This window comes from Erythrolamprus reginae, chromosome Z (genome assembly GCF_031021105.1).
Source record: "Erythrolamprus reginae isolate rEryReg1 chromosome Z, rEryReg1.hap1, whole genome shotgun sequence".
In the NCBI taxonomy this organism is placed as follows: Eukaryota; Metazoa; Chordata; class Lepidosauria; order Squamata; family Dipsadidae; genus Erythrolamprus; species Erythrolamprus reginae.
In genome coordinates, this window is record NC_091963.1 from 54,432,828 (window position 1) to 54,665,787 (window position 232,960).

A 232,960-nucleotide genomic window follows, 5' to 3' on the forward strand; every position below is an offset into this window, starting at 1 on the left:
ATTATTACGGGAGATAAGTGAGGCCACCTGTGGTTGGGTGGGGCTGCTGTAATTAGTGCTACAGATAAAAAGAGGAGCTTGCTGATTTAGCCTTGTGGAAGTTTATTGATTCATAGTTTCATCAAGATCGTGGTTTTGCTGTTTCCCTGTTCAACACTGTGTGTGGACTTTCTGGACTTTGGAATTGGACTCAATTTCCCAGTTACTGGGTGAGAAATTGGATTGCATTTAACCTGTGCCTTGTGTGTATCAGAAAATCCCTTTGACATTTTAAAAGGGAGTTTTTTCTGCTTTTCTGTTGATAAAGACTTTTGGTTTTCCTTCTATTGTGTGGTATGTGTCTTTCTGGACTAATTACCCTGTAATTACGGGTGGTTGGGACACACCGGCAGAACAGAATAAACTTCCACCAACCCCCAGACACACCATTCCAGAGTGAAGTGTGTTGGATTGTTTGCTTCTCTTTTTTCCGGCATTTATCTGATCATGGCTGCTGATATGGCAGAAATGCAAGCAGTCTTAGAGGATTTTAGGATGAAAATCCAAGCGTTAACGCAGACAGTGCTACAGTTACAGAACCAGGTGGATATATTATCTCAGCAGCCTGTCATTCCACAGGTGCAGCCAGCAGCTCCTGCCCCACAGCCACTACCAAGGAGGAAATGCTTTGTGGCTCTGCCTGAAAAATTCTGGGGCGACAGACACATGTTTGCAGCTTTCCTCAGTCAAGTGCAGTTGTTTATTAATGCACAACTGCCCCATTTTCCAAGAGATGCAGAGAAGGTGACGTTCCTCTGCAGTTTGTTGGCCGGCCCTGCTGCTTCCTGGGTGTCTCCCTTTCTGGACAGAGATGATTCGATACTGCAGGATTATACCGCCTTTTGCACCCAGTTGCGACGGCAGTTTTTGGATTCAGTGTGGGAGCAGATGGCCACGAGGGCGTTGAAACAGCTGAAACAAGGTTCACGCCCATTAGTGGAATGTTTAAGTGACTTTCATAGCCTCAGTGGACAGGTGCAGTGGAATGAGGTCGCATTGATGGAGGCATTTCAGGATGGCTTGTCAGAGACTATGCTTGATGAGCTGGTGCATGAGGCCCTGCCGGGCACCCTGGATGAGCTGGAGCAGCATTGTTTGGCCATTGAGGCTCAGCTGCTGGCGCAAGAGCTGTGCCAGGCTGGGCGGTCCTTCCTCCGCGTTTTGGGCATCATGCCAGTGCCTGCTCCATGGTGGGGGGTGTCTGCTATGCCCATGCCGACCCTGGTTCCTGTACCCTGTCGCTTCCTACCTGCCCTGCCTCCTCGTCTGGAGGATTGTGCCCCCCCGGGGAGCCCATGGAGGTGAACTTTTCATCCCGTGTGTCCCCGGAGGAGAGAGCGCAGTGACGTGCGACAGGCCGGAGCTTCTATTGCAGGGGGGCAGGTCATTTCGCAAATGCCTGTCCCTGCAAATGAAGGAGCATGGTTGCTGCCACAGTTTCGAATCCTCCCAGTCCCCCTGTTGCCATGCCGACTCTTGCAGGACAGCTCCCAGAGTCATCAACTCATGTTCCCACCATAGTTCTGGATTCCTTGATGGCTGTCCCTATGCCTCTGGTTTCCCCGCCGGATGTGCAGTCGGGAAAGGAGGGCAGCCCGGCTTGGTGGCAACGCAAGGTCGGGCTGGCACTTCATTGGTTAAGGATTCTTCGAATAATGACCCCAGAACATACCGTCACCTCACAATTAATGTCAAACTCCTGGTGGATCGGCGTACTCAATCGATTTCTGCTCTTGCCCTTGTGATTTGGGGGCCACCACGAATTTCCTGGATGAGGAGTTTGCACATAGACATTCGTTGCCCTTGTGTCCTGTGAACCTTCCGTTGACTGTAGAAACCATTGATGGGCAGGTGTTTTGTCTGGGCCCATCCGTTTTCAGACCTTGCCGGTGCAGATCAGCATCAGGACTCATGAGGAGGCTTTACAATTTTATGTCACTCGGGGTCTCCATTTCCCTCTTGTCTTGGGGTTGTCATGGTTAAGGGCGCATGATCCTCAGGTGGTGTGGTCACAGAACAGCGTCACGTTTCCCAGTTTACAATGTGTAGACCACCATTGTCACATTTGTGCCTCACAAGGACCCGTTATCCCCGCAGCAGTGTTACCGGAGAGGCTCACTGAGTTTGTGGATGTCTTTAATGAAAAAGAGGCGGAATGCATGTATCACCCTTATGATTGTGCCATAGAACTGTTACCTGATGCCAAGTTGCCGGCTGGTCGTTTGTATTCTATGTCGGAACCTGAATTAATGGCCCTCAAGGACATCATAGATAAAAATCTGGCCAAAGGGTTCATCAGGCCATCGACCTCCCTGTTATCAGCACTCGTCTTGTTTGTTAAAAAAAAGACTGGGGACTTACGTCTGTGTTCTGACTACCGGTACCTGAACGCCATTACGGTGCGCAATCGCTACCTCTTGCCACTGATTCTGGAATTAATGGAACGTTTACAAGCTGCCACTGTTTTATCCAAGATAGACCTACGCAGCACTTATAATTTGGTTCGTATAAGGCGAGGGGATGAGTGGAAAACAGCGTTTGGCACCCGATACAGGCATTTTGAGTATATAGCGATGCCTTTCGGCCTCACAAATGCCCCGGCTGTTTTCCAGCATTTGATGAATGATGTATTCAGGAACATGTTAGATCATTTTTGTGGTCATATATCTGGATGACATTTTAGTGTACTCCTCCTCCAAGTTTAGTCATTTGGGACATTTGCTCCGAGTTCTGCTCCGGTTGAGAGAGCATTGTTTATATGCTAAGCTAGAGAAGTGTCAGTTTCTGCAGACCACCATAGAATTTTTAGGTCATGTCATTTCTCCAGGGGGTATTGCCATGGACCCAGGCAAGGTGTCAGCACTAAAAACCTGGCAACCCCAAGGAGAGTCAAGAATGTGCAGCGGTTGTTGGGGTTTGCAAACTACTATCGCACATTCATACCAGGTTTGCCCAGTTGACCGCACCTCTCTCCTGATTGTTGCAAAAACAGGTCTCGTTTCATTGGGGTGAGAAGGAGCAGCGGGCTTTTGTAGCTCTTAAGGATGCTTTCATGAAAGAGCCCTTGTTGCAGCTTCCAGATCCGTGTTGGCCGTTTGTCGTTGAGACCGATGGCTCTGATGTTGCCATCAGCACTCTACTTCTACAGGCCCGTCCCGAAGGTGGCACCTTGTTTCCATGTGCCTACCACTCCAGAAAACTCATGCCCTTGGAAAGAAACTACACAATCTGGGAAAAGGGACTTTTGGCAGTCAAGTCGGTGTTTGAGATGTGGAGACATCATCTCGAGGGCGTCCGGCATCAGGTAGAAGTCAGGACCGACCATAAAAATTTGGAGTATCTGCAAACGGCCTGAAAGTTGAACCAACGACAGATACGTTGGCCATTCTTTTTCGCAAGGTTCAACTTTCGGATCCGGTAAACACCCAGCTTCCAGAATCCCAGAGCGGATGCTTTATCTAGGAAACCAGAGTTTCTGCATCTGAAAGAGCCAGTCCTGTTACAGACAATCTTGCCAGCGGAAGCGCTGGCTGCTACCCAGGACCCCGTCAACTTGCAGAGGCGTATCTGTGAGATGCAGCGGGGGGATGGGTTTGTGGCACAGCGGGTGAGGGAGATGTTTCCCAATTCTTTCTGGACATTTACTGAGGGACTGCTCCAGTACTGGGGGGGCAGTTGTACATCCCAGCAGGGCTGCTTCACAGATTGATTCTGTCCCAATGCCATGATAATCCTGCGGCGGATTATTTTGGCTTGTTTAAAACCTTGGAGTTAGTGACTCGAACATTTTGGTGGCCACGAATCCAAGATGACATTCACTCATATGTTGCCACATGTGAACGGTGTTGTGCAGCCAAGTCAGCCACAGGGGCCCTGCCAGGATTATTACAGCCATTGCCAATGCCCATGAGGCCGTGGGGAGCTGTGTCCATGGGCTTTGTCACACACTTGCCCCCCTCGTCGCGGTTCACCACAGCCATGGTGATGATGGACATGTTGACAAAAATTTTCCATTTCAACCCCTGTTGCCAGGTATCCACATCCCATGACACCACTAAATTGCTTTTGCAACATGTATTCCGGATCCATGGACTTCCCGATCAAGTTGTGTTGGACCGAGGAACTCAGTTCACGGCATGGTTCTGGAAAGAGCTTATGTCTGCTTTACAGGTCCAAGTTTGTCTTGCTTCGATCCAGCACCCTCAGACTGATGGGGGGACAGAAAAAAACATTGGAATTTTGGAACAATACCTGCGGTGCTTTGTGTCAGACCGGCAGGTTGATTGGTCACGTTTCCTACTGATAGCGGAGTTTGCATTTAATAACTCCCGGCATACCTCCATAGGACTCACGCCATTTTATGCAAATTATGGCTTCCATCCCCGGTTAACGCTGTTAGATTCCCTCGTCCCCGCAGCAGAGGACTTCTTATCGGAACTGCAAGCAGTTCATGAGATGGTGAAGCGGTATTTGATTAAGACCAAAGAGGACTACAAACGGGTGGCGGACCGGTCCCGGCGAGATGTCCCCCATTGGCTATTGGTGACCAGGTGTGGTTATCCACCAAACACATAGCTTCAGAATTACCTCGATGTAAACTGGATCCATGTTTCATGGGCCCTTTCCCGATTGAGAAGGTCATCAATCCGGTGGCCTATCGTCTTATGTTGTTGCCTACTTAGAATCTAATAACCTACTCTCTAACAAACAATTTGGATTCAGAAAGAAATTATCCTGCAACCTTCAACGACTTCACTGCAAAAACATATGGACTACCCACCTAGATCAAGGAAAATCCATTGATGCAATTTATATTGACTTTTGCAAAGCCTTCGATTCAGTGGTCCTTGACAAACTACTCCTAAAACTGAAATCCTATGGCATCTCAGGATTCCTCCACAGCTGGATTACTACATTCCTGTCAAACAGGCAACAAGTTGTCAAAATTGGAAGTGCCATTTCCACCCCTGTCCAGGTTAAAAGTGCCGTTCCCCAAGGCAGCGTACTAGGACATACTCTATTCATTCTTTACATCAACAACCTCTGCGATCATATCACAAGAAACTGTGTTCTTTTCGCCAACAATGTAAAACTTTTCAACACCACCGACAACACATCTACTGACCAAAAAGACCTTGACTTTGTCTCAGATTGGTCTAAAACCTGGCAACTTCAAATATCAACCAGCAAATATTCTACCCTCCACATCGGCAAAAAGAATCCAAACCTCATATATAAACTGAATAAACAAATTCTCACAGCCAACCCCCACTCAGTAAAAGACCTTGGAATACTAATATCAAATGATCTAAGTGCCAAAGCCCACTGCAACAATATCGCCAAAAAGGCTTCTAGAGTTGTTAACCTGATCCTACGCAGCTTGTGCTCTGGCAATCTCACACTAATCACCAGAGCCTACAAAACTTTTGCCAGACCCATCCTTGAATACAGTTCATCTTTCTGGAACCCATACCACATTTCGGACATCAACACCCTTGAAAATGTCCAAAGATACTTCACCAGAAGAGCCCTTCTCTCCTCCAGTCGAAACAGAATACCCTACGAAAGCAGACTATCAATCCTAGGTCTAGAAAGCTTAGAACTATGACGCCTAAAACACGATCTAAGTATTGCCCACAAGATCATATGCTGCAATGTTCTACCTGTCAATGACTACTTCAGCTTCAATTGCAACAACACAAGAGCATGCAACAGATTCAAACTTAATATTAACCACTCCAAACTTGACTGTAAAAAATATGACTTCAGCAACTGAGTTGTCGAAGCGTGGAACTCATTACTTGACTCAGTAGTGTCAACCCCTAACCTCCAACACTTTTCCCTTAGGCTATCCACGATTGACCTCTCCAGGTTCCTTAGAGATCAGTAAGGGGCATGCATAAGTGCACCAGTGTGCCTTCCGTCCCCTGTCCAATTGTCTCTCCTTATCTCATTTATCTTTTCTTCCTTTCAAATATGTTCACCTATACTATTATATATTTTCTTCTATACTTTTCTCTATTTATATTACTACATATCTATTCTCTTCAATGTGTATTATGTATTGGACAAAATAAAAAAATAAAATTGTAAAGACCTGGACTTGAATATTACTATTAGACGAACTGAAACTTAATAGACTATTTTTCTTTTTTCCTCTCTCCTTGCTTATTCTCTTTTTTACCGAAGATTTGGATTTGAATATTGAATATTAAATGAATTGAAAATCAAGATACCCCATGCCTAAATAATATCTTTTCAAATATAATACTAATATTATTGTTTAGCTTTTTCATGAAACATTAACTGTGAGTACCTTTGTGTTAAGATATGAAATTAATGAATTGAAAGTTATTAGGTTATTAAGAAATATTATTAATTAATTATTCATTTTAAAAATTATATAAGTATGCTATATAGTTATTGATATTGATTATACATTAAGATATCAAGACAATACAGTGATCCCCCGCTCGTTGCGAGGGTTCCGTTCCAGGACCCCCCGCAACGAGCGGGTTTTCGCGAAGTAGCGCTGCGGAAGTAAAAACACCATCTGCGCATGTGCAGATGGTGTTTTTACTTCCGCAGCGCTAGCGAGGAGCCGAAGATTGGGGGCGGCGCGGGTGTTTTAAAACGTTGCCGCCGACATGGGGGGCTCGCTAGCACCCCCCTAACCCAGGTTGGGGGTTCAGGGGGGTGCTAGCGAGCCCCCCATGTCGGCGGGGACGTTTTAAAACACCCGCGCGGCTTTCCAATGAGTCCCGAAGACAAACGTCAAACTTCCGCGTTTGTCTTCGGGACTCATTGGAAAGCCGTGCGGGTGTTTTAAAACATCCCCGCCGACATGGGGGGCTCGCTAGCACCCCCCCAAAGCCCCAACCCGGGTTTGGGGGTGTGCTAGCGAGCCCCCCATGTTGGCGGGGACGTTTTAAAACACCCGCGCGCCTTCCCAACTGAGCCCTCAAGCCAAGCGCCAAAGGCGAACTTCTGCGCTTGGCTTGAGGGCTCAGTTGGGAAGGCGCGCGGGTGTTTTAAAACGTCCCTGCCAACATGGGGGGCTCGCTAGCACCCCCCCGAACCCCCAACCCGGGTTTGGGGGTGTGCTAGCGAGCCCCCCATGTCGGCGGGGACGTTTTAAAACACCCGCGCGCCTTCCCAACTGAGCCCTCAAGCCAAGCGCCAAAGGCGAACTTCTGCGCTTGGCTTGAGGGCTCAGTTGGGAAGGCGCGCGGGTGTTCTAAAACGTCCCCGCCGACATGGGGGGCTCGCTAGCACCCCCCCAAACCCCCAACCCGGGTTTGGGGGTGTGCTAGCGAGCCCCCCATGTCGGCGGGGACGTTTTAAAACACCCGCGCACCTTCCCAACTGAGCCCTCAAGCCAAGCGCCAAAGGCGAACTTCTGCGCTTGGCTTGAGGGCTCAGTTGGGAAGGCGCGCGGGTGTTTTAAAACGTCCCCGCCGACATGGGGGGCTCGCTAGCACACCCCCGAACCCCCAACCCGGGTTTGGGGGTGTGCTAGCGAGCCCCCCATGTCAGCAGGGACGTTTTAAAACACCCGCGCGCCTTCCCAACTGAGCCCTCAAGCCAAGCGCCAAAGGCGAACTTCTGCGCTTGGCTTGAGGGCTCAGTTGGGAAGCGGCCCGAGCGAACGGCGTGGGCGGGAGAAGGGCGCGCGAGCCGCGGGCGCGCGAGCAGGCAGGCTGCGGACAAGCCGTTCGCTCGGGCCGCTTCCCAGCTGAGTACTCAGCTGGGAAGCGGCCCGAGCAAAGCGGCAGCAGCGAGGAGTTTGCGTGGGCGGTGGTGGGGAAACTCCTCGCTGATGCCGGCCAAGAGGGGGAAGACCTAGGGAAGCCGCCCAGCAGCTGATCTGCCCGGCGCCATCTACGCATGCGTGCCCATAGAAAAAAAGGGCACGCATGCGCAGATGGTGTTCTGACTTCCGGGTTCAAAAATCGCAAATTACCCTGTTCGCAATGGTCTAGGACGCAATAACCGGGGGATCACTGTAAGTGCATATATAATATATCAAGTATAAGTTTAACATAAATTTAATATTAATAAGTTTAATATTAGCATAAGCTTCTATATTGGTTTGAATCTCTCCCCTCTTTCCCTTCCTTGCTCAGTTTTCTTCTTTTCCTTTTTGCTTTCTTTTTCGCCTTAAGGCAAATAGACATATCAATTAGTAGGTGCGTGGAGGAATCTGTATTAATTAAGTGTTTAAGATCTATATAGAATTACACCCTGTGCTTCTCTTTATAACTATATAAATTGATATTAGAATAATAAATAGGAAATACTCCTTACCCCTTAGAACACTGTGAAAGCAGTTAGATATAAAGCTCTAAAGATACTTATATATTGAGTTGGACTGGACATATAATATATAAGGGGTATTTGAATATATTTTATTGGCTATAGATTAAAAATCCCAATGGCAACTCAACAAACTATAACTAAATCAATGAGGAGGGGTAGCTTATCTATTGCATCCCCAGCGGTACAAAAATCTTCCTCAGCTTCTGATATCAACATCACAGAGGGTAAAGAACAGACTCCTACGTTACAAACGCTACAGAACTCTCTGGATAAAATACAGGAGTTCATGATTAAACAACAGGAAGCCACAAATAAAACACAAGAAACAATACTACAAAACCATTTAGAAACACAAAATAAATTTGAGGAAGTATGTGAGAACTTTGTCAAAATTAATATTATAATAGAAGGAGTTCAAAAGACAGTGGAAAATCATGAGACTAAGATTAAAAAGGTTGAAGAGACAGTGGAAGCTAATAAATTGAGATTAAATGAAAATGAGGAGGAGCTTAAAAGAGTAAATAAGAATTTGGAAGCAGCAGTTGCCCAGCTCGAGTTTGAAAAAGCTTCCTTCTATTTAAGGTTACAAAACGTCCCGGAAGAAAGGGGAGGGAATTTATTTAGGCAGTGGTTGAAATATTTACGGAGGAGTTGAAAATAGACGAAGAAGAACGAGGCAGACACATAGATGAGATTTATCAAGTGCAAACCAACTACGCTCGGAGGCATCAACTCCCCAGGGAGATTCATGTTAGATTTACAAAGAAAACATTAAGGGACGAAATCTATAAGAATACCAGAGGCATAGTAGCGTATAAAGGAAAAGATATTAAAGTATTAAAGCAGATCCCAAGAAGAATTAGAGAGAAAAGAAGGGATTTTCATTACTTCACCACTAAGTTAATAAGAGAAGAAATACACTCCAGGTGGCTGATACCTGAAGGGGCGATGATCACCTGGAAAGGAAAAAATCTCTCTATAGAAACAGTAGATCAGGCGGATCAATTCATAGCAGAGCATCCAAAAATAGAAAGGGAAAGAAATACTGAATTAGAGAGAACAAATAGGGAGGAGGGAGCGATTGAAGAAGAAAGAATAACTAATTCTAAAAAGGGAGGGGAGGGGAAAATTGAAACTTACCGAGAATTAAGAAGCAGTAAAAGAGCAAAATAGATAAGAATAAGATGGATAAGCAGATCAAATTATTCTGTGTGAATATTAATGGATTAAACTCATCAAAAGAAAGAGGACAAGTATTTAGTAAATTAAAAAAGCAAAATGCGGATATCATGTCTTCAGGAAGTACACATTAAAAAAAGATAGGAAAATACTGGAAAAACCTAAATTGGGGAAATTATTTACATCTTTAGCAAAAGAGAGGAAAAGAGGGATCACAGTCTATATTAAAAATTGGTTAAATCCCACAATAACAGAAAGAGACGAAGAAGGGAGGATATTTATTATAGAAATTAAAATTAAAAGGAAAAAATAACATTAATTGTGATATATGCACCTAATAACGACCAAAAAGCCTTTTATAAAAAACTATGTCAAAAAATAATAAAACTTGAGACAGAAAACATTTGTGTGGTTGGAGACTTTAATGCAATAGGAAATTTTGAGAAAGATTATAAGGGAATGGAAAGAAATAAAAAGAAAAAAGAATTGCCAAATGAATTTAAAGATATAATAGAAGAATTTAAACTGAAAGATATATGGAGGGAACTCCATAAAGATGAATATAAATATACTTATTATTCAAACCCACATAAGTCATTGTCCAGAATAGATATGGTATGGATAGATATAGAACTCCAAAAAGAGATAATAGCGGCTAAAATTGAGCCAAATCTTTGGGCGGCTCACAATCCGATAAGTATTACATTTAAAGGAGATTATAGTAGGAGATATAGATGGACAATGGACACTAAAATAATAGAAGATAATCAATACAAACAATACATAAATAAAGACCTAATTGTTTTCCTAGAAAAAAATTGGAACAATGATACATCAATCCAAAACATTTGGGATACGACAAAAGCGTTTATAAGAGGTCTAACAAGAGCATATATAAGTAAAAGAAATAAAAATAAGAATAACCAATTGAAAGAAAACCAAAAGGAAGAAAGAAAAATTGGAAACTAAATTGATAAAAGACCCAGAAAATGTGGAAATAAAGGAAGAAAGGGAATTAATTAAACATAAAATTAATCTTTCAGTACAGGAGGAGATAGCTCAAAAGATAAAATCAGCAAGACAAAATCAATTCGAACATGCGAATTAGCCAGGAAGGTGGCTGTCATATATACTAAAAAAGGAAAAAGAAAATAAATATATCCAGCAATTAGAGGACGAAATGGGAGAGAAACAATTCGAAATAGAGGGGGAAAAAGATAATTAAAAACTATTTTCAAGGTCTATATAAAAAAGACGAGATAGGAGAAGAAGACATAGAACTATACTTAAATGAGTCCGAACTACCGCAGATGTCTGAAATTAATATAGACAGAATGAAGAAAGATATATCAATGATAGAGCTTGAGAGAGCAATCAAAAAACAAAATAGTAACAAAACACCTGGAATAGATGGGATCCCAGCGGAACTATATAAACAAATACAAGAACCTACAAAAAAATTGATGTTAGTAATGTTAAATGAGGTGTTAAATAAAGGGGAAATCCCTCAATCATGGAAGGATAGCTTAATTACTCTAATACCTAAAGACATAAATCAAAGACATTTGATAAAACAATATAGACCAATAGCACTATTGAATTCGGATTATAAAATTTTCACAACGATTTTAGCAGAAAGATTCAAAATAATTATAAATGAAATAATACACCCAGACCAAAATGGTTTTTTACCAAATAGAAACATCAAAGATAATTTAAGAAATATAATAAATATATTAGAACACTATGAGGCAAACCCTGGGAAAACCATGGCTTTGAAATTTTTAGATGCAGAAAAAGCATTCGACAATTTAAATTGGAATTTTTTAATAAATCAATTAATAAAGATGAAATTCAAAGAAAAATTTATTAGGGCTATCCAAACAATTTATTTATTTATTTATTATTTGGATTTGTATGCCGCCCCTCTCCGAAGACTCAACAAACAGCTAAAGTGATTATTAACGGCGAATTAACAGATAATATAAACATAGAAAAAAGTGTACGACAAGGATGTCCTCTCTCTCCATTGATGTTCATATTGGCTATAGAGATTTTACTAATACAGATTCGATCTAATAAGGATATTACAGGACTGAAAATAAAAGATCAAGAATATAAAATCCAGGCATTTGCCGATGACCTAGTCTTTATATAGAAGATCCCATTGAATGCAACGGGAAATTATTAGATGAAATTATTAAATTTGGGGAAGTAGTGGGATTAAAAATTAATAAACAAAAGACTAAAATAATAACAAAAAAATTAATAAATAAAGAAAAGAAAATATTAGAAAATAAATTAGAACTACAAATTATAAAAAAAAGTTAAATTCTTGGGTATAAATTTCACCTCAAAGGCAATCACAATCAAAGAAGATAACTACACAGTATTGATTAAAGAAATTAGTATAAAATTAGAAAAATTGAACAAACTACAGATTTCTCTTATGGGAAGAATTTCTGTAATCAAAATGTCTATTCTCACTGAAACACTATATTTATTTAGAACAATTCCAGTTACCTTAAAAAAAAACCTTCTTTCAAAAACTTAACAAAATTATGACAAAATTTATTTGGGCAGGGAAAAAACCAAGGATAAAAATACAGTATCTACAGGACAATAAAAAACAAGGAGGTTTCGGGTTACCGGACTTTGAGCTATACTATACAGCATCAATTATGGATTGGCTAAAAGATTGGATTAAATTAGAGAATAAACAATTACTATTTCTAGAAGGCCATCACTTGATGGTAGGGTGGCACGCCTTTCTATGGGACAGGAAAGACAGAACCCATAAATATTTTAGACAACATATTATTAGAAATTCAATCTTTGAAGTATGGACCAAGATTAAAAGATCATATTATCCAGAAACACCACAATGGTTTTCCAGTATGGAGGCCATAATGCACCCCAATACAAAAGATTTAAATAAAATGGTTAATTATTATAAATTACTAGATGGAAGAGGTAAATTGAAAACAAGGGAGCAACTAGAAAAAAATGGAATAAGAATAGACTGGTGGCCATACAATATAATAAAATCGAGATATCAAGATGACAAAAGAACAAATGGGATACAAAAAGGAGAAATAAAATGGAAGATTATATAGTCAAAAACAATATTCATAGTTGGGGTAGGAATTTTGGATACAGTGTAAGCCTAGATAAATGGGACATGATATGGTCCAGAAACTACAAATTAACGAAAGCAACAGCATATAGGGAAAATTTGTACAAAATGTATTACAGATGGCACCTCCCTCCAGCAAGAGTTGCACAAATGTACAAAGAGATAAATCCACAATGTTGGAGGTGTAAAGAACATATGGAGACCTACTACCATATTTGGTGGACCTGCCCAAAAATAAAGAAATTTTGGATAAAAATACAGGATTGGCTAACAGACATATTGCAAATCAAAATAAACAGAAAACCTGAAGCGTTCCTATTAGGAATAATAAATCAAAAATTTGAAAAAAATTAGTTTTACCTATTGATACATATACTAACTGCAACTAGAATGGTGATAGCCCAGTGCTGGAAACAGCCCAACCCTCCGGAAGATTCGTTAATAATTTAAAAAAAATTGGATTGTGCAGAACTGGATGCTTTTACTTTAAAATTAAAAAACAAAGAAGACTCCGATTATTATAAAACATGGAACTTATTTTATGATTGGTATAAGAGGAGAAATAGAAATTAAACTTGAAACACAATATTAACAATGTGATAAGACTTGTATCTATTGATAGAAAGATGAGATACGATATATATACAGCTGTTTTTGTGAAGACAAATTTTTATGTAACTAAATTAGTTAAGAAAGAGTGCACAGAAGGCGATTTAAAAATAAGAACAACAGAGAAGACATTGATAACCAAAAAGAACAATAGTGAATGCCGATGATTTTTATTCACCAGAAAATACTTTGATATCTGATAAGATTGTAACTTTCCTCCTCTCAAGAGGATATTGATAAGATACTTATTTTTTTTCTTTCTTATATGTTATTTGTATATTTGTAAATTTGTAATTGTTTATGATGTTTTTTTCTTGTTTTTGGAATGTATGTGTTTTGTTTCCCCCCCCCCCTGTACATTGCAATATTGCAAATATGCTAATGTATATACTTTTTTGGATTATACCTTTTAATATAATTGAATAAAAATTACTTTTAAAAAAAGAGAGAGAGAAAACAAGAGAGAGAAAGAGTGAGTGTGAGAGAGAAAGCAAGAGAGAGAGGGACAGAGAGAGAGAGAAAGAGGGAGAGATAAAAGATAGTGAGTGAGAAAGAAAGAAACCAAGAGAGAGAGGGGGGGACAGAGAGAAAGAAAGAAAGAGAAAGAAAGAAAGAAAGAAAGAAAGAGGGAGAGATAGGGAGAGAGAAAGGAAGAGGGTGAGATAGAAAGAGAGTGAGTGAGAGAGAAAGAAAGCAAAAGAGAGAAAGAGAGAGGGACAGAGAGAAAGAGGGAGAGATAGAGAGGGAGAGAAAAGAAGAGAGAGATAGAAAGAGAGTGAGAGAGAGAGAGTGAGAGAGAGAGAGAGAGAGAAAAGGAGAGGAAGGAAGACAGAGAGAAAGAGAAAACTCAGCAAGGAGTTGGGGACTTGCTCCACGTCGCTTCCTCCTCCTCCTCCCCCAGGGCGGTGTTAAGAAAACTGCAGGATTTTTTAATAGTCCAACCCTCCAACAGTCTGAGGGACAGTGAACCGGCCCCCTTTGTAAAAAGTTTGAGGACCCCTGGCCTTAGGCTCTGACACAATTTTTGCAAAACTGGATATGGCCCAGGGCTATCAGCAGTACCCTGTGGGTGAAGCTGTTGCTGCTGCTCAACAATAGTAACACACAGGGAGGGGTTTTTTAAATTCCATCGCCACCAGTTTGACATAAGTGCGACTCTTTTTTAAAAATATATTTTTATTGATTTTTTTAACAAATTTAATATACACACAACGTAAAATAGTGCATAGTAGTGAAGAAAAATGCCCACCACCCGGACACACAAAGATACCCCACCACCATTACAGGGGTGTTTCTTATATAACCCAGTGTAAGCCAAGAGCAAATTATCTATTTACATCTTATAGAGTGATTCCAATTTATTTTTTGTAGCTTGGTCTCGGATTCTACTCGTCATATATCTTCTTACTTTGTCCCACCATCCCATCAGTTGTTTCAATTCAGTTTCATTATCCAAATTTATCCTTTTATCCATCATTTCAAATTGAATATGGTCCACCATGTACCTATACCAATTTTGCATTGTCCATTTTGTCGCATCCTTCCAACCCAAAACTATTACCGCCTGAGCACTTTCTATTGCTGCTTGTTTTATTTCTCTAAATTCTCCCATCGCATTGCTTTTAACTAATACTGCCATTTTCTTTGCGATTGTCCATTGTATATTTAACATTCTATTTATGTCCTCTTGCACTTTTTGCCAAAATTCCTGCACTATGGGGCATTCCCAAATCATATGCATAAACACTCCTTTATCTTGACAGCCATGCCAACAATTACCCCTAACCTTCTGTAATATTTTCCTTCTCATTTCCCTAATTCTTGTATTCTTAGTTTTCCTTATATTTTCTACTATATTTTCCATCTCTTGTACCTCTACTTGTATCTCATTTTGCCACCATTTAGTCAATCCTTGAATCGTATCCCCGTCTGATTGCACTAACAGCTTATATATATTGGTTGCTTGCGCCTTTATATCCTCACTTTTTTCTGTTATTATTTTCTCTAACCCTGTCTCCTCCCTCAATACTACTTCTTTATTCTCCCTTTCATTAACATATTTACATATTGCATTTATTTGTAGCCATCTTTCGTTACCTAACCACCACTCTATACAATTTCTACTTGGCCTGCCATCCTTCCCATATAACTATTCTATCTTGGTTATCCCTCTTCCCTTCAACTCTGTTATAACCCTATTCAAATTTGTTTCATTATCTCTATTTATTACATAAAGCAATGACAGTTTAGATTTATATAATCCTATTTTCCCCAGCCATTTTTTCCAAATTTCCATAGTCCCTTTCATGGGATCTATTAATTTACCCAAATTGCTCCTATTCCACTTTATAAAAATTAATTCTCTGTTCTTCAGCCCATTTATCTGTTTTTCCAATTTCACCCATTTGTTTTCACACAGTTGCTACTCCATTAACCTTTCCCTTTGAAAAGCTTCCCTATACAGCTCCAAACAAGGAACTCCCCGTCCGCCCTCTTTTTCATTTGCAATTAACCACTTTTTCCTTATTCTTGGTCTCTTATCTTCTTCAATCCAGTAATTAAGCTTTTTGTCCCACCCTTTAAAGTTAAATGTTGATAGCCCCCCTGACAGCACCTGAAATAGGTACATCATTTTGGGAGTTATCATCATTTTTAAAGCTCTTATTTTAGAGATTCTGCTTAACTTTTTCTCTTTCCAACTCCTCATCTGTTTCAACATATTTTCCTCCATATTAATCTATAATTCACCTCCTCAATTTTCACTGGGTTTCTCAATAACCAAATTCCCAAATATTTGATTTTTTTTAGTCCTAATTTCAACCCTGATTCTTTCTTAATTTCTATTTGCTCTCTCGGACCTGTATTTAAACACATAATCTCTGATATTTCCAAATTAACCAACAATCCCGATTCCTGTTTAAACTCTTGCAAAATATTTCTTATATCTTTAATCATCTCCATCGGGGTCTGGGTCAATATAATTACATCATCTGCAATAAATTTATTTTCATTTCTAATTCCCCTATTCTATATCCTGCCCAGGTGTTATCTTATCTTAATAGCTAAGATCTCTATTGCTATTACAAATAATGTTGGAGATAAAGGACATCCCTGCTTGGTGCTGTTTAATATTTTAATTCTCTGCGTTCTTTGTCCATTCACTCTTATATACGCTTCATTCCCTTTATAAATCTCTTATAGTTTCACAAAATTTATCCACCATATTTAGTTCCTTACATAATTTATATAAATAGCTATGGTTAACTTTATCAAAAGCTTTATACACATCTAATTTCAAAACTCCCAATTTCCTTTTAGTAACGGTAGCATGGTGCATCACATTTATTACATTTATAATTGGTTCACTTATTTTCTTTCCCTTCACAAATCCATATTGATCCTCTTCAATTATTTTTGATAAAATATTTTCTAATCTATTTGCCAATATTTTCATAAATATTTTATAATCTTCATTTGCCAAGACCCAGGCTCTCTTAAGTCTCGACCAATCTTTGGGATAGTAACAATTTCTGAAAGCTTCCATGTCCTCGGGATATCACGATTTAACAATATATTATTAAACAGTTTCCCCAAATGGTGCAGCAATACATTCATATAAGTTGTTCTGCCAGCGTGTCTCAACCACCCATAATTACAGGGTAATTAGTCCAGAAAGACACACACCACACGATAGAAGGAAAACCCAAAAGTCTGTATCAACAGAAAAACAGAAACAGCTCCCTTTTTAAATGTCAAAGGGATTTTCTGGTACACAAAAGGCACAGGTTAAATGCAATCCAAATGCTCACCCAATAACTGGGAAATTGAGTCCAATTCTAAAGTCCAGAAAGTCCACACACAATCTTGAACAGCAAAGACCAGGATCTTGACGAAACTATGAATCAGATAAACTGCCATGAGGCTAAAACAGCCGGCTGCTCTTTTATCTGTAGCATTAATTACAACAGCCCCACCCAACCACAGGTGGCCTCATTTATCTCCTGTAATAATCCTTCCGTTGTTGTCTCCTATGCATCACTCTTCGCATGCATGGACGTGTCATACATTCTTGTTCAGAATCCAGGGATGATAAGGATGATTGATCTCCTCCTGGGCTGTCTGCCAAACTTCCCTCTTCCAAGTCACCCCCACCTTTTTCTTCTGAGGAAACTTCACTACCTGCCTCTGTCGGCAATAAAACAGGCCTATGACATGTTGATGTTTCCCCTGCATCCTCCTCCACATTCCTTGGGAACACTTGTAAGAGTTTATATTAAGACTTACAAAGTGGCGCTCAAGGCGGCAAGGTGCGCGTATCATGCTGCCTTGATTGCATCAGCGCAATCCCGCCCGGCCACTCTGTTTAGGGTGACCCACTCCCTTCTTAACCAGAGGGGAGTTGGGGAGCCCTTACAGAGTAGTGCCAAGGATTTTAATACGTTTTTCACTGATAAAATTGCTCGGGTCCAGGCAGACCTCGACTCCGATTGGATAACAGAGTCGACTGACAATGAGTCAGTTGAGGTGACTGGGGCCCGTACTTGTCCACCTGTCTGGGAAGAGTTTGATCTGGTGACACCTGATGAAGTGGACAAGGCCATTGGATCTGTGAGTTCTGCCACCTGCTTACTGGATCCATGTCCCTCCTGGCTGGTCTTGGCCAGCAGGGAGATGACACGCAGCTGGGTCCAGGAGCTTGTCAATGGATCCCTACAAGGAGGAACTTGTGCACCCCCTCCTCAAGACCCAGCTATTCTTAACGACTATTGGCCAGTCTCCAACCTTCCCTTCAGATCGTGCAGAATGCAGCTGCGAGAGCAATCATGGGCTTCCCTAGGTATGCCCATGTTACACCAACACTCCGCAGTCTGCATTGGTTGCCAATCAGTTTCTGGTCACAATTCAAAGCTATAAAGCCCTTCATGGCATCGGACCAGAATATCTCCGGGACCGCCTTCTGCCGCACGAATCCCAGATTAGGTCCCACAGAGTTGACCTTCTCCGGGTCCCGTCCTATCGACTAAACAATGCCGTTTGGCGGGACCCAGGGGAAGAGCCTTCTCTGTGGTGGCCCCGACCCTCTGGTACCAGCTACCCCTGGAGATTAGAACTGCCCCCACCCTCCTTGCCTTTCGTATACTCCTTAAAACCCACCTCTGCTGCCAGGCATGGGGGAATTGAAATATCTCCCCCGGGCCTATACAGTTTATGCATGGTATGTTTGTGTGTATGTTTGTTTTTAATAATGGGGTTTTTAGTGTTTTTTCTTAAATTATTAGATTTGTTGTACATTGTTTTATTATTGCTGTGAGCCGCCCCGAGTCTACGGAGAGGGGTGGCATACAAATCTAATAAATACAAATACAATACAAATGCAGGAGCTGGGCCAGAGCCAACCACAACTTAAGTTTTATAAAATTCCCCTGTAAACCCATCCCGGCCTTGTACTTTGGCTTGTTTTAACCCTTTAATTACTTTAGCAATTTCATCTTGTGTAATTTCTGCATTCAATATTTGTTTATCTTCTTCACTTACTATTTTCCCAACATTGAGGACTCCTATTTTCACCTGCTCCTCTTTATACAAATCTTCATAATATTTCCTCATTATCTTCTCTAGCTGCTCTTTACCATATCTAACCACTCCACTAGAGTCTCTCAATGCTAAAATACATGATTTTTCTTTCCTCTTCTTCAAATATCTTACCATTTTCTGCATTGATATTGTCCCCCAGCTCAGTATTTTTTGTCGCATTGTCATTCTCATCTTGTTCCATTTGATCTCATCATACACCATCAATTGTTTCTTTTTCAATTTCAATAAGCTATTCCAACCTCTACTTTTAGTTAATCTTAACTGCTCTTGTATCAAATCTATTTCCCTTATCATCATTTCCCTTTCTCTACCCCACCTCTTCCTAATAATCTGCTTCCATACATATACATTGTCCCATAAAGGCTCACATGCATCCCACACAATTGATTGTTTAATACCACCCACATCATTAATTCTGAAATATTCACATAACTCTGTTTGCAATTTATCTTTATCTTGTTCGCTAGCAGTTACAACTGCATTATATCTCCAAATTCTTTGATTACGTTCCTGACCTATTTCCAATTCTGCCAATAGTGGGGCATGATCTGATAACCAAATACTTTTAATATCTACTTTTTTAACTTGTATATTGCCCCCCCCATTCATTAATCTATGCAGCTAAATGTATGATATCTTGCTGAATAATATGTACTTCTGTTTGAAATATCTGCATGAAGATCCACCATATTAAATCTGTTTAAATGTAATGTCCTACTGTTTCCAGTCCCATTTGTTAATTGCATATTAAAATCTTCTGCCAAAAAAAGTTGAGCCCTCCATAAAGTTGTCTAACTTCCTCTTAGTATTTATTGTAAATTGTTTTGTTTTCGCATTTGGGGCATAAATTGCTGCTAATGTCAACTTCTTTTGATTAATTTTCCCTTTAACAAATATCCACCTTCCTTCTCTGTCTTTCTGAACTCCAACCTCTTCGAAAGGAACCCTCTGATGAATAAGAATCGCCGTACTTCTACTATTTTGCGTTCCTCTAGATTCATATACCCAATTCCAATTTCTATCATTAATTAATTTATCCCTTCCTCCCTGTCTTTTATGTGTTTCTGTCAAAATCATAATATCCACCTTATGTTGCTTAGCCATCCTTAATATTCTAAAATGTTTCAAATCTGATCCCAAACTATTCACATTTATAACCATTATCTTACACTCAATCATAATATACCAAAATAACCCTTTCCCCCTCTTGTTTTGCCCTTGGTTTAATTTTCCCCCCTTTCCTTACCCCTATTACCCCCCCAACATGCCTCCCCCCATGCTCTCCCCACCAAGGGGGGGGGGGGGGAGAACAAGAAAAACCCTTGTCCAATTATGAGGCACATTCTCTTGATTGCGTTCCCACACTACTGAGCTCCTCTTTCAATCACTTTTAATTGTAATAAAAGAGAAATATTCCCCTCCCACCCTCCTTTCTCCTTTAGATAATTCCTTCTTTAACTTATTTTTTTCCTGTTAAACTTCCCCCACTGAATAACAGATACACAAGAATCCAAAAACATCTCCAAGAAAAAAATACAAAAAGACAAAGAGAGCCAACAAGGTCACTTTTTAGCTTTTTTCTCACGCTGAGCTTGTGTTTTTCTCTGCTCTCTTCTAATGGCCTCCACCTGTCCGATTAAGTCCTTCAGCTGCTCTTCCCTTTGTCTTTCCTCCTCGTCTGGGGTACTAGGACCATCAAAAAAAAATTCTTCTTCTGCTTCTTTTGTGTCACCCATAGTTCCTTGTGCTCCAGCTTCTTCAAACCTGATCCCCAGTTGATCCAATAATGCCTTTCCCTCCTCCAATGTACGTGCCCTGTACATTTTATTTTCTTGGAACAGCAAAATAGCAGCTGGGAACCCCCAAATAAACCTTTTTCCACTTTGATATAAACGGCTTGGAATTGGGCGTAAGGCACCTCTCCCTCTCAAGGTTCCCCAAGAGAGATCCCTCAGAACTCTTATCTCATTTCCATCTTGTATAAGGCAGGCAGAACTTTTCAAAGACTTGTAAACAATCTCTGCTTTTTTTTCACTGACCAAAGCCATAAAAATGTCTCTTTGCCTCTCCCTATTTCTGAGTGGGGCAGCCCTATGTACCCATAATATATCATCAAAGCTGACTTGAACACCCACTTGCTTATTTATCAAAGCCATTACTGCTTCATTTAAGTTTGAGCCTGAAGCAAAATCTGATCTGAACCCACACAGACATAAATTTCTTCTCCTTTGATGGTCTTCCAAATTAGCGACTCTATAATTCATTTGTTTCATTAATTCATCGTGGTCCTTTGCTTGTTTTCAATTTTCTGAATCTTTCTGGCAGAAAACTCCACCTCCTTTTAAATCAATTTAACATCCGAAGCCAGATTTCCAATTGTTGACTCCACTGTAATAAATCTCTGCTGAAATCCTGAACAGATGTCCAACAGTCTATCCAGCTTTTTTTCAATGTTCGCTAAGCTTGAGTCTGCTCCTCCCTCCGCCATTTTAAAATTTATTGTACTCACTTATCACTCCCTCGTTATAGCGAAAGAATCTCCATCTTTGCTTAAAACCGTAAATCTTTAGATTCTCTTTGATATCTGTGGATTCTTTTTCCTTCTGTTCCTCTTCAAGAAGGATCTATAATATTTTTAAGGGAGAGATTTCCCTTTACATAATAAATTACTCTGGAGCTTGAGGTGTAGCACCTAGAATTCACTGCGGCACATGCGCAATCACCGACATAAGTGTGACTCCAGGTGTTTTTCCGAGCCTCATGGAGCACCTCCTCCACAGCATCCGGGGTAGTGTCATCTCTTACTTTGATGAAATCCTGATATCAGCTACCTCTTACTCTGCAGCTGGAACTCACTAGACTGCAACTGACAGGCCTCAAACGTAAATGTCTATTGGAGTTCCTAAGGAAGAAGTTTTAGGGGTTTTGGCTGACACCCAGAGTATTCAGCCCACAATCTCCAAGGTGGAGGCTATAAAAAGAGCCTGCATGCAAGGCAGATTTGTAGGCTTTCTTGGGTCTTTTAAACTTCTACAATGCATTTCTTCCTCATAAAGCCTCTGTAGCCAAACCTCCCCAAAGGTTGCTAGATAACAAGACTCCTTGGATGTGGAGCAATGCCCAATCTGCTCTTTTCATGATTGCCAAAAACCTGCTTGCCTCAGATACAGTATCAGTATCTATCTATGCAGTATCATGACAACCTTCTCCTCGTCTTGGCCAGTTATGCTTTTCTCTATGGTATTGCCACTGTTCTCAGCCATAGGTTTCCCAATGGGTGGAGGTGCCTATTGCCTTTTTTTTTTCTAGGACACTTTCCTCCATCGAACATAATTACAGCCAGTTAGATAAGGAGGCCCTAGCTGCTGTCACTGGTGTAGTGATTCAATCATTATGTTTATGGCTGTTTTGTTTCAACTCATTACAGATCACAAACCTTTTCTGGGTATCTTAGTTGCAACAAACACTCCAAATTCTGTCTCCTCATATGTCCTGCTGGTCAGTTTTTCTTTCCATTTATAATTACCAGTTTATCACCGTGAAAGGGACATTCTGTATTTTTTGGAGTATAAGACACACCGGAATATAAGGTGCACCTTAGTTTTGGGGGAGGAAAATAGGGAAAAGAATCTGCTTGCCAGGTATTCATCTGGCTAGCATCCTTGGTGTTGTACATACTCCTGGTCAGTTGGAGGATGATGAAGATATTGAGGACTCAGATTCAGATAGTGTTTATGAATTAGGGGGGGGGGGTTACAGGTAGTAGAACAGATGGGAGGCCAGCCACAGGATGGGGCTATGAGTTCAGGATCTAGTGAGGGAGAATCAGACATTCACTGGGTTAACCCTAAATTCAGAAGGACCCAAAAATATAGAGAACAGGTGTTTGGAAGAAGATATTAAGAAGAGGAATGGGTTAAATACTGTAGTGATGTATTTGGCACGTCAGGGGGTAAGTGGGGAAGAAGGGTAGAGTTTCAACATTGCCGAAGAGAAAAATGGATGTTTTTCTTGCTGCTCTCAAGTAAACAAAAGTATTCTGTGTTGATTAACAGTCTGGGCTGCTGTTTTAGAAATCATGCAGTTAGGAAAATAAATCTTGTTAAGTGGAGAAGGAGAAGGAATGTGAGAAATGCAGTTAAGGGAGATAACGGACCAAGTGCCTGTATGAAATGTGTTTGAATTCCAGAAGAGCAGAGAAATAAATGGAGTTTCTTTATTCATGATACAATGCATTTAATAAGAGTTATTTGTAATTGCTAAATTTCTACCAGAAACCAGAACAGTGTTGAAACTCCCATGTCTTTGAATTAATTAAGAAATTCAGCCAGCCAGCTCAGGATGTCCAATTTAGCTAATGATGTCCAACTTTTAGCACAAACAGTGACTGCTTTACAAGTGCAAATCATCGCATTACAAAATCAAGGTGCCCCCCCCCCCCTCGCAACCACAAATAATCATTCAACCAAGGCCAAATATTTACTTAGCTAAGCCATCCGTTTTTACAGGGGCAAGAGATAAACTTGACGTATTTCTACAAGAATGTGAGAATTTTTTTAACGCATCTCCTGAGGACTTTGCTAGGGATGCTATGAAAGTCTCTTTCATGATAAGCCTGTGTTAAGGTCCTGCATTTGAATGGGCAATGCCCTTTATAGCAGGCCAGGATCAAATCCTGCAAAATTATGATGCATTTCGCCAGAGGTTTGAACAAGAATTTCAAGACCCCATACGTGTGCAAAACTCTATCACTCAGTTACGCAAATTGCACATGGGTAATAAGACCATCTTGGAGTATATCTCCAACTTCCGGAAACTAGTCACACCCCTGAATTGGAATGAGCAAGCCCTTATGGAACTGTTCCAAAATGGCCTGAAACTCAGAATTGTGCATGAGATGACATGCCAACCAACATCTAACATGTTAAATGAACTCTACGAGACCTGTTTGACCATCGAGACTAAATTCTCATCTACAGCATGTCACACTGGAAATTGCCAGCCACAGAGACATTCAGTAATTAAAGAGTTAACATGTGTGCCTTTGCTTAATCACTCCCATATCTACGTCATATCCCACATATCACTTCCGCCTGCTTACAAAAGCACTTCTCTCTCCCTATTGTTCTCCTCTAGCAGCCATGCTTTGAGCTGCTTGATTACGTGTCTCTCATGGCACTGTTTATTTTCTGTTTTAAAATAAAGAAATGCTTGTTTTGATTTACACTGCCTGAGTCTCATAACTTCATCGGCCTCCGCCTTTATCAGCAAAAGGCGATATGGAAGCAGGAGGATGGTTTGTTTACTCTAAATAATCAGTCTGGAATGCCAGCAAAAAAGCGGAGATATTTCCCCCTGGATATCCCTCCTTCTGAAACAAATATGCCGATCCCAGCCGAAGAGCTACCTGATCCCTCAATGGGTAACATTCCTGCTGAAGACATACCAAATAAACAGATAAGCAGTGAGTACAATTTAATTCTTCTAACTCAACAGATTTCCTTATCAGATGAAGCCCGGGCAATGAGCCCGGAGCTCCAGAAAGAAGTAGCAATAAATTCTTGTCAGCAAGGAAGCCTGCCAGAAATTCTCGGCGCAAAGCCAAAACTCAGATTTAATGAGAACCTGATGTCTGAGCCAATTTTAAAAGAAAGTCAGCCTTTGTTAGGAGACATTGATATACAGATTGCAAGTTCCTTAGCTAAAGATCTAAGGGAAGACATCAAAATTGCTCAGAAATGCAGATAGACAGAAAGTCAAAAGATCTCACAGAGAGTGAAACAGATTTAATACATTTTTATTGTACTCAGATAACAAAAAAAGAGCAAAAACTAGATGAGATAAGAAGAATTAATGTACTGTATTGCCAAAGAGAAATGCGCAATTTAGAAAAGAAAAAATGGAGTCTAGCTGTTTGAAAAGTGCTGATGTAATGCATTCCTTGTCATCCCATGAACTTGGTGCAGCAGCACCACCCAGTGGCTAAACTGAGAATTTACCCAAGTCAACTTTTTATTTTCCACAAAGTAGCTCATCTTCAAGCCAGATGAAAAATGTGCCACCTGGTGGCCAAATTAAGCAACTGCACCAACTGCGCCATCCAGTGACCGTTTTAAGCAATACAGGTCACCAGAAAATTTATATGGCCAGAAAAATGTTGATTTGCGCCAGAAAGATTTCTTTTTAGATTTCCAAATGAACAAAGAAGCTTCAGCAGGACAATTCTATTCTGCAGACAAAGGAAGGTTTGTACCTCAACAGACATTTTTGCAACAAGTACCCCAACCAAGTCAAGGGGTGCAATTCTCACAGGTACAACCCCCACAAGTTCCATTTCAGCCGGCTCAGCCATTATTGGCACCACGTCCTCAACCGATGCCAGCTGCATTTCCAAGACAATTCTCTACCTTATCACCATTGCAAGGTGAGTCTCAACTTCAGAACAACGGACGGAATTACAAGACGTGGTTACACCAGATCACGCTGATATTAGCTGCAGAAGGGGTTGACAACATTGTATTCAACCCGCCAAATAGACTCTGGACACAAGAAGAGAGAGCCTTAGATAGAAGAGCGACCATATAGATTCTCATGTCTCTTGATACAGATTTATCTGTTAGATTTTCACTTGCAAATACTTCAAATGCCGTGATCACCGCCTTTGATGAACTTTACCATCCCATCTCAGCCGAAGGGACATGTCTGCTGTTTACTGACTTTTTCAATGCGAAACTAAAACCTGGAGAGAAAATTGCTCCACACTTGTCAAAACTCTTGATGATGCAAAAGGAATTGGGCGAAAGAGGATACAACATTGATCACATACAAATGACCACGACAATCATCATGTCGCTAAATGAGGACTGGAAAAAGGCTATTACGAAGTGCCATAGTATACCTCTACCTCAATGTACTACATCCAGAGTTTGCCAAATTTTAACCGAAGAAGAAATAATTATGGAACGCAGGCTTTATTCCAGATCAACTACTACTAGAGCTCCAGTGAGTCGTGGTTACCAACAAAGAAGTAACCAATCCAGAAGATCAGATTTTCAACGCTCTCAATCCGCTGATCCATAACACTCTCAATATCCTGCCCAGCCCAGAGGAAGAGGTCCCAGAGGCGGCAGACGCAGGAGTTCCAGTAACTACAGATCAGCTCAACGAGGTTCCGAAAGCGAACCTTGATTCTAAAAAATGTTCCTGACTTAAATTGTGAGTATAACACAAGACATTTATGGACTTTAGATAGCGGAGCTGCCTTTCACATTACTCACCAAAAAGAACTTTTTACCGAATTACATGAAACTGATATAAAAGAGGTGTACTCAGTTTCAAATCATGTATGCAAGGTTGAAGGAGAAGGAACTATCTACATAGATGAATTGGATCAGATGATTCCACGTGTTCTCTACATTCCAAATGCTGCAAGCAACATACTCAGCCTTCATCGCCTAAACAAAGACTTAGGCTACAAAGCTATGCTCCTGAACAATGACATCCACATTATTAGAAATGGAACTGTTGTCGCATATGCCATTCCGCTTGGTGGTGTTTTTTACCTAAAGCCAAATTTTCATGCACTGGTAGATGTAAGTATAAGCATTCCAAACCATGAAAGCGCAGGCCCAGAGAGAAAACCTGCTGCTACTATAGAAACAGAGGCTCATAAAGCCAATGAATCCCAAGGAGTTCCGCATAATGTTGCAAATGTTAAACCTGTACTAATTAATAAATCTTTTCATTCCAGGTACATTCACTGTTGGCATCGTCGTTTGGGCCATGCTTCATATGATGTCTTATCCAAGATGCCCAAATGCGTAAACAGTTTCAAAGTCGATAGTAATTGCCCAATTTACTTAGACTGTTTTGTTTGTAACAAATCTAAATCCAAAGCTGCACCCATTGCTAAGCATACCCTACTTTTGTCTTCACGCATTTTCGATTTTGTTCATACCGACATTGTCGGTCCATTTCGGCCTACTAGGGGTAACAATAAGTATTTCTTAACAATTGTTGATAGTTATTCTAGATATGGTTTTGTGTATCTAATGAAACAAAAATCAGAAACGTTTCAGATCTTTACAGACTTTGCTGCACAGGTCTTCACTCAATTCGTTGTCCGTATCAGAAGAATCCAAAGTGATTGTGGCGGAGAATTCATGTCTCAGCGATTCCAAAACTGGATGAGATGGAAAGGAATACGGCACCAAGCTTCAGCCCCTTACACTCCTCAACGTAACAGGATTATAGAACGAAGGCAAGGTGTTTTACAGACCATGTATCGCTGTCTCCTAGAAGACGCTGATCTCAACAATCTCTACTGGGGTGAAGCACTAAGGTACGCAAACTACATTGTTAATCGTACTTGGAGCAGTGTTTTAAAGCAAACTCCGTACTACATGTTTTATGGGAAGAAACCTGACATTCAAAACCTTCACATTTTTGGCTCGTATCCCATGGTTAACATTCCACTGGCCCAGAAAAAGAATGGCGGTCCAGTGGCAGAAAGACTGAGATTTATAGGTTTTGATGAAAGTTCCAAGTACTACAAATTCGCTGATTCTAATTACAGAGCTGTTATTTCCAATTCAGCTAAATTTGAGGAAGATACAAATTGGTCCAGAATACACAGTAATGATACTTCAGTTTATTTTCCTAAAGATGAAGTTCAAGGTACAGCGCAACCTGATTCTCAGATAGCTGTTTCAGTCCTCAGACTGATGGTGGCACCGAGAAGGTCATCGGCATTCTTGAGCAATATCTGCAGTGCTTTGTGTTGGACTGGCAGTCCGACTGGTCATGTTTTCTCTCGGTGGCTGAATTTGCTTTTAATAATTCCTGGCATACCTCCATACGACTCACACCTTTTAATGCAAATTACGGGTTCCATCCTCGTTTTTTCCCATTAACCCTGTTAGATTCCTCGGTCCCAGCAGCAGAGGACTTCCTTTCAGATGGTTCATGAAATGGTGAAGTGATATCTGATCAAGGCCAAGGAGGACTACAAGCGGTTTGCTGACCGGTCCCGGCAAGACGTCCCCCCATTGGTCATTGGGGATAAGGTGTGGTTGTCAATGAAACACATTGCCTTGGAGTTGCCTCGTTGAAAATTCATGGGCCCTTTCCAGATCGAGCAGGTCATCAATCCAGTGGTGTATCGTCTCACCTTGCCTGCCAACATGCACGTCGACCCTGTCTTCCATCGTTTGCCTCTTGGTCCCTGTTCTTCCTGACCGCCCGCTTCGTCCAAGTGTACCCATCCGGCCTGCACCCTGTGTTTGGGATCACCTGCCCGACATCATGATCCACACCATCCAGGACTCCCGTTGGGTGGACGATTGCTTTCAGTACTTAGTGCAATGGGTAGAGTGTGAGCCAGACGATTGCTCGTGGGTGGAGGCTGCATTGGTCGATGCGCCCGCCCTCATTCAAGCTTTTCATGCACAATTTCCACAGAAGCCCTGTCCCTTGCACTGGAGTCAGGGGAGGGTGGGGGGATGCGCTGGAGTCAGGGGGATGGTGTTGTGGTTGGCTCTGGGCCAGCTCCTGCCCCACTGTGGGGGAGGATGTGGGTGAATCCTCCCAGTGTCAGAGGCCAGTTTTACTGCCAACTGCTTCTGACAGCGAACTATCTGAAGCAGAGAGTGAATGTGAAATCGGATCCTCAGATCATGGCAGACAGCCCATTAGGGAGCAATTCATCATCATTATCCTCACTGGATTTGGATGAAGAGACATTCATTGACGTACACAGCCGCGGGGCAATGACAGGGAAAGAGCAACTGCATAAATACTACAGGAGATGAGAGAGTTCATCTGTGGTTGGGTGTGGTTCGACTAATTGGGGCTGCTGTTAAATTGGCAGCGTTCTAGCCACTGAGTGTGGAAGTTTATCCCTTCGGTGAAAGAGGAAGTGGCTTTCGTCTCAGGATTCTCCAAGGACTCTCTTTGCATTGATTCCAGGACTCTGAAATTAAACCATAGTCAAGTGTGTGAGTTGAAAACATTTGAAGGAGAGTGGCTGTGACGTCTTCACAGCTGCTTGTTAATTGCTTTGTTTGTTTCTTGTTTTTCACCACATTCAAGTCTGTTGCTTTGAAGGTGACCCCTTGGACTACCAAAAGGGTGTTTTGCTTCTATTTTACTTTCAATAAAAACAGTGTTCTTGGCTTTTCAAGTGTGTGTGTCTGAATTCCTACCTTTGCACTTAATTGGGGGCTTGTGCCGTGAAGCCCGGCAGAACAATTTTGTTTTTAATATAGAAGAATCACTAAAAGTAGGGGAAAAACTACTGGAGGAAATTAACAAATTTGAGAAAGTAGCAGGTTTAAAAATAAACAAAATAATAACTAAGAACCTAACAAACATACAAAATCAAACTCTGGAAGGTACATTAGGGATTCAGATAGTAAAGAAGGTAAAATGTTTGGGGATAATATTAAAGAAGACAATTATGTAGAACTATTTAAACAAATAGGAAAAAATTAGACCAATCGAACAAATTATCAATTTCATTTATTGAAAGAATTGCAACAATCAAAAGGTCTATTTTATCGTAAATGGTCTATTTTTTTCAAACAATACCAATTAATTTAGATATTTTTTTTAACAAACTAAACAAAATTTTGAATAAATTCAAAAGGGTGGGGAAAAGACAATGAATCAAATTAAAATACTTACAGGACAATAGGAATCAGGATGGTTTTGGACTACCAGATTTTGAATTATATTACTAAGCAGCAACATTAACATGGCTGAAAGATTGGATCAAAATGAAGAACAAAAGACTTTGTCAGTAGAGGGACATGACTTACAGGTAGGTTGGCAGGCATTCCTCTAGGGCAGATCTGGGCAAGGGGTGACCAGCCTGCCCGCAACCCCCTGTGCAGTCTTTCCCAAGGCTGCACAGGGGAGCCGGGCATCAGAAGCGGTGGGGGAGCGGCAAGGAAAGTGTGAGGAAGTCTTCTGCCTGTAAATTCCTCTTCTGAATGTCATGCACGCAGGAACAGCATCGGCACCCTGTGGGGAAATAGCAGCGGTCAGCATCCCCACCCAGAGGCGCATGGTGGGGTGCAGAAGTTTGTCCTGAGGCAGCCCTGAGGGAGGAGGTGGGGACTGTGCCCTGAGGAGGCGGTGAGTCTCCGTGCCCGCTCACTGAGGCACCTTGGAGGCTGAGGTAATGAAAGGCTTGCCGAAAGCCGAGTCGGACACAACATACACACACACAAACACACACACACGCCTCTTTCTCCTCTCTGAGTTGCTGGCTTCCATTTTCAGAATGGGGACTGAATGGGAGTCTGGGGTTGGAGGGTGGAGGTTTGTCAGGCAAGTCCTCTACAGGGAGAGAAGAGAGAGGATGAAAGAGGGAAGCAGGAGAGGAGTCGATTGTGCTCGGCTGGCTGGGCTGGCTGTAAAACCAGGAAGTTCTGCGTGAAACCAGAGGATAAGCTCAGAAGAAGTGGGGTAGGCTGGTGGCTGGTCCCCAAAGAGACAGAGACAAAGGCAGAGAGACAAGAGGGGAAAAGAGAGGGGGGACTGAGAAAATGATGTAAAGAACGAGGGAGAGGAAGAACAAACAAATGAGAGAGAGAAGGGGAGAGAAGGAAAAGGAGAGGGAAGAGAAAAAACAGAAATGACAGAGAGAGTGAGAAAGAAATAAGAGCAAAATGGGGAGAAAAAAGAGAAATGAAAAAATGATTGAGGCAGAGAATGAGAGGAAAGAGAGAAACAAAAGAGAGAGAGAGAAGTGACTCTTGATTTAAAGCATATGGTAAAAAGCATCCAAAGAATAAGAAAGAAAAACCCAGCCCTCACCTGTTTTTGGAAATGGTTCAAGAGCGTGTACACACACACACACAAGGGGGGAGGAGACAGTGATGAAAAAAGAGAGGGGAAGTAAGAGGGGGAAGGAATGAGGGGAAAAGGGAGAAAGGAGAAACAAATGAGAGAGAAAAGGGGGGGAGAGAGTGGTAGAAATTTGAGGAGGGATGATTGATTATTAAATATGGATTGACTATAGAATGATGGTAAAATATATATTTAGGTGTTGTTTAGTATTAGGATGTATTAACTCGTAAAATTGGATTAGAATTTTAGAACTATATAGAATTACATGGGTGAAATTAATTGACGATACACAGGATAAATAAGGGGTTTATGATATGTATTGTATGATTTTATGACTGCATTATGAATTTATGTATGTATGTATGTATGTATGTATGTATGTATCACATATTTTTGCTGCTGAATTTGAAAACTAAGAGAGACTAGGATAGACCTATTTCAGCCTTATTTTGGCCTCATCAGCTGGCCATACCCTCACTGGGACTTGAACCTGCAACCTTTGCCTTGTAAGGCAGAGAATTAACCTCTAGGCTACAGTATCCAATCCCTTCAGCTCTGCACCAGGGAAGGGTTTATTTATTTTATTTATTTATTTATTATTTGGATTTGTATGCCGCCCCTCTCCGAAGACTCGGGGCGGCTCACAACAAGTGAAAAACAATCCAATACAATCCAATTAATTAAAATATTATAAGTTTAAGAAAATCCCCTATACTAACATACACACATACAGGCATACCATATATAACTTCAACGTGCCCAGGGGGGAATGTTTAGTTTCCCCATGCCTGACGGCAAAGGTGGGTTTTGAGGAGTTTACGGAAGGCAGGAAGAGTAGGGGCAGTTCTGATCTCCGGGGGGAGTTGGTTCCAGAGGGCCGGTGCCGCCACAGAGAAGGCTCTCCCCCTGGGGCCCGCCAACCGGCATTGTTTAGTTGACGGGACCCGGAGGAGGCCCACTCTGTGGGACCGAATCGGTCGCTGGGATTCGTGCGGCAGAAGGCGGTCTCGGAGATATTCTGGTCCAGTGCCAAGAAGGGCTTTAAAGGTCATAACCAACACTTTGAATTGTGACCGGAAACTGATCGGCAGCCAATGCAGACTGCGGAGTGATGATGAAACATGGGCATACCTGGGTAGGCCCATGACTGCTCTCGCAGCTGCATTCTGCACGATCTGAAGTTTCCGAACACTTTTCAAAGGTAGCCCCATGTAGAGAGCATTACAGTAGTCGAACCTCGAGGTGATGAGGGCATGAGGGTTACATATTTTTGTGTCGAATCACCCTGGTGTATTGAAGGAACATCACAATTCCTTTTTTGCCTCTCGGCCCAACCCAGGGCCATTTCCAAGGCAGTTAATTTTATTGATAGCCGACAATTCTATCTTTATGTGTCACATTTTTTTTGCTGAATTTGAAAATTAAGGGAGACTAGGGTAGATCTATATATATATACTATATATGAACTGAGTTAATTATATTAGTCCGGCCCTCTAAAACCATCCCAATTTCTCATGCGGCCCCATGGCAAAATTAATTGCCCGTCCCTGCTCTAGAGTGAGAAAAATAAAACCCATTCGTATTTCAGGTAACAAAATTAGAGATACAATCTGCAAAATATGGACAAAAATAAAAAAGCATCATTACCCTCAAATACCAAATTGGAAGCCATGATTCACCCAAACACGATGGATTTAAATAAAATTTCCACCTACTCTGAAATTTTAGAAGAAGGGGAGAAATTGAAATCAATTTTACAATTAGAACAAGAAGGAATTTAAATAGATTGGTGGCCATATTTATAAATTAAAATAAGATTAGAAGAAGATAAGAAGAAATTTGGAATACAGAAAGGGAAATCAAAATTAGATAAGATTTTATTAGGGCAAGATAAGAAAATGATATCTAAATTATACAATTTTCTATTACAATATAAAATGGGAGACCAAATAGTCAAAGGAAATATGATTAGTTGAGCCAAAATTTTGGATACAATATAAATTTAGACTTATGGGATACAATATGAAACAAAAATTGTTGCGTCCCTGCTGACTGCTGATTGGTTCACGCAGGAGCAGGAAGGTTTCCAGAAGCTCATTGGCTATTGCCTCAGTTGTAGATTGGTATATAAGAGCTGTCAGTGAAAGCTCCATTCAGTTAGTGTTGTGTTACCAGTTGTTGAATAAAGCTGTTACTTACCAGCACACGTCCTGGCCATTATTCCAACTTACTGGCGATGAGGCCCACAGACTCCATGCCCCCCGGAAGTTGCTGCCTGCAATGAGAATTGGCCGCTTGGTGCATCAAAATGTCTACCCAGCTCATGCCCATGCCATTTAAACCACCCCCCATGAAACTTGGGAGTCCTACGTGAAGATATTCAAGTGTTTTCTCATCTCCAATAAATATACTGGCCTCTCAGGGGACCTTAGTTTTTGTGGTACTGATGTGTGAAACTGTGCGTGCTATTTGCTCCTACGTCTATCCAAGATATTCCTTGGGATGAATTCATGTCTAGACTGAGAGACTATTACGCCCTTCCGCCTTCTAGATGCACACAGCACTACAAGTTCTTTCATCTCAATCAGAACGATGGTGAAACCATCAACGAATACGTAGCAGCATTGCATAGGGCAGCCCAATATTATGAGTTCCATGATTTGGAGGACTCACTCCTGGATCGCTTAGTTTTTGGAGTTAGAGACGATCGCCTTAAGCGGAGACTGTTAGCTATTCAGGGCCTTACTTTCAAAATCACATTGTCAGAAGCACGAGCAGGTGAATTGTCCTCTGAGTCCCTGGCAGTCATGGATGAATTTGTAAATGCAACAGCTGCTATGCTCACCCACATGATTGTGCTGCTGTGTCCACTTGCATGAAGATTTATTGGAAAGTCTTGTTAAATACTGTATATTCAAATAGTTAAAAGGGGGGCAGAAGAAGCAGCAGAAAAAATTAGAAAAATAGAGAAGCAAGTTAAAAGCCAAGCTGAAGAAAACAGGCAGTTTAATTATAGGTTTACTAATTTTGAGGATCATCAAAGGAGAAGGAATCTGCGTTTATGTTGCTTTAAACAAGGCTTTGGTGCAGGCTTGAAATTAGCTGAAACACTCTTTGATTGGCTAAATGTGAACGGAGTTTAAATTAATTTTGAAGATATGGAACGAGTTCACTGGAGTGTTCCACATAGAAATCCAGAGAGGCAACGAGACATCGTTATGGTGTTGGTGACTGGTATATCTTCAAAGTTTACCAGGACAACAGCGGGTGAGCAGAACGTTTGGGATTCGAAGCAACAATACTTAGAAACTACAATCCGCAATATGCCTCGGGCTTCCTCGCCAGGAATACAGTACTGTATTGCATCTACACTACCACAGTTCTTTCAACTCCAGACTGGCCCAAAACGTCAGCGCTTAATTTCTCACGTGACAGAAAAAAAACAAGTTTACTCCGTCACCGGTTAACGTGACAGCCAATCAAACGATTCCACTTAGCAGAGTTTTTTTAAAATATAATTTGTGAAAAACGATAAAGTCACCGCCTTGTTGGAGCCTCGCCCTACGGTTGTTCGATCTTAATTGGCTATCGCTTTGTGCTTTTGAAGTACCTGTCGCTCTCTGACAGGTTAATAGGAAGATCTTGACGAAAACGGGAAGTGAAGCGTCTAGTGATCGTTTGGGCCTCAAGTCTCAATTAATCGTTCTAGCTTCTTCCCCGCCTCCTTTTCTCACGCGCCACCTAACGCCTGTCTACGGTCCCGCGCTTTATTTCTCCTCCCATTTCATTTTTCTCGACCTACTCGAACGCATTCTTGAGACAATTCATTTTCACGCAGAAGCAACTTTTGTCTGTCTCTTTATATTCTCACATCCACGACTTGTCTCTCCCCCCCCCCCCCCACTCTCGCGCTGCTTTAGTCTCGCGCCCGTTCCTTGGCGCCGCATTGGGATGTTGGCGTTGGCCGCTACAACGGGCAGTAGTTCCCGGGTCGCTTAAGAATAGGCGGCGGTAGGGAAGTGCTTCCCCCGCCAGTGAAAAGAGCGCCGAAGACATGATTTCAGTCGCTTCCGCCATCGTCTTTTGCGAAGCGTGCTGAGGGAGCGAGGCTGTTTCTGTTGCTCCTAAGTTGCGCGTTAGTCTGAGAAAAAACGAGAAGCCCGGGGACCAACATGGCGGAACACTCAGCCCTCGACCAGAAGCACAAGTTTGATGCTGCTTTCTCGTCATCTTCAAATTCCCAAGCGCTAGCTAACAGTCGAAGTACCTCACTGGCGGCTACCGGCCCCGGCGCCGCAGCGGGAGGAGGCGGCCTGTCGGGGGGCCTGTCGCAACCGGCAGGCTGGCAGTCTCTGCTTTCCTTCACGATACTTTTCCTGGCCTGGCTGGCTGGTTTCAGTTCCAGGCTCTTCGCCGTCATCCGTTTCGAGAGCATCATACACGAGTTCGACCCTTGGTAAGAATTAAAACAGATTCCGGTGCTGCTCCATGCGGCGACATTTATTATTATTATTATTATTATTATTATTATTATTATTATTATTATTATTATTATTATTATTTGTATGCCGCCCCTCTCCGTAGACTCGGGGCGGCTCAAACTTAAACTGAGAAATAGGAAGCTACGTGTGGTCCTTGAGAAGATGCGGGAAACCGAGATGAGAGTTATTAAAACGCAAATGAGGAAAAAATATGGGAATGTTTGGTGAGAGGCGGATGTGTGTGCGGTAGTGCAAATGGAAGGAGAGCAGGGAGGAAGAGGGAGTATGTGAAAAGATTACCTGAAGTTGTTTTGGGGGGAGCCAGGTGGGATGGCACTCAAAAACAAAATACCTATACGTATTTTAACCTTAAAATTGTCTTCTGACTCTGCCAAAACACCCGAGACAGTCTTATCTAAGCTTACGACTTGAATGCGATCTGGTGAGGTCCCAAATCATTTTCATTACTTCATTGGGTAAAACTTGTGCTGCGTTGCTGTAATCCACGCTGCGGCATAGACGAGCGTTCGTTTGTTTCTGTCTGGAAGAGAGATTGGAATAGAGCAAGGGAGCAGTAGTTAAAAAGCATTGGACGCTGAAGGAGCGGGACCTTTTGCAATAAGCTATCGGGAGATAAGCAGAGGAAGCAGTGTGGAGCGTATCGTTTACAAATTAGACCCTGTTCATATATGAGAAAGATTATAACCCTCAATAGCCAAATTTCTTCAGCAATTCCGTGATGAAGTAAGATATTTCGTATGAAAGCTGACGAACTGTTAACTTTATGCTTCACTCCCCAGCATATTGTGAATTGGAAATAATATTGCAGTGAATTAAAAAAGAGAATGAGTAGGACTTTCATTTTAAGTAGATGCATACTTTTTATTGACAGTCATTTTTCTATTTAAATTTAAAGCTAGAATTTCCATTTTATTAAATACGATTTTTACATGCCTTCTTGTTAATTATTGATGCACTAAGATGGAAAGATTTGATCTTATCTGTAAGCAAAGAATGATAGGTGAAAATAATGTAACTTGGTGAGATAGCTAAATTAACTTCTATAATAATGAAAAGACAGTATCTACCTTTATATGAACAGGATCCCTATAGACTTATGTGAAACACAAATAAATGAATTTATTATTAATGGTTTTGATGAATGGACAGAAGAGATTATAGAAAGGTATGTTGTAACCATAGAGTAAGAGGTAACTTTACAATTGGCCCTTTAACTGCCATAAAGAAAATAGGAAACTATTTCTCTCTCTAGCTTTCTTTGATTTATTTTCTTTTTCTTTCTTTATATTAATTTGTACTTTCTTTAAAAAAAATATTTAATAAAATTTGATTCATTATACATCACATTTTGATCAGACTAGATTACACCAATTTGATGTACTGTAACTTCCTCCAGTAATTGTTATACAGTATGTAGATACACTATTCTGCATTATTTGCCCTAAACATTTTCTTGACACATGACACAATCTATAGTAATTCTTGTGCTGAGCTGCCATCTTGTAGAATTATTTCTGATCAATAAGTTTCTCTATTTATAATTTTATACTTTAATTATCAAACGGAAGATAATTGCATCATTTTCCCCATCTTGATCTTAAATAGATTGCATCATCTATTTTATATCTCATTTTTCACCTGCCATATGAATTATACATTAGAGCAGGCAGAATTTGAAGTTTTGAAAAGGCTGTTGCATTATTCTACATACATGTAAAAGTGTACCTTTAACTTACATTTTACAAAAACTGAAATATAGAGGAATTAAATCCATTATATTCTGGGGTTTTTTAGTCCAAAATCCTTGAACTTTGTACTGAGATGGGAATCAATGCTTATATCTTTGCTCCTGGGACTATTCCAGTTAGATCAGTGTGGAAAATGACCTGTAGAAAAATATTTTTAAGAATAGGTGTACAGTAGTGTTAGAACAGTTGGCTGAGGTGAGAAATCATTTATTACCATTCTGTTCAAATAAATCATGCTGCAGCAAACTTCCATTTTACCATTAAACTGTTAGCATAATGAAGTAGACAATCCTATTACAGTGAACCCTCGAGTTTCGCGTCCTCAAGGATCGCGAAAGGGCTATTTCGCTAGTTTGCAACCCGGAAGTAAACTCCACCATCTGCGCATGCGTGCCCTTCCATGCATGCGTAGATGGTGGAGTTTCCCCGCCGGGCAGAGGCTTCCCTGGGTCTTCCCCCTCTTGCCCCGTAAGACCCCAGCGGCGGTGGGCTGGAGCGAGAGCTTGGGGCACCCTAGCTCCGCTTCCCAGCTGGGAAGCGGAGCCGGCAACAGCGTGGGCGGGCGGGCGGCACGCGCGAGCTTGGGGCAGCCTAGCTCCGCTCCCCAGCTGGGAAGCGGATCTAGGGAGTCCCCACCGCGCGCGCGTTGCTGGGGAAAGCGCGCGCGCTTGGGAACATCCCAGCTTCGCTCCCAGCTGGGGAGCGGATCTAGGGAGTCCCCACCGCGCGCGCGTTGCTGGGGAAAGCGCGCGCGCTTGGGAACATCCCCAGCAACGCGCGCGCGGTGGGGACTCCCTAGATCCGCTCCCCAGCTGGGAAGCGGAGCCGGCAACAGCGTGGGCGGGCGGGCGGCGCGCGCGAGCTTGGGGCAGCCTAGCTCCGCTCCCCACCTGGGGAGCGGATCTAGGGAGTCCCCACCGCGCGCGCGTTGCTGGGGAAAGTGCGCGCGCTTGGGAACATCCCCAGCAACGCGCGCACGGTGGGGACTCCCTAGATCCGCTTCCCAGCTGGGGAGCAAAGCTGGGATGTTCCCAAGCGAGCGGGCACCCAGGGAAGCCATTGCGCGAGCAACGGGGTGGGCGGGCGAAGGGCGGGCGGCAGTAGAAGCAAAAACACCATCTGCGCAAGCGCAGATGGTGTTTTTACTTCCGCACCGCTACTTCGCTAAAAATCGATCATCGCGTGGGGTCCTGGAACGGAACCCTCGCGATGATCGAGGGTTCACTGTATTTGTTTAATTTGGCATTTGAATTGAAAAGCAGTTATCTTACATCTTATCAAGTTGTTCATCAGAGTTTTCACTACTGGATGAATTAAAAGATACAAATCATTCCGCTAATTTATTTCTAAATAAAGTGATACCTTGTCTTACGAACTTAATTGGTTCAGGTTAGTAAGGTGAAAAGTTCATAAGACGAAACAATATTTCCCATAGGAATCAATGGAAAAGCGCTTAATGCGTGCAAGTCCAAAATTCACCCCTTTTGCAAGCCCAAGCGCCCGTTTTCACGCTGGTGGGATTCCCCTGAGACTCCCCTCCATGGGAAACCCCACCTCTGGATTTTGCGATGCTGCAGGGAAATCCCAGCAGGGGAACCTCACCAGCACGAAAACGGGTGCTTCGGCTGGCAACGGAAGTCCGGAGGCGGGGCATCCCAACGGCGGTGGCGGGTTCGTAAGGTGAAAATAGTTCGGAAGAAGAGGCAAAAAAATCTTAAACCCCGGGTTTGCATATCGAAAAGTTCTTATGAGGAGGGGTTTGTAAGACAAGGTATCATTGTACTTTGATAGCTCCCCCCCAGCCTACTGCTTTGGTTGGAAGCATTAATGTTTGGGGGCTATTTTTCAACATGCTAAAATAATTAGAGATAAGCAAATTATAATTCTGGATTGTATGTCGAAAAACTGAATTTAAAAAAAAGGATCTTTACCAAAACATTAATACATTACATTATTGTATAATCAAATATATCATATTTGACAGTATTTTAATAGGCAAGAACAGTTGGAAACAAGATGATACAAAGCATAAGTACATAGATAAACAAATTTCATTTCATAAGTACATAGATAAACAAATTTCATTTCATAACAGTTACAAAGAAGCTGCTTGCTTTTTGCCTTCACATACAAGACAAATAATTAGGTAAGTTCATCATAAAAAATTAAAAGGTATTTCAGAAATCATATACAGTGGTACCTCTTCTTACGAACGCCTCTTCATACGAACTTTTCCAGATATCAACCCGGTGTTTAAGATTTGTTTGCCTATTCTTAAGAACCATTTTCACCTTACGAACATGAGCCCGGGCGCATGCGTTCTCTTACTGCGTGTGCGCTCTCTTACTGCCGCAGGGATTTCCCTGCCTTGTGACTGCCACCGCCAGAATTTCCCATTTGCTTGCCACCCCCACCGGGATTCCCCGCCTCCGGACTGTTGCTGGTTGAAGCGAAGAGGGAGGGAAAGAGAGAGGGAGACAGAGAGGGCAGGACGGGGAGAGGAGGGAGGGAGAGTCATACATACACAGAGGAGAAGGAGGGCAAGAGAGAGGGGGAGAGGGGGGTAAAGAAGGAGAAAGAGAGGAAGGGAAAGAGAGAGTGGGCAGTGGGTGTGTGTGCGTGTGAGAGAGAAGTTGTCGGCCTCTCCTTTGCAATGACACCCGAAGCTGCCTGGCTCCTGTGCTTCGCCTTGGCCGCCTCCTCTTCTCCAGGTTAGCAGGTAAGTCGGCCCCAGGCTCAGGTGAGATGGGGAGGAGGTCGAGAGCTGAGACAGGACCTCACCTCTCCTGACCCGCCACCAAATTTGTTTTCAGAGGTGCCGCCGCTACTTTTTTCTCCGGGCTGGGGCAGCGCCTCTCCTCAAGAGCCCCGAGATAGGACTGCCCGAGGATAAGAGAGCAGCGCCTCTTCTCAAGAGCCCTGAGATAGGGCTTTGCTCTAGGATAAGAGAGCAGCTGAGGGACAGGCGAACGCGGGTTTCTTTCTTCTTCCCCCCCTTGTCATTTCAACCTTCTCCACAGAAGCTGTCTCCTGTCCCTGCCTCATGCAGCTTTGCAGCCTCGTGTTTCCCTCAAGGGGTGTGTGTTTGTTTAGGGGGGGCCTTCCCCGTTTTTCCTGGAGCTGTTGCCCCCCCCCCGACTGACTGTGTTTTCGGGGTATGTTGGGCTGGCAATGGGCTGGCCCTCAGGAAACCAGGGTGGGGCCTATCTATCCATCCATCCATCAATCCATCCATCCAGAGACTTGCCTGAGAACGAAATGGAAACAGTTTAAATTTTGGCGCTGGACGTGCTTCGTCCCTATTCCAATGAAATTTTATCCCCCTCCAACTTTCGTTACGTTTCCAGGATAGCCAACTTGCAGTTCTTAAAACCGTTTCCGTTCCATTCTCAGGCAAGCCTCTAGATCAGTGTTTCCCAACCTTTTTTGAGCCGTGGCTTATTCATATTTTCAAAATCCTGGGGAACATTGAGCGGGGGGGGGGGGATTTTGGACAAAAAAAATCTCTTCCTCCCTTTCGCTCTATTTCTCTCTCCCTCCCTCTTTCTTTCCCTCTTTCTCTCTCCATCCCTCTTTCTTTCTCCCTTTCTTCCTCTCTCTTTTGCTCTTTCTCTCTTCCTCCTTCCTTCCTCTTGCTGTCTCTTTCTTTCTCTCTTTCTCTCATTCTGTCTCTTGCTATCTCTTTCTTCCTTCCTTCCTCTCTCTTTTGCTCTTTCTCCCTCCTTCCTCCCTCTTGCTGTCTCTTCCTCTCTCTCATTCTTTCTCTCTTCCTCTCTTTGCTCTCTTTCTCCCTTCCTCTCTTTTGCTCTCTTTCTCTCTCCCTCCTTCCCCCCTCTTGCTGTCTCTTTCTTTCTTTCTCTCTTCCTTCCTTTCTCTCTCTTTTGCTCTTTCTCTCCCTCCCCCCTCTTGCTGTCTCTTTCTTTCTCTTTCTCTCTTTCATTCTGTCTCTCTTGCTATCTCTTTCTTTCTCTCTCCCTTCCTTCCTTCCTCTTTTGCTCTCTTTCTCTCTCCCTCCTTCCCCCCTCTTGCTGTCTCTTTCTTTCTCTTTCTCTCTTTCATTCTGTCTCTCTTGCTATCTCTTTCTTTCTCTCTCCCTTCCTTCCTCTCTCTTTTGCTCTCTTTCTCCCTCCTTCCCCCCTCTTGCTGTCTCTTTCTTTTTCTTTCTTTCATTCTGTCTCTCTATCTCTTTCTCTCTTCCTTCCTTCCTCTCTCTTTTGCTCTCTTTCTCTCTCCCTCCTTCCCCCGCTCTTGCTGTCTCTCTCTCTTTCTCTCTCATTTTGTCTCTCTTGCAATCTGTTTCTTTCTCTCTTCCTTCCTTCCTCTCTCTTTTGCTCTTTCTCTCTCCCTCCTTCACCCCTCTTGCTGTCTCTTTCTCTCTCTCTCTCATTCTGTCTCTTGCTATCTCTCTCTTTCTCTTCCTTTCTTTCTCTCTCTTGTCCTCTCTATTTCTTTCTTCTCTGTGGAGGCCGGCAAAGGTTTTTCTTATTTTACATGTTCTGGGTGGGATGGCAGAGGGATGGGGAGCGCACGCGCCCCTGACATTCCAAAGAGCATTCACCGACCTCTGCTGTGAGAAGGTTTTCTCCGAGAGCTCTCGATGCCGTTGCAGTCACCACTGCAGGAGGAGCTGGAGAAAGGGGCGGATTGGGCGGGTGTCAGCGGCGAGAAGCCTGGGGCGTGAGGGGGCCTGAGGCACTGGGGGGTGGGGGCGGCCGTGGCACCGGCCTCCGCACTTTCGTCGCTCCCCACCCCAAACTCCAACCCCTGGCTCGTTGCACAGCCCTGGAAAAGGGTGCTACATAGCCGGCTACTACCTGGTGCCGGCAGGGAATCTCCAGCTGGGTGGGGCATTGTCAGTGCCTCTGACCTGGAGCTCCCGCTCGCAGCCGCCCCCCCCCCCCCCCGGATGTCACTGCTGCCAGCGCTCTCCCGCTGGGCCCCAAAGGCGCAAAAAAGGAGGCGGGAAGAATAAAGCTCAGCTTCCGATCTCGGAAGCTGAGCTTCGCGGCACACCTGACCATCTAGCACACTGGTTGAAAAACACTGCTATGGATGGATGGATGGATGGATGGATAGATCTATATCTATCTATCCATCCATCCATCCCTTTGTCATGGTCAGACCATCTCTTGCTATGTCTTAACTTCAAGGCTCCAATCCGTCCCCACTGGGAGGTGGAACCGACTAGGTGGTTCCACCCCAAACGCTTGATGGACCCAGAGGGCTTTCAGAGGGCGCTTGGGGTTTTACCAGATTCACTCATACACAGTTCGGCAGAGTCTCTTGCTGTGGCCTGGAATAAAGCTGCAGCAGAGGCTCTTGACCGGATTGCACCATTGTGACCTCTCTGTGGCACTAGACACCGGGGAGCTCCTTGGTATACCGAGAAACTCCGGGTGTTGAAACGCCACAAGAGATGTCTGGAGAAGCGATGGAGGAAGAGTAAATCTGAATCTGATCGAACATTTGTAAGAGCTCATATTAAGACTTGCAAAGTGGCACTCAAGGCGGCAAGATGCCCGTATCATACCGTCTTGATTGCATCAGCGGAATCCCACCCGTCCGCTCTGTTTAGGGTGGCGCGCTCCCTTCTTAATCACAGAGGAGTTGGGGAGCCCTTGCAGGGTAGTGCCAAAGATTTTAACACGTTTTTTGCTGATAAAATCGCTCAGATTCGGACGGACCTCGACTCCAATTGGACAGCAGTGTCGACTGACAACGACTCAGTTGAGGTGACGGGCCTGTCCTTGTCCATCTGTCTGGGAGGAATTTGACCTAATGACACCTGATGAAGTGGTTTCGGCCAGCAGTGAGGTGACATGGAGCTGGGTCCAGGAAATTGTCAGCACTTCTTTGGGGAGGGGGTCCTTCCCGGCACCCTACAAGGAGGCACTTGTGCGCCCCCTCCCAAGAAGCCTTCCCTGGACCCAGCCGTACTTAACAACTATTGTCCAGTCTCCAACCTTCCCTTTATGGGGAAGGTTGTTGAGAAGCTGGTGTCACTCCAGCTTCAGCGGTCCTTGGAAGAAGCCGATTATCTAGGCCAGACCTGGGCAAAGTGCGGCCCGCCCATTGTCTGTGACTGGCCCGCGGAGGTTGGAAGGAAGGAAGGAAGGAAGGAGAAATGGAGGGAGCAAAGAAGAAAGGAAAGAAAGAAAGAAGAAGAAAGGAAGGAAAGAAAGAAAGAAGGAGAAATGGAGGGAGGAAAGAAGGAAGAAAGAAAAATGGAGGGAGGAAGGAAGGAGAAATTCTCTTTCCATGCCCTTTTGCAAAAGTCCAATAAATGCTCATTTTTTAAATTGTTCATTGGTTTCATTGGCCTTTCCAAGAAATTTAAAGCAAACCCCACCACTCCACCTCTCAGAGGAAAAAAAGTGGGGAGGAGGAAGAGAAGGAATCCAATGCTACTTTCAGGGAAAACTTCCATTATGTTTTCTCAATTGACAATGTAGGTCACTTGAAGAGAGGCACCTGAAAGGAATATTTTGAAAGAGAAGTAAAGAACTGCCCAAAAGCAGAAATAAAAGGCAGAGAAAATAAGACAGAAGCTTCTCTCCATTTGGGGAAGGAAGGAAGGAAGGAGAAATGGAAGAAGGAAAGTAGGAAGGAAGGAAGGAGAAATGGAAGAAGGAAGGAAGGGGTGGGCAATTAATTTATAATTATAATATAATTATATATAATTTTATATATATAATATATATAATATAATACAGTATATAATTATAAGTTATAATAATATAATTAACTCAGTACAGTATTGGGTAGAACTGAGTTAATTATATTAATCTGGCCCTCTAAAACCATCCCAATTTCTCATGCGGCCCCATGGCAATATTAATTGCCCACCCCTGATCTAGGCCATCAACAGGATTCAGGTCCAGCTACAGCACGGAAACTGCTTTGGTCGCGTTGATGGATGATCTCTGGCGGGCCCGGGACAGGGGTTTATCCTCTGTGTCGGTGCTTCTCGACCTCTCAACAGCTTTTGATACCATCGACCATGGTATCCTTCTGTGCCGGATGGAGGGGTTGGGAGTGGGAGGCACTGTTCTTCAGTGGTTATCCTCCTAGCTCTCTGGTCGGTCCCAGTCGATGTTAGTGGGGGGTCAGATGTCTACCTCTAGGTCTCTCCCTTGTGGGGTGCCTCAGATGTCGGTCCTCTCCCCCCTGCTATTTAATATCTACATGAAACTGCTGGGCGAGATCATCCAGGGGCGTGGGGTGAGATATCATCAGTACGCTGATGATACCCAGCTGTACATCTCCACCCCATGTCCAGTCAACGAAGCAGTGGAAGTGATGTGCTGGTGCCTGGAGGCCGTTAGGGTCTGGATGGGTGTCAACAGACTCAAACCTGCTAAGATGGAGTGGCTGTGGGTATTGCCTCCCAAGGACAATTTCATCTGTCTGTCCATCACCCTGGGGGGGGAATTACTGACCCCCTCAGAGAGGGTCCGCAACTTGGGCGTCCTCCTCGATCCACAGCTAACATTAAGAGAACCATCTTTTAGGTGTGGCGAGTGGGCGTTTGCCCAGGTTCGCCTGGTGCACCAATTGTGGCCCTTCCTGAACCAGGAGTCACTGCTCACAGTCACTCATGTCCTCAACACCTCGAGATTTGACTACTGTAATGCTCTCTACATGGGGCTACCTTTGAAGAGTGTTCGGAAACTTCAGATCGTGCAAAATGCAGCTGCGAGAGCAATCATGGGCGTCCGCAGGTATGCCCATGTTACACCAGCAGTCCACAGTCTGCATTGTTTGTCCATCAGTTTCCGGTCACAATTCAAAGTGTTGGTTATGACCTATAAAGCCCTTCATGGCATCAGACCAGAATATCTCCGAGATCTCCTTCTGCCACATGAATCCCAGCGACCTGTTAGGTCCCACAGAGTTGGCCTTCTCTTCATCCCCTCTGCAAAACAATGTCTGGCGGGACTCAGGGGAAGAGACTTCTCTGTGGCGGCCCCGACCTCCTGGATCCATCTACCCCCAGAGATTAGGACTGCCCCCACCCTCCTTGCCTTTCACAAACTCCTTAAAACCCACCTCTGTCGTTCAGCATGGCAAAATTGATTCTCCTGGGCCCTCTCCGCTTTATGTAACCGTGATAATGGTGACAGTTCCTCACGGTCGAGAGAGCTAACCTAAGGGGAAGTCTTGAGTGGTGGGTGGTCGTGCAAACACCCCCGGCAAGAGACACAGTCCCTGTGACCAGACGGAGAAAAAACCTGAGGTCCTCCATCAGCCCAAAGGCCCAGCACGCCAAGCAGAACATCGGGGAAGTCAAAAAAAGAGCAAGCGGTAGTATCAGCGAACGTGGCAAATACAGCTATAATCTACTTACCCAATCCGGGTAAAAGTGTGAATTTCGTGATTTTCTTTTTGAAGAATTGTGAGACTCCGGAAGCGGCGAGCGTTCTGAGCGGAGCAAAGACACAAGAAAGGAAAAGGAAGTTGAAGTTGGTGAGCAGAAGTGAATGGCGGACGGAGGACGACGGGAGAAGGAGAGTTGAGAGCGGAGATGGGTGAGAAAACAAAACAAAATGACAAATCCCTGAAAACCCCCTGTGTTTCCTGAGGTGTGGACCTGTGTGGTCCTGTGGAACCGGTGGAATGTCGACCAACGCCAGAAGGTGGGAGATGGAGTGACAGGGGGATGGAGTGATGGAGATTGGTGCGACGGTTGGAGGCAGCAAGGGATCCAGAGAAAGATCAACACAGTGGTGTGAAAGAGGAGGAATTTGCCAGTTTGTTTTGTCTTTTGGAAAGAAAGTCGGGTGAGTGTGAAAGTGTGGAAAGTCAGCCAGGAAGGACGACGAACAGCCTGAGGGGACGGAGTGGCTGTGGGTTTTGCCTCCCAAGGACAATTCCATCGTTCTGTCCATTACCCTGGGGGGCGAATTATTGACCCCATCGGAGAGGGTCCGCAACTTGGGCGTCCTCCTCGATCCACAGCTAACATTAGAGAACCATCTTTCAGCAGTGGCAAGGAGGGCGTTTGCCCAGGTTCACCTGGTGCACTAGTTGCGGCCCTATTTGGACAGGGAGTCACTGCTCACAGTTACTCTTGCCCTCATCATCTTGAGGTTCGACTGCTGCAATGTTCTCTACATGGGGCTATCTTTGAAGAGTGTTCGGAAACTTCAGATTGTGCAGAATGTGGCCGTGAGAGCAATCACGGACTTTCCTAGATATGCCCATGTCTTGTCAACACTCCACGGCCTGCACTGGCTGCCGATCAGTTTCCAGTCACAATTCAAAGTGTTGCTTATGACCTATAAAGCCCTACATAGTATCAGACCAGAATACCTCTGGGACGGTCTTCTGCTGCACAAATCCCAGCAGCTGATTAGGTCCCACAGAGTTGGCCTTCTCCAGGTCACGTCGACTAAACAATGCCATCTGGCAGGACTCAGGGGAAGAGCCTTCTCTGTGGTGGCCCCAGTCATCTGGAATCAACTCCCCCTGGAGATCAGAACTGCCCCCACCCTCCTCGCCTTTCGCAAGTTGTTGAAAACTAACCTTTGTTGCCAGGCATGGGGAAATTGACATATCCCCTAACTATCGTGGTTTATATATGGTTTGATTGGGTTGTGTGATTATTTTATTACACGGGTTTTTAAATTGTTTTTTAAATATTGGATTTGTACGCTGTTTATCATTGTTGTGAGCTGTCTTCGGAGAGGGATGGTATACAAATATTATTATTATTATTATTATTATTATTATTATTATTATTATTATTATTACAAGGAATAGATTGGAATCACTTTAGAATATGTAAACAGATATTTTGCTCTTGAGTTAAAATGGTATATATAAGAAACACCCCCAATTTGGTGGTGGGGTATGAATGTTTTTCTGGTGGTGGGCACTAATCACAAAGCATTTGTATGTTGTGTGCATGTTCATATTTTATAAGACCAATAAAACCTTTTAATAAAAAAATAGTAATTCTAAATTTTTCATACATTTAAAAGTGACTTATAGAATTCCGTTTTCCCTAATAATAACATTCATACAGTGATATTTGAAAGTTCAATTTAATAATAATAATAATAATAATTTATTAGATTTGTATGCTGCCCCTCTCCGAAGACTCAGGGCAGCTCACAACAACATAAACAGTGTACAAATCCAATTATTTAAAAAAATACAGTTAAAAACCCTTATAATAAAATAATCACACTAGGGTTTTAAACTGTATTTTTAAAATAACCCCTCCAGCTGCCGCAGAAGGATACCAGGGTTGATGGTATCAAAAGCCGCTGAGAGGTCAAGAAGCACCAGGATAGAGGACAAGCCCTTGTCCCGGGCCCACCAGAGATCATCCATCAATGTGACCGTGCTGTAGCTGGGTCTGAATCCTGACTGTTGAGGGCCTAGATAATCACCGTCTTCCAAGGACCGCTGGAGTTGGAGCGCCACCAACTTCTCAACAACCTTCCCCATAAAGGGAAGGTTGGAGACTGGACGATAGTTGTTAAAAACGGCTGGGTCCAGGGAAGGCTTCTTGAAGAGGAGGCGCACGAGTGCCTCCTTGTAGGGAGCCAGAAAGGACCCCCCCTGCCTGAACAAGTTTCTTAATCTTTCTTGATAAGATTTTGGAAGTGGTTTGCCATTGTGCCATTGTTTGCTTTCTAGGCTTGAGAAAGAGCAACTGGTTGTATTTTATTTTAATATCAGAAATTCTTTTGTGTGTGTGTGTGTGTTTGTGTGTGTGTTAAGGGTTAATTTATTTGTTCATTCCCCCAAATGTATACAAACACTAATACAGTGTTTCCTTGACTTTTGCGGGTGTGACATTCGCAAAAAAGTCTATACCACAGTTTTTCAAAAAATATTATTTAAAAAATACTCCGTGGTTTTTTTACACACCAAGGGTTTTCTCCCCCCCCCCAATGTACAGTACTGTGCATTTGAACTCTCCTACTCCTCCATCCCAGCTGTCCTGCTTCTTTAAAAGCTCTGCTTCCGCCCCAGCCTCCTGATCCCTCCCCTTACTACTGCCCGTCGCTGCCACAGCAAGCACAGCAAAGTCCCCATCTTGCCATCCCTTTGCCCCTGCGGGTTCTAGGGGGTAAGTAAAACCAGGAATGGAGGAGGGAGGGGGAGGAAGGAAGGGAACATCTCTACTTCGCGGAAATTTGACTTTCTCGGGTGGTCTTGGAATGTATCCCCTGTGAAAGTCAAGGGAACACTACATAAATTTTTAAAAAAAATTAGAGAGATTCTTTGCTCTCTCATCCATTTCTTATTGTACTTTAGATATATCTCTACATGATGATTAATTTGTGGTTATCCATATCAGTAATTTTTAATGCTCTATTGATTTAACTCTATATCTCTTAAAAATAAACATATCAGTTCAAAGTGTATAAACAGGTAAAGGTAAAAAAAACCCCTGATTTTTACAAGTACAATTTTTTCCAGATTGTAAAATAGACCTCTTATTGGATCTCAAAGATCCAATTTTATTCATTTAAAATTTATGTACAGTGATACCTTGTCTTACAAACTTAATTGGTTCCGGGACGAGGTTCTTAAGGTGAAAAGTTTGTAAGACGAAACAATGTTTTCCATAGGAATCAATGGAAAAGTGATTAATGCGTGCAAGCCCAAAATTCACCCCTTTTGCCAGGGAAGCACCTGTTTTTGCGCTGCTGGGATTCCCCTGCAGCATCACATAACACAGAAGTCTGGAGGTGGGGTTTCCCATAGAGGGGAGCCTCAGGGAATCCCAGCAGCACAAAAACGGGTGCTTCGCTGGCAACGGAAGTCTGGAGGCAGGGCATCCCAGAGGCGGCGGTGGGTTTGTAAGGTGAAAATAGTTTGTAAGAAGAGGCAAAATAATCTTAAACCCCGAGTTTGTATCTAGAAAAGTTTGTATGACGAGGCGTTTGTAAGACGAGGTATCACTGTATATTATAGCATGTCTAATGCATGAGGAAAATTATTTATCTTCAGTCTTACAATAGCATCTCTTTGAAGTGTAAATAGATTAGTTATTCTTATTTCTTAATCTTTTTTGTAGCCAATTATACAATTTGTCCCAAATTTTATAAAAAAACTGTCTTCTTTCTCTTTAAGGCCCATCGCTAATCTGTTCATTTCAGCCAATTCCATTATTTTATTTATGATGTGTATGTTAGTAGGTATGGAGTCCTTCTAATTTTGAGCAAAACAAATTCTTGCACCAGTGATCAAATGTATAATTAGGTATTTATCCTCCTTTTTAATATTCATGTCAACCATTCCCAATAAAAGTATTTTATCTATTTCCATATTTCCCCCCCAGTATATTCTCGCTTCCAAATATGACCACCACGTATGAAAGTATGTACCTGGCTTGTCGCTATATTTCCAACAGTTTGGGGAAACCCCTTGGTAAATTTTTGCCAGTCTAACTGGGATAAGGTGCCAGCAATAGAAAATTTTATAAAGACTTTCTTTATACGCAGAAGAAATAGTTAATTTCAAATTAAAATTCTAAAGAATTTCCCATTTGTCCAATTAAATTGTGTGACCTAGGTTTTGGGACCATTTAATCATGACTTCTTTAACTGTTTCTTCCTTCATTTTGTTTTTTAGTAAACCTTTATAGAATCTTAAAATTGTTTTTCCTTCCGGGCCTACAAAAACTCAATTTCTTGCTCATTTGGTTGAAAACCAAATTTTTCCAGATCCATCTTATATTTATTTTGTAATTGGAAATAGGGCCACCAATCAATGTTTACTCCCTCTTCCGCTAATTTTGCCCTCAGTTTAAATTAAGTTAAACATTAATTCCTCAAAGAACACTATCGGGATTTGAATATTTACCTAAAGTGACAATTAGGATTTTTTAAACATCTGATCTACTTTTTCTAGGTTTAACTACAGATCAACACATCATCTTGCATCACATGGATTTTATGAATTCTTAAATTGGTTTGATGAAAGAGCATGGTATCCACTAGGAAGAATAGTTGGTGGAACTGTGAGTATCAGAAAAAAGTAGTAAAATTCTTGACATAAATCTCTTCAAACTGCTTTTATATTACTATTTCAATTTCTACTTTGCAGCCAACCTGTATATATGATCAGAGTGTCCAACAAACCTGGAAAACAGGGAAATTGGGGAATTATCATGGAATTTGTGAAAAAAAACAATAAATCAGGGGGAAATCCAAACCGTATTAAAATGTTTAAAAGTCAGGGAAAAATCATATGTATAAAAAAAGGATCATGCTACCTGGCAGAGTCAAGCAAAAATGAGCATAACTGTGGCAATAACTTGCTTCCTCAGCTACTGATATTTCTCCACTGTTTAGCCATTTGATATGATGTCATCTATGACCATGCCTTAACTAGATCGCAGGTTACAGAGAAATGTCAGGAAAATATCTGGGAATTTCAAAATGCGTTCCCCCTGGACACCCTGATGATGCTCAGTTTTGATTTGTTAAAATTAAATCAAATATGAACTCAAATTTCATCCATAACAAGTATTCCTTTAAAATGCATTTTTAATTTATTATAAAAATGTTAAACATTATTCTCTCACCTCCTAGTTCTCTTGTTACTATCCATCAGATCCAGGGGCGGATTGCTCTACCGCCACTATCTGCGCTACATGTGTAGCTTCGGATGTCTTGTGTGCACACACATGCGCAGGAAGCAAAATCTCAAGGATGCATGTGTAAGATTTTGCCGTTATTTTTGTTTTGACCAAAATCTTGCATACGTGTGCATCCCCTTGTGAGATTTTGCTTCATGCACAGAGGCAAAAACGTGGAAGACACCCGAAGCTACATGCGCAGCTCAACTTTTTTACTGGTGCGGCATCCTTTACCATTCCAGTAGGAACCCGCTACTGGTCAGATCTCTTAAGACATCAAATTAGGTCATAGTACAACATTCTTACAATGTGGATAATAACATTACTTCAAACATGTAAAGGATTTAATATTACTGTAGATATTTCTTATTTACCGTCAAAGATCTGATACATACATTGGCATAAAAATCTATAATATATCGCACCTCACTAAATAGCAGAGTTGATTAATTTAGTTGACCAGGCTACTTAGGCAAAAGTTTATTAATGTAAGTATACATTTCTGTTAAAGTTGCGTGCTGTATGGAAAACAGCAATCATCAAATGGAAGAAGCATACTATTTTTCAGAGTGAAATAATCCTTTAGCAAGCACAGTTGGGATCTGCAACCCAGGTTTCTGAGTGAAGTGGTTACCAAGCAAAATTATGACTGCAGATTTTCTGTAGATATGTAGTTGTTGTCAGTGCTCCTCATCTAACTCTGGTAATGACAGATTCTGAGGAGGATGAGCCAGGCCCATCTTGTTACAATGGGCCAGTGGTGTTGCCAGCTGATGTAGAGAGTGAGAGTGAGGGAGAAATAGACATGGATGAACCTGAAGGACCACCATGGGTGGTACATATGCAGTGTTAATAGAGTCTGACTTAGAGGAGGAGGTGGAATATCTAGAGGCTTTGCTGTCTTAATCCACTTTAGAAGATTAAGAAAAAGTCAAGAACGCTTGTTCAGGAAAAAATGTAGTCTGTAGCTTGTCAACTCTTAGGAATTGTTGACCACTCCCTATAAGTACATAAAGGTGGAATATGGGTAATTCGGGGTGGTGTTCCAATGTTTTGCAATGGAGTCGGATGATGTTTGAGATTTTAGCCAGGTTACGCTAGCCACTCGTTATTTTCTTGCTAAAATCCTTGGAGTAAAATTGCCCTGTCTGCAGAGATGCTGGGAAGCTGTAAATGTAAGTCTGTGAAACTGGAGACTTCTTATCTCGTAGGAATGTACAAGAAGCTTTGATCTTTGGTAGCAGCCTGTTATCCCTTAATTACCCTCACTGAGAAACTGCCAAGATTATCTCACATGCATGACGGCTTGTAAAAATGCGACTTTATATATGAAATGTTTGATTTGAAATATCAGTGTGTGGGTTTGTGGATTAAACTGGTCAGAAATGCAAGGATTGGTCAGGAAGCTCCTTTTTGATCACTGTGCTATGAACATTCACAAAAAGGAACTACATATGCTAATGGTAATCTCTATTAACATTTCACAAAATTCAAATACTATGAAAGGAATCCTTTTATGGACTTACTTATAGTCACAAATTTCTTAATTTTTTATATCATGAAATTGTTTTTGGAGAGAATTCAGATCAATATCTTAATTTAATATAATGTGACCGATACAGGTAGTTCTCCGTACTGAGAGAGCAGGTCCAGCAGTCAAGTGGGTTGCTCGCTGTCCAATCCGTCGAGGACCGAGCCTAGTCTTTAAAAAGCCTGCTGTATCCGCCCCTTCCCCAGAATTCCCTCGGTCCTGCGATCCAGCAGGACATGTGGTGGCTCGTTCCTCTCACAAAACACCTTCCCTTCGTCTTGTTTCTATCAGATAAGTAAAATTCATTATTGCCTTTTACTTTAGAGCTTGCCTTGGTTGTGCACCGGCTTTACTGGGCTTGGCGCCAAGGGAGAAGCCAGGGCGCGGCTCCTGCGGTTTTTTTGTAAACGCCCTGCTCCTGCTGCTGCCGGATTGTATTTACTAGTAAATCTACTCAGCCAGGAGGTTTACCCGCAAGCTAAGGATTGATTTAAAAAGGAAAAAAAGGGCTCTTTTTCCTCCTGTGGTGTGGGACTGTTAGCAAGCTTCCCTTGACTGTCCCCCGGACTTTAGATGCCCCTCTGTTTTTAAAATCTCGGAGTGGTTTATTTTGGCGCGAAGGCCCTCAGCGCCCAGTAATTGTCAGCCCTTGCGGATCGCCCCCATCTGGCACCAGTAAGTCCACCGCTTGACCCTGGAGTAAGCTTTGAGTCCCTCAGGCCTTTTCTCCCTGGCTAGGCCTCCAAACCAGTGTGCCTTGGTTTACTTTTTGATTAAGGTTAGTGAGACCTGCCCTTCTGCACTCCCTGGCACAAACTCTGGTACCGACCAGATTGTGAGTTGCAGACGCTCCTGGGCCTAGGAGTAGGGCCCCCTTCCTCTTGGGAACGTTACCCTAGAAGCTTCTCCCATCAGATTTTGGCTCAACTCTTGTCCCTGTAATTTGTTCAGGCCATGATTTCATTTCCAAGAGAGGCACATCTAAAGGTCCTAGAGAGGTTAGGCCTACTGGTGATGAAATTGATAATATGCCCCAGGCTTCTTCCTCCTCTTCCTCGGGAGCCCATACTATGGCTAGAGCCACCAGGGCTGAGAAGAGAAGGGACCTAGCATTACAGAGAATCCATAAAAAATCAGCTAAACGTTTAAAGGTGCAGGCCCAAGTGCACATTAGCCCTGACCCCCCAGAGGCTTCTAACCTGCCTCCCTCTGGAGTCCCTGTGCTTTCTCTGGATGAGCCAAACCTAAACTGACCCCAACCTAACTTATGGGGCTTAGATCCAGAGGAGCCAGATATTATGGATGATCCCTCCGAGCCAGACCCATCCCAGGCCTTTAGGGTATCTCCATCTTTACCTGCAACCATTACTAATCTGCCTCCAGAATTTCAATCTATGTTTTCTGCCTTGTCTAAAGCCATTGATGCCAAGCTCTCGGCTATCAATGTGCCTTCTCACTCTGGTCCCCTTCCACACGCCCCCCCGGCCCATGAGTTCCCTCTCATCCTACAGAGTTCCAATTAATGAGGATTCGGATTCTTCCCAGGATGAGAACGAGGACGTGGACGTAGAGGATAATGATGACCCTTTTCAGTGCCTGTCAGAAGATGAGGATTCTCAAATTAAGATTCCAGCCCTGGCTGCGATCTTTCCATTCCAACTCTTCAAATATCTTCTATTTAAAGCAAGAGTTTCTACAGGCTTAGCGGGGCAAGATAAACAGTCAGCTTCTTCCACAGATGCTCCTGAGGAAAATCTACCATACTTCATGGAGGAACAGGAAGACAGAGAGCCATTCCAATGCCCAAATTGTTTAAAGATGCTCTGCTCAAGCAGTGGGACCACCCAGCTTTTGGCTTCAATCCCACAACCAAAGACAAGAAATTATATAAGATTTCCCCATCTTATGAGGATCTTCTTGTCTGCCCTAAATCTGATGAACCGGTCAAGACTCTACACTCTGCGGCTGCTATGCCTGGTGAAGCAGATGAGGTTTTAAAACCCGAAGACAAACACCTAGAGCAAATGCTCAAAAGATGTTTCTTCATGGATACCTGGGCTATCAAGTGCAGCAGCAGCATCTTTCTTTTCTAGAGCTATGCTCTTATAGCTTCAACAGCTCAAGCAGCACATCCCCCCTGATGATCTACGAGGCCAAAACGATTTAGATTTGCAGCCAGGTCACTAGCGGTCTCAATGACGGCCAGAAGGCTTCTATGGCTGCGCCCTTGGCAGGCAGGAGTGAGGCAAAAATGGCAGCTGGCCATGGGTCCTTTGAAGCGCGACCTCCTGTTTGGTGACATCCTGGACCCTCTTCTCACTGAAACCGCTGACAAAAAGAAAGTTTTAGGGCCCACCAAAACTGAAGGCCATCAAAACTCAACCCTTTCGACGTCCCAATAGTCAACAGGATCAAGGGTTCGCCTTCCAGAGAAACTCAGGTCAGTATTCCCCTCGTTTTCGCTCCCAAGCTGGAAGAAACCCCAGGGGTAGAGGATCCCGTTACCAAAGAGGTTCCTCCTCGACCAGAGCTTCCAGAAAGCCCAGATGGTGAGCTTCATTCCACTCCCATAGGGGAGCGCCTGGCTTGGTTCTCCTCCAGATGGCGCCATTCCTGTAAGGACCCCTGGGTTATTGCTACTGTGGAATGGGGTCTTCAATTGGAGTTTATTACCATACCTCCTAAATGTTTCATTTCTTGCCCATTCCCCAGGTCTTCCCCATCTCATCTCCGAATGGAGAAAGCTATTCAACATCTGTTATCTATCAGGGCTATCCAACCTGTTCCTTTCTCCCAAAGAGGTCTGGGCTTCTGTTCCATCCTCTTCATGGTCCCTAAGACATCTGGAGGATGGAGAGCCATCTTGGACCTTAAAAATTTGAACCAGTTTATTAAATATAGAAAATTTAAGATGCATTCTTTGTCATCCATTCTAGCTGCTATCCATCCTGGGGACTTTATGGTCTCCTTGGATGTCATGGAAGCCTATCTCCATATTCCCATTGCCAAAGGTCACAGGACATTTCTACGCTTCGCCTTCCAGGGCAAGCACTATCAATATAGGGCCATGCCCTTCGGGCTCTCCTCGGCCCCTCGAGTCTTTACTAAGCTCCCAGGAGCCCTGATGGCTCACATCCGAGCCACGGCCATTCATATTTTATGCTATTGGATGACATATTAGGGCCTTTAAAGAGGACATCTGCTCAGACCTCAACATTACCATGTCTATCCTACAGGATCATGGTTTCTCCATTAATCTCAAAAAAAGTCAGCTCCATCCGTCTACTTCTATTCAGCATCTGGGGGCCATCATAAATTTGGATCTCTCTCAGGTCTTTCTCTCTACTGAGAAAAAAGTCAGTATTAAGGAGCTCATTTCCCAAATACAATCTCAGAGAAGGACTTCCATCGTTACCCTGTCTTCTCTACTGGGAAAGATGGTATCCTGCATTGGCATTATCCCCTGGGCCCGTCTTCACGCCAGGGTTCTCCAATCACTTCTGTTACCGTTCCAGAGATCGGGGAACAGCAATTCGACACACTTCATAGCTGTCCCATCCACAGTTTTAAGATCCCTTACGTGGTGGACCTGCCCCGCTCTGGACAAAGGATACCCCTTTAGGTGTCCAGATCAATTCACCATCACCATGGATGCCAGCTTATTGGTCAGCAGAGGAGGCTTCCAGAGCTATCAACTGGCTGGAATTGAGAGCAGTGTCTTTGTCCCTCAAACAATTCAAACTGCACACCATCAATCAACATGTTCTGATTCTCACGGACAATATAGCTACAAAGAGTCATATTTGCAGACAAGGGGGCACCAGGTCCAAGGCCCTGATGAGAGAAGCCCTGAAGTTGGGTCTTTAGGCAGAGAGGCATCTTCAGTTGTTAAAGGCCGACAACATATCGGGAGTCCTCAGTGTACAAGCGGATTGACTCTCCCGGTTGACTCTCGACGCAGGAGAGTGGAGTCTTCATCCGGCTCTGTTTCAGCAGATCTGCCTCAGGTTCGGTCACCCATTGCTAGACCTATTTGCGACCGAGGCCAATGCTCAACTCCCTTGATTCTACTCCAGGTTCCCATCCCTGGGAGCAGAGGCGACAAATGCACTCAGAATCCTTTCGCCTCGAGGGCTGCTTTACGCCATCCCTCCAATTCCAATTCTTCCAGATGTGATCCACAAGATCATCCTCGAGAAGGTCCAGGTGATTCTGATAGCCCCTCACTGGCCATGCCGGCCCTGGTTTGTGGACCTGCAACATCTATCCGTCCAGGACCCCTGGCGACTCCCTGTTTCAGAGGATATGTTGCAGCAGGGGGCCTCTCCCCATCCAGATCCGGAGTGGTTCCACCTCACTGCTTGGCTATTATCCGGCACGACTTAGATCTGCAAGGATATGACCCGGACACTTTAGAAATAATCCTGAAAGCCAGAAGAGTGTCCACCAACAGGATTTACGACCATACCTGGTCCAAATTCCACCAATGGTACTCACAGGAAGATCTATCCCCCCTGTGTATTCCCATCCACAGGATAGTAGCTTTCCTCATGAAAGGGTTCCAGCAAGGCCTTTCATCCAGCACCATCCATCGCCATCTGGCAGCCCTATCTTCGGTCATAGCAGGGCCTCTCAGACAACCACTCCGCTCCTTTCCGGAAATTCAAGAATTTCTTAGAGATATTTCGAACCTCAGACCTTCCAGAGTTCACAGATATCCGTCCTGGGATTTACCTTGGGTTCTCCATTCCCTTACTCAGGCACTATACGAACCCCTAAGGTCAGCATCCTTCAGGTACCTATCTTACAAGGTAGCATCCCTGGTGGCGATAACATCTGCCCGACGCATCTCAGAATTGGCAGCCCTTTCAATTAGGCAGGATCTATGCCAGTTCCATTCGGACAAAGTAGTCCTGCGTTTGGACCCCACCTTTCTACCCAAGGTCAGTTCCATGTTCCACAGATCCCAGACATTGTGTTGCCCTCATTTTGTTCCAACCAGAACCATCATCTTATAGTCAGATGGCACACCCTAGATCTCACCAGAGTGCTGAGAATCTACATCCAACAGACAAGACCCATTCGGAGGTCTGAAACGCTATTCGTGGCCTACCATCCCAGATCCATGGGATCCAAGGTATCTTCAACCGTAATAGGCCATTGGATCTGAGGGACTATCTCAAAGTCTTATGAGTCAGCTTCCCTCACCATACCTAGAAGTATCACAGCACATTCCACAAGAAGTGCAGTCACATCTGCCGCATGGGCAACTCAAGCTCCATTGGAAGAAGTCTGCAAAGCAGCCACTTGGGCCTCTCCAAACTCTTTCATAAGGCACTACAAAATTGACTCTTACACTTTATTGAATGCTGCCTTCGGCAGAAGAGTCCTCCAATCCGTTATCTCTCACGATAGAGAACTAATCCCTCCCTAGCGACTCATCTATTGGGTACGTCCCACGTGACTGCTGGACCCACTCTCTCAGTAAGGAGAATAGGCATTGATTGCTTACCTGAATGCCCCTTCTTTTACGATGAGCAGCAGTCACTTCCCTCCCTGTATTACCTTTCTAACTATGGTTATTCCTTTAACCTGTTTTCTTCCTATCATGAGAGTTGAACGCTATTGAGCCACCACAATTGAGCCTAAGTCTACGGATTCGCAAATTCTGGGGAAGGGGCGGATCCAGCAGGCTTTTTAAAGACTAGGCTTGGTCCTTGACGGATTGGATAGCGAGCAACCCATGTGACTGCTGTACCCACTCATTGTACGAGAAGAGGCGTTCAGGTAAGCAATCAACGCCTATCCTCTATTTACAACAGTTCATTTAGTGAGAATTTAGTGTTACAATAGGATGGAAAATACTTATGACTGTTGCAGCATCCCCATGGTCACCTGATCAAAATTCAAATGCTTGGAAATTGATTCATATTTATGATGTTGCAGTATCCTGGAATCATATCATCTATCATCTTTTGCAACCTTCTGCCAAGCAAAATCAATGGGGAAGCCAAATTTACTTAACAATTGTGTTACCAATATAACAATGTTAGTGATTAACTTAATAACTGTGGCAAGAAAAGTTGTAAAATTGGGCAAAATTCACTTAACAAATGTTCCACTTTCAGCTGAAATTTTGAGCTCAATTCTGGTTGTAAGTCTATGACAGGGGTCTGCAACCCATGGCTCTGGAGTCACATGTGGCCTTTTCCTCCCTCTGTTGCGGTTGGTTTCCTGTCACTCAAAATACACATTACAACCAGCATGTCATTTATTGAGCTTTTCGACCCATCTTTTTTTGGGGAGTGGGGGGAGTTCAAAATGTTTTTGTTGCATGCAGAAATAAAATTTTGTTTTTTCTGTAACAGTTAATGATTTTATAAACGCAACACACTATAGTCTTTTTATACATAGCATAAATATAAAAAAATGATATATGCAGTGTTGTCTTTATTTTAGATGTCAAAAGTGTTTTGTTGCTCCCGGTGTTTGTAAGACCTCCGCGTGGCCATTTTCAGCCTCCACGGTCTTCTGCAGCACTAGGCTTGTGGGGGCTTGTGATCCCTGCAGCCCATTTTTGGCTGATACAGTGCTACAGAAGGACATAGAGGTCAAAAACAGCCTGTGGGCGGAGGGGGGCACCCCATTTTGTCTGTCAGAGTGCTGCAGGAAACAGAATTTTCACTTTCTCTTTAGCAGCATCTGTTAACCAGAACTACCGTGTTTCATTGAAAATAAGACAGGGCCTTATAGTTCTTGGCTTTGTTCTTATTATTGGGGGGGGGGGTATTTTCAGGGTGCAGGAAGCGGACCGTGAGGCGCGCATCTTAATGGAATCTGGCAGCTCCATGTTATCTCTCGGCTGGTCTATTTAATTCCAGTTCCAGCTCCATCCGTCACCATAGAGTAGGAAATGCACTCGCAGAGCGATTGCTGCCCTAGCAGGGGATTTGGAAGCCGCAGAGCTGGAGTTTGGGGGGAGAGAAAAAAAGAAAGACTTCTGCTGCTTTTGCTTTTGGCTGCACGCAAAGAAAGCAGCAGAAGTCTTTCTTTTTCTCCCCCAAATTCCAGCACTGTGACTTCTAAACCCAAGCCAGAGCAGTGGCTGCTCTGCAGGGGAGCTTCCTGTTCTATGGTGATGACCAGTGGAGGCCTCCCTTTCACCCCTGCTCCTTTCCACTTCAATCTCCCCATGGTTACCCACACCTGAGCACTGACTGACTGGAGCACCCTTCAGCACGCCCAGGAGGCTCACCTTGGGAGTCACCAAATGGGATGGCAATTGAGCCGGACTCCTTCTGGGGCAGGGAGCCTTGCAGGCCCTTTATCTGCACATTCTTCTACCTACAGGCCCTGCTTACTCTTCCCAGGTACCCGGCAGCAAGACACTGGGCAGCCACGCTGAGGGCAGCCCCGACAGATGCAGCTTGGCCAGCCTGGCCATAGCCAGTGCTCCTTGCATGCAGCTGACTTTGGCCTCCATGGAGCCAGCCAAGGTGTCCTTAGGTGGCAGCAGTTGGCAATCCAACCTGAGCAGACAGCGATAAGTCCAGCCAGGTGCAGCAACAGAAGCATCTGATGACCAAACCTCTCGAGCAGGTTTGGAAGAGTGCATGTAAAACACAGTACCAGGACAGGAAACCTTTTGGTTGCATTCTGCATGCAATAAATCTTTCTACCCTTTCGCTCCAAGAGGCTACCGAGGCACGATAAGTCTGATGAAGACTCACTTCTGGCGTAGGTTGAAAGAAAGATTTCTTGTGTGCAGCCAAATGGTCCTTGTCCTGGCACTGTGTCTTACTTGAAATCTCCCCTCCACTGCCTAGAGAGGAGGGAGGGAAGGAAGGAAGTTTCTTCCCCCTCTCACTTTGCTCAAGAGACGGAGACAGGGGAGGGTCAGTGAAGACAATGCTAAGGAACATGATGGAACAAGTGTCAGGATTCATATCTCATGGTGGGATTCAATTTGGGCATGGCAGGTAAGGCGGGGTGAGGTGGACCATAAGACGTGGGTCCTACCTGGCGGGTAGCTCCGTCGTGTTCCTTGGCGTTGTGTCCAGAGAAGGAAGCCCACATAGTAAAAGAAAACTCATTCATTCAATCAAACTTCAAATTGCGAAAAGTTTTCTTTTATAATGAGCTTTCTTCCTTGGACACAATGCCTAGGAACACGATGGAGCTACAACTGTCATGTTGGAGATGCAACTCACAGTGGGGTGCAATTCGGGGGTGGCAGGTGAGGCAAGGTGGGGTGGACTGTGAGACATATATCCTACCTAGGATTTATAGCTCCGTTACATTCCTCAGAGAGAGAGAGAGAGAGAGACAGAGAGAGAGCATGTGATAGGAGGGTGCATGCACACTCTGCAGGACATGGTCAGGATCATATTTCATTTTCCTTACAGTGGTCATCTGTTGCCTCTCACTTGCTCTCCTGGTCAAAAGAATGCCTGGCGCAAAAAGAGCTGCTCCCAGTATGTGTCTCCCTTTCCCAGGAAAGTAGTTGGGGGGGGAGGCTAATTTCAGTGCATATTCTGAAAAGTCTAATTGACCTTATTATGGGGACATGTATTATTTTTGGGAAAACAGTGGGTATCCTCCAAGATTCGGTTATTCTCCAGAGAGGACGGAGATAGCAGTCAGCGTGGGTTGACTCCATCCGTCAACTAATCAGGATTGAGCCCATAGTACTAAAGATTCAATTCTGTCAATCCCTCCGCTTTTTTGTTCAGTCCTAGACTTGGCAGGATGTTTGGTCAACCTCTGTGCTAAATTGCTTTCTCCTTCTCCCTTTCAGACTATAAGTTCTTTCCTTTTAACAAACCTTAAAAAAAAAGGGTTTTCTCCTTTTCCTCCCTTTGCCGCTTGCTGGGGAAATGCGTTAGTGATGTGAGGGAAGGTTTGTCCTTCTGAAGGTCGCTTAAGCCTCGGGTAGGCCAGCCGCCTGGTTTCCCATGCAATCCACATATCTGGCAAACAAAGCGGAGAGTTGGGGTACAGCTGGGAGGAATTGAATTTTCCGGTGCCTCTCACCTTTCCCCTTGGCCTCCAGGCAAACGGATTTGCCGAAGTGGTGACTTCCTCCTGCATTTCTCTTTGTCGGCTCCTCTGGCACTGACTATACTATATGGTATGTATGTATGTATGTATGTATGTTTGTATGTTTGTATGTTTGGTTTTTATATTACAGTGGTCTTTCGGTTTTCGAACGCTTCCTTTCTCATACATTTCGGATACCGAACAAAATTTTCTGCAAAAATTTGCTTCAGTATCCGAACAAAAATTCGGATACTGAACAGAAAATTTTGGTTTCTATCCGAAATGTAAGATCTGAGGGACGAGGTGAGAGGGAATGGGAGTCGGAACGCCCCTCCTGGCCGCCCTCTTAATAGCCTTCCAGTCTCTACCTTGTAACTTCTCCACGCAGCAGGAAGGGTAGGTCTGGCTACAATACCGGCAGCTTCGTGGGGGCTACTTTCCTCAGCGTTCAGTCGGTTACCTACAAGCAGCTGCACCAATTTTTTTTCCCCGGCGGTGGCGGCTCCGTCGGCTTCCCTTCAAGGAGCAGCAGCAGCGTGGGGAATGTCGCGCGGTTCAGTTGGTTACCTCCAGGCAGTTGCACCAACTTTTTCCCCGCGGCGGCTCCGGCGGCTTCCCGGAAGCTGCCCAAGCCGCCGCCGCGGGGAAAGAAAAAGTTGGTGCAACTGCCTGGAGGTAACCAACTGAACCGCGCGACATTCCCCACGCTGCTGCTGCTCCTTGAAGGGAAGCCGACGGAGCTGCCACCGCCAGGAAAAAAAAATTGGTGCAGCTGCTTGTAGGTAACCGACTGAACGCTGAGGAAAGTAGCCCCCACGAAGCTGCCAGTATTGTAGCCAGACCTACCCTTCCTGCTGCGTGGAGAAGTTACAAGGTAGAGACTGGAAGGCTATTAAGAGGGCGGCCAGGAGGGGCGTTCCGACTCCCATTCCCTCTCATCCTGTCCCCTGAGATCTTTATCCCATAGGAAATAGAGGAAATACTGTAGATTTAATTGGTTCCCAGCAAGTCAATGGGCTGGGAACCAATTAAATCCATTTCCATTATTTCCTATGGGATAAATTAATTCGGTTCTCGACCAAATCGGTTCTCAACCACAGTTCTAGAACGGATTATGGTCGAGAACCGAGGTACCACTGTAATTGATTTTTAATCATCAATACCAAATTACTATTGTACACTTTTATTGTCGCTGTTAGCCGCCCCGAGTCTCTGGAGAGGGGCGGCATACAAATCCAATAAATAAATAAATAAATAAATATTAAGTTCCTTGGTCTCATTTTAAGTGGCCTTCCTTTGGTTGCAGCGCAGCGCGTTGACAATTAGATTATCAGCTTTGCTGATCGATTATCGCCCCAATCAGTGCTCGCTCGTCCAGGAGGGCTCTCAGTTGATTAGGAGACTGTCTTTTTATTGGTTCTAATTTCATGTGTAAGTAGAGATAGCCGATCTAATTGATTGAACAAATTTTGGGAGGTTTTTTCTGCTTTGTTATCTGACTGTAAAAAAAAGGGGAATTTTCGGCTTCCTGCCATTTCCTCTGCCTTTCTAATTGCCAGCGGCCATTTTGAAGGCCTATTTTGTTCTGCCATTTTCTGTCACTATGGCCACTTCTTCCAATAGCCAGGACCCAGGGACTTCCCCCTTACCACCTGTTGTCCTTGGGGGAAATCAGAGTCCTCAGGCCCGAGCTCCTTGGGCTTTTCCTATGCCCATTCTAGAAAAAGGGCCTTGAAGTCCAAGGACAATAGGCCCAAGATAATTAAGACCTCTAAGAAAACGGAAATGAGGCTTCATAATGCTCTAATCAAAATCTGTGATAAGGCCTCTAAAGTTCACACTTCTTGCGGGAAGATTCCTTCTTTTCAAGCCCCTGAGCAGATGGACAAAGTCCTTATGCAATCCCATAATCTGGTGCTGGTTGACACTGATAATTGGGGCTCTTCTACCAATATTGTGACTTTTCCTCCTCCTTCTCTTTTCCTCTGTCTTGCCTCTGGCTTCTACTTTACCTCAGGTTGCTACCCCTCTTATTCTTCCTCCTCAGCCTTTTCCCATCAATCCTTAGCTACAGGATCCTAATAATGTGCAAGCCATAATTTTGGATGCTGTTAATCAGAGAGCGTTACTCAATGTATGCAGTTTATGAGGGGCCCTCAAGTGCCAGTGGCCATTCCTCTCAGTCTGTCAACCCTGCCATTCTGGGGATTCAGAATCCTGTCCAGGCCTGGCAGATGCAACCTCAGCCTGTGTACAGGGCAGAATTTAGGGCTCCCACAGAGAAGGAGGAAGGAGGCCCTGACTTAGACCCATCGGATGATAAGGGTATCGCTCTTGAACCTCCGGCTACTGTATTTTTAAAAAATAATTTTTAAATTGATTTTATAATATAAAACACACATACAACATATAGTGCACAGTGATTGTGCCCATTACCAGACAATCATTCGTACCCCACCACCAATCAGGGATGTTTCTTGTATAAACCATTTTAACTCAAGAGCAAAATATCTTTTTTACATATTATAAAATGATTCCAATTTGTAGCTTGGTTTTGGATTCTACATGCCATGTATTGTCTTACCTTGTCCCATAGTCCCATCAGTTGTCGCAAATTAGTTTCATTGACCAAATTCATCCTTTTTTCCATAATCTCAAAATGAATGTGGTCCACCATGTACCGGTACCAATTTTGCATTGTCCATTTTGTCACATCCTTCCAACCCAGAACTATTATAGCCTGAGCGCTTTCTAGCGCTGCTTGTTTTATTTCTCTAAATTCTCCCATCTCATTACTTTTGACTAATATTGCCATTTTCTTAGCGATTATCCATCTTATATTTAACATCCTATTAATATCCTCTTGCACTTTTTACCAAAAATTCTGCACTACTGGGCATTCCCAAAACATATGCATAAACACTCCTTTATCTTGGAACCCATGCCAGCAAATACCTTTAACATTCTGCTGGAAATATGCAAGTTGAATGGGTGTCTAATACCACTTGTGTAATATAGTAGTACCTCGTGATACGAACCCCTCGTCATACGAACTTTCCGAGATATGAACCCGGGATTCGGAAATTTTTGCCTCTTCTTACCAACTTTTTCTGTCTTATGAACTTGCCGCCTCCAACGCCGAACCCGGAAGTTCGGCAAAAGTTCGGGTTCGGGTGGCCGCTGAGAAGCCCCGCTGCTCGGCTTTCGCCTTTTGAAACAGCCGGTGGGCTTCTCGGCATCCTCCTGACCCTGAACGCCAAACCTGAACTTTTGCTGAACTTCCGGGTTCAGGGTTCAGAAGGCCGTCGAGAAGCCCCGCCGCCCGGCTGTCGCCTTTTGAAACAGCCGGGGGGCTTCTCGGCGTTCTCCTGAATGCCGAACCCGGAGGTTTGGCAAAAGTTTGAGTTCGGCGGTCGAGTTTGGGAGGACGCCGAGAAGCCCCGCCACACGGCAGTCAGCTTTGCAAAAGAGCCACGGAGCTGTCGGCCGGTCAGGAGGCTCAAATGGAGGTGGGGAATCCCAATAGGGAATTCCATGGGCAGAGCTTTGACGTCACGAAGATGTCCTTCCTGGCTGGCCGAAATGTGGACTCCAGGAAGGATGTTTTCGTTGCGGTGCCCGGCAAAGCGCCGGTTTTTGGGGTAGTTTTTTTGCTTGCACGCATTAATTGAGTTTACATTGTTTCCTATGGGAAACATTGTTTCGTCTTACGAACTTTTCGTCTTACGAACCTCCTCCCGGAACCAATTAAGTTCGTAAGATGAGGTATTACTGAATTTTCCTTCTCATTTCCCTAACCCTTGTATTCTTAATTTTCGTTATATTCTCTACTATATTTTTCATCTCTTGAGCCTCTATTTGTATTTCATTTTGCCACCATTTAGTCAATCCTTGGATCATACCCCCATCTGACTTCACTAAAATCTTATATATATTACTTGCTTGCGCCTTGGTACCCTCACTTTTTTCTCTTATTATTTTCTCTAACTCTTATCTCTCATCATACACCATCAATTGTTTCTTTTTCAATTTCAATAAATTATTCCAATCTCTACTCAGCTGTTAATCTCAGCTATTCTTGTATCAATTCTATTTCCCTTATCTTCCTTTCTCTTTCTCTACCCACCTCTTTCTAATATCTACTTCCATACATATACATTGTCCCCTCATATAAGCCTTACATACATCCCACACAATTGATTGTTTAATATTGCTCACATCATTAATTCTAAAATATTCACATAACTCTGTCTGCAATTTATCTTTATCTTGTTCACTAGAAGTTACAACTGCATTATATCTCCAAATTATTTGATTGCATTCCTGACCTATTTCCAATTCTGCCAGTAGTGGGGCATGATCTGACAACCAAATACTTTTAATATCTACTTTTTAAACTTGTATATTGCCCACCCTGGTCATTAACTAAATGTGTGATATCTTGCTGAATAATAAGTACCTCTATTTGGTATATCTGCATGGAGATCCACCATATTAAGTATTTAAATGTAACATTTGGCTGCTCTGATGGATGATCTCTGGCGGGCGCGGGTCAGGGGTTTATCCTCTGTCCTGGTGCTCCTTGACCTCTCAAAGGCTTTCGATACCATCAGCCATGGTATCCTTCTGCGCCGGCTGGAGGGGTTGGGAGTGGGAGACACTGTTCTTCAGTGGTTCTCCTCCTACCTCTCTGGTCGGTCGCAGTCGGTGTTAGTGGAGGGTCAGAGGTTGACCTCTAGATTGCTCCCTTGTGGGGTACCTCAGGGGTCGGTCCTCTCCCCCCTGCTATTTAATATCTACATGAAACCGCTGGGTGAGATCATCCAAGGGCATGGGGTGAGGTATCATCAATATGCAGATGATACCCAGCTTTACATCTCCACCCGTTGTCCAGTCAGTGAAGCAGTGGAAATGATGTGCCGGTGCCTGGAAGCTGTTGGGGTCTGGATGGGTGTCAACAGACTTCAACCCTGATAAGACGGTGTGGCTGTGGGTTTTGCCTCCCAAGGACAATTCCATCTGTCCGTCCATTACCCTGGGGTGGGAGAATTACTGACCCTCTCAGAGAGGGTCCACAACTTGGGCGTCCTCCTCGATCCTCAGCTCACATTAGAGAAACATATTTCAGCTGTGGCAAGGGGCACGTTTGCACCAGTTGCGGCCCTATCTGGATCGGGAGTCACTGCTCACAGTCACTCATGCCCTCATCACCTCGGGGCTCGACTACTGTAATGCTCTCTACATGGGGCTACCTTTGAAAAGTGTTCAGAAACTTCAGATTGTGCAGAATGCAGCTGCGAGAGCAATCATGGGCTTCCCTAAATATGCCCATGTCACACCAACACTCCGCAGTCTGCATTGGTTGCCAATCAGTTTCCCGTCACAATTCAAAGTGTTGGTTACTCGTGGCACTGGACCAGAGTATCTCCGGGACTGCTTTCTGCCGCACGAATCCCAGTGACCGGTTAGGTCCCACAGAGTGGGCCTTCTCCGAGTCCCATCAACTAAACAATGTCGTTTGGCGGGACCCAGGGGAAGAGCCTTCTCTGTGGCGGCCCTGGCACTCTGGAACCAACTCCCCCCAGAGATTAGAATAGCCCCCACCCTTTTTGCCTTTCATAAGCTCCTTAAAACCCACCTCTGCCATCAGGCATGGGGGAACTGAGATATTCTTTCCCCCCAGGCTTCTACAATACAGTGGTACCTCGGTACTCGAACGCTTTGGTTCTCGTACATTTCGGATAACGAACAAAATTTTCGGCAAAAATTTGCTTCGGTATCTGAACAAAAATTCGGATACCGAACAGCCAGAGAAAATTTTGTTCATTATCTGAAATGTTACCACCGGGGGCTGCTACAATCCCAGCAGCTTCAGTGGGCTGAGGAGCTCTCTAAGAGCTCCAAGCTGCAGGAAGGGTGGGGGCTGCTACAATCTCAGCAGCTTCAGGGGGCTGAGGAGCTCTCTAAGAGCTCCAAGCTGCAGGAAGGGTGGGGGCTGCTACAATCCCGGCAGCTTCGGGGGGCTCCTTTCTTCATTGCTTCCTCTTATTACCTGTAAGCAGCTGCAAAAACTTTCTCCTTCCCGGTGGCTCCTTCCCTTCGAGTAGCAACAGTGCCGGGATCGTCACGTGATGAAGGGAAGCCGCCGGAGCCATCTCAGCAGTTGTTGCCGCTCCAGCAGCTTCCCTTCATTACGTGACGTTCCCGTTGCTGTTGCTCCTTGAAGGGAAGGAGCCACTGGGAAGGAGAAAGTTTTTGCAGCTGCTTACAGGTAATAAGAGGAAGCAATGAAGAAAGGAGCCCCCCGAAGCTGCCGGGATTGCAGCAGCCCCCACCCTTCCTGCAGCTTGGAGGAATTATAGAACTCCTCAGCCCCCCGAAGCTGCTGGGATTGTAGCAGCCCCCACCCTTCCTGCAGCTTGGAGTACCGAATTTATTTATCCCATTGGAAATAAAGAAAATAGATTTAATTGGTTCCCAGCAAGTTAACAGGGGCTGGGAACCAATTAAATCCATTTCCATTATTTCCTATGGGATAAATAAATTCGGTACTCGACCAAATCGGTTCTCGACCACACTTCTGGAACGAATTGTGGTCGAGTACCGAGGTACCACTGTATATGCATGGTATGTTTGTGTGTATGTTTGGTTTTATAATAAAGGTTTTTAGTTGTTTTAGTATTGGATTGTTACATGCTGTTTTTATCACTGTTGTTAGACGCCCCGAGTCCACGGAGAGGGGTGGCATACAAATCAAATCAATCAATAAATAAATAATAAAGATCCTACTATTTCCAGTTCCATTTGTTAATTTCATATTGAAATCTCCTGCCATAAACGTTGTGCCCTCCATAATGTTATGCATCTTCCTGTTTGTATTTATTATAAATTGTTTTGTTTTCGCATTCAGGGCATAAATTGCTGCCAGTGTCAACTTCTTTTGATTAATTTTCCCTTTAACAAACAACCACTTCCCTGCTCTATCTTTTTGAACTCCAACCTCTTCAAATAAAACCCTCTGATGAATAATAATCGCCGTACCTGTACTATTTTGTGTTCCTCGTGATTCATATACCCATTTCCAATTTCTATCAGTAATCAATTTATCCCTTCCTCCCCATCTTTTATGTGTTTCTGTCAAAATCATAATATCCACCTTGTTTTGCTTAGCCATCCTCAATATCCTGTAACGTTTCAAATCTGATTCCAAACCATTCACATTTAATACCATTATAGTACACTCACTCATAATATACAAGAATAACTCTTTTCCCTTCTTGTTTTGCTCTTGGTTTGTTTATTTTCCCTTTCCTCACCCCAGTCACCCCCCCAAGTGCCCCCCCGTGCTCCCCCCACCAAAAAGGGGGAGGACAAGAAAAACCCTTGTCCAGTCATGAGGCACTTCTCCTGATTGCGTTCCCACACTACTTCGGCTGGCAAAAGGGGTGAGTTTTGGGCTTGCTACGCATTAATCGCTTTTCCATTGATTTCTATGGGAAACATTGTTTTGTCTTACAAACTTTTCACCTTACAAACCTCGGCCCGGAACCAATTAAGTTCGTAAGACAAGGTATCACTGTATATTTACAGAAGAAACTGGGGAAAAGGTTTTCTTAATATACAATTTTCTAAAGTTCGCATGCTTTATGTTCTTGATATTGAGAATAATACAACTTTTTAAAAATTGAGTCTTTCTCATTACATTGATTTGCTATAGTGGATGGGTTGATTAAATTACTTGGTGTTTCATGTTTTTATAATATAAATTTCTGTGTGTGTCTTTTCATACTATTTGGAGAGGTTTCCTGTTTATTGTTAGTTGTGAGTATATGTATATTACAATATACCCATGTTTCTCTGAAAATAAAGCCTGCTCTTATTTTCTTTTGGGTCCCAAAATAAATTCCAGTGCTTACTTTGTGGTGTATCTTTATTTCCCCTCCCTATGGAGGCCCACTTCTGCTTGTTCATGGCCTCAGCATGCCAGTGCCATCATTATGAGGCAGAGGGGGTGGAGCTATCCCACTCATCTCACATCGGGTTACCTCAGGCCCTGACAGCCAGGCCATCCACGCCCTGATACCTGTCTTGCCTAATAGCTGCAGCACCCCACTCAGCCTCCTCCACTGTGGATGCTAGTGCTGCAGTTGCAAGGCAGATGTTGGGGCATGGGTGGCCTGACTATGAAGATCCTGAGTTAAGTCAGTGCACAGTGCGTAAGGCAGCTCCACCACCTCCTTGCCTTACCTCACTTCATGTTGGCGCCAACCAGACAGACAGGGCAGGTGATTGGCTGCATAGGTACTTACATTGAGCTTATTTGGGGGTAAGACTTATATTAGGAACTTAAAAATTATGTTACGGCTTATTTTTGGCATAAGGGTTATTTTTGGGGAAATTGTAGTTAATTGCTTTCTCCCCCATCCTTTTCTAGGTATACCCAGGACTAATGATGACAGCTGGCCTTATACATTGGATTTTAAATATGCTAAATATAACTGTCCACATAAGAGATGTGTGTGTGTTTCTTGCACCAGTTTTTAGTGGCCTTACATCAATTTCGACTTTCCTGCTTACCAGAGAACTCTGGAACCAAGGTGCAGGGCTTCTAGCTGCCTGTTTTATTGCTATTGTACCAGGTTACATATCACGATCGGTTGCAGGATCTTTTGACAATGAAGGGATAGCTATATTTGCACTGCAGTTCACATATTACTTGTGGGTAAGTACTATTATATAAATTCTCTTTATTCTTAAAATTTGAATATGCACAAAATTTTCATTCTCCATACTGAGGAGCAGGTCTAGCAGTCGCATGGGGTCTGCTCGCTGTCCTAACAAATCAGGACTGAGCCTTCAGTCTTACAAAAGCTTGCTGGATCTGCCCCTTCACCAGAATTTGCTTGGTATTCCTACTGGCATTCCTACTGGCAGGACGCGTGGTGGTTCTCTCCTCTCGTAGAAAAACTTCCCATCTCATCTTCTGAATACCTTCACTTGCAAAATTGAAAACCTCAGATAGGTTTTTCCTATTCATTTACCCCCCCACCCCCAATCCTTCCTGAGGGGTTTGTTTCTCTGGCTTGGAGAAGCTACGGCACATTTTTCCCTCGCAGCCAGTTGCTGGCTGCCCATATGCGCTGCCGGCAGTTGCGTTCTTTTTATTGAATCTGTCTGGCTATCGCAGTGTGGGATAAGTGGACAAGCCACTTGCTCCAGTCCCCTGGGCTTTAGTATTTTCACTGGCTTAATTGTGCAACAGTCCTAGCGCCTGTAAACTTCGGGTTAGCGGCCCGCCCACGCTAGCTGCTTGGCGCTGAAAAGCCCACCACAGGCCCAGAGCACGCTGTGAAAATTTCAGGCTCTTGCTCTTGTGACTAGGCCTCTCCTAACACATGGCAATTAATTGAGGCCTAGCCATTCCACTGTATCCTTTTACTTGAATTTGGAGTCGCTCCAAATTTTTCCAGGGTTTCAGTTGCCTTAGGACCAGGAGCTTGGGCCTTCCGGGTTTTTTCCCCCTAGCCTTTCTTCTTTTTTTGGCTCTGCCTTCAAGCCTAGCATGAATTAGGCCATGGCTGCTAGAATCCCCAAGAGGAATCTTGCTGGCAAAAGAGCCCAACAGGAACCTAGGCCTTCAGGGGATGAAATAGAACATCCCCCAGATCCCCCAGATCTGCCCTATACAGGTAATCAGGAGTTACCTCTAGATGAGCCAAAACAGAACAGGCCCCAGCCAGATCTCTGGGGTTCAGGCCCTGAAGGAATAGAGACTAATGTGTCCAGTGCCAGGCCCAGCCCAGGCCCCCAGGGTGGACCCAGATCTCTCTCAGTCTCTATCTAACCTTCCTTCTGAATTTCAATCTGTTTTCTGTCTTGTCTCAAGCCATTGATGCCAGATTTTTGGCACTCAATGCGCCATCCACCTCCCGATCTCAAATACGCAGAATCAGGCCTTTGAGCTCAGGAGGCCTACTGCCCAAGTTTCAGATTCTTCCTCCTCCCAGGAAGATAACAATGATGAAGAAGAGCAGGATGACAGGGATGATCCCTTTCAGGGCCTCTCAGGATGAAGCTAAATCACCAGTCTCCTCTACCATCTATTTAGGTCCTAACTACATAAAGCGAGAGTGGCTACTGACTTGACTTGCCAAGATCAGCCTACTCCTTCCACATCACCTCCTGAAGAGGAAAATTTTCTCTTCTTTATGGAGGAACAGGAGGATACAGAGGTTATTCCAATGCCTAAATTGTTTAAAGAGGCCCTACTCAAACAATGGTCCTCTCCTACTTCAGGACCCAATCCCTCTTCCAGGGACAATTTTTTTTTACAAAGTCTCACCCTCTTATGAGGATCTTCTCTTTTCCCTGGAAGCAGATGAGCCCATCAAAATTCTGCACTCAGCAGCAGCCATGCCTGGTGAGGCGGAGGAAATCCTGAAACCAGAGGATAAACAGCTTGAACAGTTGCTAAAGAAAAGCTTCCTAGCTGACTCCTGGGCCATCAGGTTTACCACTGCAGCATCCTTCTTCACAAGAGCAATGCTTCTCTAGCTGCAACAAATTCAACATCATATTCCCCGGATGATTTACGTGGTCAACAAGAACTAAACAAGATCTTCGCAGCAGTACAGTACATGGTGGATGCCACTCTCCAGGCTTCCAGGTTCACGGCCAAATCGGTAGCAGCCTCCACCATGGTCAGGAGATTCCTCTGGCTCCACCCATGGCAGGCAGGAATCAGACAAGTGGCAGCTAGCGATGGGGCCCCTCAAGTGCAAGGATCTCTTTGGAGACTTTCTTGAACCTCTTCTTACGGAGTCAGCGGACAAAAAGGTCCTGGGCCCCACCACCAAAAAATCAACAAAACCTCAGCAGTTCTTTCAGCGGCCCTTTCGCCAACCGGACCAAGGCTTTGCCTTTCAAAGGTCTCCAGATCAGTACTCTTCCCATTTCTGATCCCAGTTGGACAGGAACTCCAGGGGCAGAGGGACACGAAGTCAGAGAGGATCCTTGACCTCTAAGTCCCAGATCCCCGGAAGCTAGCCTCCTGATGGAAGAACCCATCCTTCATCTTCTAAACATCAGAACCATTCAGCCAGTCCCCTCTTCCCAGAGAGATCTTGGCTTCTACTCCATCCTCTTTGTAGTCCCTAAGACATCAGGAGAATTGAGAGCTATGCTAGACTTGAAACACTTAAATAATTATATCAGGTATATGAAATTAAAAATGCACTCTCTTTCTTCTATTCTGGCTTCCATTCACCCAGGGGATTTCATGACTTCCCTAGACCTTACAGAAGTGTATCTCTAAATTCCCATCCTTAATAGACAATTCCTCAGATTTGCCTTGTGGGGCAGACACTGCCAATACAGGGCCATGCCCTTTGGTTTGTCCTCAGCTCCCAGGGTTTTCACCAAACTCTTAGGATCCCTTGCAGCTCACATCTGAGCTATTCCAGTCCATATCCAATACTACTTGGATGACATATTAATTCATGGTCCATCCAAAGAAAGCACCCTTTCATACCTCCAAACCACTATGGCAGTCTTACAGGAGCATGGCTTTTCAATTAATCTAGCTAAAAGCTATCTAACCCCAGCTACAACCTTACAACATTTAGGGCCTGTGATAGATACTGTCCAATCTAGGGTATTCCTGTCCCCAGAGAGACATGCCAGCATCGGGGAACTCTCAAATTAAATTGCAAAGGAGAGTATCTATTACCACCCTATCCTCCTTCCTAGGGAAAATGGTCTTGTGCATAGGCATCACCCCCCGGGTACATCTTCACGCAAGAGACCTTCAATGGCTTCTGTTACCCTTCCAGAGGTTTGGGACCAGCAACTCTCCATGCATTGTCACCATTCATCCCCCGTCTTGTGATCTCTCTCATGATGACTCTCCTACGCTCTGGACAAGAGGTCCCTCTTCAGGATTCCATATCAATTCACTATCACCACAGATGCCAGCCTGTCAGGCTGGGGAGCCCACGCAACAGGTATGATCGCGCAGGGCACGTGGTCAGTGGAGGAGACCTGCCGGCCGATCAATCGGCTGGAGTTGAGAGCTGTCATCCTAGCCTTCAAACACGTGAGACATCACATCAGGTATCAGCACGTCCTGATTCTGACAGACAACATGGCTATGAAGAGCCACATCTGTCGCTGAGGGAGGGGACACGCTCCAGAGCTCTAGTGCAGGAAGCTCTCAAATTAGGCCTCTGGGCAGAAAGACACCTTCAGTCCCTGACATAAGAGCATAAGAACAGCCATGCTGAATCAGGCCAAAGCCCATCGAGTCCAGCATTCTGTGTCACACAGTGACCCACTTTGCCTCCCTCCAACCCTCAATGCCTGGTGCCTGATCTTAGAGAAAGATTATATATTTTAGCTAGAAGTTCAGCAATTTCACACTTGAGTTCCTTGAGAACTCTAGGAAGGATGCCATATGGACCTGGTGATTTGCTGACATTTAGTTTAGAAAGGCATGCAAGAACATGTTCCTTGTTTATCTCTATTTGGTTTAATTCTTCTCATTCCCTCCCTGTATTTTTAAACAGTTTCCAAGAATTTTGGAGGGATTTGACTTTTTTTAACTGTTCCTTTTAGTTTCTTCTTTACTATTTTCCTCATTTTGGTGAAATTCCCTCTATGAAAGTTTCAGGTATCTGTGTTTGTTTTCACTGACAATTTGCTATCCATGGTTAAGTTGAAGGTTATTGTGTTGTGATCGCTGGATCCTATGGGCTCGGTTACAAAGACATCATGAACCAAATCCTGTGCATTAGTTAGAACCAAGTCCAGGATCCCCTTTTCCCTGGTTGGTTCGATGACCATCTGTTCAAGGAAATAATCAGGTAACATGTCGAGGAACCTTATCTCTCTTTCATGTGTAGAACAAGAATTTACCCAATCTATTCAGGGATAGTTGAAGTCCCTCATTATGACTACCCTATTTCTTTTTGAGGCCTCCTTAAATTCATTTTCCAAATAGCAATCTGCCTCTGGAGTTTGGTTGGGAGAGAGATAGTAGATCTCTAACGTCAGATTAGTTTCTTGTCCTGGGATTTTTATCCACAATGTTTCTGTGGTTGAGTTTGAATTTTCTTGAATTTCGAGTTCATGAGATTCCATTTATGTACAAGGCCACACCGCCACCATTTCTCCCTCTCCTGTCCATCCTATACAGTTTGTAGCCTGGAATCCTTGTGTCCCATTGGTTTTCATCTGTCCACCAGGTTTCTGTTACACCAATAACATCATTATTATTTTCTTTCACCAAGCATTCCAATTCCCTTATTTTTCCTTGAAGGCTTCTAGCATTTGTGTATAGACATTTATATGTAATTTTCTGGTACACTTTCAGCTTTGATTGTAGATTTTGACTGTAGCATTTGTAGATGGCCTACCATATTCTTCTGCTTGACTATTAAAATTTAGCTTTCCTGTTCACTCACGAATGTGTGCATAAATTCCACCCTCTATATTTGGCAGTGCGCCTTCTTGAACTGGAAGCTGCCCAGCTCCTGTTGACTTGCCCCTAGGGATCTGTTTAAATGCTGCTCTGAAACCTTTTTAATATTAATCGCTAGCAGTCTAGTTCCATTATGGTTCAAGTGTAACCCGTCCCTTTTGTACAGGTATGGCTTGTCCCAAAAAGTTTTCCAGTTCCTAATGAATCTAAACCCTTCATCTCGACACCACTGCCTCATCCACGCATTGAAGCTCCTGCATTCTGCCTGTCTAGCTGGCTCTGCACATGGAAAAGGTAGCATTTCTGAGAATGCAACCTTGGTGGTTCTGAATTTTAATCTACCTAGCAACCTAAATTTGGTTTCCAGGACCTCCCCTTAGCTTTCCCAATGTCATTGGTATTGACATGTACCACAACAGTTGGCTCCACCCCAGCACTATCTATCCGCCTGCCTAGATGCCTCGTGTTGTCTGCAACCTTTGCATCCGGCATGCAGTTTATCATGTAGTCAACACTTCCATCACAAACCCGTCTCTATTTTTCTAACAATCGAATCACCCACTACAAGAAGCCCCCCTCCCACCATCTGTGGAGAAGTATCCTCGGTGCAAGAGGATAGGGGCACATCCTCCAAGGAAGGGATCCCAACTAAGGGAGCCTGTCCCACTTCCACAGACTGATGTCCTCCCTGCCCAAGATCTCCATTCTTCAAAGTAGCTGGAGAGCTGCTCAGCATAGAGTGGAATGCTCCTACCGCATACCTGAAGATCTTCTTCTGCCTCACTATCTCTCTTGGCTTCTCCAGGTCTGCTACCTTGGCTTCAAGGGAAATATTTTTTTCCCTGATTGCCAGGAGCTCATTGCACCGATCACATACCCAAAACTCCTGTCCAGCAGACAGATAGTCATACATGTAGCACTCAATGCAAAACACTGGGAAGGTCCCCTCTGTCTGCCGACTATGTACCTCCATTTCTTATTAGTATGTGTTTACTGTTATTAGTATACAAATTTACTTTAAAAAAAAATATATATTTAACTTCTTCTAGATATCGATGATTTTTGATGTTTTTGATAAGGTTAATAATTTTATTCCCTTACTCCTATTGATTTTTTTTTTAAATAAACCACAGCTTTTTAGGTTGTACAAATTTTTTTTTGGTCTTAGTTTACTTTTTGGGGTTTTTTTCTACTTGTTTTAAGATTATAAAAAAGCTGAATTGGTAGTTAAACAAGAAACTCACCCCACAAACTTACCAGGCCTCAGCAGGTATTCTTCCCAAAGTTCCTGCCAAGTTCCTTTCTCCCTTTTTATTTTCTGTTTTATTTCCTTTTTTTAAAAAAAAATTCTGCTTAAACAGAAAGCAGTTACTTCTCTGCTTCCCAAAGAACAATGAGCTATCTCCTCCCGGATAGCAGAGATGAGTCAGCAGGGGAGCTGCAGCAGAAAGCTCCGTCCCTTCAAAACATATGCTGAGGGCAAACTTGGTAAAAAAAAAGAAAAAATGGGGGGACCCTTTTTATGGCTGCTAAAAAAAAAGCCGAATTAGTAATTAAACAAGAAACTTACCCCATAAACTTACCAGGGCTCAGCAAGTATTCTTCCCAAGGTTCCTGTCAAGTTCCTTTCTCCCTTTTCATTTGCTTTTTTGAAAATGTTCTGATTAAACAAAAAGCAGTTGCCTCTGCTTCCCAAAGAAGAACCTATCTCAGGAGTCTTCAATCTCCAGATGGATTGGCTTTCCTGCAGAGCCCTGACTCCAGGAGAGTGGATGCTTCACCCAGATCTCTTTCCGCAGATCTGCATCAGATCTGCATCAGATCATCGCTACACCTATTTGCGATCACTGACAACTCACAGCTTCTCCAATTTTACTCCAGGTTCCCCTCTCTGGGAGTGGAAGCTGTCAATGCCCTGAGCACCCTCTGGCCATGCCCTTCCCCTGATCATCCTAGACCTGATCTACAAGATCATCCTCGAAGAATGTAATTGTAGTGGCCCCACGTTGGCCACGCCACGTCTGGTTCATGGATCTACAAACACTAACCATTGTGGCCCCATGGGAACTCCCCATTCTCCGTACTGAAGGAGCGGGTCCAGCAGTCACATGGGTTGCTCATGTCCAATCCGGTGGAACTGAGCCTAGTATTAAAAAAGCTTGCCGGATCCGCCCCTTCCCCAGAATTCGCTCAGTTCGCATATCCTGCGGTTGTATTGTGATAGCTCGTTCAACATTCTAACACCTTCCCTTCGATCTTTCCTTCAAAAAGTAGTAAGATTTATTGTCTTTAATTATTTACTTGCACTAATTGCGCCAGCCGTTTAAAAGAAAAAAAGACAAAAAGCGGCTCGGCTTTTTTCCTTGGGAGAAGTTGCGGTTTCGTTTTCCCCCGGCGGTTTTGCCGGTTACGATTCCTGCGGCCGCTTGTGGATTCTTCTAATCCTTTGGCCTGGAGGTCCTGGTGCAAGTATTTATCTATTGAATTATTGATTATTTATTGTATACAAATATTTAAGGGCTTAAGAAATACCTCCTGCGGAGTGAGACGCCTTCCAGTCTCCTGGACTTAGTCGATCGCTTTTCCTTTAAAAAATTCTACGGAGCGATTTTTTCGGCGCGAAGGCCTTCGCGCCCCTTTTTTAAATCTAGGCCTCTCGTGTTGGCCTCCTGCCAGCCGCGTAGGCCTCAGTCCACCGCGTGGATCCCGGAGCGGGCCTTGGGGGTCCCAGGCTAAATTCTCCACCGGCTAAGCCTCCAACCAGAGTGCCTTGGTTTACTTAATTATAAAGTTTAGGGAGGCTGGCCCCGCTGGATTTGGGGGCACGAACTCTGGGTTTGCCCAGATTGTCCTCAAGTTTCAGCAGCTTCGAGGCCTCGAAGCAGGATCCATTCCTCTTGGGAAGTCCTTGAAATTCTTCTCCTTATTATTCAGTTTTGGCTCAGCCTTGTCTTCTGTTAATTGTCAGACTATGGCTACTTTTCCCAAGAGAGGCACAACTAAAGGTCCCAGAGAGGCCAGGCCTACAGGCGATGAGATTACTAGTATCCCCCAGGCCTCTTCCTCCTCTTCTCCAGGGGCCCGCCCCTCGACCAAGGTCACCAGGGCCGAGAAGAGAAGGGACCTAGCCCTACAAAAAATCCATGACAAATCAGCAAAACGTTTGAAAGTGCAGGCCCAAGTAATCAGTAGTCAAGACCCACCAGAGGCCTCTAGTCTGCCTCCTTCTGGGGTCCCTGTGTTATCTCTGGATGAGCCAAACCTAGACAGACCCCAACCTAACCTATGGGGCATAGGTCCAGAGGAACCAGATATTATTGAAGATTCCCCCCAGCCAGGATCCTCCCAGGCCTTTAGGGATTCTTCTGCCATTTCTGCTGATATTTCCAGTTTACCTCCTGAGTTCCAATCTATTTTTGCTGTGTTGTCCAAAGCCATTGATGCCAAACTCTCCACCATCAATGAGCTTCCCTTACCTCTTCCTCCTTCTCGTCCCTCCCGCCCTTTGGGTTCCTCCCCAGCGGTCAGAGCTCCTATTCAGGATGATTCAGAATCCTCCCAGGATGAATATGAGGATGTAGAGGAGGATGAGGACCCTTTTCAGGGCTTATCAGATGATGAGGAATCCCAAATAAAGGTCCCTCCTCCAATTACTATTTTTCCTTCTCAATTATTCAAATCTCTCCTCCTCAAAGCTAGAATTTCTACGGGATTAGCAGCCCAGGAGAAACAAGCCTCCACTTCCACTGATCCCCCGGAGGAGAATTTACCTTACTTCACAGAGGAACAGGAGGATAACGAGGTAATTCCTATGCCTAAATTGTTTAAAGATGCCTTACTCAAACAGTGGGATTTTCCAGCCTCTGGCCTTAATCCCTCCACCAAGGACAGAAAGTTGTATAAACTCTCCTCTTCCTATGAAGAGCTTCTATCCTTTCCCAAACCAGATGAACCTGTCAAGATTCTTCACTCGGCAGCGGCTGTGCCAGGCGAGGCGGAGGAAGTCCTCCGCCCAGAGGACAAGCGCATCGAGCAAATGCTCAAAAGAGGATTCACCGCTGATTCCTGGGCCATTAAAAGTTCTGCAGCGGCCTCCTTTTTCTCCAGAGCCATGCTGCTGTGGCTTCGCCAACTTCAACAGCACATTCCTCCCGATGACTTGAGAGGTCAACAAGACTTCAACAAGGTCTTTGCAGCTGCCCAGTACGTGGCTGATGCCACCTTGCAATCTACTAGATTTTCTGCTAAGTCTATTGCAGCTTCTACAACGGCAAGAAGACTCCTATGGATTCGCCCTTGGCAAGCGGGAGTTCGCCAAAAGTGGCAGTTATCCCAGGGCCCCTTAAAGCGCGACCTTCTCTTCGGTGATCTTCTGGATCCACTCCTCACGGAGACCACGGACAAGAAGAAGGTTTTGGGTCCAACCACGAAAAAGGCTACCAAAACGCAGTCCTTTCGTCGCCCAGGGCGCCAGCAAGATCAAGCGGCTTCCTATCAGAGATCTCCAGGTCAGTATTCCCTCCGCTTTCGTTCCCAAGGTAGGAACTCCAGGGGTAGAGGGTTTCGCTTCCAAAGGGGAGCTTCCTCTAACAGGGCTTCAAAAAAACCTAGATGGTAATCTTACCTCCATTCCCATAGGGGGTCGCCTAGCTCATTTCGCCTCTAATTGGCGTCTCACCTCCAAGGACCCTTGGGTCATTGACACAGTTCAAACAGGCCTTCTTTTAGAATTTATTTCTCCTCCCCCTAAACGTTTTATTTCCTGCCCTTCTCCCAGGTCATCCTCAGATTGTAACCGTATGGAGGAGGCCATTTCTCATCTATTGTCCATCAGAGCCATTCAACCGGTCCCTTCCGGTCAGAAGGGCCTAGGTTTTTACTCCATCCTATTTATGGTTCCAAAGTCCTCCGGAGGTTGGAGAGCCATTTTGGATTTAAAGAAACTAAACCTATTCATCAAATATAGGAAGTTTAAGATGCACTCCTTGTCTTCTATTTTGGCCGCCATTCACTCGGGAGATTTCATGGTCTCCTTAGACCTCACTGAGGCCTACCTTCACATTCCTATAGCCAAATGCCACAGAAAATTTTTACGTTTTTCCTTTCAAGGCAGGCATTTCCAGTATAGGGCGATGCCATTTGGCCTTTCCTCGGCCCCTCGGGTCTTTACAAAGCTCTTGGGGTCCCTGGCGGCCTATATCAGGGCGTTTCCCATCCACATTTTATGTTATCTTGATGATATTTTGATTCATGGGAACTCCCTAGAGAAAGTGAAAACAGACCTTTCTGTCACCATGTCAGTCCTTCAGGACCATGGATTTTCCATCAACTTTGATAAAAGCCACCTCCAACCTTCCACATCCATTTCTCACCTGGGATCCATTATTGATTCAGAATCCTCCCAGGTTTTTCTCTCTCCCGAGAGAAAACTCAGTATAGTGGAGTTAATTTCTAGCATTTTATCTAATTCTTCAGTTCCCATAGTCACTCTATCTTCCCTTTTGGGGAAGATGGTGTCATGCATAGGCATCATTCCCTGGGCTCGCCTTCATGCTAGGGAACTCCAGTGGCTCCTGTTACCTTTTCAGAGATCAGGGCACAGCAACTCAAATCGACGCATTGTCATCCCACTGAGTGTTCGCAGATCCTTCAAGTGGTGGAAGTCTCCGGCCATGGACAGAGGATCCCCGTTCAGGTGCCCGGATCAATTTGTCATCACCACAGATGCCAGTCTATCGGGATGGGGCGCCCACGCCCAGGGGATGATAGCCCAGGGCACGTGGTCCCCGGAGGAAGCTTCCAGGCCAATCAATTGGCTAGAGTTAAGAGCCGTTTCCCTGGCTCTGAAGCATTTCTCTCCTCGCATTCCCAACCGGCACGTTCTCATTCTCACCGACAACATTGCCACGAAAAGCCACATTTGCAGACAGGGGGGCACGAGATCCAAGGCTCTCATGAGGGAGGCCCTCAAGCTGGGCCTTTGGGCGGAAAAACATCTCCAGTCGCTCCTAGCCGATCACATCTCGGGGAGTCTCAACGTCCAGGCGGATTGGCTATCCCGGGCAACGATAGACCCAGGAGAGTGGAACCTCCATCAAGACCTGTTCCATCAAATCACCCTCAGATTCGGCCTACCAATTCTGGATCTCTTCGCGACCAATGCGAACGCCCAACTCCCTCGCTTCTATTCCAGATTTCCATCCCCGGGAGCGGAAGCAATCAATGCACTCCAGAGTCCATGGCCTCCAGGCCTACTCTACGCATTTCCTCCAATTCCAATCCTCCCGGACGTGATTCACAAGGTCCTCACCGAGAGGGCCCGAGTAATCCTAATCGCCCCTCACTGGCCCCGCCGGCCCTGGTTCGCGGATCTCCAACAGCTGTCCGTCCAGGACCCTTGGCGACTCCCCGTTTCGGGGGATATGCTGCGGCAGGGGGCCTCCTTCCATCCAGACCCGGAGTGGTTCCACCTCACCGCCTGGCTGTTATCAGGAGAGATTTAGAACTGCGTGGTCATGACCCCGATTCAGTGGAGGTCATTTTAAAGGCCAGAAGGGGTTCGACCAATCGAATCTACGACCACACGTGGTCCAAGTTTCACCAGTGGTGTCTACAGGAAGGTCTCTCCCCTCTGTGCATCCCCATACACAGAATAATTTCCTTCCTTATGCAAGGCTTCCACAAAGGACTTTCCACCAGCACCCTCCGGCGTCATCTGGCAGCCATTTCATCTGTCCTAGGAGGTCCCCGCAGACAGCCTCTCCGATCCTTCCCTGAAGTTCAGGAATTCCTCAAGGGCATAGCCAACCTCAGACCTTCCAAGGTCCACAGGTACCCATCCTGGGATTTGCCACGGGTTCTCCATTCCCTCACGCAGGCACCATACGAACCCCTAAAATCGGCGTCCCTCAGGTACCTATCCTTTAAGGTAGCATTCCTGGTGGCTATTACCTCTGCCCGACGCATTTCGGAGCTGGCTGCCCTCTCAATCAGGCAGGACCTTTGCCAATTCCATCAGGACAAGGTAGTCTTGCGACTGGACCCCACCTTCTTACCCAAGGTCAGTTCCATGTTCCACAGATCTCAGGATATTGTCCTACCTTCCTTCTGCCTCCAACGAGACCATCCCTTGGCAATTAGATGGCACACCCTGGATCTCACCAGAGCGCTGAGAATCTATATCCAACGCACAGGACCCTTTCGGAGGTCAGAAGCACTTTTTGTAGCCTATCATCCCAGAGTCATGGGGGCCAAAGTGTCTTCAACAGTAATAGGCCGTTGGATCAGAGGGACTATATCTAAGGCCTATGAGTCGGCCTCCCTCTCAGTTCCAAGGAACATCACAGCGCATTCCACCAGGAGCGCAGCCACCTCGGCCGCTTGGGCGACTCAAGCCCCGTTGGAGGAGGTCTGCAAAGCAGCCACTTGGGCCTCGCCAAATTCCTTCATCAGGCACTACAAGATTGATTCTTACGCTTCAGCGGACGCTGCCTTCGGCAGAAGGGTACTCCAATCCGTTATCTCACACGATAGCAAGCTAATCCCACCCTAGGGACCATCTATTGGGTATGTCCCATGTGACTGCTGGACCCGCTCCTTCAGTACGGAGAATAGGCGTTGATTGCTTACCTGAACGCCTCTTCTCGTACGGTGAGCGGGTACAGCAGTCACTTCCCGCCCTTGTATGTGTCTTCTTTACCTTTCTATATCTTTCTTCCTCTAACAATGAGAGTTGAACACTACAGAGCTTCACAACTGAGCCTAGTCTATGGATTCGCGAATTCTGGGGAAGGGGCGGATCCGGCAAGCTTTTTTAATACTAGGCTCAGTTCCACCGGATTGGACATGAGCAACCCATGTGACTGCTGTACCCGCTCACCGTACGAGAAGAGGCGTTCAGGTAAGCAATCAACGCCTATTTTGGGGGATATTCTTCAGCCGGGCATCTCTCATCATCCGGATCTGGAATGGTTCGGTCCGGTATGGCAGTTATCTGGTGTGTGACTTAGATCTAGGCAGCTATGACTCAGATGCCATAGAGGCCACCCTCACATGGAAGAGATCTTCGACCAACCGAATATACGACCATACCTGGTCCAAATTCCATGAGTGATGCCTCCAGGAGAACATTTCACCAATCTGCATTCCCATACCCAGATTGTTGCCATCCTTATGAGAGTTTTGCCACCAAGGCCTCTCAGTTCACACCTTTCACAGGAACCTTGCGGCCTTATCTTCGGTCCTTGCTGGACCCCACAGGGAATTTCCCTGAAATCCACGAACTGTTAAAGGGAATCTCCAATCTTAGACCTCCTCCTGTCCACAGATATCCCACCTGGGATATCTGGACCGTGGGAGGTCTGGGATTTACCTCAGGTCTTGGCATCTCTCCCTCACACTCAATACAAACCGCTCAGATCTGCAGCTCTTGCCACTTGTGATGCAAGATGGCATTCCTTGTAGCCATTACCTCGGCCAGATGAATATCTGAGTTGGCAGCCCTATGCCAATTCCAAGATCTATGCCAATTCCTCCCGGACAAGTTAGTACTCAGATTGGACCCTACCTTCCTTCCAAAAGTCTGTTCAATGTTCCACTGATCACAAGATATCCCATTACCTTTCTTCTGTACTAATCTAGATCACCATTTCACCATCAGATGGTACACACTGACGTGATCAGAGCACACCATAGCCTTTCTCAGATTGGAAGCCTTATTCGTGGCCTATCACCCTAGGTACTTAGACTCAAAGATCTTGTCGACCATCCTGGGTCGATGAATAAGGAGCACCATTGCGAAGGTGTATGAATTTGCCTCCATGCCCACATCAGCAGCTTGGGATACTCAAGCCCTTCTGGAAGAGGTCTGCAAAGCAGTTACCTGGTCAACTCCAAACTCATTCATTCGCCATTACAAGATAGACACCTACATCTCAGCAGATGCAGCCTTTGGCCGGAGAGTCCTCCAGAGCGTTATCTCTCATGATGTCTGACCTTTCCACACCCTACGGGACACATCTATTGGGTATGTCCCATGTGACTGCTGTACCTGCTCCTCAGTATGAAGAATAGGCAGTATGGAGAATAGGCATTGGACACTTACCTGGACACCTCTTCTCATACACTGAGCAGGTACAGCAATCACTTCCCTCCCTATTTTTCTTCTATTACTTACTTTTTTCTCACTGAAATCCAAGAGTAGAGTACCTTATGAGCCACCAACATCGAGCCAATCTATGGATTCGCAAACTCTGGGGAAGGGGCAGATCCAGCAAGCTTTTTTAAGAGTAAAAGCTTGGTCCTGATTGGTTAGGACAGCGACCAGACCCCATGTGACTGCTGTACCAGCTCAGCGTATGAGAAGAGGTGTTCAGGTAAGAGTCCAACGCCTAATTTGTTCTAATAGTCACTAGAAATAAATACAGCTAATACAGCTTTTCTGTTGCCATTTGCTTTTCCTTTCAAAATAAAATGAATGAATACATGTTTTCAAGATACAGTTCAGATATTTTTGTTGCATGATCAGCTGATTTTATAAGGTCTTTTTCTGATCTAAAATGGTAAATTCTAAACATTTGAATAGAATATTTTATATTTGCATCATTTGTCTTTTCTGTTATGATTAAAACTCAACTTTCTTAGGTGAAGTCAGTGAAAACTGGATCTGTTTTCTGGACTATTTGCTGCTGCTTATCCTATTTCTATATGGTAAGTATATGAATGTATAATGGTCACATTGTAATTAGTACACTATTTTATGAATAAATTAAGTATTATTCAGATTTCATTTAATTTGAACCTGAATGATTTAAATCAAGGTTGCCAAATTCGATTTAATTGAGGGCTGTATCAGGGTCATATTCAACCTCAGAGGGCCGGGGGTGGGGCATGCTCGGATTGTGTGTGCATGGCATGGGATTGCACTGGGGGCACCTGTGGTAGTCAACTGCTAATGTAGGACTTCTCTGAGACTCTCCTTCATTCTCATACATGTAATCCTCAAGTTATGAAAGTAATAGAGCCTACCGATTATATTTGTAACCCAAGGGTTTGTTTGTTTGCTTGTTTGTTTGTTTGGTTATTTATTTGATTTGATTTGATTTGATTTGATTTGTATGCTGCCCCTCTCCGAGGACTCGGGGCGGCTCACAGCATATTGAAAAACAATATACATAACTAAAAAATCCAATTAACATAACTAAAACTTTAAAATACACTAATAGAGTTAAAATCATCTATTACTATTCACACATTGAAACATACTATATTCGTCGGCCAGGGGCTAGGGTCTAATGGCCCCAAGTCTGGTGGCATAAATAGATCTTATAAGGTTTTACGAAAGGTGAGGTGGATAGAAGCAGTGTGAATCTCCAGATGGCTGGGCTCCCTACAGAGAAGGCTCTTCCCTTACGGCCCGCCAAACGACATTGTCTAGTTGACGGGACCTGAAGAAGGCCGACTTTGTGGGACCTAACCGGTCGCTGAGACTCATATGGCAGAAGGTGGTCCCAGAGGTAATCTGGCCCGATGCCATGTAGAGCTTTACAGGTCATAACCAACACTTTGAATTGCACCCGGAAATTAATCTGAAGCCAATACAGTCTGCGGAGTGATGGAAATATATGGGTATGCCTTGGTAGGCCCATAAATACTTGTGCAGTTGCATTTTGGATAATTTGAAGTTTCCGAACACTTTTGAAAGGTAGCGCCATGTAGAGAGCATTGCAGTAGTCGAACCTCGAAATGATAAGAGCATGAGTGACCATGAGCAAAGACTGCCTGTCCAAATAGGGCCACAACTGATGCACCAGAAGAACCTGGGCAAACTCCCTCCTTGCCTCAGCTGAAAAATTATGTTCTAGGGTCAGCTGTAGATCAAGGAGGACACTCAAGTTGCGAACCCTCTCTGAGGGTCAACAATTACCCCCCTAGGGTAAAGGATAGACGATGGATGTGTCCCTGGGAGGCAATACCCACAGCCACTCCGTCTTGTCGGGATTGATCTTGAGCCTTTTAGCACCCATCCAGACTCTGAAAGCCTCCAGACACTGGCACATTACTTCCACTGCTTCACTGAGTGGACACGGAGTGGAGATGTATAGCTGAGTATCATCAGCATACTGGTTGGTAACTCACCCTGTGCCCTTGGATGATCTCACCCAGCAGTTTCATGTAGATATTAAACAGCAGGGGGAGAGGACCGACCCCTGAGGCATCCCACAAAGCAGGGACCTAGGAGTCGACCTCTGCCCCCCCCCCACTAGCAGCATCTGCAACCGACCAGAGAGGTAGGAGGAGAACCACCGTAGAACGGTGCCTCCCACTCCCAGCCCTTCCAGTCGGCGCAGAAGGATATCATGGTCGATGGTATCGAAAGCTGCTGAGAGGTCAAGGAGCACCTGGATAGAGGATAAACCTCTATTCCGGGCCTGCCAGAGGTCATCTCTCAGTATGACAAAAGCATTTTCTGTGCTGTAGCCAAGTCTGAATCCTGACTGTTGAGGGCCTAGATAATCGGCTTCTTCCAAGGACCGTTGGAGCTGGAACGACAACACTTTCTCAACAACCTTCCCCATAAAGGGAAGTTTGGAGACTGGACGATAGTTGTTAAATACAGCTGGGTCCGGGGAAGGCTTCTTAAGGAGGGGGCGCACAAGTGCCTCCTTGTAGGGACCCGGAAGGACCCCTCCCTCAGAAACGTTTACAATCTCCTGGACCCAGCTCTGTGTCACCTCCCTGCTCGCCGAAACTTGCCAGGAGCGACATGGGTCCAACAAACAGCTGGCAGAATTCACAGCTCCAATGGCCTTGCCCACTTCATCAGGTGTTACTAGGTCAAACTCCTCCCACACAGATGGACTAGGACGGGCCCCTGTTATCTTGACAGTGTCAGTATCAGCTGACACTCTATCCCAATTGGAGTCAAGGTCTGTCCGGATACAAGTGATATTATCTGTGAAAAACTTGTTAAAATCCTCAACACTACCCTGTAAGTGTTCATCAACTCCCCTCTGATTAAGGAGGGAGCGAGTCACTGTAAACCGGGTGAGATTCCGCAGACACAATCAGGGCAACATTATAAGCACATCTTGTCATCCTGATCGCCACTTTGTAAATCTCCATATGAGCTTTTACAAGTGTTTGGTCGGATTCGGATCTACTTTTTCTCCAATGCTTCTCCAGATATCTCTTGTGGCATTTCATCCCCCGGAGTTCCTCAGTAAACCAAGGAGATCTCTAGGGTCTACTAGAGAGGTCACAAATGCACAATTTGATCTAGAGCCCCAATTGCTGCCCTATTCCAAGCAGAGGCAAGGGACTCTGATGAACTGCGTACAAGCGAATTCGATAAAACACCAAGCGCCTTCTGGAAGCCCTCTGGATGGGGGAAGATTGGAACCTTAAAGTCAAGCCACAGTAGAAAATGATCTGACCATGACAAAGGCAAATTCTCTAGGCCCCTGAATCTCAGATCATTACTCAACTGCCCTGAGAGAAATGTCATGTCGAGAGTGGGCCTCCCCTCGTGAGTTGGACCCTGAATTACTTGAGTCAGGTCCATGGTTACCATGGTGGCCATGAACCCCCCAAGCCAACTCAGGATTTGCTGAGCAATGGCAGGTTAAAATTCCCCAAGACAATAAGTCTGGGGGCCTCCACCACCAGCTCGGCTATCTCCTCGAGTAGTGCAGGCAGGGCTGTTGACACGCAGCTGGGTGGCAGGTATGTGAGCAACAAGTCCACCTGTACCCCTAGGTCCAACTTCACAAGGAGGGACTCATGACCTGCTATCTCGGGCAGTGAGCCTACGCAGAATGATAGTCTTCCTGGCTGATAGCCACTCCTCCCCCCACTTCCCTGGGGTCGTGGCTGGTGCCACACCTGAAACCCGATTGGACACATTTACAAGAGAGGAACTCATCCCTCTGGGGCCAGCCAGATCTCAGTCACACATGCCAAGTCGGCTTCCTCCTCCAGGAGTAAATCCTGGATGAGGGAAGCTTTATTTACAGCTGACCTGGCATTAAGTAGCAACAGCCTGAGCCCAAGGCCCAGATTTCGCTTGTCACCAGTACCCCGGGATGAGTTCATGGGGCTGGAACAAGGGATCACTTTCAAGCAGCGGGGAGGCAAGTGGCCCACCCCGTGTCTCCTACCATATCTGCCTCTCCCCAGCAAGACCTGAATATTCTGGCTCTCTGCCACCCCAGAGATCGCCTCCCCCACTCCTCGTGCCTCCATTACGCCAGGCAAACTGGCTCTTCCACTTATTTCATTCATCTCAAACCATTCAGTCATATCCATTCACCCAGTACTAAAATTAATCTCCCTTAAATTAGTTAAAAACAGCAATAAAATACATATTCAATCTACCGAAATACATCTACCCGTTCATTCTATTCACACCATTCATATCCTACCTTGTCATACACCATACATGATAAAATCCTATCCTAATTAAAACTAGATAAAAACACTATCCCAAAATTAGCACATATCATAAAACTAATCCCCAAACCACCACCTCAATTAAATATGTTAAAAAGGATTGTCATCACCCCCCTCCAGTAGATAGCCTCTCTCCTTTGTTTGACTGAATCATGTTAAATGAACTTGATCACTCCCTGCTTTTCCCAATGCATTTGATAATCAAATGCATAGGTCATTAAATGCACATGAGGTATTTCAGAGTGAAGAAGAGTATTATGGGGCCTAGTGCTGCAGCAGGCCATCCAGGACTTCCCATAATCCCATTGAGATACCTCATGTTCTGCTGAGGTCCACACAATTACTTCCACTACTACCACCCATCCTGCCCTGCTGGGTACCCACAGATTGGGCCAGCTTTGCTAGTGTCCCAGATTCCACATTCTTTTCCACCCCATTTCCCATGGATTGCATTTGAAGATCTTCAGAACTCAAGAAGAGGCTGACCTACTGGCATAGAAGCTAAAGTGTTTTATTCAGATGGTAGTGAAGCTGTAACAGCATGAACTCTTAAGAAATACATTTTTGTCATCTTCTGAGTAAAAGACTTCAGCATGGGGCCAGCAGGCCTCTGGTAGTAGAAAAGGTCTCCCGCTTCAGGGATTGAGGCAATCTTAGCAGCCAATCAGCTAGCTTTGTCTCATCGGACTGAATTGCAAGGCCCTTGTTGATTGGCTTATGCACCTCAATCCCTGGAGTGGCTCATTTGAACTAGTCAGTCAGCAGGAAGCAGGAGGATGCTTGTCGCCAGCCACACTGAGCCCAAACTAAGTTTCCACATCCTCATGGCAGAGAAGCTGGTCTTTTATTCAGATGGGGAAAGCTGTTTTCCTTACATCTTATATTCTTACAACGAGTCTACGGAGAGGGGCGGCATACAAATCAAATAAATAAATTAACTAACTAACTCCCTCCCTCCCCAGGCTTTTGAATAAAAGACTTTGGCTTCTCTACCACGTGGATCAGCCTCTTCTGGAGATCTTTGAAAAGTAAATACAGTAAAGCCATAGGAAATGGGGTATGGAGGGCCAGATTTTGCCCAGAGAGTCTCCATTTTAGCTTGTAACAGGCCTGGGTAGGCCTCCTTAGGCATGGATGGAGTTTCAAGAGGGTTGGATATGGCCCACAGGCTCCATTTCAGCCTGTAACAGGCTGGGGGAGGCCTCCAGAGGACCGAATTGAGTCTCAGAGGGCTCCACCCCACAGAGGCTCCATTTTGGCCAGCAATTTGCCAGTGAGGCCTCAGGAAACCCCATAGCCCATTTTGGGCTGCAAATTCCTGCAGGAGCCCATCCAGGCCAAAAATGGGTTGCAGGAGGCCACTGGCAGAGGCACTGTGGGCTGGTTCTTTGCTATTTTCAGGCTGGCCCTGTGGGCCAGATCTAAGTACCCTGCAGGCCAGATCTGGGCCACAGGCTTGAGTTTGTCACCCGTGCTTTAAATACTTATTATGATAAGTTAAAAAAGCCTACCTAATGCAGAGATTAGGGTGTTTTTCTTTTCTCTTATTCTTTCCAACTTAACATGTTAGAAGCTGTATGATGGTTCTGTGCAATATAAAAATTAAAAAGCAAGCAATACTATTTTTCTATCTTCCTCTTCAGCACCCAGCTTTATAGAGGTATAAAGTAGACTAATGGTACCATAATTAATAATAATATTTAATAAACAATAAATAATTATTTATTTTATTATTTTTTATTATAAATAATAAATATTTAATAATTCCCTCAACACTGTCAAACTACTTAAGTCAGCACTTCTATTACTACTAGTGTTTTCTCATCATTCCTATCGCCCATTTCCTCCCATTTATGATTGTATGACTGTAACTTGTTTCTTGTATCCTTAAGATTTTTATTAATATTGATTGTTTCCTCATTGCTTATTTGACCCCTATGACAATAATTAAGTGTTGTATCTCATGATTCTTGACAAATGTATCTTTTTATTTTATGTACACTGAGAGCATATATACCAAAGACAAATTCCTTGTGTGTGCAATAAAGAATTGGCCAATAAAGAATTCTACTCTATTCTATTCTGTCCTATTCTATCTATTCATGAATGGACACGTTGGTTCTCCAATGCATTGTTGCGGAGAGTCCAACATGGGTGATACTTCAGCCTTATTGGTAGGGACTGAGTTAAAATTAGCATATTAATTAGTCCCGCCCTGTAGCTGCCCCCAATAGGTCAGTCTTAAAAACTCAGTCGTAGTTAAGGGACTTGAGTTTCTTATCTCCAAGATTTGTACTAAACAATACATAGCTTTTCACTGTTAATAAACTTAATAACTTATTTTTCTCTCCATTACAGACAGATTGGAGAAGACAGGAAGATCTCAGGTTTCTGCCCTCCGTGGGTATAGCCTGCATCTCTTCTACCTCCTGAAGGCCTCTGCTCTCAGCGAGCATCACCCAGGGGACAAAGATTTGCCTAGGCTGGGTCCCTAGCCTCCGTGGCTATACCCTCGATGGCCTAGAAGTGCCAGGCCCTGAAGGAGGCAAAGCCAGGTCTAGGCTGAGGTGGCCATACCCTCAAAGCTCCAGGGACACCAGGCTCTGATGGAGGCGCTAGGCCTAGAGGTATCAAAGGGGTGAGACCCCCCCCCCTTACCTCTCCACAGAAACGGTGAGGCAGCAAAGACGCGAAGGGGGGAAGCTCAGAAGCTTGAAATTGGTGGAGACAGCGGTGTGCACATTTGCACGCCCACCTTACAGCTGACGGGCGCTTCCTTGAAGAACCGCCAGGAGAGGAAAGCGCCCGTCATTATAAGCAGGAGATGAGGTCACAAAAGAGCATCGGGGCACTCACGCGCCCGCTCTACAGCTGACTGATGCTCCCATGGGTTTGCTGCTGGCATTGGAGCGCCATTACAAGCCAGAAAGTCACACCCACCATTTTGGGGGCCAGAAAATCATGCCTGCCATTTTGGGGGCGGTTTCTGACAGGAAGAGAAGGTTGTCACCATTTTGAGCCAACTAAGGCCTTTGGCGCCCACTCATTCTTGCAGCCGGCAACTTTGCTGATCTGTGGCAACCTTCGATAGCTCTCTCCTGCCGCTCATGATAGGAATCAGCTTCCAACGAATTGAGGACTTCTACCCCTTTAACTTGTGAGTGTCGTGCCTCCCTATTACGACTATGGCTGAACCATCAAGTGCCTCATCTGAGGCCTTGCCCACCATAGCGGTGACCCCAAAATCAAAGGACAAGGGGCACACATCAAAATCTAAATCCACTACATTGCAGTCCTCCTCTGCCCTTGAGGCAGAACGTAGGATTAAAGCTTTAGATGCCCAATTAGAGTCAGCTCAAAAGCAGGCCTCATTACAACCACCAGCCTTCCCTCAACCTCCAGTCTTGTCATTGCCTTTCCCGGCCTTGGGCCCATTGTTCCCGACTGCCTCTCCAGGGAGAGTTCCTGAGTCTGTAGCTTCTGTCCATAGTAGAGACTTGTCACCAGACTGCCACTGGACGTGTTTGCTAGGCCCGAAATCACCATACCTTTCACTCAAGCATGGCCTCAACCGGCCCAAGGCTTTCCAGTGATCCAAAACCCCTCAGTGATTTTTACCCCAACCGCAGCCGGATTACGCACGACCCAGGACCTCTGGCATTTGATGTTCCCAGCAATCGAGGAAATGATTGCCAGTGCCTAATCTCAGGGGATTGTGGCTGGTGCGCAGCAGCAGGCCAATGTCATGACTAGCCGAACATCTCGCAAGGGCCTTTGGGCAGCTCTCGTCCCGCCTTCTTCATTCCAGGACTCCTTGGCGGATGAGAGGGACCCTGACAGTGATCTGGACAACGAACTGTCGGAAGATGAGTCCGCTCCAGCAAAACAACTGGTATCCACGGTTTTATTCAAGCCCACTTTGTTTGAAATTCTTCTGTGCAAGGCTAAGCAAATAATAGACATTGGGAGCGGCAACAAGTCTTCAGATGTGTCAGTGGGTCTACAGTCGGTTGCCCAACTGTTTTCAGAACCGCAGAAGGAATCCAGTCATATTCCTTCATCGCAGATATTCATGGACAATGTGAAGCGCCCATGGCAACATCTGGCTGCAGCACAGGCTCCTTCTTCCATTGAACTCAAGTTGTATACTTTTGACCCTGAAATAAGAGGACTTACTCCAATTCCCTGCTGTCGACCCTCCGGTTGCCAGCTTGGTCTCCAATGCTGTTGTTCCAACTGAAATGGCAGATGGCCTGAAGCCAGACAACAAAAGAGCCGTGAATCTCATAAGGAAGAGAGATGGCTTCCTGATTGTTGAGAGCGGCCTCAGCGGCCTCCTTCAATAGAGTCTACATTTTGTGGCTGCAGGACATGCAGGCGAAGCTAAGCCCAGAGGAGGGACGACTTCATGAGGACATCAGTAAGCTGATCATGGCCTCGGAATTTTCCACGGACGTGATGCTGAATGCTGCGAAATTCGCCTCGTGCCGCCTGCTCTGATTGTGTACCTGGCAGGCAAATATGAAATCTAAGTGGCGCCTGGCCTCTGAACCATTCCAGGAGGCCAAACTGTTTGGGGAGTCCTTGGACTCTGTCCTCATCGAGGGCAAGGATAAAAGCAAAGTACTCCCCAAAACAGCCAGATGACCGGATAGGCGCCAGATGCCTTATTTCAGACAGCAGCCCTTTCAGCAGGACCCTTCCTTAGGGGTGTTGTACATACTTTTAGTTGGAGGATGATGAAGATATTGAGGACTCAGATTCAGATAGTGTTTATGAAGTAGTTGGGGGGCCGGGCTTACAGGTAGTAGAACAGGTGGGAGGCCAGCCACAGGATGGGGCTATGAGTTCAGGATCTAGTGAGGGAGAATTAGAGGCATGCTGGGTTAATCCTAAATTCAGAAGAATTCAGTAACGTAGAGAGCAAAGGTCTGGAAGAAGATATTAAGGTTATGAATGGGTTAAATAATTGAGTGAGGTAATTGGCACGTCATGGGACTAGTAAAGAAGAAGGGTGGAGTTTCAACATTGCTGAACAAAAAGATGTTGATTTTTTATGCCACTCTCCAAGTAAGCCAAGTATTCTGTGTGATTAACTGTCTGTCTGCTGTTTTTTAGTGAGCATGCTTTTACGAAATAAATCTTGTCTAGCAGAGCAGGAGAAGGAATGTAAGAAATGCAATTAAGAGAGATAAAAGAGCCAGGAGAGATACGCCAGTATGAAATGTATGTATAACCGGAAGAGAAGAGAATAAAATGGAGTTTCTTTGTTTATGAAATAATGTGTTTGATAAAAGTTATTTGCACTTGCTGAATTTCTACCAGAAACCAGAACAGGGGACACCTCCAGCCTCAAGGTTGTATTCACAAGGAGGATATGGTCATGGGTAATTCAGATTCAATAGAGGCGGATATAATGACAGATCTAGACAGTTCCAGTAGTCTAGAAAGCCCTTCAGAGGGTTTCCGGAGGCAAAATGACTCAGATGATCATATCCCTATAGGGGGTGGCTTCAATTTTTCATCGCCTCCTGAGAGTCCATCTTATGAGACATCTGTGGATTTATCACCGTAGCCCATGGTCTGCGTATCAATTTTGTCGGCACGCCCCTGCATCGGTTTCTTCAGTGCCCTTTGGCCCTCTGTCCACAGAAACAAGCCCTCTTGTCACAGGAGGTCTCTCATCTACTGGACATTGGGGCTATCGAGAGTGTTCCCCTGGACCAGGAAGGTCAGGGGTATTACTCATTAGTCTTCATAGTACCCAAGGCTTCCGGGGGATGCCGCTTGATACCCAACCTGAAGCAGCTCAACATCTACGTGAAATATCAGAGGTTCAAGATGCATTCTCTACGTCCCATCCTGTCTTCCATCAGATCAGGGGATTGGCTGACTATCAATCTGAAAGAAGCATACCTCCATGTCCTCCCAAACACTTAGTCGATGGGTTAGATCCTGCATAGTCACAGCATATGAGACTCAATCCTTACCCTTCCACCTGGCATTACTGCCCACTCTATGAGAAGTGCCACGACCACCACGGCGTGGATTATGCAGGCCTCTCTTGAGGATATTTGCCGTGTGGCTACTTGGGCCGCGCCTACCACATTCATCAGACATTACAGACTAGACTCATTCAGGTCCACTGAGGCGGCTTTCTGTTGAAGAGTGCTACAGAGGGTGTGTGAAGTTAACGCGCTCCTGGTCCAGCCTTCTCCTACCCTGACAACTGAGCTTGGGTAAATCCCATGTTTGATTCTCCGCAGAAGTGCATAGGAGAAGGACTGTTGAACTTACCTGAACGGTCTTCTCAATGCACTGCAAGGAGAGTCCAAACCTCCCGACCTTTGGCCAGGGGCACATTTTGCGTGTCTCAGTTAATAAAGTTGTGGTTTGGTTACACTATTCCTTCGTTTTTATTGACTGACCTATTGGGGGCAGCTACAGAGCGGGATTAATTAATATGCTAATTTTAACTCAGTCCCTACCAATAAGGCTGAAGTATCACCCATGTTGGACTCTCCTTACAGTGCATCAAGAAGACTGTTCAGGTAAGTTCAACGGTCCTTCTGAAATACAACTTCAGTTTTAAAAATTGATATGCTTTTGTTATTGTGATTGTTCTTGTATACCTGAGTTAGCATTCTCAGCACAAATGTGAATTGATAAGTTTTAACAAGTGGTCTCTTCAACTTAATTAGTGACAGGTCTCTAGTGGAGTTGACCAATAGTGAAACAGTGAGATGATTTACTGACAGCAGCTGATTTTCCTCAGTTGTTTTAGAAAATTATTAAACAAAAGTCAACAGGGAATTGATTAAAATCTGCTGTCCTGAGTCACCTCGAGAAGGGCGGCATAGAAATCAAATCAATCAATCAATCAACAAACAAACAAATAAATATTAATATAATACCCTTTGACTTGTTAATTATATTTGTTGAATTATTGAAAGGAGAAAGATTTCATTTTCCATGTTATTACATGGTTATTTCATTAAAGTTATACTGTTCTATATTATAAGCAATATTAAACGTGCACTATTAAGATATAATTTTAAAAGTTTTAGTAGATCTTAGAAACGTAGTTATTTTAAAAAATGGTTATTGCTCTGTGCACCGCCCTCAGAGTGAAGCCCCTGACTCAAAATGCCCTTATTGCATGGTAAAATCACAGTCTTTATTGATAAAAGCATACACAGTGAAAAGCAGATTTAAATTTCAAGGAAAAGGGAGTTATTTCTCTCTCTGGAATGAAGCATTAACAAGGTCTTGGAAAGGCGCCAAACTTGGCCTAAATGGAATTCCTTAGATAACAAACTCCATTTATCATTCAAGAATATGAATCAGCTCACTGAAATCGCGGGCAAAAATATCCCAGCAGAGAATGTCTTTTATTGAGGCATAAATAATTGTTTTGAAGCCTTTTTCAAGCAACCCCCCCCCTACTCGGAAACTTCTTCCATTGAATGGCATTGAAACCCCAACAATTACCCCAAATTCTTTGCTTTTATACTGCCTGAAAGTGACATCACACCCCAAAGAGGCTAAGGCTGTAAGCTAATACCTTTTATTTATTTTATTTATTTATTTATTTATTTTTATATTAAATAAATAAATAATACCTTTTACTAGGCAATTTCTCTTGCCTTCTCAGCAATCTCCTCTATCGAGGGTCTATCCCCTGACTATCCACTCTAATGTCTCCCTAATCCTCCGACTGAGACCATTCCCCCATTGTTGTATCATGCTGGCTCTGTTAAAAAGTGCTATTGCTAACATGCTGTTATGCCCTTTGTTAAAGGGGCAGTATGAATAAACCATTATTATTATTATTATTACTACTACTACTACTACTACTACTACTACTACTACCATCCTCCTCTAGTGGTTCCTCAGATTCACTCGTCACTTCCTCCCTCGCTCTTACTCTCTGCATCAGCTGGCAACCCCCTTGGCCCAGGGTATCCAGAGGGGCCTGGCTCATCATCCTCAGAATCTGACATGACCTGAGGTGGACAAGGAGCACTCACAACAGTTATCAACTTTTTCTTCACTACACATCCCTTTTAAATAACTTTTATGGTCACAGACCATAACCCTGGACCCCCAAGCTTTAACTTAAGATTTAAATTATAACTTTGTGGACTACCTTTTGACCACTGGTTAAGAACCACTGATTTAAAGCAAGCTTACTGCAGCAATTGCTGTATGTGCTGCTGTTAAACTGTTTTACTGATTATATATCAGAAGTATTTCAAATAAAAATTGTTATGGTAATAAATAATTCTAATAAAAATGATAATTGTATTGAATAAATGCTGGCATTTATTTTTAGAAAAATTGTTTGCTGGCAAGATTTTAGTTGTAAGAGATCACTGTTTTTCTGTTATGAGAAATGCTTGTAAATATATTAGAGATAAAATAAAAGTAAGTAGATATAGACACCCATTACTTTGTTAGAAACTTGTTTTTATAGTAACTGGGATAAATAATTGGAATTGCTTCTAAGTCTGAAAAGGTCCCATGTTTCCCTGAAAATCAGACTCTGTCTTATATTGTTTTTCAATCCTGAAATAAGTGCTTGACCTTATTGCAATGCACTCAAAAGCCCAATTAGGTTTATTATCAGGGGATGTCTTATTTTGGGGGAAACGGTATGTCTTCAGTCAAGCTAGTTATGCTTATTCCATCTCTGTGTGCCCTTTTGTAATAATATTTTCTCTGTCTTAGACAAAATTGGCAATGTACTAAAAAGGAGAGTTTAATTCCAGAATATTTTGGAATCAAAATAAAAGATTATAACATTGGGATTTTTATGAACTAGTATTAGTCGCATTTATTTTCTGCGGGAAGTTCTTTGATTTATAAACTCTTCCTGTGGTTCAAAATCTTTTCATTATATATAGCTTGAATTCTCAGTTTTCAGTGATGCATGTTTGTAAAGATAACATTGTAAACATGAACTAAATCTTAATGCTTAATCTTAATCTTAATTTTTCACAGGTTTCTGCATGGGGTGGTTATGTTTTCATCATCAACCTTATTCCACTGCATGTATTTGTGTTATTGTTAATGCAAAGATACAGCAGGAGGGTCTATATAGGTGAGTATTTCAATATGATGATGTTGGATGAAAAGTGATTTTTTAAATCTCACCTTTACTAGCCTTTTGAATGTCTATGATTTAAACATTTTTGAATACATTAATCATAGAAGAATCATTTTGAAATTTCTTTCGGTTTTTGTTATAGATAATATATTTTTAAATAAAATGTTTATTAAATAAAAGAATAACAAAAGTATACGAAGAGAATTTAGAAAAAGAAGATATTTTACCATTGCTGCAAGTTTTGCAATCTTTATTCTTCCATTGTGGATATTTCAATATTTTCCCATTTTTTTAAACATATAAAACCTCACTACAATTTTATATATCAAACTAATCTTTCATAAATCTTTTTTAGTTGGCTGTTCATAAGTCCCAATAAAAGAAATCTCTGCTTTCATCTAAATATTATTTTTTTCAAATTCATTAAGTCATTGTATTTTTAATTTTCCAAAGTTAACTATGATCTCTCTGGTGATATACAGTATATATATATATATATCAGTGGTAGTTTATTTTATACCATACAAATTATTAAATTACAACACAATATAACTTTACTCCCATTAACCATATTTTCCCCAATTGGTCTTTAGTATAACTAAAAATTTTAGCCCATTTTATCGTACAATTTTGAATTTGCTCTCCAATTTCAAATATCAGCAAGAGTTTATGCATTTTAGCAGCCACATGTTCTTCATTTGTACATAATTCAATTTTGATTTATCTATTCCAGGGGTCAGCAAACCGCAGCTTGCGAGCCACACATGGCTGTTTAGCCTCTTTAGTGTTGCTCTTCTGCAGAAGCGAGTTTCTGGCACTGCGCATGTGTCGCCATTTAAATTTGCCGACCCCTGGTTTACGCAAACATAAGCAAAAGAAGAAGGAATTTATAGATATGCTCTGTAGTGCTATAGGTTAGGTAACAACAGCCAGTTAATAGAGGTTGTGAGTTATCCTCTGTCCTGGTGCTTCTTGACCTCTCAGCGGCTTTCAATACCATCGACCATGGTATCCTTCTGTGCCGGCTGGAGGGGTTGGGAGTGGGAGGCACTGTTCTTCAGTGGTTCTCCTCCTACCTCTCTGGTCAGTCGCAGTCGGTGTTAGTGGGGGGTCAGAGGTCGACCCTGAGGTCTCTCCCTTGTGGGGTGCCTCAGGGGTCGGTCCTCTCCCCCCTGCTGTTTAATATCTACATGAAACCGCTGGGTGAGATCATCCAAGGGCATGGGGTGAGGTATCATCAGTAAGCCGATGATACCCAACTGTACATCTCCACCCCATGTCTGTTGTACATACTCCTGGTCAGTTGGAGGATGATGAAGAACTTGAGGACTCGGATACAGATAGTGTTTATGAATTGGTGGTGGGCCCGGGGTTACAGGTAGTAGAACAGGTGAGAGGCCAGCCACAGGATGTTGCTATGAGTCCAGAATCTAGTGAGGAAGAATCACAGTCGCTGGGTCAATCCTAAATTCAGAAGGGTCCAAAAACGTAAGGAACAGGTGTTTGGAAGAAGATATTAAGGGGAGGAATGGGTTAAATACTGGAGTGATGTATTTGGTACGTCAATGGGGAAGAAGGGTGGAGTTTCAATGTTGTAGGGCTCAAAATGAAAAGTGTTTCCGTTCAGCTCCCAGGCAAGCAAATGCATTGTGTTATTTTACAGTCATTTCTGCTGTTTTTGAATCATGCTGTGAGTACATAAATCTTGTTAAACGGAGGAGGCTGGGAGACATGCATGAGGAATGCAATTAAGAAAGATAACGGGAGGAAAAGGAATGTGCTAGTGTGAACTGTATTTTGAACACGGAAGGGAAGAGAATAAAGATGGAGTTTCTTTGTTTATGAAATACTGCATTTAGTAAGAGTTATTTGTAATAGCTAAAGTTCTACCAGAAACCAGAATAATGTCCAGTCAACGAAGCAGTGGAAGTGATGTGCCGGTGTCTGGAGGCTATTGGGGTCTGGATGGGTGTCAACAGACTCAAACTCAACCCTGAGAAGACGGAGTGGCTGTGGGTTTTGCCTACCAAGGACAATTCTATCTGTCCGTCCATCACCCTGGGGGGGGGGAATTATTGACCCCCTCAGAGAGGGTCCGCAACTTGGGCGTCCTCCTCGATCCACAGCTCACATTAGAGAAACATTTTTTAGCTGTGGCGAGTGGGATGTTTGCCCAGATTGCGGCCCTACTTGGACTGGGAGTCACTGCTCACAGTCACTCATGCCCTCATCACCTCGAGGTTCGACTACTGTAACGCTCTCTACATGGGGCTACCTTTGAAAAGTGTTTGGAAATTTCAGATCATGCAGAATGCCGTTGCGAGAGCAATCATGGGCTTCCCTAGGTATGCCCATGTTACACCAACACTCCGCAGTCTGCATTGGTTGCCGATCAGTTTCCAGTCACAATTCAAAGTGTTGGTTATGACCTATAAAGCCCTTCATGGCACCGGACTAGAATATCTGCGAGACCGCCTTCTGCCGCACGAATCCCAGCGGCCGGTTAGGTCCCACAGAGTTGGCCTTCTCAGGGTCCCACCAACTAATGTCGTGCACAATGTCGGTGGGACCCAGGGGAAGAGCCTTCTCTGTGGTGGCCCCGACCCTCTGGAACCAGCTCCCCCCAGATATTAGGATTGCCCCCACCCTCCTTGCCTTTCGTAAACTTCTTAAAACACACCTCTGTCGTCAGGCATGGGGAACTGAGACATCTCTCCTGCCTATGTAGTTTTATATAGGGTATGTTTGTGTGTATGCTTTTTAAATAATGGGTTTTTTAGGCTTTTAATGTTAAATTGTTGTTTTAGACTTTTAATATTAGATTTGTTATTGTATATTGTTTTATCACTGTTGTGAGCTGTAAACAACAACAACAACAACAACAATAATAATAATAATAATAAATTGTCTGCCCGGTGATTAAGGGCATTTAAGGTTCTTGCAGCTGGCGATCATGTGGCCAAAGAAAAACAAACAAGTGCCTGCCGAATGACTGAGGGAAATTTGCACGCTGCTATTTATCGTGGGTGGGGGGGAATAGTGAAGCTGATCCTTCGATAGCTGAAAAGGCTCTCCTCTTACCCCCAATTTCCCAGAAGGCAAAGGCAAACCCCAAGCTTAAAGCTCTAGCAGTTACTGAGAGCTCCAATGAAAATGAAGGAAACCACGAGCTTTTGCTCCAGCAGCACTTCCCTATCAGGCTCTAGGCCACAGGCAAGCATGCTCAATTAGGTATTTGATGGGTGAGGCTGGCTGGAGAGTGATTAGGTCTCAAACGCAAAGCGCCAAAGCATTTGGCTTTCTCTAAAAGAATTGCTAAATTCACAGCCAAAGAAAATACAGTCAGCGTGTCAGGCCCAAAGCCATTATATGAAGTTAGAGGCTTTGGGCCTTCCACAGTTAGCAATGATAGGGGAACAGGAGGGGTAAGTTAGAGAGAGAGATTGATACCACCACACATTCCTTACGCAGAGTCCAAGGTCAACTGAACAAATGAAGAAGCCAGTGAGGAACTGAAGATAATTTAGTGTTGGAATGACGGAGCATCGAATCCAACATAGTGAAATTAATAAATTGAACCTTGTGTGAGAGCACAGGAGTGGAGTGTGATTTATTTCTCAGATGACACAGTGTGCAATAGAGGATCCTGAGATCTACTCGTGGCAGAAGAGCTGAAGTATGAAAGTACTCCCAGCTGCAGGTCCTGCCCCCACTTCTCATGAAGTTGAGAATGAGGAAGATTTTTATTCAATTTTGTGCCTGACAAAATCAAGCTGTCTTAATGTTTCAAGGGTGTATAAAATTTCATAATTGCATTTCATAGATTTTCATAATTACATTTCATAGTTTTTGTACTTTTAGAAATGTAAAAACCTGTATTATTAGTTTTTTCTTCATAAATAGTTATAACGTGAGATTACGCATGTGTCACAGACAGCAGTAGATGCCTCCACAAAGAGGTTGAAAAGTTGAAAATAACTCCCAAAACCCCCCTTAAATTCCTTAAAAGTCAGATAGAACTGAAGAGGAACTAAAGCAGATCAAAGAGAGCTGTAGATAAATGTTGAAAGGGGAGGACGCTTATAGATTTTGCTATCGGCAAAAGTGAGTAGAAAATAATAGGACAAAGGAAAGATGGTGGAGGGAGGAGCTTTAAGTCCTGGAGGAAGCGGTGAAGCCAAATTAGAGGGCTTGCCAGGTGGGCGGTGCTCTGTGTGTGCTAAGAGGCGCTCTTGTGGCTCCCACATGCTTTTCTCAGCTCGGGGGATAAAGCAGCCGCCCTGGCTGTCTCATTGGCTGGGAAGAGCTTATGGGACACCATCCATGCCCAAAGAAAAAGCCCGCGGTAGGGGAGCGGTGCCAGCTGTAGAGTGAGTGGACGGTGTGGAGCGGAGCTCTGCGAAACACGGACACTTTTGGGCATTTGATCAGCTTCTCAAAAGCTGTCAATCCCAAGGGAGGGGATCGGAAGATAGGGGAATCGGTTTTGGGGCAGCGGCCCAATTGGCGGACCAGAGGAAATCTCCGGAAAGATTGATCATGCAGAAGAAGGGAGCGTAATGGCAACCCGAATGTGCTCCCAGTTGGAGGACTTTTAAGCATTGAATCGACGGGATGATCGTGAAGTCAAATCTGACAAGAAGACTCGCCAGGATCTCTATTGACACAGGTATTGGAGAGCGGAGGTGAATTCTTTGAAACAGAGCCCTTGTAGTGTGCTTATTTGATAATAAGCGAGGGAGGAGGGAGGGAATTGCCATCATTTCCTCTCCGGAAGCAGCGAACAAGAATGTAACTAACGAGATTTTTTTTAAAAATAACTTGCTAGTGACTTTCAATAATATCGAAAGAGATTGGGAGTTAGGAAGGTCCTACTGCCTCCTCCCCCAGCCAAAAACACAAAGCCAGGCAGCTTCCAGCCGCCAAAGGAGCCACCTGATTCTCCCCGCTTCTCTGTCCCGCTCATTGCCCGTGTCCGGCAGAAGCTGCTGCCCGATTGCTCTTAGCCGTCGGGATGCAAAGTACTGGGGTGGGGGGGTGTCCTGACAGCCCCCCCACCCCAATGCGAGCGGCGGGGAGTCGCCCATGGCCAGCAGAAGATCGCTCTTGCTGACCTGATGCCTCGCGGTGAAGCCGGGCAAGAGCGATTTTCTGCTGGCCATGGGCGACTCCCCACCGCTCGCATTGGGGTGGGGGGGCTGTCAGGACACCCCCCCATCCCAGCACTTTGCATCCCGCCGGCTAAGAGCAATCGGGCAGCAGCTTCTGCCGGACACGGGCAATGAGCGGGACAGAGAAGCGGGGAGAATCAGGAGGCTCCTTTGGCGGCTGGAGGCTGCCTGGCTTTGTGTTTTTGGCTGGGGGAGGAGGCAATAGGACCTTCCTAACTCCCTCCCCCGCAGCCAAAACACCAAAGCCTGTTTGCTGCCACACGATTTAGCCACGACAGGAGCGAAGTGACGTGGAGGAATGGGGAGCTGAAACCGGGCGGTTTCAGCTTTCCATCCACGTCACTTCGCCGCTAAATCGTGTGGCAGCAAACATGCTTTGGGGTTTTGGCTGGGGGGGAGAAGTAGGACCTCCCTCCCCTCCCTCCCCGCGATGTATCAGGTCAGCAAGAGCGATCTTCCAGCCATGGGCGACTCCCCGCCGCTCGCCCATGGCCGGCAGAAGATCGCTCTTGCCCGGCTTCCCTGCGAGGCATCAGGTCACTATTCTGGACGGGCAGGCGGCGGGCGAGGAGGGGGGAAGCCTCGCGGGGAAGCCGGGCAAGAGCGATCTTCTGCCGGCCATGGGCAACTCCCCGCCGCTCGCCCATGGCCGGCAGAAGATCGGTCTTGCCCGGCTTCCCCGTGAGGCAGCAGGTCAGCATCCTGGGCGGGCGGGCGGCGGGGAAGCCGGCGGCTGTGGCAGCTGCTGCAAGAGGCTTCCCTGCCTCCTCAAAGTAGCCTCCCAAACCCGAACTTTCGCTGAGAAGCCCCGCCGCCCGGCTGTCACCTTTTAAAACAGCCGGGGGGCTTCTCAGCAGCCTCCCAACGCCGAACCCGGAAGTTCGGGTTTGGTGTTCGGGTTCAGGAGGCTGCTGGGAAGCCCCCCCCCCCCCGGCTGTTTTAAAAGGTGACAGCCGGGCGGCAGCGTTTTTTTGCGGGTTTTTTTGTTGTTGCACGGATTAATTGACTTTACATTGTTTCCTATGGGAAACAATGTTTCGTCTTACGAACCTTTCGTCTTACGAACCTCTCCTTGCACCAATTAAGTTCATATCATGAGGTATGACTGTATATTATACTATTGATTATTATTATTATTGATATACTTATTACTGATTATTATTTTTATTGATACATACATCAAGACAACAGACATTAAGTTAACAGAATGAAATAGAATACTATATAATAGATTTAAATTTAGACAATTAACAATTAAATTATTAACAATATGAATTTGTTAGATTTATTTACTTTCTGATTTTCTGGGGGTAGTAAGCGGTAAAAATTGTGGAGGGGTTGAAAAAGGCTGGTTGAAGTGGGAATCTTGGTGGCGAAAATATATGAAAATGACAAGTCTATCAAATTTAACTAGACTGGGCTCAGGGAGGAGACCTATAAATCAATCAACCTCTGCAATTCTCTCTCTGCCTGGAGAGAGATCCAATTCATTTAAAGATCTACAGGTGATGCTCCTGCAAATGCAGGAAACAATGATTAAAAATCATGAGGACATCAAAAAGTAGATTGGGGAAGTTAGAAATGATACAGGCTAGTTAAAGGAGACAATGCAAAACATGGATGCTAAAGATGAGGTCTTTCAACAGCAGATATTTAAAAATAAACAAAAGATGCAGGAAATTAAAGAAAAAATGGAGTATGAACATAAACGGATAGATGAAATGAATGATAGATTAACGCAAGCTAATATAGTTATCCAATTGGAAACAGGAAAAGCTAACCATTATTTACGTTTTCAAAATTTGAGAGAAGAAAAAAGTGAGGATCTTCCTGATGTGATGGCAGAAATTCTGTCCAAAGCATTGGGAACAGAGAAAGAGGAGATGCTGAACGAACTAGACAAGGTTTATCGCATTAACACAGACTATGCCAGGCGTCACAATCTTCCTAAAGAGGTACAGATAAAACTAATTAAGAAATCTATTAGAGATGAAATGCTACATAGGGCTAGAGAAGATCCAGTTGAATATAGAGGAAGACAACTTGTTATTCTAAAACAGGTTCCGAAAAAGGTGAGAGATTTACAAAAACCATCTGTTCCTGACATCTAAATTAACTAGGCATAATGTGAATTTTAGATGGTTAATATCGGAAGGAATTATGGTAACGTGATGAGAAAAAGATTAGAATTGATACCGTTGTTAAGGCAGAAGAGTTCTATGACAAAAACTTTGGTAATTAACTGGTAATAGGAATACAAGAGAAACGAGAGATATAGAAAGAGTGGAAATAGAAGGACTAAAACAGAGGAAAGATCAAGAAAAGAAACGACAAGAAGAAATAATAGAAGAGTTAGGAAAGCCAGATTACAGAGATGGCAGGACAGAAGAGTCCAAAGAAGTTAGAAGCAAAAGAGCAGATCTAAATACAAGTAAGGCAAAATTGCAAAAAGAGACTAATTTAAGGATAGAATTATGTTCTGTGAATGTTAATGTATTGAGTGCACCAAAAAAAAAAAAGAATAAATTTCTCAACAAGATAAGTAAAAGTAATCTGGATATAATAGCCGTACAGGAGGTACGCATAAAGGAAAAGTATGGATATTTACTAAAAGGATCAAATTAGGAAGCCTATTTACATCTTTAGCACAAGAAAGGAAAAGAGGGGTGATTTTCTATATTAATGAAAATATTCAAGCTAATTTAAGATATAGAGATAAAGAAGGGAGAATCTTAATGGTGGAGATCCAAAAGAATCATGTGCCTATAACCCTGATTAACATATATGCCCCAAATGAGGGGCAAGAAAAAATTTATAAGAATTACAAAAAAAGATCAGGGAATTTGCAAGGGATAATATTTGTATGATAGGAGGCTTCAATGGAATAATGAATAAAGAACTTGATTATAAAAATAGTGAAAGTAAAAAACAGAAAAAAGAAGAACTCTTCCGAATTCCTTTTTAGACCTGATTAATGAATTTAAACTCAAGAGATAGCTGGAGAGAAAGAAATTTACAATTAAGAAAATTACTTATTATTGTCAAGTCCAATGTCATTATGTGAAATTAGAGGTTTGCCTGACACAGTTAGCAGCAATAGAGAAACAGGAGGTATGTGTGTGAGAGAGATTTATACCACCACACATTCCTTTACACGGAGTCTAAGGTTAACTGAACAAAGGAAGAAACCATAAATCCCTGCACTGGATTGGTCCACATGATTGCACTTGTGGGTGTGGGGATGTGAAATGAACTTTAACCTGGATGGAAATCTTAAGGGAATTTTAGAGTTGGAATGACCGTGCTGAATCCAGAACGACTTTGTTAATAAATCGAACTGTGCATGAAAGCACAGGAGTGGAAATTGATTTATTTCTCAGATGCTATTTGGTTCGCTGACAATTATTCAAACAGGCATAATTCATGGTCAAGACTGGATATGATTTGGACAACAATTTGAAGAGGAACCAGAAAGACAACCTCAAAAAAAGAGATACAAAACAACATATTATCTTAATAAAACATAATTTAAATTTACTGGATAAGGATAATCTTGCTCAACAAATTAAATGTAGTAAACAATATTTCTTTGAAAATTCAAATAAACCAAGTAAATGGCTGGCTACAAAGCTTAAAAAACACAGAGAAAAGAAAATGATTATTTGTCTTAAAACTGAGGATGGGAAAATCTGCCATGAATTAGATGAAAAACCCCCAGATTGTTTGGAAATTCTATAACAAGCTATATCGGAATAATAATAATTTTGATAAGGAAGAACAGAAGCAAACTATTCAAACTATTTTTGAAAAGGCCAGTCTCCCAAAAGTACTTGAAGAAACTAAAGAATTGTTAAATAAACAGATCTCATTAACAGAATTAAGAGAAGCCATTAAGAAGGAAAAAAACAAAGCATGGCACTGGTAAGCGAAAGGAAATCTGAAATGATTTACAAACATCTGAAAGGTAGCGCTGGCCTCAATCAACATGGAAATGAGATAAGAGTTCTCAGAGATCTCTCACGGCAAACCTTGCAAGAGAGGGTTGCTTTACGCCCAATTACAATCTGCTTGTTTCAAAGTGGAGTAAAGTTCACCTGGGCTTCTCCTGCAGCTGTTTTGGTGTTTCAAGGAAATGAGATGCTTAAAGCATGTACATTAGAGGAGGGAAAATCGTTATTGCAACAGTTGAGTATTGAGTTTGGAGAAGCCGGAGCAGTTGGAGAGCTACGAGGAGCAGAAACAGCCTCTGATTCTAGGGGTCGTGGTATCTCAGATGAAGAGACAAAGCAAAGAGAGGAGCAGCTGAGAGCAGTGGTCGCACAGATTGAGGCCTTGAGAAAGGAGCAGAGTAGAAAACCAAGACTGCAGCCCGCGAGGAAAGTGAAGAAGTGAAGAGTTGAAACTGATTCTGTCTCTTCTCTTTGGAAATGCTTTTGAAAATTTTTGTCTATTGGTTTTTATTCTACTCTTCTTTATGGGGGAAGAGATGAGCATAAAGCAAGAGGAGGTATTTCTCAATGGTAAAATAAAGGGGGACAGAGGGGGATTTTCTTTTTAAAAAAATGTGGTTGTAAGGAGAGCACAGAGATGTGGGAACGTAATCAGGATGGGTGCCTTCAAGGAAGGACAAGGCGAAATCTTGTCCTTCCCCTCTCCCAGGGTGGGAACATGGGGGGAGGCACTTTGGGGGGGGGGGTAAGTAGGGTGAGGAAGGGGAAAATAAGTAAAATAAGAGCAAAACAAAAGGGGAAAGGGATTAAATTTATATATTATGAGTGATTGTATTATAATGGTTTTAAATGTGAACGGTTTTGGATCAAAATTGAAATGCCATACAGCAGCGGTCACCAAACTACAGCCCGCAGGCCGCATGCGGCCCGCTTAAGCTATTTACCCAGCCTGCGGGTGAAGCCGCTAATACTCCGTTGCTGGGGGGCGGAGACCATGGCGGTCGGGAGATTGCTGTCGGGGCAGCAGCGGCCCGCTGACATCAAGCTCTGCGCCGGCCAGCAAAGCCCCCCGCCCTGGGAAGCAGCGAGCTTTTCAAACGCACGCCTTTCAAATGTGCTGCTTCCCTGAGCAGCCAGTTTTGCTCGCCGCCACCAGGCTTGACATCAGCAGGCCTCTGCTGCCCCGACAGCAACCCCCTGACTGCTGTGCTCACCTTGTGTCGCAGGGGTGGGGAGGCGCTTGCAAGTCACTCGCTTCCATCGCTTCCTCTTCCACCACCCCGCTGCCTGAGCCTGTGCTATTGGAAGATCCGGTGTCGCTTTTGCTAAAGGTAGGCAAAAAAAAGACGGGGGAAGAAAAGAAAAAGGAGAAAGAAAGGGGGGGAGAAAGGGAGAGAGAAAGGGAGCGAGGCTGGCTGTGGGTAGGTTGGCTTTGTGGGAAATGGTGGCAGCGGCGGTGGCAGCAACGGCCGGAGGAGTTGGTATTGGGGGCCCTGAGGAAGGTGCAGCAGGTTAATAAGAAGGCTGTGGCAGTGGTTGTTTCAACATGGCACTGGCTGCGGCGAAGTGGGGGAAGGGCTTAGTGCCCCTGCTCTGTCCTCGCTGCAAGGCCTTCAACGAAAAATATGGTGAAAAAAAATAGAGAAAAAAAGGGGGAAGGCCGAGTGGAGGAGACAGGGAAGGGAAAGCCAAGACTGGTGCCAACGTGGGCCGGCAACGTGCGGCATTGGGGCCGCTTCTAAGCTGGTCCCTCTGGTTAAATAAAAACAAGCCGGCGGCGACTCACGGGAGAAGAGAAAAAAAGGAATTTTCTTCTGTTGAGCAGCCGCAGGCAATGTGAGGTGAATGGCAACCTTCGCAGAGGGACAAGGGTGGAAGGAGGGAAGAATAAGATGGAAGAGACCGAGGCCACAACAAACGCACACAGAGAAAGAGGAAAAAAAGAGGGAAGGGGGTCGGTCGTGGTGTTGGTGCGCTCAGGGACGGCTCTGCCGTGTCGAGAAAGGGAGAGACGGAGGAAGAGAGAGAAAGAGGGGGGAAGAAAGGGAGGGGAGGGAAGGGAGAGAGAAAGGGAGGGGAGGGAAGGAAGGGAGAGAAAGGGGAAGGGAGAGAGAAAAGAGAGAGAGGGAAGTGACTCTTGATTTAAGCATATGGTAAAAAGCACCCAAATAATAATAGAAAAAACCCCCAGCCCTCACCTGTTTTTGGAAATGGTTCAAGAGTTCACACACACACACACACACACACACAAGGGGGGAGAAGACAGATGGAAAAAGAGAACTGAGGGGGAAGGAATGAGAGAAAAAGAGAGAAATAGGGAGAAATAGGGAGAAATGAGAAACAAATGAGAGAAAAAGAGGAGAGACAGGAGAGGTACCGAAAAATGAGAACATTGGTAGAAATTTGAGGAGGGATGATTGATTATTAAATATGGATTGACTATGGAATATTGGTAAAAGATATATTTAGGTGCTGTTTAATATTAGGATGTATTAATTCATAAAATTGGATTAGAATTTTAGAACTATATAGAATTACATAGGTAAAATTAATGGAAGATACATATGATAAGGGGTTTATGATATGTACTGTATGATTTTATGACTTTGCATTATGAATTTAAAATATACTTAGAAATATAGTAGATTGATGAAAGTTAATAATGATAAATGCTAAGTGCCTGAAAATAAATTGACCTTGGAAATATTGAATGAAATTATATAAAAGTATAATATATGGAAATATGTGCAGTGTGCATAGGGATTTTTTCATAGATTTTTTTAAATAATCCGGCCCTCCAACAGTCTGAAGGACAGTGAACTGGCCCCCTGTGGAAAAAGTTTGGGGTCTCCTGCCATAGAGTATTAAGGATAGCTAAGCAAAATAAAGTGGATATCATGTTTTTGACAGAAACGCATAAAGGGTTTCTGTCAGAGACAAACTGTTGAATGATAAAAATTGGAAATGGATATATGAATCTTGTGGTACCCAAAATAGTAGAGATACAGTACTGTGATTCTTATTCACTAGAGGGTCTCATTTGAGGAGGTGAGAGTTCAGAGAGATGGAGAAGGGAGGTGGTTATTTGTTAAAGCGAAAATGAATCAAAAGAAATTGACATTGGGGGCAATCTTTGCCCCAAATATGAAAACAAAACGATTTATAATAAACAGAAAGAGAAAGTTGGATAATTTTATGGAGGGCACAACGTTTTTGGCAGGAGATTTTAACATGAATTAACGAATGGAATTGGAAATATTAGGATGTTACATTTAAACAGACTTAACATGGTGGATCTTCATGCAGACCTACCAAACAGAAGTATTTATTACTCTGTAAGATATGTATTTAGCTGCATTGATTACCGTATATACTCGAGTATAAGCCGAGTTTTTCAGCCCCAAAAATGGGCTGAAAAACCCGACCTCGGCTTATACTCGGGTCACCACAAGAGGGCGCCGGATCACCACAAGAGGGCGCACAGCGGGAGCCTGTCAGACATTGCTGGCTTGGGCGGGTGTGGGAAAGGGCAAAGTGCGGCGGCAAAGGGCGCTCCAACCGAAGCGGCTGTGGCAAGAGTGGGGCAGTTGCCTCCTCCCCAGCTCTAGCAAAGATGCCAGCCCTTTGCCTTTGCTCTTAGAGCTGGAGCTTCTGTCTTCTTGCAGGTGCCTTCCCTTCCCTGGCTCCAGCAAAGGCGCCAGCCAACTCCGATGGCGTGCGAGAGGGGGAAAAGGCGATGGTGAGGTCGGGGGGTGGATTCCTGCTTCACGAGTCCCCCCCCACCTTGCCGGCTTCCCCTCGCCTTTTCCCCCTTGCACGCCATCGGGGCAGTCGCGGGGAAGAAGAGAGAGAGGCTGCCTGCATGCGCCCTTTCTCTCTCTCCCCCCCCTCCTTGCCGGCTTCCCCTCGCCTTTTCCCCCTTGCACGCCATCGGGGCAGTCGCGGGGAAGAAGAGAGAGAGGCTGCCTGCATGCGCCCTTTCTCTCTCCCCCCCCCTCCTTGCCGGCTTCCCCTCGCCTTTTCCCCCTTGCACGCCATCGGGGCAGTCGCGGGGAAGAAGAGAGAGAGGGTGCCTGCATGCGCCCTTTCTCTCTCCCCCCCTCCACCTCGCCGGCTTCCCCTCGCCTTTTTCTCCTCGCACGCAGCTGCCCTACCCTTCCCACAGCCGCGTCACTTGGAGCCCCCTTTTACATCCCTCTTGGAGCTCCTGTCGGCATCTTGCAGCTGCCTTCCCTTCTCCGGGTCCAGCAAAGTTGCCAGCCAACTGCTCCGACGGCGTGCGAGAGGGGAAAAGACGATGCGAAGCTGGTGAGGTCAGGGGGGGACTCATGAAGCAGGAATCCCCCCACGACTTCCCATCGTCTTTCCCCCTCTCGCACGCCGTCGGAGCAGTTGGCTGGCAACTTTGCTGGACCCGGAGAAGGGAAGGCAGCTGCAAGATGCCGACAGGAGCTCCAAGAGGGATGTAAAAGGGGGCTCCGAGTGACGCGGCTGTGGGAAGGGTAAGGCAGCTGCCTTCCCCGGATCCAGCAAAGTTGCCAGCCAACTGCTCCGACGGCGTGCGAGAGGGGAAAAGACAATGGGAAGTCGGGGGGGGGGGATTCCTGCTTCATAAGTCGTCCCCCCTGACCTCACCAACTTCGCATCGTCTGTTCCTCTCTCGCACGCCGTCGGAGCAGTTGGCTGGCAACTTTGCCCTACCCTTCCCACAGCCACGTCACTCGGAGCCCCCTTTTACATCCCTCTTGGAGCTCCTGTCGGCATCTTGCAGCTGCCTTCCCTTCCCCGGGTCCAGCAAAGTTGCCAGCTTGTACAATTACTGCACTAATTCCCTGATTAGATTTTGAGGTAAGTTCTCTCTCTGCTTTTTTTCAAAGTCTCCTTTCTATAGAACTTTGATAAAGTTCCCCCCTCCCTCCCCCCTCTCTCTCAAGAGACACAGAGAGCGAGAAAGAGAGAGAGAGAGAAGGAAGAAGGGTAAAAGAAAAAGGAATTGAGTACTTTTTAAGGGCTTTGTTGGATTCATTCTGTAGATTTGTTATGGTACAAGCAATATACAATCGTACTAATTTTAGCCTGCCAGTAGATTGTAAAAATAAGATACATTATGCTGCTTTCTTCTACCCCATAGAGATTCATGAATACTTAAGATGTTTAGCATTTCTGTACTCACTTAGCATTAAGTTTTAGTGTTAAAATAATATTAATATTTACCTCTTGGATTTAAATCTATTGTTATTTTTGTGTGGATTTACCTCAGAATAAGTCAGTTTTTTGGGAACTTGCTGATAGATATGCTTAAAACTGCAGTCCATCTGTGCAGTTGCCTGTAAGTAAGTCCTATTGAAATCTGTAAGGCTTAACTCAGAATAAAGAGTTGATTTAATATGCAATCCTGTACATAAATTTACTCAGTAATTAACTTGGCTGCATGGCTTGGGGTAGTTTGGTAGAATGTTATGCAATTTTTATGTCTCTGAAAATCTTTTATTCTTAGATGGGAAAAAGAATTTTGTGAAATTATTGTGCAATTTGAATTTGAAAAAATATTGTTTTGTTCTTCTCTCTACTTTATTATTGGATTATAGAGAGAAAAATTAAGTCTCTAAAATCCTGTTTTGAGGGATTTTGACTCATAGGTTTTAGCTTGGTTGCTGATTGAACTACTTTTTTTACTTTTTAATTTATTTAATTTTATTTAATTTATTGTAAATATCAGATTGCTTTTATTTACCCACTTTGAAATAAATATTGTTTACCCTCTTTAAAATAAATATTCTAAAACATTTAATCTACTGATGTCTCATTTAATGTAATTTTATTGGTTTCCATTTTTATAAGTTACCAGTAACCACTGCATTTTCTAACCTCGGCTTATACTCGGGTCAATAAGTTTTCCCAGTTTTTGTGCCAAAAAATGGTGCCTCGGCTTATACTCGGGTCGGCTTATACTCGAGTATATACGGTATATTAATGAATAGGATGGGCAATGTACAAGTTAAAAAAGTAGAAATTAAAAGTACAGTGATACCTTGTCATACAAACTTTTCGAGATACAAACTCGGGGTCATAGTTCCCCGTAAGCTGAGTAATGCGCCACAGCACAATTAGCTGCAGCTGTAAGCGCATGTTCTTTGAACCCTGCCCAGGAGCCAATCGCCTACCTTTTGCAAAAGCCTACCTTTGGCAATTGGCTCCTGGGCAGGGTTCAAAAACTGAAAGCCCCAGCTAAGTGCGCCATGGCTAAGTGCACGTGGGGAGGGAGGCTCGAGTCGTCCCCTTAACGCCGCTTCGCCTCGCCGCGCCAAGTGTCCTTATTTTTTTAACCTTTAAGGGGTTAAAACCATCAAGTACTGCATTCCTAGAAAGGGGAGGAAATGGGAGGATCGCCGAGTATCTTCTGGGCTCTTCCGAGAGTCGCAGCAGCAGCTGGTGGGTGAGTTGAGGACGGGTCGGAGGAGAGGCTGGGAGCAAGAAAGGCTGCTTGATTTCCTCCGCAGTGAGGAAGCAGAGAAGCAACCAGAATATAGAAAAATACATTGGCGGTCCTGTAGTCCAACCCCCTCCTCGAGCATGAGAACTTAGAGCCGGCGAAGATTTTTCTTATTTTAAATGCTCCGGGTGGGCTGGCAGGGGGATGGGAGCGCGTGCGCCCGACATTGAAAATCACCTTATCCGGCCTCTGCTGTGAGAAGAACGGAGAGAGAACGAGAGACACTGATAGCAACAGACAGAGCAAGATAGAGAGAAAGTGAGAATAAAAGAGAGAAAGAAAGAGGGGGGAGAGAAAGAGAGATAGCAAGAGAGAGAGAACAAGAGAGGGAAAGAGTGAGAGAGTGAGAGAGCAAGAAAGAGAGAGAGATGAGAGGAAGGAAGGAAGTGAGTGAGAGAGAGAGAGGAAGAAAGCAAGAGAGAGAGAAATAGAAAAAAGGAGAGAAAAAAAGAGAAATGAGAAAATGATTGAGGCAGAGAATGACAGGAAAGAGAGAAACAGAGAGAGAAGTGACTCTTGATTTAAAGCATATGGTAAATGCTTATGGTAAAAGCATACTTAGATAATAACAGGGAAAAAACCCCCAGCCTTCACCTGTTTTTATTGATAGTTATGTTTTTGGTTTTGCTGGTTTTTTTAGTTTTAATAGTAATGGACTTTGTTTTTTTTTAATTATTAATTTCTTTTAATAAAAAAGAAGGGATTTTTTTCTTACTTATTTATTATTTATTTATTTATTTATTTTTATTTCTATGCTGCCCAGTCCCGAAGGGACCGCTGCTCAGACACTATACTTTTCCGCCCACACCAAAAAAAAATTAGAGGGAACACTGCTCGGAGTTTAAGATTTTTTTGCCTCTTCTTCCAAACTATTTTCACCTTACAAACCCAGGCCACCGCCACTGGGATGCCCCATCTCTGGACATCTGTTGCCAGCGAAGCGCCTGTTTTTGCGCTGCTGGGATTCCCCTGAGGCTCTCCTCCATGGGAAACACTACCTCCGGACTTCCGTGTTTTTGCGATGCTCTAGGGGAATTCCAGCAGTGCAAAAATGGGCACTTCGCTGGCAACGGAAGTCCGGAGGTGGGGTTCCCCAGCAAGGGGAGCCTCAGCAAAATCACAGGATCACAAAGACACAGAAGTCCAGAGATGGGATTTCGAGGACTTCCGTGTTTTTGCGATGCTGCAATTTCGCTGAGGCTCCCCTCGCTGGAAACCCCACCTCCAGGCTTCCGTTGCCAGCGAAGCACCTGTTTTTGCGCTGCTGGGATTCCCCTGCTGGGATTTCCCTGCAGCATCACAAAAACACGGAAGTCCGGAGGTGAGAGGGGAGCCGCAGGGGAATCCCAGCAGCGCAAAAACGGGCGCTTCAGCTGGCAAAAGGGGTGAGTTTTGGGCTTGCACACATCGCTTTTCCATTGATAACTATGGGAAACATTGATGGATGATCTCTGGTGGGCCCGGGACAGGGGTTTGTCCTCTGTCCTGGTGCTTCTCGACCTCTCAGCGGCTTTCGATACCAATGACCATGGTATCCTTCTGCGCCAGCTGGAGGGGTTGGGAGTGGGAGGCACTGTCCTTCAGTGGTTCTCCTCCTACCTCTCCAGTCAGTCGCAGTCGGTGTTAGTGGGGGGTCAGAGGTTGACCTCTAGGCTTCTCCCTTGCGGGGTGCCTCAGGGGTCGGTCCTCTCCCCCTGCTATTTAATATCTACATGAAACCGCTGGGTGAGATCATCCAAGGGCATGGGGTCATCAGTACTCTGATGAAACCCAGTTGTACATCTCCACCCTATGTCCAGTCAACGAAGCAGTGGAAGTGATGTGCCGGTGCCTGGAGGCTGTTGGGGTCTGGATGGGTGTCAACAGACTCAAACTCAACCCTGATCAGACGGAGTGGCTGTGGGCTTTGCCTCCCAAGGACAATTCCAACTGTCTGTCCATTACCCTGGGGGGGGGGAATTACCCCCTCAGAGAGGGTCCGCAACTACTGTAACGCTCTCTACATGGGACTACCTTTGAAAAGTGTTTGGAATAATAATATTTTATTAGATTTGTATGCCGCCCCTCTCCGAAGACTTGGGGCGGCTCACAACAATAATAAAAACAAAATTTCAGTGGAACAAATCTGATATTAAAAGAGAAAAAGACATATAAAACACTATCATTTAAAACCAAACAACACATACATACCAAACATAAAGTGTAAAAGCCTGGGGAAGGTGTCTCAGTTCCCCCATGCCTGGCGATATAGGTGGGTCTTGAGTAGCTTAGAAAAGACAAGGAGGGTGGGGGCAGTTCTAATCTCTGGGGGGAGTTGATTCCAGAGGGCCGGGGCCGCTACAGAGAAGGCTCTTCCCCTGGGGCCCACCAAACGACATTGTTTAGTCGACGGGACCCGGAGAAGGCCAACTCTGTGGGACCTTATCGGTCACTGGGATTCGTGCGGTAGCAGGCGGTTCCGGAGGTACTCTGGTCCAGTGCCATGTAGGGCTTTAAATGTCATAACCAACACTTTGAATTGTGACTAGAAACTGTTCGGCAACCAGTGCAGGCCACGGAGTGTTGTACAAACGTGGGTGAATCTGGGAAGCCCCACGATAGCTCTCGCGGCCGCATTCTGCACGATCTGAAGTTTCCAAACACTTTTCAAAGGTAGCCCCATGTAGAGAGCGTTGCAGTAATCGAACCTTGAGGTAATGAGGACATGAGCAGCTGTGAGCAATGACTTCCTGTCCAAATAGGGCTGCAACTGGGGCACCAGGCGAACCTGGGCAAACGTCCTCCTCGCCACAGCCGAAAGATGGTTTTCCAATGTTAGCTGTGGATCAAGGAGGACGGCCAAGTTGCGAAACTTCAGATCGTGCAGAATGCAGCTGCAAGAGCAATCATGGGCTTACCTAGGTATGCCCATGTTACACCAACACTCCGCAGTCTGCATTGGTTGCCGATCAGTTTCCGGTCACAATTCAAAGTGTTGGTTATTACCTATAAAGCCCTTCATGGCATTGGACCAGAATATCTCCGGGACTACCTTCTGCTGCACGAATCCCAGCGACCACTTAGGTCCCGCAGAGTGGGCTTCTCCGTGTCCCATCGACTAAACAATATCATCTGGCGGGACCCAGGGGGAAAGCCTTCTCTGTGGTGGCCCTGACCCTCTGGAGATTAGGATTGCTCCCACCCTCCTTGCCTTTCGTAAACTTCTTAAAACCCACCTCTGCCGTCAGGCATGGGGAAAATGAGTCAGCTCCCCTGGCCTATATAGTTTATGCATGGTATCTTTGTGTGGATGTATTGTTTTAAATAAGGGTTGTTATATATTTTAATTATTAGATTTGCTATTGTATATTGTTTTTTACTATTGCTGTGAGCCGCCCCGAGTCTACAGGGAGGGGCGGCATACAAATCTAATAAATAATAATAATAATAATAATAATAATAATAATAATAATATAGTTTCGTCTTACAAACTATTCACCATACAAACCTCGTCCTGGAACCAATTAAGTTCGTAAGACGAGGTATCACTGTATTTGGTTGTCAGATCATGCCCCACTATTGGCAGAATTGAACATGGATCAGGAATGTAATCAAAGAATCTGGAGATATAATGCGGTGGTAACCTCTAATGAACAAGACAAAGATAAATTACAGATAGAGTTAAGGGAATATTTTAGAATTAATGATCCAAGTAATATACAGCAATCAATTGTTTGGGATGCATGCAAGGCCTATATGAAGGGAAAATGTATATGTAGAGAAGTAGACATAAGAAAGAGGTGTGGTGGAGAAAGGGAGAGCAAAATAAGGGGATACAGTTGATACAAGAGCAATTGAGAATAACCAAGAGTAGGGAATGGAATACCCTATTGAAATTGAAAAGGAAACAATTGAAATTGTTTGATGAGATCCAATGGAATGAAAATAATGAGTTGGGGGACAAAATCAATAATGAGTTGGGGGGAGAAAATCAATGAAACAAATGGCAAGATATTTGAAGAAGAGGAAAGAAAAATCATGCATATTAGCATTAAGAGATCCTAGTGGAGTGGTTAGATACAGTAAAGAGCAGCTGAAGATAATAATGAGAAAATAGGAGGATTTGTATAAAGAAGAGCAGGTAAATGTAGGAGCTTTTAAGGTTGGCAAAATAGTAAGCGAAGAAGATAAACAAATATTGAATGTAGAAATCACACAGGATGAAATTGCTAGAATAATTAAAGGATTAAAATAAGCCAAAGCACTGGGCCCTGATGGGTTTACAAGAGAATTTTATAAAACTTATATGAATGAATTGTTGCTGTATTTGGAGAAATTGTTTAATGATATATTGCAAACTCATGACATTCCAGAGACATGGAAGATTTTAGAGATAGTTACCATCCTGAAGATTGACCGCGATCTAAGAGATTTGGGGTCCTATCGTCCTATCAGTTTGGCAAATCAAGATTATAAAATATTTATGAAGATATTGGTAAATAGACTTGAAAATATCTTACTGAAAATAATTGAAGAGGATCATTATGGTTTCTAAAGGGTAGGAAGATAAGTGAACCAATTTGAAATGTAATAAATGTGATGCACCATGCTACTGTTACTAAAAGGAAACTGGGAATTTTGAAATTAGATGTTTGTAAAGCTTTTGATAAAGGTAATCATAGTTATTTATATAAATTATGGAAATAATTAAATATGGGGGATAAATTTTGTGAACTATAAAAGAGATATATAAAAGAAATGAAGCATTTATAAGAGTGAATGGACAAAGAATGCAGAGAATTAAAATTCAAAATGGCACTAAGCAGGCTTGCCCATTTTCCCCAATGTTATTTGTAATGGCAATAGAGACATTAGCCAATAGGATAAGATAAGATAATACAGTGGTACCTCGGTTCTCGAACGCCTTGATTTTCGTACATTTCGGATACTGAACAAAATTTTCGGCAAAAATTTGCTTCGGTATCTGAATAAAAATTTGGATACCGAACAGCCACAGAAAATTTTGTTATCTGAAATGTTACCGCCCGCTTAACAGCCTCCCAGTCTCTATAGTCTAACCTCTCCAAGCTGCAGAAAGAGTGGGGGCGGCTGCAATACCTGCAGCTTCGGGGGGCTCCTTTCCTCAGTGCTTCGTCTTCTGCACCAACTTTCTCCTTCCCGGCGGCAGCGGTGGTGACAGCAGTGGCTTCCCTTCGAGGAGCAGCAGCACCGGGAACGTCACGTGATGAAGGGAAGCCGGTGGAGCCATCTCAGCAGTTGCCGCCGCTCTAGATAAATTAATAGGTCCCTTGAAAGGGACTGTGGAAATTTGGAAAAAATGGCATAGAAAAGCAGGATTACACAAATCAAAATTGCGGCTCTTTGGATATTTAAGTTTGCCAACCCCTGATCTATTCCAATTAACCTGTTATCTATTGTAACTTTGTGTCTTAATTGTGAATATGAAAACCATACAAAATTAAATACCTCTGGAGTCAACTTCATCTTAAATTCTCACATGTTCCGTTACTAACAGGCCTTGATACTTTAAACATTTCTTTTTGCTCCTTATTTCCTTTTTATGAAGTACCTTAAATGCTAGGGCCAACAAGAGTATTTGGGGTCACAGTCTGGATTTATAACTGTCCCCTATTCTTAATATGGCATACCTACATTAATAATTTTTAAAATCTACATTAACTTTACTTTTCTAAATAAAAATAAATATGGAATTTTCTCACTCATACATTCCACAGAGATGTGTTTATATAATATTGTGTGTTTCTGTGTCTGCCTAAGTTACATACTAAAAATAAAAAGAGAGGTTACAAATTAACTACTAAAATTAATTGCCCATAAAATTCAATTTATAAATTCCTTAAGTACATAAATGAAGATGTGCTTTCTCAACAAACCTACAGGCACATAGAAACAAAGACTTGTAAATATGATATTCTCCAGGTCACTGCTAAAGAGAGTCCAACAGGGTTAATACAGTGGTACCTCTAACTAACAACACCTGTACTTACGAACTTTTCTAGATAAGAACCAGGTGTTCAAGATTTTTTTTACCTCTTCTCAAGAACCATTTTCCACTTACAAACCTGAGCCTCCGAAACTGTAACTGGAAAAGGCAAGGAGAAGCCTCCACTGTCTCCTGGGAGGAAAGATGGCTGGAAAAGGCAGGGAGAAGCCTCTGAGGCCTCTCTAGAAATCTCCTGGGAGGAAACAGGGCTAGAAAGGGTGGGGAGAAGCCTCCGTGGGGCCTCTCTAGGAATTTCCTGGGAGGAAACAGGGCCTTCACCCTCCCTGTGGTTTCCCCAATCACACACATTTGCTTTTACATTAATTCCTATGGGAAAATTGCTTCTTACAAACTTTTCTACTTAAGAACCTGGTCACGAAACGAATTAAGTTCGTAAGTAGAGGTACCACTGTACTTGAGCCTGATTGGTAGGGACTTTGTTTTAATTTATTCAATTTGAAGAGCACCATCTAGCTGCCTAGAATGTCTGCTTTTAGAACTCAGTCGTAGTGTAGGAAATTAAGTAGTTTTGTTGGTCTCTCCTCATTCAGCAACAACATCTTTAATTATCCTGCATTTAAGGTATTTGGTTTCTGATCATTTGGTGCTGAGTAAGCTGGTCTGCCAGCAAGAACCATTTTTTATGCCTCCCTTTTAACTAGCAGTGGAGTCCTAGTTTTTTGTGAGCTTCTGTGCATGCATGCATGCATGCATGCTACCTCACTAGTAGTTTGGAGTCTCTGTCTCCAGGGGACAATGCTACCCCATCTGCCTTTCTGTCTACTTATTTGCAGAGAGTGATCAGTTTTGAGTTTCTTCCCTCAGCGGGCATTACTCAGCCTTTAAAATGAATTATCTGTGGTGGAAGGGTCAGTCCCTCAGCTGCTCTAATTGGCAAATTAGCCAGCACTACCTTTTTTGGAGTGTTTACCTTCCTGTGGCAATTCAAAATATTTCCTTTTTTTCTTATTGGTGGAGAGAGAGGCCACCACTTTGGATATCATGTCATGAGTTGCCAGGCAGATTTGCAGCCCTTGGTGCAGCACAGCCACAGTGGAGACTTCTGGAGTGATTTAGCACTTGTGTGGAGCATTTCTCTTGCAAGCAGTCTGGTTTCAAGAGCTTTCTGACTCCTACAACTGATTTCAGCTGTTTCAATTTTTGATTTCTAGTCTAAGGAAGACTCATTAGAGGTAATTTAATCCCAGCCTTGAGAGTGTGTCATCCTCCCTTTCATCAGTGCAGCCTCTTAGCCCCACCTTGTGGCCATTTGGGGTTAGTTCACCTTCTATATTGGCATCTATGGCTGATCACATAGATAACCAAGCTGGGGGTGAACTGCCCCCAAATCCTCCAAATCTAAGGATAAAAGTCAGACCACTAAAAGCAAGGCCAAGTCCTCCACATCTTTGCCTGGTACAGCCCTTAAGGAGGCAGAGAAGAGGACCAGAGCCCTGGAAAAACAAATGGAGCACATCCAAAAGCAATCCTTTATTCTGGCCTTTCCTCCACTCCAATTGTACTTAGCATTGACTAATCCTACAATGTCTGATCCAACAGCCACAGCTTCTGCTGAGGACCTGTCTCCTGACTTATAGAGAGGGCCCAGACTCCAGGACCACCTGAATCTTTAGGGTCTCAGAGAGCAGAAGAGCCCTCTCAGCCACAGTCTCATGAGTCTCCAAGGGTACACCCCTTGGCTACCTTCACTTCCACTACGGCAGGCGTTTATTCTGGTGCAGACGCTTGGCAGCAACTTTCACCAACTATTTAGGACATGATAGACAATGCATATTCTCATGGAATAGCTACTGGTATTCAACAGTGCCCTGCCTTTCCTATTGTAAGGACCCCAGCTCAGGATTTGTAATCAACTGCAGCAGTGGCCTATTCAACCAGAGGTTCTGAGTTAGGTGAAGCTGCAGTGCAGGAGGACAAATGCCTCTTAGAGGATGAGTTCTCTGAGAATGAGGAGTCAACTCCAGAACAGCCAACCTATACTGGGATGATTAAACCAGCCTTATTTAAAACTTTACTACACAAGGCCATGGTAACTACCAACTTAGGAACTGGAGACAAATCTACTGCCACTTCGGTTGGCATTGACCCAGCCACTAGTCTCTTTAATGAACCAGAAAGGGAGTTGGAGGCTATTCCTCCATCACAAATATTTTTAGACAATATACCTGGAGCCAACTGGCAGCAGCTCAACTAGGTACTACAGAATGTAAGTTTTACAGATTCAGGCCTGAAATGTAGGACTTCTGACAATTCCAACTTGTTGATCCACCAGTGGCCAGCCTTGAACAGCCGTGTTCCCAGGTGAGATGGCAGAAGGCCTTAAGCCTGAGGTTTGGAAAATTGAATTACTGCTGCGCAAGATACACCCAGGGGTGGGCAGCAGGCGGGATACAAATATAATAATAATTATTATTATTATTATTAATAATAATAATAATAATAATAATAATAATGGTCTGGAACGCTGCTCCGCCAGCAGAAATGGAGCTGCGTGCACAGCTCCAGCTGACTGTTGGGATCACGTCTTAATTTTTTTTTAATTTCTAATTTATTTTTTTAAAAAATAATCTGCACATGTGTTGTTGTGCTAGCCGATAGGCTAGTCGGGATGAGGAAAGTGGAGGACAAGGAAAAGGCTGTGTGGCTCAGAGAGAATCAAACAGATAGGCTGCAGGGGCCAAGCAGCATGACTTTCATGGGCTGCAAAAAGCGAGCTAAGGAGCTTTTTTTCTTTGGAGGTAACCCAGAGCTTAGGATCCACTGTGCTCTCTCCCTGGGACTGGGAGCAGCTGTGCATAGGGGAATATAAGTTGCCTTCTCTTTCCTCATCAGCCCACCCCCACATCTCCATCTCTCTCTTTCTCTTTTTTACACCCCCCCCCCCTGTCACCAGTTAGGGCATGCCAGCTAAGATAAGGCTTTGAAATGAAACAACCCTTTCCCCCTACTCTCAACCCCCGAATCTATGCATTCTTTCCACGGTGGAGCAATTGGGAGGCTGCTTTTTACAGAGTCCTTGCAGTGCCAATCCTCCTCCTGGGGGTAGGGTGGAGGGTTAATAAAACTTAAATACTAAAAAATCCCCAATTTCCGAGGTTGCTTTGGGAAGAGAGAAATCGGGCATTGTCCCCCCCCCTCCCTGTACGACTGCAGCCATGGAGCAACTCTACAAAAACTTCATACTAGTGCAAGAACTTAATTGCCTTGCACTCATGAGTTTTTCTTTACTTTGTAACGGCCAGAAGTTTCTCCAAGGCTCCAGTAGGCCAAGGACGCGTGAGGGATGCTGCCTAATTTCCTCCCAAAGCAACCTCGGAAATTGGGGTGGTGGTGGTTAGTATTTAATTAGTTAAGTTTAACTAATTAGTTTAATTAATTATTATTAATTAGTACAGTGATAAACTACAAATATATCTTAGCATTTTTAGTCCAATTATCCATTGCCATTTGCCATGTTTGAATTCTAAAGTCAAATCCATATTCAGTGCTCTCTCTCCCTGGACTGGGAGAAGCTGTATGTAGGGGAATATAGGCTGCCTTCTCTCGCCTTACCAGCCCCCATCCCACTCCTGTTTCTCTCTCTCTCTTTTTATTCCTCCCTTTTATAGCTCTTAAAGTTCCCTGTCATATCAGCTAAGATAAGACTTTGAAATTAAACAACCTTTCCCCCCTACTCCCAACAGTCTCAACCCCTGAATCTATGCATTCTTCCCACGGTGGGGCAAATGGAGGCTGCCGTTTACATAGTTCTTGCAGTGCCAGAGAGATGCTTTGAGTAGACTCCTAAGGTGCGCAGTGCGCCATGGCGCACTTAGCAACAACCTTCAGCACAGGGCTTTTCAACCCCGTGCAGGAGTCGATCACCTATCTTTGGCAAAAGTAGATTGCCTACCTTTTGCAAAAGGTTTTTCCATTGGATCTTCCACCAGCACCTTATAAACGGGCTCAGGCAGTGGGATGGTGGAAGAAGAGATGGTGGAGGTGAGGGGCTTGTGGCCGCCACCTCGTGGCACAAGGCAAACGCAACAGTCGGGAGGTTGCTGTCAGGGCAGCAGGGGACTGCTGACGTCAAGCTCTGCACCGGCCAGCAAAACCAGCCACCCAGGTAAGCGGCGGCTTTTCAAATGCGTGCTTTTCAAATGCACTGCTTTCCCGGGCAGCCAGCTTTGCTTGCCACTGCCGGGCTTGACATCAGCGGGACCCTGCTGCCCAATCAGCAACCCTCCAACTGCCGTGCTCGCCTTGTGCCACAGATGGGGGGACCGGGCCGCTTGCAAGCCCCTCGCCTCCACCGCCTCTTCCATTGCCCCGCTGCCTGAGCCCGTGCTGTTGGAAGATCTGGTGTCACTTTTGCTAAAGGTAGGCAAAAAAAGAGGGAGGGGGAAGAAAGGAAGAGGGAGAAAGAAAGGGGGAGAAAGGGAGGGGCTGGCCACGGGTGGATTGGCTTTGTGGGCATTGGCGGCAGCAACGGAGGCATCGGCGGCGGGGTCCTCGAGGAAGGTGCAGCAGTTTGAGGGGAGGGCCGCGGCAACAGTTGTTTCAACATGGCGCTGGCGGCGGCGAAGGGGAGGGGAAAGGGCCGGGCGCCCCTGCTTTGTCCTCGCTGCAAGGCCTTCAACAAAAAATATGGTGAAAAAAATAGAGAAAAAATGGGGAAGGCTGAATGGAGGAGAGAGGGAAGGGACAGCTGACTACTGCATATCATTTATTTTGAAGAAAATGCAACTTTTCTAAGAAAATTGAATTTTTTTCCCGGCAAAGATTTTTTTAATTTTTCTCTCCAATCACAATACAATATAAAATACCAACAACATCAAATTATTTTACAATAATTCAATTTTAAGATTATGGTATACAAATCTAGTGCTACCTCCTTCACTTATAACATCTGGATAAAAAATAGCTGTTACAGGTTATATGCAACATAAGTATCTTTGTTCACATTGATTAATTCCCCCTTCATCAAGCCATTCTGTCTCCAAACTGAAATACATTCCCTTTGACATTATAATTTCCTTATGATCTAAACTTAATTATAATTAAAGTAATCGCAATCTTTACATTATTACAAAGCGTAAGGTTATATCATTTCAAAAAGCTTTTTTCCTTAAAGGTGCCATTATTATAGAAAAATAGAAACATAGAAGACTGAGGGCAGAAAAAGACCTCATGGTCCATCTAGTCTGCCCTTATACTATTTCCTGTATTTTATCTTAGGATGGATATATGTGTTGGATTTCTAGAAGGGACCGTTACCTTAAGCAAGGTGCTCAGCCCGCTGGAACTGAGCCAGGACCTTCCGGAGGTGATGGTTATTAAAGTACAGACAGAGCATGTTCGAATGAACAATTTCTTTTATTAGAAAAGTAGAAAATAAAGTTTGTCTGAAGAGACATAAAATGGCACATCTACATTGTAAATGAAGATGAAGCGTAATGGAGGTTCTCTAAAGCTAGAGACCGCCTTCTTCTCCAAGAAGGAGGATGTGAGCAAACAGGTTACATCACAAAGGAGGAGCTACATTAATAAACAGAGTTAACTATCTAACTACTGGGTGTTTCTCAATGTCTTTGGAGGCTGTCAAAATCACAGCGTGACAATATGTTTATCCCAGGCATGTTTAAATCCAGTTACTGTGGATTTACCAACCACATCTGCTGGAAGTTTGTTCCAAGGATCTACTACTCTTTCAGTGAAATAATATTTCCTCACGTTGCTTTTGATCTTTCCCCCAACTAACTTCAGTTATTATTATCAAACATATTTCAAGTCCGTAATATTTTTCCAAATATAAGTCCAATTATAGCTCCAATCTGACTTTAATAGAAACAATTTTTAAATAAAATTTAAAGTTTCTTGTAAAAGTTGTAAAAGCTAAGTCTGTTGTCTAATTGTATAGCCATGTCTCTGCAGAGTTCCTTTATTCCAAGATTGTTGTTATTGTTCTCGTTCATATTTCCAATCTGTAGTTCTTTCTCCCACTGTAACTCCAGATGTAACTCCAGAACTGCCTCTGCTAAGAAGAATCCAGTATATGTAAACTTATTTTGTTAGCAAGTTATTATACAATGTCTTTGCCAGGCTCTTCTGTTCTGTAGCGATGTTGATGTCATCCGCTCTTCATGGGGATAGGTAGATTAGCAAGAGAGTCCATCCTTCCAAAAGGCACAACCAATAAGAAATGGATCTGTTAAGTGTCTGTTAACTTCTTTTACCAATACTAATGCAAATCCTAAATCACGATACAGTAACTCCTCAAAACCAAAAGATGGCGGAGCATAGTCAAAGCCATTATGTCACTTCCTTAAATACTAAGGGAAATAATTTCGATGAAAAGAAAAACAAAGATAATCCAAATAGAGTCCAAATCAAATTGAATAGGAATTCCATATTTTTATATAGCCCTTAAGCTCTTCAGAAAAGAAGAGAAGATATTAGGCAACTTGCTGAGACAAAGCTGCCGCGGTACGCCTCCATTATTGAGCAGCTGCTGTGATCCATTTCCGGCTTTCTGTTTCTGTTCACAAGAAATTTTCCAAAACCCCTTTTAAAAATCTTTTAGCACTCCGAACTCACCAGCACACCGCTTAATAGTTCTTCACCACGCCTATGCTTGGTCTTTTTTCTCTTTCAAGATGTTACCATTCTTCTTCAATCTCTTGCGTTGCGTTGTCTCCACGGCTGGTGTCGACGCAGGCATTGCCACTGGCGCGATACCAGGCCAGTTCGTCTAGAGGGGGTTTGCCAACCCCCAACCAGACCTCCGGTAGCGTCACCTACGCCATCTCCCCTTCAGGGAGGATCAGGCTCAGTTCAAAAGAACGGAGACCCCCAGATGGTGGAGATTTGGGGCTACCCTCAGAGGAACGAGGGCACCCCTGTGTTGCCGTGGCCATTGACCCCGCCCCTTCTGAAAATTTGCATTTTTTAATATACAGTTCCAAGCAGTGCATATTTGAAAATGTCACATTAATATATGAATCAAATAAATTTTGCCCCAGACTTATTAAAATATCATTTGATAGAAAAATCCAGAGACCCCAGGAAGGTTGATTATATTGTATCCACCCCCCCCCCAGCATAATTCTGAAACAATATTTTGGTCAAGTAGAAAAGGAAGTTTTAAAAAGAGTTCAGTATGTACAAACTAGGGAACAGAAGTAAGAGTAGGATCAGTAATTAAACAATCTGGGTTTGCTTTACTTCCCAGATTTTAAAGTTAGATTTTGATATATCCTTTGGTCAGTTTTTAAGGAACCATGTGAAAAAAAATTATTGAAGGGAATTTTGAAGTATTTATGAATAAAATGGACTAGGCTGCAACTTCCTTTATAACAACAAGAAATCTATTAGTATTTTAATATGAATAAACACTAATTTGAGTAAAAGTCAAAGTTTAATTTTTCAAATAAAAGTACATTTCTTTGTTCTTTTAAATTACTAAAATACATAATAGGACATAAGTAATCATAGAAATCTATTACTGTTAAACACCACAAGATGGTAGTGTTGCAGTTGCTAAATTCTCTTGCACTTTGATTTGCAAACTACTAAGGTTGCCCAGAAAGTAATGGACCACATTTTTTTTCTCAGCCTACAGTAATGGTACGAATGCAAAAGTTTACATATACATTATTTGAATGGTCAGGAGTGTTGTGTAAATTTTGCATTTCTTCAGACAGCGTAACTGCAGCAATGTTTTGAAATGTATGTTACAAGCAGCGTGTAGTCATTGAATTTCTCACTGAGGAGGAAGAAACTGTTGGGAACATTCACAAATTTTTGTGTACAGTTTATGGAGAATCTGCAGTTGACAGAAGTATGGTTAGTCGCCGGGCACAGAGGGTAAGGCAGAAATGGTGCAGAAATGGCTTCATGACCAGAACAATGAGTGGTACTGACAGGGCATACACACCTTTGTGTCTTACTGGAGGAAGGCCATAGAACAGGATGGAGATTATGTGGAAAAATAGGGAGTGTAGAAGATGCATCATTCTTTCTTGTGTGTAAGTTTCATTATGTTCAATAAATGTTGAAGGGGAAAAAAGTGGTACATTACTTTCTGGGAAACCCTCGTACATTAATTGTCAAACTTTACATTAAGATGAAATAATTTTCAGTAATAAAATTGGAAATTAAATAAAATTAGGTACTATATATGTTGAATCCAGATTCTATTAGATATAATCTCACCTGTGCCAGTTATCTTAGCCAGTTAGAGATACTGAATCTTCAGAAAGCCTTTTTCATTTCCACAGTGTCATGTGCAACTCTTAGCTGTCCTGGATGGCAAATATAAAGGGATAGCATTGGTTGAAAGACTGTCCCTGTGATTCTGGAAAGATTGAAATCTCTGGATATGTCCTCCTTCACTGCTCTCTGTATAGAGACATTCAAACAAAATTTATTTTCCTGATAATAATAGGTGTCCTGGCCATTCCAAGACCATTTATCTTTAATGGTTGCTTAAAGATGAACTGATCATAATCACAGTGCAGGTAGCTAGATTCTGCACAGCAGAACTCGATGAATAATTCATTATAACCATTTTATACAATTAATGCACCAATCTTTTGATGTTCTCACTGTTGTATTTTAATACATACAGTGTTTCCCCAAAAATAAGATCCTATCTTACATTTTTTGTAGCCTGAAATAAGTGCTTGGCCTTATTGCCATGCACGCAAAAGCTCAATTGGGTCTTATTATCAGGGGTTGTCTTATTTTGGGGAAAACATGGTAATATAGACTTTTACAATTTAAGGATTAATATTACATTATAGCTTAAGCCATGCTTTTGTTTATGTTCAACTGACAGGCTGCTAAATTATGTTTTTAATACAGTTTTATATGCTATTTGTCATTTGATCCTAGAACTTTTAAATACCCCTAGAATATTTTTAATTGTACTGGCTTTGACTGCAATCAATATTTTGAATTTGAATTTGCTGTAAATAGTAGTGGCTAATTTTTTTTTAATATGATAATGATCAACTTCAAAACTACCTGTAGTCCATTCAGGAAAGAGTAAAGCATGAATGACTATGAGCGAAATTTCCCAGTCTAGGAATGGTGATGATTGATACATACATTAAGTTGTCCTAAGTACCATTGCCACTTGCTCCTACTGTAGTGTCTTGGCTGATAAATATCTGAATCTTAATAGACAAATATCCAAAAGAGACATCAATGCCACCCGAATAACAACCCAAGACTCAGATATACATGCCTAGATATCCCTCTCATCTGTGATCAAATCATGGTTGAGGATTACCATATTACAGATAGACCTGGTATTCACTACCAGGAGGCAAAGGCCTGGCCGCTTGAATATTTGCTAATTGGGACCTCCTTGCCTTCTGAAAGAGCTTAAAAACTCATCTTTGCCGCCAGGCTTGGGACTTTTAGATCTCCCCCCTGACCATTGAATGCTTAAGTATGAATGTTGAATGATTGGCCAATAAGATTTTCTTTTAATTGTTTTTAAATGTAGCATTAATTGGATTTATATTATCGTTCTGTTTTTTATATATGCTGTGAGCCGCCCAGAGTCCTTGGAGAAGGGCGGCATACAAATCCAATTAAATAAATAAATTAAGGGATTGGAACACATCACAGAAACTATTTACTGAGAACGCATTCTCTGAGAGTTGCCAACTTTCTGTCTCCCATCATTTCTCTCTCTATGTGTCGCTACAGTGATATTCAGTCTGCCCCAAACTTTTAGAAATCCTCTTTCTATACTGGAATTAATTAAAGAACCAAAATGTCAGTGTACCAGTCAATATTTAATAACATAAATTTACATTACAGAAATGGCCTTCAAATATTTTGACAAATCCTAAAAATTTGAGTATACAATTTTAAAGATTAACTTTTTTTCTTTTATAGTAATCTGACACTTTTTTTTTATTCACAGCATATAGTACTTTCTACATTATTGGGTTAATATTATCCATGCAGATACCTTTTGTTGGATTTCAGCCAATTAGGACAAGTGAGCACATGGCAGCTGCAGGTAAGAAAGAATTTCATGTATTAAAAATATACACAATGAAGTTTAAATTTCTTTAATAAAGATTTTAATTAAAAAATCTAATAAAATGAATAATTGGAATATAGAAAAGAAGAAAGAAAAAAGCCAAAAGTGTAGAAAAGGAAGAAAGGAAATATAATTTCTGATTTTAGTTGTAGTACTTACAGTGGGGAGAATGTATTTAGTCAAACAGCAGTTGTGCAAGTTCTCCCACTTAAAAAGATGAGAGAGGCCTGTAATTGATATCATAAGTAGACCTCAACCATGAGAGACAACATGAGAAAACACATCCAGAAAATCACAGTCTGAGTTTTAACAAATTTATTTGCAAATTACGAAATGAGAGAAAGAGCAAGCGAGTAGGTGGGTTGATGAGCTGCGGACAAAAGTAGTTCGGGCATCAGAATGCCACCTCTTGTTCTCTGGATCCTGCCTGCTCAGCCCCGCTGGAGTATAGGATCCCCTGCGCCAGTCCTTTCCAGGCTGTGGGGGGAAAAGGCAGCATCCCTTCCCTGGCATTGTCAAAATGTGAAGGAGGTTCGAAGAAGTTGGATGCCAGGGGAGAAGCACCCTTGCATCAGGTAAGCAGAGAAAGGAAGGGTGGGGGAACCATAGAAGCCTCAGATTCCCTTATTTAAAAAAAATATTTTTAATTTTATTTATTTATTTAAACACACATAACAAAACAAACAACAAACATTTAAACACAAATGAACATATAACAAATAAATGGGCCATTTGTAGCCTCCTATTTACCAAAAGCTATTATCAGATATAATCAAAATGTCTATCATTTCCCTAGACATCTATATTATTTTCTAACAAACATCATGTTTCAAGTATTTCTGCATATAAAGTCTTTACATAGTTCCTTCAGAGGACACTGTTGTAACTTTCTTTTATTTATTACTTCTTTGCTTTTAACCAATCATAAAATTTATTCCACACTTTGTAATAATCCGTCACCTCTTTTTCTTTCAATTCTCTAATTAGCATATCATTTCAGCACAGTCCATTATCTTTAATTATGTTTTCCTCCTTAGGTATCTCCATGTTTTTCCAAAATTGCATATATGATTCTTGTTGCTGTAAGGATGTGTGTATTGAGATATTGTATTTTGTTTTTGTATTCCATGTTGAATATTCCGGGTTTTTTTCTATAATCTCCTTTATTATTTCATTTAACTTGTTACCTATTATATTTCAATAGTTCTTTGCTCTTGTACAAGTCCACCAGAGGTGTAATATGTACTTGTTTAGTTTTTGCATTTCAAGCAAAAAGTTTGAAGTTTTATTTTAGTCATTTCGAAGATCCAGTTTTATTTATTTCCATATTTTTTTTATTTTGGGGCATGTCCACCACATGTGGAAAAATGTTCCGTTTTTATTTCTACACCTCCAACAGTTTTAGTTTAGTTTGGTTTTAGATTTGGGTATATTTTTGCTGTTCTAGCTGGTGCAAGATGCCATCTGTAAAACATTTTCTGAATATTCTCTTTGTACGATACTGATTTTGTCATTTTATAGTTTTTCCACGCTGACTCCCATTGTTCTAAATATATGGTGTGTCCCAAATTTTTTGCCCAACTGATCATGTTTCCCTTGACTATTTCTGTTTCCATTTTATATTCAATCAGAAAGTTGTATGTTCTAGTTATAAATTTTTTCTCTTGGCCTAATATTAATTTGTCTAGTATTGAGCCTTTTTCTTGAATTCCATTAGTTTTGTTATCTTACTGCCATTTCGTCTGAATTTGATTGTATGGCCACCACTCAATAACAATATTTTGTTCTTCCAATTGTTGTCTTGTTTTAATATTGCCTCTCTCATCTAATATCTGGCTGTAGTTCACCATTTTTTTAACTGAAGAGTGTTTGGGTGTGTGAGTACCTCCATACTAGTATTTCTATGTAGTGTTCTTTCTTAATTTTTGTCCAGATCGCCAATAATGAATCTCTAATTATAAGTTTTTTGAAATATGTTGGTGTTTTATTTTTTTCATTCCACAAGAATCCATGCCATCCCTGTAGAATGTCGTGTCCCTCCAATGCTAACAGTCTTTGATTTTTGATCTCTATCCAGTCTTTAATCCAGAGTAATACTGTTGTTTGGTAACAGATTTCAAAGTCTGGCAGTCCAAATCCACCTTGTTTAGTCTTATCTTGTAGCCATTTCAGCTTTATTCTCAGCTTTTTGCCTCAACATATAAATTTGGATATTATACTATGTAGTTTTGTGAAAAAGGTTTTGTTTAATTTTATTGGTACTGTTTGGAATAGGTATAGAAACTTTGGTAGTATAGACATTTTAATTGTGGAGATTCTCCCTGCTAAAGAGATGTGTAATTTGTTCCATCTAATCAGCTGTTCTTCAATTTTTTTAATTAGTGTGTCATAATTGTCTTCTTTAATTGTACTATATCTCTTTGTTAATGTTATCCCTAGATATTTCACTTTTTTTTTACAGTTTTTATCCTTAAAAGCTTTTCTAATTCTTGGTCTTGTTTGGATTTCATATTTTTAGTTATAATTCTAGTTTTCTGCTTATTGATTTTTAGGCCTGCCACCTCTCCATATTCTTTTATCTCCTCCATTAAGTGGTTTCCAGCTTCCAACAGATAATCTATTATAAAAAATAAATCATCAGCGTATGCCTGGACTTTGAATTCTTGCCTTCTATTCTTCAGACCTGTAATCTTTGGATTCACCCTTATTCGGTTTAGCATTGTTTCGACAGAAAGAATATATAATAAAGGGGATAGTGGACACCATTGGTGTACTCATTTCCAAATTTGGAATGGTTCCGTTAATTCTCTGTTAATCATAATTTTTGCAGACTGTGTGTAATATATTGTTTGTATCATCTGAATAAATTTAGTGCCAAATTTCATTTGCTTTAATAATTCAAATATAAATTCCCAGCTCAAATTATCGAATGCTTTCTACGCGTCTAAGAACATAAGGGCCAGATTTTTCTCGGAATGTGCTTCATAAAATTCGAATACATCCAATATTATCCTCGTGTTATTTCTTATGTACCTTCCTGGCATAAATCCATATAAATCCAAATACAGAAATCTGTATTTATCCAATTATTTAGAATTGGTTTCATTCTATTCGCCATGATTGACATGAAAATCTTATAATCTACATTAAGTAACGATATTGGTCTGTAGTTTTTAATATTCTGTTTTCCTGACACATCTTTCGGTATTAGGCTTATTAATGCTTTTGACCAAGATTTCGGCACTACTCCCCGTTCTAAGACTTCATTGAATATGGCTAGCAATATTTTCCTTAATAGTTCTCTTAATTCCTTGTATTCTTCATTTGGTATGCCATCAGGGCCTGGGGATTTATTGCTTTTTTGTTTCAATATTGCATTTTCTAGTTCTATTGGGGTCATTTTCTTATTTAATGATGTTTTATCTGATTCTGATATCTCTCCTAATTCTATTTTATTGAGATAAGTTTTCAGTTGCTCTTCTTTTATCTCCTTTTGGTATACAGTGAACCCTCGATCATCGCGAGGGTTCCGTTCCAGGACCCCACGCGATGATCGATTTTTAGCGAAGTAGCGGTGCGGAAGTAAAAACACCATCTGCGCGTGCGCAGATGGTGTTTTTGCTTCCACTGCCGCCCGCCCTTCGCCCGCCCACCCCGTTGCTCGCGCCTGGGGTGCGCGCGCGGTGGGGACTCCCTAGATCCGCTTCCCAGCTGGGGAGCGAAGCTGGGATGTCCCCAAGCGCGCGCGCTTTCCCCAGCAACGCGCGCGCGGTGGGGACTCCCTAGATCCGCTTCCCAGCTGGGGAGCGAAGCTGGGAGGTCCCCAAGCGCGCGCGCTTTCCCCAGCAACGCGCGCGCGGTGGGGACTCCCTAGATCCGCTTCCCAGCTGGGGAGCGAAGCTGGGATGTCCCCAAGCGCGCGCGCTTTCCCCAGCAACGCGCGCGCGGTGGGGACTCCCTAGATCCGCTTCCCAGCTGGGGAGCGAAGCTGGGATGTCCCCAAGCGCGCGCGCGCTTTCCCCAGCAACGCGCGCGCGGTGGGGACTCCCTAGATCCGCTTCCCAGCTGGGGAGCGAAGCTGGGATGTCCCCAAGCGCGCGCGCTTTCCCCAGCAACGCGCGCGCGGTGGGGACTCCCTAGATCCGCTTTCCAGCTGGGGAGCGAAGCTGGGATGTCCCCAAGCGCGCGCGCTTTCCCCAGCAACGCGCGCGCGGTGGGGACTCCCTAGATCCGCTTCCCAGCTGGGAAGCGGAGCTAGGCTGCCCCAAGCTCGCGCTTGCCGCCCGCCCGCCCACGCTGTTGCCGGCTCCGCTTCCCAGCTGGGAAGCGGAGCTAGGCTGCCCCAAGCTCGCCCGCGCCGCCCGCCCGCCCACGCTGTTGCCGGCTCCGCTTCCCAGCTGGGAAGCGGAGCTAGGCTGCCCCAAGCTCGCGCTCCAGCCCACCGCCGCTGGGGTCTTACCGGGGCAAGAGGGGGAAGACCCAGGGAAGCCTCTGCCCGGCGGGGAAACTCCACCATCTACGCATGCGTGGAAGGGCACGCATGCGCAGATGGTGGAGTTTACTTCCGGGTTGAAAACTAGCGAAATAGCCCTTTCGCGATCCTTGAGGACGCGAAACTCGAGGGTTCACTGTAGTTCTGTAAAGTATTTAACCGCATTTTTCTTTTTTGCCTCTATTGACTATCTCCCTTTTCATCTTCTAATCTTTGCATGTATTGTTCTTCTTCTTTTAATTTGTATGCCAACCACCTATCAGTTTTGTTCGCATTTTCAAAATAATTTTGTTTGGCGGTCCTGATTTTACCAGCAATCTCATCCTGTATCAGTAGGTTGATATTATGTTTTAATTTGTCCCTCTCTTCTCTTAGTAACTCATTTTGTAAATCTTTTTGCATTTTTGTTTCTAAGTGTTGTATTTTGTTTTGATATTCTTTCAGATTTTTATCTTTGGTTTTCTTTGCTTTGGCTGAATATGCTATTGTTATTACCCTTATGTATGCCTTCGTCATGTCCCAAATGTTCTGTATTGTTGTATCATTATTCCAATTGTCCTGAAAAAAAATTGAGTTGTTGTTTCATATAATTAATATAATTTTGTTCTTTAATCAATGTTTGGTTTAAGGTCCATCTATAATATTCTCTCCTTGGCTCCTTTATCTTTATTATTATTGGGTGGTGGTCAGCCCATATATTCTGTCCTATTTCAACTTTTTCAGTAATATTCCCAATTTATTTATTTGCCCATATCATATCAATCCTTGACCATGATTTCTGGGGTGGTGAGTAGAAGGTGTACAGTGATCCCTCGAGTTTCGCGATCTCGATGTTCGCTAAACGCTATATCGCGAGTTTTCAACCCGGAAGTAAACTCCACCATCTGCGCATGCGTGCCCTTCCACGCATGCGTAGATGGTGGAGTTTCCCCGCCGGGCAGAGGCTTCCCTGGGTCTTCCCCCTCTTGCCCCGGTAAGGCGCGAGCAACGGCGTGGGCGGGTGGGCGGCACACGCGCGGGAAACCCCAGGGCCGCTTCTCAGCTGAGAAGCGGCCCCAGCAACAGCGCGGGGGGTGGGCAGCACGCGCGCGCGCGGAGGAAACCCCAGGGCCGCTTCTCAGCTGAGAAGCGGCCCCAGCAACAGCGCGGGGGGCGGGCAGCACGCGCGCGCGGGGGGGGAAACCCCAGGGCCGCTTCTCAGCTGAGAAGCGGTCCCAGCAACAGCGCGGGGGGCGGGCAGCACGCGCGCGCGCGCGGAGGAAACCCCAGGGCCGCTTCTCAGCTGAGAAGCAGCCCCAGCAACAGCGCGGGGGGCGGGCAGCACGCGTGCGCGCGGAGGAAACCCCAGGGCCGCTTCTCAGCTGAGAAGCAGCCCCAGCAACAGCGCGGGGGGCGGGCAGCACGCGCGCGCGCGGGGGGAAACCCCAGGGCCGCTTCTCAGCTGAGAAGCGGCCCCAGCAACAGCGCGGGGGGTGGGCAGCACGCGCGCGGAGGAAACCCCAGGGCCGCTTCTCAGCTGAGAAGCGGCCCCAGCAACAGCGCGGGGGGTGGGCAGCACGCGCGCGCGCGGAGGAAACCCCAGGGCCGCTTCTCAGCTGAGAAGCGGCCCCAGCAACAGCGCGGGGGGCGGAAACCCCAGGGCCGCTTCTCAGCTGAGAAGCGGCCCCAGCAACAGCGCGGGGGGCGGGCAGCACGCGCGCGCGCGGAGGAAACCCCAGGGCCGCTTCTCAGCTGAGAAGCAGCCCCAGCAACAGCGCGGGGGGCGGGCAGCACGCGCGCGCGCGGAGGAAACCCCAGGGCCGCTTCTCAGCTGAGAAGCAGCCCCAGCAACAGCGCGGGGGGCGGGCAGCACGCGCGCGCGCGGAGGAAACCCCAGGGCCGCTTCTCAGCTGAGAAGCAGCCCCAGCAACAGCGCGGGGGGCGGGCAGCACGCGCGCGCGCGGGGGGAAACCCCAGGGCCGCTTCTCAGCTGAGAAGCGGCCCCAGCAACAGCGCAGGGGGCGGGCGGCACGCGCGCGGACAAGCAGCAGCAGCGAGGCGGCGGGGAAACCCAATCTTCGGCTCCTCGCTGCTGCTGTGGAAATAAAAACACCATCTGCGCATGCGCAGATGGTGTTTTTACTTCCGCACCGCTACTTCGCGACAAATCGATCATCGCGAGGGGTCCTGGAACGGAACCCTCGCGATGATCGAGGGATCACTGTATTCTAAATTTTTTATGTGTCTTTCCCTCCATAAGTCTGTAAGTCTATATTCTCTCACCATCTCCAGGAATTCAATTGGCAAGGTTTTCCTCTCTATTTTTCTTTTTGGTCATTTTGTAATCTTTTTGGATGTTATGTAAAGTGTTAAAATTGCCAATGATACATATATTTCTCCCTCCTGTCTGTCTTACCTGTTCTAGTTTTTTATAAAATTCTCTCTGGTTTGAATTTGTGGCATATATCATCATTAGAACTATTTCACCTTTAGAACTATCATCATGGTGCTTGTAAGCTGAAATAATTTACAAGCATTTGAAAAGTTGCACTGACCTCAATCAAAATGGAAATGAGATAAGAGTCCTCAGAGATCTCTCCCGGGAAACCTTGAAAGAGAGAGCTACCTTATGCCCAATCTCAAGCTGTTTGTATCAAAGTGGAGTAAAGTTTACCTGGGCTTTCTCTGCAGCTATTCTGGTGTTCCAAGAAAACAAGATGTTTAACCCTGCTGTTCTGTTCGGGTCGTATGTGACCCGAAACCAAGTTTGAGTCCCCTGTAAAACATTTTCCCTGCATATCTGAAACTTGAAATTTCATGAATTTTCATCATTTCAGGGGTTCTCTCTATGAGAATTTTTTTTGGGGGGTGGGGGGCTTAGTTTTTGCTGGGCAAAAAAACTCCCTAATGTTATGTTCCCAGGTCTATTTGACCCGGACTGCAAATTGATCATTTTAGATACTTACATTTGGTCTTTTTGAAAGCTTTTTTGATCTGGAAACATGTTTGAACATTTCTGCACACAATGGAATGAAAATTGAACTGAAAAAATTAATCCTTATTGGTTTATTTTGCACATAAATGTGCCTCCCCCCCGTTTTTGTGAAAGTTTTTTCAATTTATGGATAGTTTTGCTTGCAAAATGCATTCTATTTTACTGGAGTTGGTGTGGGATTGGTAGCTTGAACATTTCTGAATATAAGAAAAATATAAAGGAACTGAAAAAAATGATTCTTACTGTTTTTTTAACATCAGAAATAAGCCCCCCCCCCCCCCCGGGCTGCTTGCAACCATTTTCACTTTTTATTTTTTTATGCTCCAAATCCGAAATATTCTTTAAAATCTTAGGCATTCATTTATTCAATTTAACAATGCTGATCATCAAAAAAATATTTGTGGGGGTGGGAAAAAAAAATTTTTCTTGGCAAAAAAAAAAGTCACGTTTACTATATTCGGGTCATATAGACCTGGATCAAAATGATTTTTTTAGGTACTTGAATTTGGTCTTTTTGAAAACTTTCCACTGGAAAACTAGTTTGAACATAATGATATGAAAATTGAACTGGAAAAATTGAGACTTATATTTTTATTTTGATCAAAAAGCCCCTCCCCCCATCCTTTTTGAATTTCGTGTCAATTTATATTTTTTAAGGCTACAAATCCCTAAGGAATTTTCCCCCAAAAGGTTTGATATACTAAATTGAACAATCCTGAACATAAGAAAAATATAAATGAACTGAAAAAAATGACTCTTATTGGTTTATTGTTTTATACTCGAGTATAAGCCTACTCGAGTATAAGCCTATTTGTGTATAAGCATGGGGGCTCATTTATGAGCAAAATAAACCAATAAGGATCATTTTTTCAGTTCAATTTTCATATCATTATGTTCAGAAAGGTTCAAGCTACCAATCCCACACCAAAATAGAATAGTAAAATAGAATGCATTTTGCAGCCAAAATTATCAATAAACTCAAAAGTTTTGATATACTAAATTGAACAATCCTAAACATAAGAAAAATAGAAATGAACTGAAAAAAAATGATTCTTATTGGTTTATTTTTGAATATAAGACCATATCATTTTATACTCGAGTATAAGCCTACTCGAGTATAAGCCTATTTGAGTATAAGCATGGGGGCCCATTTATGAGCAAAATAAACCAATAAGGATCATTTTTTTCAGTTCAATTTTCATATCATTATGTTCAGAAAGGTACAAGCTACCAATCCCACACCAACTTTAGTAAAATAGAATGGATTTTGCAAGCAAAACTATCCATAAATTGAAAAAACTTTCACAAAAACGGGGGGGAGGCACATTTATGTGCAAAATAAACCAATAAGGATTAATTTTTTCAGTTCAATTTTCATTCCATTGTGTGCAGAAATGTTCAAACTTGTTTCCAGGTGAAAAAAGCTTTCAAAAAGACCAAATATAAGTACCTAAAATGATCAATTTGCAGTCCGGGTCAAATAGACCCGGGAACATAACATTAGGGAGTTTTTTCGAACAGAACAGCAGGGTTAAGGCATGATCACTGGAGGAGGGGAAAGTGCTATTGCAACAACTGGGTATTGAGTCCGGAGAAAGTGGAGCAGTTGGAGGGCCACAAGGTGCAGAAGGAGGAGAAGATTATTTCTGTGATCGTGGTACCCCCGATGAGGAGGAAAGGCAAAGAGAGAAGCAGTTGACGGTGTTGTTGGTGCAGGTGGAGGCTATCAGAAAGGAGCAGAGGAGAAGACCGAGAGTGCAGCCCAAGAGGAGAGCGAAGAAGTGAAAAATTGAAATTGACTCTCTCCTCTTTTTGGAGATGCTTTTGAAAATCATTATAAATTTTATTCTCTTTTATGGGGGGGAGAGATGGGTAAAAACTAAAATAAAGTATTATTCAAAGGTAAAATAAAGGAGGGTGGGGGGGATTTTTCCAAAATATATTTAAAAAGTGGTTATAAGGGGAGCTCAGCGATGTAGGAATGTAATCAGGAGATGTGCCTCATGATAGGACAAGGGGAATTCTTGTCCTCCCCCTCTTTTGGGGGGGGAGCACAGGAGGAGGCACTTTGGGGGGGTGATTGGGGTGAGGAAGGGAATAATAAGTAAACCAAGAGCAAAACAAGAGGGGAAAAGGATTATTTTTGTACATTATGAGTGATTGTATTATAATTGTTTTAAATGTGAATGGTTTGGGATCTGATTTAAAACATAGAATATTAAGGATAGCTAAGCAAAACAAGGTGGATATTATGATTTTGACAGATGTGCATAAAAGACAAGGAGGAAGGGATAAATTGGTTAACGATAAACATTTAAAATGGGTATATGAATCTTGAGGAACCCAAAATAGTAGAGGTACTGCGATTCTTATTCATCAAAAGGTTTTATTTGAGGAGGTTGGAATTCGGAAAGATAGAGAAGGGAGGTGGTTGTTCGTTAAAGGGAAAATAAATCAAAAGAAATTGACGCTGGTGGCAATTTATGCCCCGAATGTGAAAACAAAACAATTTATAATAAATACAAAGAGGAAGTTGGATACCTTTATGGAGGGCACAATGTTTTTGGCAGAAGATTTCAATATGCAATTAACAAATGGGACTGGAAATAGCAGGATATTCCATTTAAATAGAGTTAATATGGTGGATCTCCATGCAAATATACCAAATACAGGTACTTATTATTCATCAAAATATCATACATTTAGTTCCATTTATTATATATTAATGAACAGGGTGGACAATTTACAAGTTAAAAAAGTAGATATAGAAAGTATTTGGTTGTCACATCATGCCCCACTATTGGCAGAATTGGAATTAGGTCAGGAATATAATCGAAGAATTTGGAGATATAATGCTGTGGTAACTTCTAATGAACAAGATAAAGATAAACTGCAGAGAGACTTATGTGAATATTTTAGAATTAATGATGTAAGCAGTATTCAACAATCAATTGTTCGGGATGCATGTAAGGCTTCTATGAGGGGACAATGCATATGCATGGAAGTAGATATAAGAAAGAGGTGGGGTAGAGAAAGGGAGAGTAATATAAGGGCAATAGACTTGGTATAAGAGCATTTGAGATTAACTAAGAGCAGGGAATGACATATCCTATTGAAATTGAAAAGGAAACAATTGAAATTGTTTGATGATATCCAATGGAACAAAATGAGAATGACAATGCGACAAAAAATAATGAGTTGTGGGACAAAATCAATGCAACAATGGCAAGATATTTGAAGAAGAGGTAAGAAAAATCATGTATATTAGCATTGAGAGACACTAGTAGAGTGCTTAAATATAGTAAACAGCAGCTAGAGAAGATAAAGAGAATTTTATAAAACCTATATGAATGAATTGATGCTGCATTTGGGGAAATTGTTTAATAATATATTAGAAAATCATGATATTCTGCAGACATGGAAGATCTCAGAAATTGTCACCATCCCGAAGACCGATCGAGATTTAAGAGAGCCAGGGTCCTAGCATCCTATCAGTTTGGCAAATCAAGATTATAAAGTATTTATGAAGTTATTGGCAAACAGACTTGGAAATATCAAAAATAATTGAAGAGGATCAATATGGGTTCGTGAAGGGTAGGAAGATAAGTGAACCAATCAGAAATGTAATAAATGTGATGCGCCATGCTACTGTTACTAAAAGGAAATTGGAAATTTTGAAATTAGATGTTTATAAAGCTTTTGATAAAATTAATCTCAGTTATTTATATAAATTATGTAAGGAATTAAATACAGGGGGGGGGGGGGAAATTTTGTGGAACTATGAAAGAGATTTATACAGGAAATGAAGCATACATGAGTGAATGGAAAAAGAATGCAGAGAATTAAATTTCAAAATGGCACCAAGCAGGGATGCCCATTATCTCCAATGTTATTTGTAATAGCAATAGAGACATTAGCTAATAAGACAAGACAAGATAATACTTGGGAAGAATATAAAATAGGGGAATTAGAAATGAAATTAAACCTATTTGCAGATGTTGCAATTATACTGACCCAGACCCCAACGGAGATGATTAAAGGTTTAAGAAATATTTTGCAAGAGTTTAAACAGGAATCGGGGTTATCGTTCAATATGGAAAAATCAGAGGTTATATGTTTAAATACAAGTCCAAGAGAGCAGATAGAAATTAGGAAAGAATCAGGGTTGAAGTTAGGACTAAAGAAAATTAAATACTTGGGAATTTGGTTATTGAGTAATTCAGCGAAAATTGAGGAGGTTAATTATAGACAAATATGGAGGGAAATGTTAAAACAGATGAAAAGTTGGAAAGAGAAAAAGTTAAGGAGAATGGCCAAAATAAGAACATAAAAAATTATGATAGTTCCCTAAATGATGTACCTGTTTCAGGTATTGCCAGGGGGTTTATCAGCATCAAAGTTCAGGGAGTGGGACAAAAAACTTAACTATTGGGTTGAAGAAGATAAAAGACCGATAGTAAGGAAAAATTGGTTAATAGCTAATGAAAAAGAGGGTGGATGAGGAATTCCCTGTTTGGAGTTGTATAGAGATGCATTTCAAATTGAAATATTAATGGAGTTAGTTATTTGAAAATAAATGGGTGAAATTTGAAAAAGAGATGAATGGGATAAAGAATAGAGAATTAATTTTTATAAGTGGAATAAGAGCGATCTAGATCAATTAATAGGTCCCTTGAAAGGGACCATGGAAATTTGGAAAAAATGGCAGGGGAAAATAGGATGATTATATAAATCAAAACTGTCATCATTATATGTAACAAATAGAGATAACGAAACAAATCTAAATAGGGTTGTAGGAGAGTTGAAGGGAAGAAGGATAACTAAGATAGAACAGTTATATGAGGATGGGAGGCCAAGTAGAAATCGTATAGAATGGTGGTTGGATAAAGGAAGATGGAAAATAAATGCAATATGCAAATATCTGAATGAAAGGGAGAATAAAGAAGCACTATTTAGAGAGAAGATAGAGTTAGAGAAAATAATAAGAGAAAAAAGTGAGGGTACCAAGGCGCAAGCAAGTAATATATATAAGATGTTAGTGCAGTCCTATGGGTATGTGACCCAAGGACTGACTAAATGGTGGCAGAGTGAATTACAAGTAGATGTGCAACCGATGAAAAATGTAGTGGAGAATATAAGGAAAATTAAGAATACAAGTGTTAGGGAAATGAGAAGGAAAATATAAGGAAGGCAATTAAAAGGAACAAATCCTCTGATTGGGTTTCCCCTGTGTCCAAAAGGCCAGTGTTAAAGTGCTTTTGAGTCCGTTTGGCGAAAGGGCCAGGGAAAAAAGACAGCACTGAATAGCTCGGTGGTGGAAGGTTGAGGATGAAACAGGCATGGTGAAGTGAGGAGACAAACAGTCCCATTCTGGAAGGCTCCTAGGAGTCTTTCACCCAAGCATGTACTTCAAGCGGTTAAAATTTGAACTGAAGCACATCCCCACAGGGAAAAACGTATTGGCTGATGCATTGTCCAGGAAGCCTCAGTATGACAGTCAAAGAGAAGAGTTCCACTCCATGATTCCCGCTTCAACAAAAGAGGAAGCAGGCACTTTCCCCTCAAAGAGGAAACTGATAGCCCTGGCCATCACCAGAGGCCAGACCTGACGGTCAAGAAACATTACCCAGAAACACCAGCCAGGAAAATTACCTAAACCAGGTGGTGAACCCCAGTAAACCCTGGGTTGAGATCGCGATGGATTTAACAGTGGAACTCATGGACGGCAAGGGCAACACTCTGATCTGGACGGTTGTCAAATTGCTCTGCATGCAGGCCCATTTTTGCTCTGCATGCAAGCCCAAGAGGATCATATCCGATAGAGGCATGCAGTTCACCACCAGGTTTTGGAGTTTATATACTCAGTTGGGTCCACTCAAGGACTTAGCTCGGCTTTCCATCAGAATAAAACAATATCTTCATTGTTATGTAGATTACCAACAAGATGACTACGGAGCTGCTAACATTTTTAAAAGTAGTGTATAACAATACCATTCACAGGAGCACTGGGTTGACACCTTTCCAAGTCACCGGTATCCAAGAGTTCATTCCCATGCTGTAACTACCTACAGAAGCATCCACTTCCGTGTCCCTGGCTGAGTGGATGGAAACCTTAAAGAAAGGATGAGAGAACATCAAGAGAGCACTGACTGATGCTACCAAAGCCTACAAGAAGCAAGCTGACAAACACCAATCGCTGCAGTCCGCTTTCCGAGTGGGAAATGAAGTTTTCCTAACCACAAAATCTTATCAGATTGAGGTTGCCCAGCAAAAAGGTAGGGCCAAAATTATTAGGGCCCTTCCCAATAGTCAAAATAATAAACCCGTTCGTTCACCTTGTACAGAATGTTGGGAAAAATCCACCCAGTGTTTCACTGCAGCTTACTAAAACCAGTGACAAGATCTGAATTAAGGCCATAAATCTTGCCCCCGCCTCCCCCCACCTTGTAATACAGGGGGAGAAGCATTATGAAGTGGAAAAAATTTTTGACTGAGTATTTAGAGGCCAATTACAATATATTCATTGGAAGGGGTACCCTTTGTCTGAATTGATACAGATAAAAAGTTAGAAAGTGAAAGTGGACAAATTAGTTAAACAATTCCATGACAAATATCCAGATAAGCCCAAGGTTACCCCTGGGGGAGGGGTGGTTAAACTGATTAACCCCTTGTGATCTCTCTCTACTGCAGGATACTTTTTTTTCTTGAGGGAAGACCGCCTGTCAAGCAACTGCAGAAGTTGGTGATAAATTAATGGCTTGCCACACTGTCTATATAGAATATCTGATGTTTGTGGAAGTTGGGAGAGGTGAATGACAGGAGGAAACAGATACAGCTACAAAGCATTCTTTTGAGTTCCAGAACATTATTTATTATTTGGATTTGTATGCCGCCCCTCTCCGAAGACTCGGGGCGGCTCACAACAAGTGGAACAAATCATAAATAATCCGACTAAATTTAAAATATTTGAAGATTTAAAAAACCCCATATACTAACAGACACGCACACAATCATACCATGTATAAATTAAACATGCCCAGGGGGAGATGTTTCAGTTCCCCCATGCCTGACGGCAAAGGTGGGTTTTAAGGAGTTTACGGAAGGCAGGAAGAGTAGGGGCAGTTCTAATCTCCGGGGGGAGCTGGTTCCAGAGGGCCGGTGACGCCACAGAGAAGGCTCTTCCCCTGGGGCTCGCCAACCGACATTGTTTAGTTGACGGGACCCGGAGAAGGCCCACTCTGTGGGACCTAATCGGTCGCTGGGATTCGTGCGGCAGGAGGCGGTCTCCGAGATATTCTGGTCCAATGCCATGAAGGGCTTTAAAGATCATAACCAGCACTTTGAATTGTGACCGGAAACTGATCGGCAGCCAATGCAGACTGCGGAGTGATGGTGAAATATGGGCATACCTAGGTAAGCACATGACTGCTCTCGCAGCTGCATTCTGCACGATCTGAAGTTTCCGAACACTTTTCAAAGGTAGCCCCATGTAGAGAGCATTACAGTAGTCGAACCTCGAGGTGATGAGGGCATGAGTGACTGTGAGCAATGAGTCCCGGTCCAGATAGGGCCGCAACTGGTGCACCAGCCGAACCTGGGCAAACGCCCCCCTCGCCACAGCTGAGAGATGGTTTTCTAATGTGAGCTGTGGATCGAGGAGGACGCCCAAGTTGCGGACCCTCTCCGAGGGGGTCAATAATTCCCCCCCCCCCAGGGTAATGGACGGACAGGTGGGATTGTCCTTGGGAGGCAAAAACCCACAGCCACTCCATCTTATCCGGGTTGAGTCTGAGTCTGTTGACACCCATCCAGGCCCCAACAGCCTCCAGGCACCGGCACATCACTTCCACCGCTTCGTTGACTGGGCATGGGGTGGAGATGTAGAGCTGGGTATCATCAGCATATTGATGATACCTCACCCCATGTCCTTGGATGATCTCGCCCAGCGGTTTCATGTAGATTTTAAATAGCAGGGGGGAGAGGACCGACCCCTTAGGCACCCCACAAGGGAGAGACCTAGGAGCCGACCTCTGACCCCCCACTAACACCGACTGCGACCGGCCAGAGAGGTAGGAGGAGAACCACTGGAGGACAGTGCCTCCCACCCCCAACCCCTCCAGCCGGTGCAGAAGGATACCATGGTCGATGGTATCGAAAGCCGCTGAGAGGTCAAGGAGCACCAGGACAGAGGATAAATCCCTGTCCCGGGCCCGCCAGAGATCATCCATCAACGCGACCAAAGCGGTTTCCGTGCTGTAACCGGGCCTGAAACCCGACTGCTGGGGACCTAGATAATCAGCCTCTTCCAAGGACCGCTGGAGCTGGAGTGCCACCACCTTCTCAACAACCTTCCCCATAAAGGGAAAGTTGGAGACTGGACGATAGTTATTAAGTACGGCTGGGTCCAGGGAGGGCTTCTTGAGGAGGGGGCGCACGAGCGCTTCTTTATAAAGTGTTGGAAAAACTCCCCTCCCCAAGGAAGCGTTGGTAATGTCCTGGGCCCAGCTCCGTGTCACCTCCCTGCTGGCCGAAACCAACCAGGAGGGACACGGATCCAGTAAACAGGTGGCGGAACTCACAGCTCCAATGGCCTTGTCCACTTCATCAGGTGTCACCAGATCAAACTCTTCCCAGACAGGTGGACAAGTACGTGCCCCAGTCACCTCGACTGACTCGTTGTCAGTTGACTCTGTTTTACAATTGGAGTCGAGGTCGGCCCGGATCCGAGCGACTTTATCAGCGAAAAACGTGTTAAAATCCTCGGCACTACTCTGTAAGGGCTCCCCAACTCCCCCCTGGTTGAGAAGGGAGCGGGTCACCCTAAACAGAGCGGCCGGGCGGGATTCCGCTGATGCAATCAAGGCGGCATGGTACGCGCATCTTGCCGCCTTGAGCGCCACTTTGTAAGTCTTAATAAAAGCTCTTACAAGTGTTCGATCAGATTCAGACCTACTCTTCCTCCATCGCTTCTCTAGACGTCTCTTTTGGTGTTTCAACTCCCGGAGCTCCTCGTTGAACCATGGGGCTCTACGGGGTCTAACGCCACGGAGAGGTCGCAAAGGCGCAATCCGATCAAGAGCCTCCGCCGCAGCCCTGTTCCAGGCCTCCGCGAGAGACTCCGCCGAACTGTGGACGAGTGCCTCTGGAATAACCCCAAGTGCCGTCTGAAAGCCCTCTGGGTCCATCAGGCGTCTGGAGCGGAACATCTTCATTGGTTCCGCCTCCCTGCGGGGAAGGATTGGAGCCAGGAAGTCGAGCCGTAGTAGAAAATGGTCTGACCATGACAAAGGCAATGCTTCTAAGCCCCTTAGTCTCAGACCATTACTCAGTTGCTCGGAAAGGAATACCATGTCAGGTGCGTGCCCTCCCTCGTGAGTCAGACCCTGTACTACTTGAGTCAGGTCCATGGCTGTCATGGTGGCCATGAACTCCTGTGCCAACCCAGAGGTTTCGCCTACCCATAGGGGTGGAAGTGACAAAAGGACTGGCCACGCTGACACAATCTGAATGGGCAATGTGACAAGTTTGTGGATGGGGGACAAGGGATGTGAACTTTCTACTGAGTAAGAAACTCAGATCCAGGTTACCCTGTGTAGGTGCCAGCATGACTGCAAAAATAAATTGGAACTTTGAGGACTGCTTTGACTTGGATTCTGATTTAGTTCAGATGTTAGCTGGAATCTTGACACCTATTCTTTCACTATTTCCTTTTCTATTCTCCATATTGAAGAGCAGGTCCAGTGGGTTTGCTCACTATCCTATCCAATCAGGACCAAACCCTGTCTTTAAAAAAGATTGCTGGATCCGACCTTGCCCTGAATTCACTCGGTCCTCCTACCAGCAGGACGCGTGGTGGCTCAGTTCCTCTCGTGATTAACACCTTCCCTCTCAATGACTTCACCTACAGATCAAAAAAACCATTCAGATAAGTTACTTTTCATCCCTCTTATTTCTCTAGTTAATTTACAAAGGAATTAGTTTAAATTATGACTCAGGCCTCCTGGGCATGGCTCTGGCTTCAGAGAAGCTGCGGCGTAGCCCTTTTTTCTTTTAAGTTCCGCAGTTGGTCGCTCAGTTCACACTGCCGCCAGTCACATTTAAATTTTAATCTACCCAGCCTACATGTGGAGTGGGACAAGGAACAAGTCACTTGTTCAGTCTTCCGGACTTTTGTTTCAAAATTCTCAGTGCGACGGCCCTCATCGCCCTCTAAATTTCGGCATCAATGGCTCGCCTATGCTAACCGCTTGGCATAAAAAAATCCACCGCAGGCCCAGAGCTCATTGTGAGTCGCTCAGGCTTCTGCTCATCTGCTAGGCCTCTCACATCCTTGTGTTGATTAATCACAGAGGCCTAGCCAGCCGGTACTCTTTGGCTTGTATTTGGAGTCACTTCAAATTGTTTCTGGATGGCAGACGCTCCTGGGCCAAGGAGCTTGGGCCTTTTTTCCTCTTGGGGATTTTATTTTTTTTGCGCTTCTCCGTCGGCTCAGCCTTCGGCCTTATTAATCCAGGCCGTGGCTTCCAGAATTCCCAAGAAAAACACCTCTGGCAAAAGACCACAGGAATCTAGGCCTCAAGTTCGGTCTCCTGTTGCTAGACCTATTCGTGACTGCTGACAACATTGAACTCCCGCGATTCTGCTCCCAAATTCCCATCTCCAGGAGCGGAGGCCATCAATGCCCTCAGAACTCCCTGGCCTCAGGATCTGCTCTGTGCCTTTCCTCCAATTCCAATAATTCCGGACTTGAAGAAGCCCAGGTGATTGTAGTGGCTCCACTCTGGCCACGCCACGCCTAGTTCGTGGATCTTCAACATCTCTCCGTCGAGGCCCCTTGGTGACTCCCCGTTCTGGGTTATATTCTGCAGCAGGGTGCATCTCATCATCCAGACCCAGGGTGGTTCCACCTAACAGTTTGGTGGTTATACAGCACAACCTAGATTATGAGGCTACGATCCAGATGCCATTGAGGTCATATTAACATCCAGAGGAATTTCTACTAATCGAATATATGGCCACATCTGGTCTATGTTCCACGAGTGGTGTCTTCAGGAGGATCTCTCTCCCATCTGCATTCCCATCCACAGAATTGTCAATCAAATCAAATGATTTCAGTCAACACCATTCACAGATATCTTACAGCCTTATCCTCGGTCCTCGACAGACTTCGCAGAGAGCCACTTGAAATATCCCTGAAATTCAAGAGTTATTGAAAGGTATTTCAAAACTCAGACCTCCCATCGTCCACAGATACCCTACCTGGGACTTACCTCGGGTCCTGGCTTCACTTACTTACGCTCCATATGAGCCACTTAGATCAGTTTCTCTCTGTCATCTGTCATACAAATTATTTATCAGAAAGTAATATGCCCAAAATAAGTGAGGAAGACAAAACAATGTTAAACAGTGAGATTACTGCAATAAAATTACAAAATGCAATTTAAAAAAAAAAAAATCTCCGGGCCCAGATGGATACCCTGGAGTACTTTACAAGTGTTTTAGAAACTCTTTAGAACAACTACAATTTAATAATGAAGTACTATTGGAAACAAAAATACCTGAAACATGGAAAGAGACATACATCACCATGATATTGAAAGAAGGTGCTAGTGCAAAGAGACCAATTGCCCTATTAAATACATACTATAAAATCTTTACCTCAATTTTAGCGGAAAGACAAAAAAAATTAAATAAAATTATACATGTAGATCAGAATGGCTTTTTAACAATGAGACAAATAAGGAACAATAGTATAATTGTATTGGACATAATCGAATATTATGAAGCACATCCAAACAAGTAGCCTTAATCTTCCTGCATGTGAAAAAAGCCTTCGACAATGTGAATTGGCAATACATGAAAAAATTAACACAACAAATGAGATTTGCTCAAAAAATTGAACTATTAATAGAAAAAAATTACACTTCCCAGAAAGCCAAAGCAATTGTCAATAATGAAATGACCAAAACATTCCAAATAAACAAAGGAGTTAGACAAGGATGCCCTCTATCTCCTCTGGGCTTTATCCCTAACACTTGAAATTTTGTTAAATGAAACTGATAAAGATAGTAATATTAAAGGAACAAAAGTTTAAAAAGAAGAATACAAATTACAGGCCTTTTTTAGAAGAGCCATTAGAAACCGGACAACTTTTGATAAAAATAGAAAAGTATGGGGAGGCGGCAGGTCTGAAAATCAATAAAGAAAAAAAAATCTGACTAATTATATGATTAATAAACAAAGAGAGGAATTGGAAATTAAATAAGAATTTAAAAATACAAAGAAAATTAAATATCTAGTAATAAATTTAAGTAATATATGCTGATCAAAAAAAGAAGACAACTATACAAAATTACTAAATCAAACTAAAATAGAATTAGAAAGATGGGGAAAACTACAATTATCATTGATAGGAAGAATATCAACTGTTAAAATGAGCATACTCCCAAAATTTATTTATTTATTTCAAACTGTTCCCATAAAACTTTACTCTAAATTTTTCACTGAATTAAATAAAATAACATCCAAATTTATATGGCAAGGGAAAAAACCGAGGATAAAAATACAGTGATCCCCCGGTTATTGCGTCCCCGACCATTGCGAACAGGCTAATTTGCGATTTTTCAACCCGGAAGTCAAAACACCATCTGCGCATGCGTGCCCTTTTTTCTATGGGCACGCATGCCTAGATGGCGCCGGGCAGATCAGCTGCTGGGCGGCTTCCCTGGGTCTTCCCCCTCTTGCTGGCGGGAGGGCGAAGCCCCCCCCAGCACCCGCTCGCCCACCGTTCGCCCGTCCACCCGCCGTTTGCCCGCCCTTCGCCCGTCCACCCGCCCTTCGCCCGCCCTTCGCCCGCCCTTCGCCGCTCGCCCGCCCTTCGCCCGGGAAGTTCGCCAGGAGTCAGCGGAGAAGCGGCACGCCTGTTTTAAAAGATCGGAGCCGGCCTGGGGGGGCTTTCCAGCAACCCACGAGCCCGGGTTGGGGGCTCGGGGGTTGCTGGAAAGCCCTCCCAGGCCGGCTCTGATCGTTTTAAAACAGGCGCGCCGCTTCTCCGCTGACTCCTGGCGAACTTCCCCGCTTTAGGAGTCAGCGGAGAAGCCGCGCGCCTGTTTTAAAACGATCGGAGCCGGCCTGGGAGGGCTTTCCAGCAACCCCCAAGCCCCCAACCCGGGCTCGTGGGTTGCTGGAAAGCCCCCCCAGGCCGGCTCCGATCTTTTAAAACAGGCGCGCCGCTTCTCCGCTGACTCCTAAAGCGGGGAAGTTCGCCAGGAGTCAGGGGAGAAGCGACGCGCCTGTTTTAAAACGATCGGAGCCGGCCTGGGGGATCGGAGCCGGCCTGGGGGGGCTTTCCCTTTCAGGGCGGGCGAGCGGCGGGCGCGGCAGCAGCGAGGAGTTTGCGTGGGCGGCGGGGAAACCCCAATCTTCGGCTCCTCGCTGCTGGGAAGTAAAAACACCATCTGCGCATGCGCAGATGGTGTTTTTACTTCCGCAGCGCTACTTCGCGAAAACCCGCTCATTGCGGGGGGTCCTGGAACGGAACTCCCGCAATGATCGGGGGATCATTGTATTAGATTTACTAGGTATGAAGAGCAGAGGTGGCCTTCGACTACCAGATTGGAAAATGTATTACATGGTGTCCTCCTTAATGTTGGTAAAAGAATGTATTAATTTAGATAACAAACGCATTTTACAATTGGAAGGACATGACGGAGTAGGGTTGGCATGCCTATCTTTGGGATATTGGAGATAAAATACAAAAATATTTTAATAGAAACTTAATTAGGCAATCTTTATTAAAAACATGGAAGGAAATCAGACAGAAGCACTACTTAAAAATTCCAAATTGGGTATCAACTATGGAGGCACTAGTTTATCCAAATGGAATAGAGGGTCAACAATTCCTCCCTAGGGTAAAGGATGGACAGATGGATGTGTCCCTGGGAGGCAATACCCACAGCCACTCTGTCTTGTCGGGATTGATCTTGAGCCTGTTAGCACCCATCCAGACTCTGACAGCCTCCAGATACCAGCACATTACCTCCACTGCTTCACTGAATAGACACGTGGTGGAGATGTACAGCTGAGTATCATCAGCATACTGATGGTAAATTCACCCGTGCTTTCGGATGATCTCACCCAGCGGTTTCATGTAGATATTAAACAGCAGGGGCGAGAGAACCGACCCCTGAACTACCCCACAAGGGAGGGATCTAGGAGTTGACCTCTGGCCACCTGCCAACACTGATTGCGACCGACCAGAGAGGTAGGAAGTGAACCACTGCAGAATGGTGCCTTGAACCTCCAACCCCTCCAGCCAGCACAGAAAGGTACTATGATCAATGGTATTGGAAAGCCGCTGAGAGGTCAAGAAGCACCAGGATAGACCCTGTATTCCAGGCCCATCAGATCATCCGTTAGTGCGACCAAAGCAGTTTCATGCTGCAGCCGAGCCTGAATCCAGACTGCTGAAGACCCAGATAATCAGCTTCATTCAAGGACCATTGGAGCTGGAGCAACACCACCTTCTCAACAATTTTCCCTATTAAATTCCTGGAGAGATTTCTGGAGAGCAAGTGATTGTCACACCTCTTGAAGGGAGGGAGACTTTCAAATTTCAAATCCTTCCCTTTCTTTCTTATCCTCTTCTTAACCAGACCCTGGGGCTCTCACTGGTTCAGAAACACTGCTTAATCAGCTCGATTCTCCCTTCTTTCCATCGGGGAAACAAATTATTATTATTATTGTTGTTATTATTGTTATTGTTGTTGTTAGTGACTGTGAGCAGGGACTCCATGTCCAGATAGGGCCGCAACTGATGTACCAGGCGAACCTGGGCAAATGCCCTCCTTGCCACAGCCGAAAGATGGTGTTCTAAAGTCAGCTGTGGATCGAGGAGGACACCAAAGTTGCAGACCCTCTCTGAGGGGGTCAGTGATTTCCCCCCCCCCCCCCAGGGTAAAGGATAGACAGATGGAATTGTCCTTGGGAGGCAAAATCCACAGCCACTCCGTCTTGTCAGAGTTGAGCTTGAGCCTATTGGCACCCGTCCAGACCTTAACAACCTCCAGGCATCAGCACATCGCTTCCACTGCTTCGCCAAGTGGATACAGGGTGGAGATGTACAACTGGGTGTCATCAGCATACTGATGACAGCTCACCCCCTGTTCTTGGATGATCTCACCCAATGGCTTCATGTAGATATTAAATAGCAGGAGAGAGAGGACCGACCCCGAGGAACTCCACAAGGGAGGAACCTAGGGGCCAACCTCTGACCCCCCACTAACACCAACTGTGACCGACTGGAGAGGTAGGAGGAGAACCACCATAGAACGGTGTCTCCCACTCCCAACCCCTTCAGTCGGCACAGAAGGATACCATGGTTGATGGTATCAAAAGCCGCTGAGAGGTCAAGGAGCACCAGGATAGAGGATAAACCCCTATCCTGGGTCCGCCAGAGATCATCCATCAGCGCGACCAAACCAGTTTCCATGCTGTAGCTGGGCCTGAATCCTGACTGTTGAGGGCCTAGATAATCAGCTTCTTCGAAGGACTGCTGGAGCTGGAGTGACACCACCTTCTCAACAATCTTCCCCATAAAGGGAAGGTTGGAGACTGGACGGTAGCTATTGAGTACGGCTGGGTCCAGGGAAAGCTTCTTGAGAAGGGGGCACAAAAGTGCCTCGTTGTAGTTATTAAAGGCGAACTCAGCTAAGGGAAGATATTTTTCCCAATCTTTTTGTTGATTGTGAACGAAATAGTGCAGGTATTGCTGCAGGATGCCAATGACTTTTTCAGTACTCCCTTTAATTGAAGAAGGGGTTGATAGGGTTGATAATCATATTCTTGATGATTTAAGCACTACTTTAAGCATTAAGAAAATGAAGAATAGATATGACCTGATATCCCAGAAATTGCAGAGTAAGAAAGAAGTCAGAATGGAAATGAAAAAGATTCTATATTTTGGTAAAAAGAGAGGCAAGGAGAAAATATATGGATTTAAAATGATAAAAAATAAAAGCCCTCAGGATTGGCAAAGATGGTGTTTTGAGGAGGGATGACAGATTATTAAATATGTATTAATTATGAAATGATGTAGTTAGATTTATTCAGTGTTGTTTTTAAGATACATTTCAAGTTATTAAATTTTATTGAAGCATAGAATTATATAGAAATAGATTGAAATACTTAGATCATTGGATTATTTAAATTATTGGAAAAGATAATGACAATTAAGTGATAAATATTTGAATAATAATTGATTATGATTTGGAATAGAATATGATTATAATATTAACATGATTATTAATTGAAGATTTAAAATAATGGTTTGGTTCATTTTTATACTGTTATAATATTGTTATAATAATTGAGTTTGGTTTTCTTTTTGTTATTTGGCTTTTTCTTTTTTCTTTCCCTTCCTTTTTTGAATTACTATTTCTTTTTTTAATTGTTTATAGTTAATAAAGTCTTTTTTCTTGTAAGGGTTTTGGAGAATACATAAGAAGGAGGAGTAGCGAGAGGGGCATGGTCACCGGCCCGGCAAGACAGAATGCTCAGCGCTCTGGCAGGGGGGGTGTATCCGAATCCTCGCCATTTGGGGGTGCCAATTCTGTTGAATCGACCCAAAGCCTCCCTGAAGGGGAGGTAAAAAAGGGGACTTGGCAAATGGTCCATTTTGGAGTTGGCATACCCCATGAACAGACTGCCTGGAGCCTCCACCGGCAGCGGTGCGAAGCAGCTTCGGTCACCATAGCCGTGGCTCGACTATGTATCAGGAAGATAATTGTTATTATGTTGAAAGTCATCTGGAAAGAAGAAAGGAATTTCTAAAGAGTTGTGCTGGAGGTTGAATGGAAGAAAATTGTGAGTTGTATTGAATGAGTTGCCAATTTTTTTTCTTTTTAAAATAGAACTGGTTTTTGAATAAGAGGAAAGAAATACAAGGAAGCTGAGCAAGACGGCTAATTAGCACCGGAACTATTTAATGTATATTGACTGGATTAGAAAACGACAGCTAAGACCCAGGGGGCAGCTTTTGGGTGCTTAGTCTGATTAAGGCTTGATTTTTAAAAACTTTAAATTGCTTAAATTTCTGAATCCTTCCTTCCCTGTTTGGGCTAAACATTTTAAAATTGGAATTAAGGCTTTTTTTCTTTTTTCTTTTTTCTTTTCTTTTAATGGTGCTGCCATCTATTGGAAGAAGGTTTCTTGGTGGGAGAATTACTTGCTTACTTAATTTAACATCTATTGTTTGGCCTTGGAAAAAGAAAAAAGAGAACCTAAATGGGGATAGACATTCTTTAAAAAACTGATAAAAGAAGAAGCTTTGATTGTGGTAATTCTGAGTTGGATTTAAACTTTGAACGAACTCTCGGGGGGAAAAAATCCTTGAAGTTGCATTACATTATGAAACTGCTGGAAATAACACATTAGGTTGTTCCTTTTCTAAACAGATGGAAATATAAAAGTTCTTTCTGTAGATATGGAGAAATCGGAGATCCAGGAGATTAGAGAAATCTTTAATGATATTTGAGGAATTATGAATGAATTTAGAGAATCAATTAAAGACTGTACAGGAATTACTAGAGAAATAAAAGAAGCGAATGACCCAAAGGAGAAAAGAGGAGCAGAGGATCCTGCAGAACAACTAGGAGCATGTGAAAAACAAATACTGGCAAGATGGAGAATGGACTGATTAAAGGAGATGTTATTAAATCAGATCACTGTTACTTTAACAAATGACAGTACTAAAAGCATTAAGAATTGTTTGGTCAATGATCGGGCTGTTGATTGCATGTTTTACTATGAGCATATTGAAATTAGCACAAAAGAAAAATTGAAATGATGTGATTAGGAGCCAGGGGTTGATCAGACTCAGAATGTAACATTGAAAGGGTCTGGGTGAAAAAATATAAAAAGCTGATATTTGTAAAAATTGAAGGTGTTAAGAGAAGAAATAGAAAGAATAAAATGGAAAAGGAAACTAAAAGGGGATACAATTTTTTTTTTAAAAAAGGGGGTTCAGTTCAGAGTTCTGCTCACATTAAAGAAATTGGAGTTTGAGAAGGGTTGATTAAGTTTTGAATATTTCTTAATTGTTTTGTTTAAGTTGAATTATTATTTTTAATTAGATATATGAATTTAGAAATTGACTTCTGGTATTAATTGAGTTATTAGTATTGATTATAATAAAATACTGATTTAGATTATTAAAGACTGAAATTAGAGAATATTTAGAAACTTTCTTTTTCTTTTCTCAAAATGATTGAAATTGATTCATATTTGTGATTAACAATTAAGCAAGAAATGTAGATAAGCATTAATTGGCTAATGGGTTGAAATAATCTTAAATATTTGGGAAATGTACTATTTAGAGGGGGGAAGAAGTTTGAAATTTTTGTGTTATTATGCTCTGTTTTTTTATTTTTGCTATCATTTGATTGGTTATACAAGGTTTTCTTAGTTTATAGAAAAATGTATAAAGAAAGGAAGGAAGTACTATGGCATAATGGTTAATAAGTTAGAATTATGATTTGTTATATTTTTTGAAGGAACATTAAGGAGGGAATTTAATCAAAAGAAAATGTTTATACTGGATGACAAAATTAGAAAAAAAATTCTGTAACTTTTTTGATGATTGATGTTAGTTACTAACAAAATACTGCATTTTATTCATAGAAAATTAGATGGTATACTGTATTGTTTGATTGTATGTTGAGAGGGAAAAATAAAACAAACACCCCCCAAAAAAGGAGTAAGCACTATGACATATCTGAAGTACTAAAGAAGAAGGATATTAATTTAATAAGGTTTAAAGGAAATTAAGCTTGAATTCAATTAGACAAAAATTAGATATCTAGAGGGTCAAGTTTGGGGGGGATGGATTGACACCGCAAATAATTCATTGGGAACTAATAATTTTTTTGGAGATTAATTATAAATAATGTACTAACTCAATACTGTTTTATTATAATATGAAAATATTCTAAAATGTATTGAAGGACTTTTGTATGGAGAATTTTTTTAAAAAATTACCCCCAAAACCATTCCATATCAAGTGATCCAGATATGAATATTTTTTTCACTTGATGTCTTTAGATTTTTTATTTTTTTAATGAAGTGCTACTTTAATTAATTACAAATTTAAAAGTTTTTAATTTTTTTCTTCAACAGTTAATTTTTTACAGACTTCTAAAGATTTGAAAAAGCACAAATTTTGGCCTGGTATAGCTTGACATTTTTTATCATATCTCTGGCTAGAATTAAGATAAAGAGGTGGGAGAGGCATCATTTTTTCTCAGAACTGTACCGGCTAAGTGGTAGCTGTAAAAAATTAACTAATGAAGAAAAAATTAAAAACTTTTAATGTATAATTAACTAAAGTAGTACTTATAAAACAAAAAAAAAGTCTAAAGAAGTCAGGTTAAAAATATATTCATATTTGGATCACTTGATATGGAATGACCCATCTTAAATATTTCAGTGAGTAATAAAAAAAGAAAAATGAATATCTAAGGCGGAGGGAATAAAAGAATATTTCAGATAATGAACATACTCTCCAAAATAAGACATCCCCTAATAATAAGCCCAATCGAGCTTTTGAGAGCATGGCAATAAAGCCGAGCGCATATTTCAGGGTTCAAAAAAATATAAGACAGGGTCTTATTTTCAGGGAAACCCAGTATGTACATTAGGAAAATAAGAACATCTTAAAATACAGTGGTCATACATATAACAACATACCGGTATATAGAAATCCTTGTAAATACATAAAATCAGTAAAAGAAATATGCATGATGTGAATAAAATTACTTAAAATTAGCATTTGTTTAGAGCAAGGACTGTTTGTTAAACAAAACACAATTGATTTTTTGCATTTTAATAGGTGTATTTGCTCTTCTGCAAGCCTATGCTTTCCTGCAGTATATGAGAGACAGACTAACAAAGCAAGAATTTCAGACATTATTCTTCTTAGGTATATCTTTGGCTGCTGGAATTGTATTCCTGAGTGTTATCTATTTAACATATACAGGTAAGTGGTATCCAATAAATATTTCTTGTTACCAGATAAATTTTTCTGACAGCTAAAAATAATTATCGGGTAGATGTGCAATTGTTCCTTGTATGATTTTTTCCATGCACAGAGCAGCTAGTTTTGAGTTTGTGCCCAGATACAATACACTCATTCTGAATATTGTTTGTTTCTGTGCATGGGATAACATGAGTAAATGTTTGAGTAAACTTTTTTTTATTTAAGTAAAATTGTTTATGAGGAGCAAGAGGCAAGGACATTAACAGCTTATGACAAATTGCTTTTTGGACAGGCCAGTAGCCTATGCCATGCTTAAGCCATGGGGAGGAAACGAAGGTGCTGAGAAGTAGAGGGCAGTGATACATGTTATGCTGAGATGTTAGTGAAGGGTGAAAAAATGCTGCAAATGTGGACAGCAGTTGGACAAGTGGATATGTTATACTGGGAACCTTATGTGAGGAGAGATAGGGATGATGTGAATGAACCTTCTGATTCCCTCTGCCTGGATTTTGTTCTGTCCAAAATTAACATAAATGGGTTTTTTTCCCCATTTCTGCCAAACTATGTCTGGCCTTGACATAGTTTGACAAAATATCAGGAATATGATGGAATATGCTCCTGGAGTCAAAATTGTATTTTATTCTGCCTCTCTTCATAAAATAATTATTTCAGATGATGCTGTATCTTTGGAATTAATTAGTGGATGTTTCATAAGAAACGTACATTTTTATTGCATAGAAGTAGAATGTTAAAATATTTTAAAGAACTGGAAGCAAAGGTTCAAGTAAAACAGAATTGCACACTTTAAAGTATGCATTTTAATATGATCATTTCACCCCATCAAAACCCTGCATATAAAGCCAGTCCTATCTGTCTTTGATTTTGCTACCTTTTTGAATTTGTTCTTATTTCCTGTCACTATTTTTTGCTATATATATAAAAACCATCAAGGTCTCTAACAATGAAAGATAGAACTTCCATTTAGTAGCAGATACACACACACACACACACACACACACACACACATATATATATGAATGATAGCTGCTAAGTTACCATAATATGTATTTTCAGGTTACATAGCACCATGGAGTGGCAGATTCTACTCATTATGGGATACTGGGTAGGTATGAATATAAGATAAAATTACATAATCTTATGCATTTGCATAAATATTTGATATTTATGACGTTCCATTTTTTCAATAAATGGCTATTTTTGATCATATCATTCAGTTTTTAGCAAGGAGCCAAAGGTTGTTTAAGAATCACCGTTTCTCAATTTCTGAAATGTAACTGAAATTATATTTAGGATATATACCCACTCCAAAAAACCCTTATATTACAAACCTTTTTCCCCATAAAGATTTTATTTTTCTCCACCTTCACATATAAATTTAACAGATTTAACATGCGTATACATTTCAATATTACATACACATAGTTCCAAATTATTATTACTTATTTCATAAGCCAATTTCTTGATTGATTGATTATCCTCCTCCCTGTTGACCAACACCAGTCTGCCCCTCTAGCTATTTTTTTGCACACTCCCTCCTTCTTCAAACTTTCCTCCTCCTACCTACTTTCCCTTCACTCCTCCTTTCTCTCTCTTCCTTTCTCTCTCTTACTGCTTCCTTCCTCAACCTCACTCACCTTCTCTTCCTCCCTTTCTACTTCCTCTTCCACCTTCTAATACCTTTCTTGGAGTGTCTTCCAACTTCAAAAATTAAAATAATATGTACCTTAGCAGACTGGTACTGTATTTTCAACTTAAAAATCTAAGACCGCAACTGATTTTTAATCTTTGCTCCTGATTCCAATAAATTGTAGGTATATATCATCTAAATTCCACCCCTGTAAAGACTGATTTTGTCATCTGGCTTCTCCCTCCAATTGATAGCAAATTTCTACCAAGACTCTTTAATAACTATCATCTTCACTTTCCCTAAGATTTGTTGTTTCCTAGTCTTCCTAATTTCTAGACCTATTGCTCCCTCCCCTTTCTTGTCTCTTTTCCCCATATTTTTTCTTTTCTTCTCTCTTTAATTCTTTAACTCAGACTTTGTATATAAATTACAAATTTTCCATTCAAGCAACTCTCTGCTAAACGTGTCTTCAATAAACAAAAGAAATGTGAAATTCTTAACATTGTATCAGTAAATCTTATCATTCATTACATCTTTAAATTCTTTGTCTTATTTTAAATAGATTAATCATTTATATTTTCAATATATTTCCAACCAACCAGGAGGGACACGGATCCAGTAAACAGGTGGCGGAACTCACAGCTCCAATGGCCTTGTCCACTTCATCAGGTGTCACCAGATCAAACTCTTCCCAGACAGGTGGACAAGTACAGGCCCCAGTCACCTCGACTGACTCGTTGTCAGCTGACTCTGTTTTCCAATTGGAGTCGAGGTCCGCCCGGATCTGAGCGATTTTATCAGCGAAAAACGTGTTAAAGTCCTCGGCACTACTCTGTAAGGGCTCCCCAACTCCCCTCTGATTAAGAAGGGAGCGGGTCACCCTAAACAGAGCGGCCGGGCGGGATTCCGCTGATGCAATCAGGGCGGCATGATACGCGCATCTTGCCGCCTTGAGCACCACTTTGTAAGTCTTAATAAAAGCTCTTACAAGTGTTCGATCAGATTCAGACTTACTCTTCTTCCATCGCTTCTCTAGACGTCTCTTCTGGCGTTTCAACTCCCGGAGCTCCTCGTTGAACCATGGAGCTCTACGGGGTCTAGCGCCGCGGAGAGGTCGCAAAGGCGCAATCCGGTCAAGAGCCTCCGCTGTAGCCTTGTTCCAGGCCACCGCAAGAGACTCCGCCGAACTGTGAACGAGTGCATCTGGAATAACCCCAAGCGCCATCTGAAAGCCCTCTGGATCCATCAGGCGTCTGGGGCGGAACATCTTAATTGGTTCCGCCTCCCTGTGGGGGAGGATTGGAGCCAGGAAGTCAAGCCGTAGTAGAAAATGGTCTGACCATGACAAAGGCAATGCTTCTAAGCCCCTTAGTCTCAGACCATTACTCAGTTGCTCGGAGAGGAATACCATGTCAGGTGCGTGTCCTCCCTCGTGAGTCGGACCCTGAACTACTTGAGTCAGGTCCATGGCTGTCATGGTGGCCATGAACTCCTGTGCCAACCCAGAGGTTTCGCCGAGTGACGGCAGGTTGAAGTCCCCCAAGACAATAAGTCTGGGGAACTCCACCGCCAACCCGGCTACCTCCTCGAGTAGCACAGGCAGGGCTTTTGACACGCAGCTGGGAGGCAGGTACGTGAGAAATAAGCCCACCTGAACCCCTAAGTCCAACTTCATCAGGAGAGACTCGCAACCCGCAATCTCTGGAGCAATGAGTCTACGTAGGCAAAGGCTCTCCCTGGCTATAATAGCGACTCCTCCCCCCCTTCCCTGGGGTCGAGGTTGATGCCATATCTGAAACCCGGCTGGGCAGATTTCAGAGAGAGGAACTCCTCCCTCCGGGCCCAGCCAGGTTTCAGTAATACATGCCAGGTCGGCCTCCTCATCCAGGATCAAATCTCGGATGAGGAGAGCTTTATTTACCACCGACCTGGCATTGAGCAGCAGCAACCTGAGCCCAGGGCCAGAATTACACTCATCACCAGTGTCCAAGGTTGGGCTCACGGAGCCAGAACAAGGGATCGTTATTAGGCAACGGTCCCTTGTTGCCCTGGAACGGCTAACTCCGTGGCCCCCGCCATATCTGCCTCTCCCCAGCAGTACCGGGATATTCCGACCCTCTGCCACCCCAGAGATCGATGCCCCTTCCCCTCCCGCCTCTCGAGCGTCAGGTGGGCCAAATCTATCATTCATACTGTTACCATTCATCTCATCCATACCGTGACCCCCCCCAACCATCCCAGTCATACCAATCATTCGTCTCATACACAGTATTACACACATCCCAATCATCCATTAGTTAAGAAACCCCCAATAGTTAAAAATAGATTAAATTAATAGAATAGTTAATAGTCATAAAAACACAATAAAAGTCTCACAATATACAATAGAAAATAGAAAATAGAAAAAAAAGATTGTAAAGTGCAAGTTCTAAAATGCTTAAAAATGCTTAAAAATAGGAAGTAATTAAAGATCAATTGTCCATCAGGTCAGCAATGCAGCCTCAGTTCTAAAAGGTGAGGTTTTTTTGGGGGGGGGGGATTTTTTGGGGTAGGGATGTTCAGGGGAAAGATGTTCAGGAAAAAGTCCTAGTGTATTTCTTCTTCAGGTTTGTGGTGACAGCCCCTGCCACAGGCTGGCACCCTCAGGTCTTTCTCTGGGTTCTCCTAGGTATATGTGTTCTGTCCTCCAAAGTCTCTGAGGCAGGCTTTTTAGCTCTCTATGTATCAGCCACCAATCTCGGCCCCTTTGACTCAGCAGTACCGCTCGGCTCTCGATGTTCCGCCTAGCCTCTTCCCCGTGTCTCTGTAATTGTCAGGTGACACCTCCAGTCCTCCAATCCTTCCGCAACCCCACACAGCCGTATCGCCACCATTCAGTCGCTGCAAACCTCAGCCCAGGCCAGCAGCCTCCACAATGTTTTCCGCGGCTTCCGCCTCCGAAGGGATGACCTCCTTCTCGTTCCGAAGCCATGCCACAACTCACTGGCCTCCACCACGCTCCTCCGGCTTCTCCCCTCCCCCCATTCTTCCGGGTGGGAATTGATGCTGGGGGGGTCTCTGCATTTAGCATTAACAGCACTTGCAATGTTCAACTAACTGATGGATTTTCCACACTAGAAATCAGCTGGAAGGCAGCTTTTTCGTTCCCGGTGGCATTTCCATACCACATTCTAGCGGCTAACTTTGCACCACCTTTATTTTGCCTTAATCACTGGCAGCGTATGCCTGTAATACCAGCCTGTTCCTGCCCACATTTATTAGTTTTAAGCAATTTGGTCCCATTACGCCTAAGTTTAACACATCTCAATGCTAATGGCTGCAACCATATGGACTGCCCAGTGTTAGCCCTGCATAGCCTGAGCAAGCCACATTTTAATTTGGCACCACACTGATCAGCCTAGGCTGCTCCCAGTAGGTTTTTACAAATTTCCTGCAATTTATTTGTTCCAAACTCAACAGCTATTTAGCTCTTAGGGGCCTAGGACGCCTGCACTTCCTAAACATCTTCTCCTTGGAGAGTGTCTGCGGGAATAGGAGGTACAGAGGCCTCTTGGACTTGAGTCTTAGGCTATTAGTCTGTTCCTGCATTTGTTCTTGCTCTACCACATTGGAATTTATTAAATCAACTCCATGGCATCCAAGAACTCCAAACAAAATCCCACGGGAAGAAAGTGTATTCAAAAAACTAATAGACCTGAGGAGGAATCTGATCCTCCCTCTATAGGTCAAGCCTCCTCTAGGCCCAACAACGATAAATCCTCTCATCCTACTAGGGCTGAGAAAAGGAGGGATGAGACTCTTCAAAAATTATTATTATTATTATTATTATTATTATTATTATTATTATTATTATTATTTATTAGATTTGTATGCCGGCCCTCTCCCGTAGACTTGGGATGGCTCACAGCAATAATAAAAACAATGTGCAATAACAAATCTAATATTTAAAAATATCTAAAAACCCCTTATTTAAAAACAAGCCATACATACAAATATACCATACATAAATTATATAGGCCTGGGGAAGATGTCTCAATTCCCCCATGCCTGACGGCAGAGGTGACTTTTAAGGAGTTTATGAAAGGCAAGGAGGGTGAGGCAATCCAAATCTCCGGGAGAGCTGGTTCCAGAGGTTCGGGGCTGCCACAGAGAAAGCTCTTCCCCTGAGTCCTGCCAGACAGCAATGTTTAGTCGACGGGACCCAGATAAGGCCAACTCTGTGGGACCTAACTGGTCGCTGGGATTCATGCGGAAGAAGGCGGTCCCGGAGATATTCTGGTCCGATGCCATGAAGAGCTTTATAGGTCATAATCAACATTTTGAATTGTGACTGGAAACTGATCTGCAACCAATGCAGATTGCGGAGTGTTGGTGTAACATAGGCATACGTAGGGAAGCCCATGATTAATCTCGCAGCTGCATTCTGCACGATCTGAAGTTTCCGAACACTCTTCAAAGGTAGCCCTATGTAGAGAACGTTACAGTAGTCGAACCTCGAGGTGATGAGGGCATGAGTGACGGTGAACAGTGACTCCCGGTCCAGGTAGGGCCACAACTGGTGCACCAGGCTAACCTGGGCAAACGCCCCCCTCGCCACAGCTGAAAGATGTTTCTTTAATGTAAGCTGTGGATTGAGGAGGACGCCCAAGTTGCGGACCCTCTCTGAGGGGGTCAGTAATTCCCCCCCAGGTTAATGGACGGACAGATGGAATTGTCCTTAGGAGGCAAAACCCACAGCCACTCTGACTTATCAGGGTTGAGTTTGAGTCTGTTGACACCCATCCAGACCCTAACAGCCTCCAGGCACTGGCACATCACTTCCACTGCTTTGTTGACTGGACATGGGGTGGAGATGTACAGCTGGATATCATCAGCATACTGATGATACCTCACCCCATGTCCTTGGATGATCTCGCCCAGTGGTTTCATGTAGATATTAAATAGCAGGGGGGAGAGGACTGACCCCTGAGGCACCCCACAAGGGAGAAGCCTAGAGGTTGACTCTGACCCCCCACTAATACCGACTGCGATCGACCGGAGAGGTAGGAGGAGAACCACTGAAGGACAGTGCCTCCCACTCCCAACCCCTCCAGCCAGCGCAGAAGGATACCATGGTCGACGGTATCGAAAGCCGCTGAGAGGTCGAGAAGCACCAGGACAGAAGATAAACCCCTGTCCCGGGCCCGCCAGAGATCATTCATTATGTGACAAATCTGCCAAGAGATTAAGGATACAGACATGGGAACAATATTCTGACAATACAGTTAGTTCTGACCAGCCTGCAACAAGGGAGCCCAATCGGGCCTTAGATGAACCCAACCTAGTCAGAGTCCAACCTGATCTTTGGGATTCAGGGACTGAAGGACAAGAAGAAAGTCAGGTCCCCTTAACAGCTTCGGACTCAGCTCAGAAACCTAGACCTGATTTCCCCCCCCTCTCAGTCTTTTCGGCAGGCTGCCCTGTCCTAAGCAATGGAGGCCAGACTTCAATCTGTCAACCTACCATCTACTTCCTCTACTACCACCTCTAGAGGTCACATACTCCTCCAGTGTCTTCATTCAGAAGGGGTGTCCCTGAGCCTCAGTCTCCTGAGGGCTCCTCTTCAGACGATATGGAGGAGGAGAAGGACAAAGATGAAACTCTCTTCAAAGATGATCCATTCCATGATCCTCCAAAGTCACTAGTTCCCTTTTCTATATTTCTACCACACCTATTTAAGTCTCATCCACAAAGCCCAAATCGCCAATGGGCTAGACTCGGAAGAGCCCAAAGACACCACTTCCCCCAATTAAAGAGCAAGACACCTGTCCATTCTTCTTGGAAGAACAGCAGTATACAGATGTCATCCCCATGCCTTGTCTTTTCCGAGACACTTTACTGAAACAGTGGTCTTTCCCAGCTGCAGGCCCAATCCCTTCATCCAAAGACAAAAAATTTTTCAAGGTAGTTCCATCCTATGAAGATCTCATCTCCTTCCCAAGGTACTGTAGATAAGCCCATGAGATTACTTCATTTGGCCGCCACCATGCCAGATGTTGAAGAAAAGCCATCAAGCTGATGTCTGGGCAATCAAGGCGACCTCCTCAGCCTCCTTTTTCACCAGAGCCATGCTAATCTGGCTCCAACAGATCCAGCATCAAATACCACCAGATGACCCCAGGGGCCAACAAGATCTTAATAAGATATTTGCTTTGGCCCAGTACGTGGTGGATGCTATGCTTCAAGTATCTTGCGTCTCTGCAAAATCCATTGCAGCTTCCACGGTGGCAAGCAGGTGTACGTCAAAAGTGACAATTAGCCATAGCTTCAGTTCAAACCTTAGTTTCCCTGTCTCAGGATAGACAAACTAGTATCAGGGAGCTTAACTAGGTTAAAACATCTAGAAGGGCATCTATCACTCTTCTTTCCCCCCTTTTAGGCAAGATGATATCTTGCATAGGCATCACCCCCTGGGCTAGATTACATGCTAGGGAACTATAGTGGTTACTGTTGCCATTTCAGAAATCCGGGCAAAGCACATCACATCGCTCCATTCAGATTCCTCAGCCAGTGATGAGATCCCTCTCCTAGTGACTCTCTTTGGCCATCTTCAAGGGCTCCAATTTCAAGGTTACGAACCGAATAACCATCACAACAGACACCAATCTATCAGGTTGGGGAGCTCATACCTCAGGTAGAGGGGACCTGGTCCCCAACAGAGGTTCAGTGTCCATCAATTGGCTAGAACTCAGGGTGGTCCATCTGGCCCTGAAACACTTCCACCAAGTAATTTAAGAGAAAATATGTATTAATTTTGACAGACAACCAAGAGTCATATATGCCACCAAGGCAGAACTCGATTCAAAGTCCTGATGCTCGAGTTCATGAGGTTAGGTCTGTAGGAAGAGTGATATCTACAATCCCTCTCAGCAGATCACATCTCAGGGAAATTCAATCTATAAGCAGATTGGCTTGCATGTCAGACCCTGTATCCTGGCGATTAGCAACTTCTCGTGGCCCTGTTCAGCCAAATTTGCCTCTGATTCGGACTCCCTGCAGTTGACCTCTTTAAGACTGCACTCAATTCTCAACTTCATTGATTCTTCTCAGGGTACCCAGAGACTGGAGCCGAATCAATCAACGTGCTGAGGAGCCCTTGGCCCCAAGTATTTCTCTACACCTTCCCTCTGATCCCAATATTATCAGAACTAATTCAGAAAATTCTTTCTGAGAGAGCACAAATCATCGTAATTGCTCCTCACTGGCCCAGATGCACTTGATTTGCAGATCTGCAAGTGCTTTCCATTGCACCCCTGTGGCGACTCCTATTTCGGCAGACATGCTGCAACAAGGAGCATCCTTTAATCCAGACCCAGATTGGTTTCATCTAACCGCTTGGAGATTATCAGGTGCGACCTTGAGTCGCAGTTCTATGACCCAGATGCTATAGTGGTGATGCAGGCCTCTATGAGACCATCAACCAATCGCACCTAGAGATACACCTGGACCAATTTCTGCGAATGGTGTCAGAAGGAAGGTCTCTCATCTGTGCACGTACCTCTTCCAAGAATAATCAGCTTCCTAATGTGAGGATTCTACATGGGCCTGTCCCCTTCGGAGTTTTCCTGCAATTCAAGAACTAATTAAAGGAATAATTAACATCCGACCTCCAGTCATCCACCATTACCCAACCTGGGACTTACCTCAAGTTTTGTCCTCCCTCACTTCTCATCCATACGAACTGCTCAGAGAGGCGTCCCTGAGACATCTTTCATGTAAGGTACATTCCTTGTTCCTATCATGTCAGCCCGATGTATCTCAGAGATGGCAGCATTTTCAATCAGACAGGATCTCTGCCAATTCCATCCAGATAAAGTACTCCTTAGAGTGGACCCTCCATTCCTACCTAAGGTTAACATCATGTTCCAGAGAACTCAGGACATTATCCTCCCTTCATTCTGTTCAAAACCGAATCATCAGTTAAGTACTAGATAGCATACATTGGATGTTACTAGAGCATTAAAAATTTACATGGAACAGACTAAGTCCTTTCGCAAGTCCGAAGCCTTCTTCGTTGCCTACCATCCCTGTTCACTGGGTACCAAGGTCTCCTCTACGACTTTGGGTAGTTGAATTAGGTGTACCATCACCAAGGCATACGAAGCAGTGGCCATTCCAGTTCCTAGGGGAGTTATAGCACACCCCAACCGAAGCACAGCAACTTCAGTGGCCTGGGCAACCCAAGCACCATTAGAAGTTTTCAAGGCAGCCACCTGGTCTCCAAATTCATTTATCAAGCATGATAAAATTGACTCCTATGTCTCTGCTGACATGGTCTTTGGCATGAGGGTCCTTCAAAGTGTTATATCTCACAGAATTTTTTTTTATTTTCTCACCAATCATAGTACAATGTAAAGTACCAACAACATCAAATTGTTTAAATACATCAATAATTCAATTTTTAAAATTATGGTATACAAATCCAATGCTACCTCCTTTACTTTTAACATCTGGATAATAAATAGCTGCTCAGATTTCTTATATTGTATGCTATTCGCTAATACATCCAAATTTTGAATGCCTCAAGTTAAGTAGGCTGTAGTATTTCAGATTTCTCCACATCTCTTCCATTTCAATTTTCATATATATTTATTAACCTTTTTTATTAGTAAATGCCCATTAAAAAGGAATTTAAAAAAAAAAATAAAAGGAATTTTTAAAAAATAAATAAAGATAAAAACACCAACACCTTCCAATATACAAAACAAGGGGGGGAAAGACCAATTAAAATCTCAATAACTCACCAAATTAGCCATACTGTAAAACCTAATTAGTAATAATTCCTTTATAGGAATCATAAAAAATGCGTAAGAATTTTAAAAATAAAGTAAAATTTAAAGAGGAAAGAAAAATGTGTTGAAAAAAAGAGGAAAGTATATATAAAAAGAAAAAAAGGAGAATGAGAAAAGTACCACTAAAAAAAATAGAAAAAAGAAAGAGATAAATCAAACCAAAAAGAGAAGAAGAGGGAAGAGGAGTAAAAAGAATCTTTCCTCCTCTTCGTACCAACTTCCCAAAATAGCTCAGTATAACACCATCAAAAATTACCGAACCTTAAAGTTGATCTATAAACCACTGAACTCCTCCATTCCAGTCTAAATCATGAAACAATAATTCTAATTAAGAAAGAAAAAACATTGATTCAAACTTTCCTAATGTCTATATCCTATGAAATAATCACATTCCTTTCCTGAGAACTTCCTGCCCCATTCCTTAACAACAACAAAAAAGAAAATAAAAAAGGAGAGAGGAAAAGAAAAAGAAACCACTGGTGACCCATTAGAATCAATCTAAGTATATCGCTGCATACCCAGCGGAATCTTCATGCCCTACTCTAATTTTATCACTGCAAACCTAGCGGAATCATCATGCCCTAATTTAAGAGTGTTGGTCCCAATAGATAAAAGAAGAAGTTCCCCTTCCTTAGTCCAATTTAAAGTTATAGCCTTCCATAAATTAAAACACCTTTTGAAATTTATGATCTGTATTTTCTATAATTCCATAGATTCTATTTTCAGTAATTACCATTAAAATAATTTCTCTTTCTTTATATATAAACAGAAAAGAGGAGAAGAAAGAAAGAAAAACCTCCAATAACCCACTGGAATCAATGTTCACTGCTTACCCAGCATAATCCTCGTGCCTACTCTAATTGTATTGATCCAAATAGATTAAAAGAAAGTTCTCCTTCCTCAATCCAACCTTCTTTCTAAATTGTGATCTCTAAAATCTATAATTCTGTAATTTCTATATTCAATGATTACCACTGGCAAGATTTCTTTTCCTTTAAAAAAGAAAAAGAAATCAAGCATAATCTTGACTAAGTTGAAAGCCTACACAAGCCAAGTCATCAGATTCATGAATAACTGGGAAAGGGGTGGATCCAACTGTGCCTTCAAAGACTTGTAACTCAGTCCTAATTGGTTAGGACAGCAAGCTAAACCTGCATGACTACTGTCTCCATTCTACTAATGAGAATAGGCGTTCAGGATATTCTAAATCCATTTTCTAATTTCATGTTTTAAAATTTAAAACAACTAAAATATTAATCAATGTACAATGAAGATAGAAAATACACTCAATATATTGATCCCCTTCATCCCTCTTCTTTCCATTTTTCAACCTTATTCTTTTTATATTTAAATTTTCTGCATTCCTATAGTTATAGTTTCATGTCTTTTTTTCTTTATCTTTTCACTTTCTTTCTTGTCTATTTTTCTGTTCCTTTTTATCTCTCTGACTACTTTTTCCTCTTCTTCCTTTTCCCTTACTTGTTAGACTATTTCATACCTTGTTACCACAATTATCAATCCCATCTCTTGCAATTTCTTCTATTTCGGCCTTTATTACCATTTTCAGTATAATCTGTATATTCATCAACATAACAGTCATCATATTCATAATAATCTTTAAAAAATTAATTGCAATAGTCCTTGATCTTAATTTCATTTCTCACAGTCTTTTCTTCTTTTTCTTCATATATTGATAGTTCCTTCCTTCCACTCCTTTTCTATATTATCCTCTTTTGTTTTAAGTTCATTCCGAATTTCATTTAGTTCTGCTTTAATTTCATTTCTAGTCATTTCTTTTGTTTCTATCCCCCGTCTTCTTTTCCAGTGATTTAAAATATCAACAAAAAATTCTATTATTTCCACTTGTTTACTTTCTTCCATTTTTGTCAGATCTCTTATCAGCCAGTCTTACAGTTTAAATAGATCCACTTAAAAAGTCTGCTTTCGATGTGTCACCAAATCTTTACACCACACAAATCATGAATCCACCATTCTAGATCATCCAACTACCACACAGAAAGTTCCATAGCCTTGGTCATCCCTCAAATGGCATTTTAATTCTGATTTAGTTCTTTTCCCTTTATTTTTTTTTTGGCCAAGTCAAAGTTATGTCCAACTTGCCAATAAAGTTTTATTTCACTTAGTTTCTCAATTATTTATATCCCTGGTCTGTTTTTCATATAATATCCACAGGTCTGAGGCTCTAGTTACAGTTCTTTTACAGAATTTTAGATTCCTAGTCTCTGTTCACTAACATAGCCACCATTTCATTTCCGGTCCATTTGTTCTTTCCCCTTTCAAGTTTTGAATTGTCTTTAAAGTTGATTCTTTCGGCCCAAAAAGTCACCAACCTTGTAATTATTCTTCCACCTCCATCTCTCCTGCATGATTCTTAACTCTTCTCTCCAGATGACGACCCTCAAGATAAACAATCCATTCTTCGATGCGCGACCGCTGTGGCAAAAAGCAGCTTGGACAGCTTTGTCCCAAGCTGCTTTTCACCACTGCCGTGCGAAGGCTCTGTATCGAGTTCCTGCAGGGTATGCCAACCCCAAACAGTTCCTCAACGGTGTCCCTTCTCTTCCCTGCCCCTTCAGGGCAGTTCTGGGGTCAGTTACATAAGAACCAAACCCCCCAACCCTTGGACGGTGGGAATTCAGGATTCCCGTGGAGTGTGGAAAACTCCGTATCGCCACGGTGCCTAGCCATACCCCCCTCCTTATACAGTATTACAAATCTTTAAAAGATAAAAATATGACTAGTATTTAAAGACTAGTCATTTGAATTTTTTCAGTAATCCGTTATTTTTTATTATCATTTTTAAAGTTTCATCACTAAAATAATTTGAATTTTATTCTTTTTTAAAAGGTATGCAAAAATTCATATCCCAATCATTGCCTCAGTGTCGGAGCATCAGCCTACAACTTGGGTTTCCTTCTTTTTTGATCTACATATTCTCGTCTGTACTTTCCCAGCAGGCCTGTGGTTCTGCATTAAAAATATCAATGATGAAAGAGTCTTTGGTAAGAAGAAATAACTTTTCAAAATGAAACTAAATTGAATTGCTAGCATTCTTGTATGTTTATTGGAACATTTCTCTCAGGAATTAAAAGTGATAACTTAATGCATTTTTTATTTAGGTTCATTAACTTTCTTTATGATCAATGTCATTTTATACTTTTATTTTTATAATAGACAGTCCATGACCTGCTGAGACATATAGGCTTGTGCTCAGCGATGAAATCTACTTACCTTCCTTACAGGTTCGGAAGCATGTGATTTTTAACTCTGTGCAGGCGCAGAAGGTTTTGTGCATGCGTAGTGGGTGGGTGGAGTTTCGTGCTGCCGCCGCTACAAGTTCTCCAAACAACTGGGGGGGGGGTGGCTTGGTGGGGGTGGCTTGGTGGTCATGACCAACTTGTAAAATGTGGTGAAACTCACTTAGCAAACCGATACGCCCAAACAGGGCTGAACTGGTAGCATTCCACTCCTGCTTATTCTGTTTATCCTCCCCTCACTATCTTCAGAAAAGCCCCAATGAAGCTGCCTCCTTCCCCTTCCACCTCCTTGGCTGACTTACAGAACTGCCTGCCACTTTGTTGGGTTGGTGCAGGAAAAGCCAATGGAGTTATGGACCATGTGAGAAACTTCATCCTAATCTCCTTAATCTTCCTCTAGGGAGGAAGCGGACTCACTCTTTCATTGTTGGTGCCCACAGCCAGCCCTATCATCATTAGCCTAGATGCTAGGCAGTCTTAGGCAGCTGGTCCTCTCACATCCTCTAATTTTATTTCTTTCTGATTTGCACTATTTTTATTTTTTTTACATTTTATTGCATTTGCCTAGAAGTTTATGATGCTCAGAATACTATTCTATAAATAATAAAATAATTCTAGCAGATAATCTTATATTAGTAGGTGCACTCCCTGTTTCATTTTTGCTGGGCAAGAAACAAGTCCTGTAATTTCCTAAATTTATTTGGCATATTAGACTGATATCAAGGCCAAGATAACCCATTATAAGGATAAATTTGATATATTTTTCAGTCCCCCCCCTTAAAGTTTTATCTTCCTATTGTATTTTTTTTTCAAAATGGCTTGAGAATATTGAGAACATGTCAGACAGGAAGGATAGACCTCTTTTTATCTCCAGTGTTTCATAGATGTAGGCCAATAGTGAAATCTAAAAAAATTTCTCTGCAAAAATTTTCCTTGGGAGTTGCTTGGTGGGTGTGGCTTAGTGGTCATGATCAACTTGTAAAATATGGTGAAACTCACTTAGCAATGCTCTTGGTTAGCAATCAACATTTTCGGCTCAATTGTACTCAATTTTTTTTCTTTCTTTCTTTCTTGACTCTCTCCCATCCTTTTTTTTTCTTTTCTCTTCCTCTTCCTTTTTCTTCCTTTCTTTTTCCTTTCTTGTCTCTATCTTTTTCTTGCTCTTGCTCTCTATCTCTCTTTTCGTCCTTCCTATTTATTTATTTCTCTTTCTTTCTTTCGCTCAGTGGGTAAAGAAAGAAAGTACTCTGAGAAGGAGAACATCCCCTGCCATTGACTGGATGGGGGAGCAGGACCCAAAGTGGAGGGGAAGGCAGGGACCAAAGGCCCCACGGAAGCCAAGCACACCAGGCCCAAAAAGCGAGCGAGCCTCGCCATGTCCCTCCGAATTGGCTCAGCGGACGAATTAAGCAGATCCTGCCCTGCCAGTGTCAGCCTTACCATCTAGATCCTCTGCCCGGTGTATTTGGTAAGCCTGACTCCCCTACTCCCTTCCGTATGGGCCACAGTCCTGCCACACTTAGTAGAGCTGCTGCTGCTGCTGCTCTGGGGCTGAGAAGGACTGTGCAGCCACAGAACATCTACTTACCATCCCAGAGTGCCATTGCCACCACACCTCTCAGCCCCAGAGCAGCAGCTGTGTCTCCACCAAGAGCCATCTGCCCATCCACTGGACAGGCCAGACACTGACCTTATAAGGCAAGCGGGTGAGGGGGACTGCCAGGAAGGCTGCTAGCTCCCTTCCCCATGGCCAGCTGGCTCAAATATATCTTCCACATAGCCTTCCGCTTGCCTGCCTTTTGCAAGTTAGATACGGGACAATGGGAAGACCGTGTAGAAGGCAGGGCATGGGGAATGGAGTAGGGGAGACAGGCTGGGATGGTGGTGGGGGGAGGGGAGGAACAGAAAGATAGTCCATGACTTTGCAGGCTTATCTGGGAGGCAGATCGGGGGGCTTCAGGCAGGCAGGCTGCAAAGCAGAGACTGGGTAGGCCAGGGCGAGCGAGCGGCGACTGGGGGACCGGTTTGGGCGCATGGCCAGCCATTGCTACTGGTTTGGCGCACCAACCACATGTCCGCTAACGGTTGTACCAAACCAGTACCATTTTACCCCTGTGTAGGACCCAATTATAAGTTTATTTAATGTATTCATATTTTATTTATTTAGGCTATTTACAATGCATTCAGGAAGTTTTCATTTTTGTCAATATTGTTATGCTGCAGCCTGATTCCACAGTTGTTGAAATTCCTTCCCCCCCCTCATTAATCTACATTTAATACTCCATAATAACAAAGTGAAAACAGAATTTTTGGAATGTCTGTAAATTTATTAAAAAGAAAAACTGGCATAAGTATTCAGACCCTTCACTCAGTATTTTGTTGAAGCACTTTTAGGATGAATTACAGCCTCAAGTCTTTTGGGGTATGATGTGACAAGCTTTGCACACCTGGATTGAGGGATTTTCTGCCATTCTTCCTTGTAAATCCTCTCAAGCTCAGTCAGGTTAAATGACAATCATCAGTGGACAGCCATTTTCAGGTCCCTCCAGAGATGTTCAGTAAAGTTCAAGTCAGGATTATGGCTAGGACATTCAGAGAGTTGTCCCTAAGCCATACATTTGTTGTCTTGATTGTGTGCTTAGGATCGTTGTCATTTTGGAAAGTGAATCTTTGGCCCAGTCCTGAGGTCCTGAGCACTGTGGAAGAGATTTTAATTGAGGATATCCCTGAACTATGCTCCATTCAGCTTTTCCTCAACCCTGACCAGTTTCCCAATCCCTGCTGCTGAAAAATACATTCACAGCATAATGCTGTCATTACCATGCTATGCTGTGGGGATGATATTGGGAAGATGATGAATGGTGCCTGGTTTCCTCAAAACATAATGTTTAGAATGTCATGGTTTGCAAGTGATTAATGTCCGTTTGAACATTAACCCACCGCGGAGGTGATGGATGAGAGCCCAGTCATTTGTTCAAAAAAAAAGTTTTCTTTTATTATAAAAATAGAAAAAATAAACATGTCTCGGTGGACAAAACAACAAATACGTCTTACATGATGGAGGTTAGAATAGGAATGGAGATCTTTGCATGAAGAAGAAGGATGTGAGGTTAGATGTGGAAGGATATTACATCATAATAGGAGGATCTTAATAAAACACACAATTAACTATTTAATTACTGAATGTCTCTGGGGCTGTCCAATATTCAGCGTGACATAGAATTGAGACCAAACAATTCAATCTTGGTTTAATCAGACCAGAGAAACTTGTTCCTTACAATATGAGAGTCTTTCAGGTGCTTTTTAAAACTCCAAGTGGGCTTTCATGTATTTTGCATTTGCATTAAAGAGACGTTTCCATCTAGCCACTCTGCCATGAAGCCCAGATCAGTGGAGGACAGCAGTGATGGTTCTCCTTCTGGACCTCTGTCCTATCTCCACATAGGATCTCTGGAGCTCAGTCAGAGTGGCCATCAAGTTATTGGTCAACCTCTCTTACTGAGGCCCTTCTTCCCCTATTGCTCAGTTTGATTGGGCAAAAAGAGCCCCAATTGTGCCAAACATCTTCCATTTGAGAATTATGGAGGCCAATGTGCTTTTAGAAATCTTCAGTGCAGCAGAAATCTTATTATAGCCTTCTCCAGATCTGGACCTTGCAATAATTCTATCTTTGAACTCTGCAGGCAGTTCCTTTGATCTCATGGCTTTTGCTCTGCTGCATTATGCATTGTCAACTGTGAGGCCATCTATAGAGATGTGTTTCTTTTGAAATCATCCAATCAATATAATTTACCACAGATAGATCTCAATCAAGCCGTAGAAACATGTCATCAACAGTCAAGAGAAATGGAAGGCACCCAAGCTAAATTTCAAATGTTGTTGCAAAGGATTTGAATATTTATGCCAATGTGATATTTTAGTTTTTTGGGCAACTCTAGAATGTGGATCAGCATAACAAAACCCTAATTATAAAACCCCAGCACAAACAATCTAGTCAACACACATGCATGCCACTCAACACAATTCAGCCGTGACAGGTGTAAGCCTGCCGGAAAATCCAGGTCTTCACAAACTTTCGGAAGGCCAATAGGGTGGGAGCAGTACGGTCATGGGGGGGGGGGGGGATTGGTTACATAGATCCGGGGCAACCAACATTTACATTTGCAGTAATGTACACAGTTAGTCACTGAAAGTCTCATCTTACAGTTTCTCACATCCAGGAATGATCTGATTCTGACTGCACAAATACTATTATAGTCAATCAGTACAATAATTTCACAGTTAAAGTATATGGAAAAATTTAATAATATTAGTTTCACAGTTCATGTAAGCATCGCTGTGCACAACTGTTTCAGGATCTGGCAAACAATGGAGGTACAAGAGCTAGCACAGAGAGGGAATGTGGTTTTAGCTGTTGTATATTAATGAATTATCAGTTTTATAGAGAATTAATAGACTTGTACATTCTACATGGGAACATTCCTAAGATCACAGACCAAAATAAGGAATGTTATACTTTCCTCTCTCTATGACCCATTAAATAGGCTGTATAAAATGTTGTAAAATTAAGTTCACCACAATTTCAGAATTACTGCTATGGAAGGAGATGCAAAAGATTATTTCTGCATATATTTAATATTAACCACACCTTAAGGACTGTCAAGGAGCTAGGGATTAGTACAGTATTTCACTTATTTTTATTTAATCATAAGATTGCAAAAATAGTAAAAAGATGTGCATTGCTTATCCCAAATTGCTTGACAATTTTAAGACTTGTGGACTTTAACTCCCAGAGTTATGCCAGTGCTTTGCTGGCTGGAGAAATCTGGGAGTTGAAATCCACAAGTCTTAAAGTTGCCAAGTTTGAAGACCTCAGAATTGAGTTATGATGGGGGACACTCAGGAAAGGTTAAAAAAGGGTGGATGTAGAGGGGGAGGAAAAGAAGGAGAGAGAGGTAGTAGAGGAGGAGTAAAGGAGTTAGTAGGTAGTAGTAGGAGATGGAGAAAGAGGGAGGGAGTGCAAGAAAGAACAAGAAGAGGTGCAGACTGGTGATGGATAGGAAAAAAAATTAAATAAGAGATGGAGTCTATAATAGACTAAATTGTATAATTATATATGATGCTTGTAATATTGAAACGTATTTACATGTGAATTTATTTGTGGGAAGATGGAGAAAAATAAAAAACTTTTTGGAAAAAAAAGAGAAACTTTTGCAATAGAGCAGGGATCCGCAAACTTGGCAATTTTAAGACTTGTGGACTTCCAACTCCCAGAATTCCTCAGCCAGCACTGCAAAGGGAGTTGAAGTCTACAAGTCTTAAAATTGCCCAGGTTGGAGATCCCTGCAATTGCCTTCTGTAATCCCAGCTGGCTTCTCTTCCCCCCCCCCCCAAGGAAGAAAACTCCAAAGGACATTTTACCTGTTGCCACATCTTTCGACTCCGACGCAACACGCTGTGCAGTGGACCCTTTTGGCTCCGACAGCCAGTCATTTGTATAGAGGTTGCTCTGTACAAAGATAGTGGCCACCATAGTGGCAAAGGAAACCAACGTGGCGTTTCTCTAAATATCATCAATTGGCGGTCTAAAGACCCAAAGTGCAATTTAGGGGAGAGGCTAGGTTTCTCCACAGGTAGTAAAGTTGGAGGAGCAGAATGTTCCTGGGTAAAGGGAACAGCTGAGGGGAAATTAGTGAGGAAACAAAGGAAGTCATGTTCCTCATCACGACTGTGCAGCAAGTGAAAGTACTGCGCGAAGATTTCTTGTTGCCTGCACAGCCACGCAGCTTAGAGGGAACAGTGCACCAAAGTAGTACCTATCACTTTATTTTTCGGACTATAAGGCGCACCTAAATTTACAGGAGGAAAACAAGAAAAAATAGTTTTTGGCCTCAGTGCATTGGGTTTTGCCCTTCCCCAGTCCCCAGAAATACTGTACTCTGCAATGCTCCGTATGGCTCATTTTCGTCAAAAACGGCCCTGTTCTGCATATCATATTTTCACCTTCCCAGCCCCCCCCCCCCAAAGAAGCACACTGCAGTTTTTTGTCTGTTTTAGGGGTCCCTAGGTTTCTGCGTTTTCACCAAAAACGTACCCATTTTTTTTGGCTGCAGAATGCTTCTGGGAGGGCAAAATGTGACCCATAGAGTGTTTGGGAGCCCCAAAACTGCCACATTCTTTCTATCAGACACAGCTAAATTTTCACACACTTTTGGGGGGAGGTGCTTCTTATACTCCAAAAAATTAGTTGCATTCACATACTTTCAAGCTTCTAGGTAGGCATGAGGCGTGGCAAGAAATTAGTAAATTAAATAGCTCCTTCTTTTAAAGGATGATATAATTAAAAAAATGATAATGTTTTATTCATATGGACTTCTGGGAAATAGACATTCAAACTTTAATTCAAGCTTAGAATGCACTTAAAAATTGCATTTATGAATAACCCAATATTCAAACTGAATGTCTGTCTCTTTGCAGTGGCTTTGTATGCAATCAGTGCTGTTTATTTTGCTGGAGTGATGGTTCGCCTGATGCTAACTTTGACTCCAGTGGTTTGTATGTTGTCAGCCATTGCTTTCTCAAATGTTTTTGAACATTATTTGGGTGATGATATGAAGAGAGAAAATCCTCCAATTGAAGATAGTAGTGATGAAGATGACAAAAGAAATCCAGGAAACCTTTATGATAAGGTAAGTCTTGAAAAGTTTGTTATCTATCAAAATTAATTTAAACAGAAATGTTTAATGTAGATGAAAATCATACAAGTGGAAATAATATTTATCAGCGGTCTCCAACTTTTCCATCTTGGCAGCCCACTACCCAGGGGGGGGGGGGGGGCGCGGAATGGCAGATTCATTGATATGAGCAGTAAGCATGTGTATGCCTTCCTCTCATAAAAATGGAGATTCATGTGTGAGCAGCAGATGCGAGTGGAGGGCACTGGAGCAGAATAGCCTTGCACTTGCACATGAAGCTCCAAGGTTTCGACAGGCCACAGCCAAATAGATTGGGGGCCCCTGTTGTTACATTCCATTTTGAAAAAACTTTTCATTTGAAATATTTTTAAAGTGCTTTTTAAAATCAGAAATAGTGAAATTTTCAATACCGAAAATGGGATATTTAAACTCTAAAATCTGATATATTAAAAGGATAAGTTTAATTTGTTTTCTTTGCTCAGGCAGGTAAAGTGAGGAAACATATATCTGAGCAAGAAAAAACTGAAGAAGGTCTTGGGCCCAATATAAAGAGTATTGTCACAATGTTAATGCTTATGCTATTGATGATGTTCGCTGTTCATTGTACATGGGTAACCAGCAATGCCTATTCCAGCCCAAGTGTTGTTTTAGCCTCTTACAATCACGATGGGTAAGATTCATTTTTTTAAATGTATCCATTATGATACATTATAATTAAAGCATTGCTAATATCTAGTGGTAATTATTTTGACACAAACTTAACTTTTATTTTTCTAATAGCACAAGGAACATTTTGGATGACTTTAGGGAAGCATATTATTGGCTAAGACAAAATACAGATGAACATTCAAGAGTAATGTCTTGGTGGGATTATGGCTATCAAATAGCTGGAATGGCAAATCGAACTACTCTAGTTGATAATAACACTTGGAATAACAGCCACATAGCTCTGGTATGTAGTGATTATTAATCACAGCTGTTACTGTACATATTGGTTACATTGTAATATATTGAACATTACATTCAATTATACTCATCAAACTTAATTTTAAAAAAAAGATTGTGAGACAGGGATGCGCCAAGATTACAGTGGGATTTTTATAGGATTTAGTTTACACAATATTATTTTCAAATTTTATGAAAAAAATATATTGATATATGTATCTGGATCTTATTTTTCCAAGATTGGAATTTTAAAAAATGTTATTGCTATTTTAAATCACATGTTTTCTTGTATGTAAACTTTACAAGGCACGCCAAATGAAGCTAGCGTATATATTAAGAACTGGTTATTTATCCAAATAGTAATATTTTTGCCTCACAAATCTCAGCTGAGTTTATTTTTCTTCCAATAAAATAACACTGATATTGAAGTTGAATTTTGGATAGGAGATGGGGAAAATTCATGATTATGAAGGCTGGTAATATAATTTGTTCATTTACTAGGAGTGGACATCCTGTAAGCCATTTACACTTGCAGGCCTGAATATGTGTTACTTGCAACTCCTAAGAATCTTTTTATTTTTAAACCTGCCTCAAAGGTTAAACATGCTGGTAACGTTAATACTTATATTTTGTAAATAATAATTATTATTATCATCATCACCATCCTTACTAAAAGTGAGTCCCTGAACTGATTCTGCTATACAGTAGAACCCCGACTTACGAGACTAATTGGTTCCGGAAGGAGGCTCGTAAGTCGGAACGCTCGTATGACGAAACATTGTTTCCCATAGGAAACAATGTAAAGTCAATTAATCCGTGCAACAACAAAAAAAACCCGCTGCTGCCGAACGCGGAAGTTAGCGTTCGGCTTCAGGAGACAGCTACGAAGCGGCGCGTGTGTTTTAAAAGGTTGCAGCCGGGCTCGGGGGCTTGCCAGCAGCCCCCCAGGCCGGCTGCAACCTTTTAAAACACGCGGGATACGAGCGCCAAGGAGCTGTCTCCTGAAGCCGAACGCGGAAGTTAGCTTTCGGCTTCAGGAGACAGCTCCTTGGCGCTCGTATCCCGAATGTGAGCTCGGGAGGCGAACAAAAATGTCGCTCCCCTCCCAGCTCTTATCTCGAGTAGCTCGTAAGTAGAGCTGCTCGTATGTCGAGGTTCCACTGTAACTTGATTTTCGCTATATGGACCTCCAATGCCTAGATGAGTTTCCAGAGAGTGATGAAAACCTAGTTCTGGAACATTTGTGGATTTTAAAAGATTGTTTATTCTTCATGGATTGTGCCATTATGACATCTCTTCCCGCTGTTTTCAACTTTTTATGCTATATATTACTCTAAAACTTGGTAGAATACAGCACAATAGCAATCTTACTAATAATAATGATTGTAGAATATAGGTAATAAGATTTCATTAGTTTTTTAAAAACTTTTAAAACACGCGGGATACGAGCGCCAAGGAGCTGTCTCCTGAAGCCGAACGCGGAAGTTAGCTTTCGGCTTCAGGAGACAGCTCCTTGGCGCTCGTATCCCGAATGTGAGCTCGGGAGGCGAACAAAAATGTCGCTCCCCTCCCAGCTCTTATCTCGAGTAGCTCGTAAGTAGAGCTGCTCATATGTCGAGGTTCCACTGTATTGTAATACTTGAACAAGCTCAACATATATTATCAGCTTTATTATGTTATTTCAGTCTTATAATATTTTCTGCACTGGGGATTCTGCGCATGCGTCGCCCTAGATAGACGCACCGAGAGAAGGCTCCCTCATGTGAAGAAGGAAAAGTAAAAGTTAACCCCTGACAACCCTCTCTAGCTTGGTGAAAGTGGATCGAGAGGAAGCGAATTGAACAAGGCTGTTGAAAACCTTATGGGAAGGAGTTAAAAGTTGAAGCAAGCAATAGTTTTTAAAGTGTGTAAGTGAAGAAGCGAGAACAAAGGAAAGATGGCGTCTACTACGGAGTTGGAAGGAAAGATGGATTCGTTGCTTAAAGCATTTGCTGACATGGGACAGCTGCTCCAAGATATGAAGAAGGAATTATCAGTCGTAGGGGCTGGAATGGCAGACTTGAAAGAACAAACCAAAACACAAGATCAAAGAATTGGGAAACTGGAGATGGGGAAGTCTCGCCAGGAACTCCGCATCATAAATTTGGAGGACAGACAGCGCAGATCTAATCTTCGTCTGAGGGGTTTTCCCAAAGACTTTGCGGAGAGCAAACATCTTATTCAAGAAATTCTTCAGTGGCTCAATGAAAACAAGGTTAAATGCGACCTACAAGAATTTGAAAGAGCTCATTGGGCTTTTGGATCCTGGAATCGAGGGGATTCAAAAGACATTATCGTAAGGTTTGCCTCAGAAAGGAGAGCAGCAGAAATATTCAAAGAGTTGAAGCAGATTTTAAACTTACGTTACAAAGCCATTCCAATACGCGTTTTAAAAGATTTGTCTGCTGAGACCCTCAGGATGAGAAACCAGATGAGAGAAGTGACCTCCCAACTTTATGAAAATGGAATTAAATTTTCATGGCGTTATCCAGCTACAATATTTGTTTTTAAAGATTCCAAGGCTTTCCAGGCGAGATCGTTGGATGAGGGGAGAAATTTACTTCATCAGTTGGGATTAAATCCGGATGGAGAGTCCCAGGCACAGACATCGAAAAGCCGGCCAGAAGCAGCTGAGGGTGAGCTGTTTATGCTCCAACCGACCCGTGTAGCAGAACAAAGCAGGGCGGAGAAGATCGCAGCACTCCAAAAGGAACTGGATTCTCTCCAGGAAAAAGAGAAAGAGAAGAGGGATGAGCCAAGGGTCACCCGCCAGAAGAAAAAATTATAAACTGAACTGAGCTGACTTGCTAATATGGTACCATGATTTTCAACTGATTAATCTTTTTTTTGTGTACTTTTTTTCTTGGTTTTCTTCGCTAACTAATAAAGGGAGAGGAGGGAAGGAGGGGGAAATCTTTTGATACGTTGTAAAATGGGGAGAAAGGGGGAGCTTTCTGGTGGAACGCAGATCCAAGAGTGCCTCTCAATAATGAAAGTTTTTTTCGTTGCCTCCCCCTGGGGGGGGTTAGGGGAGTGGCACTAGGGTGGGGATTCATGGTAACTAAAAAACATTTTTCCAGTAGGCTCTGTTTTGCAGGAGGGGGAAATGTATTTAAAATTATGTAAATGGGTGATATAGGGTTATTATCATTGAATGTAAATGGTCTTGCATCACAGAAAAAGCGTTTTAGGATCATGAAGCTGGCTAGGGACAGTAAAATTGATATTTTACTTTTATCAGAAACTCATAAAGGAAGGGAAAAAACAGATAGATTAGTTTCAAATAGCGAGTGGCAACAAGTTTATGAGTCGAGAGGAACGACTAAATCAAAAGGAGTCGTCATCTTGTTTAACCGAAGAGTGTACTTTCAATTAATTAATATTAAAAGGGACAAACATGGCAGAATGTTATTTATTAAGGGGAAAATAAAAAATAAGTTAGTAACCTTAGCGGTAATTTATGCTCCTAATGTAAATGCAAAACAATTTATAATAAATGTAAAACGGAAACTAGACAATTTTGCGGAAGGTATAGTGATTTTAGCAGGCGATTTCAACTTGGAATTAACAGCAGGGAGGGGGGAAAAGAAAAAGTTACACTTAAATAAAATCAATATGATAGATTTACATGAAGACATTGTAAACAGAGACACCTTTTATTCTGCAAGACACAATAAATTTAGCTGTATTGATTATATGCTAATTAATAAGACAAATGAGGCAAAGCTTAAGAAAGCGGAAGTGAAAAGTATCTGGTTATCAGACCACGCACCTCTCCTGGTAGTGATTGAGATAGAGAGCTGTAGGAAACAATGGATATGGAGATATAACCCTCTAGTTTCAGCTAATGATGAGAATAGAATTAAATTACAAAGGGAACTGAATGGATTCTTTCGTACTAATGCAACAGGCGAGATTAAACAAACAATAGTCTGGGATACACATAAGGCTGTTATGAGGGGTAATTGTATTAGTACAGAAGCTTTTATTAGGAAATCCTGGGAAGCTGAGAGGAAAAATTTATTGAGAGAAATAGATTTAATCCAAGAAACTTTAAAAATTACAAGAAATAGAGAATGGAATTCATTATTATTACTTAAGAAAAAGAAATTGCAATTACTTGATGAAGAAAGATGGAATAAAATGAAGATGATTATAAAACATAGAATTAGGGGATGGGGCAATAAATCAATGAAGCAAATGGTACATTATTTGAAAAAAAGAAAAGAGAAATCCCACATCTCTGCTTTAAAAGATAAGGAAGGCCTAATTAAACGTAGTAATCTAGAAATGGAAAAAATAATGAGAGATTTTTATGAGAATTTATACAAAAAAGAGTATGTCACTTCGCAAACTATAGAGGTTAAAAAGAAATTAAAGGAAGAGGATAGACAAATGCTAAATGCAAAAATTACAAATGATGAGATATCTAGAGTTATTAAAGGGTTGAAACCTGCTAAAGCCCCAGGTCCAGATGGTTTTACTGCTGAATATTATAAAATGTATATGAATGTATTATTACCGCATATGGAAAAATTGTTTAACAATGTAATGGAGACTTTTGAAACTCCACAGACGTGGAAAATGTCAGAAATTATAACGGTCCCAAAACCAGATCATGATTTAACTGACCCAGGTTCTTATCGCCCTATCAGCTTATTAAATCAGGATTATAAAATATTTATGAAAATATTGGCAAACAGGGTGGAAAATATTCTACCGAAAGTAATTGGAGAAGATCAATATGGATTTGTTAAAGGAAGGAAGATTTACAAACCAATAAGGAATGTGGTCAATGTTTTACACCATGCTACCAATACCAAAAGAAAATTAAGTATCCTAAAATTAGATGTCTATAAAGCTTTTGATAAAGTTAACCACAATTACTTATTTCAATTATGTAAAGATTTAAATATGGGAGATTCATTCTGTAGAATTATAGAAGCAATATATAAGGATAATATAGCTCAAATCAGAGTAAATGGTAACAGAAGAGAAACGATTAAAATTCAGAATGGAACTAAGCAGGGTTGCCCACTATCTCCAATGTTATTTGCATTAGCAATTGAGACTTTAGCAAACAAAATTAGAAATGATAAGGAATGGAGAGGTTATCAAATAGGGAAATTTGAATTGAAATTAAATTTGTTTGCAGATGATGCTATAGTGATGTCCGAAACCCCAACAGAAATGATGAAAAGAATAATGATATTGCTCCAGGAATTTAAAGATCAATCTGGACTTAAGGTTAATATAGAGAAATCAGAGATAATATGTTTAAATACTGGCCCTAAAGAGCAAATCGAGATACAAAAAATATCAGGATTGAAATTAGGTTGCAAAAAAATGAAATATTTGGGAATTTGGTTGTTTAAGAATCCAATAAAAATAGTGACGGCTAATTATAATTTAATATGGAAAAAAATCCAGAAGCAGATAAAAAATTGGAAGGGTAAAAGGTTAGGAAGAATTGCCAAGATTAGGGCCCTTAAGATGATGATTATACCAAAAATGATGTATTTGTTTCAGGTTCTACCGGGTAGTTTTCCTGAGGCAAAATTAAGAGAATGGGATAACAAATTAAGTTATTGGATTGAAGGAGATAAAAAACCCAGAATAAGGAAGCATTGGCAGTTTGCACAAGAGAAAGAGGGAGGTTGGGGCAGTCCATGCTTAGTATTATATAGAAATGCGTTTCAAATGGAAAGGTTAATGGAACTACAGTTATGGGGGGAAAAGAAATGGGTAGAGTTAGAAAAAGAAATCAATAATATAAACAACAAAGAATTATTATTTAAAAATTGGACTAGAATAGAAACCAGTAAATTAAGTGATCCTTTTAAAGCATGTTTAGAAATATGGTATAAATGGCAGAGGAAAAGTGGAATAAGGGTATCCAGGCTATCAACGTTATATGTATTGAATATAGGGGATGATGTTAATTTAAGTAGAATCATTAAGGTATTAAATAGTAAAGGGATAACGAGAATTGAACAATTATATGAGAAAGATGGAAGAGTCAGCAGAACTCGATTGGAATGGTGGATTGGTAAACAGAAATGGTTGCAGATTAATGCAATAAGTACATATTTAAATAAAAGTGAGAATAAAGAAGCTTTCTTACGAGAAGAAAATTGCTTAGAAAAAATAATAAGAGAAAAGATAAATGAGAGCAAAGCACAAGCCGGCAATATATACAGAATGCTATTGCAGATGGAAGAGGAAGTAACAAAAAGTTTGACAAGATGCTGGCAAGACGATTTACTAATAAACGAAGGGGAAATGAAAGAAATAATAGAAAATATATATAAGATTAAAAATACGAGAGTTAGAGAGATGAGAAGGAAAATTTTACATAAATGGTACTTTACACCAGTACAAATTGCACACTTCCAGGGGAAAGAGAAGGGTAAATGTTGGCATGGGACCAGGAAAAGGGAATTTTTATACATATGCTCTGGGAGTGTGCAGAAATTCAGAAATTTTGGAATGTAGTGCAGAACGAAATTAACAAAATGTTAAACATTAACTGGATAATTACAAAAGAAATAGCAACTTTAATTAAATATAGGGAATTAGGAGAATTCAAGGAAATCAAAGCCGCAGCATTGGAAAGTGCCCAAGCGGTAATGGTATTAGGTTGGAAAGATTCTACAAAATGGACATTAAAAAATTGGTACTGGTACATGGTGGACCACATACATTTTGAAATTATGGAAATAAGATTAAATAATTTTGATGAGAATAAATTGGAGAAGTTGATGGTGCGATGGAATAAGGTAAAAGATTATATGTTAAGTAGAATCTGTGATGTAAATACGAAAAATAAATTGCAATCACTCTTTTAGTAATATTTGACGCAAGATAGAGCCAAGGAATAACAGATAAATAATTAAATCTTTTTTGAATCCTCTTATATGGGTGGCGGGGGTGATGGTGTGTGTGTTATTGTTAGGTGATGGGCACATGCACTGTGCACTGTTATATGTTTGTTTTATGTACATTTTTTTTAAAAAATCAATAAAACTTTATTAAAAAAAATATTTTCTGCACTTTTGCTAGATTTTTTAAAAAAAATATTAGTAATAAGTGAACTCTAATTTTTAAAAAAATAGTTTAGAAACATGCTGAAGTTACATTATATTGATAACTGCTATGACATTAATACTTCCACCTGGCAAGAAGATGCAAATTCCAAGCCAGCAGAGAGATAAGTTCCTGCTGCTGGATAGGGGTGGTGGTAGTGGAAGTGGGCACAGGGGAAGTATAGTAGGGGAAAGTACAAGAAGTACAATAAGGATTGGGAATGTAATGTGGGGGAGCACAAGATGCACAGGTCAGGGAGGGTGCATAAGAGATGAAGATTGGGGGAGATGTATGAGAGTCCAGCATAAGTGAGGGAGAAATACAAGAGTGTGACACAAATTCAAGAAAATGCAGCTGCGGGGGAGAGATGCCAATGATTGATATGGTGTGTGCACAAAGGAGGTGGGGGAGACTTATTCCAGTGACTTGCCACCTTTCCTGGCATCTTCCCCATGAATAGTCATTAGTCAAGGATTACCCATATATGTATTAAATATTTTGTTTGTTCTTTTATTAGATTTCTATGCCACCCTATTCCTAGGACTCAGGGTGGCTCCCAACAACATAATATATAAAATGTAGAAATCTAAATTTAAATTTCTTGAAAAACTAGTCACTCATATTCAGGCAATCAAACATGAATTCATTCGTCAGCTGGGGCTAGATGTTGATCTTGCCGGCCCCAAGTCTGGTGGCAAAGATGGGTCTTTAGACCCTTGCGGAAGGTGGGGAGGCAGTGCGAATAGAGATAGAGGGAGTTTGTTCCAAAGGGCCGGGGCCACCACACAGAAGGCTATTCCCCTAGGTCCTACCAGGCTACATTGTTTAGCTGAGGGGACCTGGAGAAGGCCAAATCTGTGGGACCTGACTGACCTCTGGGACACATGAGGCAGAAGACAGTCCTGTAAGTAATCTGGTCCGATACCATATAGGGCTTTATATGTTATAACCAACACTTTGAATTGCTCAGAAGCTAATTGGTAACCAATGCAGCTCGCGGGGTGCTGGAGAAACATAGGCGTACCTCGGGAGGCCCATGACTGCTCGCGCGGCTGCATTTTGCCCCATCTGAAGTTTCTGAACATTCTTCAAGGTACATAGAGAGTGTTGTAGTAGTCGAACCTCAAGTTGATAAGGGTGTGAGTGACTGATTAGAAATTTCCAGTCCAAATAGGGCCGCAACTGATGTACCTTGCGAACCTGGGCGAACGTCCTCCTCGCCATACCTGAGATGATATTCTAAGCTCAGCTGTGGATCGAGGAGGACATCCAAGTTGCGGACCCTTTCTGAGGGGAACAAAATCTACCCCCCCCCCCCCAGTAATGGATGGACAGGTGGAATTGTCCTTGGGAGGCAAAACCCACAGCCTCTCCATCTTGTCGGGATTGAGTCTGAGCCTATTAGCACCCATCTAAATGCTAATAGCCTCCAGACACTTCCACTGCTTCACTGAATTGACACAGGTTTTAATGTGTTTCATGGGGTGTGCAGGGCATTGGGCTTTGTACTAATTACATGGCACTGGACCAGAATACCTCCGGAACCGCCTTCTACCGCACGAATCCCAGCGGCCGATAAGGTCCCACAGAGTTGGCCTTCTCTGGGTCCCATCGACCAAGCCTTTTCTGTGGTGGCCCCGGCCCTCTGGAATCAACTTCCCCCGGAGATTAGAACGGCCCCCACCCTCCTTGTCTTTTGCAAGTTACTTAAGACCCACCTATATCGCCAGGCATGGGGGAACTAAGACATCTCCCCCAGGCTTATTATATTTCATGTTTGATGTGTATGTGCTGTATGGTTTTTAATTGTTGAGGTTTTTATATATTTTATTATTAGATTTGTTCCATTGTTATACTGTTTTTATTATTGTTGTGAGCCACCCCGAGTCTTCAGAGAGGGGCAGCATACAAATCTAATAAATTGAATTGAATTGAATTTCTCTGGAATTAATGTAGCCATGAATATGATGAAAGGGCAGTTTTTAAACAATGAATTGAAAAATAAGTCACCACAGTTTTAGAACTGATTAAAGAGTAATGATAATTTCTTCTTTCCAAAGTATTGTCATCTTGGCAAGTAACAGGATTGGATAGAAAATAGTATTTTTTGAAAAGGATGGGATTGATCCGTAGAAAGTTTGAAATTGGAAATAATTTTTTTGTGTGATGTAGAAGACTACTAAATTAATTTATCTTATATTTAAACAAGATTCTAAATTGCATTGGGTTTACTTTATAAAAGATTAATAACCTGTTCGGGTATGCTAGGCTAATCTTGTGATTCAATGATAAAGTTTTTCAGCACAAGTAAATAAAACACTTTCTTGTTCACATTGCTTTCAAATATATATTCAATTTATATATATAGTTCTAGTTCACATTTTTTCAGAAACAGTTCACAATTATGGTAGCTCTCAACAAATGGTACTAACACCTGGTACCTAAAATCATAGCTAGTACAGCTCCCTTGTGGTCATGTGATAAAAATTGGGTTCTTCAGTAATTTGTCTGCATTTACGACCACCAGGCAAATCAATTCCTATGGTCCACAAATCTCTCCCCCCCCCCCTTCATCTTTCCATTTCTTCATCCTACACAATGCACTAAGTGGCAGCATCCTCTACTTCCACCACAGGGCAATCTCAGCCAAGAAGTAATGCTTTGAGTTCCACAATACAGTTAGATAAATGTTGCAGTTCAAAGTTCCAGCTGTAAGTACCTCCCTGTGTATCATAAACCCTGCTGCTTCCAGCTGACCTTTGCTACCTTCCTACCACTGCTGACAAGGCATGCGTGGCCTGAATCTATGCCAGGCAGCTGCTAGCCATACCTTCTTCTCGATGCTATTTGCACCACATCTTCCCTGGCCACCTGCTCTCACGCCACACAGCACTACTTTCACCAACTTCTGCATCATCTGAGTTCTTCACCATCTCCATGTGACACTCCTGCACTCCTTACCTAGAACTTTTACCAGTCTTGTTTAAACTGCACACCTTAAATTACAATGACAACTATGTCTGGATTGCCATTGCTAAGTGATGTGTCATTGCACAATATCACTGCATCACTTAGCAATGACAATCCTGGACTCAAATTGCTGTGGTAACTCCAGAACTATCTATACATGTTCGTTTTCTGATGTACATATTTGTATGCAACTTTGGAAAGTTGTTAAACTTCAAATTCACAGCTGGAAACTGTGTCTATTAAATTTGAAGATGTTAGAGTGGTTTATTTAAAAATTAACCAAGTTCAAAATACCTAAAGTTAAGGTAAATTTAAGGAGAATATATTTATTTATTTCTTTTAAAAATTCTAGGTAGGAAAAGCTATGTCATCAAATGAGACAGCAGCCTATGAGATTATGAAAAGCCTAGATGTGGATTATGTCTTAATAATATTTGGAGGTGTAATTGGATATTCTGGTGATGACATCAACAAATTTTTGTGGATGGTGAGGATAGCAGAAGGAGAACATCCTAAAGATATTAGGGTAAGTCAAAACATTTTTAAAATGTGCACATGAGGTATTCCTGCAAAAGCTTTTTGCTTAACTGACAAGATTGTGTATAAATTTTCGTCTTTCTGTAAAAGAAATTATCCCAAATATTTTTGATATTTCTATGGACACTTATATACATTGACTATAATTACATAGTATCCTAATGAACTAACATATTAAATAATAGTTACCAAAAGTGAAGATGAAATGAAAACATATTATCACTTAGTCTTATATCAACAAGACCAAAAGTAAAACAAGGAATGATTAAATGAATATTTAAAAATTAATTAATAATCAAACCATTTTTACACTTCAGTTGCCCACTATCTTTTTGTAAGAATTCTTGAAGCACTATACAGATTGATTGACAATCGGTCACTTAGCAAATTTTCAAAGTTGCAACAGACTTCTTTGGGGGTATTTATGATCTAGTTTGTGTACACATAGGTATTTGGCAAGCAGCCACATTTATGGTTCTTTGCAGTGTCCAAGGATGATATGACCATATATTATGATATCTTTCCCAAAAATTGGTATTTACTTCTGGTTTTTGGCTCACAATGACTTGTTGTTTCTTTTAACAAGCAGTGCATTCAATTAATGACCAATGGGGGGGGGGAATCAAAATCAGGTGGGTCACATGAGTGATTTATTATTGCCATGACTTAGGACTCTGGTGGACAGCTCCATTATGGTTTTTAAGTGAAAAACTACTTGTACACTCCTCACCATTGTATGTTTCTTAGAATAAAAATACAATCTCTATGAGAAAATTAAAGCCAGTCTTGAATCACTCTGGGTTTTTTAGCTATTACTTGTTTACAATAACTGATTGTTGTAATTTTTAATTCTATTTTATCCTGTTTTTCTAATCTGACTTCTTCATTTCCTTCTTTTTCTTAAAGGAAAGTGACTATTTCACTCCACAAGGAGAGTTTAGAGTTGATAAAGCAGGATCTCCAACCTTGCTGAACTGTCTTATGTATAAAATGTCTTATTACAGATTTGGAGAAATGCAAGTTAGTGCTAAGGTGGTTTGCACCTTAATAGTAATTCTTTACATTTCTATGTTTGTTTGTTTGTTTGTTAATTTGTTTGACTTGTATGCCACCCTTCTCCAAAGACTCGGGGCGGCTCACAGGATATGTATTGTCAGATACCTCGTCTTACGAACGCCTCTTCATACAAACTTTTCGAGATACGAACCCAGTGTTTAAGATTTGTTTGCCTCATCTTAAGAACCATTTTCACCGTACGAACCCGAGCCCGGGTGCGTGAGCTCTCTCACTGCGCGTGTGCTCTTACTACCGTGGGGATTCCCCAGCTTTGTGACTGCCCCGCCGGGTTTTCCCCCTTGCTTGTCATACCCGCCGGGATTCCTCGCCTGCTGCCGCTACAGGGATTCCCCTACTTTGTGACTGCCCCTGCCAGGTTTTCCCCCTTGCTTGCCACCCTCGCCAGGATTCCTCACCTCTGGACTACTAATGCCAAACCGCCTGGGATTTTCCCTTTGCTTGCCAAGGCAGTCCGGAGGCGGGGATCTCCCCTTCCTAACTGCATGGCCAAGAGCGGAAAAGAGAGCCAAGTTCCGCAACCTCCTGTGCATCTCTTTCCCCCTCCTCCCTTGGCTTCAAATAGAGAAGAAGAAGGGGGGCACTGGCTGCAGAACCCCAGGGACCCCTCCAGCTCCGGCCACGCATGCACGTGTTTGCCTGCCTCTTGCACCCCTATTTCCCCACCTGGCTGTCATCTTGTAAAGAAGCGACGAGGAGGAGGAGCCGGGCACCGGTGGTGGCAGAGGAAAGCGAATGCCGGGGAGCTGTCGGCCGGTCAGGAGGCTGGGAGACGGGAGGAAGAGGATGGAGGGAGGTTGGGAAGAGGTGCGGTCGCCCAGCCGCAGGGGAGAAGAAAGGCTGGCAAGACCCGAAGCTGGAGCCGCGCCTCCTCCTCCTCCCCACCACTGCCTCCCAGTTGAAGAACCTTCCCAAGTTTAGAAAGGGCGCAAGGCGCAGAACCTGCACAAGGCCTGAGTGCGCCATCCCCAGGGCAGGAGGGCTGCTGGTGTCCACAGAGGGCATCGCAGGACAGAACCCAGCTTTCCCAGCAGCAGGAGTATCGAATGGCCTGGGGAGACTCCAAATCCCCTACGGAGGGTTGGCAGCAAAACTGCAGAATACGATCCGCAGGTCATTTCAGCAACCTTTGATGTAAATCCCCCCCCCCCCTAGCATTTGCAGGACACGCCGAGGTTTCCCGGCCTCACTTCTAGGCGCCGGTCTCCCGCTCTGCCCTGCTACAGGGGGGAAACCAGACCAAATCTGAAGCCACTGACGATCCTAGAACCCCAGTAGGGCCTCCCAGACATGAAAAATCTGAGAAGATGCATGTACAAACGGCCCGTGCGTTCACTTCCCTTCCCTTCCAGTCATTGCAGCCGGACAGTAACTGTGGACTTTTCGGTCTTTGTGGAAGGCCAGGCAGCTTCCCCCACATGTCAATCTACCCACAAGGCTCTCTCCAGGCAGCCTGCGCTGTCTCCCCCCTCCCCGTCTCCCACACCTCCTCCACCCGCCCCCAAACAAGGATCCGAATGCCGGCGGTAATGAGGCAAAAGGGGTAAGTTTTGGGATTGCACGCATTATTCGCTTTTACATTGATTCCTATGGGAAACATTGTTTCATCTTACGAACTTTTCTTTTTACGAACCTCGTCACGGAACGAATTAAGTTCGTAAGACGAGGTACCACTGTATATCCCTGACAATACATTTCACAGATTGTGACTATATAAAATCATCATTAATAAGCCTTTCTATAACATGATAAAAGTGAGGTAGTTCTTTTTATCTAATCCTAATAAAGAAAAGAAAGGAAATTTTTCCTTGTAATGATGGATAAGCATGCAGGGGCACAAATTATTTTTTAAATCAATCCTTTAACAGTTGTACTAGTTACTATTTTGTTACTGAGCTCAATTCAAAGTTTGGTTTTTACCTCTCAAAATTTAAGGTTAGATTGCTTTCAAAATTCCATTATGCCTTTATATTTCCTTGTCAACTAAGATATAGCAAATAGAGGCTAGTGAAAAGGTAGTCATAATGGCATTTAATTCTCACTGGAATCTGTTTTGGTTTAATTTTAATTTTATTTCAGAAACATTCTTGAAATATGCTTTATTTCAAAAGCATTCTTAGTGCCAATGCATGATCTACATTTATAACTTTTGTATATTATGATTATTAGTTTATTAGGGTTTTTGGCTACAGTTTGAAATAATAAATCAAGATATTTCCAAGAGGGGAAGAACTCTGTTGAAATTCTTGATATTTTCTCCTTTTTTGTACTGAAACTGCTTACTTATTTCATATTTAATTTATATAGTTTAATTCTGGACTTCTATACTGTGCGGAGTAAAAGGGCTCATGATTTGTTTCATATTATAAATAACATTATCAAATCTGTTACCCATGTTTTCAAGATGATGTATATACCTTCATAGTTTGTCTAGAATTTAATATACCTGCACGCTAATGGGTTGCATTAATTTTGTAGCTGGATTTTCGGACTCCCCCAGGATTTGATCGAACCCGCAATGCTGAAATTGGTAACAAGGACATTAAGTTTAAACATTTGGAAGAAGCCTTTACTTCAGAACACTGGCTTGTTAGAATATATAAAGTGAATAAGTTAGATAACAGAGAAACACTGGACCATAAGCTTAAGCTAACCAACATTTTACCAAAACAGAAGTATTTGTCAAAAAAGGTGGGTTCTTACTGAAATTTTCAAAGGAATTTTTTTTAAAAAAATAATTTTAAAAAAAAGACAAACACAACATACAAGCATACATTTATACACATATAAATTAAATATTTTCAAGTTGGTCAACATCCGTACTTTGACATTCTTATCTATATATTATACATTTACATATCTGTACATATAGTCTTGTATAGGGAGCCAATTTTCATTGTGAGTTTTCTTTCCTCTTTTGCAGCCATTTATATTACATTGTCCAGGTAGAATAATAGTCCGGATCTTTTTTGTTGTTCAATTTTATAGTTACCCAGTCCATTTCTGCATTGTCTATTTTTTTTTATTGTCTCTTTATTTCCAGGTATTTTTGAGTCCTTCCATTTTTGTGCATAGGTGATTCTAGTCACCATCACAATATATAGCAATAAATATTTGATATTTTGGGGGTATATTTTCCTAATAATACTTAGTAAGAATAGTTGCGGGGTAAATTCAGCCATGGTTCCTGTTATTTCTTGTAACCATCTATGAAGGTTTTTCCAATATTTTTTAGCTTCAGGACACGTCCACCATGCATGAAAGAAGGTGCCTCTTTCCTTTTTATACTAATAGCAAATCTGTTTACAATTTGGATATATTTTAGCCAATCTATTTGGGGCCAGGTGCCACCAATAAAACATTTTATATTGATTTTCTTTGTACGCAGTTGATTGGTTAATTTAATGTTTCTATTCCAAATTTGCTCCCAGTCTGCCAGGGGTATATTATGGCTGATATTTTTTGCCCAGGCGGTCATTGATCCTTTTACAATCTCCTCCTGTTTATCATATTCAATCATATATTTATATATTTTTGATATCAATTTTCCTCTGGGCCTGTAAGCAATTTATCTAACTGTTGCGTTTGGGTGTCTATATCAGCTCCTTCAGAGTCTTTTTTGTATCTTGTTTGGATTTGTAAGTAGATCCACCAATCTATGTTAATGTTTTATTTTGCCAATTCTTCTCTACTTTTTAGTTTACCACATGGATCTAGAATGGATAAATCTCAAAAACAAACATATATTACAATTGGAAGAGCACGACCTCGAAAGAGGTTGGCATGCATTTCTTTGGGACACTGGTAACAAAACACAAAAATATTCAATAGACACCTAATTAGGAACTATTAAGCAATTGCAAAGAAATTAAATGGAAATACTATCTAAAAGTCCCAAATTGTTTATCTACAATGGAGTCATTAATATATCTAAACACAATTGACATAGCAAAGACAATCAAATATAAAGAAATTCAAAGGAAAATTTTAATACTGTGCTTGTTTTATCAGATATGCTATTAGGACTTTATTAGCCACATAAATGGACACTTTTGTTTCCAATAAAAGAACAACCCAAATAATAATGGTTAAAATTTGATTAATAAAGCATGTGGGGTTATATTTACCATTGTGCTCATAGGCAGACTGTGCCCCCAAAATTCCAGGAAAGGGACTATCTAAAATACATTAATAGTATTCTAGTTATTATATTGGGTCACTTATTAAATGTGAAATTGTCTTTCTGAAAAATTATGCTTAAGGAATTTTAGAATGACTTATTTTGTAAATTAATTAAACCTGAACTTGACAGCTCAAGGGTCTGACTTTTTCCTGTTTTAAAATCATTTCATTTAAATACATTTTTATCACCATTATTGTGTGGTCATCTAGTCTATTGGACAATCAAGTCTTCAGAAATGAAAATAAAATTCTCTTCAAACAGAAAGGTTTTACCTGATTTTTTTAAATAAAAAAGTAATCTACTGTAAACATTCAAGCAGCAATTCTGAGTGTGTTTGTGTACACACACACACATACACATGTACAAGCCCCACAATAATTCTTTTAAATAATTTTTTAATCAAGAGATTTATTACTGCAGTTTTGGGAATAATACTTCTTGTATTGAATGCTAAAAAGTTACAGTGGCATTAGCAAAAAGCAACAAGAATCAATAAATATTTTTCTTTGCTACTGGACAATATCAGCGTGTCCAGCAAACATGGAAAACCGGGAAATCAGGGAATTATCAGGGAAATTTGAGAAATATCAGAATTATCAGGGAATTTGTGAATAAAATAGAATAAATCAGGGGGGAAACAAACTGTATTAAAATGTTTAAAAGTTTAAAACCTCTATACCTCCCAGGCAGCCAGATAAACGGAAACATGACGCAACCATTAGCAATAACTAAAGGAGTACGTCAAGGATGCCCTATGTCGCCTCCGCTTTTCATATTAACATCGGAGACATTACTAAATAAAATACAGAGCAATAAAGAAATTAAGGGTACGAAAATAAGAGATGAGGAATATAAACTGCAAGCATACATAGATGATGTGGTCTTTTTTCTTGAACAGCCAATACAATCAGGACAAGAATTAATCAAAGAAATTGAGAAATATGGGGTGCCGGCAGGATTAAAAATTAACAAATAAAAGACTAAATTGATAATGAAAAACATGACATCAATGCAAAAAAGAGAACTGGAAAGATTGTTGAATTTACAAATAACCCAAAAGATCAAATATTTGGGACTAACAATAACAAATAAATGCTCCTCAATTAGGAAAGATAATAATGACAAATTACCACAACAAACAAAACAGGTTTTTGAGAGATGTAAACTTTTACAACTCTCCCTATTAGGTCGGATCGCAGTAATAAAAAGAGCATATTACCCAAATTTTGATACCTATTTCAAACAGCCCCATCAAATTATACACCAATTTTTTTTATGAATTGGATAGAACAATTACAAATTCATATGGCAAAATAAGAAACCAAGAATAAAATTATCAAGCTTACAGGATAGCAAAAGCAGAGGTGCCCTAAGGCTCCCAGATTGGAAACTGTATTTTAAAGCTGCCTCCCTCAACTGGATAAAAAGAATGGATAAAGTTAACTAATAAACAAGTACTAATTCTAGAGGGTCACGAACTATAAATGGGATGGCATGCATACCTCTGGAGGGATGGCTCCAAATTATATACAGATTTTAATCAACATTTAATTAGGAGGTCATTGATAGTAACTTGGCAGGGAATTAAAAACAAATATTATATTAAAATTCTGAGATTGTTATCTACAGCGGAAGCAATTATATATCCAAATTTGATAAACCCCACTAAAACTATAAAATATAGTGATACGTTGCATCCCTCCGAAGTGCTAAAAAGTAAAAAAGAATTAGAACAACAAAATATAAAAATTGAATGGTGGCGATACATGCAAATTAAATCAAGATATAAGAAAGACAGAGAAGGGACAGGTATTGATAGAAATATACATCCACTGGACAAAATCTTGTTAGGACCAGATGAAAAAATAATATCCAAAATATCCAAATATCTATTAGAAACAGATAAAATAGAAGAAACGGTTAAAGAACCAATGATAGCTTGGGCCAAAAACATAGGACATAGTATCCATATGGCTGACTGGGAGACTTGGAACAAAGTATTCAATGAAAATATTTCATTCATTCAGATCTAGGATGTGCTATTTGAGTGTTCCCCTTAGTTTTTTGAGCAGTATACAATATTTAATTACCCATATAATTATGGCAGCACGGATATCCTATGCACAATTCTGGAAAAACAAAGAGATCCCACCATAAAATAATATCATAGAAAAAATGTATAGATGTGCACAAATCAATAGGATTACCAAAGAGATTAAGGGAACTAGCAATTCAGGGTACAGTGATCCCTCTATTATCGCGAGGGTTCCGTTCCAAGACCCCTCGCGATAATCGATTTTTCGCGATGTAGGGTTGCGGAAGTAAAAACACCATCTGCGCATGCGCGCCCTTTTTTCTATGGCCGCGCATGCGTAGATGGTGGAGTTTGCGTTCCCCGCCGCCCACGCAAAGGGGAAACACGATTTGGCTCCTCGCTGCTGCTGCGCTACCGAGCAGATCAGCTGCTGGGCGGCCGAAGGAACCTTCCCTGGGTCTTCCCGGCCGCCCACGCAAAGGGGAAACCCCGGCTCCTCGCTGATGCCCGCCGCTCACCCGCCCGCCAGCAAGAGGGGGAAGACCCAGGGAAGGTTCCTTCGGCCGGCCAGCAGCTGATCTACTCGGCGCAGCAGCAGCGAGCAGACGAAGATCGGGGTTTCCCAGCCGCCCACGCAAAGGGGAAACCCCGGCTCCTCGCTGATGCCCCCGCTCGCCCGCCTGCCGCCCGCCAGCAAGAGGGGGAGAGATAGAGAAAGAGAGAGAAGGAAAGAAAGAGATGAGAGGGAGGAAAAGAGTGTGAGAGAGGAAGAAGCAATATAGAGAAAGAGAGAGAAAGAAAGATGAGAAAGGAAGGAAGAGAGTGACATCATCGGGTGGAAAAATCGCGATATAGCGTTTCGCAAAGATCGAGATCGCGAAACTCGAGGGATCACTGTACTATGAAATTTGGAAAAATTGGTACGATTGTATGGGTAACAAAAGTAAAGACAGGAATAAAATGTAGAAGGATGTATCAAAAAGAATATAGAAATGTGTAACATGTATCTATAAGAAATATAATACAAGATATCAGGTTTAAATCTGTATTAAATTATTAAAATGTTGTTTTCTTTTAAAAATTTGGAAAAATTAATAAACGTTATTTTTTTAAAAATGTTTAAAAGTCAGTGAAAAATCATGTAAAAAAACCTGGATTGCTCTGCCTGGCAGAATCAAACAAAAATGAGCATAACTGTGGTAACAACTTGCTTCGTCAGCTGCCGATATTTCTCCATGGCTTAGCCATTTGGTATGATGTCATCCATGACCCCACCTTAACTAAATCGCAAGTTACAAGGAAATGTCTAGGAAATATCAGGGAATTTCAAAATGCTTTCCCCCTGGACACCCTCAATATGCTAAATAATTGTCATTCAAATTAATTGGCAGTATTTGGTGCAAATAAGTAGGTTTAATTGAAAACAGCAACAATGACTAAAGAAAAACTTGAATAGAATAACACAAATTTGTGGCGAGGGATTTGGGGAAAGTGCTACATGTCAGAACTGGAAATATCACATTTCAAATGTGCTACTTCCTACGTTTCTAACCTTGACTTAAAATGAGGATTCTGGAGCAATACAAAAACATTGTTGCTAGAGCATTATAAATAACTAATACACTATTCTCTTTTTCTTTTTAGACTGCCAAAAGGAAGCGTGGCTACATTAAGAAAAAACTAATTTTAAAGAAAGGCAAGAAACCCAGCAGGAAGACAGTTTAAAAACACTGTACTGATTGCTGATATTGAAGCCGTTGTCCTTGAGATAACCAGTCTTTGCCTTTCAGGTCATGTTTCACAGCAACATGAGGGTACAGATTATTGTACAAAACTTTCAGGCAATGTCTGACTTAAATTTTGGCTTATCGAGAACAGCTGTTTTAGATTTATATTGTGGAACAAGACAGGACTGCTGTCCAGGTCTCAGCAGCAGATTTTTTTAAAAATCGATACATATTATCCTTCATATTAAATTTAATTTGAACCGATTGCACCAAAGAGCCCTTTAATTCAATCCTTGGTACATGCATACTTGTCAATTTTTTTAATATGTTGACTAACAATATCTCAACTGGAATGCTAAAATGTGAATTGGCTATCCAAATTGAGACGCAACAGTGTGAGTTTGTTGACGTTTCAGCTAGTAGAACCGCTTTGAAATATTTATTTTATAAGACAACACTTGTTACAGTATGTTGTGTTAAGGACTATATATCTAGCTGCCATTTCACTAATCAGTTCACAATCACCAGTTATGTGCTTGGATGAGGCCATTTATTGCTTCCCTTCAAAGGGAGATATTTGGTAGATATTTCATAGAAAAGATAAATACAAGGGCTACATTTGAACCTTATATCTGACACGACAGAAATGAATGCTATTGAGCACCATAGCATCTGGTGGTCTCAAAACATCTTTGTTTAATCAGAAGTTAATATTATACAATAGTTTGGCCTATTAGGAGAAAAACTGACAAGTATCCAAACTAGTTTCCTGTGTCTATTTGCAGGCAGAAGGTTTAGAAATCTGCCTGCTTACCTATCTTTTTCATGAGTTTGGCTTTCTGGAAATAACTAAGTTTTTCTCTATATTTTTATTTAGTGCTTCATTTCATGGAATTTCTATTTTGCATATATGTTATGTTTTATAGTTTATGAAAAAGATTTTATCAGGTGTACTAAATGGAGACTGAACATGTTCAATTTCCAACTATACAAGCTTGAACATTATTTGCTATTTTATTAAAAATGTATATGGGATAGGATTAATTGATGGCCAAAGGATATAATTTTGATAACAAAAAAACAGCTTAGGCCATCTTTGTTGGTGTAAAGCAGAGTAGTATGTACCTTCCCAAAAAATATAATTTGGTCAGTGAGAAAGTTACTACTGACATTAGAGATGTATAATTTTTATTTGTATTTTTTTCCTTTTGGATTTAATCAATAATGCAGTTGCGACATTTTTACAAAATCTGGATTTTTGACCCTTTGTCATTGAAATTATATTATTTTGTTGCTTTACAACTCAATGCAAACCCATTGTTGATTATAGGGATAAATAAAGTTAAATCGAGTTTTTGTGTTAAATGGCTGGCTGCTATTTTTTATTTACTAGCTTGTGGCTTCAAAAAGGACCTGACTCACAATTCATTCAAAACTATTTCTGGCAAATATTTTTCTTTCTACTTTGAGAATTGTCAATTTGACTATGACTTGCTTATACATTTTCTCTTGCTATAAATTCTTCCATAAACATAAGCTAAGCTAAATTTACAAATATAATAATTTGGGACAAACTGAAAAATGTTTTACACTATCTCAAAAGCTGCCTGAGCCCCTTGGGAATAATTCGGGCAAAGCAATGAGGACTGAAACTGACAGTTAATAATGGCTTTGCTGGCTCCTTGTGTTGCTAAAACAGAAGGGAAGTAAAATTGCTAGTGGTTTCTGGTGCTGTCCCAAACTCTGTGAATCCACAAAGCTTTGTTACTCTCAATTTCACCTCAGTTTGCTCATTGGACAAGTTGGGAGCAGATTCTCATCACCACCCCACCCACCCACTTGAAAAGATTTTGGAGACTTTCTATACTGGGCTGCAGATCAGAGCGACTCAGCTCTTTTTCAGCCTGGTCATTGGGGGGACGGTGGGCTGTGAAAGGTTGGCTTGAGCCTGTGTCAGAGAAGAACTATCTATGGAAAGACCACCAGTTGACCCACTTCCAACATGGGCTTTGTTTGCTGCAATATGTCTACTGATGCATGCCTCTGTGCTACATGCCCTCCCCAGCCGCCTCTTGGCTTTCCCTCCAGCAGCTATTAAAAGTGGCCCGATTCCGCTCTCTCTGGGCCCGGCTCCTTCTGCCTTGTCTCAGCCTTGGGACCCAATCTGGCACCCCCTCAGTTCGCCTTCTGTCCCCACCCCGCAGAAGCTCAGGGAGTAAGGACAGGGGAAGGGGCTGTGGTTTCAGGGACGGAAGTGCAGTTTCTTAGATTTACCCATGAACCGTGTGGCACTGTTCCTGATTTCAGTCTGGGCATGATGGAGGAATCCTAAGGACTGGGATATGAAAACATGGATGTTGTCATGGTTGTTCCTCATCTGCAGATGCAAAAAGAAAAAAGGCATAGAAATTCTGGGCAGAGAGGATGATGTCATCCATCCAGTCCTGTCCTATTCTGGGCCAGTTCTCTCCACACCTTCTCCTGCTGCACAGATTCTCTGAGTTTCTCTGTGCTCCCGCTGGCGTCAGCTTTGATGATATCCAACTGCCGTGTTCTTTGATGGCCTTGTTTCCTTTTACCACTAACTCTTGCAAGCATAATTGCTTTATCCAGTGAATTCCTCTGCATGATGTGGCCAAAATAGTAAAGATATAAGTAGTTCTCATCTTACAACAATACGTTTAGTGAGCGTTCAAAATTACAACAGCACTGACTTAAGACCATTTTTCACGTAACTGTAGCAGCATCTTCATGGTTACATGATCAAAATTTGGATGCTTGGCAATTGATTCATATTTAGGACGGTTGCAATGTCCCGGGCTCATGGGATTCCTTTGTGACCTGATAAGCAAAGTCAACAGAAAAGCCAGATTCACTTAACAATCATGCTAACTTAACAACTGTAGTGATTCATTTAACAAGGTCATAAAATGGAGCAAAAATCATTTGACAGATGTTTCACTTAGCAACAGAAATGTTTGGCTCAATTATGGTCTTAAGCAATTATTTGGCCATACCTTGTATCTCTATTTCTCTTTTTCTGATACACCTCAAGCTGTTTGAGAGCATTTTCCTAAAGCAGGGAGGCCCAGCAGCCTGGCTTTGGACCTCTGCGGGAAGCCTTGCAGAGGAATGGAAACGGCCAGCTCCACTTGTATATCTGTCCTCAGGCTAGAATGAGAGCTGGGCACATCAGTGTGTGACTACGGAAGTCTTCTTGCAAGGGGTTCTTCTCTTCACGGATGAAAGACTTGGCTTTTGTCTCTTTCTATGTTTTACTCAGTTCTTTTGTTACACTTCTTCCAAGGGACCCCCGAAGCCTCGGTCAGTGTGGCTGGGTGTCAGACCAAAGACAGAAGGCTTGGAGGTTTTGGCCTGCCACATTATGCTGTGTTCTTTTGGAATGTTGTGGGAAAAGGGGAGGGGCAGTTGCATGAGGTTTCAAGGTCATCTTTTGTCAGCACTGGGCCGGAAGAAGATAGGCATATACAGACCTGGTGGCAGAAAATTATTGGCCCGTGTGACAAACTTGTGGGTGTGGGACAGGAGAATGAACTGTAATCTGGAAGTTAAATTCTGGGGAAATCAGATCCAGGCTTCTCCAGTGACGTGCCAAGGTGGCTTTAAGGATGAATTGGAACTTTGAGAAAGTATTTGCCTTGGACTCTGATTTAAACTTAGATGTTAGTGGGAGTGCTGACACTGGGAAGGAGACTTTTCCTGTAATTCAGATACAGAAGGCATGGCAAATGGGAGCTGTGAAGTCATGAGGCTGATACAGAATTTATCTCTTCTCATTTAAATTCAATCCAGTTTCACCCCGCATTTTCTTGTATGTAGAGGAAGTCCTTGCTTAATATTGTTCTAATAGCCATAAGGCTTAGACTTCTATATTGCTTCCCAGTGCTTTAAAACCCTCTTTGAGTAGTTTACAGAACCAGCCTCTTTCCCCCAACCATGTAGGCCGCTGCGCTACCACGACCGACAGAAGACACGTGAGCCGCCAGACAGCTGAGAGGCCTGGCGGCAGCAAAATCAACAGCACCAAAATCAGCAGTGGCATCCCGAAAGTGGAGGAGCAGCAGCTCCCGATGCTGACCAGCCCAAACTGTCAGCCCCCTTTACTGCTGCAGGCGGGTAGCCGCCCATCCGTCAGGCTGTCTTCTGCCTCCGTATCCGGAGGCACACCCAGGGCCACCGAGGGTTCCTCCCCAAGTGGTGCCGGCACCGAAAAAAGACAGGTCCGGCGAGGGGGCTCAGCCTTGGCCGCCACCACCGCCCAGAAATATAAGGCACCCCCCCGAAAATAAGACGTAGCACAACTTTTGGAGCAAGAATTAATATAAGACAGTGTCTTGTTTTCGGGAAAACAGGGTAGCTAGAGGTATAACAAGCAGGAAGAGGGAGATTGTGATTCCGCTATATAGAGCGCTGGTGAGATGACATTTGGAATACTGTGTTCAGTTCTGGAGACCTCACTTACAAAAAGATATTGACAAAATTGAACGGGTCCAAAGACGGGCTACAAGAATGGTGGAAGGTCTTAAGCATAAAACGTATCAGGAAAGACTTAATGAACTCAATCTGTATAGTCTGGAGGACAGAAGGAAAAGGGGGGGGACATGATCGAAATATTTAAATATGTTAAAGGGTTAAATAAGGTTCAGGAGGGAAGTGTTTTTATAGGAAAGTGAATACAAGAACAAGGGGACCCAATCTGAAGTTAGTTGGGGGAAAGATCAAAAGCAACATGATAAAATATTATTTTACTGAAAGAGTAATAGATGCTTGGAACAAACTTCCAGCAGACATGATTGGTAAATCCACAGTAACTGAATTTAAACATGCCTGGGATGAACATATCCATCCTAAGATAAAATACAGGAAATAGTATAAGGGCAGACTAGATCGACCATGAGGTCTTTTTCTGCCGTCAATCTATGTTTCTATGATAATTTGTTAGTTATATTAAGTACTTGGTATTTAATTTTTTTAGTTGTTTGGAGCTTCTTAATTTTTTCCAGTTCTACTTTTTTTGTGTTATATTTTTTGTCATGAGTTTAGTTTTTTGTTTATTAATTTTTAGCCTTGAGAATTCCTCAAATTTTTATATTTCTTTTAGCAATTCTGGGCCGGATTCAAACAGATCTTCCAGGAAAAATACTATATCGTCCGCGTATGCTTGCATTTTGCATTCGTGGTCTTTAATTTTAATGCCCCTTATCTCTTTATTGTTCCGAATCTTATTTAACAGAATTTCCTGTGCTAATATGAAAAGAAGAGGGAACATGGGACATCCTTGGCAAACTCCTTTGTTAATAAAAAATTGATCAGACGTGTCTCCATTTATCATCACCTTGGCCGATTGGGGTAGATATATATTTTGAATCAGGTTCTCAAATTTACTCCCTAAATTTAGTTTTCTGATTAACTCTAATAGGTATTGCCAATTGAGATTATTGAAAGCCTTTTGTGCGTCCAGGAACTCTAAGACTACTTGTCTTCCTGGGTGTGCTTCACCAAATTCCAATATGTCTAATACTGTTCTAGTACAATTTTTAATCTGTCGAAATGGGAGGAAACAATAATTATGTATCTTCCTTTTGGATCTATGTGTAATTCTTGGGGTTTTAGTTCTTTTTTCTACATAGGTAGCAACTCCTCTTTTTTCCCCTTCATCTAGTGACACATATAATTCTCCTAATTTAGTATATTCTAAATATTTTCTATGTGCTTGTTTTATGTGTACTTCTTGCATACAAGCTATTTGTGCTCTTTGTTGGAGTAATTTGAGAAGATTTTTCTTCGTTTGAAAGTGTTGTTATGTCCATTGATGTTAATCGAAATTAATTTAATTTCATGTTGCATTTTGGTCTAGAGGGATTCTTCTCGGTTCCTTTTTAATTGTTTGCTGCTGCTGCTGTCTGTGACCTACTCCTAGCTCCTTCTTCCTTTTCTTTGTCCCTTCCCCCACTAAACTCCCTGTCGCCCCCCCCCCCCAGTTTCCTGTCTTGATTCAGTTTCTTCCTCTTAGTTTGATTCTTTTCGATCTCCACTTTCTAGTTCCAGGTCTAGGTTTACCATTTGTTCGTATACTTCCTGTGCACATTCTAGTGTGTCAACTTTAATTCTTCTACCCACTAGATTCATCACTATACCCTCTGATATTGTCCATTTGAAGGTAATTTCTTTTTTGTTTAGTAAAGAGGCCAGCATTTTGTAATCCCTTCTTTCACGAACTCTTCTTGGGATTTGTTTTAAGATATTTAGTTCCCTGCCCTTATAGGTTAATTTGCCATCTCGAGAAACAGCATAGACTTTGTCTCTAGTATTTTTTCTGGTGAATTTTATGTGAACCTCTCTTGAGAGTTGGTGTTTTTGGGCATAATTAGTCTGAATTCAGTACACTTCATTGATCTTGTTAATTACGTCTTCCCTGTTTTGTTGTAAAATTCCTGCAATTACAGTATTGTTAACATAACTTCCCCTAGGTTCTCTCTCTCAGATTCAACTATGTTCTGGACTCTTAAGAAATATGCTGATTGTTCCATATCAAGATGGATCAGGGAATTTTCAAGTTCTTTGTTGGATTCTTTCAGTTTCTGGTCTACAAACTCAATTTTGTTTCCATTCCGTTGCACAGCAGGAGAGGGAATGTTGATTGAAGCTAACAGTTGGCTTTTTGGACCCCCTTGGTGGATTGCTCGCCATTTCTTTTAAAATTTGGTCTTGTTTTTCCAGAATTTTAAATATTCTGTTCCAGATGACCATATGGAAGTCCATTACACAGGTATAAATATTATCTGGTTTGTTAGTTGTGAATTATTCAGTTATTGTATATTGTTAAATGAATTCTTTGCAAATGGGTCAAGAGTAATTAGTATAATGGATATTAGCTTATTTGTCATAGAAATATATAACTTCAGAAATATATAACTTCAGCCATGAACTTTGTTTTTCACTAAATCATAAAAACAGTGAACAATAGAGAGGGAAGAAAAAGTAAACAACTTAATATATTAAGTGCTAAATATAATTAAGTAGAAAAATTAAATAATATATGTATATCTATATAAAATTTATCTTAAAGTATTAAGTTCTAGGTATAAGTTATATAAAGTTTAAGAAGAGTATATGAATAAAGAAGGGGGCAAGACAAGAAAAATAGCTGTCAAACCCTTAAATATATTATATTTGGTATGAGGTACTTAGTATAGAGAAAAAACTGAGGAATGTAAGAGAGAAAGGAAAATGTTTGGGGAGGATAGGCAGCGTGTGGGCGAGCCTGAGCGGAGCGCAGGCTCGCCCAGCTGGGAGACGGTGTTCTCGCCCCCCCCCCCAGCTGAAACTGACGTCCGGCCGGGGCGATTCTTCCCCGGCCGGACAGGCACGCTTGTGCTGCCAAAGGCAGCGTGTGGGCGAGCCTAAGCGGAGCGCAGGCTCGCCCAGCTGGGAGGCGGTGTTCTCGCCCCTCCCAGTCATCGCAAATATCGGCGCCACTGTCCTATATCCGGCGTACAAGACGACCCCCCACTTTGGAAAAGATTTTCAGGGGTTAAAAAGTCGTCTTATACGCCGGAAAATACGGTAAATAACTATTGAATTACTATTATTCCGCTTGGATTTGTAGTTCGGATTAGAAGAGGAAAAAGAAGAATTCAAAGCTTCAGGGCTTTTTCCTTATGACTCTAAATTCAGTTCTATTCGTAGTTCTATGTTCGTCAGTCACGGAAAGCCAAAATGTCACTTCCTGTTTGTATCTTCTATTGTTGGTATCAATAGTATTTGGCCTCCCAAAGTGCTGCTGAAGTTTCTCCCCAGGTCCAATTTTCCACTGCGGTCTCAAATGTGTAGTCAAGAGCTCAGTCCCAACCGTCAGCACCAGACCTCTGCCACTATCCCCTTGGTCTATCCAAAAGCCAGAATAGGAAAGCCAAAAAAATAAAAAATAGCCAAAAAGGGGGCTTGCGACCATGCACGGTCTCTGTGGGTCGGAGCGATCAAGTCCTGACTGCTGTCACGATCGAACAAAGTCACAGTAGCCAAAGATACTTCCAATGCCCAAATGTTCTCTACTTCTGCTATTATCAGGCCCCCACTTCACCCCAACTCAGATGAGCCCAGTCACTTGCCGGAGCATTTGGTCATTCTTCATTTGGCACGAAACTTTCGGCACCTCGCTTCCACACACCCTGTCAACTGATTGTCAAAACCCAGATGGAGAGAGATCTCGTATTGCAGACAATCCAATCTCAGCCAATCTGCCTTAGTGAGTCTAATCAGATCCAATAAATTGAGTTAGGCATGATTTAATAGTTGTCCCAGTTTTTAAAGAGGTGCTAGTTTTCCCGGATTAGGCACCTACACGGCTATGTTTATAAAATGTCCATCTTGGATGTGGGCAATCCTTCATACACCGCCTCACTATTGCCGCCTCATTAGATTCATGAGTCCACTCCTTATCACCTAATCGGGATGGTCTTTTTCACGGTCTTTTTAATTGTTGTAGTTATAATAAAGTTATAATAAAGTTCTGATCCTATAAGAGTCTGTCAATATAAGTCGCTATCTTACTTGAAACAGGTTGATCTGTCCTTTTCTTTGACTTCCTCTATTTTCGTGGCCTTTATGATTTCAGGCCCGCCATACTGGAATCAGCAACAGCGAGCCCCTTCGATCCCTGATTGGGAGGGTGCCCTTCACTTTTGCAGGTGAATACCTTCAACCAGCCGATGCCCAATTAACCCCTCTATATCCACGTCATCTTCCAGATAAACAGTGTCCCGAAAGATTTCAGAAATCCAAAGAAAAAGCAGGCTTAGGAAGGAGACATCCCTCCTTAACAGCTGCTATACCTCAAGCAGCCACCGGAAGTCTCCAAATTACTCCATTTCTTACAGGACTTTATTCTTTTTTACTATCAGGATGCCAATTATCAAGCTCTTTAAATATGGCACATATATTATTGCCAAAACCTGGGAAAACCTGTGATGTACCAGCCTCTTTTAGACCAATATCACATTAATGTAGACTTAAAAATTATATCCAAGTTAATGGCAAACAGATTAGCAAATATTCTCCCTACATTAATAACACCTACACAGGTAGGCTTTACCCAGGGCAGGGCTGCAATTACCAAAGTGAGGAAAGCTCTATTAGCTCTAGATCAGGCAGCCATCAGGGTACTGCTTGAACCAGTGCTAGCCCTAATCATTATAGATGCTGAGAAAGCTTTTGATAGTGTGAAATGGCAGTGGCTGGGACAGGTGCTTGACCGTATTGGACTACAGGGTCCTTTCCGTACCTATTTACAAAGCCTCTATCAAGCACCTAGGGAAAGAATATGTACTACAGGGTTTATATCCACACCTTTCTCTTTGTTGAAGGGGACTCGCCAAGGGTGTCTTTTTTCACCCCTACTTTTCAATCTGACCATTGAACCCCTGGTAAGATATCTAGTGGAACAAAATACATTTAAAAGAATACAAATAGGATCTTCCACACTTCAGACCACATTTTTTGCAGATGATATCATTCTGTTCATGTCTGACCCATGCAGGGATCTCCCCAAAATTCTAACTTTATTTAAGGACTTTGGCTCATTTTTGGGGTTCAAAATAAATAAATTTAAATGTGTAATCCTATTCCTGGAGGGAAACAGACCGATGGGAAGTACAGGAAAAGAGATAGGAGGGATACCTGTGTGAAATTTTGTGAAATACTTAGGCATAAAAATTGGACATACAGTGCAATTGGTATATAGGCTAAATTACCCTCCATTAATCATGAAAATGATTCAAGATGGCATAACCTCCCCATTTCTTTATTGGGACATAATTGTTTAATAAAAATGATGTCTTTTTCCAAACTATTATATCCCCCTTTTTATAAAGCATGCTGATATCATGAAACTCAATAAAGCTACATCCCATTTTTTATGGCTGGGCAAGCACCCATGCATCCACTATCATAAGCTGACAGCTGCAAAGAAAAAAGGAGGGATTAATGCCACTAATATTAGGGGATACAATTTAGTATGCATGATGAGGCACATTTGTGACTGGTTAAAAGGCACAAGTATTTTTTCAGCATATGATTTACAATCTCAATATTGTATACCCTGGGACTTGGCTACCTTACTACATGTTAAGATAGCTCAATTACCATCATATATTAAAAACCAATAGTTTTCTGTGATACAATAGCAACATGGAAGGCCATACGAATAAAATACCACCTATTGTTCCAGATATCAAAGCTACCACTTTGGAACCATCTGAGTAAAACACCTCCTGCATGAATCAGAACCTAGATGGTTAGATAGAGAAGAACTACTAGATAAATATCAACTAGGACTAGCACATGGATTGCCATATGTTCAAATACGGGGTTTTCTAGTACCTATATTATATGATGTAAAAAATGAAATCGGATAAAATGAAATAGATAAAATCCTCTCACTAAATCTAGGGACCAGGGCAGTGACAATGCTGTATCACCATATGAGAAATCTAGATATGAAAAGACATTATGCAAGGCCATGATCAATGAATATTGGCATGAGACTCAATTCAAAATTATACATAGAGCTATATATGCACTGAATCTCCCAATAACAACAAGTAGACCGGACCGATTAACAGCATGCCCAAAGTGTTGAACATCCAATACTGATTTATACCATGGATTGTGGGAATGTCCATATGTCATAAAATTCTGGCAACAAACATAAGAAATTATTAAAAAGATTTGGCCGAAAGAAAATAATCTTTCTTCTAAGTTATGTTTATTCCATTGTGGACATGACGATTCCTTGAGTAAACCTAAACTAATGCATATTCTATTGCTAATTAGCAAAAAATGTTTACTAAAATGCTGGCTGGAACCCGTAGTCCCTATGGTGGGCATGGTGATAGATCAAATGAAATGACTCTTTCATGTAGAATGCTTAGAAGCAGAAATATCCAATAGCAAGTTCACAGCCCCATTTTTTAGAAAATGGAGGTGCTTTCTGAGTACTGTATATACTTACACTGACAGAATGGTATTTACATTATTTTCCAAAGGTTAAAAGTTTCTTGGGGATACTCCAAATAACTTAAAGAGCAGGGGATGAAGGAAGGAAAAATAATATGTTTGCTTCCAAAGGTAGGACTACAGTTCAGGTATATGTTATATTTTATATGTTTGCAGAAATATATGAATATTTCTGATGAAAGGAATTTTTCATAAGGACTTATGAAAATGTATAATCTCTTATGAGTCCAATGACTTGGGAATAAAAAACAATTTATTATATAACTGTAATTATTGTTTTGACACTTTGTCATGTTTTATTGTTGTTTTTAACATAAAAAATTGAAAATAAAAAAATAATTTAAAAATGATGTTCACCTTTTCGACTTTATTATCTACATAATAGATGTACTTTCATGAACTACTGAAAGGAGGAAATGGCTCACATGCTTTGTCCAGGAGGCAACAGGATTTTAAGGGGCTGCCAGAAAGAAGGGTGGACAATGTATTTTCCAAAGAAGCAGAAGGCAGAACAAGCAATGGATGGAAACTGAACAAAGAGGGAAGCAACTTAAAATTAAGGAGAAACTTCCTGACAGTGAGAACAATTAGCTAGTGAAATTGCTTGTGTCCAGAAGTTCTGGGTGCTTTGTCACAGGCTTTTAAGAAAAGACTGGACAGCCATTTCTCTGAAATGGTATAGTATCCCCTCAAAGTCCCTTCTAAGTGTTATTCTGTTATTCCGACACTTTTCCCAAGCCCTCCATCCAGATCCAAAATGTGGCTGTGATAGTTGACCAGAGCTCCTCTGCTTTTTATGTCCAACGGTTTAGGATCAGAGCTATGTTAGTTGCTTTTCTAATAAGGGCTCTCCTGTAGGGGCCCTGTATTGTCTAATTCAGAAGTCCCCAACTTTTCTGGCAGCAGAGACTGGTTTCACAGAAGACAATTTTACCATGGAGAGAGGGGCAGAAGGAGGGACAAGTATACATTTGAGAAAGAGGCATAGACAGAAGTCGTGAATTAAATAGTGGGTGTTACATAAGACCTGCCACTAGATGATTTTTGCTCTAGTCCAGATGAAAATCAGACTAAGCACAGGGAAGACTTCACTAGAAAGGGCTTTCTTTTGCTCCAGAAGAAAATCAGAATAAAGTACTGGAAAATCCTTCACACGAAGAGGCTTTTTTGTTCTGCTGTAGAAGAAAAATAGAAGAGAGAGATAACTCTTCAGTGGAAGAGAAAAAAATCCAGAAAAAGCAAAAGGCAGTTTCTTTTTGAAGGGGTTTTTCAATGGGATATGTCCCTTCAGACAAGATGATTTGCAGTTTGCAGCATCTCATGAAAAGCTAGTATTCCTTTCCCTGTTTGGGAGGGGGGGGAAGCAGCAAAAAGTGTCAGTTTATTATTCTAATTTGTTTCTTAGCTTAACAGAGGTGGCAATCTGCTCTGCCAGGAGAATCAGCTGAGTTAATAACAGAATATAGGAGATGTGAGAGGAGAGGGGCAGGTGGGTGGGGCCAATCAAAAATTTCTCTGAGCCTGGATGCCAGAATCAGTCCGAACTGATAGCATTTCACCCCTGGTATAACTACTGAAAAGCCATATGGGTACATAAGTAGAAAATCCAGTTCTGACATTTTTGTGTACAAACAGCATAGGACAGTGATGGCGAAACTGTGGCACAAGTGCCATATCTGCTGACACGTGAACCATTGCCCTAGCTCAGCTTCAACGTGCATGTGTATGCCGGCCAGCTGATTTTTGGTTCACACAGAGGCTCTAGGAGGGCATTTTTGGCTTCTAGAGAACCTCCAGGGGAATGAGGAGGGCATTTTTACCCTTCCCCAGCTTGCAATCCAGAGTTCCCTTCCATACCTTACATTATAATGCCTCCCCCGTCCCATTATTGTTGTGAGCAAAGCTGTATAGCAAGTCAACCATGACATGCTGATCCTACAGAAATATGATTAATCCTACAAAGAAATACATTATTTCTACACTATGTTCTTTTTACACAAATACTCTATTGGGATCAGTCTGGGTACCTGGTGTGGAACCTCTAAATAAGTCTAGGGATTTCTCCATATATGATTATCAATCAATTGGACCATTCTAAAATAATGGGCAGTTAGCATTTTCCTTTGGAGGAAACTAGATTTTCTCATGCACTGTTCTAGTTGGCTGGGATGAATATGCAAACTAGCTGGTACAACAGAATGGGCATTCTAAATAGCACAAACCATTTTATGGGAAGTTAAATTTCTTTCTTAATCTTTTCTCTTAATAGTTGATAAATATTATTTAGGTATGTAGTTAGACTTTTATTGCAAGGAAACACTTGTACCCCTAAACTAAATATGCTTAGCAGTCTTTCTGATGAGCTTAAAACCTTAAAAGAAGCCACCAAAAACCAACAAGCATTCATAGAAAGTATTGAACCAAGACTTCTCAAAAACCAACAAGCATTCGTAGAAAGCATTGAACCTAGACTTTCATCCATAGAGAAAAATATCCAAACACTGATTAATCCAAATCCACCCAATAAAATAACACTCACCACCTCACCACCACATATTTACACTCCAGCAGGACCACCCCAACCTTAACCACTTCCAATACTCCTAAAACCCACTACATCTACTACTGATATCTCTACCCTAGTCAAGGATGCCATGGAACATGAACAAAAACACCAGAATGCTATCCTCTTTGGTCTTGAAGAAAACCATGAATCAGATTTAACAAAAATAAGAAACATCATCAACCTCCATCACTCACATGCACAAACAATTGCCCCAGAAGATATTTTGGAAGTCACTAGAAATGGACCTGAGCACAGGTATAACGATGGCTCAATAGCCCCCCCACTTTTGCAAAGTGGTATGCAAAAATGAGCAAATAAAACAGCAATTCATCAAGACCATTAACCACATTGCCAGAAATAACAAGTCTTGCAACAAACTCAGATCTAGATCAGTTCATCCTCTTCTCCAATATATTCGCTCTCGTGAACTATGGGCAGAACTCAAGAGACGCTATGAACTTGGTGAAACAAACCTTTACATAGATTACCGCACGGAATGCATCAAACCCAAAACCCATAATCCTCCCTACATCTTCCGGTCTAACATCCAACATCATCCATCCCTCTCCTCCAAACCCTCCACCTCACAACAACAAACTGACACCTACCAGACCACCACCCCACAACAACAAATGGACATCCCTACCTCCTCAAACATAGAATAGGAAAGTGTGCCCCTTACTTCCTCTAACTACCCCAAAACCAACCTTCAACACAAGACCAATCTCAAATGTAAATTATTAAATGCTAGAAGTTTAGTCAACAAGATGTCTGAATTCCTCCTACTTGACACTTCCAACTTCGATATAATTTTTAAATGTGAAACATGGCTAAGCGCTTCCTTTTTTAATTAGTTTTTTATACATATAAACAATAAAACAAAACAACAAATAGACAAAAAAAGGAAACAAAAACAATAGAACATAACAGTAAATAAAACAGAACATACAACATTTGGGGGGGAAATGTTTCCCCACTTTTTTAGCGCGTTCGATCAGAGAATTTTCCCTCATCACTAAGTATTCTTTTATTGACGTATTGCTTTGCTTTGTTTGTATTGTAATCTATTATCTAAAAAAATTATAATTTGTTTATTTCACCATTGTTCTTTTCTCTAGCCAACTGTAGAAATTTCCCCATATCTTGTAATAATCTGAGTCTTCTTTCCCATCTAATTTTTTAGACATCCTATCCATCTCTGCGCAGTTCAGCACTTTTTTGATTATTGTACTTTCTTTAGGTGTGCTATCGGATTTCCATTCCTGCGCATAGGCTAGCCTAGCAGCTGTCAGTATGTGGATGGCTAAGTATCTTACCTCTTTTTTAATTTTTTTGTTGAAGATGCACAATAAATACAATTCTGGGTTTTTTTCAAATTCTTCTTTTGTTATTTCTTTTAGCCAATCTGTTATCTTATTCCAATAGTTTTTAGCCTCCGAGCAAGTCCACCATTGATAATAGAATGTGCCTTTTTCTTTTTTACACTTCCAACAGAGTGGTGAGACTTTCGGGAACATTTTCGAAAGTCTTGCCGGTGACAAATGCCACCTGTAAAACATCTTTAACTGGTTTTCCCTGAATACAGTTGATCTTGTCATTTGCCAATTATAAATCCATAATTTTTCCCACTTTTCTAATTCAATTGTGTATCGGAAATTTATTCCCCAGCTTATCATGTTTTCTTTTACAATTTCCACTTCTGTTTCGTTTCGAATCAAATATTTATATATTTTGCCAATTAATTTTTCATCATCTCTTAGGAGTGTCCTGTCCAAGGCTGCCCCCCCCCCCACTTGGAAACCATGTTCCCTTTTATCTTTTTGGTATGCATCTTTTATTTGTAAATATGTCTACCCATCTATTAACTTGCCATTTTGTTCCAATTCTTCCTTTGATTTTAAATTTGTTTGTTGGTCTAATAGTTCTTTGTATCTAATTGTATTTTGGGGCCTGATTAAACTTGGATGATATTTTAATTTGATTGGCGAAGCCCACTCTGGTATCTTGATATAGTGTTGTTTTTTAATTATCTTCCATGTATGCATGAGTGAATTTCTTAATATATGCTTTTTGAAATATTTATGTGTTTTATCTCTTTCATACCAGAGATAGGCATGCCAACCTAATAGTAAGTCGTGACCTTCTATGGTCAGTATATAGTTGTTTTCTAACATAATCCATTCTTTAATCCAAGTTAATGATGATGCATAATAATATAGTTTAAAATTTGGTAATCCCAAGCCTTCTCTTTCTTTCACATCTTGTAACGCCTTTAATTTAATTCTCGATTTTTTGCCTAACCAGATATTTATTTATTTATTTTTATTTATTTATTTATTCATTTGTCCAACACACAAATACATAGGAAGAAAAATAGACATGTAGTAATATACATAAGGGTAAAGTGAACTTAGAGGAGAGGATATATGAAAGAAAGAAAATATATATGATAAGTGAGAGAAAGGAAAGACAATTGGACAGGGGACGAAAGGCACACCAGTGCACTTATGTACGCCCCTTACTGGCCTCTTAGGAACCTGGAGAGGTCAATCGTGGAGAGTCTAAGGGAGAAATGTTGGGGGTTAGGGATTGACACAACTGAGTCCGGTAATGAGTTCCACGCTTCGATAACTCGATTGTTGAACTCATATTTTTAAAGTCAAGTTTGGAGCGCTTCGTATTAAGTTTGAATCTGTTGCGTGCTCTTGTGTTGTTGCGGTTGAAGCTGAAGCAGTCATTGACCGGTAGGACGTTGCAGCATATGATCTTGTGGGCAATACTCAAATCGTGTTTTAGGCGCTGTAGTTCTAGGCTTTCTAGGCCCAGGATTGTTAATCTATTTTCGTAGGATATTCTGTTTCGAGTGGAGGAGTGAAGGGCTCTTCTGGTGAAATATCTTTGGAAATTTTCAAGGGTGTTGATGTCTGTGATGTGGTATGGGTTCCAGACCGTAATACTATAGTACTATAATTTAGTACTATTTTGTTAAGTTCTTTGAAAAGGTTTTTACCTGGGTTTATAGGGATCGTTTGAAATAGAAAGAGGAGCTTGGGCAGGACACTCATTTTGATTGAATTGATTCTTCCTAATAGTGAGAATTGTAAATTTTTCCAATTTTTTAAATCAGCTTTAATTTGGTTCATTAAATTCATATAATTATCCTCTTTTAATGTTGCCGTTTTGGCTTTGACCCAAATTCCCAAATATTTAACTTTTTAAACTATTTGCATATTGGTAATCTGTTCCAAATGTTTTATTTGGGGTTTTTGGCACAATTTTTAGTTATAATTTTTGTTTTTTGTTTATTTTTAGTCCTGCTACTTCGCCAAAATCTCCAATTTCTTTAATCAATTTAGGAGCGGTTGTCAATGGTTCCTCAATTATAAATACCAAATTATCTGCGAAAGCTTGGACTTTGTAGGTTTCTTCCCTTATTCTTAGACCTTTTATTTCTTCAACTTTTCTTATTTTTACCAATAGTGTTTCCATAGTTAGTATAAAACAGATGTGGGGAGATAGGACATCCCTGCCTAACTCCTTTCTCGATTTCAAATTTTTCTGTCTGTTCTCCATTGATTATAATTCTAGCATTTTGTTTAGAGTATATTACATTTATTAATTTTATAAAATGTTGGCCAAATTTCATCATTTCTAATTGTGTAATCATGAATTTCCAATTGACATTATCAAAAGCCTTTTGGGCATCTAAGAAAACCAGCGCCATCTGTTTCTCAGGGTGCTCTTCATAATATTCTAGGGTGTTGATTATTATCCTCATATTGTCTCCAATTTGTCTCTTGGGGAGAAAACCATTTTGGTCTCGATGTATTAATTGGTTCAAAAATGTTTTATCCTTGTTGCATAGATTGTAATAAATATTTTATAGTCTATGTTCAATAGAGATATGGGTCTGTAATTATGATTTTTTTCTTTTTCTGTCTCCATTTTTGGTATGAGTGATATCAATGCTTCTGACCATGTTTGGGGTAGCTTTGCTTCTTGGGCTATTTGATTATAAATTTCCAACATATTGTTTTCTAGTGTTTTTATTTCTTGTTTGTATAATTCAACTGGTACACCATCTATACCAGATGTTTTATTATATTTCTGTTGTTTTATCGCTGCCTGTAATTCAACTAAGGTTATTGGTCTGTTTAATTCTTGTTGTTGCTCTTCTGTTAGTATTTTCATATTTGATGATTCAATATACTTTTCTATTTCTTCCTTTTTTACTTCTTCATGCACATATAATTTCTTATAAAACTGTACTGCTATTCTTTTCTTTTCTTCTTTATCGTATTTAATAATACCTTGTTCATCTGCCAATCTATCTATAATTTTTCTTTTTGTTTTCTCAATTTGTGGGCTAGCCATCTACCTGGTTTATTAGCTTGTTCGAAATATAATTGTTTCGCTGCCCTAATTTTATCTTCAATTTCTTCCTGGTGTATTAGATTAATTGCATGTCTAATTTGATCCTTTTTTTCCTTAATTTTTTTATTTTTTGGATTTATTTGTAATTCTGCTTCTATTTGTTTTAGTTCTTGTTCCAATTTTTCCTGTTTAATTTTTTTTGTTTGTGTTTCCTTGCCATGTATGATATTGTTAAACCCTGAATATAAACCTTGGTCGTGTCCCAGAGTGTTTGAGGTGTAATATTTTCAGTTTTGTTTATTTCAAAAAATATTTGTAATTCTTTCTCTAGCATCTGAGTATACTGCTTTTCTTTTAGTATTTTTCTGTCCATGATCCATTTTATTTGTTTTCTGCTGTTTTCCTTTCTCCAAATTGGTGATATCGGGCTATGATCTGCCCAAGTATTTAATTCTATTTCTATTGTTTCAATTTCATTATTTATCTGTGGTGTTGCCCATACCATATCTATACGAGACCAACTCTGATGTGGATTCGAATAATATGTGTATTGTTTAGCTTTATCATGTTTTTCTCTCCAAGAGTATTTCAGGCCAAATTCTTTAACTATTTCCAAAAAGGTTTTAGGAAGGTTTTTCTTTTTTTTAATATTTCTTTTCCCTTTGTAATCTAATTTTTTGTCTGACACTGCATTAAAATCTCCTAGTAAAATTATGTTCTCCAAATTTAGCTCAATAATTTTTTCATCTAATTTTTTATAAAATTCAATTTGATTTTCGTTGGGTGCATAAATCACTATTAACGTTAAGGGTTTTTGATCCTTCTCTAATTCTATTATTAAAATTCTTCCCTCCTGATCCTTATATATTTATTTTGAACTAATTGTTTTTTTCATATATATTGCTATTCCTTTTTGTTTGATCGGCTAGAGAAACATATAATGTCCATAATTTCTTATTTTCTAATAGGTCCACATTTTGTTTGTGAATATGTAAGTCTTGCAAAGCAATGACGTCCATTTTCAACTTTTTTAATTTTGTAAATATTAGTCTTCTCTTATTAGGATTGTTAAGTCCATTTACATTGATTGATATTATTCCTATATCTTCTGACATTTAATGTTGGTAGTATTTCCGATTCCTCGTTTCTCTTAAATTTCTCTCCTGTTGTTCTTCTTGTTGTTCTTGTCTCCCCCCCCCAAACTTTCTTTTTCTTCAAGTGGTTCTTATTTATTTATTTATTTATTATTTATTTATTAGATTTGTATGCCGCCCCTCTCCGTAAACTCGGGGTGGCTCACAACACAATAAAACAGTTCATGACAAATCTAATAATCTGCAATTTGAAATATTTTTAAAAACCCATTATTAAGCAGACATACATACAAACATACCATACATAAATTATATAGGCCCGGGGGAGATGACTATGAGCAGTGAGTCCCGGTCCAAATAGGGCCGCAACTGGTGCACCAGGCGAACCTGGGCAAACGCCCCCTTCGCCACAGCTGAAAGATGGTTCTCTAATGTGAGCTGTGGATCGAGGAGGACGCCCAAGTTGCGGACCCTCTCCGAGGGGGTCAATAATTCCCCCCCCCCAGGATGATGGACGGACAGATGGAATTGTCCTTGGGAGGCAAAACCCACAGCCACTCCGTCTTATCAGGGTTGAGTTTGAGTCTGTTGACACCCATCCAGGCCCCAACAGCCTCCAGACACCGGCACATCACTTCCACTGCTTCGTTGATTGAACATGGGGTGTAGATGTAAAGCTGGGTATCATCAGCGTACTGATGATACCTCACCCCATGCCCTTGGATGACCTCACCCAGCGGTTTCATGTAGATATTGAATAGCAGGGGGGAGAGGACCGACCCCTGAGGCACCCCACAAGGGAGAGACCTCGGGGTCGACCTCTGGCCCCCCACTAACATCGACTGCGACCGACCGGAGAGGTAGGAGGAGAACCACTGAAGAACAGTGCCTCCCACTCCCAACCCCTCCAGCCGGCGCAGAAGGATACCATGGTCGATGGTATCGAAAGCCGCTGAGAGGTCAAGAAGCACCAGGACAGAGGATAAACCCCTGTCCCGGGCCCGCCAGAGATCATCCATCAACGCGACCAAAGCAGTTTCTGTGCTGTAACCGGGCCTGAAACCTGACTGCTGGGGACATAGATAATCGGCTTCTTCCAAGGACCGCTGGACCTGGAGCACCACCACCTTCTCAACAACCTTCCCCATAAAAGGAAGGTTGGAGACTGGACAATAGTTATTAAGTACGGCTGGGTCCAGGGAAGGCTTCTTGAGGAGGGGGCACAGAAGCGTCTCTTTATAGGGTGTTAGAAAGGACCCCCTCCCCAAGGAAGTGTTGACAATCTCCTGAACCCAGCTCTGTGTCACCTCCCTGCTGGCCGAAACCAGCCAGGAGGGACACGGATCCAGTAAGCAGGTGGTGGAACTCACAGCTCCAATGGCCTTGTCCACTTCATCAGGTGTCACCAGATCAAACTCTTCCCAGACAGGTGGACAAGTATGGGCCCCAGTCACCTCGACTGACTCGTTGTCAGTTGACTCTGTTTTATAATTAGAGTCGAGGTCCGCTCGGATTCGAGTGATTTTATCAGCGAAAAACGTGTTAAAATCCTCAGCACTACTCTGTAAGGGCTCCCCAACTCCCCCCTGGTTAAGAAGGGAGCGGGTCACCCTAAACACAGCGGCCGGGCGGGATTTTGCTGATGCAATCAAGATGGCATGATACGCACATCTTGCCGCCTTGAGCGCCACTTTGTAAGTCTTAATAAAAGCTCTTACAAGTGTTCGATCGGATTCAGAATTACTCTTCCTCCATCGCTTCTCTAGGCGTCTCTTCTGACGTTTCAACTCCCGGAGCTCCTCGTTGAACCATGGAGCTCTACGGGGTCTAGCGCCACGGAGAGGTCGCAAAGGCGCAATCTGGTCGAGAGCCTCCGCAGCAGCCGTATTCCAGGCCTCCGCAAGAGACTCCGCCGAACTGTGGATGAGTGCCTCTGGAATAACCCCAAGCGCCGTCTGAAAGCCCTCTGGGTCCATCAGGCGTCTGGGGCGGAACATCTTCATTGGTTCCGCCTCCCTGCGGGGAAGGATTGGAGCCAGGAAGTCAAGCCGTAGTAGAAAATGGTTCGACCATGACAAAGGCAATGCTTCTAAGCTCCTTAGTCTCAGATCATTACTCAATTGCTCAGAGAGGAATACCATGTCGGGTGCGTGTCCTCCCTCGTGAGTTGGACCCTGTACTACTTGAGTCAGGTCCATGGCTGTCATGGTGGCCATGAAGTCCTGTGACAGTCCAGAGGCTTTGCCGAGTGACGGCAGGTTGAAGTCCCCCAAGACAATAAGTCCGGGGAACTCCACCACCAATCCGGCTACCTCCTCGAGTAGCACAGGCAGGGCTTTTGACACGCAGCTGGGAGGTAGGTACGTGAGAAACAAGCCCACCTGAACCCTTAAGTCCAACTTCATCAAGAGAGACTCGCAACCCGCAATCTCTGGAGCAATGAGTCCATGTAGGCAAAGGCTCTCCCTGGCTATAATAGTCACTCCTCCCCCCCTTCCCTGGGGTCGAGGTTGGTGCCATATCTGAAACCCGGCTGGACAAATTTCAGAGAGAGAAACTCCTCCCTCTGGGCCCAGCCAGGTTTCAGTAATACATGCCAGGTTGGCCTCCTCATCCAGGATCAAATTCCGGATGAGGAGAGCTTTATTTACCACCGACCTGGCGTTGAGCAGCAGCAACCTGAGCCCAGAGCCAGAATTACACTCATCACCAGTGCCCAAGATTGAGCTCACAGAGCCAGAACAAGGAATCGTTATTAAGCAATGATCCCTCGTTCCCCTGGAACGGCTAACTCTGTGGCCCCCGCCATATCTGCCTCTCCCCAGCAACACGGAATATTCCGACCCTCTGTCACCCCAGAGATTGGTGCCCTCTCCCCTCCTGCCTCTCCAGCGTCAGGTGGGCCAAATCTATCATTCATACTATTTCCATTCATCTCATCCATACCATAGCCCCACCCACCCTAGCCATCTCACTCATACCAATCATTCATCCCATACACATTATTACATCCACCCCAGTCATCCATTAATTAAAAACCTCCAATCATATTAAAAATAGATTAAATAAGTAGTAATTAAAAAACACTAATAAAATATATCGCAAGATTTAAATAGAAAATAGAAAAAATTCATAATAAAGTGCTAAAATATAGGAAATAAATAGGTCAATTGACATCAAGTCAGCAATAGAACACCAGTTCTAATAGGTGTGTTCTGGAAAAGAGGTTCGATGTTCAGAAAGAAGTCCTGGCATATTGTTTTTTGGTGCTGGCCACTGCCACTGGCCGGCACTCTCAGATTTTTCTCTGAGTCCACAGTCGCTTTTGTTCTTCTAATGTTGCAATATTTCCAAGTTTCCAGTCCTTCAGTTAACATTTCCAGTCCTCTGTGGTTCCAGCGGTATCCAGAGCCTCCACGCAACCACAGTATAGTCCGTTGGTGCTCACGATATATTCCTCCTCCTCCACTTCCTCGCCTTCTCCCTGACCTCCTCCTCACCGACAGCCCATTCAGTTCCTCCATGCAGCCCCCCCACACCTGTCAGGTCCTCTGTTGATTGCAAGACCACTTATATATTTCGTCTCTGATTATACGTCTGGAAAATTTAATATGTACCTCTCGCGGTAGGTAGTGTCTTCTTACATAATTCATGTGTACGTGATATAATTCATCTATTTCCAGCGTCATCTCCTGTTGGTCTTTATGTAGAATCTTCGCTAGGATTTCAATCATTTTTTCACCTAGATTCTCATCTTTTTCTTTGATTATGTTTTGAAATTGTATACTATATGAAGAACAGTCTAATTCCAATTGTGCGATAGCTTGCTCCATATTTTAGTGGACGTCTCACTTTTTTCTTCTATCCTTTCTACCTTCTTTTCTACTTTTTCCACTTTGTCTTCTATTACCTTTATCTTTTGTTCATTTTCCTTTAGTATTTGTTGCATATCTACTATTCTTTCATCAATTCCCTTAACCTTATCTTTGACTTCTCCCATCTCTATTTTTAATTATTTGTGTTGTTTTTTAGCTTCTTCTCTATTGTTTTCTAATCCTTTTGTCATGGTTTCCTGTAATTGTATCAACATTTCCTGTATTGCTTGCAGACTAGTTACAGAACCTGATTTCTCTTTCATTAACATAGTATCTATTGTCTTTTGATGTATTGGTGAATCTATGTTTGTTGAGGTTGTTTGCTTTTTGGTTGCCTTCAGTGTTGTGGACATACTAGTCATACTTAAAGATCTTCTTAAATTTTTCCACAATAGCATAAACTTTTCTCAATGTAATTAATCAAAATTATATTTTACTTATAAGAATTAATCAATATTAAACAATTACACGATTTTATCAATTTTCTTAAACTTGTTTATTCCATCCTTATATATGACAGATAAAAAAAAGAGAAGAGAGAGAAATAAGGGAGATAAAAGCTATACAGTATATAAGATTTATAACAATTTTATATAAATTTTGCTTTTAAATAGATAACTAGATACTTAATGCAGTTAAATACAATTAATTAATATTAATAAGCAATCAATATACAATAGAAGTCTTATTTCACTATTTACTTATTTAGATATTAACTATTTTAACTATTGTAACTTTATGATATATATATATAATATATGCATATATTTGTAATATTTTCTTAAAAGTAGTCGAGTTTGCAATAAAAAGCAAGTTATGAAGAATTTGGGGACAGGGTTCATCAAAAAAAGAAAGGGATTAAAATTCCAGCCAGGAGGGAGGAAGAAAGTGAAATAGTTTAATTGCTACTCATATCAAAAAGAATATAAAAGAAAAAAGGGTAAGAAAAAGAAAAAGGGCAAAAATTAAATACTGATGTATCAAAAATTAGTAAGTATAACTAACAGCTACATAAATTGAGCAAAATCCAACTCAAAAAAAGGAAAAATAAAAATAAAACTGAAGAGTAATAATATAAGAATTATATTGCTGTAAAAATATTTTTAAAAGAAAAAGAAAAGAGAAAAAAAGCTCTTTAATTATTCAGTCTTTATTTCAGTCTTTATTTAGTTCCTTGTCCAATAAAAATGAGTGGAACAAAAAGAAACAAGGAAGAAAATAAAGAAAAAACAGTCCAAACAGTGCAAACAAGAGGAAAATAGGAAAATTATAAATATAAATCTTCTTCTGTCAAAACATTTTTTTTCACACTTTACTGAAACCTAATCTCTCTTTCTTCTGCGTATTCAAATAACTTTCATTTTCTGCCCAGTCACTCTCTTGCTGTAACTATGTTGCAATGGCGCCCACAATCAATAACTTCCTGTATTTTCTTTCTGATCTCCATTCCTTGCTACAGGTGTTAATCACTCTCTCTTCAACTGTAAGTCCGCAAGGTACTAGATTCTATTTATTTATTTATTTTTCTTTTTACTTTAATTCAAAAAAAAAGAGAGAGAAAGCGGGGTGTATAGCGTGCAGAGTTTTCTAGCAGGCAATTTAAAGTCTTCTGGGAATTTATTAATTGTGGTCCCTCCGATATCTCTACTTTCATTTGCCTTTAATAATAAATTTTTAAGAATACCTGGGGTTACTTGATCTTTGTAGAGCTTTCAGTTATTGTTGTTTTTTTGCGAAGTATCTTATTTTCTCCGATCTACTTTTTAACACTCTTTGTCTTCCTGCTGTGTGGTCGCTGCTGCTTTGGCCGGCGGGCGAAACGCCGGTTCTTTTCAGATGAGGTTTTGGGAATTATTCCTGGACCCTCAAGGCAATGGTGAGTTGCCTTGTGTGCTGCGGATACTCCCTTTCAACAATCGGGACCCTCCGAGCCCGATCACACTGAAAAAACGGTACTTCAAATGAAAAAAAGCAGGTGTAGAAACGGAGCCCCGCTCTTTCTGTCACGCTGTATATTGACAGCCCTTCAGAGACATTCAGTAATGAAACAGTTAACTAGTGTGTCTTATTGGATCCTCCTCTGGTGTCACTTCCTTTTCCTCCTCCTTCTTCCTTCTTAACCTCCATGAATCTCCATGATGTAAGAAGCATATGTTCTCCTGTCCCTTGAGACAGTCTTTTATTTGTTTTATCTCTGTTTTTAAATAAATATCTTGTTTTAAAAAATGATTAAGGCTTCTATCCATCGACCTCTGGAGTTAAGGTCCTAACAGACTTTAATTTCCATGACATGGTAGCAGAGGATGGTTTGACTTATTTAAGCCTAAAAATAATCTCTAAAGGATTGATATGCCTGGAAAAAAGAAAAAAATCTGTCTCTCAGATTTATCAATTTCTACCGTGTCTGATAAAGAACTAAGTTCTACACTTTCAAGGCTAGCAAAAGCACAAGAGATACGCAACACTGAAATGCAAAAAGAATCTCCTGTTTGGAGAGAAATCTCAATGGAAACAGTATTGCCTTCTACAGAGGGAGAAACTCAAGCCAGATGGCAAGTAACTGTGAGTAAAACTACCCCTCCTTCAAGCCTTAATTTAGAAGAGGTGATTAATGTGCTAGAGGCTATTAAAGTGTCAGAAATAATCCCTTCTGAACCAATTTATGCTTCGAGCCAGATAGAAGACACTTCCCTGTTCTCTTCGGAGCCCCATAGTGAAGCAATTTTTAAGTGCGACATAGAAAAACGTGGCGAGGCCATTTTTGGCGCGAAACCAAAAGTCAGACATTCCAGTAAGGAATCTTTAAAAGGCTCTAAAATGCTTTTAAGAAGTAATCAATCCTCTCCACCACCAAGCAATGTGAATTCTGATGACGATATACAAACTTTAAATGATTTTGTTGCTAATCTAGAAGGAAGTTTAAAGGACAATAAAAATTTCCTCATTGATTTTTATAAAACAAAGGTATCAAAAGCCCTTACTGCCTGTGAACAAGATTTAATAGGATTATGCAGTGCTGAAATTACTGAAAACATGAAAAGGCTTAGCAGAGCTAGAAATTTACAAATGTGTTATTAAGAAAAAGAATTTAAAACAGAAAAGGAAGAAATGCCCAAAAGTAATGTTGCAGCGCCATGTAGTGGCCAAATTAAGCAAATGCAGCCTGAGGATCCTGATTTTGCACAAATGCCCAAAAGTAATGTTGCACCACCAGCTAGTGGCCAAATTAAGCAATTGCCACGGCCAGATTCTAAGCACATGGAAGAGCTAGGAGAACATGCTAGAAGGCTTTCTTTGTCTGATAGAAGAATACCTAATGTTAAAGCGCCATTTAGTGGTGTAGAAGATATTTATGATGAGGAGTATATTACTGAATGTCAAGATGATTTTATTTCACATGCTTCAATGGGGCAAAGGGCCTCTGCAGAACACTCCTACACTACAGACAAATCGCCCATACCAACTAGCCAGCCAAGGTTTCTAATTCAACAAACACCTTTGAGCAAATACCACAAAGAAGCCAAAATACGCAGATACAGCAGGAGGACCAAACGTGGGTTCCAGCTCCTGAAATGCAACAGCCAGTAGCAATACAAGCTACAGTCCAAAGGTAAATTCCTGTTTCATCACCATTGAAAGGTGAGGCAAAATTAAAGAATACTGGACAAAATTATAAGGCTTGGTTACATGAAATTAAAATAAGACTATGCAGTGAAGGCGTTCATCACATGCCTTTCAATCCACCAAATAAACCGTGGGCTGAAGAGCAAAAAGCCTTAGACACAAGAGCAAGCATATTAATGTTAATGTCAATGGAAACAGATTTATCAGTTAGATTTTCAGATGATATTAGTGCTAATGACTTGATCACATCTTTAGATGAACTTTATAGACCAATTTCAGCAGAAGGAACATGCTTATTATTTTCTGAATTTTTCACTACTAAATTAAAGCCTGGAAACAAAATTGCTGCACATTTGTCTAAACTTTTAGCAATGCAAAAGGAATTGATTGAAAGAGGTTACAATATTGATGATATCCAAATGGACAGTGCTATTATTAGCTCTTTAAATGATGATTGGAAAGATGCCATTTCAAAGTATAACAACATACCTTTAGCTCAACGCACCACATCGAGGGTGTGCAAACTTTTAACAGAAGAAGTTATTATGCAAGGAAGACTTAAATCCAGAGTAACTGCTTCCAGAATCCCAATGAGGCGCAGTTACCAACCAAGGGCCTATGTTCCTAGATTGTCTAGATGTTATAATTGTGATCGTATTGGACACGTGACTCCAGAATGTCCTCGACGTTATCCAGTGTATGACCAGCCCAGAAGAACAGATCCCAGAGGCGGCAGACATAGAGGCTTCAGCAGCTACAGGCCAGCTCGACGAGGTTCCAGAGGAGATCCACGTCCTTACATTGGTTCTTTGATCCTGAGCAACGTTCCACATTCAGATCCAGAGTACAACGCTCAACGTTTATGGACTTTAGACAGTGGAGCGGCTTTTCACATTACTTATCAAAGAGAACTTTTCAAAGAATTACATAAGACTGATGTAAAAGAATTATATTCAGTGCCAAATCACGTATGCAAAGTTGAAGGAGAAGGAACTGTTTACATAAAAGAATTGGACCAGATGATTCCACATGTTCTATACATTCCAAAGGCTACAAGTAACTTACTCAGTCTATATCATCTAAACAAAGAACTAGGCTATAAAGTTATGCATTTACAAAATGAAAGTCACATTATCAAGAATGGGACAATTGTTGCTCAAGCTATTCCAATTGGGGGTGTTTACTATTTAATGCGAAAACCTCAGGTGCAAGTGGAAGTAAGTATAGAAGTTCCAAAGAATGAAAGCACAGGCCCAGAGAGAAAACCTGTTGCTACTCCAAAAACAAAGGCTCCTAAAGCCAATGAAGTTCAAAAAGTTAATCAAAACAAATCTGAGGTTCTGCATAATGTAGCAAATGTTAAACCTGTACTAACAAACAAACTTTTTCATTCTAGGTGTGTCCACCGTTGGCACCATCATTTGGGCCACACCTCCTATGGAGTTTTATCCAAGATGCCAGATTTTGTTAATGGGTTTGATATTAATAGTAATTGCAAAATTTATTTAGATTGTACTGTCTGTAACAAATCAAAATCCAAAGCAGCACCTATTGCTAAACATGCCACACGCTTGTCTACATGCATTTTTGATTTGGTTCATACCGACATTGTTGGTTCATTTTGGCCTATTAAAGGTAATTGTAAGTACTTTTTAACTATTGCTGATAATTATTCTAGGTATGGTTTTGTGTACCTAATGAAATAAAAATCAGAGACCTTTCAGATCTTTAAAGACTTTGTAGCATGTGTCTACAATCAACATAGTGTCTGCATCAGAATATACAAAGTGATTGTGGTGGAGAATTCATGTCCCAACAATTCCAAAGTTGGATGAGACGAAATGGAGTCCATCACCAAACTTCTGCTCCCTACATGCCAGGTCACAATGGAGTTGTAGAAAGACAACAAGGCGTTTTACAGACTATGTTTCGTTGTCTTTTAGAAGATGCTAATCTCAACAATTTCTATTGGGGTGAAGCATTAATGTATGCCAATTACATTGTTAATCATATTTGGAGCAGTGTTATAAATCAAACTCCTTTCTACATGATGCACGAATACAAGCCTGATATCCAAAACCTCCACATTTTTGCTCGTATGCCATGGTCAAGATTCCAGTGGTCCAGAGAAAGAAAGGAGGTCCAGTAAGCAGAAAGACTGAGATTTATAGGTTTTGATCAAAGTTCTAAGTATTATAAGTTTGCTGATTCTAATCATACAGTTGTTGTTTCTAATTCAGCTAAATTTGAAGAAGATACAGATTGGTCCAGAATCCATAGTAATGACACTTCAGTTTACTTTCCCAGAGATGATATCGAAGGTACAGTGCAACCTGATGACCCAGATTCTCAGGCAGTTGTTCCAGATGTTGTTTCTCCAAAAGATAATGTACAGTCTTCACGAGTCGCGGATTATGTTTCTAGCTATGGAGCTGAAGACGGAGATGACCAAGATGAAGGTTGGACTACAGTTCTAAGACGTTTCAAGAGAAGCACACAAGGAGTTCCTCCAAAGAGATACCAACAGCAAGTATCACAAAAATCTTTTTCTTTTCTTTGCAACAATGTTACAATTCCTCCTGAATTTTTTTCTCAAATAAGACATTTACCTGAGTCTGAGCAAGAAAAATGGTATGAGGCAATGGAAATTGAACTGGACTGTTTAAAGAAGCTTAAGGTGTTTACACATGTTGAGCCTCCAACGAACAAGAAGATTATTGGTACACGATGGGTCTACAGAATTAAACAAAAACCAAATGGTGAGAAAATATACAAAGCGAGATTAGTAGCACAAGGTTACTCCCAAGTTTATCCTGAAGATTACACAGATACGTTTTCACCTACAGTTAAAAATGAAAGTGTTAAAATTGCTTTAACCACAGCTATTGCTTTGAATTTAGAAGTATTCCAATTTGATGTTGAGACTACTTATCTGAACGCTGATTTAAATGAAGAGATCTACGTTAAAGGTGCACCGGGTTTCCAGGATTGAGAAGGAGATGTCTGATTCCTGCAGAAAAGCCTTTATGGTTTGAAACAATCTGCTCTAATGTGGCCTAGATGTCTCATTGACAAGCTAAATTCAATGGGCTTTATTAAGTCCAATTCTGATGAATGCGTGTTTACAAAAGGACAAGGTAATATTTATGAAATCATACTAGTATACATTGATGACATAGTGTACATTGGTCCAAACAAACACATGAGTGAAGTTTTTGTAAAAGGTTTAGAGAGACACTTTACATTGAAAGCTTAGGACACATTCATGATTACCTAGGTGTTCAGATTGAAAAAACTCAGAAGGGGTTTAGCCTCTCACAAGAAAACAAAATTGACCAACTTTTGCAAAATTGCAACATGATTAACACACACCCATGTCGCTCTCCAATGCAAACAGATTTTTAAAATTTGATACAACAGATTAGCCCTGATTTTGAAGATCAAACACTTTATCGTTCAGTCATGGGGTCACTGTTATACATTAGCAGTTGGACAAGACCCAATATTTCACTTAGTGTTAATCTTTTGTCACAGTACGTTGGCAAAGCAACTAAATTTCATTGGACATGAATAAAAAGATTGCTGAGATACATGAAACACACAAAATACATGAAATTGTTCTTAGAACCAGAACACAACAAGTTTCCTGAGTTAGTTTGCTACGCAGACTCTGATTGGGCAGGTGACAAAGAAACACGAAAAAGTACTTCAGGTTACATAATGTTTTTAAATGGCTGTCCAATTTATTGAAAAGTTAGAAAGCAGAACTTTATCTCTTGTTCTTCTACTGATTCAGAATATGCCTGCGTTTCTGACTGTTGTAATGCTCTAACCTGTGTTTCTGCTCTTGTTGATAGTATTTGGAGTGATCCTATGAAACCAATTGTCATAATGGAGGACAATCTCTCCATTACCTTCATATCTGAAACTGAATATGTGGGAGCACGTTCACGGCATATCGACATAAGATATAAGAATGCCAGAGAATATGTGAAACAAGGATTCGTGAAACTACATTATGTGCCTACAACTGAACAAATTGCTGGCGTGCTGAACAAACCACTGCCAGCTGATCAACATGAATACCTCTGCAAAAGAATGTCACTGAAGACTGTCAAAGAAGGGGTGTCACGCTGTATATTGACAGCCCTTCAGAGACATTCAGTAATGAAACAGTTAACTAGTGTGTCTTATTGGATCCTCCTCTGGTGTCACTTCCTTTTCCTCCTTCTTCTTCCTTCTTAACCTCCATGAATCTCCATGATGTAAGAAGTATATGTTCTCCTGTCCCTCGAGACAGTCTTTTATTTGTTTTATCTCTGTTTTTTAAAAAATATCTTGTTTAAAAAAATGATTAAGGCTTCTATCCATCGACTTCCGGAGTTAAGGTCCTAACAGACTTTAATTTCCGCGGCACTTCCATCTCCTAGCGTAGTCGCATCGCCACCGGAAGCCTGACTATCATCAAAAAACTACCATGTTTTCCGCTCAGACCGTGAATCCTGCAGAGGAGGTGGAGTCGCCATATTCTACAAAAAATCACTGAATCTAAAAAAACCCAAAGTTGCACTGGATTTATCGGTACCTGAAACTATTGTCTGTGATGTATCCCTAAATACCACAATTTGCTTCTTACTCTGCTACAGAGCTCCAGACTACGACATTGAACATGCAAACAAATTATCCACATTACTAACATGCGCAACCAACTGTCCATATCCCATTATCTTCCTCGGAGACCTCAACCTACCACACATTAACTGGACCTTAAATGAATGCAGCAAGGAACCCATCCGTTCTGCAATTTATAATACCATCACCTTTCTGGGTCTCGACCAACTAGTAAATAACAATACTAGACTTGATAACTATCTTGATCTCATCTTCTGCAATAGCAAAAGTGCAATATATGGCTTACAAATAAAAGAACCATACTCCAACAGTGACCACAGCATGATTAACGTCAGCCTTAACCTAAGCCACACTATGAACCACCCAAATAATGCGACACCAAAATTCAATTTTAAAAAAGCAAACTACGAACTCATTGAAGCCCACCTCTCAACATTAAACTGATAAACTCTATTCTCTGAATGCTACAGTACTGATGACCTCTACAACACATTCCTACTTGAATTGAAAATTATTATCAGACTCCATGTACCTCTAAAATCTACCACAAAAAAAAAAATAACCTCCCCATCTCAATAAGAAAATTACAAACAAGAAAAAAATATCTCTGGAGGAAAAACAAAAGAGGACAAGTAGCCAACTTCAAAACCCGTTATAAAAGCATTTGCAATCAAATAAAAGCAGAATGCCTAAACTACTACAGCAAACAAGAGGAAAACCTCCTATGCACTGTTGTGATTCCGTCTGAGGCTCCTCAGGGAACGGCTGAACCTCTGCCGGTTCCATGCTCAGAGGGGGAGGATGAGGAACAGGAGGAGGAGGAGGAGGCCCAGGCAGACGGGGAGGAGGAATATCAGGCCGAGGGAGAGGGAGAACAGCCTGAGTCCCCCGGGGTGGAGCTCTCCCTAGCAAGCAGCCTGGAGTCCTTAGATGAAAATGCACAAGCCATCATCGATCTCAGGCAGAGAAGAGCAGCACAACGAAGGGGACAATTAGCCAGGTATTTCCAGCCCTAAATAGGCAACAGCTGGGTTTGGGTGTGGTTCTCCCCAGAAAGGCTGAAAAGGCAGACCCACCCTTCCTGTATTGTGGAGTATTATCTTTGGGAGTCCTGGGACCTGGCTGTGATCTTTGGCGTCTCTGATTCTGGCTTGTGGCCTTGAAGGCTGAAATCTTGGGGGGAAAGGCGTGGGTCTTATTCTCTACAGTGGTGTGTGTGCCAGCAAGAAGTCTGCTGTATTGTCTGGCCGTCAGGACTCTGCTGTGAAGCCTCATAGCCTGCCTGTTGGGAAGAACAGGTTTTTCTCTGTGTTTATTTTTCAAACTATAAAGTGCTTTGCTTTTACCAGTGTGTCTGGCTGTTTTTTCCAGTTGGTGTTGAAGTCTGGGAGCACCCAGACAGAACATGCACCAAATCTAATTGAGCCTTCTACAACTTTGTCAACAATAAACTCAAAGACTCTAGACCTATCCCACCTCTCAAAGGACCCAACAACAAAGAATACCACGATGATTCAGCCAAAGCTAACCTCCTCAACTCTTTCTTTGGCTCTGTCTTTGTAACAGCAATGGCTCATCCCCCGATTTCATCAATTGCACCACAAACTCCCTCAACAACCTAACCCAAATAGATTTCACTGAAGACCAAGTTGAAAAAGCATTACATGACCTCAAACCTTCTCTATGTGCATACTTCCTAAAAAAGCTCTCTTCTGCTATAGCTGAACCACTAAGCATAATTTTCAAAAAATCCTTCAGTACCAGCACACTCCCTAAGCTATGGTCGAAAGCAATGGTCATCTCCCCATCTTCAAAAAAGGAGATCCCTCTCTTGTCGATAACTTCAGACCAATATCACTATGCTGTGTCCCATGCAAAGTCATGGAATCAATTATAAACAAATCAATTACTCTCCATCTAGAAACTAATAATTTGCTCTCTAACAAACAATTTGGATTCAGAAAAAAACTATGCTGTAACCTGCAGCTCCTCCACTGCAAAAATATATGGACTACTCATCTTGATCAAGGGAAATCTATAGACGCAATTTATATCGACTTCTGCAAAGCCTTTGATTCAGTGGTTCACGATAAACTACTTCTAAAACTCAAATCCTATGGCATCTCAGGACCACTCCACAGCTGGATTACAGCATTCCTGTCAAACAGACAAGTGGTCAAAATAGGAAGCACCATATCCACCCCCGTCCCAGTTAAAAGCGGTGTCCCCCAAAGTAGTGTACTGGGACCAACACTCTTCATTCTCTACATCAATGACCTTTGTGATTACATCACAAGCAACTGTGTCCTTTTCGCCAACGATGTAAAACTCTTCAACCCCACTGATAACACAACTACTCTCCTAAAATACCTTGACGCTGTTTCTGAGTGGTCTAACACATGGCAACTCCAAATCTCAACCAGCAAATGCTCCGTCCTTACACATTGGGAAAAATAATCTGAACTCCAAATACGAACTGAAAAATCAAATTATCACAGATAACCCCCATTTGGTTAAAGACCTCGGTATATTAATAACAAAAGACTTAAGTGCCAAAGCCCACTGTAACAACATAGCCAAGAAGGTTTCAAGAGTTGTAAACCTAATCCTACGTAGCTTCTGCTCTGGTAATCTCTCATTACTCACCAGAGCTTACAAAACTTTCACCAGACCCATCCTCGAATACAGCTCATGTGTTTGGAACCCATATCGCATCTCAGACATTAACACCCTTGAAAATGTTCAAAGATACTTCACAAGAAGGGCCTTTCACTCCTCCACTTGAAACAGAATACCCTACGAAACTAGACTTTCAACCCTGGGTCTAGAAAGCTTAGAACTAAGACGCCTTAAACATGATCTAAGTATTGCCCACAAAATTTTATGCTGCAACGTTCTGCCTGTTGGCGACTACTTCAGCTTCAACCACAACAACACAAGAGTTCACAACAGATTTAAACTTAATATTAACCGCTCCAAACTTGACTGTAAAAAATACAACTTCAGTAACCGAGTTGTCGAAGTGTGGAACTCATTGCCGGACTCTGTAGTGTCATCCTCAAACCCCCAACACTTTACCCTTAGACAATCCATGGTTGACCTCTCCAGATTCCTAAGAGGTCAGTAAGGGGTGTGCATAAGTGCACTAAAGTGCCTTCCGTCCCCTGTCCTATTGCTCTCCTATATCTCCTATACCATTCTTCTTTCCTATATTTATTCTATTCTTTCACTGATATATTTTATTCCTCTTTCTTCTCTTCTCTTCCTTCTTAGATATATTTTACTATGAGTATATCCTCTATAGCCTTCATTATATGTTTACTATATGTATACCCAATATAACTCTCATTGTGCAATGGGCAAAATCAATCAATAAATAACACAGTTTGATTGTCTCTTGTTATAGCAATATAACAAGAGACATATGGAAGAAGTCTTGCCTTCTACTTTTGGACTTGTGCTGAAACAGTCATATCAACAGCTAGACTTTTTTTGAACAAATTATTTTAATGATCCCATAAGTAAGTTCTGAATTTATGTTTCCCTCTTTGAGGAAGATGGATGTTCTACAAATATGAAAAATAAAATAAATTGATATAAACAACAAAACTGGATACAGAAGCCAAAAAATAATCATCCATTTGAAAAATTAATAGTGTATCAAAAATCTCTGGTTCAATTAAGTTACTAAATATCTACATTCTCCCAAAAAACAAAGATATCCATTAGGTATTCAAAGCATATAGTGAGAATAATGGGGTCAATGGCTAACAAATTTCCTTATATACAGTGAACCCTCGATCATCGCGAGGGTTCCGTTCCAGGACCCCAAGCGATGATCGATTTTTCGCGAAGTAGCGGTGCGGAAGTAAAAACACCATCCGCGCATGCGCAGATGGTGTTTTTACTTCCACCGCCGCCCGCCCTTCACCCGCCGTTGCCAGCTCCGCTTCCCAAGCCTGCTAATGAAATCCAACCCACGGCGGCCCTTTCCCTCTCCAGGCTGCGGGCGGGGTCCGGAGAACAATGCCTGGCGCCACGCTCCCGGCTGGGCTTTTTTCCCCCATTTCCCCTCGGGTGGAATTTCAGACCCTCCGCCGGTTGGATTTCATTAGTAGGCTCGATAGCAAGTTCTTCCTTCCTTTAGAAAGCCCCGCAGCCTCCTCCGCCCGGCGGGAGGAGGGAAAAGGCCGCCAGCGAGGACCCGCAAAGCCGCTGTCGCCGCCGCAGCGAGGCCAAGCTGCCCGCTCCCACGGCACGGGCTCCCAACACAGCGCCGCTCAGCCCGGCCTCGGCGACGCCTCCGCGGATCCGCCAGCCCAGCCGAGCGACGCCTCTCTGGT

At 42.3% G+C, this 232,960-nt stretch overlaps 1 protein-coding gene and 1 long non-coding RNA gene across 8 annotated transcripts; one reads left to right on the plus strand and one right to left on the minus strand.

Annotated features, from left to right (window-relative positions):
- Positions 1-28,719: 28,719 nt before the first annotated feature.
- Positions 28,720-35,580, minus strand: LOC139153412 (uncharacterized). Of its 3 annotated transcripts, XR_011556822.1 has the most exons (4): positions 34,998-35,182; positions 32,930-33,005; positions 29,695-29,899; positions 28,720-28,847 (listed from the first exon to the last, which is right to left on the minus strand). It is a non-coding gene; the product is annotated as an uncharacterized lncRNA (long non-coding RNA). The 3 variants fall into 3 exon arrangements; XR_011556821.1 differs by lacking the exons at positions 28,720-28,847; positions 34,998-35,182 and adding an exon at positions 35,512-35,580 and having other exon boundaries at positions 29,506-29,899; XR_011556820.1 differs by lacking the exon at positions 28,720-28,847 and having other exon boundaries at positions 29,506-29,899.
- STT3B (STT3 oligosaccharyltransferase complex catalytic subunit B) lies at positions 34,281-198,780 on the plus strand. 5 transcript variants are annotated; one of them, XM_070727285.1, is made up of 16 exons: positions 34,281-35,186; positions 49,854-49,962; positions 69,588-69,875; positions 84,273-84,338; positions 97,083-97,182; positions 128,747-128,845; positions 156,221-156,367; positions 157,442-157,490; positions 169,715-169,869; positions 176,602-176,813; positions 177,302-177,489; positions 177,600-177,771; positions 188,212-188,385; positions 189,303-189,428; positions 191,949-192,161; positions 197,333-198,780. In XM_070727285.1, exons 1-16 carry the CDS (start codon positions 34,903-34,905, stop codon positions 197,411-197,413), a joined length of 2,463 nt encoding a protein of 820 aa, XP_070583386.1. In that variant the 5' UTR covers positions 34,281-34,902; the 3' UTR covers positions 197,414-198,780. The 5 variants fall into 5 exon arrangements, with proteins under 5 accessions (XP_070583386.1, XP_070583387.1, XP_070583389.1 ...); XM_070727286.1 differs by having other exon boundaries at positions 34,284-35,186; positions 189,303-189,416; XM_070727288.1 differs by lacking the exon at positions 34,281-35,186 and adding an exon at positions 39,683-39,699.
- Positions 198,781-232,960: the final 34,180 nt, after the last annotated feature.

Bases quoted from the DNA above. Each gene is read 5' to 3' on its own strand.
- STT3B (XM_070727285.1), top strand. From the start codon at position 34,903: ATGGCGGAACACTCAGCCCTCGACCAGAAGCACAAGTTTGATGCTGCT. The intron at 169,870-176,601 runs GTAAGAAGAAAT...GTCTCTTTGCAG, and splicing joins CAATGATGAAAGAGTCTTTG to TGGCTTTGTATGCAATCAGT. The intron at 189,429-191,948 runs GTGGTTTGCACC...TTAATTTTGTAG, and splicing joins AAATGCAAGTTAGTGCTAAG to CTGGATTTTCGGACTCCCCC.